This window comes from Pholis gunnellus, assembly GCF_910591455.1.
Source record: "Pholis gunnellus genome assembly, chromosome: 4".
NCBI lineage: Eukaryota > Metazoa > Chordata > Actinopteri > Perciformes > Pholidae > Pholis > Pholis gunnellus.
The window spans coordinates 15,893,419-16,095,916 of NC_136530.1; the positions used below are offsets into that span (position 1 = coordinate 15,893,419).

A 202,498-nucleotide genomic window follows, 5' to 3' on the forward strand; every position below is an offset into this window, starting at 1 on the left:
CTACCTTGGAGAAGTTATAATTGCTGACAAATACTGTATATTAATAAACACATAAAATGGCATTATAGCTGCGTAAAAATACATTATAGTGTGTTTATTAAATGTTGGTATACTGCTCATAAATGCTAAATAAGGGGAGTTAAAGTGTGTGAAAGTGTTACCCTAAACTTAGGTAACAAAATGTTGGTTTCGCTCCACATTCACAGAGCCAGTACTAATACAGTACAGTATTCCAGTACTATTTATGAAAAAAATGACAATATACACTTTGTCTCTGTTTGATCTACGTATGCGGTCGGGGGAAACTCCATTATTTGTTGACACACAGAGAGCCTGCTGACTAGTTTTAAGGAGAGAATCAGTAACGTATTTTTACACATTTCCTTGACTCATTTGTTCAAGGTTCTTAATTTCCTCTTTGTTAAGATGTCCCTTTAAAAGCAGAAACTTGTATATTACATGCGTGCAACAGAATATCATGATGCAAGACACAAAGAGTGGCATACCTTTAACACCTTTAGGATATATACACCACTGGAGTGCTCTCACACGGTTTCCAGTATAATAACCACATCCAAAAGGGCAGTTATGCAAATATGCAAGAGATGGGGACCATGCAGTGTTATTGCGAACAAAGGCTATGAGTACATGTTGTTCAAGATCGAAAACACAATCTCAAAAACACAAGAAGGACCTATACCTGCATGTTTTTCACTTACAGAATGGCAGAGATGAATGATAACCCTCCATGCTACAGGGTTCAGAAGAAGTAAGAAGAAGGAGAATTTCTCAACCCATGAAGGTCCGCTTAATCCTTCAGTATATCAGAAAAATTACATTCAACATCAGCAAATTTGATTCGTGACTTTCAGTGGACAGGACGGGTACAAAATGAGTTACTAAAGCTGCCAGACAAATGTAGTGGAGTTAAAAGTATAAGTATACAAATGGTAATACTATAAGTACAAGTACCTCAAGCTTGTACTTAAGCACCATGCTTAGGGGTGGCTGAGGCTCAGGAGAGTGGGTCGTCCATTAACGGCCAGTGGTTCGATCCCCTGCTCCTCTTGTCTGTATCTCCTTGGGGAAGATATTGATCCCAAAGACTGTCTCATCTGCGTGTGTTGTATGTGTGTCTCTCTGTGTGTGTGTGTGTGTGTGTGAATGAGCATTAGGGGACACCTTAAATGGCAGCTTCTCTGCTGTATATACCTTGTATGGCAGCCTTTCTGAGTCGTCTGAAGACCACCTGCTATTTAAATGTATGTGCATTTACCATTTACCTAACATTTAAATAAATGTACTTAGTTACATGCCACCGGGGCATATAATGTACATATAGATGTTCAAATTTAAAAGAATTTCCCTGGGTGCTTTAAAGAATTCTCAACCATGTTGGATTAAAAAGTGAGATGTAATGTTAATTCTTTACCTTGGATACAGCATTTGACAAAAAAGAAAAGAAAAAAAAAGTAGATGAAAACTATTCAAAGGTTTCTTTTTTCATGGTTAATCTTATCGGACCACCTTTTTGTCTTTTAAAGGGGAGTGAGTCACCACAACTTGAGTAAAAAGCTCACACTGTCTGGCCTGAGTCCAGCAAAGGGTTAATATCTCATATTGAGTGACGGGCTAAACAGCCAATCAGCTGCCGAACTCTACACAGGCTATTACGTCGTTTTCGGGAAGGGGGCTGTTACTTGTCAGGAAGGGTTCGCGAGAACGGAGGAGGATTGCGTCTTTGCTCAAACTACCAATCTTCAAACAAATTCCGTGGAACTAACCTAACATTTCTCTACCTTTGGATACTGGATATTCATCTCGGGAAGTTTTGGAATCAAGTAGCCGACAAAACGATAACGTAACTTCAATCCAGTCTAGAGAGGAGCTACAACTTGGTCCAGGCGTCTAATGTACTGAGCGAAACGGAAGTAACTTGCCAGCTGTCTGGCTAAGCTCGTGAGGTGAGTAAATGTCAGTTAACTGCTTATTACTGAATGTCCCCATCGAGAGAAACGTCTGTCTTCTGGTCCATTCAACACACCCGCTTGTGTGCCATCTTTCCCCGTTGTTGTCAAGTGTGGAAAAAATCCGCTGTTGTTTGCTTTGACCGTGCAAGTCAAGTACGTGAACTGGCTAACAAGCTAACGTTAATGCCCACCGATGTTCGCCCGCTGGGCTCGGATGAGACGTCATCCTATCGTCAACGCTGTACAGTTAGATGATGGACATGGTACAGTGTGATTAAAATGTAACGTTGACGTAAAATGTAAAATATTAATCTAATTAATCATGTTAACAGAGTGAGAGTTAAGTATTAGGAATGATGCAATCCAATACAACAACCCCATCTCAAACTAGGGCCTACTATTGTAAAAGAAAGTTTGACAAAAACTAAGTTAAACATTTGGCACGGGCAGTCTTACTTTCATAGCTATTTAATTATTTGATTTAAGGACATTGGATTAGGTCCACCTTAAACCAAACTGTCAACAATACTCAAAAGTGGAATCTTCTTGAAATAGCCAGCCGTCCATATTCTTTTCTTGTGAGAAATAAAAGTGAAACCTATTTTTCTCGGATCAGGGAACAATACAATGCTTAGACCTACCTTTTATTGTTAACTCATTAAGATAACAGGAAGAGGATAATCAAAGGTGTCGCCTTTGTGTCCTGTAATTTGAGTGGTTACGATTGGTGACAGAACATTTAACAAAAGGATTTTAATATGGGATTTAATTTGCCGTCTGGTTCCATCATCTCAAATGTGAATATTTCCTGGTTTTCTTTCTTCTCTTTGATATCCAATTGTACTGTTGGGATCTTGAGTGTAAGCTTGTTGGATTGTTAGACATGTTGTAGACCTTGGAGTTGTGACAGGCCTTTTTCTACAATTCCTTGACATTTTCCGAAAGGCAAAATTAATTGATTACTTTAGAGAATAGTCATAGAATGAATTCATAATGAAAACCTGTAATTGCCTCTTCCTGGGCCCAACACACACACACACACACGCACGCACGCACGCACGCACGCACACGCACACGCACACACGCGCGCGCGCGCACACACACATTCAAACATACAGTTTGTGGTCTTACCACCACTCACTAAAAAACAAAAATGTGTTTAACATTGAAAGAACATTTGAGCATTTTATTTTATTACATAGATGTAAACTGTTAATTGACTGCTTTGCGGAGGCATACAGCCATGAGGTGGTAATTGTAGTTTACTATTAACACACATTTTATTTGTTTTATAGCCAATGAAGTTTGAGTCAATGTACATGATTGTATGATTTTCTTTCCTCAAACATAAGCTGTGACTATTTTTAAATTCTTCAAAGGAAATGACCTTAAAACGATGAACTGAAATGATAATTAAATTGTGAAAAAAAGTACAATCTGAGATACTTTGATATAGGATAGTGATCAAAATTGAACTTTTGTAGTAGTTTGATCTCCGTTTTTAAGTTTATTGCAGTTGAAGAAAATAGACACGCCCACTGTTTCCTATTTCCCATGATAACATGATAATTAACAACAAAGAGCATCAGATGTATCACTTTCTTGACCTTTGTAAAGGTAAAATATGTATTAAGTATAATAATGGTAAAATATATTTTAGTATCTTGGGATGTTTTGAAAGATGTTGTTCTACTGATGGGAAAGTACAGAGATACAGGAAAAGATCACTGCAGTCCTACAGAGGTATTTAATTAGTTCATGAAACCAATGTCCTATCTTCCAAGGTTGTTCATATGCACACACGAGAAGAAGATGAAAGGAAACATTGTTTCTGACCTCTGTATGAAACTGCCTCCCTGTTGAACGCACCTGGAAGACTCAAAACAATGAGCAGAACAAATCAACCCGTGTCCAAAAACCTATACTCCCTTTTCCCTTCCTTTCATGTAACTAAAGGCGTGATTTCTAGTATGCATAACATATGATGTGCCTTGTACTTCGTTGACAGTGGTCTGCACAGTTCACTGAGATACGTGTCTGTGTCCGCTCTCCTGCTTGCAAGCATTAAATTGACTCTTACTACTTTGAGCATTCATCAGACTCTGTTTATTTAATCAACTCTTATCCCGCATCTACATAGAAATATTCCACAACACCTTTTCTTGTAATAACCAAGTGGCCTCTCTGACGTTATTGCTTTAGCAGCCCCAAAGTCTGCCCACAATCTTCCCTTCAGGCACATTGGTTTCCAGGCTTTCAAAAAGAGAGATGTGTTTTTTTTTGCACATTTTGTTGAAATGTAATGAAAACATTGTAGCAAACACACCTTTTCATGCTTTTGTTAGTTTATGTTTTTTTGCTGCAAAATAGTACAATTGAGCCAATTTGATAAACATCCTATAAAAAGAAAAATAGTCTCAGTTTTTTATTTGCTGTGTTCTCCTGACTGACTGATCGGTCAGTCAACATAATGAATCTACGCAGCTTACGTGGGTGCTGAATCACCAAAAACTCCCTGGTGGGATGGTGCACTAATTTAAAGACATTTAGGGGAGTGGCCCTGCTCAGCATGCACACGAGCAACAATGACTGCGTTTACATGCACAAAATATATATATATATATATTTGGGCCATTAATCCAATAAAGACAATACTATACTAAGCTGTTTACATGGCTAATGAAAATTAATATTCCACAAATTCCCGTTTACATGCAGCCTCGAATGCTCTGATTAACATAACCGGTGGCGGGCTGTTTGACCATGCAGACACAGTTTCTCTCTTTCATTATTTTAAACCACCTTCTTGAAAAGTTGCCATATTTGTGCATATTCAAAAACCTGTTGATATTTGATATCAGTCTTTCATAATGTTTAAAAAGTAGGTAGTAGGTGTTTCTCCTTACGACCAGAAATGTGTGCTGTAACTCAGCACATTTTTTTTTTTTAGGTAAATCAACTTCCCTGTAGGAACACTTGAATAGCCCTTATTGAAATCCTCCTAAAAGTTGTAAAATTCAGTAATGGCCGAATCCAGAGTTTTTTCCTGGCTCCTTTCATGTGAATGAGCCCGAGAACGAGGTTGGACCGAGGGCTGGGAGCCGGGGTAAAAAAACACGCTAGTGCGCATGCTCTCTGGGCTCCATAATGTGGAAAGTACGGGTATTTTCATTTATATGCTATACTCGGAAGTCTGACTTTTTTTTGCTTCAATGCGCCACTTTCATGGGAACAAACGGAGCACCGCCTCCGCCGCTGTATCCAGTTCTCTTTATATATCCATGGTACAACCGTGTGTACAACAAACCGAGCTTGCAGTAAACACGCTAGAGTACTCAATTGAGACGCATATTCCAAATGTGCTGTATAACATGGCCAAAGAATCTGCTACCACATGTATCAATCGGAAAATGCTCCATTCAGAATGAGGCCTAATTCAGAATGTTTACATGACACTAATATGATTTTTGAAGTAAGAAAGCAATCGCCATAAGTAAAACAATGTTAGGCTATAAACAAACTACACTATGGTCGCATGCGTGTTCGTATACCCATCAAGGCTGTGAGGCGGACTAGTCAGCGTGATGATTTAGCCTCATTTAGCTACTTGTTAGTAACTACATTTTTTAAGGCGCCAGAGGATTATCTACTGACGTAATTTGTATCGTAGAACAAAACATTCAAATCACATAAGCTTCTATTATACACAGACCTCATTTCATGCATCTAACCACAAACTAATAAAACACAACAACAACATTGTCTTCCTATGATAAGTTGTCAGCCAATGTTTCCGATTGACAAAGTAAAAGTCATTCACAATGGTTTTTGCTCAAGGCTTTTATTTTGAAACGTGTCTGCAGGAAGTTCTAAATCAGTAAAAGAAGGTTGTCATGTGGAAAATGAGGCTAATGTTATTTCACTTTCACTTTTTTGTTTCTCAGTAGCACTTTGTCCTCGTAATGCTTGTGGTAATTTTTTTTTTCCTCAACCTTTTAGATGGGCTAATTACCTCACACTTAAATTAGCTAAATTGATGCAGAAGAGTTTGTTTGTTGGTGTAGTTTTCACTTTTCTTTCCTTCTTTTTTTAGACCACCAAAGTGTATACATTGTACACAGTATCTATTAATGTTATATGTGTATAAAAGCAAAAATATCATCAGTTGAGTCCAGTGAACCCAAGCTACCAAAACCTTTAAATCATTCCTCGACTGAAGATTATTGTTTATTATTGACTTGTTTGATTATTGTCTGGTTTTGAAAATGAGCTGAAACGAGTAGATTATTAATCAGTTAGTTTATCAATAGAACATCAACTACCAACTACTTTAATGATTGCTTAATAAGAGTAAGACAAATTGTAATTCCAATTTCGTGAGGTATTTTTACTACTTCTTTACATATTATAGACCAAACAATTAATTGATTAATCTAGAAATAATGGTCAGATTGATCGACAATAAAAGTAATTATTGCAGCCCTAGAAAACAGTATTTTTTTAATTGAAAACACAGACACGTATCGAGGCAGTATTCAGGCCTTGTGTAGACTTAATTTCACCCACACCTGAATCATCTGCCCAGCTGTCGGGGTTGACTCTCTATAGTTGCATTATAAGCTGCTTCCAAGGTCTTCTTTTGTTTGACAGAAACAAAAGTTCCAAAATATGGTCTGGGCCGATGATTGCACGACTCTAGTGAAACTGCAGTTAGTTCACTATTGCCTGTCTTGATCATGTCATCTGTTAATGACAGCTTTTTTTTAAATATACCACACCAAATATTAAAAGATGTTTTTACATTTAAGTGTTCAGAAGTATGTATTATGAATTATTTGTCAATTAACCTCAGTCACTGTAAGAGGCACACTGATGACTCATTGAAAATCTCTTCTCAAGAAATTCAGCTGTAATAAATGAGTAAGAGAAGTGATGACTGTTAGAAGATTATGTTTGAGTACTGGCACGTACACCAGACCACACAATATTAAAATATATAAAAGCAAGTGTAGCTTGGTAGTTGATTTAAATATCATCAGTTTAAGCTTAGCGTGAAACAGGATGAGCTAAGCCGGGTGGACTGAGTCTCTGTCCAATGACAGTAATTTAATGGAATTCATTTGTCAGCTTAATATGACGCTAACAGGAGTTACAACAATCAATATATATGACGGTAATAAAGCAGATGAACAAACACTCAACTCTCTGTCTGTCTGTTACTCACTGTGTTGTCCCTCCATGTGTCTCTTTGTCCCCTGTTTTTATTTGAGTTTACACTTTTATTACGCGTGTGACCTTCTAGTTACGCTGCTGTATTTAGCTGTAACTGCTGTCAACACAGGGACTCACAGATGCTGCTTTTGCTATGCAGCCGGTGTAGAGGCTATCAGACTCGTCCTGTAGTGCAGCCCCTGCGCAGCAGCGATCTGTCCTCCATGTTGATGTCATCAGCTCAGTTTAAAAGGCTGACGTCATTTAACTGGCACTTGGGGTGAGACATCATCGCTGTGGGGCTCTGCACTGTATTGATCAGAGTCATTGAACTCTCTGCTGCCATTTCCTGAGCTCACAATCAATAAGTAATGCTGACTGTAACACGTTCACCTTTAACACACTTGATTGGTTATGTTAACGACACAGTGATCAGTCAAGTGATCAGTCATTGAATTCATTATTAATGCTACTTAGTAGCAACTACTTGTATTGAATTTAAGGCAAAGCTTACTTTGGTGTACACATTATGAAAGCCAACATGTTTACTCTAACATCCCCACTGACTCCCTGCTTTCTTTTTTTTTAACTTTACTTCCAGTGTCTGAATGCCAACTCTGTGGGTGATGGAGTTGAGCAGGCAACTCTGTGGGAAGATGAGGAGGTCCAGTAAGAGGGCCCAGCTCTCCTCTTCTCCTACGTCCACTCGGGGCCTGGAGATCCACTTTTACACACCGGAGGTGCACCAGCTGGAGTACTTCAAGGGCTGCTACACCGCGTTGGAGCTCTGCGTGGACGCTGCCAAGAAATGCTGTGAGTGACTGATCAGTTGGCTCCTTATTGTTAACCCAAGTAGTGAACCGCTGGTGGCCAGTTCAAGTAAAAATGATTTTGTAATTCCTGCGGTGATGACATAATGATAACATAATGTTCTTTACCGTTTTTACATAGATTGGTACATGTATGAATGTTTTAAAGAACACATGATAACACTGCTAATCAGCCTTCCTCCCAGTCCAATCGCTGGTCTGAATATTCGTCTTTTTTTGTTCTTTTCTTTTCCCTTTCTCAGCAATCTCTCCCTTGTGCCATAACCTATTTGCCCTGTATGATGAGACAGCTAGCATGTGGTACCCGCCCAACTATGAGTTCAAGATCACGGATGAAACCAGTGTCAAGTTGCACTATCGCATGAGGTAAGACTACATTGGAGTTGAATATTATGGGGTGAGAGCCAAGACCTCCAAGTCACTGGTCATGATAATCAGAAAACTTCCAGAGTACTCCCTTCAAAGTGGGTGCAAGTTGCCACCTTAAGTGACGGAGTACAAGTATGTCATGGTATGTGCTGTCGACAAGCAGGTACCGCTGGTAGTGATGAGGGAGCCGGGCCTGAGGGCAAAGCTTTTTATTTACCACTTGATCTACATTTCACCTCATCTTTGGTCAAGAAGATCTGGGTAATGACCACAGGATGAATTCTGGGATTCTTGTGGTTGCTTGAAGTGCTGTCCGTCCATGTTGAAAGGATCCAAGCTTCCTTCAGTCATATTAAGGGGCGTGTCCAAATTGGAGGAGACTGTCCGACTGAATGTGAATACAGTTGAAACAGATCCTATATCCAACTGAGCTGAAAGACATGGCAAGGTGGATGCCAAGACTACTTTGCGTATCCCGCTGCCATCACAATTTGTCCATTTCTGAGGATACTTAAATGTCTTACAAGCAGAATTAATTACACCGCAACACCTCCAAAATATTGTTAACAATTTAAGCTATCGTTCTATCTCTAGTTCTCCTTCAGTTGTATGCAGCTGGCTACTTTGTCAGTTTACCTTTGTATGTGCCTTTTCCATTGAAAATAATACCTATTTTGTATACTTAATGCATGCACACCTGCAGGGGTTTCTAACCTTGAAAAGGGAAAAAAAATATATATTTTCTCTATTTGTAAGATGTCAGCGACTAACTACTCCCTCAAGTACACTCCCACAACCACCACCAATCCACAGGTCCTGTGTGTTCAAGTTGTGTTCTTATAGAGCAAGAAAACATACCATCAAAAAGGATTGTCGGGATAGTTGCGGATGTGAAATGAGTGAAACAAAGTCATAACTGCACCTTGTAACCTTGTTAAGAAAAGGTGCTAGATAGATAAAGATTATTTATTCTTAACTGTCCGTTTTAAAGGTTGTATCTTACAAGATGTGACGGATGAACGCTTGCCAGTGCAGCGTTCAGAGGAATCGTGTGGGCATTTCACTTAAATATGTACAATTTCATAACCATAAAATCAGCATTATCGGATAACACTGATGAATGTTGTGGATGTTTGTTGTGTATCAGCGGTACTTAAACTCTGGGCGGATAAGATCGTTGCATGACAAATGGAACTGGGTTGCTTAGCAAGATGAGACACATCCTTCAAGTACCAACAGGTTTGTTAGATCTTGATTATCACTTTGGCTAAGAGGAAGAGAAGAGAAAAAAGCCTCAAACAATGTTTGGTTAGGTATGCAGCTCTTCAGAGTGCGCTGTTTTAACCAATTGGCCATAGACTAATGTAGTCTCAGAAAAGGCATGGGAATGCAATTAGCAAGGGAATAGAAGGCCGTGAGACTGACTTCTTACAACCTTCACAAGCCAAGGATGGAGTCAAACTCAATACTTGGACCAGTGATAGGAGACTAAACTCGCTCATTATACCCTGGTTTTGAGGGAAAGAATATTCTTATAAGTATTGTTACAAGTCAGGAGGGAAAGCTTTTATGAGCAATGTCATATTTGTTACTGACTGGATTCATTTCAAGAGGATCAAGTCCCTCTTCAGAGATTCCATTTGACAAGTTATGTAGCATTTCATGCAAGGAGGGGGGGGGGGGGGACAGGCATGACTGTGGTGTCAATGGCACTTCCTCTTCTCTGTTGACAGTAGCTTGTGGAGAGAAGAGCGAGTGTGCATATAGCCTTACTGTGGCGTGTGTGTAGATGTCTCTTGCTGCAGATTGCTTTGCGTTCTGTAGTGCAGTCTGTCAAACAACACAGGGTATGTGGTCAAGTCTGGATATACACACGCATAAACAAATGTCGCACACACACACACAGGGAAGTGCCACCAGTATGGACAGGTCTGTGAGGCTGTTCTTTGGCACAGCAATCATAAGCATGCTAATATGCTTACAATGGCACTGCAACAAGCTGATGTTTACCTTGTTGGATATCTTATTTTAGTGTGCTAGCATGCTAATATTGCGGACATTTTTACACTTTAAACACTGCATATAACACAGGAGGCAATAGACCACTTCATGTTGTATTGCTGCTCTGTGCACACAGACAAAGCCCATGTATTAAGCTCTTCTTTTTATTTTGAAATTCCACTGCTGGCAGGTATTTCTTTCCCCAAAGGCCAAAATCCCATCAATGCAAACTCAAGGTTTACTTTGTTACAGATAGAACATCCTTCTTTTCAAGGAATCATTTCAAAACCGGGTAGTACTGAGTTCCGTGTATCTTGTTCCACTGTGTACACCGAGTGCCTTTCAAAGAACACCTTCTTGCATGCACACCATGTATTCATTTGGTTAACTTGTTTTTCTCTCTCTCCCCCATCAGGTTTTATTTCAGAAACTGGCATGGTACCACTGAAGGAGAGTCTCCAGTTTGGAGACACTGCATCAGTAGACTCAGAGGAGGGGTTAGCCCACAGAGAACACCAGAAGGAACTCCCCTTCTGGATGCTGCCTCTCTTAACTACCTGTTTGCCCAGGTGAAAAAAATATGTATTTAAATTGTCATTTGAGCATTTTAGGCATTGCTTTCTATTAGTTTCCCATGTGAAATAGATATTTGGGCACTTAAAAAGATCCTTTGAAAATGCATTCTGATAAAAAGCACAAATGTCAACACAGTTCACAGTTGAGTTTCAAAACATCAACAACTAGGAGGAAATGCAACAATACCAGGAAGTGCAGCTTTAAGGTCAACAACAGACCGCACACCCTTTCAGTTTAATTCAGAGCCACCGTAAATACAATTCTCTCAATCAATTGAAATACAAAAAGAAAGGAAGAAGTTGTTACTCAGAAAGAGTTAATGTTCCCAAACTTGAAATACAACTTCATTGAATTGTCAGTTGTCCCATTAAAAAAAAACAGACATCCCTCTGAATTTCCTGTAAACTAGTCAGTCTCCCTCTTCATTTCGTCATCTTGACAGGATTTTAGTGCCACTTAAAGAGCCAAATCACACAGTCGTTTTCCAATGGAGTTCTTTTTATGTGTATATACAGGACTGTCTCAGAAAATTAGAATATTGTGATAATCCCCATACGTGTGATTTAGTTTACTGAACCAAGCTGAGTGTTTTTCAAGGCTCAGGAAACCCTTGCAGGTGTTTCGAGTTAATTAGACGATTCAAGTGATTAGTTGAATACCCTACTAGTATACTTTTTCATGATATTCTAATATTTAGAGATAGGATATTTGAGTTTTCTTAAGCTGTAAGCCATAATCAGCAATATTAAAAGAATAAAAGGCTTGCAATATTTCAGTTGATTTGTAATGAATCCAGAATGCATGACATTTTTGTTTTTTTAATTGCATTACACAAAATAAAGAACTTTATCACAATATTCTAATTTTCTGAGACAGTCCTGTACATTTGGTGTGTCTCTGTGTATGTGTGTGTTTTTGTTGTTGTTTTTTAAAATATATATATTTATATGTTTGTTGCACAGGGCCAGCATGACTTTCAGACAGGCGTGGTTCCACTGCGGGTGTCCCACTCAGAGGCAGAGCAACACGAGATAGAAAACGAGTGTTTGGGCATGGCTGTGCTTGCTATCTCTCACTATACCACAAACATAGCTATGACCCAAACCACTCCTCCCCATGAAATCAGGTAAAACATTTGATTTCCTAACAGGGTTGGGATGGTGCTACTTCAGCAGACTTTTGATTAAGATGTTAAAATAACAACCACATTTAAGAATGAGAGTGGCCGCACACTTCCAATGCCATCCTGCAAATGTATATGAAATGTACTTCCTTGTTCCAAGTGTCCCATGTCAGATAAGTGCTCAGGCCACATGCACAAGTTCTGAGAAGTCGCACATCATTTTTTTTCTTACCTTCAGAACACTTGCACAAAGCATAGGAAGTAAATATTGAGAGGAATTGTTCTAAATTTCCATCTATCTTTCTATCTTAATCCCACCAGCTACAAACGTTTCATCCCAGAGTTGCTGAACCGCAACATTAAGCAGCGCAACTTCCTGACACGCATCCGCATCAACAACGTCTTTAAGAAGTTCCTCAGTGAATTCAACTGCCGCACAATGCAGGACAGCAAAATCACGCCGTACGACCTGAAGATCAAGTACCTGGCCACTCTGGAGGGCCTGACCAGCGGCCTGGGCAGCGAGATGTTTGAGCCCATCTCGCTCAGTGTAACGCAGGACGGAGATCTCTGCAACGGAGGCTACTATGGTAAGAATTCAGGAAGATTATGAGGGGATATTTCTATGATTTAGTCCTCAGGCAATGTGCCAGATTTGTGGCGTGCAACAGTCAGTGTGTCTTTTGTTTGAGATGTGGTTTTACTGGAATTGCAGGAGATTATAGATGATGAAGAAAGATCTTTTTTGTACCAATAGAATCCTCGTGGGAGTTGATGTAATAACAGTAGAGGAAAACTGTCTTAAGAGAGAAAGATTGCTGAATTATTATTAAGCATGATGAGAAAAAATATATGTAGTTGCTGCCACAAAACTGTTTTTATAGCCCTTTTGCAATAGTTGAATCAGCTGTATTGGATTTCTAAAAAAACTTTGTTGACATCCAAATATACCTAAAACATCGTGGGTGTTTGTGCAGATGGTGAGAACCAAAAGTGAAAGGAACAAGATGTTTACATGTCACATTAACCCACTTATCACAGAGTAGGCCAGACCCTGGTTGTGTGACGGTACAGATGCAGCACTGATGGTTTGAGCAACCTGCTGAGGATCAGAGTAAACATCCAGTAGCCACTAAGACATTTCCCTGGCTTTACTTGTCTCGGCATCATTTTTCCTGAAGATTTTCCAAGAACAATATTGAGAAACCAATTAACTAACGTATAAATATTTTTCCAATGATCGATTTGTCCATAGTCCTTTTGTCCTAAAGCTGCTGCATTTCTATATTTTGCTGCTATGTTTGCCTGCTGTTTCTAGGCTACTGTAACCAGAGCCAAGAGCAGCCCCAAAGTCAGAACATGAAGACCAGTCATGACATGCATGTCCTGGTTACTGGCACCACTGGCATTTCCTGGAGGAAGAAGCCTGCTACAGTGAGTACAACTGTGTGTGTTAAAGAAATGATGACCCCTAGTTTCACTAGTTTCAGATAAACTGGCAGTTACAAACAACTGTCAAACGTCATATAAGGAAAATATCATTTTACTATTCTTCGTCTTATTTTATCTTCCACTTTTTTCTATGTGCTATTGATATGATGGCAAATTGTACAACTATTGTTTCTGTTGAAAAACAATACAATTCTGTTTAAATATAAAATATTGTGTATTAAACTATCATTAACTCCTTGTTGAGTAGCTACAAAAGAAAAGTTTCCTATACGAAAAATTATGATTAAGGTAAAAGTTTAAGAGTATTAAAATGAATTACTCACAAAATGTAAAGTATGTTAAACTCAATACAAAGTCATTAATTCAAGTCAGAAATCCCAAGTCCTTATAGTCTTATAATATTAATATTTTACAGAAAAGAAAGTGAACTAGTGCTTGCTTTTTATGGTTTAGTGCTTGTTTGCTAATTGTGTCCAATCAACAAAGGGAGCGAGTGAAGGTTTCTTATTTTTTATGCACACAGAACAGACATTAGTTCAACAAAACAACTCAAGTAATGAGACGGCGTAGTGGACACATTTCCTATTATTTTGATTATGATAAACAATAAAGAATAACTTGAGAAGAGCAGTACAATTGTCTTTATTTTGTTACAGTATTTCTTAATTAGTGGAGTATAAATGTGATAAACAACCTTGCAATGGTCATTGCAGTATTTTCAGATGACAATATTTGAAAAATACTGATGTTTTTTTTTTCTTTCATAAATTGTGTGTGTTTGTATATCTTTTAAAATAGTCAACTGGGATCAGCAAAGAAAAGGGCAAGTCAAAGAAGAACAAGTTGGATGGAAAACAGAAAAATGACAAAAACATAGAAATGAATGAAGGCTGGGTGGTGTTCTGTGACTACCATGAGATCACACACGCTGTCATCAAAGAGGCGACGGTCACCATCTATAGACAGGACAACAAGAGAATGGTGAGGCCAACACATCAACGAGTTACCCGTCAGTGTGTATAACTTCTTATTTACTCCAGAGGTTCATTTGTAAAAAAAGTACATGTGAACAGCAACCAAACCAGAACTAAATTGAAACAATGTATCATGTCTTCCCCCGGTCCTGACCAAATGAACCGAGCTACAGGTGTGAAAGCACACGTTGTGCAACATTTGTTGAAGCAGAGCCTGCCTCTCGCTACAATGCTATTAGCCTTGACTAATGGTGATATTGTGCATCATCATTAAGATAGATTTTTTTCATTGATAATACATCACCTATCTTTTACATAGCCCTCTGGAGTATCGTGGCTTTATAATAGCTCCTGTTGTGATCGTCACCTCTTCCCTCCCTCCTCTCTCTCCTCTCCTCGTCTCTTCTCTTTTCAGGAGTTGCATATGGCCTCCAGGGCTGAGGCTCTGTCCTTTGCAGCTCTCGTGGATGGCTACTTCAGGCTGACGGTGGATGCCCACCACTTCCTGTGCAAGGAGGTGGCCCCTGCTTCAGTGGTGCACAGCATAAACAACGGCTGCCATGGACCCATCTGGTTTGTACTGGCAGTTTTATTGGTGTAAATGTGTAGATACGCATGTGCCTGTTTCCTCACACACACACACAGTTGTTTATACTCATGCGAGACACCGCAGATGGCGGGAAAGCTCAGAGTAAAAAGGCATTTGTTGCAGTATTATCCGATATGCCAGCTGGCATAAAAACTAAATGTAATACTGTCAAGAAGCAAGAACACAACAAGTGTTAGCAGCAAAAACGGCATAAACCAACCTCAATGCAGAGGAGGAATTGTAATAATCTCCATATCTCATATCCATGTACATACTTTATCGCCTTTATGCAATCCCTGTAAAGAAAGAAGTCAAGCATTGAATGTATTAGAAGTTTCATTGTAATACATTCAATGCTTGAATATATCCAGTAAGCAATTTTATTTGGCTGGCAAAATATTTACTCAAATGTAGATTTTAAGACTCCTGTTTCTAAAGTATTTAAAGTACTAACTGTCCATCTTTGTAAAATCCTGAGGCATGTTAGTAGTGCTTTTATCATTAAACTATTTGTAACAGTCATGTCTGAAAAGCCCAGAGCGTGAAGTGGGCGTTTAGTTACACAAATTCAGAGGTGCACGACCAAGCCCTGTCAGAGCATGGGGAGCCCTTGCTCGGTGTGCAAGCAGTGATGAAGTGATGAAGACAGACACAGAGGTGCACACTCACTCACTGACACACGCACACAGGAAAGTGATGGCATTATTACTGCCCCCATTCATTGCGCTTTCTCCTCCCCAGCACGGAGTATGCCATCCACAAGCTGCGTCAGGAAGGCAATGAGGAGGGCACCTACATCCTGCGCTGGAGCTGCACTGAATACGAGTACATCATCATCACTGTCGTCTGCATTGAGGTAGTGTAGACTTATTCATTAGGTTTTAGGAAACTGGAAATCTGTCCATGTCTTCATAGTGTACAATAATGTCTAGCATGCCAGTGATGTACTTGAAAGGCTTGGTGTAGGTTATCCACCAATCAGAGGGCATGACACACACACACTCATAAACACCAAACCAAATAAAGTCGGCTTGTTTTGTATTGGATTACAGGATGCTTAGTTTATGACAGGTTGCTAACAGTGCACTTCACTTTTATGAGTCAGTATGGGAGGAAACATACACACAAACACACATTCAGAAAGCTGAACCACTCGGTAATCTTTGCCACTGTTCACGTTACAGTTTACATTAGGACTGAATAACATTTTTGTGGTGTTTGCATGTGTCTCCATAGCTTTAACAGAACTATAGAAACCTTTTCAGATAAAGAAATAGAAGCAAACTGTATAGATATGATTTCTAAAACCATAATATAATCTAAAATTGTCTTCTTTACTTCTCTTGCTCATTCGACCTCTCCTCCAGTACCATGTTTGTCATTCTGTTATGTTCCAGTTAAAATACTCTCTCTCTCTCTCTCTCTCTCTCTCTATCTCTGCATCCAGAGCGACCTGAGTGAGTCTCGTCCTGTGCGTCAGTATAAGAACTTCCAGATTGAGGTGGCCTCCAACGGGTTCCGCCTGTACGGCACTGAGACGTTTCGGGTCACTCTCGTTGAACTGCTGGAGCACCTGGAAGGCCAAAGCCTTCGCACCGACAACCTCCAGTTCCAGTTGATGCGCTGCTGCCCTCCACAGCCTAGAGGTAAACTTAAACCCGCTACAGTACTACAAAGTCACTTTGCAAAAAAAGGCTCAGCACAGACCTTCATTGTATAAATGTATAAATACATATAAAAGGGCTGACTGTAAAAACCAACACTATACCAACAACATAACAACAAAATTGTAAAAAAGCCGAGCTGTGTTTCAAATAAACATCTATCAAACAATTTACAATGCACATATTACAGGATACTACAGAGCAACAGCAATAATGGAGTTTATAGAAAATAAGACTAATAGAAATCAGTATGTCTGAAGTGTTGACGACTAACAGAGAGTGAAAGACCATTGTTGAATAAAAGGAGAAAACGGTTCATAGGACTTCAAGTTGTCAGTAAAAAGCTATTTTAAGTGTCTGTGGTAAATATCGATGTGATGAAGTATTGGTGAGATGTGTGCACATGAGGGAATGGAAAAGAAACCAGAATGATTGAGAACCTATGATGATAATAACAGCAAGAATTTCATATATTCCAATGTTACAACAGACACGCAGTAAAATAAAATGTAGAATTGCGAGTACGAGTGCACTTTAGAGTAATTTTACTAATTAATAGCGAGTCGCTTCAACCATGAATACTTAATATGTCCATATAAAAGCTATCAGGACAGTGTGGCAACATGTTTCCTGTCCTTCCTGCAGCACGTGCACCCTTGATTTATTATATATGAGGAATCTGTCTATTATGATGGTTGTGAGAAGAAAATATTCCTCAAATAATTTCCGCTGATCTTAGCAAAGGTTAATTGATACTTTGACTCTAAGGTCGTCATTGCAAGACGCAACAACAAATGCTTAAAAACCTGAAAATCCTGCTTGCTCTGGCAGCTAGCAATCTCGGCATCCTGAATCCAAACACTGTGCAGTATCTCTACGCACTGTTTTGTGTAACGCTACATCACAGCCGGGTGTGGTAACACGTACAACAGACCACACCTGTGAAACTTCTGACCTGGCAGGGTCAGAAGTTTGACAGACATGAACCGCTCAACCCACAGTAGTCCGTGGAGCAAAGCTTTCCCTCCATACAAGATTTAGAGTGGAGTTTCCCTTTACAGAGTGTGTGTGTGTGTGTGTGTGTGTGTGTGTGTGTGTGTGTGTGTGTGTGTGTGTGTGTGTGTGTGTGTGTGTGTGTGTGTGTGTGTGTGTGTGTGTGTGTGTGTGTGTGTGTGTGTGTGTCTCTGTAGTTGTGTTCTTCGCTAACGGAGGGTAACTGACTGAAGCTGGCATAAACAATGTGTGTGTCTGTGTGAAATGGTGTCAGGGAGGAAGAAAGTTGTAAATGTGGGTTTCCGGAGCTAAACTAGCACTCTTGTATTTACTTCACTCAGGAAAAGGTGGAGCCATGTGTGCATGGATGTGTTGAGCTGTTTATGTTCGTTGAGGCTGTGTGGTTTGTGTTATTATCATAAAGCTTGACTATGAGACTGAAGTGCTGTGTTGTTTTCACTGCTGAGATATTTCTGATGAGTTATACAATCTTCTTGTTACGATAGTAAAACACTGGTATCCCAACATACCGAGAATAGGATACTAACCATTTGTTTGTACTTCTTTCTTTTGGTCTATGCATGATTGTTAACTGTTATGAAAACAATGTAAGTATTTATTGGCAGATGGGTGAGAGACGGACCACATGGTTTGGTAAATGGTGTGCAGCTGAAGTGTTAGACTCTATGATGAGTTCAAAGGGTTAAGGAGTGGGTGCAGTGTAATACGTGGGTGCGTGTTGTATTTGGGTTTTGCATAAAAACTCAGATTGCATTTTACAGATGGTGAATGTAGGGTGATGCTGATTGAGTGAAGATTCTCTCTCTCTCTCTCTCTCTCCCCCATAAACCACAGTGTGCTGGTTTTGTCACAACATTAGACACCCACAGACGCATGCATGCAGACACGCAAGCACGTATAGTATGGTAACCAGCACAAAGAACCATTTTTGCTTTATCCTCCCACACAAAGCTCTGTATATACAAGAATAAACTGAATCAGTTTGGCAACCCGACCTGGATAGCTGTCCACCTCATTGCCACATAGACGTAGTTATTGAGAGCTTTTTTTTTTTTTATCTCTTTCTGGTTGTTGAGTGAATGCAGTGCACACGATTCAAATCAATCCAAACAGTTCGACAGTGTTGCAATAACATGGCCTTGACAGCAACAGAAGCAGACATGACATTCTTGCTGAGGGATTATCAAACACAAACAATTGTCAAGTCTCTGCAGCTTGATTTGAACAAAGAAGAATCCAAAACACTATCAGACTTTTGAAAATGTCTTTATGAAATGCATGCTTTGTAGAATGCAAAACGTCATACAAAAACCCTGGTATGGCCCTTTTTAAATGTGTGTGCGTGTGTGTTTGTGTTGCAGAGGTTTCTAACCTGCTGGTGGTCACTAAAGATAGAGCCCCGGCCCCTCAGACACCCATGCAGGAGAGTCAGCTCAGCTTCCATCGCATTCTCAAGGAAGAGATTGAACAGGTAAACCCGCTCATCTTCATGTCTGGCCCCAATGATATGATGGTAATGCACTGTCTGCCGCATGTTACATATGTAAATAAGGGTGACAAATGATTAGAAAATGCTTTTATGTGACCCTCAATAAAAAAATCCAGAAAAAGAAAAGAAACTCCTTTAATATAATACAGTAAAGTACAGCCTCAAAACATACCACAGTTTAGTCACACACACAAACAGCTGAAAGTGTGAGGCTATCGCAGGCTAGGTGTCAAGTTATTTTTGAAGATATGCTTTTTTTCACCCTTAGATTTGCATTAATGCACATGGGTGAACTTATGTCTTTAACAACTGATTTAATCTTCTCTCTTTTTTTAATATCATTTAAAAGAGAAAAGGGATTCCTCGAATATGAAGACGCTCATCAGATCCATGCAGACATTATCTTGACTCTTGAAATTGCGTAACTTATGTAATATATTTATGCATGTCGGATAACATATTTACATATCTTCCTCACAGAGCACATCGTTATTTGCATCTACCTACCTGTTAGCATTTAATGAGCGCACACATGGAATAAACAAACTTTTAAGCAAGACTCTTTCTCCGGACCTAAAATGTATTTAGCAGACGTTTTGGAAGCTCTGTTCTTGTAGTAGTTTGATATACTGTATGTAACTATTTTCCCCTGTTTCATTATCCAGGAGGAGCACCTTGGACTGGGCACAAGAACCAACATCTTCTCAGGCACACTGAGGGTGAAGAATGAGGAGGAGGAGGATGCAGGTTACTCATCCTTCCAGGAGGTCAAGGTGGTCCTGAAGGTGCTGGGCTCTGGACACAGGGACATCTCTCTGGTGAGACACAATCCCATATCATGCACATCCTGTAACATCAAACCATAATGAAACGTATTACTTATTAGCAGCAAGCTGCTTCTAAATCTTCCCAGACCGGAAACATTTCTGTAACGTGCTTTGCATTGAGTCATCGTTGTCTTCTGTTTGACAGGCCTTCTTCGAAACAGCCAGCATGATGCGACAAGTGTCTCATAAACACATAGTGCTGCTGTACGGAGTGTGTGTTCGCCACCAGGAGAGTAAGTGCATTTTAAGAACTGTGTGCATGTTCATGAGAGTGTTGGGTTGTTTCATACACCGTTTTGTCTCTTTGTGTCTGTGTGGAACAGATATCATGGTGGAAGAGTTTGTCCAGCCCGGACCACTGGACTTATTTATGAGGAGACAGCAGAGCCCACTCGGCACACCGTGGAAGTTCCAGGTGGCCAAGCAGCTGGCCTCAGCTCTCAGCTACTTGGTGAGACAGGAAAAACACATACACACAAACTGTAGGAATGTAAGCATGCGAGTGTTGTATGTGTATGCATCCTTGGGATTACCTGCACCATGTTAGATCCAATTTTTATCAACAAAATCTTTAGATTTGCCCACTTGTTTTTGGACTAATAGATTTGTTTTGCTTTGTGTGTGTGTGTATGTTTGTAGGAGGACAAAAAGCTGGTCCATGGCTTTGTGTGTGCCAAAAACATCCTGCTTGCCAGAGACGGGCTGGACACAGATAAAGGAGGGCCCTTCATCAAGCTCAGCGACCCAGGCATACCAATCACAGTACTCACCAGAGAGGGTGAGTACAAAGTAAACTCATAAACTCTCTCTCTCTCGCTCTCTCTCGCCCTCTCTCTCTCTCTCTCTCTCTCTCTCTCTTGCTCTCTCTCTCCCCTCTGGGTTACTAAAAGTGAAACCTAAATGCTTACAAAATAGCTACCATGGAAAATTTCACAATAACTTCCTCTTTGTTTCCCAGTCAGCTGTAAATGAGTGAAACCAAAATGAGAACACATAAAATGCCACAACTGCATGTAAACGTTATGCAAACAGGAACACATTGAAGCTTGTCTGATGATGATGATAATGTAGCTTCTTCTTCACACTGCTCTGTTGGATTTCAGGTTATCAGCAATAGGACTCACATTTGTCACATAATCGATACACATTCCCTCCCGGACTGTAATTTGTTTTGTAAAAGCTATATCTGGATTGAGGGGAAAATGGCACAACAATGACGCCATTTCTCAGATTGCACAGTTCCCCTCAAATGGCCGCCTCATGTTTCTGTTTGTCTATAAGAGCTGGAAGTTGTGGGATATGACACAGTGTGGCTGCACAGATGGATCTGCAAAGCACTTGACAAACTAAATATGTTTCTCTGTAAATGTTCATTGCAGCACGCCCCTGGGAATGCTCCTCCCTCCCTTTTTGTTCCCAGAAATCTTAACATTTCATCACTTTGCAGAACAACAGGTCTTCCAGTTACACATCGATGTCCTTGTATATAGATTTGATTGGACACATAGTGGGTAAAGTGCTGAGAAACCCACTGGGAGTGCTCTTCCCTTTTTCCCAGCAAGCTCTGATTGCTCGCATATCCATTCATTACTGTCTTTCTTTTTTCTCTTTTTCTTTCTCTCAATTATCCCCGTCTCTGCTGCCATTTTTTTTTCTCCATCTTCCCCCTTCACTCCATTCAGCCCCTCCACTGCTTCTTCCCTTCTTTACTCCTCCTCCTCCTCCTCCTCCTCCTCCTCCTCCTCCTCCTCCTCCTCCTCCTCCTCCTCCTCCTCCTCCTCCTCTTTCCCTCCAGTCAGTCCTGTGTTCCAGTCAGAGACGCATGCACTCACTAACATACACTCCTCAGTTGATGTTATGGATTTGTGGAGCCAAAAAGCCAGTCATGGAGGTCAGCCAATCAGTTAGCCTGTCTTCCAGTCAGACTATATTTCAGCCACCCGAAGCCAAAGCTTTTTAGATTCCGTGGACGAAGCCAGATAGCCGCCCAGTCAGCCTGTCAGAGCTGGACTGGATTTCATAGTTCCTGGTATTGTAGCATGGTGAGAGTAAGTTGGCTCAGATCCATGAGATCTGAGCCAACTTACTTCCAAATAGGGTTTGTAGTTTTAAGCATACATATTTTTGTGGATGTGGATGAATCAGAGATATGGAAAAACTACACAAAAACCCTTTGACGAAAAAGAGCAACATAGGAAGTATTCCTTTTCAAGGGTAGACAGACATTTAATTGATGCCATATATATAAAGTGAAAGAACAAAATTAGAAGGAGAAATATGATTGTTACATCGTGATGACAGGGTGAACATGGTTATAATGTACTTAGTCAGTTATTATGAGTCTGTTGAAGGCGTTTTTGTGTAAGACGGTCAATGAGTAAATGTTTTCTTCACTTGTTAAAAAGATTAAGTCAATAAATCACACATGGTTATATTGGAGGAAGCATTCTCACTCTCACATCTTAACGGGCAAATACTACGCACCTCTAACAACCATCTTCTGTTTTTTACGAAGACGCCAACAAATTTGTACCCACCGGTAATTAATCCACTGTTGCTAACGCGGACTTTGTTTGCCTCTGCAGAGTGTGTGCATCGTATCCCGTGGATCGCTCCGGAGTGTGTGAAGAGCGTGTCCTCCCTAAGCGTCGCAGCTGACAAGTGGGGCTTCGGTACCACCCTGTGGGAGATCTGCTATGATGGAGAGGTCCCCCTTAAAGACAAGAAACTCACAGAGGTAGAGGACACACACGAAAACGTAGTATGACGATGTATATGATCATACATACATCTAAAGAAATCTTTTATTTCAAATCTGATTGCAATCCAACATTTTTTTAAAATATTTATTACTTTCTTTCACCTCCTCTGTCACACATCAATCATCACATTGCGTGTTTTTTTACGCACTTCCTCATTCCTATGTCTTTGTGCTGCGCAGAGGGAGAGGTTTTATGAGACTGAGTGCCAACTGGCCACCCCAGACTGCAGAGAGCTGGCTGAACTGATGACCCACTGCATGACCTACGACCCCAAGAAGAGACCTTTCTTCAGGGCAATCGTCAGAGACATAGACATGCTAGAGGAAAAGAGTATGTATGAGGGTTTTGTGTGCACTGCACATTATACAATGTTAGGTATTTTCATAAAGAGGGATGGGTGCAAATATTATCTTTATTTTGTTTCTGCATGTAAGCGGTTTTCTTGTGTTTCCAAAACGTGTTGGACCTGAATAGAATTGGCTAAAAGCAGGTACAGGTTCAACAATTCAAAGCTGTTATCTACAGTTTGAATGTGATAGGTCTCTGAATGTTTTGCATGTTTTTTTTATCTCACCTAGCAGCAACCCAGTAAACCGTGTAAAGAGAGAGACAAAGCGAGGGAGAGAGTTGTTTACTCAACTCAGATGTTCATGAGGAAGTTCACTGGGTGCATTATCACTGATCGGCCCCTCAGCTGGGCCCCATGGCAACATAGTAGACTCTGTTCTTCCACCTGCTGCCCAGGATTGGATACTGCAGTCAGCCTTACCAACGCTTAGAGCTTATTACCTTATTGACCTTATATTAAAGTCCCAAGACAGCAACACAATCAGCCTCAACTAGGATATCAATCTACAATAAATGTCACCTAAAAAAGTTTAAAAATACATTGAAAAAAGTTATAGTTATAGTAAAGTTGTAGTTATTGTTAATGGTGATTCAGTACGAGTCTAGCTTGAGTCATTATTTTCCTACTAAGAGTAGCCGTTTCTGTTCAAACCAGGCACGCAGACGGTTACATAACCACAGACAATTCTGGTGAAAACGTTGACACTGTCAACCACAATAGACTTCCTATGACGCAAGTGTGCCTATGTTGAATAAAAGACAAGTTTTACCAGGCATGTTTGATGTAAATGTTTATTTTTCCATCTTCCAGACCCCTCTATCAAACCCCAGCCTACACCAGAGATGGACCCAACTATGTTTGAAAAAAGATTCCTGAAGAAGATCAGAGAACTGGGAGAGGTGACCTGCACCTGACTTATTTATGTTGGTCTATCTGTGTAGCTGATTTTACTATTCATAAGAATTATCAAACTGACAATTTTTTAAACTTGGCCATTTAGTTTACATGCATTGGTAAATATTTTGCATTAAATCTATAATTACTTAGTAGTAGTTTGGTATGTATGGGCTTTTTTTTACAGTTCACATCAGCTTACTACTATTAAAAACTGCCATCTGGAGTATAAACATTCTTGTGATCCTTCATAACCTAAAATGAGCTGTAGGGATGTACATTTTTTAAATACTATCTATCTATCCATGCTGTCTACAGACCAAAGATAAGCAAGAGCAGATGCAGAACCTGAGGTCTATGTGCAATGATGAGAAACAACTGGTCCCACACAGGAAGTAGACTGGTGCTTGTCTATAAACATCCGAGTAACTTCCATTTCTCCCATGTTCCTCATCGCAGGGCCACTTTGGAAAGGTGGAGCTGTGTCGCTATGATCCTCGGGGAGATAAAACAGGTGAACTGGTGGCGGTGAAATCCCTAAAGCCTGAGAACCGGGAGGAGCAGAGCAACAACCTCTCGTGTGAGATCAACATCCTGAAGGAACTCTACCATGAAAACATTGTCAAATACAAGGGCATCTGCCAAGAGGAAGGTAAGATGGAAAGCGTGCATCCACACAAAGGAACACTAACATTATTCATTTGTATATTCAGTTTCAGACCAATAGAAACCCATGTGTGTGTTGTTGGACCTGTGCTCCAGTCACTCAGCTAAACTCAACAAACATGTTGTGCCATATTGAGATGTTTTCCAATGATGTAGTTTACTGGTAGATTACATATTTTTAGGTGTATAAGACATTTAATGGTGACATGACATGATGTGCTCTTTGTGCATAAAAGGCACATGACCAACCATCTGTACTCCTCTGTTAACCCAGAAATTAAGCTTTGGTGGTTTAACTTCCAAAATAAAAGCATTATACAAGCATAATAAATGCCAGGTTAATATCAGGTTAAAAAAGCAGAGTAAGAATCTTTGGAGCCTCTAAATTCTCGTTGCAGACGCTAGTAAGCTCTCATCTCATACTGTGTACCCCCTTCACTGGTCGTCCAAACGATAATGTGCATTCTAGAGAAGCTTACGCACAGATGTGTGGCCTTTAAGGGCAGGTGTCACTTAATGTGTAGCTTAGTGTCATAAAGTTCAATGCTCAAATTCTAGGCAGGCATTTCAGTGATGGGATTGTATTTTTACTCAGGGATCCAACATGCACACATAAACCCAAATAAGCATACATGTATACTGCCCCAGATTGTGCCTCTCATGTACCGTTACATGGTAGTACGTGAGCGGCACAGACTTAAGCATCCAATTCTTTCAAAAATAATCTCAATCTCAATCTTCAACACTAACTAACTTTAAAACACAGGGTATCGTTTAAAATATTACAATACCAATACCAGTACCCTTAAAGTGATACAGATACCAATGGAGTACTTCATTTGATACATTTGTTGTCTATTCTTGTCTATTTGTATGTGCCTCTGATCGCATTTATTTCAAATACTGTTTGTAGGTGGTCAGGCCATTAAGCTGATCATGGAGTACCTTCCACTGGGCAGTTTGAAGGAGTATCTACCCAGAAACAAAGCAAAGACCAGCCTCAGCACCTTGCTCAGCTACTCTGTCCAGATATGCAAGGTACCACAGTTTCTTTCCTCGGACCAGCTGGTACCATCAGGCACCTGACCGCTATGTAGTTAAATAAGATGGTTAACCCAGCACACCAACTGTTTGACATGTTTCAACCCTTCCTGTTTAGATAATGGTTACAACGTGCCTTTCAAAACTGTGATTTGATAGTGTGAACAGATCAAATATAAAAGGAATTTTCAAATGGTTACTGTTAAATATATATTGCATATATGCCAAAAACACCTCAGAAAAGAGGTTAAATCTTTCGATTGGCAGTGCATCATGTGTTTCAATTTATTTTCTTTTTTTTTTTCAGGGAATGGACTATCTGGGATCCCAAAATTACATTCACCGAGACCTGGCTGCCCGAAATGTTCTGGTGGAAAACGAGAGGACGGTGAAGATCGGAGATTTCGGCCTCACCAAAAGCATCAAGGAAAACGAGGGATACTACACGGTCAAAGATGAAAACGACAGCCCTGTTTTCTGGTGAGTCCAGAGGAGATGAAAGTTAGAAACGCTGTTGATCGCTCAGACTTGTTAAGATAGATTCTGTAAAGCAAGGAGAGAATAAAAAGGGGCGGGGACACTAAATGAAATAAGAAGAACCAGAAAGGAGTGCAAAACAGACAGTATGTAGATTGAGGAGACAGATACTGTGTAGGTGTATAGTATAGCTAAGCCTGGTAGCACTGGCATGAAAAAGAAAAGAGCGGAGTAGTTTGAAGCAGGTGGGTTAATTACCAGGGACTGGGTCTGTATTACCTGAGCTGAAATACTCATCAAGGGTTGTATTGTAATTACAGTATACAGTAAATATTTAGATTTACTGGGTCAGTAAACCGTGGCTGGTTTGGAGCGGGTGTATGTATTTTTTACATACTATACGAGTTTTCATACATTTCTATGACAGACTTTACTATGACCTCTTCATGACATACTGTATGGTTCCCTTTGTAGAATTACATTTGTAAAGGAGCCTCTGAAATCTGTTGCAGTTGCCTTTTCTTTTTAAAAGGTGTGAAATACTTATTAATGCATTATATTTAAGTAACAATATACTGTTACTGCTGATTGTCCAACAGGGAAAGCATGTTCACAAACAAGTATTCATGCTCTTACACTCCGTTTTATTTTATTTTTTTTAAGGTATGCGCCAGAGTGTCTGACTCACTGCAAGTTCTACCTTGCCTCAGATGTTTGGTCCTTTGGGGTGACGATGTATGAGCTCATCACGTACTGCGAATCCTCCAAGAGCCCGATGCCGGTCAGTATGCAGCGCCCTCATTTTTATATTCACTGTTACACACGCTTTAAATGAATGCTTCTCATGCTTGTTGGGTACTTTTGGAAGCTTGGATGATTATTCCACATTAAACACACATATTGCACTGGTGTTGCAGAGATAAAGAAATGTATTTATCACAGCATTAGACACACACGCACACAAACAGTGATTTGTATGAAGCTGATGGTGTTGGTCTTTGGGGGAAATGGCAGATGACAGACTCCACTATGGGCTGCCTGTGGCTACGCTAAGAGCTTAGTTTATCATGAAAACCTTTTGCCACAGTTATACTGATTGACGGATTAGTAATTGAGTCAATGTTAAAAAGGATACCAGTTAAAAGGGCCTGGTATTAAAGAAGCTAAAGAGTAAAAGCTACTAGATTTGGACCACAGGGACTGAGTGACTTTGTATCCGTCTTCTTTTCTGGGTTTTATTGTCATGTTTCACACCTGAATAATAGAGCCAGTATTGAATATTATTGAATGTTGTTTATTTTTTCTTCACCCGCACAGCTCTTCATTGGTATGATTGGGCGAACTCACGGTCAGATGACTATCATCAGATTGGTGAAGGCGTTGGCAGAAGGAAGAAGGTTGCCACGTCCCGAGGGCTGTCCTGAGCCTGTAAGTCCTCTCATCAACAACACAACAACAACATGGACACTGGCTTTTATAGATGTTTTCTGAAGTAATATTAAAGTTAGTTCAAGTTTTGTCCGTCAGTTATGAGCAACAGATTGACGAAAGAGTAACGATATTTAGACATACACATAGTTTGGGTTTACCCGTGAGAAGTTTTGAGGTGTATTTTATTTAGAAAACTCAACAGGAGCATCTCTTACTAGAAACTCAGGCAGCCGCTTGAGTTTAAGTGGCAGAAGAAGTGAACTCTGCGATGGCAGTAAACCTGGTGGTAATGGCTTGGTTTACCTGACCAATCTTTTCGGTGAAGAAGGTGATGATTTGCTATAACTGACAGTTAACAAAGTTCAGAGTCAGAAAACTTTGATACGACCTCTTTATAAATATTCATCCTCCTGCACGATTGCAGGCATCAGCACCATCAGGTGTTTCAGTATGGACATCTGAAGACACTGTGTGACAAAATCATTTCTATAAGACCCTGAAGTCTGATGATCTTTGAAGTGCATATGACATATTGTTAGTAATCCTACAGTGGTTTTGCACTCTGAGTACATGAAGACTTTAAGTATACTTTATAGTATATTGACCATATTAAGTGTATAAGGTATCAGGCCAAACGTGCCACATTACAGTTGTGTCTCATAAAATCAGTGTTTCTGACATCGGTTACATACATGTGAGGCTGCTGACTACATTTTTGGCCACAATAATCTTCATATAGATCTAATAACGGGGAGCTTGACGCAGCACATTTAAATTTGGGGTCAACAGAGTACACTCCTACTTTAAATATGTTCTGGCACTAAACATGAGATGCAAAACACCTCATATATTACCTTTTGATCACGGACAAAGAAATTGAAAGCTGCTGCAGTAGTAACACTGCAGGCAATACACGTTACAAATGCAGTGTGTTTCTTTGACATACTGCCACCTATCGTCTAACACGATTCATGGTCAACAGGTGTACGAGCTGATGCGCAGGTGCTGGGAGAACACGCCCGAGCTGAGGATCACGTTCAAACGCCTGGTGGAGGAGCTGACAAAAATGCAGCAACAGTTCCAACCACAAAACAACCTTTAAACTTACTCAAACTGCTCGGCCCTCTGGGAAGGACTTTTGCTTGCAGACTGGGCACCAGATCCTGAAGGATCAGAACTTCACACAAAGCGCTGCTCCTTCATACACTCGTATATACACGCACCTTCCACAACCACGAAAAGACGTTTAATCCTGTTATTTTAGTCTGCCATCATATTTGACGTTTTTATTTTTCATGTTTACCAGACTGTTCTGTTTACTCATTTGAATTAAGTATTTCGGATGAAACAAGTAAATCCTATCAAACCTTGTGATCTTAGCCCATACTTAATGTGACCGTATGACCTACAATGGACTTCCAAGTGTATCTAAGAGATTTAACTCTCTGCATTGCCAGAAATGTCAGACTCGCGTGGACTGGCCACCATTTATAATTTGCGCCAAAGGCCTTTATGATCATGTGAGGTTGATATCGCTCTCACTGATGAACGCTTGACAGATGGAGAGCAGAGGAAGGACTGTTTAAAGCCTGCTTACAAACGCTTGTGTGCCGGACACGGAGTAGATCACTGATGAATCATGTTGATAATTTCTTGGATGGATAGATACATCTGCATTAATACAGATGCTGAAGATGTCAACCGTTCGGGTGTCTGTTTGGGAGACACTCACCTGATTTGTGTTTTCTTTTAGCCATGGAGTGGTCCGTGATAGATCTTCTGTTCATGATGTGCCGATGCTGTCACTAAGAACCAGCTTTTAATTACAAACGGCAACCAGTAGGCGATGTTCCTTTTCACTGTGTTTTTGTCATTAGGTCGAGGTGAAATGCCAAACATTCATTGGTTCTAGCCTCCCAATTATGAGAGATTTCTGCTTTTCTCAGTTTTAGACGAAACGAGCAATTTGAAGATCTCACGTTTTAGATTTTTGGAAGCTGTGACGGGCATGTTTCACCATTTTCAGACATTTTATAGACCAATTAACCGAGAAAATAACACACAGATGAATTACTTTGAGCCTCCAAAGAGACCAGACACAAATGAGAATACTTTCTCTATAAAGATGCTGTTTGAGTTGCATCTGCAAAGGAACAGAAAATCTACATTCTTAGTTAGTTTGGTGTCTCTAATCATTGATGGACATCATGTGGTTTCATCCTTTGCACTGTGTTAAGGTCGTCTGATTGTTTGAGGTTTATAATCTCTAATCAAGTTAGGTTCTTTAAATGTAACAATCTTTGATTAAGAACTATATGCATCTGATTAATCGACTAAATCAAATATACAGCACTTAGTAACTTGTTAGTAGAGGAGGGAGAAATGAAGATAAGTACCTGTGAGATGCACTTGAGGGCAGTATCCCTTCACTTTTCTTCCCTCTCCTCTCCTTAATGCTTCATGAAATGTCTATATGCTATATATACAAAAAAAGAGCCAATTGCCATTGTTGCTGATTGTGAATGGAAGGACTAAAGATGGTACACACGGTTTGAAGTAAGGAAGAAGCATCATTCACTATGCACATGGCCTTTTATCTTCATTTGTTTCAGTTGCATATGTATTAATTCTTCCAGTGACTGTTATGATTATGTATGTGCATTTTATTTGTAAAGTCTTTTTAATCCGCCAATATGCCAGAACATTCATCAAACTGTATTGTGTCTGTGCGTATGTGACGTGGTTTGAGCAGAGGGTTTTTTCTGTTTTATATCCATCAGTTGATGGCAAAAGTAGCAAAATCCTACTCGGGTCAAAGATTTTCGTGATTTCAAGAAATGGTCAGTTGTTCTTGGTGTAGCTGTAAGGCTTTTACTGTGAAGGCTGCAGTCCACATTCTAGTTAGGGGGGTGAGAGAGAATTCCTTCTGCTCAAAATAAGAGAAAATAAATATATATATTTTTCAAAAAATAAGATGAAACTATGACTTGTGGAACGTATTCATAAATACACAGTGAAAAAATAAATAAAATCAATGTATGTTGTGTTCCATCTGTGTCAGTCCAAATTCAAAATATTGACTTCCTACTTTTTTTTTGTTACTTTACTCTGCCTTTTTATGATATGCTATACAATGACTTTTTTGACTTTCTTTGATATCCTATAACTGTATATGACGTACTATACTATATTACATTTTTATGAAATGCTATACTATTACTTCTTTCTTCTCCTTTGTGACAGACTATACTATGACTATTTTCTGACTTTATTACAAAATGTAACTTTACTTTTTGGGACATTTTTATGAAATACTATGATGACTTTTTATGACAAAATGTACTAAATCATTGACATACTGTACCTCATTTCTCATACTATACTATGCCCCTTTATGACATACTATGGTATGACTTTTTGGGACGTACTATACTATGACTTTTTTAGCACACTTAGTATGACTTTTTTATGACATACTATGTCATGGCTTTTTTCCAACATATACTATGATTTTTTTAATGATGTTTTTCCATATACTATGACTTTTTTAAAAAGCTTTCTTCAAAATACTATACTACAACATTTTTCAACATACTATACCATGACTATTTTTTTCGACACAATATAAAAAGACTTTCATTTTAAACTTTTTTCGATATACTATACAATGACTTTTCAACATAATATATTGTGACTTTTCTTTGGGGTTTTTTAGACATTTGCCATAGCTTTTTTTAACATAATATACTTTGTTTTTTGACATACTGTACCACATCGTTTATCAAACTTTTTTGTACATAATATACTATGTAAAAAAAAAAAGTCCTAGTATAGTAAACGAAAAAAAGTCTCACTATACTCTGACTTCTTCGAAATACTATGGTATAACTCTTTGAACAGACTATACTATACATCGTTTGACATACTATACAGTTACTTTTTTGGCATACTATACTATGAATGTTTTTCAACATACTATACTATGACTTTTCTGGACATACTATACTGTGGCTTTTTCCAACACACTATACTACAACTTTTTTGGACATGCCATACTATGTTTTTTTTATTACTTTTTTGGACATACTATTACTTTTTTTACTATTTTCTTAGTAATCCTCCAATACCAGAACATTTATGAAAGTATGTTTTGTCTGAGAGTATGTGAAATGGTTTAAGCACAGGGATTTTTTCTGTCTTAAATCCATCAGTCGACGTGCGCCGTAAAATCTCACTCAGTCTTCGATTAATATGATTTCCAGAAATGGTCGGTTGTATTTCACATGTGAATGGACGGCTTTTACTGTGAATGTTCGCAGAAAGGCAGAAGACAAAGGGACTGTAAAGAAGACAAAGTTGTGCTGCAGTCCACATTTTATTTAGGAATGTAAAAGACAATTCCTTCTGCTCAAAAACAAGAGAAAAGAAATATTTATATATTTTTCAAAAATAAGACAAAAGTATGAATTATGGAAAGTAAAAGTATCCATAAATACACAAGGAAAAAAATAAATAAAATCAATGCTTGTTGTGTTTTGTCTCTGTCAGTTCAAAACGCATTATATTATCAACTACTGAAAACAGTTCTATATATTACAGCAGTAAGTACGCATGCTAAAATTGTTCTAGAAATACCTTATTCACAGTAAAACAATAGCAATGTCATTGTGTATAAAATTTTTGCAAAATCTACAGTATATTTCTGGTCAGAAAAAAAATCCACATACTTGAAAAGCAAAAAACAGTTTATAAAGGAAGAAGCATGGCAAATCTAGATGTATCTATAGCCATTAATATGTGTCAGAAAATCAGAGATACTTCAGTATTGCAAAGCTTTGTGATTAACACACACACACACACACACACACACACACACACACACACACACACACACACACACACACACACACACACACACACACACACACACACACACACACACACACACACACACACACACACACACACACACACACACACACACACACACACACACACACACACACACACACACACACACACACACTATTGCAAAGTCCAGCCTCACCACTGACCCTGTGTAATATGCAGAATACATACTGGTACAATGGCAACGCACTGAAGCTTATAGTCGGCTCTGTTTACACAAAAACAGAACAATTATATAGATTCAGCTATACAAAAAAAAATATCACAACTAAACGACACAAGACTAGAAAGAAGATCTTCTTGTCTGATGTTAATGAACACTCTCTAAAAATAAAAACAACTGTATTCTCATGTCAAAATATTTCTATTAACTAAAGACCAACAAAAATAAGCCAAGGCTGCGTTTACACAGAAACAGATTTATCCTGAACTGCAGCTGGCTGGTTAAGATTACCAGCGTTACAACAGATTTAAGAACATCCCCCCTCCGTGTTTGTGCTGTGTTAATATCGGGGATCCAGACGCACAGAAAAATATAGATACAACCACTTTCTCCATCAGTCCCAACACTCAACATTCCCCCAATAAAGAAAGGCTTCTACATTACATTCTACATAAGTAACAGATATAAAAACATGTTTTCTTCCCCAGTTATTTTTATACTATCACACTGAAACTGTTGGAGGCAGCTTTCAAAGATCATTTTGCAACATCAGTTAAATAAAAGATATATCTATCATTTGATATATACAAAGTAGTCCTTTGTTGAAAAACACACAATTGAGACTTAAGACTCAATCAAAGATTTGGAGACTAAACTAACTACTAAAACCACAACTAAAGACTTTAAGTTAAGTAAAGAAATGACAAAAAGCGTGATTTTTTTCTTTTCATGGCATTAGCTGTGTCCCAACTCAGGGGCTGCCTCCCTTGAGGGATACCAACATATTCAAATCATAATTTCAAATTATTTATCCCAGTGTTACACCAAGGCCTCAACTGCACTTTGATGCGATGTGCCAGATTCACAGGAAATGTATCTAGATTCGTTATCCATATGAACACCATGACATCTCTGCTGGTACATACTAAAAACAAAACCACTCCTAGAGAGAGGAATAACGCACTGGTGTACGACATCACATCGCAAACCGGTGAAACAGCGAAGACGAGGAACTGAATGAACACCAGAATGAAGACAGATTCCGCTCACAACATCGACAGTGGACGGCTGGAGGAAGACAGAGGAGGAACTCCACATCCGACACCAGAGATTTGAAATCAAACTGCTGTTTTCTCGGTCAAGTGTGAACATTGAAGCTCAACTATATCTCGCCTTTATCTACAGGTCACCCTCTGTGTACAGAACATGGCCAGGCTTCTAACAAGAAACAAACAGCCGGTATTCATTCCTGTCCTTTATTATTTGCATCCTGCACTGGCTTCTTTTATTGATCCACTCCATGTGATGCAAGCAACTGCTCACCACATCAATTTCTTGAATATTGAAGAAAAAAAGAAAAAACCTGCAGAGAAACTTGGATCACCTGTTGTGTCCTCCAAATTCAGATTAACAAAAGATACAATTTCTCTGGCCAGTGTAAAGCCCACTTGATCCATTGCTCAATGAAGTATTCCGTCTTGAAAGACAGACTGTCTGAGGCATCCTCTGAATCAGGACAAAGCTATTGTTCAATCACAGGAAGCTAAAGCTGTGTATACTCATACAGCTCTTTGGAAGATGTTATCGCAATACTGCCAGTTAACTTAAAGGATAGGTTTGTGTATATTCTATATTTTCTTACTGTCAAGAACTCCCATGAAAAGACCAAAATCAATAATGAACTGATCACACTAATAAGCACTGTCCCTGTATGAAAAGCTTGATTTATATTATTCCTCTCTGCTATAGAGCTCCATTGTTGTACAACGATATTAAGAGATGAAGACCTTCATTATGATGCTCACTGGAGCACCAAATGTGTTTTAATCCACATCTGAAAATTGTCCCATACAAGTGCACTATTAACTCCTGTTTGTGAAGCATTTGTTAAAAAATGACAAAGCCCAGCTATATATATTTGTGACAGGATTTCGAAAATAAAAGTCTTCAGTAGCAGATGGGCTTGGGGCTGAAAACAGGCGCAGACAGGTTATGAAAGTCAGAAAGAGATTTTGAGAACATATTGTTGGGTTTGGCCCTATTTTTTTTATGGGATTTGTCAACACCCACAAAAATACAAAATATCATCAGCCTTCTCCTTTAACTGTGTGCAGATTTAATGGGATTATTTTTGCACTAAACCACCGCATAATGCATAGCCTGTGATTGACAGATTTGGAAGCTTGACGCTGACTGTGACCTCATGTGAGCATCTACAATCAGATATCCGTTCACCAGGGAGAAGGGGAATGTTTGTTCTGAGGTAAAAAAACAACTAAACTATAAATGATTTCTCTGTTGATACTAAAGACACTCTACAATTTACTCCACAAGAGAGACGATAAGCACAAAAACATGAGGACAATAATGTATTCACGTATATTTGGATCCCACTAGGTTGTTTAAGAGTCCAGCTAATACAAACACCAGAGCAGAGAGGAGACGTTTCCTGTGCGTTGGAGTGTGTGTGTGTGTGTGTGTGTGTGTGTGTGTGTGTGTGTGTGTGTGTGTGTGTGTGTGTGTGTGTCAGCTCTACAGGTACTTGCAACATGCAGGAGTCTGGCAGACATAACAAACACTCTTCACTGAAAAAGTAGACTTTAAAGGGGAAAGCCCCAAAAAGAAATAACAAAAGAAGTCCTCACAGGTTGAAGGCAGCTGGAGTTGTTTTTCAGCCTGTCTCTCTCCTTACCCCCATTACCTGCCAAGAGCTGCACCCACAGAAACGCACACCTACAGTAGAGTTACTGGCTCCAGCACACACAGATCACCAGTTGAAATAAACACCAGTTCAACTCCCTTTATGTGAAAAACTATTTAGTGAATGCACGACAAATAGCCATGTAGAATTGTTTGGCAGAACAAAAAGAATATGAAAATGTGCTAACCACGATTGGCAATTAGAGGACAACAAAAGATTCTCACTGTAGTTTGAGAGCAGATGAACTTCAAACTGAAAATACTACGGAGCAGAACACCCGTTGCTGAGCACCATCTAACAATGGTGCTGCACCATCTAACAATGGTGCTGCACCATCTAACAATGGTGCTGCACCATCTAACAATGGTGCTGCACCATCTAACAATGGTGCTGCACCATCTAACAATGGTGCTGCACCATCTAACAATGGTGCTGCACCATCTAACAATGGTGCTGCACCATCTAACAATGGTGCTGCACCATCTAACAATGGTGCTGCACCATCTAACAATGGTGCTGCACTAACTCTTGTTTACTAACACAGTTTTTGGTTGTGTATGCAGTTCTGGCGGAAATTCAGTGCTGCACACCAATATTCTTTTTCTTCTTCATGTTGATGGAGGTTCTGTTGAAAATCAGCACGATTTGTTTTTTTGTAATATAACTAACTCAACTTTTACCAGACCAATGAATGACCAATTAAACTAACGAGCTGTCAATAACACATCAAAAGGTGAAATCCAGGGAGGAGCGGCGTTCGACATTTGGAAATGTTTCTGTCTGAGACAAAAAGCAAAGGAGCAGTTTATTGGTTGTTTTTCAACACAATTAACACCTGTTGAGTTACAAGGTTCGAGTTTGCGGAACCTTAAAAGGATTTTGGATAATGTAAAAGCAGAGGGAGTACACTGGAAAAGTGGAAGACAGACCAACACTTCCCTTCTTGGTCAAGACAAACGTGTTAGTTCTGCTCTCAGTCTGGTTTTGCAGGTTAACGGTCAAAACTGAGTTTATGAAACCTTGATAATGGCAAATAGGAAGTGACACGAGTCATCTTGGAGGTTCCAAAGCATCAGTTACATTCCTGAGTCTGTCCTCAAATGTTTAGGAATATGTCCCTTTGCACTCTCAGATCTAGTGTTGCCAGATTAGAGCTAAACACACACACACAAACACACACAGTATATAGTCATGGTTTTAGAGCAAGTGACACATTATGCCGAGAAAAATCAGATCTGTCCACACACTTTTTATATATTATATGTTGCCTTGATATACTAGCTGTGTATAGGTTTAATATACAATGTATTTTCTCATCATTTAATAATTTGATTGACTATTTGCAACAGGTGTGGTATGTATGCTTGTATATGCATTTTGGGTATTTAAGATGGTGACTCTCTGTGCATGTCAGAAGTCCGAGGAAGAGCCTGGTGCTTGAAACGTTACACAGCGATACAAATCCCTCTAACGGGAGCTAATTGGTGTGAAGATCTATCTGTTTAAATCATGCCAAAATTACAGAGCTACACATTGATATTTTGTCTTTTCATTGCCTGGCATGCAATATGACCGTATCAAATTACTTAAAACTACATTTTGCAGGTTATATTATGAATTCAAATAATTAATTTATTATACTAAACCTGGATAAAGCATTTTGAAGTCCATTATTAAAGGAATGAGTTGCAATAACAGATTGAGAACACGTAGTAATGTTGTGAATTATCTGATCTCACCTGCCAATTGGGTTTCACAGTGTGTGAGCCTGGTTGCCGTGGTGATGCAAGTAATATTCTGCTTTGTGATAAATAATCCGACACCGATGAGCAGAAGATAAAGACACAAACAAGCAGGAAAAAAAGGTTTCACTAAGCGTATGAGTTGTTACGCAGGAGTATATATATATATCTATATATATATATATATATATATATATATATATGTATGTATATATAAAATCCTGCGTGAATATATTACACTAGAAAATAAACATTTTACATTCAATTTTCTACAGTAGTAGGAGCCTTAGTTATTGCCGGTTTGTGCACATGAATAAATACCAATGTCCTGTTATATGAAAATACGAAGCCCACCCTCTGGAAAATAGGTGTAATTAAGTTCACAGCCTTCGCTCTAATAAAACAAACAATACATTCTAAAGAAGTCTGTTTTCACAAAGAACATAAAATCATTTGTAAAAATAGTTGGAAAGAGATCAGCTCTGCAAAGATATTAACATTCCCAGTTTGTTTTCTCTAAAAACTTAAAATCAAGGTGCAGTAATTCTACCAACGCCCCAAAAAACCCCCAAAAACCTGCACAGTGGCTTTTTATAGTAGCAAGCGAGGAGCAAAAAATGACAAAAATGCTAAAGTTTTTGATTTTGAAGATCGTACAATCCTTCAAATGATAAAGACCGTGTCACAATCTCATACTACATACCAACTGTAGACAGTATAATCTTAATACAGTAGTGTTACTTTGTTATAGTAACTGAAAATGGTGCATTATTTACGCCATGCAAATCCAATCAATTCCGCTTCACAAAGAGAATACTAAATGTTTGTCCTAAAATGTCATGTTTTTTGTATGTTTCTGATGCCAATTCACCACCATCCACCATTAATTACATTTGTTTCCAGATGTGGAAGACTCCATTTCAGGTGGTTTTTTTTGTGAGTAGTTTGAGTGCATTTTCTTTTGTCACTTTTGAAGTGCAAACGACAAACTCAAAACCTACTTTGAGCCAGTATGTGGTATGAATTTGGGACAAACTTGCAGTCTGAAATCTTTTATGTGTTGATGGTACCTGGAAATGGAAGGAAAGCTGTTACAACAGATAGAAGAGAGTAGAGACTGGACTGCGCCCTAATATTTGGCTTAAATGTCAACAACCAAACCACCTAACTACATTTAAGTCAACACAATTTGATTCAATATTAATAAATTGCCTTGGAATATTATTATATTATATTACAAATATATAACGGTATAGAATAACAGATAAAAAAATCTGACACACAATAAATGTTTTCCTGTCATTCATGTAGTACAATACACTCATATTAGAGCTGGGGAAGGTCCATTAAATGTGATATTGTCTGTTACGCATGGCTTTATATATTCTGTATTACACACTGTATTTACACCAGCCTTATACTTCCTGTCCAGTCTTTATAAAGAAGGGTCCATTCATTGAGGGAAGCTATTGTAAAGTCACCACAATTAAGGGCTTTGATTGGTTCAGGCCCTTTTTGTACCTGATGTGCTCCCAAACCTTGGGATTGAAATGGCTGACACTTCCTACAGAAACAACATATCAGCACGCATAAACACACACGCATACATACATACATACATACAAACACACACACACACACACTACTTCACTATAAAAGAAACCTGGGCGATACCAGAAAAAGAGAAAAGACACTGAAGCGGGAACAAACGGATGTCAGTTCGACTGACTAATCAAAGCGTGAGTTTAAAAGGAGACAGAGAGTAAGACACCCGACTGTAAGACCAGTCCAACGACAGCTTCAGCAGGCAGAAAGACAGGTCACCTGGCTGCAGATACAAAAGCAGCTCATACGTACAGATACAGTATTATTTAGTTTACATTATATTAGAAAAAAATGTATAAGATAATATTACTTGATTACGGTTGAAACATTGACTGAGAAACAACAGTTTAAGATAAAGAGTTAAGGCTTGAACAAAAGCAACACTGTGTTTGTGTCTATGTGTGTGTGTGTGTGTGTGTGTGTGTGTGTATGTGTGTATAAATAAGTGCCAGGATCAAAGAGCACTATGGCTTGCTTTCATCTGAGCCATATGCAACCCCAACTTCTATTAAACTCAATACCTACAGTAGGGATGCAAAATGGCAGCCATAGAAAGGCCACTAGAGGGAGCTGTGACATCCGGCGGATGCTGTGTGTGCCTCCCTCCATAAGCTTTAGGCTTTACGGTGGTTTGGTTCATACTAGAGCCTCTTTCTCTTAAAGTAGTCGGCGTACTGCCCTCCCAGGCCCTGGGAGTGCTGCCCGATGTAGGCGCCATCTGATGAGGTCACTTCCTGCACCGCCAGCTGAGGGTACTCCCTCTTATGGCCCCTCGTCTGGTTCTGAAGAGACAGAAGTGAGAAGAGAGGGATGAGTCAGAGGTGAAGAAACGGCAACGTCACAACACTTTCATGTCCGATGTCGTGTTTTTAGATTGTAATGTTGGAAACTTCAAATTTGAATTTATGATATTTATGTTTTGAACTGATTCAATATAGAGAGCAAAAAACATTTCTTTTAATTACAATGTTTTCATCACGACATTGGTTAACCTCCGAAAAACTGAAGATAAACTAAATGAAGAGATCGGGGGGAAAAATGGGAAAAATGGGACTAGTGCAAACATCCTGTTTCTAAATGAGGCTCTCTCCAGTGAGCGAGGGCCACAGAGGCTGTCTGTACAAACAGAATGTAAATCTTTCTAGAGGCGAGGCTTAGCTCAGCAGTCTGGATCCTGTCTGCTCTCGTTATTGTGCTCTCTTTCTCCCTCTGAATCTTTTCCTCTTCTTCTCATAACAGCTTTCACAGCCTTAAACTATGAGGACAAAGTTAAGGCTGTGCTGTGGCTCTATTGTCAGCCACACCTCAGAAACATGTAATAGAACATACTGATCCACTATCTCCATTGTCTTTAAGCAGCGGTTCCCAAACTTTGTGGATTGTCTAAATCAATGAGTACATGCGGGGTTATGAGCAGTTCAACCTAAGGATGTCAGTTTATTTGACCCGTAGCTAACCAGAAAAAAAAGTGACAAATGACGTCAAATTCAAAAAGGCGCTTTCCTTTTACTCCAGCACACTTTTCATTGACGCAATAAGCTTTGCCGTCGCATTTCGAAACGTTTTCAGTACTCATTTGTCTGCTTTCTCGTCTGCTCTGTAATTCGCTCTGACAGCGACACAGCTGGACAAGCACACGCTGTGTGCGAGCGTCCTGTCTGAAGTGAAAAGATCAATTGACCATGTTAAATTAACATACAAAATGAATCGACCTATAAACCGAAATATGTAACCAGTCAAATATTATCTTGGTGGTTAACCCATTATGAGTTAACTGCAGACATCCCTATAGTTCAACCAACGAGTAACTGATTCAAATTTATATTAGACACCTGAATAGGTCACATTATCCAGTAATTAACAAGAAAAACAAGCAAACATTAGTGCAGAGTCTGAAAAATAAACAGAAGTGTGTGTGTCAAAAATGTTGTTTTTGGTTTCTTATTCAGTTCATCAACTCATAACCTCTCATCCACCAGAGTGGGTAAACAGCATCAACAGCAAATGAAAATGGAGGCATATAAGAAAACAGTTACAACTTACAAAGTAAGACGTCTCATTAAAATATGATAAAATATACTAATAGAAACAGGAAACACCAGACAGTCTATAATATATACTATTTATAAATGAAGACATGGTTCTATAATAAAAAATCTCCAATAATTTATTTGTTTGTTGATTTTTTAAAATCTAAATCTCCAAAGTAGCTAGTAACTAAAGCTTTTAAATAAATGTAGTGAAGTAAAAAGCTCAATATTTGTCTTTAAATTGTATCTCAATATATACCTGAAATAAATTAACTTTCCACCGCTGCTCACAGATAAATAAATAAATAAATAATAATAAAAGTGTTACAACCTGTATTAGAGTGTGTATTTTCTCTACTTACATAGTAGTAGGTGTTCCAGTCAGTGGCGGCAGTGTGTGTGTGTGTGACAGGGCTTGGCGTGGCCGCCGCCGGGTGTGGCGCCCCGAGGAAACCGGGCATTAAAGGCAGGGTGCTGTAGGCTGGGAGCACGGCAGCAGCTGGCAGGACGGCCGGTGGAGGGGCGGTGCCGTTACCGACTGCGTGCAGAGAGACTCCTAGAGGCTTACACACATCTGCCTCCTAAAAGACACACACACACACACACACACACACACACACACATTGACAGGTGGTTGACTGTCTTAAAACTGCAGGTCAAGAACGACACATTAAGGGAAATATTCCCCAAATCCCTTACATTTTAGGGTACATGTTGTTGACAAACTAACTGACTCACGTTCTATTATTTATTCATTCATTCTCTCTGCCCCAAGTGGGTATTATGAGACATACTGTCTCATCTTCTGTCTTCTGTAGTCTACCAGCCAAAACTAAATGCTACAATGTCATGTCAACATATTTTTAGTTCAGTTTAATACCAGGAAGAAACTTTATACCAGAACCATTGTATCATTTTCTCCAAGATATCATTTTCTCCACCGACAGTGAGCTCAGTAGACCAGAATGCAACTCTGGCTGCATCTTCAAGCAGACACTTCTCTCACACACACACACACACACACACACACAGCATCGGACTCCAGCAGGTGATACGCCTGGACCTGGCTGCTCAGGGTGTGTGGAGATGTCTGGTATCAGCTGCTGGGTGCAGAGTGATGCGGTCCGTCTAACAGGGTATCAGTGTCTTCAAAGAGAGGTCACAGACAAACCGCACGGAAATAACAGCGTGCCGCTCTGACGGCTGCATCTCAGATCATTTACACTGTGTCTGCAGGACACAATGTTGTTTTAAAGAGCTTCTGGTTTGTATGGATTAGCTATCATCGATCAAATGTTCTGATTGCTCGAAATAAATAAAGCTGTAATTAATAACTTGGTTGTGATCAGGCTTTTGTGTGCGTGTGTGTGTGTGTGTGTGTGTGTACCTTGCTGGCGTAGGCCTGGTTTGCTGTTGCAGGCTGGGAGTAGTACTGAGTGACCGCCTGCATGTAGGAACTGTAATCCCCGTAGGTCGACACTGGAGGAGCCTAAAACACAGGTTAACAAAAGGTTAATTTACAAGTTCTGTTGGGCCCATTATTTAAAGTAATATTTAGTAGTATATATAAAGTATATAATGTTATTTTTTCTTTTATGTAAAGATCTAGGAATGTAGTCTATATCTATTACCCATAATTGAAGTTAAAAATAGAAACAAAAATTTGGCAAATTTCTTAAATTTCTCTTTATTTATATCTTCACTTCCTATAAGTTAGAAGATATTCTGAGCTGCCTTCACCATCAGAGGATCCTGTTTTCTGTGATCTGAAGTGAACAATAGTGTCCTAAATGCGATGTGTTGAACATTGAACTCAACAAAAAAATTCATCCAATCTGCTACTTTTTGGTGAAAAAAAATGAAATACGAAAATGGTGGCCATAATTTTGCAGTTACAATTGAGTGTGTGTGTGTGTGTGTGTGTGTGTGTGTTACCTGTGTGTGCTCCTTGCTGTAGTCTGTGGCCGTGTTGTCCTGTGGAGCAGCGGTGCCGTAGGCGTGAGCTTGTGCTTGATAGTGCTGGTACCACTGCTGCATGGCCTCCTATGATACACACAACGCAGCAAAAATCAGCTGCAGAGAAATGAATGTTTGCTCAGTAATTGTCTTCTCTTTGCTGATTTTTATTTCTGTCTTTCTTTGTCATGCGTTAACTTTTGTTCCTGGCGACGGCTCTCCTCTGTTCCTCTCGTCTTTCCAGACACATTAAACCGACCGTTTTATTGGTTGTCTAATCATGATTCATTTGTTTGGATGAGTAGATTGCAATTAACATTTAAAATTGGGTTTGCATCACACTGCAGATATCAGATGTGTCACTTGCTGCTGGAGGGAACATAACTACGACTAGAGCAGAGGAAGAAAGAAAGAGATGCAAACAAACAGCCAGTAGGGAGGCTTTGTGACTTGTTCAGAGTGGAGTGTTAAGAGCGACGAAGGGAACAGGGACAGATGGAAAGACTCAGTGCTGTGTGCCAAATTCTCTCTCATACTGTCTGTCCAAATATACATACTAATTCTCATCTCTTCCACCACCCTGCCTCCCATAGTTACAGCGCACTCTGTCACTTCTGTTCTCATCCATCTACTCATTATCTATCTATCCACCGATCATCTATGCAGCCCATCGTCCCCCTCTCTCACATTTTAGGCCAAGAAACACAATCGTGAACTTCCATCCATCTATCACCGTATTTCTTCATTTGGATCACTGTTAAGTGTGTCTGTAGGAGCTATGGTACCTGTGTGTAGGCCTGGTTGTATTGGCTGTAGTCAGTGGAGGTATCGGTGCCGTATTGGGCTGTGGTTGTAGCTGCCGCGCTGTGGGAAAAGGAGCCGGAGCCCTGGGAGACGACGGGAGCTACCGAGCTGCCGTACATCCCAGGCTGTCCTCCCTGGACTTTACTCCCCACTGACCCTGAGCAACAGTGGAGGAGGCACAGTGAGTTAGAAAGGGTCGTGGGTAATCACACTAACGTACACATTAACATTGCAAATTATCTCAAAGGACTACTCCAACAGAAATCCATCGGTTTGTGCCATTTGAAACTTGGCTCTGAGACTTTGGTAGCTTGCACCTTTATATTAACAAGAGTTAACCACTCCTGGAGCATCATCTCCCTTTTACAAAGTTGACCTGTATACAACCAAACAATCCTTGCTCTGCTTGGGGATGAGGCGTTGGTATGGCTCAGAAGCACTGCATTAGTATGTTAAATATGAGACCAGCAGCCAATAAGCTTAGCTTAGCATAAGGACTAGAAACAGGGGGAAACAGCTCGCCCGAATGTCCACAAGCTAAACAATCTGCACCTCTAAAGCTTGCATAACAGAGGAAGCTAATAAACTCTGTAGAGACATCTTTAAATCCTACAGACAGTTAGTCTTTTATATTCCTATTTTATCAATAGAGGTGAAAGAGTTTGTATATAAACCAACCAAATGTGTTTCCTGTACATAAAATGAATTAAAAAATCAACTTGAACTGAGTAAGAATCTTTATACTTATATATAATATATAATATATAATAAGCTTTTACCAGATGGGCAAAAGTACTGAAAGAGCTACCTTTTTCTTGATTTGTAATTTTTTATTTTCTAAAGGATATTCACATTACATAGACAAAAGAAATGCATACTAGAAAACACAGAGTACAAATAAATTATTGAATTACACATACAACAGAGGTGTTACAGAGGTGAACTGCAGAGCAACAAAGAGACAAGTTAAAACAAGACAAGTCAGTTGATTGGGAGTCCAATTTAGGATATAGTGGAATTTTCTTGATCAGTTCAACCACTTTTGGACCACTCGATGTTTCCAATCAGTGAACGAGCTACCTTAATGCCGCTGATTGCACATACAATAGAATAAGATTATAAAAGGAGTATGCCTTCATTTGTTGTGCGTTTGTGTGCTCACCTTGCAGAACCACCCCCGGCATCACACTGGCCAGGTTCAGATAAGGATTGGAGGGCAGTCTGACTTCTTTAGGAGGATCGCCCAACAGAGAGCCCTGACCACCGCTTACCTAACAAAAGAGAAACAGATTGAAATGGTTTTATTACAGCAGGTTTTATTACAGCAGGTCAAAGAAAACCAACTTCACTCTTTAAGTTTCACGAACAATTGAATTACTGGTCCGTCTGAACTCTCAACCTCTGATCCACAACTTTACACCCCTTTTATCTTCACTCTTAATTTGGATTTGGATTACAGCTGGGGATGCTAAAAACACAAAACCTTAGGCTATGCAACAGCAAAAGTGAATTTCATCTCAACCACAGCAACATACCGTGACGAAAGGATTTTAATGTAAAGATTCTGATGAAGTGCTGAAGAGGCAGTGGAAACCTGGGAGGATTGTACTCTGTTTAATTACACTTTCCCTCCATTAAAGACACTTTAGAGAAGACAGCGCTGGGACTGGAATCCGTTCCCCTCAGAACTTTAGCCCTTTGATTATCTTTGTACACGGACTTATTACAGATGATGATGTTAGCGTAGCAGCATTATATTTGCAACAGGCCGAGTCAAAAGACATGAAGAGGAGCAGGAAGGCATACAGTTTTTCAGTGTGTGCAGAAAGGTACATATGAGCAGGAAGGTAGACAGACAGAGACCTCATACTGTATTAGCAAACCAGGGTGAGAAAGAAGTGCATTATTGGAATTGCCCAAAGAGAGAGCACTTAAGGGACCGAGGCTGTTCTTCATACGCTCACTGAATGTATGTTTTGAAGCCCTGATGAGGCTAAATCCGGAATAAATATTCGTCTACAAGAGACAGATGGTTAAAAAAAGAGAGAAAGGACCGCAACAATCAATTCATTATGTTATTGATGGATCTGTTAATTATATTTTAAAATTGTGTTGTCTATAAAATGCCCCAAAATGTCTTGGTTTACAAGGAATTTGTTTGGTGCATACAATTAACCTATTAAGAGGAAATAGAAATACATAATATAGACTAGAAAAAATACTATTTGATATGAATATAATATGCAAAAGATAGCACAAAATATCAATATGTACATTATAACTTGCGTGTAATACTAGGACTAAAGCTCTACTCTGCAATAAGATAAATAATCATAAAACAACATAAACAAAACATAAAAAACAAATCACCAGCTGCTGAGGATGCAAACTTTTTGCATGTATCACTCTTTGAGCACAATATCATGTATTTCAGTGAGCCATCACAAGCCGATTCAAGCCTTTTACAAGACTCTCGTTTTAAAACAGCTGAAAACATTGACGTCAGCAGGAGATGGCATTTTTCAATTGTCTTATGAAACTACACACTACAGTCGTCTAAATTAGCTAGCTTGTTGACAGATCTTTTTTCAGCTGTAGCGAAACAGAAGTTTAAGGTGGATTTGCAAGATTGTTGATATTTCAACTCAACACCCAAACAACTATCCCCCTCCAGATGTATTGTCCCTCTCACTCCCACTGCCTTTTTCTGTGTACATCCATGGCCTTGCCCCTGTCCTGCAGGAGCAGAAATACCTCTTGCTGCCGATTGGCTGGAATTGTTTTGCATGGCTCGGTCCAATCACTTTGTTTGTTTCCCATTTACAGAGCCAGGGCTGTGTATAAACTCCGGATATTTTTCAGCACACATCAGACCGCTACAGCAGATAACGACTCATGGAGACATTCAGAACTGATAAAGAATAAGGTGAGATGCAGAAAAGCAGGAGCAGTAGGGCTACATTACTCAGTGGTGTGAATTTGCTGTGTATGCGTGTGTGTGAGCATGCATGTGTGTGTGTGGATTTGTGCTCACCATGCTAGCCAGGGGGCAGCCATCGAGGCTGGTGTGCTGGCCTACTGACGTATAAACTCCTCCAGGGGGTTTAGGTGGAGGCGGCCCGAGGCCTGAGTTACTTATACCCAAGGAGTAGCTCTGTCCCTGTGGATGGGAGCTCATCATGGTCCCAGGAGGAGCTGGCTGCCTGTCAAAGGAGGCGGAGGAGGAAGCAGAAGGGTTTGTGGAGAAAGAATGGGTGCTGTTTTGTTCTCCCGCTCCACCTCGACCCTGGAGGTATGGCATCACACCTGCTGCCGATACCACTACTGTGGCATTGTGGGTGGACAATGGCACAGACTCCTGTCCCAACTCTGTAAGAGGAGAGGAAAGAGAACGAAATGAGCAGACAGAGAACGAAAGGAAAGAGGAAGACATAGGACGGACATAACATACACAGAGGCATGGAAGACAAAGGAAAAGAGAAGGAAAAGATGAAAAACAATAGAAAAGAAAGGAGAAGAAAATAAATGAAGAGGAAAGCAAAAAGTGGAAGTAAACAAAGTAAAGATAAGGAAAGCAAAATATGTGAAAGACAAAAAAGCAGCACAGAGGAACAACGTAAAGTGAAGGAAATTAAATGAAGGGAAGCGAAAGCAAGGAGAGCAGTGATAACAGATAAACGTGAAATGTTTTTTTTACTGATAACTATCAACGTCTGCGTCTCGCCTGGACAGACACAAATCACTCAGACTGGCTGGAAACTGAGAGCTCAGCCCGACTGTCTCTGCAGAGCCAGTTGCAATATTTGAGAATGGGTTTCCTGCTCGTACAGCGTCACTTATCATGGTTATTTACAGCCCAGCACTTTGCTCCACACTTTCAATACTTCACTCACTCCAGGGTTTAATAAACAAACATACACACACACACAAGCACAAAATACACATACAAACATTAAAGCACATCATTTAAAGAAGCACAAAAAGTGTTCACACAATCGCACTTATTATGAATCCAATACTGCTGTGACAAATAGCCTCCACAGAACAATAAGAGAATCAACTCTAACGCGCCTGAAGCTAACAATCCCAGCAGACACATGCGCCGTTAAAAGCCTCACATTACAAACACACACACACACACACACACACACACACACACACACACACACACACACACACACACACACACACACACACACACACACACACAAAATCAAAGAGGGACACACAAATACTTCAGCACACATACACACAACTGCTCGTGTCTGTGATATATAATTTCCATTTTAAAACAACACAGCTCCTCTCAGATGGAGATTTGAATTTGAAATACACTGCAGTTTTTCTGGGGATGTGTTGTACAGTAATGTACAACTGTGAGCCATTCAGGAATCTGCAAAAGGGCAACGCCGGCACCCAACATCAACAAACTATGATTGAGGGTCATCTCCTTTTAGAAGTATATCACCCTCTTCTTCTGCGTTTCTTATGTTCCAACGTCCTTATATTGTTCAAAATACTCTCAGCTCCTTCAGTAGGAAGAATCCTTGTTACGACAGTGAGAAATACCTGAGAAAACACAAATCCTCTGTGGGATGCTGAGGCATATGTACTCTACTGACTGCTTAAAACAGGTGGCCTCAGCTCGTGTTTATGTTCCTAATTTTTTAAGCAAAATCTGGGTATGTGTTAAAATATGAAATGACACACCTGTGCAGCTTTAACAGCATTTGGGCTTTGAGTTGATGCACTTTTACAAAGAGTTTTTAGAAAGAGTAAACTCATGCAGTCATGCAGCCATGACTGGCCACCCGACATATTATGCAGTTTGCTGCACTGGGATGCGAGATTAGCCGGTGGACAAACAGAGAGGTGCACACTGAATCACACATGCACGCACACAAGCAACCAATCACATGATCCTCCTAGCTGAGATAATAAAGTAAAAGAGCATTAATGTGAAGCTGCAGAGCCAGTACCAGCCTATATTTGACATTACTGTACAGTATGTGCCACCTGTCCCTCTACAAGAGGCGGTACTGTATGTGCCGCTTTGTTTTACAGGAAAGAAAAACAAAAAAAAAGGTGCCGTTATTGCAGAACTAATTAATCTAACTAAAGAACGGGAAGTAAACGAAAATGAATGTGATAAACGCAGCATTACCAGTAACACTGGTGAGAGGTGTACTGCAGGTCTCACTATGGTCTCATTAGTTCGCATGAATGGCACCAAGTCATTTGACGATGCTCGGCCCGGCTCACCTGTAGGCGAGTCTCCCAGGAGGCCTTTCCCCAGCTGCACGAGGCCCGGATGCCGCAGAGACAAAGCTTTCTGCATCAGCAGCCTGGACGGGTCCCCGAGCAGACTGGAGACCTGTGGAGGAGAGAAGGAGGTACGTAATATTAGAGATTATGTGAAGAGAGAAGGAGAAAGAAGCATTACAGTATAAATTAGATGACAGAAGAAAATAACTGTACGATAACTCTTTACAGTATGTATCATCATTATCTTTTCTCCTTTTACTCCTCTACACTATTACAAATGCATATATTATTTAGAGAGCAACGTTAAGAAAAAGCCAGAAAATATGCTGGATAAAAAGTGAGAGGTGATGGAGGTCAAAAACAGGATTCTCATCATCTGGATTCTGAATTTTCAGACAGTTTCTAAAACAACATCAAGTGTACCAAACGTCAGTCACTGCTACTTGTAACATTCACATCACCAATTAATGAAAACAAAAGAGACATTTTAAAATATGCTAATCAAAACGTAGAGGGGAACTGCAACACCGCAAGGTCTTGCTTTTAAACTGAAAAGAAGCAATTAGTTTGCAGGATTTTCGAGGTCGTTTAGTTTCATCATGCATCAAGTGCTGAAGATGTGAATGTAAGAGCACATATGCACATACCCACAGCTATGTCTAACCCTCACCACTAACCTATGCAAATTATCAAACACTCACACACAAACACAAACAGGTGTCTTACGCTGCTGATGCGTTTGTCTTTGATGTGAAGAAGCTGTTGCTGTGCGAGCTGCATGTGCAGGAGGTTCTGGAGGACTAGTCCATTACCCAGCATAGCATTCTGCAAGGTAAAGATAAAAAGACATTATTGTAACAAACACATCAACACACACACACACACACACAAATAATACCATAAAGGCGTCAGTGTAATTGGGACCTGGTGTGCTTTTCCCAGTGTGAGCAGAGCTGTGGTGAGAGGAGGTCTGAGGAACGGCAGGCTGGCGTGACGCCCGTACTTCCCTAAAAACACAAACAACAAATAAACACATCAGTGCTTGTCTTTGTGATTTAGTTTCCACTAATGTATTAATCAATCATCTTCTCAACTAGCTGAATTACTAGTCAGACAACCAATCCATCAGTTTTTTTTTATAGCACATTTCAAACAATCATGCGTCTTTCTGTTTTATAACAAGCACAGGTAAAGCAATATCGGGGATATTATGTCAGTACAAAGCTAACTCCCTCCCTCATAACTTTTTACAAGTTTAAACCTCATTTTGAAGTTGAAGACGCAATTGAAAAGGAAGCTCAAACAAACAAAAATAATCAATACAGAGAAGAACAGCAGAACAATAAAACTTCAAACAGTCTGTCTTTATTAAGTGTACTGACAGTTTCCTCAAAAACAACAGAAACAGACTCTAGCTTCAGCATCTCAGTGGTTGTTTTTCACAATTCAAGAAGTACCTGTCTATATCTATAAAATGCTAACATTTAAGAGTGTTCTGTTGCTATAGCAACATTTAGCAATTGAACTGATATTGTTACATTCACCATTTTGTTAGATCTGTGAGAACTAATCCCCAAATGACTGATGTTGGAGGACTATTTACGGTTGTAATTTACTGTTGGATTGACTATTAGGTGTTTAGTATTGTATACTCTGTGTATGTTTACCACATTAATTACTCTGCTGCACTTCCTACTGGGATTTAATGTTGATCATTAACCGATGGTACTGTGCTTATTCAGGCATGAGAGTTAAAGTATCTAATGTTATAGTACGCCTGCACTTTCGTGAATAAAGTTTTCTTGCAACCGTTTGTGTTCAGTTGTTGGTCCTACTCTTGTTTATGGAACCTCATCATCCTCTGATTTGTAATGACCATCATTGAATTTGCTTTCTCAGTTTTACTTCTGCTTCAAGTAAAAACCTCAAAAGCCAACTGCTGCGTTAAACCTTTATTAGAAGCGTCTTTAGCTCGATGCATAGCTGTGATAAATACAACCTGGCTACTGAGGAATGTAATTAAATGGTTAAAACTGTGCATGTCTGTGCACCAATAATTGCCTTTCCTTCCAAAAAACAATCAAGTAATGAATAAACAAACGTTTCCTTCTGCTGTTAATGCGGATCAAGTCTAGAGGAAGAAGATGTACAGCCAGCTATTGGGTCGGTACAACTGTTTCAACACCTGGTGTTTTTCTTTGTAATGTGGAATCATTTGAATGTTGAAAATGAGCAGTTACACTGTATTTTCCAGTGGACACAGCTAAATCAATACTCTTGCTTACCGAATTCCCATATCAACAACAAGTAAGTTTCCATTGACTAACATTCATTTATTATAACTAGTTTGGCTTGCTGGTTTAAGCTACAGTGTAAAAAGGAAGTGTGAACAGATTTCTATAATTTAGGAGGGTTCAACATGTTTTCTCTGTTCGGGATTCATATCAGCAAGGCTTCGCTCACCTTCAGGCGAATGCCACCCTACACCATATGCACAAACAGAGTACACACACAATCCTTTGGTTTTTTTATGCGAGTGTCTGTTTCTCCTCTGAAGGCCTCCTCGTAATTAATGTAAAAGTCAATGCTAATGGTAGCTTCCTCCAGACTAGGTGGAGCAAGTTTAACATTTAATCAAGGTCCTAATTTTAGACTTTAATTGCGTGTGCTCTTTTTAAGAGAGCTTTCCCCCCACCTCCCCCATCTTCTCCCCTTCCTGTTCTCATTTGTTCAACTAATGTCACATGATTTCATTTTAATACCCGATTAGACATTCATCAAATAATGAAGCCGTCGACGAGGTGATTACAGCGTTTAGGAGTGCCTAACAGAGGGACAGGCTCTTACAGCGGTTCTCTGATGATTACCCAAGACCCCTCTGGAGCCGAAAGCCTAATCAAAGGATTGAGTTCAGGACGCTGATTTGTTTTAAAATCTCTCAAAATGTGCAGTACATGTCATTTTGATATAATATACTATTTTGAAGGTGAACGTTTTAGTTTCATGTTACTAAGGGACCTGCACCAGCTGCAAACACAATTTATGATAAAAAGAAAACACAATAGAGACATTTGACATTTAAAAAGTACAGTATAATGGTCTTCAATTTAAACATCTAAAAAGTGAATCATGTTTTGCGTTTGACAAAGAAATCTTGAATCAAGGCCCACTTACTAACCGTCTCCCAGCGCTTTCAAGCAAAATTCACAGACTTCCTCTGCAGATGTTACATCAGAGCCACTGTATGGTTTCCCACACTGCAGTTATTTTATTGTACAGGTGCTTATTTGTTTTTCAGACCAAACCTATATCTTTGAAGGTATGTGTGACACTGACTTCTGTTGTGTCAGTTGATCTCTATCAACTCTCCTCTAGTGCACTCCCATCCATTCAGCTCTAGATAAAGTATGTCAGGGCAAGCTAGCACATGGTCGCTGCACACTAATAGCCCAAGGTATTGTACAATACATGACATATGCTGATGAATTGTCACTATGCATAATTCAGCGGGCTAAAAGAAATCCTGAAGAAATGATTGGGTATATTACAAATTCAAACTGTTAAAAGTGCAATGTGTAAGATTAGGCTTGATGTTTTTTAATTTATTAGAATTCTAAGAATTAACATCATCAACAGAATGTGATACATTAAGAGTTTTGATGTTATGTCAAAGACATCTATGTATTGTATTACAGAGAAGTTTAGTTTAATGAGCATGCTAACCAGCTATCCCCGGCCCGTCGAGTCTTGTAATACCACTTATACTTCGAGAGGCGATACTGAGTCACTGTAGAGTCTAGTCTGCCCTCAGTAGAACAAGAGAGAATAACGAAGTAGAAGAAGAGCTGCCCCAAGGTTTGTCAAAAATACATCCCTGGTCCATATATACGTTTTGACTGTTTGTGTATTGGTTTGAATCGAAAGTATTAGAAATGAGAAGGGTACTTCTGGGGTATTAGTTGTAAGACTTCAAACCGAGTGAAAATCCATGATGATCCATGCGCCATGCAGCAGCTCTCACCACTGTAATTCACCGTCATACCTCCTCTTTTCCCAGTGTGGTACGGCCTCATAAGGATCTGCAGGGCAGCAGGGTTGGTCATACTGGTCAACAGCTGTGCTAAGTTGGGTTCTGGTAGCAGACCTTTCCTATTACTCAGAATCTGGAGAATAAAAAAATAGAAACACATACAGAAGTTAGAGAAGGAAAAATGAGACTGTGTGTGTGTGTGTGTGTGTGTGTGTGTGTGTGTGTGTGTGTGTGTGTGTGTGTGTGTGGGGGGGGGTGTAGAGTTTGTGTTTTGATCTTGTCATTAGGAGTCCCTGATGGCTGTACTAATCCTTACACTAGTTTACATCAGCGGGATATGTCTGCTATGTCAATAGAGGGGAATGTGGGAGACAAATCTGTGAGACAAAAGAAAAAACTAAAAAGCAGTTTGAGAAACAAAAGAAGCAGCAGGGGAAAGCGATGGGGAAAAGAGTTATGAAAAACAAGGCAGGAAAAATAATTGGGAGGAAAAAGCTTAAATACAAACTTGAAAGGAAGAAACAAAAGGCCACCTTTCAGACACCAAAAAACAACAACTTTTCTGTAAAAGTCTGCTGCAATCTGGCTGAGGTGTGAATAAAACAAGACACATTGAGGAAAGTCACAAGCAAGATAATCTTACAGTATGACATTTTAGATGGCATTGTGCAAACCAATCACAAGACAAAGATTTAAAAGCCCCTAAAAACGATAAAATGATTGTTACCAAATTCTCAATAATCAAAGCATCATTAAGATTAAAAAAAAGACATTGTTAAGTTTTGATTCTTTTTTTTGATTATAATTATTATTATTTTGAGTCGGGTAGCACTTAAAAACTCAGTACAAGTGAAAAATACTGAAATATCAAAACAGTTTGAACTTTGGCATAAAATTGTAGCAATGAAGGATGCCATTTTCACGATAAGATCATATAAGAAATTGAGTTTAAGGACCTTAAAATACTTTGCCTTGATCATGTGGCAGATATATTTAGAAAGCTACACAACAAGGATCTATGTGTGAAAACCAAATAATATGAGATGAACACAGACATTTTACAGATTCCACATTTAAAAGACGATACAGACTCTACGGGCGGGAAGAGCAGGTCTCCAATTCAGCATTGGACCAGTTTCCACACCTACACAGATAGTGTAGCTCATATAGGTTGGAATACATATATAAGTCATATATGTCATTTGAAATTGATCTCTGTGATCAAGGTGCAGCATGTTGATCTTGTGACTGACTTACAAAGTACAAATGTGTCATGTACAAGAATGGTGTAGTCTTGCATGTAGTTACAGTTTTTAATTAACTTTTCTAAACAAAGAATATTTTGGCATTTCCCCTTCATTAGACAGGTGAGAGCAAAGAGTTCAACAATGAGGAAAATGGCTGGAGAGAATGGTGTGACGGCCTACAACAGTCCCCTGATGGAATCGGAGCTGGTGGACAGTTTGCGTCTTTACTGTTCATCCATCAGGATGTTGAAATGTTTAAATAATCTAGCTACATCCTAAGGAGGAAAAAGCTGTTGGAGCTGCATGTGGTATTAAACTCTGTTCCTACTACACACATGCATCTCCCTTGCTAATAGCAAAGCTTACTTTTTATTTGACATGAGCAGAGTTTCCGTGAACTTAACAAATCTCTGCTGACTTGCATTTAATAGAAAGACATACTGTAGGGCACATCCCCAAATAATTTAATCACTCATTAACGCTGCGGAATTTAATTCAACAGACTCAAATTAAATCCTATTGAATTAGACTGCGTCAAATCGAATGGAGCGGCCCTTGTAGATCCTCCTCAGAAACTGACAGTGTGGCGGCAGTACTCGCGGTCTGGCCCAAAGACACGGCTATTTAAAACAACATTAGCAGGATGGTGATAGTTCCTCCTCGTCTGCCCCTGAGCTACAGCATGACTTCAGCTCAACTCAACCTTGTTTCCTCCCTGTCACATCCTGAAGAGAGAGTATTACTGACAAGGATGGAGAGGGTTTGACTCCAGTCTGTCAGCAAGTGAGGAAGAGAGTCTGTTGCACAAATACAGTATGTGTATTTGTGTGTTATAGCAGGGGAAATTGGTATGTGTGTGTGCGTGCATGAGTGTGTGCTGCCGTTAAGCAAGGCCAGTCGTAGCTGACAGCGTCTTTCAAGGAAAGAGAGGGGAGGAGGAGGCGGAGGAGGAGGAGGAGGAGGAGGAGGAGGAGGCGGAGGCGGAGGCGGAGGGCGATGTCATTTATTTTCTTTCTGCTGGAGAAAATGTCAGCATGCATCAGTCTGTTTGGCTACTGGCACAAAATCCAGCCACACACCCACACACGAACACACGCCAGGGAAGTAAGGGAGCCGTGAAGTAGGAAAGGCAAGAAGTGTCGCGTAAGGAGAGGGATGGAGGAAGAAGAAAGGAGGAGGGAGGAGGAGGCCATCTGGTCCTCGGCATTCACATTCATATTAACTGACTGGAGAAATGAGCGGATCGCCTCAGAGGAGAACAGTAGCCAGGAGTAGTAGGTCTTGATCTCTTTCTGAAGGTCTGATTTTTTTTCTTTTACCAGCTGCTCACATTCACTGCAATAATCTCAAAAAGAGCCTCGGGGTAGTAATGTAAATGTTTTCGGTCCCCTCTTTCCTCCTCCATCCCATTTTTGTCTCTTGCTCAACCAATCCCCACCCCGCCTTTTCTTTCACTGAGTTTATGTACTCCTTCCTCCTCACGTCTGCCTCATCTTCCTCAGCCAATTTATTCAGAGACACATTTTCTTTCAATGTCTTTTCATCCTCTTCGTTGCAATTCAGACTCCGTGGCGGTTACTGCTCTGCTTTTCAACCTGTAATTTTCAACCCATTCGTCTCAAGGCCACGACCTCTTTTACTGCACCTGATAATTCTTGTTCTGCAACAGCCGGGAATAGAATCACAGAGAATTCAGAAGTCAGAATCAACTCTAGAGTGGTAGTATAGCAGTTTGAAATTCATGAATGAGTAAATTATAGCACCCTTACTGGGCATGTGTGTCAAAATGGGCTTAACAGTGTTTCAGTTTGGGCGTTTGAAAGCTACAAACTCTGGCTTCAAGTTGTTGTCATCTCTAAGCTCAATTACAGCAATCTAAAATATGAATCATCTGATGAGAGTAAAGCAGCAGGCTGTAATGGTTTTCCGTGGCCTATGGGAAACTCATAATGAACCATAAACCTGCAGTTCATGTGAAAATATAATTGAAGCTTTCCATGTGACAGGAGCAATATAGTGTGAATTTGTGCCTATAGGCTGTTAAATGTGCAAAACAAAAACAAATTACCACTGACAATGTGAATGAGTGTCATTATTAACTTTGGGTTATTAAACGTTACTGGACTCCATGTAAAGCCATATTAAAGCAAATAAGAAAACCTATTAAATCTACCTTATAATGTACTGTATGTATTGTAATGGCTCACAGTCAACACATTGATTACAAGACCCTGTTTGAACAAGAAATACTTCTGTAAAATATTAGATACACATCATGAAATAACCACAACATTAAAAAAATTTATAAATTTTTTTTTATAGTTTATGTAAATAGCATGAAAAACTACAGTTTACTGTTTAAAAAAAAAGCATTTACCAAGAGAACTAGCATTTACCAGTGGATTGGTGTACTAACAACCATCATCAACAGTCTGATCAGCTGGTGAAAATACTGAACATTTAGTCAACTACCAGTTTCTCTCTCAATGACCACTACTCTCCTCTACAGAGACTCTGAGTCACAGAGAGGCAGAAAGAGAGAGGTGTGTGAATGAATCAAGACATTTAGTTTTGGTCGTTGAACATCAGCCAACCACACGTTTCAAATTTAATTTCGACAAAAACAAACATGTATCTAATATTTTAGGCCAGTACTTCTGTCAGTCTCACTCCTTTACTTAAACACAAACACACAAACGTGTCATTACTCATGCGATTGATTTTGATTGCAAAAGCATTGAAATTCAGCCCGGAGTTTTACTTGCCCACTTTTCCCACCTGTGAGTTCATCATTGCATATAAACAGATTGACTGTACTGTACTGTTTGTTTTCCACCACTTATCGCTTGTATTTACATATTGTGTATGTGAGGCCACTGCATCTATTTGAATATCTGTGTGAGTTTGCATAGTGTCATATACCGTGCTGTGAATTTGGCTTATTTTAGGCAGTAGGAGACAGTGGAGGAGCCCAATCAGTCTATAGAATTATAATTATCATGTCAGTGTCTCTCTGCTACCACAGCACAGTGTGGGAGGGATACCACAGCTACAGGGACTATTTCAGCCAGAGGGTATATGGATATTTGAATGCAGGATGTGCAATAACCAGGTGGCACTGGCTTCACAAATAGCATGTCTGCTTGTTTGGTTGTTTACATGTAACCCTGGGTAGTCCGATGTTTTGGTGAGACAGTTTATGGACTTTAAGAATTGAGGACATGTTTCTACAAAGAAAATCAATGTTTTCTTGAATATATGCTGCGTGCTTCATACTCACCATACCCTGGGCGGCGATGAGTGCAGCCAGGGTGCTTCTCCCTGAGGTGCCGGGGGTACAGAGAGACAGACGGACCTCCTGTCCTCCCACCAGTGTTCGGTCCATCTCTATCAGCACAGCCTCCGCCTGCTCCGCGCACTCATACTCCACCACACCGAAACCTCGGACTGGGCTGCCCTCATCCTGAGCAAGCTGGAACAAAAACATAATAGCATTAAATTAAATTAGGGCTGGGAAGCGAGTTTCCAAAGTCAGAAATCTCAGCACATAGTAATTGGTATTGACCCTCACATTACACAATGTATTGTGGTCATTTTGTGCTTCGGGGCAAGAAAAACTTGACCATTTTATCTAACCAATAAGATTATTAATACTTCTGAAGCAGCTTTGTTCCCTGAAAACTTTAATTCAACCTCCAATTTTATTGTATTTACCTCTGTGGGAACTGCGTTTTGTTAGTTTGACTAAGATGTTTCCCCTCTTCATCATTTTGTAAAACAACTACTGCTGTTACTATCACAATCTCCTCACAGCAAAAAGGTTGTGGGTTTGAATCTGTCAACCAGCTCTGTATGGAGTATTCATGTTTTCTGGCATAATCCAGGGAACATGTCGGTTAAGTGATCTGAAGACAATTGATAGTGAATGTGTGTTTGTGTGTCAGTCAAGTGATAAACTGCCCCCTGCAACCCACAACAGCATACGTAGTTACAGATAGATGGAAAATATGAACTGCCTCACTTGAGAGCAAATTAAAACCTGCAATCGCTGCGGATGGATACAGCAATGTCGATGAATCTGTTGCTGCCAGCAGTGCCAAACACAAAACACTACATGGACCACTGAAGCCACTATTCGAAGGAAATAGATACCTCCATCTCATCTAAGATTGATTTTTTTCATGTAAGATTGTTGAATCTTGACAAAAGACCTTACTTCTGAGACTAAAACCTAATATACACGGCCTATTTCACCTTTAGGACCTCACCTGTTATCTGCAGGAATAAAACACGGAGCCAAGAGCTGTTTGAATGGAGTGACTGTGTATAAGACAGGGTTTTCTCCTCAATATGCAAGAAGACACTTAGAATTCTTATCATTTAATATAAGCCGCATGCTGCTTAATATTTTCAAGAGAGTGAAATGCCTGGAAACATTACTTTAATCTATTCAATCTTTTAAAAATCATCAGAGGAAGCAAATGAGGTCCTTGCTAACAGCCTTTTCTTCCATTTCTGCATCGAGTTCATGGCCCCATAGGAATAATAATATTCCATACCATTTATCTGGAAAGTTAACTGGTACTCGGGTATTTTATATGTTTGGATTAAATGGCAAAAACACACTCTACGCCAGAGACTATTTATGAAGCCAAAGTTACCATGGTGATGTAATGTGAGACTGCCAAACCAGCTACAGGTCCAAAGTTGCTAGCTCACTGCTGCTAATTCAGCATCGTTGGGCTAACAAATGCACGCAAACACAACACCAAGAGCATACAGATCGGACTACAAATGTGCAAACTTCCACTTTTAATTGTGTGTGCGAATGAGTGTGAGATAGAGTGATGAGTGAGCGTGAGGTGTGTATGTGTGTGTCAGAAAGTAACTGCCAGATAACTGTGTCATGGTGGAGGTAAAAGAGCTCGTCTCAGCTCCTTTTGTCAAAAAGGATAGATTAAAAAAAAGGACATGATGTAAGAGATACATCATCTCCTGCTCTTTCTGCAGTGCTCCAGGGTGCAACTGTTCACACACACACACCAAAGGTTTCATATTGTGTGTAAAAGCAACCAAAATGTGGACTTTTCTAATCCAAATAAAGAAATTCTGCTCACAATTTGATGTCCATATCCAGTTAACATCATGGAAAGCTACTGGAACAATGTCATCACATTTCCTTCAAGGTAACTGGTCAATAAAACTCTCCTTGGCCAGACAGTAATGCTGACCAGTAACAATTCCGAAGATGATAAGACTTTTCTGTCAAGGAAGTTCAGTCATTTCCAGTGTGTGAGGAGCAGCTAAATAATGCAGGCAGGCTAATAGCTGAAAGCTAATGGATGATATTGGATAATGACAATGGCTAAAAGCTAATTGCTTATGGTTAAAAAATGCACCACTTGACCTACTGTTGGTAGTGGCCGACAAAAATACACGAGTGCTTGATTTAGCTTACCTTTCACAGGATATGTGCAATTTTTGGGACCGTTTAAGAATATGGTGCTCAGATCAAGGGTACCTGACATATTCAAATGTATTTATTGAAATGTCATGGTTTCAATACAATTAAAAGAAGTAAATGTATATTCTGTAAGAGATACTGAGCATTCAGAGTAGAGCTAGACGGGTCATTTTGCCAGGTGCATATCTCAGCTGATGATAGATTATTAGATACATCAGCATTTGTGATCACGGTGGTGAGAACAAGAAACGTCAACGATTTGTTTGACGTAATTTAGAAAGTGACTGTTTGTTTCCCAAGAAGCACTGACAAGTTTATTTTTCAACTGCAAAATGCCGCGCTTAGTATGATCACAAGTATAATGACTTGTATTATCATTTTTTGCAATCAAGGACCATCTTATTGTCTTTATATTATGTTACGTTTGGAAGCCCCTTTCCCCACTCCATGTAAAGAGGATGCTTCATAAGTATACCAGGAATGCAACTAATTACTATTTTCATTACAGATTAATCTAATGATTATATTGTTGATTAATTGTTTGGTCTACAAAATATTTAGAAAAAAACAACAACTTCCCAAAGGGCCAAGATAATCTGCAAACTGCATGTTATGTTCAATCAACAGCCTAAAATCCAAATATATTCTGCTTATTATCATAGAGGACCAAGTACCACTGGATTTTCTACATCTTTGCGATAATAACAATTAATCAGTCATATTTACAGCATTTACAAGACAGCACACTCAAGTACTAAGTTGCAGAGGATTTGTGATTGCAATTAAACATAATAAAACCATCACATAATCACACTTCTACGCGGTATAGTCACTGTAAAAAATTGACCGATTACGAATCAGTGGGAGACAAATGTATTTGTACTTTCTCAGCCTGAGTGCGGATGCCTGCTTCCATCAGCGCTCAATCAAGTGGCCCTCCACTCCCTCCCTTCACCCCTCCTCTCATTCGTCTGCTGTTCCCTCCGGTCTGAACAGAGGATGGATGGAGGGAGGGAACGAGGGACAAAAATGGATGTATGTGTGGAGGAGTAAGTCGATAGGCTATTATCATCAGCATACATTAAGCAAACGGTATGGAAATGACTTGAACCACTCTACCACTCGAGAGATGGATGGATGGATGGATGAATGGAAGAAGGAGAGAGAGTGGGAGTTTGGAGAAGACGTTGAGAGAACGAGAGAAGGGAAGAGGAGTGAAGGAGAAAAACATCAGTGATTGATGAAGGAACTGACAAGTGAAGAGAGTGAGAGGATATGAGCCAGAAAAGACAGGAGGGGAAACAAAGAAAAACATGCTAATCATTATTTTTCACAACAAATAAGACCGAAGTGGGAGTGAGTAACCTGCAAAACATACATTATATATCAAATTGGATTCTAATTGGATCGTGTGCGAATGGCATTCAGCACACCATCAACTATGTGTGTTGTGTGCATGCGCGAGTAATAATGTGAAGACCGAGCGAGTCTCTCTCTACTCAAATTCGCAGATTGCACTCACCCTATATAAAATATTCAATCATTATTTAGATCTGCACAAACAATTATGTAAATTTAAAGTAGGCGTGTGTGGACTGTATGTGAGCCTTGTATATGCCAGCTGTCATTTGGTTCATGTATATGTTAGAAAAACTAAAACGAATGAAGTTTTGCTGTTTCACTTATTCAGACAGAAAACAGTAGTTGCTGCACAAAGGGAACATGTTAAATGTATTGTAGCCATAAAGTAGCTTTGACATTATCCACATCAGGCAGCTGCAACGAGCAGTGGTGTTCCCGTTCTCAGTCATGACAAAAAAAACTAAAAATCAAAGATGTCTGTGATACTGAAGAGCTGAGAGATTTTCTTTTGATCACATGTTACAATGACATTTTTTTCAATTGAAACCTCTTTTGTATCGTGGACATCTCATTATAATGTCTGACAGATGCTCTGCCTTGTCCTCAAGGTATGATTTAGAAAAATTAAAGTGTAATTAACTGCATTAATTTGGTGCTTCATCCTGTAAATTATCCTCGACTATCCTGATTTGCCATCCCTGATTTTGACAATGTAATCAAACACTTCTGCCAAATGAGTCAAGTTGACGTACCTTGAATTATTGCATAATTAACAGCAGTTGACAACCTCATGTTCTGCTTGTTCATTTTTTTCAGCCTGCCATAGAACATGACTTCATAGAGATATAAAAGCCTATATGCAGAGTTTTTGGGGGGTTAAAAAACAACAACAACCTGGGGATCAAATCACAAGACATGCTGATTGTTTTTTTTCGACCAGCAACAGACCAAAACCTAAAATATGACTAAACCTCTAAAATCATGAGCTGTATTCAAATGGACAGAGATGTTACGTTGGCAGGTCTTACATTTAGATGTAGCCCAGAGTGCATCTTACCTAAGACAGTAACTTCATTTGTCTGGGTCAACTTTATGTATTTTGCATCGGAAGACACCATATTAAATAAATGGATCCTATCTGACTTTAAGAACTCCCTTAGTCTAACATCAGCAAGTATATTTGGTTTAGTAGCAGACATATAAAATAAATATAAATAAAACATTTATCCCCCCCAATGCATTTTGTACAGTAAAGTGTGTGTGTGTGTGTGTGTAAGAGTGCAGAAAAGAAACCAAAGATGCTCAGCCAGTTATCAGTGTGTGTGACAGCTCTTGACCTCAAGTCGTGGTCCACAGCTAAGAGATGCTGACTGAGGCACCGGCAGGGTTCTGTGTGTGTGTCTGAAACGTCCACATCAGCTGTCTGAACTGAGTGATGAGGTCACGACAGCCCTGTCGCAGCCTTCTGTGAAGCAAGGTACGTGACCCAACACAGTGAGTGTGTTTACGTGGACACAAATAACCCGTTTATGATCGGGGTTTTGGAGTATCCCGTTTATGTGTTTGCACATGTAAACGCCATCTCCCGTATTCAGAAAGTGGTATAAGCCCTTATTCTGTTTACGTGAAACCCGGATATGCAGCTGGAGGACTCCGATAGAAACCGGGATGCTGTTACATGTACACACCATCCTCTTAAGCGTCTCTTAGAGCTTCAGCCAAGTGACATAACAGAAATACAAAAAATGTCAGGAGCGAAAGCGTCTCACTTCTGGAGCAACAAAGAAATACAATGTTGTCTTTCGGTAATGAAAGAGGATGCGTATCCTCATCCACTGGTCCCCTGTCCTTTGTAGTGACAGTGACGGACTCACGCCGCTGTGGAGGACAGTGTTATGAGAGTAGCGGAGCTGTTCTGCTTTCAGGAATAGCTCAGTTCGTAGTGTGTGTGTGTGGTTGAGAGACAGATATGGTAAATGTGCTCAGAGCAAACAGCTGCTGGCGATCCAAAGAGGTTATGATGAAGATGAGATGTTATCGTAAGCTCTTTGGGGCGATCGGACCGCAAAAGAGATTAGTGATGAAGTTGTCAAGTGCTAGTAAATATACAGTGTAGTGTTTAATATTTCCTCTCGCTCTCATCTCTGGTTTGTTTTTGTAAATCACAGTAATCCGTAACCAGGAACCAGGTAATAGTATTTATCACGTATACTTCTCTGTGCTCATGTAATCATATGATATGATCCTACCAGGGATAATCCTCAGAAATGGGTTATTCATGTCCATGTAAACACAGTAAGAGACCAGTTTAACTGTACGGATCTTTATGAAGAGACCTGGAGAGACGTCTGTATGTGTATATGAAAGACTGAACGTGTGACTATTATTTAAAAAGATAATTTAGAAGTGGAAGTCTCCGGATAAAGAAACCATTACTCTTGAGATTGGGTGATGCCACATGAAACAATTCCACTAAATCAAAGTTGAAATTCACCAACAAATAAGTGTTTGTGGAGGGTTTTCATTATCTTTGTGTGCAGCAAAATATGTAATTAAACATGACACCTATCTTTGAGTTATTCTTTCTTTGAAGTAAACTTGGAAGAAAACACTGCAGGTTTCCCCAAAGGGGGGGGGCAATAATTGTGTCAGGCAGCTTAAGATTGTACTTGGAAAGACTTTAATTATCTGTGCGACAATGAGTGCCAATGATTGTGAGGAACAAGTTTGTTTTTATATTCATAACTAGCATTTTCTGTTGCTTCTGAATGAAAATGCAACCGCATTGTCAAAAAGTGGGGTAATTTATCCGTTTTTAAATCGATCTTTATATAAATCCAAATCTTTTTATTATCTGTTTTTTCATAATAATAATAATTTTTTCTTATACACCTCATTTTGTTTCACTATGTTTTTATTTATCCATGTAGCTCAGCTGCTGTGATGCTTTTTGACTGTGCTTGTCAGTTAAAACCTGTTGCCAGTAACTGGACATTACTGCCCTGCTGGCTGTTACTGCTACTTGTTTATTTTATTTCTTGCATCATCTTAAAAACAAAACCCTTTTTGTCTGTAATGGCTGCATCGCAATATCAAATCGAATAATTATTCATGTTTTGTGCATATGTGCAATATGTAATCTGCTGCACTAACTGTGGCAAATGGTTCCAGTTGTTGCTAAAGAACATATAGGAAAACAAGAAAACCAATACACGAGGGGTGTGGTCGACTGTGTGAGTGTCATTGTACTAACACATGACATGGACAACCTTATATAGCCGGACAAGAGTAATTGTCTCCGTTCAGTCTGTAAATAGTGGCTGGTATTGTTTCCATGAACCTGTCTCCATCCATACTCCACACCTTTAACATCCATCAAACTCTGTCAAGCCATCTGCATCCTTTTACAGATATTAGTATATTGCTGAGCAAATTTCTCGTCTCCTAGTCAGCCATCATTATTACATGTAAAAATATGCAAACAATCTTTTCACCGGTACTGACAGTCTACCTCTCTTCACCATTTCACTTCAGCTCTCCACCTCTCTCCATCCCCCCTATTAGTCCTGACACTGCCTGGCCTCTCCTCCCTCGCTCCATCTTCTCTCTAATGGGTCTGACATTCTCAGCACTGTCCTCTCTCTCCTTCCCATCCCTCCTTACTGTCTCCATCCTGTTGTCCCTCTAATATGGTTGACATTATTTCCCATTTCCTCCCTCCATCTCTCCTGGATGACTGAAACTAAAGTGCTGCTTGGAGGGTCCTTACGTGGGTAGCAGAATTATAGGGCTCAGGGCCAAGGCCACAGGTTAAATGCACTCTGCACAGAGCAAAAGTAGCAAGACGGCTGAGGTCTATGTGCACAGAGGAGGAAGAGGTTTTCTGCAAGACAAACTGCAGCTGACGTCAGTAAGATATAAAGGTAATAGAAGAAAAATGTATATGCAGCAAACACAGTAGCAAATGTCATATCATTCATAGGTTTGCATGTCATTCAACTGGGGGTGTTGCGATTATATTGTCAGCACCTTAAACACCTAGCTCTCTGGGATGCACAAATATATCAATAAAACAATCTTTATGGTGGAAAATGGGAACGCTGACAGATTGAACCAACAATAGCTGGGTATGCCCCTTAAAACAGAGCTGGTGCAATAGGAGTGATGCTTTTTAGACAATATTTGTGTTTTCCTGCATTGAAATCAAGAGTATCCTCAGTAGCATCAATCCAAACCAGCTGACAAACGTGGACCTAGAGTGCGTCAAAATGAATACAAAACAGCAGTTATGATTAAAACGGCTTTGCAGTAGTCTCCCACACAGGCGTGTTCGTAAAATAAATACTGTGGCTACTTGTTCCAAAGCTAGCTTGTATGTTTTCATATCCCTGTATATGTTGTTTTAGCATCCTGTTCATTGGAGTACAGGTTTTCAGAAGCTTTGGGCTTTAAGTATTTCTAGTGCATACACGCTGAAGTCCAGTAACACACACACACACACACACACACACACACACACACACACACACACACATTTGCAAGCGCATACTGTACATAAAGAAAACGCTGAACTATAGGTCAAAGCCTGCTGGCTCTGCAACAGTGAAGCAACATGAGCTAAACACCCACAAAGCATCATGGGACCGGGATGATGTGGGTGTATTGATTTCTATGTGGGAGTGGGGCAAAGGGGTGGAGCTAAAACTGGTAATGCAGCAGATGACAGATACCTATTGAGTGATGTCTAAATAGGAAGGTGGGAGTGCTGTGGATGTAACGGGGCCGGGTGGTATATAACTCAGCTGAACTGAAACACAGCAGAGTGGGAGGAAGGGAGGGAGTTGAAGGGTGGGGCTGGTGTCACACCTCGCCATGGAAATAGTTGCTTGGTGATACTGCGAGATTGGCCAATAGGGACCCTGAACCTGAATTTGAATACGGCACATCTCACCTGGTGGTGTTCGACTGATTAACGCGTGTGGAAGAAGGGAAGCGTTTCAAAGTGACGTAACTAAGACTTTGGTGGAGTTTGTGAGACATTATCAATGAATATCGTTTTCTTTTAGAGCTTCTGCTACACTATAAGGCACGAAGAAAATGAAAAACACAACATTTATCTTACATTTTGGGTTCACAGCACAGACATGTTCGATGAGCCGTAACCTCTTTGATACACATTTTTGTTGGGATGTTTTTATGGTAAGAAAGAACAATTGTCTATCACACCCTATCTCACAGACACACACACGCATGCTTGAATACACACCTGGCAGAAGACAGGTTTGTAGGTTTCCGAGAAGAGCTGGGTCAGTTCTTCAGAGTCACAGAGGTCCAGCGGCAGCCGGCTTATACACAGACACTTGGAGTGCAGGTTCTCCTCTTGGCTCAGCTGGTTGACGTCCATCCACTGCACCATCAATGAGCGATCGTCCTGCACAAATCAGATTTTTTAAAGACCTTGAACTCGCTTTCCACTCCTACACTGCATAAGCACCCATTACATTCTGCATTTATTGTGAGAAAATGTTAGTAAATATAACTTTACTTGCTATTATATATTCATCCTCTTGGCTCAAAAGTGTTGATTTTGAAAGCTCATCAGCCCTTAAGCTGCACACTTCCATCAGTTTTGTTTCACTGATTGAGCCAATCAGACGTGCGAGGTTTAGACGATCTCTTGTATAATTTAAAGTAAACTGCACTAGAATTCGATGAGATGTTGTTTTTTGTTCAGCGTTTCCTCCCTCTGATCAATGTTGTGTTCAAACTGCAGTTTGGTATTTTTTACTCAGGAGATAAATTGAAATCAACTCATCTGGCAGAACCCATATTTGTACTGATTGTCTGTTTTCTGTGTGGGCAGTTTCTACAAAAAACACAAATGATGTTTACAAGTTTCAGCCAAGTTTTCGGGAAGTAAACAACTCAATGTGAGGATGTGACCAATGACTAAAATGTATCACTCCTCTTTCACTCACTTTGTTTAAATCAAATACGGCCAGCTGGTTGCAGTTTAGTTGGGGGCTAAATTAAATCTGTATAAATGTGTAACCCACTTTGTGTTGGCCAGTAATCGAATTAAGTATTATCAAATCCATTGTTTCAATAAGTTACCTGAAAACAAATGTGGGGTAATAATTTGATCAAATCAAGTGAAATCACATTAATTATACTGTAGTCAAATCGAGCCAATTCAAGTAAATTAAATGAAGGTTTAGTCCTGGTTTGGCCCGGCAAACTAAAATGCATCTTTTGTACTCAGGACACAGGAGCCCTTTGACAGACCCTTTCCTCCAAACATCTTTCAGTCTCACAGATAGAAATGTAACAATGTTTTGAAATAATCAAACATGACAGGATCATTTTAACAACTGCTCCAACATACCAGGGGCCGGCCCAGTAGCTCAGAACGGGCCCGTGAAGCCGAATCCTTCTTCATGTATTCAACAAACCCATATCCTTTGGAGTGGCCCGTCAGCTCGCTGTACACCAGGAAGGAGCGCTCAATATTCCCGTAGGCGCGTACCAGCTCCTCAAGCTGCTGGGCAGTGAAGGTGTGGGGCAGGTTGGTGAGGCAGAGCAGGGAGTCGGTGGGCTGCAGCGTGACGTTGATCAAGCGTCCCCGGACAGTGCTGTGATGGAGGGAGCGGATGGCATCCTGAGCCTGGTCCCCGTTCAGCAAAGTCACAAAAGCTGGAGGAGGGGACATTATGGAGACAGCGACGAGAGGAAAAGACACGACGAAGACGAGAACAGACACAAAGAAAGAGACGCACAGACATAAGTGGACGCGTGAGAGGCGAGCGGACAGAGACAAACACAAACATACATTCAAAGCCAGACATTGAAAAACAGGCAGAAAGCAGTTTGTGGAGATGCAGGGTGGAGACACACAGTCAACAAAAAGAACATGCAAAAACCAACTCACATGAAAAAAATAAAAAAATAAATGACAGGCCGAATGTGTGTGACAAAAGAAATAGGGGATACAAGTTTGGGCACAAACAACCACATTCACAGACAGACAGTAATAAAGACAGACAGACAGATACACAGAGAGAAAGACAACACATTAGCTAGAAAGCCAATAGGGAGCCACTACGTAGGGGGAATCCACTGTGACACACACATATAAACACCTTATCCAATTTGAAAACTGATACATGTGTTAGAGAAACAATAATACTGATGAACACTACGTTTAAACACTACAGGCAAATAAACTGCAATACCTAAAGACAAATATTAGCCTCTTTTTTATGCCAGTGATAATATTTCTTATTATCACTGGCAGAGGATAGTCTCTATACTATATTCTCTCTCCCAATCACCAAGTCTCATGTTTGTTTTCTCTCTTCCTTTCCTGAAACACGTCGGCTGTGTTTGAAAGAATATTCATTTTAGTCCCGTAAATCAAAAAAAGGTCATCAACTCTCTATAGAGGTCAGTTTTTTGCCAACAACAGGAGAAAAGTCTACACTAGGACCTGTGAGAGTATTGAGAAGCCTCGGATATGTATTCATAAGTTACTATCTAGTCAGTGAAGCCTTGCTTAGAATTCCCAATAGGCTTCCTTTCCTTTGAACAACAATACCCAGCTCAATGAATAAAAAAATAAGAGTGTAAAGGCCCATTTATAAAACTACACACACACACATAAACAACTGTGTAATTAGGCTGAAAGGGAGGAGCACAGTGAATGTAAAGAACCTATGAAGCCTTAAACAGCTTTGCATGAAAAACAGCCACGGACGGATTCATGGGCTGTGAAATGAGCTGGTAATAAATTGATGTGCAGTGTGTAGCTAAAAACCTAGTGTGTGTGTGTGTGAGAGTGACTGACAGAGACAAAAGGTCTGTTAAGAGAGTTTTGTGTTGCACATCTTGCATATTGAAAATAAGAAAAACACTAAACGTGTAAATAAAAACAGGCTCAGAGGACGTAAAAAAAATACATACACACTCAAAAAGATGAGAAACTGGGATCTGTGCCCAGATGAATGACCAGATACAAAATGTGCACAATGCTGAGACTGGAAACCAACTATCAATTAAGTCAAATAACTTCTCAGCAGTAACCACTTTGCCCTGTGAAAGCAGCTGTGACTTCTGACCAAAGAATCATCGATTTGCATCACACCGAGGAAAACGGGAATACAAAAAGGCGAACGAGACTTTCCATCACTCAGCAAAGCTCAGTGTTCCTGCGGCCCCACTGGACCTGCTCAAGAGGCCGGCGGTGTAAAAGTGGAATTGCATTAAGCAGCTCTCAGACGGGACTGTTCGACTATTTACCAGAATTCATTTGAATTGTAAACATCTCACCAATGCCAAGTCAGAGAACACAGAGGGCATGAGCACGGCCAAAACAAAACACGCATATAAATAAAAATGCTTTTTGATCCCGAGAAACAAACTTCTGGGGTCCAGTGTAACCATGGTGATGAAGTTAAAATATTCATAGTACAGTAGAACAGCACAAGGCGTAACTCGTGGGGCTGTTGTGCTGGTGAAAATGCAGACAGGTGCAGTCCTTTCATTGTGAGCGTCATCACTGTCCCCAACCAAACGTCTTTTATCAAAGCTCCAAACTCACATGTGGTTATTCTGATCCTGAAGTCCTGCACATCTTACATTAGGGTTTCATCACCGTTCATACCAGCTCCCAACATGCATACATTGACTACTGTTGTGGAATTCAGACACATCTAATACAGGGATTCTTGGTGTTGTTTGAGATGTGTTTTATTGGTCAGAGTTTGGAACTGCCGTCATTACTTCCTCCCTGAATCCACTGCCTGCTCTGTTGACAGGAGGACTGGCCAAGATAAAGTACGTCTGTGTCCAATTACACCGACATTAATGTACGGCATAGTGATATAAAGTGATCTGTGTCTCAAAACATATTCACCAAAATCAGTAATGTGAAAGGCAGAGGCATTTTTGAGTACTTTTACATAAATTAGACACTACGACACTGATTAATACTTATTTGTGATGTTCCTTTCATTTCATTGCACACAAAGTCAAATGCAGACCAATGTGAGCTTCAATGCATGTCCATGAAAATTAAACATGTTGCACAACGCTTCTCCAGTACACCATGCTTTATTCAGCAAACATTTTCGGCTATCTTACCTTCATCTGGGGTAAGATTCCAGTTTCCTTATATTGAACACATTGACCGGTCATGTGATTGATACATCACTATAGATTCCATGTATGCAACATTTTGCAGTCATCTTTTTCAATTAAAAAGTGCCGTATATAAAGAAATCCCGAAATGTTTTAATTTTCATGGTTTTTGATGCCTCCCCTTTCTGTGTTCCTGTTAATGGCGCTACATGTTGAAAGTGAAAGTCTGACAACTTGTAGAGTGATTAGTTGAGAACCACTTGTAGCTCTTGTCTTCCATAACTGGTGATGAGTAATTGAATTTGAGTAACCCAAACCTAACAGGCTTCATCCTCAAATGCTACGTCTGTATTCAAATGATAGAGACTGAAGCAAATATCCAAGAGACAAAAGCTTTTATTATAAACCTGAATGATAATAATATTAATATACAGGGACATACTCTATTAAATGTGAACAAATATTGCAAAACAATGATTATTTTTGATAATTTTCTTTGATTGATTGATATCTTAATATCAATCGGGACTGAACATGTAACTGGAATGTTTTGTCTTTGGATTGACCTCTAAAGGACACTCTAGCCCAATCAAGTCTCTAGCACCATTTTAAGCGTCAAACAGTGTAAAAACTAAATCAAGGTATGCTATTCCAGACTTAGCTCCAAACAACAAGTCATTAACAGCCTACACGCTTCAATCTGCATTAATGTGTGTGTGGGCGTTCGTGCCTGCTGTGTTAAAGTGTACATGTTCTGTGGTCAAAAATGGAAAAGACCCGAAAAACGACAAGACCGAAAATATTGAGGTATGAGGTGATTATTTATACTCTTTGGCTACTGTTCCATATATATGTTTAACATCAACCCAAACAAGCACAAAAAGTTCACATTTCAATGGCATATTGAAAAAAACCACGAGACAAATATGTAAACTATTTCTATAGATTTAAAGATCTATAAAAAATGCACTTAGGGTTGCAACCGAAAATTTACATTATCACTAAATGTATGTTTTTATGTTAATCAATTCATTGTAATGTATATAAAATGTGAGCAAAAAGGGGAAATCTTCACAATTCCCCCAGATCACGTCTTTCCATTGCAAAGACATTCAGTTCATAATGGAAATAAAACACAGAAAGCAGGAAATTCTCACATTTGTGGGGCTAAAAACAGAGAATTTTTGGCATTTTCCCTTGAAAACAGACTTGAATTTCAACTAATCAAATGATAACTCAAGACTTACATGCAGGAAGCAGTTATGGAAACAATCTAGACCTAGTCTCAATATTGGCAGAATACCTACGTTCCCTCTCAACTCTGGTGCAGTCCTTCAAATCAAACAGTAACATTAACAGTAAAACATATGCGGAGCAGACAGGAGATCTGGAGGTGGCTTAAAAACATCTGTAACACGGGACAACCCCAATGACCTGCACACGAACATCGCCTCTTTTATCTTACATCAAAGCTACAGTCGGTGTCCGCGTGGTGTACAAACCAATCCCGCAACAGTGATGTTCACATTATTTGGTTAAAAAGACTACAAAGTAGTAATACATTATACATTATACAACATACGTGGGCATCTATGACTCAGTGCATGTGCACATCAGATAGGCGCAAGAGTCTTGGATGGAAAATATTAGAAATGAAATGAAAAAGATGTTGAAATGAGCAACAATTGGGACATCTGCTGCACAGGCCTCCTAGTTTTCACAGCAACATTAAACGTAGGCAAATCAAATGCAAGGTCAGGATCGGTCTAACACATCTATACAAAATCTATCCCCACCTCCCCGTATCTGCCTGTACTTGTCTTTCACCCTCTTCTGCATCAGTATCAATATCGATCTCTCCATTTTTGTCTGATTGGGCCGACTCTTCTCACCTTACTGCTCTCTGACGACCGTATTTCTTCATATCTATTGGCTTTATGTCCGTCGGTCCTTTGGTCTCTCTCACTACTGCGCTCCCAGTTTCTCCATCTCCGTTTCCATGTGCCTCTGTCCGTCTTCAGATACCGCCTCCACCCAAATCAATTACCTCAAACCCCATCTAATACTCTGACACACACACTCGGTTATGGATCTCTTACACTAAGCTGAGAGCCTAATCTGGTTTTAACCCACTAAGTACGCTACCTAACATTAGGCATTACGATGAGATGGAGAGAATATGGTTTGGGCATTATGCTAAAGCTCTCTCTCTCTCTCTCTATTGCCTCTAATGACACAGTGCTGCCTGCATGCGGGGGCTGACGTCAAATCCTGCTCAATACTTTCTCCAGCAGTGAAAGGGAGAACTCTACGATGCTTAAATATCTTACAAAATAATCAAACAATTCACAGCCTGGCCATTATTGAGTGGGTTTTCAAGTGAACTTTGTCAAAAAAAAAAAGAGAAAGAAAATACATGAAAAAAATATTCACAAAAGCGCATACGTCTTAATTATGGGTCTCCGCTTCTGAACATGTCGATTACTCTGCGTGTTCCTATGAGGAGTGGGTAGGGGCACAGGGAAAGAAAAGAAAATCTTCTGTTGAAATCACCTCGAAGGCTGCAATTCTGCTGCCACGTTCCCCGTTGAAGGAGCTAATTAAAAACAGGGGAGTTATGAACGCCAAGGCGGACACCTGAAACTCGAGGGGCTGGTCCCCGTGCTGTGTGGAAGGTTGTCCCGCTGCTTCATCTTGGCCCCAAGGCCTGGATAAGAGTCTCAGATGGAGAGAGAAGTCTCACAGAAATAAACTCAATAATATTGGTTCAATCCGTAAGGGATTGCTCTCTTGGTGACCTTAAAAAATGCTTGGTAACTACTTGCAATTGTGTACAAATACATAATTGATAAGTATAATACATTTGAGTAGCATTATTCAACCACCTACATTTAGATAATCACAACGTTGTTTTGTCATGTAAAGATGGACCCATTTTTAGACATGCTAGCGGTGTGGCTCTCAGGAGGGAGATGTAGGTCTACACCTCCACCACATTGATCCAGACTGAAATCTCTCAACAAGATGGATTCAAGGATGTCATTTTCACTGGGTATGGGTGGGACATGCCCCCCTCACTTTTCAAAACCCTATTTTTGTCCCCCTTAGTTACAATAAAACCATCTTGAGTTGCCCGTTAACAAAGGAATCTTTCCTCTCTGATTCTTTATTGATCAACCTGCCTGTAACTCTTTCATTATCCCTCCCATATGACATGAACAACATAAACATATCTTCAAGAGCTTTCCCCTTGACAATAGATGGTCTATCTTATCAGTACAATTCTAAATAAAGGGCAATATAAAAAAATAATTATTTACAGGATAAATTTCACCAACAACCAGCCTGGAAGCCATCTATTAACTCTTTTAGGATACCTTCATCCCTTAAAGGCCATCAAGTGAAAACAATATATTTTCATCCATTTCACAGACCCTTCGTCTGTGCTAAAGGGGAACAGTTGCTTGAGTAATGATGTTGAAGATTTCAATTTGCTTATTAAGAGATGAAAGGAAGATAAGAGGAAACCAAGGAGCCGAAGACGGTGTTTAGAAATTACATCATCATTGCAATTTCAACCTGAACTAAAGGTAATATTATCTGTGTGTTTGAGCCGAGGCCGACAGGCCGGGAAGGATGAGCTCTCTATGGACCTGCTGCTCTTTCGTTATCAATCACACACACACACACATTATACACACGGGCAAGAGCACCGAGTCTTCTCCGAATCATCCCAACAATGAAGGCCCCCGAGGCTGTTCTTGACTTTGAACTGTGAAGTGTATAAATCCTCAGATCACACAGCAAACATCATGTCTAAAGAGGAAAGAGCACTGCTGTAATCTGTAAGGCTACCCAAACATTTAAATTGTCTTTTAGAACAAATAAAAGATGAAAACAGGACAATAATGGAAGAATGATATCTGTCTGCTTTGCCTTTGACTATCTAAAAACACCAATAGTAAGCATGTCTACAAACAAACACGCATACTAAAAAAAAGCTATGACGCAGCCATGATTGTGCCTCTTAGTTCTGTAGCACCAATAAACTCTCATCCTCCTTTGCGTCTCTGTGGCTTTATATTCCTCCCGGCCGCTCTGCTACAGCATCTACACGAGTAAACACTTCAGAAGAGCTGCATCATCCCCTCTCATCCTCCCCTGCTCTCTCCAGCGGTCCTCTCATCCTCCCTTGCTCTCTCCAGCGGTCCTCTCATCCTCAGAGCCCTTGGATTTTTCTACACACCGGCCCTCCCTTCCTCTCCATCATCCCCACCTCCTCTCGATTCTGCTCCCGTTTTCCCGTCTATCTCACTGTTTCCATCAGTCCTCCCCACAGTCCTGCAGTCCTTCAGTTTTCTATTATCTCAACTTGTGTCCGTGTCATGGGTGTTTTGATTTGGACTGGTCTGGACCTGCCGATAACAACCACTGGTCCGGATCAAGTCCAAGTCCTCTCAAACCTAATTTTGAATTGTGAATGTAGCAACGTTTCATACGTCCCCTCTGTACTCAGGCGGCCAGAATCAGATTTTGTGCAGTGATCACTCGTCTCATTCAGTCCTGCAAAAAACTAAATCACCACTAAAAACCAGTGGGACCAAGTGCGGAGCAAGATGCAGGCACGCAGGGAGCAAGAACTGCAGAAATATGAATGAAACATGAATACAGTAGTTACCAAATGTAACAGAATGTAAAGTCAATGTAAAACAAATAACTTTAGAAAGGATGATATTAATACTAAGAAGTAGTGGCTACAAAATCAAACAATGACATGTGGACATGAGGCAAAAAGGTTTTTTGCAAGATTTGTTATTATTGTGTTTGATGTTATCATCTGTAGCAGTGGTATTTAAATGTTATAGTAACGTATAGGAGGTCGGTAAGTGTTTGATGTGGATGGACAGACGGATGAAGAAATGGAGGGATGAGATGCATAAGAGGCAGTTGCTGAGTGGATCTACCACTCGGCATCTCTTCAACCGGCCGCCCACTCACCCACCCACAGCTGCATTGTTCACTCCGCCACTCTGTCCCTCTTTGAAACATTTCACTCTAAAAATGGATGCATCGTTTTTAACATATGCACAAATTCAATGGTGTGAGCTTTTATACAGTGTAGTATACATATACATATACATATATATACATTTCTCTTGGAAACAAATGCCAAAGCAAGAACAGCTACTCAGTCTGCAGTTGGAAGACAAAGTTTGCCACCAAATACTTTCAGACAGTAAGAAAAGGGAAAAAACAGTGTTAATGCTTTTTAATTGTGCATGAGATCCCGCCCCTGCCAGCCATTGTGTCATCAATCCATCATCTATTGATCCTTCCAGTAGATCACTCCTTCAATCTCATTTTTCTCTCAGTCATGTCCTCCCTCTTTCCATCTCCCTTTCTCTGATTAGTCACACAATCTGTCATTTTAAGTCAATCCTAAACCTTCACCTTCATCATCCATCCATCAATTCAGATCTTTAACATCCTACCACCAACCAAAATGAATCATTTGCAGCCCTAATGTGATTCAATGTAATCTTTAGCTCTCACACACATTAGTGAAACCATTTGTTTGTGTGTGCGTGTTTGCTTGTGCATGTGTATCTTTCACGTGTACTGGTGTGAATTACACATAAGACACCTCTGAACACTAAGGGATTATGACCTAATGAGACATCTTTTCTACAGTAGCAGAGTATTTCTACACTGTGGTATTACTATTTTTACTTGAGTAAAATATCGGACTACATCTTCAGCCACTGTGCTCTAGTAAACAATTTAATCAAACACATTAGTTGTATAGGGGCGACTGTGGCTGAGCAGGGCCGTCTTTCAATCAGAGGGTTGGCGGTTCAAACCCCGGCTCCGTCGCCACTAGTTGCATGTCGATGTGTCCTTTAGCAAGACAATTAACCCCAAAATTGCTCCCGTAGCTGTGCCTACGGTATGATAGCATCTGAATTGTAAGTCGCCTTGGATAAAAGCGTCTGCTAAATGACTGTAATGTAATGTACTGTAATGTATAGATATGAATGGTGATGACATGGCAAAAGGTGTAAAAATATTTCCGGTTCATTATGAAACTGTGACAAAAAAATGACAGTAGTGTTGGTGGAGGGAGACAAGGTGAGAAAGGAAAGACTGAATAATACAATAGTACCATACGTGTATTATCATCATCATGATATACATTTTTTAAATGTCACGGTTGTCGTCCGGTATATTGCGAAACCCCTAACTCAATGGTGCAGTTGCAAGGCAGATCCAAAAAGAAAACTCTGCCATTTGGTGCCGTATGTATGCTAGGCTAGCCTCGTCTATTTTATTATTTTATTAATATTAGCTAGCTATTTGCAACGGTAATAAAAACACAGCACATCAAGATTGAGTAGCTAAGTGGGTGATGAACGACCTTCAGTACTGATGACCTACTTTATTTGAAAATCACCATCTTGTTGTTGCGGCCGGTTCAAGAAGTCACAAAGAAAGGTGCAGCAAAGTGCGACCAGTACAAGTAATTAGTGCAGAAATAGCCCACGTAGCCCTATATAGCTAGGCTATAGCCTGCGACATAGGGGTTGTGAACCCCTGCTCGACATTAAGGAAATATTTTCAAAGAATATCTAGACTGTTGTAGAATCAATAAATGTCATAAAAATGTCCCTTGCTTCTAATTAGACCACGGGCACTGTAGGTTCGTCGAGATTAAGTCTTCGTGCATGAGTTGTTGCTGCAACTTTTACACCAATACACCTCTATATACTCAATGATGTATGTGTACATCTCCGCTATTTATATCAGCATTTGTCAATCTATAATGACAGGACAGTCTGATAATGTCATGATAAATGAAAATATTGTTATGCTAGTTATGGACTTGTGGATGTGAAATACAGGAACAACGAGGCAGCTTCTGGAGTGGCCACAGTGCTGTTTCACATGTCCCAGAAACAAATGTGATGGCCGCCATTATTGAATATCGCCTTGTAACGAGGGAACAATAACGTCCATGAGAACCAGCTAAGGAAGAGAACCATCACAATCCTCATTATCATCTTCTTCATTGTCTTCTTTTCCTCTCTTGATGTCAAACACAAGGAGTTTTTTTTTAACTAGCTAAAGCGTGTGCGTGGGGGTACTTCTCGCTTCATTAGCTACCCACAGTGCACTTGGCCTAATAAAAAAAAAAAATTAAAATTGTGAACAGACACAAAAAGAAAGCACAGGCAAAAACGTGAAACATGATATGACACACTCACATATTCAGTCAACCTGACAGCAGGAGCTAAGAGGTAACAGAGGTGTGTGTGTCTGTGTGTGTGTGTGTGTGTGTGTGTGTGTGTGTGTGTGTGTGTGTGTGTGTGTGTGTGTGTGTGTGTGTCTGTGTGTATTGAGTGTGATCAAAGATAACAGCCATATCACATTTGCGTGGCCTGTGCTGATTTACATTTAGTGATTCACAAGGTGACAGATGGGCAGCTGATGACAGAGAGGGAGAAAAAGAGAAGAGGGGAGGATGAGAGGGAGACACAGAGAGGGAGAGGTAGTGACAAGCTGCTGTCCAAGGAAGCAATTAGATGGACTCGGCTGCTGTCAGACAGGAAAATGGAGAAGAAAAAATGAAAAACAGAAAAAGAGTTGTGTTGAGTCTCAAAATGGTTCTGTTAGTCCAGTAAGAACAACCCCCAACACTCACTCACACACACACACATACAAACACAATGTCTTACTGCACTGACTCAAGCGCTCTTATTAATGCCATAACATTATTAATTACACCTACTGCGCAGTGAGAGTACGAGTGCTCAAAGCTTTTCAGAATTTGTTCACGTACAATTTATTTTGGCTTCCTCATTACAAAGCCATTGGAAGTGGATTAAATAAAAAGGGACTACTATACGATTCCTAAACATTGCTGCAGCAGAAGCTTCATCCTGTCAAACATACTTGCAAACCGCTTTTGTGTGCGATTACATTCTGTTGTATCACCTCTTACTTTTGTGAAGCTTTCTATACGTGTGCTTTGGCACATGCTTAACCACAAAATGTAGAGGGACAGTCGGGTCGATCCAAATTTCTGCAATGAAAAGTGATTTTAAGGGCAGAACTGAGACTAATAGAAAATACTTGTCCTTGCATTTGATACCCAACCCTAGTGACGCTGCATAGAATGAGCTTAATGTTTTTTCCAAACTTTTGCAGAAACCCCAAAGCAGCAGTTTCTCAGACCGTCAACTTCCACGTAAGTGCAGCCTTCCAGACATCACAAACTACTAACAGCAAAGCTAATCAACTCTCTATTCAGCAGCGTCATTACCAGAGAACCAACAGCAACCCAAAGACATTCATCTTTGCAGGGAGGGATGAAAAAAAATGTAAGCAAGATAATAGCTTATTGATGTAAACACCAACAGGAAAAAAAAGAACAAAGAAGAGCAAAATTATTGTTTTAATGACAAAGTCACAATGGAGACAGTGCATATGATAGATGGTGCTACTTGTGTGTGACTGCAGGACAACTGAACCTGTACTCATCCCTCAGCTTGTGCGTTTCAGCCACACCGTCACACTCTCACACACACACACACATACTAACACAAAGCGACAGGCCAATGAGCTTTATGCAAGCATGTGTTGTCTTCATTACTGGACAGTGCAGCAACAAACACAAAGGCCTCCATTGAATGGCTGGGATTCCCATGATAAACCCCACCATTGTATTCCCAGATCCCTGGTTCCGCAGCACTGTCGAATTAGCACACATACCTCTGGACTTCATGTGGAAGCGGCTGGGTCACTGTGGCTGGTTGCCCGGCTAGCTGACTGGTCGGATGGTTGGATTGATTGATGCCTGCTGATTCCTAACAGACTGTGGGTACATATGTAAATGTCTGCATCTGTGCGCCTGTCAAGCTGCCCGTCTGGTTCTCTGTCTGAGGTTTCAATTCAGAGCCGAGTTAAATCTCAGCAGAAGACACCTGAAACCAAAACAAGCCTCAAACTTTTCACTATCTCACTATATTCAATATTGAAAGAGTCACGTCAACTGTCATTCTTAGCTGCATTTTTTATTATTTTATTATCTCTGACATTTGCTCTTGAGAGAAGACTTATTGTTAAGCTAAACTCATTTTCTACCAGTCTGTGATCTTAAAGAGTTGTGGCTGTAAATAGTAATAAATTGATTAAATATGAAGACACGGATCACTGTCTAAGGCTATGGAAAAGATTGGCAGTAGAAATAGATCATGTAAGATAGAATCTGATAATAAGGAATACATCATTTAATCTCTGAATTTACATATGATAGTTTTGTTTGGCCTGTTATGACAAACACTTAACATCATTTATTAAAGGCCTCAGGTGAGTTGAAACATTTAATCACACAAAATTAAAATCACACCGGAGTCTGAATGCACCAAACTACCAGCCAACACAAAATCTGGTCCGATAATGAGATTTTAAACAGCGCTGGCAATCCCACCACATAGTAATGAGAGTATGGAGACAGATAACGATGGATGCTTCACTTTTTGAATGTGGGCCAATGGCCAGCTAACAAGCTGCTGCTAAAGTGCCTCCAATTTGCTAATGGTGAAGCAAGAACTTAAGGAAGGGAAGAAGGAAGAGGGAAAAGGGATTGAGAGACGGCACACACACACACACACATGTGGGAAGGAGGAATATCGCAAAAAGGACGGTGAGAGGATTTGATACTTTTTGAGAGGATGTCTTGGCTAAAAAAAAGGGGTCGTGGTTAAAAAAACACATCAGGAGCTCAGTAAGAACTGAGGCGATGGTACTCGTATGTGTGTGGTATGTGTGTGTGTTCAGAGGGTGGGTGTTTAAGGAAAAATCATCGTTAGCCGAGGAGCTGAAGCAACAGCGTGAAGCAAAGCCGTAAATGGAGACAGTGAGATTCATACATACACACACACAAGCACGCACGCACGCACGCACGCACGTACACACACACACACACACACACACACACAGCGGGACGCGATTAAACACACCGACAGACACAGACACATAAACACTCCCATCAGTATGACCTAATAAGTCCAACGGTGGAGGCCAGCTCAGTGAGCTGATGTAGTCATGAGGTGCAGATGCATGCCAAAGCTTTTCTGAGCCGCACTTTTCAATTAGAGCAGAGGTCGGAGACGAGCCAGGACGGGTTACACTAACTAACTAACACAAACACCTGCGTACTATAAGACAGAACGAGGATGACAGTTGCTCACGGCAATCTTTTTTTGTTACACCCAGAAAATCCAATTAGAGGAAAAGCACATTAAAAACATGTGTATTATTAAATAATTACCACGGGGTCACTTACTAATGTGTCCCCAGAAAGACTCATCTTTGGTGTAATTAACACCTACAGTCTATCCCAGGAGAAGCCAATCACATACACCTCAAGGAGAAGGACTCCAAAACGGAATCATACAAACACAGACACAAAGGGTGAGTCTCATTAGGATGACGGTCATGTGTCTGAACAGAGTCCAAATGAAGTCATGCTGTTTACATGCACTAAATTGCACCCTTATAGTCCACATATTGAAACTTGGAACCGGACACAGAATTGGTTGGTGGGTCAAAAATAAAAAGACAAATTATAACGGTTGATATCTTGAAATGCTAAGAGCTATGACATATCATGACCTGAATGACTTAAAAGTTTTCATATATTTTTTAAACTCTTAAATATACATATTAGGTATTAGGTCATTGGCTTATAAATCCAGTATTGGTCAGACAAAGACAAAGGTGAAATCATTTAATATGGATAGAAGAATAGATGAAAAACCAACAATTATCCAGCCAGGATATGATACATTATATCTAAATAAACTGTACCGATAGGAGTAAAAAACTAAATTATGAAAACAAAAGCTAAAAACACTATTTTCCATTAACTAGTGTCTGTTACAGGTTTGTCGATGTGAAGTAATTCCTGTATCTTATCGGTCTTATAATCACAAACACTAAAGTGAAAATGAAACAGGTGTAAAAACAGCCGTCCAATCTTCTCCGTCTTATTACAGACTTGTCGCTAAAAGGAATCCCCAAGTACACAAACTTTACCTTTAAAAAAAAAAAAAGACAATCACACTGCCAAGTGGTGAGCTTAGCATTCAGAATATTAATGAGTCTTGTGCATGCTTGACAGTGTTTTTTGTGTCTTTCATAAGTGAGACACTCAGCTCAGGGAATATGTGTGCATTTCACACCCATTATAAAAACCTCTCTGCACACAATAAAACCAATTTCTGCTCTCAGGGGAGTTATGCCATTTTTGATCCACCTGAGAGCCTGACCCTTATGGGCTGTTTAAAAACCAGCTCCCTTATATTAGCTCATTTTTAGTTCATCATTTTTTGCACACGTGTTGTGACCAAATACTTCTGCTTCTGTTGTTGAATAACATATTGAAGATTACTGTGTAATCTAGACGATGATTGTGACCATCTATAAATTAACAAACTAATAAAAACAATACTTCCGTGTTGGGCCACATGTCTAATAAAACATTTATTACAAACTAATAATTTATCTGATGACACTAAAACTTTTGCGTGAGAAACTTCTTTCATATGATTATTTTTTCATTGTGCATTTATTACAGAACTCAAGGGCTGATAACAGCAGAAAGATTTTAAAACCAATATAAAACCAGTTTCATAATTTAAGCCAATTTGACTGATAAAAACTGTGTACTGCTGTAGTTCTGCCTCACAATGACAAAACATGGCTTCTTTTGAGTACTGCGATGTGAAATGTGCAACAAAGCTCAATATTTCTCTACTAAATAAAGAATCTGCTGAATAAATTTACTTTTAATTCTTCACGAGTACCCAGTTTGATTTTGATGAAAAATGATCAACCGTGCAGTAGGATTTGCAGGAGAATAATTCCACCCTCATAAAATATTTAACATTTTTATAATTTAACCTTGCGGGCAAATGTGACTGAACTCCTGTTGATGCCCTGCCTTGTTTAAAATCAACAAATTACATTAGCGCCAGTTACGTCCTGTAAAAGAGATGAACAGATTACCTAGACGGGCTAAAGCTAATTCCTGGCTAACTCTGCAGAATATGAGCTGAGCTTGATTGTGTTCCCTCCGTTCGTCCTCGTCTCTGAATCTCATCTCTTGCTAATACAGTGAGCCAGAGAACCGCCACATTTATAGGTTAGCTTCTGTTCTGTTCTGTGTCAAGATAGGAAAGATGCTACAATGTAATGTTGGCGTTACAAAAAGAAAATACTACAACAAAGAAGAAAGAGGATAAATAAAACAATTAATAACTTGTTAGCATTCAACAATTGTGACTCATGGGATATGTTATTGTTAAATACTAACAGAAGAATTATTTCATCCCCGTTTCTGTTGATATGAGCTATCAAGTAGTAGATTGTTTATTTGATTCCAATAATAGCTCAGTGGTCTTTCTATTCAAGACAGAAGAGTGTTTCTCTGTGTGCGAGAGCTAAAGAGGCAATAAATAACATTTCAAGTGTTGTTTAATCTTCATCAACATTTGATTCTACAAACAAGCAATTCAGTCTATATCCTGATTTCTAAGCTTCTGTAGTGTCAAGTCGTGCTTCCCGGGAGACATGTTCTGCTTCACAGACGCAGGAACAACAGCAGCCATCCCATAGCAGTCAAACAAGGAGCACCACCAAAACTCAAAGTCATGAATATGATTTTAAGTGCCACTCAGAAATACCTCTAGTGGTGAGAGGCAGAGCAGGAGAGATACAAGAAGAAGCCTCTGAGACATGAAACAATGAAGAAAAGGAACGCCCTCTTATTAACACTTTCAGAGAATAACAGAAAACGTCAAAGAACATTTTCAAAAGTATCATCTCACAATTTTCCATTTTACTTTTGCCATAATTCTATTGTTGTGTTTCACAAAATGTAAATGTACTTTCCTCACTCACGTGGCAATAGTCAAAACAATATGCCTGAGTCTGCATGAGAGCGTGGATCTCCATATGCAATGTTGGTATCTTTTCCCGAATATAATAAAGACAACTGTGTGCTCAACGGTGCTGAAGGTCGGGGCTTCAAGAGCTTCCAATTCTGAATTTGTCAGCACATTTCAGCTCATTCACGGGCTTCACTTCAAATCTTTCAACTGTTGAATGGTGGCGCAGACAGAAAAGATCTTGTTATTTTCTAAAGCTGCGAGACTTCGAGAGGCAGGAAGGGTGAAAGAGAGAAAAGAGACGAAGGGCGAGAGGAAGGAGAGGAGTGAGTCAGACTATAAACACTTGGTTGGCGTGATGTTCTCCAGCTGCCATGAAAACTGATCCAATGGCAAGCAAGTTTCAATCTGACCGCTGTGTCACACACACACACACACACACACACGACCAACACTTCTCACACAGATACAAAGCTTTACATTTGTTATGACACACATTAAACACACACACAGGCATAACCAAACACACATACATACACACCGGGGTAAATCACAGCGGTTGAGGTTAGATAGAGGTCTGTGTGTGTTTGGGGTAAGTGAAGAGGCGACAAGCCACGGGGTTACCGGATCAAGAAAATATTCAGTCCTTCAGCGCACACACACACACACACACAGACACACACACACAGTGAAAAGCTACAGAGGCTTGATATCAATCCTCCACACCGCTATCTGCGTGTGTTTGGAGATTCCCGACTGCTTCACACTTATGCCAGCTCAGGGAACAGTGTGCACCCTGCCAGCTGAAGAAGCACCGCCACCTTAAACAATCCCATTTGTACCTATTTCATTCGGGTGAAAGTGTCAATGAGCAGTGTCACTAAGTTTAACTGTTATCTGTCTACATCGACTAAGCAGAAAACATTAAGACACAGCCAACAGCTCCAGCTGATTGAAAAGTTAAAAAAAAAGTAAGTGCAAGTAAGGGCTACGTTAAAAATAAGTTCTACTGAAAATGCTCTCCAAAGTGGAGACATTGGATAAAAAGTGGCATTGGGTTGTACAGTAGGAGAACATACTTTAAAGAATGTGTCATGGAGAGTTACTATCATGCAGGTTTTCATTCCAACCGACCACCTCACCTCGACTTGAAGTCCTTGGTTGTAGTAAAACCCTGCACATAGCTGGGCCTCCTTTAGCTATGGCTCGGGAGGTAGAGCGGACCGTCTTCTAATCATGTCTGTATGTTAAATCGTCACTGACATCAAGCTCCTCCCTATGTGCAGGCCAGCACCTTGCATGACAGCTCCGCCACCATTGGTGTATGAATGTGTTTGTGAATGGGTGAAAACATTGCAAAGTGCTTTGTCTGGTAAGGTGGAAAGGCGCAATTGAAATGCAGTCCATTTGCTACCGTCGATGTACAGTAAGACGGTAAGTTTGCATACTGAGTTGGTTCCGAATGATTGAGCTGCAACAATAAAAGGAGCAGTCCAACATTTTGGAGAGAAAGATGCTCATTCGCCGAGTTAGCATTAAGCTAATGGACTATAACATGTTAATTAGTGAGCTTTAGAGGTGCAGGTTACCTTTGGACAGAGTTAAACTATCTGTTTTCCTGTGTCAGGTCATTACAATAACAGAGAGAGATAAAGAGCATTAAATGAGAGAGGAACAAGGGGAAAGGAATGTGGTGCCAACGTAATAGATTTGTCAGGAAAAATTGTACATTTCCTTCAAAAACTCCTGACGATCTTGACGCTGGATTCCCATCCTACTCCACCCACCTCAGCACATCAGAGCCCAGCGCCCAACGCCAACACAACCGGCTAATTAGTAGAGTACCGTGGCTACCGTGGTCCGATGAGGGCCTGTGTTTCATCGCGCTCTCATTTGTTCCTAAACCCCATTAACCTTTTGGACATGCTGGTGCTTTGATATCTCAGCTGTTTACAGCTCCCTCTGCTTTCTAACAGCGTCATGTTTCAGGTGCTTGGCTGACTGCATGGACTAAATATAGGCACTATGGAAGAGATTTCCCTGGATAGGGACACACTCTAGGGGCAGGGGGTCTGCTGTGTGTGTGTGTGTGTGTGTGTGTGTGGATGTCTGACTTCTTGTGTTTACGAGCTTATGAGAACCTAATGTACTCAGAATGAGAGTAGGATGTGTGAGTCTGTGCAAAAACGTACTTGTGTTACATGAGATATTACAAGTTATGCACCCGTCATTTGTACAAAGCCTGTAAAAACACATAACTTTTTGAATTTGGCAAGCTGCCAATCAAATGCTTTGAAAAACATTCGTGCTTTATTTTACAAACATTAAACTGAAACCATGTCTGACTCATCACGCTAGTCCGCTAACGCTCAAATCACCCGTCAATTTTGCAATTGCTTCTACGAACCAGCCAGCCTGTTTTTAAGTATGCATCACTGCATAACCCATCCAGCCTGGGGAAGAGACTCATCCTCCAAACTTCAACTCAAACATGTGCCTTAACTATACAATCTGTATAGCTTACAACACCCTCTGTCCTTAGACTCTCCATGCGAAGTAGAAACTCCCCCCCCAAATCCCTTAAACAGCAGATATATAAAACTAAATCAATTGTGTAAACTGCAATACTGTATCCTGCTTTTTTGTGTCAATATTATACACTCAGTTACCAGTTTATTAGGTACACCTAGCTACAACTAATACAGTCTAATACAACAGCTCTAGCAAGAAATCCTCCCATCATGAAAGTAATGATGCCAGAACTGTTTTACAGCTTTATTGACATTTTGAAGGCTGTTTTTTTAGGTGAATTGTAACAAACTTCTTCTTTCGAAATGATACTAGAATTGAATCATGCATTCATAGCAGGACAATTGTATCAGACTGCATCAGTATCTATTCAACTGGCAATGGAGTGTATTTTATCTTAAGATTTTAGCATTCAAATTAAGGTTGGATTTTATTTATTTGAGTCAATTTAGAGACAACTTGGTGATATACATTATAAAATCACCATCTCTGTGCTAAAAACAAACAACAGTGACTGCAGTATTTCAAATATATATTTAGCAGAAAATCAAAAAAAGAACTGTAGTGAATGAGTAATGAAACAGATCTTGATCACTGGAGACACAGGCTTAAGTGTGACCTCAACACTATTTCTACAGTATGCAAAACAAGTGTTTCAGTCATGCCATCACCACCGCACTACTTTCCATGCCACTATAAATACAATTTTGTGATGACTGATATGACATAGCTGTATGCTTAGGGTTTGGTTTACAGGATCATTTGAGCTGAATATCTGTGTGTTTGGGCTCTTGTATGCCTATCTTTGTGAGGACCAGTTGGATTTTAAGCCTGACAAGGTTAAACCTTTTCTATTCTTCAAATAGCAGTTTAAGACCTGGTTTAAGGTTTAGGTTCATGTTTAATTACTTAGTTTTGATGGTTATAAACGCATTGTGTTGATGAGGGTCCTCACAAATATAGGGGTACGTGTGTGTGTGTGTGTGTGTGTGTGTGTGTGTGTGTGTGTGTGTGTGTGTGTGTGTGTGTGTGTGTGTGTGTGTGTGTGTGTGTGTGTGTGTGTGTGTGTGTGTGTGGGGTACGGTGTGAGTTTTACCTGTGCCTTTGTTGCGGTCCACAAAGCAGTATTTCAGTTCATATTCTTTCAGAATCTCATGGACTTCCTGTAAAGAGACATAAAGAGAGAAACACGGGACTTGAGTGGAGAAATCACCAAGCTTCCAATAATTATAGGAATATTCAAATATTCATAATGACAATTTGAGTTTAGGTAAATCTTTTGCTCATCACAGCGACACATCCTAATTTTTCTACACTTGAGAAGATTATTTTCCTTCACGGTAAACTCTTTGATCAGAGACTTCTCCAATTGCAGTAATTTGTCTCTCACGGGTAATTATGTTTTTTAAGTGTATTTTCAATAAGATGAAAAGCTTTCTGTCTCCTGTCAGGCTCATAATCACAGCAGCCTGCCCACTGCACTTCAATCCACGCGAGGGACACACACACACACACACACACACACACACACACACACACACACACACACACACACACACACACACACACACACACACACACACACACACACACACACACACACACAGCTGTGTATCAAAGTAATACATTTAGAATTTATCTTTCAAAGTATAGAGCGTAGTCCAAGAGACCCTCACATCTTGTCTGAGTGACTCCACTGCTAACTCTGCTAGCCTTGGTTCCTTCCTGATGGGTCTCTCCTGCACACAAGTAACTGACAGCACAAACTGGTCGGAGCTTGGCAGCAAGGGTTATATTTTAGATATGCTCCTGTGGTATGCGTAACCAGTCACAGTGAAAACCGGCCCAACAGTTCCAGATCAAACAGGAGCACAGTGTAGGCGTAAGAACTGAGCGGTGAGCAACAAAACAAAACAAAAAATAAACAAGATCAACAACCACTGTGCTAAAACAACCTGCAGGCCACGGTCTAAACTCAGTGGCACTGAAAAGGCCACTTCAGCATAAAGCAATTATTGTTCGGTGCCACCAGAGACAGGATGTAATGGCCAGTCTACAGCAGTATGATGCACATCAGGGAGGACATTCAAATGGCTTTATCCACCGGTGCAGACACTCTGAATTCATCATGATCATGTCAGTATGATGTGGACACATTCTCACCCTCCTTATTATGTTACCGTCCAATTCCATCAACACTTTTCAAATACAGCAATTAAATGTGAATTGCATGCTGGAACCCAAATTAACTTTTTGGCCTAACGTATGGTAGATGACAGTTTTTTATCATCCAAAAAGAAAATTACTTTTTGCAATTTGCTATTATTACTATTTTGCATGTCATCTTGGTCCCATATGCAATTCCTGATCAATATTATAGTTATGTGCAGTAATAATACTAACACTAACGGTATTCATTCAACTATTTCAACACTAAAGTGTAACACATTTGAAATGATAAAGTCAGTGGTATTTAGATGGATAGATAGTTACTTTATTAATCCCGCGAGGGGACATTTTTTCGCTATTTGCCTCTATGTGCGAGAAGGATAATCTGAAAAAGTCTGAAAATAAAATTATAAAGGAATTAACAATAACAAATGAAAAAGTAGTAACTACTAAATTAGTGGCATGTTCAGTCTTCTTCAGACAGTTCGACACACGTTTCTTTTTCCTTCTCGTCTCCCACAATGAAGTCTGGTCTTCGGATAGTGAAACGAGTCATTCCACCGGGCTTGTGAAGCTCCAAACTCTTTATCCACCATTTTACAGTAGCGAGGTAGTCGGCTACGGTGGAGCGTGTGACGTGTGCACAAGTTTAACTAACTTGGTTGCGATTGGCCAGTGAGCCCAGCACGCTCTCATACACACCCTGAACGACACAGAGAGGGCCAGAGACGAACGGAAATTGTATTTTCTTCTACCGGCCGGAGTGGTGGGTGGTCTCCATAATTTACCCATCAAACACAACATTTATCGCATCGGGCGCCCTGATTGCATTTTCGAGAGCTGGTTCAAAGCAAATAAATAGGGTTTATAAACGGGCCTGAATGTGAACAAAAGGACGATGAAAGGGAAACCAATCTTTCAAGAAAGGATTAGTATTTCAGAGGATGTGGCTGTGCTGTATTGTCAGCTAATGTTGCCCAAACCCTGTGCTTTTATTCAATATCAGTTCATGTTGGCCATGTTTTTTGCATCTATTCAAAGAAGAAGACAAAGAAATGAACTAATAATGATACAATGATCACCTTTCACATGAGAGTGAAGGCAGGTTTGACATTTCCTAGAGGCAGAGTGGACAAAACATTTCCAATCCCATTGATCACATCATTTCTATAAAGACAACGACGAGGCTTTCTAAAATGTACATTTATTCTCCATTTCTTTCTCTCTAACATGATCCAGCCCACTCATGAACACAGTGAGCAGGAATGTGCTGTATCAGTGAAGGCCATGCAAGGCAGCCCACGCAGAGGGTCATGTCTGCAATCGCTGAGAGGGACACAATGCAGGTTTCTAGGGGGTAAAGCTGAGCTCTTGTATCAACAGGAATTCGGACACAAAAGGCATCAGGCTAAAGGAAAACCTTCATTTCCTACGTGCAAGAAATAATAGCAACAAAACAGGAACATACATTAGAAATCAAGAAAAGCGGTGTGCAAAAAATAAAAAAAACTAAGAAATTGCTTCCAGCTTCCCCCCCACCCACGAGATGGTCATTATTGCAGTACTGAAGAGAATGCCGACACTGACATTGCAGAATACTTTGTGACAGTCAGACAAGGTTGAATTATGCCACTCGGTGTTCATTCTCTCTTTGGTGGAGTTTCATCACTCGTCCCTGTGCTATTCTGTACTTAAATTGTGCTGAAAGTTTGTTTCGCACAGCACCGGCACATTACAAGACACTTAAAGGCTATTTTTAGGAGTCGAAACAGTCCTGCCTCTCTCCTCAGCCAAACAATTTGCCAGTTGAGCACACCATGCGGCACATTTTTATGATATTCCGGTTTGTTTCACCCTATTTCCCTTTTACATTCCATGTTTTAATGTTCTACTTTCATTATCCCTTCACGCTGTTCTACAATGTTCCACTTTGTTTCATTGAGATACCAACTACGCTATTTCCACAGCTTCCTAATTAACAACGGCGTAATAGCTAAGCGGCGCTCAGAAGTGTTTCAAAACAGCCACTGGGCTCAGTAAAGAGACAGTGTGACCGCTATACATATGGATACAGTTGCAACAAACCTTGAGAGACTTTGAACATCATTACATATTTAAAACGACACCTTTATGACCGACAGCGATTCGATGGAAAATCTGGAGAGTATGCGGGAAGAAGAAGTGGGACAAGATGTTTCCTGTTCAAGAATGGTCTACAGTATATTCCTCAAGCTGTTCTATGATATATAAAGCATGTCTTTCTGTTCCACGCTGGGCTATACTGGCCTCTCTGCGTGTTTTAACACTTTAAGAAGCTGACATTTCCAGCAAGTCCAGTCAGTACCCAGCACCAGCCTAAGCCCAGGGCCAATTTCTGCGCACGCACGCACGCACGCACACGCGCACACGCGCACACGCACACACGCACACACGCACACACACACACACACACACACACACACACACACACACACACACACACACACACACACACACACACACACACACACGGTGCTTTAATACTAAAGCAAACTGCCCGGAGACGATAGACTTGATAAGGAATGTGATAGCAGGCTGTCTGACACCTGGTAATACTAAGTGGAACTCATAGGCGTAGTATAGGTTCATGAAGGAACATGAAATCAGCTGATCGTCAGCTTCACAGGTGTCCACTAGAAATGCATCCATTGAAATTTTCTTGTCCGCACCCAATTTTGTCTGACCGGCCGATTTCGATATTTGACGATTAGGATTTTCTTTCTAAGAACTATAATTGGCTCCAGACTAACTTTTGTTCACACCGTCCCCAAGTCGGTGCATAGCGTTATAATTTACCTCTTGCCCAATTCACCTTTATACTGAGTAGAGCTTGAACGCACCATAATGCAAGTCAATGTAACATCGTTAACATTAGCTGTTGGCTCCGTCATAAGCCGGACTGTTCTAGGGAGAGGCCACGTGCTGGCAGCAGAAGAGCCAGTCACTGTGATTACTCTGAGCAGCCCACATGGGGATGAATTACAACAATTGTCTGATTAAGTTCCAAATGTTTTTAAGGTTGTTCCTCCACAGCTTTGTTTGGACTTGCAGTTGTGACAACAACTTTAAGACTTCTTGATTCACAGCAAGGACATGTTGTGTGTGCGACTGTCTGTGTACCGACGTAAAGCACTTCAAGTCACTAAAGCTCGTCTATAGAGTGTCCTCTAACACAGCACCCACCTACCTGGACTCCCTCATTCATTAACTAATTCTCAATCCAAACTCTTCTCCTGCGATCTCCTCTGTGGTATTGAACCCGATAGGGTCAGCTGAATCTATGTCTTAAAAACAACGCTTGAATATCAAAAGTATTTATTTACCTAATATACTCTTATCTCCATCTTTCTTTTTCTCTTTCTCGCTCTAAAGAAATAGTTTAATTTGCTACGCACTTATAATCACCTGCGGCCTTGTGGCACTTGTGTCAAGTGGAGCGTGGAACTGACTGCTGCAGCACTTATGTTCAAGGATTCTCTTTGTACCATATTTGAACTTTGCTTTGGACAAAAGCACCTGCCAAATTAATAAATGTAATTTCAGTGCAATCCAGCTTTCTGTTGGGAGAAGAATAAAAGACATAGCCACTAAAACATCACTGAGTGTGCACATGCAGCCCATTGAGACAAAAGACCTGCAGCATCACAAGGATACCGAGTTGCAGCATCAAAGATGCACCAGTTCTATTTCAAAAAGCCGCAATGTGCTTTTTGAACATTAAAGCATGTAAACATGTTCTAGTAGAAAACCCAAAATACAAATATGAACCTGAAAATTAGCATCTTTCCTCTTTAAATGTCACAGTTAAGTGTAGATTTATATAATGCACTGGCAAATCTCATCCTTGTGCTTGCAGCAACTGTCGTTCCAGTGACAGCTCTACTGTCAATTTCCTATAAATAAAGAGCAAACTGACCGCAAATAGCCTTTTGACCCTTCTGTCTGTCAGCTTGTTTGCCAGTTTAGATATTTCAAATTCCTCTGCTGCACTTTGTAAGTCACTCTAAAGCGACACACATTCTGTGCAGTGGAAAGTGTACATGGCGATGTAAATATAAAGTGAGAAAACCAACTGGTCAAGAGGAAAGAGAGGGAGAGGAACATGTGTTTACACCTGTTCATCCATTACACAAACACACACTCCTTTTGCACCATTGCGTGTGTGTGTGTGTGTGTGAGAGAGAGGGGTGGGCGATTAAGGGACACTGCATGGCCTCCTTACCGGTAGTAACTGTGTCCTTGACCTACTGATGGAGTGATGTGTGCTATAGAGAGAGAACAAGAGGACGAAGCCCAGGTCTGCCAGAGAGCAGAATGCCACACACACACACACACTACATGGTTTCCAATTATTAGCATTAAATAGTTTCATTGTTATGATTCACATTTATAGAGAATACTAGCACTGCGTTACTATTAATTGTTTTAGTAGTACTGTACTTGTATAAGCTGCTGTAGTCTGTGATGTAAACACACAGTTTAAGAATTTGATACCTATTTATTGGAATATATCTCTAATAGATCCAAAAGACACCGTCTTCCATATTTGGTCTGAGCCAAGCTTCGAGTGTGTGTGCGTGTGTGTGCGTAAGTAAGTGAGACACAGGTGGCTCAAACCATGCACAGCACAAATCACTGACCTATCAAATGCCTGCCAGGAGAGCTTCTTATAAAACGTGCACACATATTGATAGCAGATGAACATAAATACACACAAGTGGAGACATCTCTTTTTCTGTTTCTCTTTTCTCTCTCAAGCACATTCTCAGAGTCTTCACACCTAGTATGTTAGTTTAACACCCTCTATCCGCACTGGTAGAATTCCTTGTTTAAAATGTTTTCCTCTTCTGTTCTCTTTTATCTCTTCCTCTTCATCCAGGCTCTCTTCCTCTCTTCCTCAACCCCCTCCTGTCCTTGTGCCTCCCTTCAAACTCAGTTATTCTCTCCCTCCCTTGTATCCTCTCTCCTGTGTTTGCTCTTTGTCATTGCTGGACTAATCAATGGCTGTCTGGTTGCGTTTGAATACAGAATTGCTGTTACCCTCTAGGAGGTGACGGAGAATACACACTGCTCTCCCTCATTTTCTCCTGACTCAATGGTAAACAGTGATAAAAGCTTTTCTATCACTACATGTTCATTCATCTCTTAAATGTCTTCCTTTGCTTGCCTTCTCCAGTTTTGTTAATTTCTAGTAGAGTAGATATGTAGTAGAAAATGTAAAGTAGATGAGCCATTAAAGCACCGCAGCAGGAGCATTGATTCAAACCCATAATCTGTCACACGGTCCAAGAGTTACGCTATGCACCGTCAGGCAGACTTGGCAAAACACTACAAACACAGGCTCTCAGTTAAGACCTTGACATATATGGACTGTATTCATCAACCCAACGTGCATCCTTGTGTGCAAATGGTTATTACCTTGTGTAGATGGAGTATTTGTAACACCTATTAATGAATGCCAACCGACTAAAATGAACTCCCCGATTGTTCATGGATTGAATGTACATGAAGATTTTGTGCAATTATCTTAGCATGTACAGAAAATGACTACCAATATAAATCACTTCCTTCTTTGATGATGCTACGTAATGCTATCCACCCCTCAAGTGGGAAAGGATACTATGTTTTTGCCTGATTCATCTTTATCTTATAAACTATGCTATGAAATAATTGAGAAAATGGGTTTCCAGCAGAGCTTGGCCTTTAGCATCCAGGCCATTATTCACAAGTTTCTGAAGAAATATTTGAAAGCCTAGAGCTCAGTGTACCATTCCCTACCATCTTTATCAGTTACTTGAATCAGAAAACCAAAATTTGGGGAAAGAAATTGAGGGACGCGTGGGTGGAGCTGCGGTGGCACAAGCTATAATGTGTGATTGACTCAATCAAACAAAACAGTTCTCAAAACAGATTTCCCTTTATGCCTTAATAACGCCTAAATAAATATACAATGATACAATATTGTATCATTGTATCATTGAGGGGAGATACCATCTTTGTATTTCATGTGGGAAGTTTTCCATGTCACTTCTACATTCGGTTGCTTCCGTTTGTTCCTTAATAATTTTGCTTTTTTCATTGAGAAGCTGGTTAGTTTTTACATCAGAAAGGACAGAACCAGTGGGCTGAGGGAAGCAGGTGGCTTGCCCTAAGACAGGACTAATTCTGCAGTCACCATGTGTGATCCCCCCCCATCCCCCATCCCCCATCCACACCCACCCGTCTCTGCTTGACTCTGGCCCTGAAGCCACGGGCCTCACATTGGGGGTTATTTTCTCCACTGAGAAGGCAGTCACTCCTCAAGTATCAACAGAGCCCTGCAGACATCAGGTCAAAATACTAGTTAAGAATATTATTTTTTTTTATTTGCTTGACGTAAAGTGTGGGGTCACAAAATACATGTTCAAATGTATGCGAGTGTGACAGCGATATGGCTGTAGTCAACCTAAGACATTTTTATTCGACTGAAATTCAATCTACTCTTCAACAAATTGTTTCTTCAATGGGGGAGAAATCGTCATATCGACCAACCAGAAGGTGTCAACCCCAGACCAAGTGAAGTATTTAAGCTTCATTTGTCTTCAGTGTACACTTTTGTAACAGTGTTGAGATGTTTTAAATCCTATCTTCCAGATAACACAACCTAAAATGATGTGTCTAGATGTTGAACACTCCTGCAATCTTTTTTTTTTAATTATCATCTATTTCCGGCACGTTACAGCACTTTAGCTTGGCATTAATGTCAGAAAATTACACTTAACCGCAACTCTGACACCGCAGGGATGTGAGGAGACGGGCGGAGAAGCTCGGAGACATAAAAGCTAAATGGCCTCTTGTAGTCATTTGTACTCATAGGCGCCAGCAAAAGCACAATAAGTTGGATGTGGAAAGATTAATGCCTTCTTCTGCAATTAAAATTGCACTACACACTTTTTTGTTTTATTACTGACTTTAAATAGTCAAAAGAAGCTTTACATTACTGGACTTTCATTAAACAGGTAAGTGAGTATTGCTTGACAATGGTATTGCAAACAGATTTGATATATACACATACACAACATGTATCTGTCGTTTATTGATTAACGTCAATATAACGGCTAGATTAATGGAGCACTTTAATAACCGCAACCCTGCATTAAGTACGTAACGGTTCCCGTTCATTGGACACAAGATATCAAACTTTAATGTCATTTGAATTTCACAAACTGTAGAATTACATACTGTAGACCTATTAGCTTGCAAGCTAATAGAAGCATTTTGGCTTTCGACAGGTGGACTTTATTAATAAAAGGTATTATTGTGTAAAAAATATATTTGGGTTTTATATAAAGGCTTACAATAGTGACATTTGTGTCTCTTTTTTACCCTGACAGAATGACATATCCTATTGTTCCCCGTGGGTAGAATAAAACTCTGAAATTGATTTATGAAAATAAACCTTTGACACGGGGAGGATGGATGGGTTCATGCTGATAACTGCCACCGGCATCTCACAGGAGAAATTGAAATCCATCAGACTGAGCAATGAGTATTTTCTACACTCTAGTCATTACTTGCTGTATGCCTTTATGTTCATGGGTAACAGAAGTGGAACTTGGCATGGCTTGGATTCTTGTTTGACCTCTCTCATTACGGAGGTGTTTGCTCCTCAGTGATGAATCCACTGACTGGACAATAAAATACATATAAACATGACATCCAAAGTCGATTACAATATGCGTCTTCTGTTCAAATCATGAGGTTTCACTTCATCTCACTTGGTTTGTGTATCAAACTCCAGTCGTTTGTGTTGCTGCTGCTGTATGAACGTCAAGGATCCTAAACTCTATTAAACGGGAAACCGGCCGGATGCTGAACAGGGTCAAACAGCCCTCCACCTGCTCTATCTCACACTGACACACAACAATGACCTTCCTCAAATATAAGCAGTCACAATTACTCTCTTTCAGTAGCCTATATGAAAGTATATCGTCAGAGTGATCAAAATCTTGTTTCAGCGATCAGTGGAAACATATATATCTGACATATACTGTGTAAATGAATACATTAAAATGTTATTGTTTAAGTTTGTATAATGTTTCTCTGGTTTAATGATTACATCTGCCGCACCGTGATATATATGAAAACATGCCCTCATTAATATCCGGATCTTAAATTCACCTCATTTCAACAAGCTTGTCTTTGGAGGTCACAGAGTATCTCAAGTACAGCTCATCATCTCGCCTACATAAAGTCACCTACATTATGACTTATGGAAAGTAAATAAACAGGCTGCATCAACTTGTTGGTCGGTCCTGGTTGCACTTACAGTCGTCAGTCAAACAAGTGAATCTTGAACGTCTGCTGGATAATTGCGGCACAAACATTTGTACATTTTGAGGTTATGCCAGCCACAGTAAACAGCTGAATCACAACGCATGTGCATGCAGGCTCGTAAGTGATAAAGGTGATGAAGGCTGCCCACGGTCAGGAGGGGTAGATTTCATGAACATCTGCTGCTGACACACACACACACACACACACACACACATCACAGCATGTAGGGTGTGAGGAGGAAGTGGGTGGAAAGAGAACAGCTCAGACACACGCTGCTTTGTGACATTTACATGTATCTGTTTTTACCTGTACATATGCAAACACAACTGCACACAAACACACACACACTCTGCCTGGCGTTCAAAGTACATATGAACGTGCACATCTTGCAGAGCTTTTGTGTGTTTTCTGAGATACTCTGAATAATTCAGGAACTTATGAGACGTCCTTGGAAGCCAACACAACAAACACACAACCCACATTTATTTTACCCTCCAGTGCACCTGCAAATATGTTTTTACACTACGTGCTTGGATTTGATTCAACATCATTCTTATTCTTTTTTAAAATTCCACGTGGAGTCTGAGATGCACGGTTGGAGTAGCGGCAAAATTCTTGCTCAACACCTGGGTTTGTACTTCCAACGTGGAAGCTGTACCCGTCGGTACCAGGCTCAGTATGGACTAGTATTAAACTTGTATTGTATAGTATTACATTTGTAGAATTGGATTAGCTTAATTAACTCAAGGGAAAGCACGCACTGACGAGGTACATTCATGAAATAAAGTCGATTTAATAAAAATAAGACTTGACTCATTTAATCTGATGAATCACGTTATACAAATTGAAGATTGTGTTCAACTATTATTTTCTGGGTAAAAACCTTGAAAATGTTGAAACCTTAAAGTAATTATGTTCCACACGTGATTCCAAAGGATTTGGATTCAATAGTTGACTTTTATTAAGCATTTCAGCAAGCCCTATTGATTTGATCAAAAGTTAAGGATTAGAGTCATTAGTGGCTCCTATTGAAGCTTTGTTTATACTCACGCTTGGCAACGTAGTGCCAGCATGCACAGATGGCGTGTGAGCTCCAAACATGCACAAAGGCGTTTATGCTCAATGCGCTGTTCGTTGCATTGTTCTCTGAAATGCTAAGGGCATACAAACAACATGCACTGTGAAGAAGCAAGAAGATGAGTGTAACCGGCAAAACGCCATAAACCAACCTCCACAAGGCCGAGGAGGAGCTAACTGTAAAGTCACATCTTATATTCATGGACTACTTCATTTCATTTATTCAAGCCCTGTACAGACAGAAGTCGAGTATTACATTCATTATAAAGAAAGGTTGAATGGACATGAAATAGAGCTTTTATCAGTGAATATTCATGACAGTCACGTCTGAAAAGCTCAGATCTCCAAGTTACTAAAATTCCGAAGTGCACGACCAAGCGGCGCAACCACTTGCGGATGCTTCACACACATTCCTGCCATCCTTTCAACCAAATGTCTCTCCTGCTTGTCTCTTAACAACCCCTTTCTGTTCTCTTTCCTTGACATTCTCCTTTCCTCCCTCCTTCCTTTCCTCTCCTCTCACTCAACTCTTCTGTCTTCCCGTCGCTCCCTTCTCTCTGTTGTTCCCATCCCCCCACTTCTCTCTGCGATGAGGGCTGTCAGCGGGGTCATATATTTCACACAGTGCACCATCGACTCCTCAGACGCGCATATATCCAATCTACGACATAGTGTTGGCTAATGGGGCAGCGGGTATGATGGGAATGGGAGATGGTGTCGGCTGGGCGAGTCCATCAGACAAGTTATATAAGACAGTGACGAGGACTTTTCTTTGCCATAAATCTATAACCTTATGCAAGATACTGTAATGTCGACACCAGCTCTATGAACTAGATTCCTGTACAGGACCAAGCGACTTCCCAGAGCACCAGGTGAAGCTTCCAAATCGTTTTTTTTACGCCCCAACCAACTGTTGTAAGTTTAGAAACATAACATAATAACATTCATTGCAATTAACACTTGAACTCTCTGTTATGGATGGTTACAATATTTTCAAATGCTGTGATGTGGTTAAAAAGGGTTTTGTTAATCATCCATCAGCCAGATCGCTGAGATATCTCCACACATAAGATATGTAGCCTGAGCTTCAACAGTACCACTACCCGTCAACAACGCAGATCGCATAATGTCAGAGTGTGAACTACTCCTTTAAATGTATAAATTCATGTGGAAAGTTCAGCAGGGCTTCATGCGGCCTCTCCGACGGCTCTGCTCAAACTCACTAAACATATCACACTCGTTCTGACCCATGAATAATGTGGAGAAAGAGAGAGAGAGAGAGAGAGAATTTCCAGTTCTGCTGCTTCACCTAATCCAAGTGCCTTTTCCTCTCTCTCTCCCTTCTGTTTCTCATTAACACCATGCAGTTGGACTCTTTCACACTCCCTTCCTTTCTCCTTAAACACACACACATTAAAGGCCCTTTGGCCTTTAACAAAAAAAACGACACGAAAATGTAAAACACCCGCCTGCGAATATTAAGCGTCAAATCTGTTCATAACGCAGCGATGCAAATTTGCAACACTTTTTCAACAAAAGGGTTTGAATAGATTCGCGCAGGCAGAGGACCAACTACCGGGATACTACTGACCCACAGCAGCGTCTGGCAGCCTGTGAGGTTAATTGTTGTACAGCCTAAGCTACTGAAAGCTATTTTATTGAGTTTCCTTTTGACGTTGACGGGGGTAATAGAGTTTGCCGTCTTGGTTCGAACTCAGAGCCTCCCTGCTGTTGTACAGTATAGTGTTCCACACAACAGGATTGGTTGATGCCTTATTTGCGGTTGGAAAGCTAAGAGAATCAAACTTGTTCCATTCCTTACCTTTTCGCCACGGAATATGCACGTTCTTTGTCAAAGTACTCATGACAAAAAAAACAGTTCAAAAAAGTATATTGACACGCTAATTAATCCCCCCTCGCTGTGTAAAGGCCTTAAGGCTGCGTTCATACCAAATCAGGCATTGCGGCGAAAACGGCAGTTCACCCATTATTTCGAAAGTGATAGTTAATTTAAGCTGGGGACTGCAGGGGATGCCGAACAAAAATGCTGCAGCCTGCAGCGAGAAAGGTTTTAACCAATTTTTGGAGAAACACAACTCGACGTCATGCTGCAGTGGTCATTTATGTAACCCACGTTTAGACCGGAAGACGGCCACGGGAAGAAGGGCAGCATGAATGACCAAAACACAACTGAGTGTAACGTTATATCTCACGTGTAGTCACTCAATCTGAGCACCAGTTTAAAACCAACTGTTTTGATAGGCCTGATAGCACCCGGCATACGAGCAGCACGGCGTCACAGAAATGGGCCATTTAAGGGACTCTCCCACACAAACCTGCGTTAAATCGTCGCAACGCCCGATTTGGTGTAAATGCAGCCTAACACACAAACAGCAGGCAGAGTGCTGGCAGTTTGCCTCTTTCCAAGAATGTATGGTGCTACAATCCTGAAGGAACACACCATCAGCTCCTCGAGAAGGCTTGCATGCTGACACAAGTGGTGAACGACACTTTGTAGCAGATTTGAGTAGGAGACACCAAAAGGGTCTGAAAGTTATAAACAGTGAAGTCCCTCTGAGTCTTTGGCAACAAACATGCATCCAAAGTTCTTGTGTGTAAATTAAACATAAAACATGAAATGACTGGTCTGCCGTGAAGGAATCTGATTATGTAAACATGTAGAGTCAGAAATCATGTGTTCTACCCGTCATGCTTTAGAAAACATAACATTAGTTAAGTAGGTGTAACTGCAACCGTTGTTTGAAACATTTGTAAAACACAAGTGGCGAGAACGATGAGAACTTTATGAGAGAACTTTAACTGCACAATGTTTTATTGTCTGCAACATGTTCAATTCAGCAAAAGGAGCTGATTAAAATGTCAGTTTGTTATTGCACATGTTGAATATTAAAATGTATGCTTAAAGAAGGCTAAAAAGAAAGCAGAATCACAACAGAAAGCACATATGCATGTCATTGCACTGCTCGATGCAGTGAAAATATTCAATAATGTAGTGGCAGATGGAAATGGTGTTCAGTTTCTGACTTTAAAACGGGTGCATGGATAATATATTTTTATATTGATATCGAGGTAAACGTGAATGACAGAGACTAGAAACTTCATCCACAGTTTCTCCTCTTGTTGCAAGGAAAGCACCAGAACTTACGACCCCCATACAGTGTACACAGGATATTTAAAAGTCAATTCAGATCATCCCAAAACATCAGTAAAGTGATTAAAGGTTTGTTTATGTCACTATTTGTGTAGCAAAAAAATTGCAATTCAACGATACAGTTTGAGAACTGTTGTGGCCAAACAATTAAGCCTAATTAAATATGTCAGATGAGGGGATCCCTTCACTCACATTATAATGAGAGTAGGATAGTAAAGTTGTGGTGTTTAATGACACGCCGGCTCATTTTAAATCCAGTAGAGAAAACGGAAACAGCCTGTTAGTGAAATCCCATTGTCACATTGGGAACCACTCAAATAAACTTTAAAGCTCAAGCTCCTCATAAAGATGTGGCTTTTATATCGTTTATTATAAATATCAGCCCATATACTGAGTAAATTAAGATCACTAGACAGCATCAGAAACCCATTCGTGATCACTACAAAAAAAAAAAACGTAGCCAACATTTTGAAAGTGCGTCGGTCAGTGCAAACTAAACCACCGACGCACAACAAGTCTCGATGTGCGTAAAAACTAAAAAAAAGAGAGCCGCGCCACTTTGCATAATTGTTTTCCCCAAACTAACGTGTACCTGGTTCGTGGTGTCAGGCGGCAGGTTCTTAATGAGGATTTTCCTCCTGTTGCTCAGCTCCTGGCGAGTTTTGGCAAGCCTCTTCTCGATCTCCTCCGGCTCCAGGTCCGGCAGGTCACGGAGGCTAATCTCCGAGTCGGAGGGCTGCGCTGCCGCAGCCGCCGCCTCCTCATCCCCCGGCTGCTGGCCCTGGGGGCTGTCCATCTCCGGGGAAAGTGCGCTCTCCCCGGCTAGAGAAGAGTGGACGATCGGCGGCTGGATGGATGGGGCTGCCGCCATCTTGAGTGGCTGAGGGGAAAGTGTGAGGAGAGAGAGGCAGAGGGACACACCGAGAGAAAAAGAGAGAGCGAGAGCGAGAGCGAGAGAGAGAGAGAGAGAGCAGGTGGGAGGCGTGTCTGTTTGTGAAAGAGAGAAAGGTAAAACATCCCGTATAAAATAAAAAATAAATAGCTATTTTAATCAAACTCTTTTGATCCTAACTGTGTATTTTCCGTGAAATGAAATAGTCACTTATAAACATATGTGTATAATCACCTCTAAACTTGTGCAATCATCTTTGTTTTGTTTCATTTGTTTCATTGGATAATGCGCAGCTAAAATAAATTCAGGTAAATTGAGTAGAACGCAGTAACTACAGTTTGCAGCTCACGTGGTTTATAGCGTGTCAGGCTGCACCTCGCGAGAATTTTTCTGTCGAGACACAGTTATTATTTTTGTTCTGTAGCACAATTAACACATTTATTCTTTTGGTCAAAGACGGGGAGAGAGCGAGGCCTTCATTGGAGAATTATCTCCAAACCACCATGGCTTTCCTGTTACCCATGTGCATCATGTAACCATGAATGGCTGCGTGCCTCTCCTCCTTTCTACCCAAGTCATCCAGTGAATGCCAAACTAGCAGCCAGCCGAGCCTGCTTGCCTGCCCGCCGTGGGTGGAAAGCTGCTCCTGGCAAACACAAAGGGAACAGAGCTCCCTGCCGAGTCCTCACAATGCCTATGTAGCTTCCGCAGGCTGCATGAGTCGCTGACAGACACGTGCACACAAACTCACACTCATGAGATGCATTCACACTCGCGTAGGCCCACAGACATGTCAGCAATTGCACACATCAACCCACTAAAGGAAATGTTTAGAGCACAAGCATGCCGAGGCCTGTAAGAGACGGTGAAATCAACCTCCATCATCCAGCCTCCATGTTCTCTCTCTCTCTCGCCATCTGTGTGAAGGGCTTCTTGGCAGATCGTAGTCCAGACAATCACAGTTGTCAGTGGGTGCAAATGATCTCTTATTGCCAAGTGGCTGAACCAGTGGAACTGACACACACCGACTGTACATGGGCAGTTTGCATGAACGCTTCAATCAAGCTTACGCTCAGTCCACTCGAGTGGAGAGTCCAAAGAAAAGGGCATTTTATGACATTCCAAGCAGAAGGAATAGAGGATGAACTGCGTTTTTTTAATTTCCTGTGAATTCAACACGTCTTTGTGTATCAGCTTGAATCTATACTCAGTATTGTATGTGCTAAAAAAAAACAAGTCACGTGTCTTCCTGCATATCAGAAGGTGACAAATGCTCCTTCACCACGATGGATCCTATATATGAAAGACATATTTTACCTCCAGAAGGCAATGATACCGGCTTTTCTATTATTAATTCAAGAGGATTTCCAAGTGCAACGCTAATAGATGCGACTCACCCAATGACTCAATTTACTGCTCTGCACAAAATAAATCTTCAACTATTTTGATAATCAGTCCAGTCATCTAATTTTTCAAGCAAATATGCCAAACATTCTCTGTTTGCAGCTTCTCAACTGCTGCTATATCAAATAGTAAATTGAATAATCGTATATTCGGGTTTTAAAAACATGTAAAGACTTCTTTGTAGGGTCTGGGAAATTACAATGAGCCCTATTTTCTGAACATTTAAATAAAATAAAAAACTATTACTTTATTCAACTAGAAAAAATGGGCTTAATTTGGTTCCTACATCAGGCTACATCTTGTGATCACTGGCAATCTGTTTTTCTGTTAAGATTCCGTCACGTCCTTAATAATACTGATTCTGTGTACTGAAAACCAAAGAAATACTTTGGAGAAGAAAAAAAAAGTGTCATGTCCTCATATATACAGTACATATAGCATTACATGTGCTACAAATCACAAACTAATGTCCTTTTTCCAAAAGGTGTGAAATGCTCATGACCAGCATTCATCCTGTACATTGTGCAAAACACATTTTTTTTGTCCAATTGTGCAATCAGCTGGAACAAAGACATTGTTTCCTGCACTTGAAAGGCATTCAGGTGAAGTCAGTTTTTGATCTAGCTGCAGCACGTACAATAGTCGGTGCCTGCCGACAGATTGGGGGACATGAATCATTGAGCACTGGTTCTCTGAAAAGACAGCAAGGACTTGCCTGTCACTTGCACAGGCTGATTTTGGGAGACGCATGAATTACTTCACTAAGTGCTAAACAACGTTTCCATGAGAGAACAATTAATTTGTTTTCTCAGTCCCACTGGCACAAACGCGTGCCATATTACACTTACAGACACACTCTAACACACACACACACACGCACACGCATTAACTCATGTCAGCCTACAGTCGGCCCCGCACAGTTGCCCAAACTGTATCTCTCAAAGCGCTATATGTGCAAGTCAAACCCCATAATAATGGGCTATGCTTCACAAACCAAGGGAAAGAGAGATGTTACTCCCTCTCCATCTAAAAACACAAGAGCCCTGCTGGTGCTTCAGCGTGTCAGCCAGTGATTCACAGCCTTTTGGAGTGGGTGGGTGTAGAGAGGAGGAGGAGAAGAAAGCGGGAAAGCGTTCGCCGCTGCTCGCTGGGACTCAGAGTGTGAGTGCGTGGGTGGGCAGAGTGGCTGAACGGGCAAAGCAGGCACCTGGGATCAGCTCAGTAGGCGTGAGGATGGGATGGGAGGGGGAGGGAGAGGGAGAGGGGGGTTGAACCCTAAATGCAAAGGGGTTCATTGCGCGTGGGAGTTGCCGGTGCACATACACATGGGTTTGTATCCCGTATGATTGTACATTGCGATTATGGACACCTCACTCTGCATTCTTGTCTGGAGATATAAAAATGGACTGAAGCCTCTCCCCTGCATTAATGAGCCGGTGCTCTGTGCTCATAAATTACCACAGATGCTGTCAAGTGGCATAGCTTCCTTTCTCATATCATAGAGATCACGGGAGGTGTGACCTACTAAAAACAGCTGACCTGGACCTACAGGGCCAATATGCACAAGAGGTCCCTGCACAATTCATGTCCTAATTACAGTGGTCATAAGCATACATCTTCACCAGTGTGTCAGGGAAGCTTTCATGTGCCCAGCAAGTGAATCTGTCATGAGAAAGTTGCACCTAATATAATGTGAATAAACCCTGTTTTCAACCCAACTGTTTACTTTTTTTTTTTATGTCTTGGTCCATACAGAGGCTCCGATTAGATTTCTAGATTTAGTTGCCAAGGAAGTAACACTGTAGAGGTGCACCTTTGAGCAGAACGTTGTGAATTCCCTCAGATGTTGTTGTAAGATTCTAGTTGTGTTGATTTTCCACATATTTTTAGCAAAACCCACATGAAAGCACTTAGAAAGTATGTCAAAGAGACGTTAAAATCCTTTAAATGACTTGCATGCAAGACTTGAGATGATCATACTGCTGAGATGGTTTTGGGGAAACTGGGACTCTGGACTGCACGAAATATGCTGCTAGTGCATGTCTGCTGTACTATTTGGCAGAGTGAGGACTGACTGAAATGACCTGAGGGAGCTTGGACACCGAGCTCAGTGCTCTAATTCACAGCGATTCCCTGGCAGGGAGAAGCAGACAGCTCGGGAGAAAGAGGGAGAGTAGAGGAGAGCGACAATGAAAACAGAGAAACGGGGCTACGTCTGGGCGCTATGAATGAATGCTGAAACTGATGGGAAGGTTCATGGGACATGGTGACAGGAAGACTGACGAAAACATGGGGAAAAAGCTCCTTCAGCTCTCAACAGGGCTGAACTACTTCCATGTTTATGTTTAGTAAACAGAGAGCCCAGCGGGCCCCTCTCTATTTTCACTTTCCACCTCAAGGATAAACTATTTATTTAGCTGCACTCTATGACCCCCCGTCTTAAACAGGCAGTGCACCACCTATCTATAGCTCATTTAAATGAGATGTGATAAATCAAAAGATGAGATCAGATGAAAGTATCAAAGACCGACCTTGCACATTCACAGATGCTCGGTTTGAAGTCTTTCCCATATGCTACAGTCTAGGTGTCTCTTTCATTATATAATAACACTTAATAATAATGGCACGCCCCGTCTCTCACTAACAAATAAAGCAGAAATGCAAAAAGAACATTCTCCCAGTTTCAGTTCAAATTAAGATTATTAAACACAACCACCATCAAAAACGTTGTTCCATATCATTTGGGTGTGCGTTATGTTGATAAGTTAACCTTAAACCAAATGTCAGTACTCAAACCTGCAGCACAACCACTTCTGTTTCTCCATACAAAAATAGGCTTTACCATGTGGTTACTTCACGTAGACCATTTATTTATTTATTAAATTAACTAGTAGACATGCGATATTGTGATATATATCGTTATCGAGATTTGAAATGACCAATATCGTGATAAAAGATTTTGGCCACAAACCACACAGTTATATTACAGGCAGTGTGGCCCCGCGTCACATCATTGTTGGTTTTGGTCTTTTCACGATAACAAGAGAACTATGAATATAATGTAAAAGGGATGTCAAATCATTTAAAATATTTTACCGGAGTATATATAAATATATTTCACTTTTCTATTTTTCAGTTTTGTTGGGGAGGTTGTCATACTCATGTGCCATCTGGGGTGGGGGTACCAGGGTAGGGATATTTTAAATACTGTGAGGGCAAAAAGAGCTCATTGTAGGGCAGTTAATGAATATAATATACGTGGATAAACAACAATACCATGGTTGTATACTTGTCTTTAAAAATGATCCTTGATCAGTATTACAGATGTATGTAAATGCTGAATCACCTTGAGTATTGAAAATTAAAGATTTGATCCCCAAAAAAAAAGTAAAAACCCACTAAAACATAACATACTCCTCACCCCCCCCCCAAACAAACCCAAGCAGCCTCTTGTTATATTGTTGTGACAACGTTGCCTCTCTATGTGGTTGTTTCCCGGGTCCCCTGGCAGGAAACACTGTATATACAGAAAGGCATCATAAATAACTGATCGGGTCTTCCAGGCAGCATGTACCACTATTCATCCACGAATGGCATGGCCTACACAGGCAACAGACTGAAACACATTGAAAAACACACACTCCCCCCCCCCGTGAGCCTAGGAGCTGATTGTGACTGAAAGACTATTTTACTCTGAAATGCCCCATTTTCTGAAGTACGGGTCAAGAGCTAAAGCAAACTTGGGGGGACTTTCTCAAGTTCACCAAGACAGCAAAACTTTTAGATTTGTTTCCTTACTAAGCCAGAAACCTCTGGACCTTTGAACATAAGACATGATACATTTATTTTGTATTCTCACCGTGGCAGAAAAAAAAGCAAGATTGTACCCGATACTAACTACTGAGCTTTGAACCTCCAATGAGCAGCCACAGCTTGCTATACAAAAAAAAAAAAAGAGATCATTTAAGTGTAAAAATGGACTTTATCACATTCACATTGCAATAAATCTCAATTTGATAACTTTATATGATACATGAGGGGGGTTGATGTACACGTTCCTTCAGTACATTAATTAATGCGAGTGTCCTACACACACACACACACACACACACACACACACACACACACACACACACACACACACACACACGCACACACACGCACACACACACACACATTTGTTTACAACAGCTGGTAAATACGGTTCTCCAGGAAAAAAAGAGGGGTTTTAAAAACAAACTCAAATTGGTAAAAAGGAATTTGTCCCGAAATGAACACTTATCGAAATATATGCCCAGAAATGATGAAAAGAAATGCTGAACATTGTGAAGATGATTGCCAGTAAATACATGTTTATATGCTCAAACTTCTAACAGTAAATGGTCTCATGGCACAAACGTGATGTTAAACCTTTCTGTAAGTTAAGCCTTGAGTTGAATATATAACCCACTACACATCCAAGTTCAAGAACACTTTGACATGAATGTGTACTAAAATACGACCACTGTGTCTTAATCTCTGCTCTAGCAGAGGTGTCCAATTATTTAAGTTTAATGACATCACATTGGGTGTTTAAATGTTCAACTCAAGTGACAAACGCACACAAATATCTGAATGAATGTGGCTGGCAGTCTTAAGTAGCAACTGAACCATAGCGCAGCTCACAGCAGCCGACTGTAAAGAACAGTAGAGGGTTGTTATTTGGCTGTTACTCCGTGAAAAGATGTAGTACCGTTTATTTTGCAAATCTACATAAGTTCATGGGGAGATGAGCTTTCTTTAACATTTTTGAAGACACACGATGAAAACTTTAAAAAACTATAAGTATCTCAAACATAAAAAGTGTGTGTGTACAAACTTTTCCAAGAACTGACTTCCATCCAATATGGACCTAAAGAAAAATAAATCTAAAAAAACATCCAAGGCATCAAAGATATAGTGAGACACCATGAACAGACAATTCAAAATATCAAACCCCGATATCTGAGCATCATTTGAAGCATACATCATGTCTTACCAACATAAAAAAATGGAGTGTACAGGACATTAATAGCTATTTGTGATTCTGTATTTACACTTCATAATGAATCTCTGAAAAACAATAGACATTTCTTTCACATAGGAATAAATGGATGTCACACTGGTTTTGACCAGTTGAACAATCAAACCCACGAAGCACAGATCGGGTCAAGTGACTCTTCATCAGAATAAAAATAAGTGGATTTCTCAATCATAATAATTTCAACTATAATTCTCTAATGCTATTTTGAAAAAAAATACAATTATGCATTCAATGAAAATCTTCCAGGTGGATACTCATTCTCTCTTCACAATCACTCTCTCATACACACACACACACACACACACACACACACACACACACACACACACACACACACACACACACACACACACACACACACACACACACACGTGTAGAAAATACATTTTGAGTGGTTAACCACAGAGGAGCTGACAGATGGGTGTAACCTCTGAACAACAACAGCAGCAGCATTTCTCCCTCTTTCACTCTTATTGATGAGATGGAGACTCCATCTTGGGCATCACCGGAAATTCAACTTGCTTTGCACCAAATCCAGCACACAACCGTAACATACATGTAGCATCAGCTTGGCCTCAGGGGGAAAAAAAAGTTCTGTTAAAACGGGAGATTTCTAAACTGGGTTTTCTACTCAGGCAGATAGAGGGGACAGCACTCAGTCACTGAGCGTCTCTCTCAGGACCGTTGAGAGGATCCCCAATTATCCTCACACACCAAATCTCCTGCAGTGACTAAAGCCAGGAATGTTTTGCTGGTGTTAGTTTCACTCGTCCCTCGTCCATCCCCAGGAGGCTTACAAAGGCCAGTGACCACAGCGAGTTCTGCCTCCTGATACAGAGGACATGTCCAGAATGAGGATGTTCAGCACAGCAAGTCTTACTTTACAATGACCTCAGTGTTTCAGAAAACAGAAGGAAAAGTATATGTCCAATACCACTTTCTCCTAACTACTCCGATGGACAGGATGTGATTTAAGGCTTGTGTATTTGTTTGTTTTTTTAACCGATAATCACCGAAAAATACCTGGATTTTCATTTCTTTTTTTTTTTAATGAGCAAATCTGATTTTGACTTTAGGTCCCTGCACATCCAATGATGTTTCCAGCTTAAAGAAGACACTTTTAAACACACTATATGGTAAATAAGATATCCTGGTGGAGAGATAGCTCAGAATACACTTCTGGGGAGAAAGTAAAAAGATAAATGGAAATAAAATACAAATGGGCTTCTGATGATTATGCACCAGAGTCCCTCAATTAGGTGGAAACATAAAAGCTCAAAATATGTAAGATTTTTGGACTGTCTGATATACTTCAAATTCTAAATAAACTAAATCAGTTAGATATTTAGGGAAACAAAAATAATGAGCTTTAAATATGATGCATTGTTTACAGATTGGGTTGTTACGTTTCACTCGTCCCGACTACTTCCTTGTTTCGTGTTCGCTGCAGCTGCTTACTAATCTATCATTGAAAATCTACCTCTTAAATAAATAGTAGAAAAATAATCTTTTCCTCTTTTAAGTGTTTCTTCCTGTATTTATGTGAGTCATTTCAAAAATAAAAAAAAAAGTTGCACTTTGAAGTTCACAGACACTCATGAAAATGTCCAAATATCTTTCAGAGAACACAAACTGGGGAGTGTCTATCTGCAGAAGTGAGGGGAATAAAGTTGTAATAGAATCCCGCATTAGATCCTGGTCCATGTAAAAATACAGTATTTTTACTCTTCATCTGAGACGTTTTAACAAATAAAGAGGCTCTGTTCCCCTCCAGCCCCTCACCACAAGTGGGCTTGGTGGGGATGCTGGGCTGAAGGCCTGGGGCAAAAAGGGGTCCAATCAGCATCTAGATTTCTATGTTAATGTGATTATCCTCTGGTATTTTCTATCGCCTTCCACTTGGAAATGAAGACCTCTCTTCTGCCTCAAGGATTTTAGGGTCCAGTTGTGTCCTCTTCTCAATTAATGGGCTCAAGCCGCGTTTTTGTGCGCTCTCACGACAAAATCCACCAGAAAACCAACAAAATATCTCATTTGGATATTTGTACTGGCCCAGGTCTGGTCATTTTTAGTGTGTGTAAACTTGAGTACACTTGCCAGATGTTGGACTGGGTTGGTGGGGAAACAAGGGTTGAAACGGAGATGTTGGCACAATGACACCATGAGGCTAATACCCATAATAATCATCAATTGATGGCAGAGATCCCAGCGGCCCAGTGACACTGTGAGTCCAGCTGTAGCTTTCCTCTCCCTCCGTCCATCCTGACAGTACCTACTGTGTGCCGTCTAATCAAGCACAAATGTTTTTAAAAATAGTTTTTTGTTTTTTTTATAAAAACAAGTTCCGTCCCTGGCAGGAGGGCGATTGCAGCGCTGAAGATCAGCACTCTGCATCCACGCTGTGCACGGTGACCGCGGCCTGCAGGTGGTGCGTGTGCATGTGCAGCGGGTGGTGGTGTGTGTGCGTGTGCCGGTAGGGGTGAAACTTGTGGCTGAGCAGCGCCGCCGTCTGAGGAGGCGTGTCGAGGTCGAGGTCGTCATCGTGGTTACCGACGTCGACGCCGGCCGAGAGCGGGTCGTTGTTCCCTGGCGGATTCTCGCTGTCCTCCTGCGGACTCATGGTGCTGTAGCCTGGAGACAATAAAACAAAAACATGCAGAGGTTGGTATTGCTGGACTTGTCATCACTCTTACATCACTTTCCCCCCAAAAAACTAAATAAAAAAAAGAGAGTTTCTCAAACTTTGGGGTTAGCTTCTCGTGTGAGCTTACACAGATAAGGCAAAGGGAGGTTAACAGGTAAGGCTCTATATCCTGACCTCTACCCTGTCAACCGTAGTCTAAGTCCTATTTTATTGTTTCAACGTGTTGTTTTTAAAATGTGCATTGTTTGTTTGATGTTGAGCCCTGTTAGAGGACAATCTCTGTTGCTTAGTGACAGACAAGTTAATCTTATCTTAAATTACTAAAAATGATTTTATATAATTTGGAGCTCCCTGCATGCCATTAAAAACAGACTACAAAGGTTTGACACACTCTACTTAAAACTTGAAACTATGTAATTGGTGGGTCGATTGTAAAGCCTTGGTTGCCGAAAAATTAAATATTTGATTTGAAGATCAAAATCTGTCTCAAAACCAAAACCCTTACAGGTTTTTACTGGTAAAAAATGTAAACTGTAACATATTCTGCACTGTACATTGTTGATTCCTTATTCAGGCACTGGCTGGGGGGGTTAAAGCCAATATAAAGTACTTCACTGTTACTGTACATAATAGTGTAAGAATAGCTGTAGAACATCGAACAGAAATGGGAAGACCCCATAAAAGAAACTACTCAACAAATGTCGCCCTCCAGTCATAGACGTTCAACACAGAAACATTCATGCGAATACACGGAAACACACATCGTCTCTGAAAGCACTACAAGCTCTATGATGGCGCATTGACAACTAAATATCCCCACAGGGCATTTTTGCTACTTGTTTTCAGCCTTCTCGTACAATTCGGGAAAAAAAAGAAAAGATGCATACATATTTATGACACTGTCAAACACATTGCGCACATACGTTTAACCCGAGGAGATAGGAACATAAGCCAACATGGCAGCTAAGATCTATTGGTAAGTGGAGCAGTGGGAGGGCGGTACTGTTGTCGTAGAAAAAAGGGATTACTGGGTCAGAGAATGAGTAAACAGATCGAACTAAATCACCATTTTAGTCTTCACAATTCAAGTTTGTGACGACTGAGATTACTAATCATGAGCTCTTCCAGCATCGTATTTTGATGAGAACCTTGCTGGCTGTTTTATCAGTCGTCTCTTCACTTGAACTCATATGCGTCATAACAACCCTTCATCTGTTGAGTGGGTTTCATCACCTTCGGGGCCATGAAATCCATCTGAAACACATGGTCCGACTATAAAAAAAAAAAATGATTTGGGAGTTGATCTGGAAATAAACCCATTTTCCTTAATTCCTTTAGTGCCGTATTTTTCAGGTTCTGAAGCGGCACCGGCAACATGCCGCACGACATCAATCTGTTACATTTATAGAAAAACGACTGCAATTATGGATGATGAAACATTAAACCTCCAGAGATACGGAACCGAGTGATTTGTGAGCTTGTGTGCGCGTGTGAGTCAGTGGGGTCTCCAATGACTGAGGCATGAAGGGAGAAGGCGGTGGGTTGAGGTACATGCGTGCATGTTTGTGTGGCCTTGAGTCAAATTTATCTCCCAACGACCTTTTCCATCCAGTTAAACATCTAAACCATTGAGTAAACATATCGGATGAACATTCTTCTCAGGGCTTTGTGGGGGATCATCAAGCAAATGCTCAATTGGTACAGAACCAAGCCAAACTATTCATAAACAACACTCAAGAGTATACAGCCATGCTGGCAGCTGTAGTTATGCAACAGAACGCTAACGTGCTCACAATGACAACGCTTTGTTTATCATGTTCACCGACTTAGTTTGGCGTTACATGCTAACGTTTGCATATTAGCACCAAACACAGTGACACGGAGGCTGATGAGAATGTCAACCGTTTTCCAGGTTCAGTATTTGGTCGTAAAAACATACAATTTTGACCTGATGGTGGCCCCAGAGGAAAAGACGGCATCACATTTCTGTCGTAAGTGACTTACATTGCCATCTGTTTTTTTAGCCATGTTGTGTAGCATTTACTTTTCCTACACTCTTCCTGTCATTATTTGTGGTGTATGTCCTATAGTAGAGGGTAATGTATGCCCCACGATAAGGCGTCATGTGAAAGGAGTAAATGTCCTGGATGTCCCACTGAAGAGTCCTAAAAATCCTGTATTGGAGTCAGGATGAGAAGACTGCTCCGTAGTTTCCCTCCCTGATTCTCTGGAGATTAGCTGGGCTTTGATACCAAACGGCAGAAAGCTGACAAAGAAAAGGAGAGACAGACGAATGAGCAGAGGAGGTGACAAGGACAGAGAGAAGGAGAGAGGAAAGGAGGGATCAAAAGAAAAGGCAGGGATGGAGACTTCAAAGAAGTTCCAGACATGGAAGATGCAAACTTGAGCACAGTTCATCCCTCACTTCCAAAATGAAAGAGCCAGTTTCAGGAAGGCGTACCGCTGTGTGCTGTGGACACTTTCCAGCTGCATCAGGTGAGAAAAAGCAAATCCCCCTTAATATCAAAAGATGTGGGGAGACCAATGACCATGTTATTTTAGTTTCTTTTTTACTTTTAGATGAAGAGTCTCAAGTCTAAATCCTGAAAATCAATCCTGGATAGTCAAAAGGTTTTTGAGTAACAAACTGAATGACACATTGACTAGTTTGCCGGTATTTAAAGATGAAAGTTTGTGATTATCTGTATGCATGCAAGCTATTCATTATTAAATGGGTAGTTTTAGCCATCGCCTGTATGCTAATATTGCAGCTCTGCCAAACAGCACTCTGTATGTGTGCGTCACTTACTCGACAGATTTAATGCTCTGATCTTTCAGTGATCTGCATGGAGCCTGTGTGTGTGTGTGTGTGTGTGTGTGTGTGTGTGTGTTATCATACCCTTCAGCATTATGAGTGAGTGGATTGTGGTAGGAGGGCACCTTTGCCCAAGCAGAGAGGAGCAGCAACTTTGACACGTCTACTTGGTAATAATGAATTTGTTCTAATCCCTGACGGACTAACACCCCCTCTTTCCATTATTTCAAACTCTTCTTCCTCCTCCTCCTCTGTCCCTGTCCTCTTGCCCTTTCATTTCACTCTTATTTCCCCTCTTTCATCATGTTTGCATCTGTACATCTCTCCACTTGTCCACCATTTTCTTTTTTTTTTGCCATTCCCATTTTCAGTTATGCAACATGTGATGTGGTCTTCTCCGCAGAACGCTCTTTCTATTAGCACGTATGAATCACTGCGTTTGCTTCTCTTACAACGTGTGAAAGAGAATTCAGACGTCCTTCATGAATGAGCTTCCGGATTAAAAACATTGATTTATTCTGCACCTCTTCCTCAAAACAGTCCTTCAAAAGATTTAGTTATATGAAATAACCTTTTGGGATATTTAAGATTAGGTTGAATTAATCTGCATTTTAGAAAAATATCTATGTTATGCAGGAGAGGTGAAATACAGAAAACACAACTAGAGTCACTGAAGATGAACTAAAAATCTTTTTTCCCCTCACATCGCTCAATGCTCTCTGGTTGAACATCCATACTGTAACAAGCAGCTGACAAGCTCTTACTCGTCTTTGTTTCACTTTAGCCCACTCTCTTCTCTTCAGATTCCTCCTCGTCATCATCAGTTATGCAACAAGTATTGGAGGCACTCACTGCCAGGAAGTGGAGTGATGCCATATGTAGGTGGTGAGAGCCCATGTGGGAGAAAACTGTCCATCCACGCTCACAAAGTGTCAGACTTACAGCGAAACATGAGCAACTCTCCCAGAGCTGGAGACGAGAGAAAACGAGGTTCTGAGCTGTGATGTAATGAAAAGAACAAGCCAGGAGCTGAACCACCGCCAAAGAACTGAGCGCTAACTCTGGGTTGGAGACTGTGCTGTAACAATCATTTGAAAAAAAAAGATGATACCGAAGCCCCAAATTTGATTTTTGACGGTGTCGCTACATTTATGAATGAGAAAATAAACTTTATTTCACGTTCTGTCTCGTCTCTGGGCCTGAGTCACTGTGGCAGAAGGTTACGGAAGGTAACTTAAGACTTCTTCCCACATCTTCCAGCTCTTTCTTAGGGATCCTGAGGCTTTCTCACACCAGGTGGGATATGTACACTCTCTGCCCCGAGGGTCTCCTCCACAGCTAGATGCGTTCAGAAAGCTCCCTTATTAGATGGTTGAATCCGTCTCCTCTTTTTGTTGCAGAACTGGTGTCTTCGGGTGAGCCAACGTGGTTGTTTTGACATTATAGTTTTAAATTCGCAGATAATATATCTATGCTTATGCTGCCTAGGGCAACATTTCAGCCGAACTTGTGCAAGATGGGTCAGTTTTGTAACAAATGAATAATTCGTTCTCCAGAAACAGTGAATTTTCTACAAAACAATGGCCAAAGATATTGTTGGAGCTTCTTGTTTTCACCAAGTTGCCGCTTAATATAGACTTCCTCAACAACAGTGGTGACCTCAGCTTGACCAACAGGCATTTTAAAGTATATTTAGTCAGGTGAGAAAGGATTTCATAATCTCATGAGTGGCAGCAGTTCTCAACCTACAGAGAGCCACGAAATTACTAATGAGGAACACAAAGTGTATAAATAGTTTTGCTTTGACACACAATTTCTGGCATTTTTAGATTCAGCCTATTCAGTTCCTCTTTACTTTAATGCTGATGTACTGTAGGACATAATACAGCTCAAACACACAGTGGGTTTGAGTGTCATCACATTTGTGTTTTTTTTGTATCTACGCGGTGAGAGATAAATTATTTGTCTTACCGTGGTCACTCTCTGTCCCGGATCGACCCCAGTACCTCCGTCTCCGTTCAGGCGTGTGAGTGTGCCGCTCGATCACCGCAGCGATGAATCGAGTGTTACTGACTGAAAGTGAAGAGAACACACAGGTCAACACAAAGGCCCTGTTTAGTAAAACAATACCTGCACTGTCAAACAAAAAAGAATACTGTATGTATTTCATCTTATGTACTCAAACCCTATATTTAAATGTTCTGTATCATGTGTAGTTTAGATATCAATGGGGTATCAAACAATACTTACTGATTCCTCTGTCCTCATGGATGTCCTCATCCCTCTCATCTCTCTCGTTATCCAGGTTGGACATTCTCACTGACATTTCTAGAGCAACATGGAGGTAAAGGGGAAGAGAATAAGAAAAATAGAGATAAATAATACTATTCCAATGGATGTATTGGAATATTACAAGTATTACAAGTAGGAATTATATTTGAACAGGGTTTCTTCCTCCAGTTAGTTTTAGATTGAGTTGTTATCTGTACGGTGAGAATAACTTGTGTACGTGGGGATATTAGCCACAAGTGTATGTGTTCAAGGGGGCTCAGTTTGGGGGGTGTGTGCACATGCTGCACGGCAAGTTACTTTAAACCCAATCTCAGAACCCATCGGCTCTCAGTCTGAGGACGGATGAGCCTCTGGGGGCGAGGGGCTATATTCATCCAGTGAAGCCCGGGTCAAGACTTCCTTTTCTTTGTGCTGCTCGTTGTTTACACTCCGATTATTATGAGATGCGAGACAGGAGTTGGAGTTTAAAGATGACGTGTACGACCAGATTGTGTCTCAAGAAGCCAGTTTTACAAGCTAATTTGAAAGCAATGAAAAAATATAAATTATCGTCAGACAAACTGGTGGGTTCCGAGATTGCATTTCGGCCAATGTCTGCTGGAACGTGATTGGTCAATACTACTCAGCCTATGAACAGAAACCAGAACGCTTCCATGCCAAATGCGTTCCTTCAGATTCTGCATATGAAGGCAGAATCTGACCCGGCAGATGGCTTGTTAAACAGAAACGTTTGTGTGTTGTATGATCCCGCGATTGTTGCGTGATCTCGTGACATCGCGAGAATCCAGCTGCCGTGTAAGGTGTGTGTGTGTGTGTGTGTTGTTGGTACAAGCTGCGGCTGCAGAATGAGCTGAACATGCCCAGCACACACACACACACACACACACACACACACACACACACACACACACACACACACACACACACACACACACACACAAAGCTGCGACTTCAGGAGCCGATTCCTCAGCCTAAAGCCTTGTGATAATGCAGCTCCACCATCTATCCAAAGTTCTTCACCAAACTATCAGATTGAAACTGACTTGGGCTCAAGATTTTTAATGAGGTTGTAATTTTGTTTGATTCCTCATGTCAATAACACCGAGTAATTACACAAATCATGCTGCGGCATCTGCTGCTGCGTGATGCTAATGTCAGCTGTTCAGTTCCAGCAGCACTTGCCACACTGCTTGTTAATCAGGCTGCTTTAACATTTCCTTTGGTATTTAAAGAAATGCCAGTATGTGAAGAACGCAAATGTTAAGCTTAATACAAACAACTATAACGAAAATTAAGCTGCAAGTATAATTTGCCCACGGTAACGAAATGTCATATGTCTCAATTTGATTGACCGATCACTTTAACTGTATGAATGTATTTGGTATCAGTCCTACCCTGTGCTGCCAGCGGGGACATGTGCTGGTGCGAACGCCTGTGGATCTGGTGTCTGTATGCATACACAGCCAGCACCAACACCATGATGCATCCCATAATTCCCCCAGCGACTGGACCCACAGGGGCGCTCTTGATCATGTTCAGAGATGCCACCTCCTCATCTGCTGAGGAAAGGGAGAGAGAGAGGCAGAAGGTTGATTAAAGCAATTACAAAGGATTTCTGATGGCTGAAGAAGTGAAAGCACAACAAGCCAATATCAAACAGCTCTGGCTCCGACCCGAACTCATGCTGAGACATTTTCTCACTTCTCCTCGCTCATCAGTGCGAAATGCCACAGGAAAAATATTCCACTGCAGACAGACGGACAATTCTCATTTTGAAACAACTGATAACAGAACCAAAGAAAAACAACCAACAGAACATTTTCAGTCAATCTGAAATGTTGGTTACTATCCGTGATCTACAAAAGTAAAAAATGATTTTTTACTACAGCTATTCTCAACCACTGGTGGGCCTCAGAGCGCCATCTAGTGGGCTCTGAGGCCCACCGGATTAAATACAAAATATATATCTACATGGTAAATTACAAAGCTAGTTATTTTCATATATAAATGTGCTTTATACAAAATGTATTGGGTTTTAAAATGAAAAAGTGATGTGGGAGAAAACCCTGCGCCAGTAAAAGCGTGTGGTGAGTAGGTATCCCCCTGAAGACATTGAATTAGGATTCATAATGGCAGGCAGCGATGGGTGAGAGTAAGCGGAATAATTATTTCGGTCATTACAGCCAACAACGGCATAACACATATTTGCAGCCTGGTTTACCTGCAACCACTGCAGTACAGTACATTTAGGACCAATATCTTATAACTGTGGAACCAGACTCTGAATGACTCGGCCACTTTGCACCTTAACGGAAAAAATAAAGGTTCTAGTTGATCTATTTCTTTAGAGTGAGCATTCATATCCACATTTCCCTCACCTAGGAGTCCCAGGCCATCCGCATAGGGACTCTTGGCGCCGACGATGCCCCCGAAACATTCCTTCTGAAGGGCACAGTACGGCTTGTCGAGATGAGTTTTACCATCACTGTCCACCATGCACCACTCACAGTCCAGGACGCCGAAACAGTCACTGAAACAGAGATAGAAATAAGACTCTTGAGGGGCAAACACTTAAAGTAGTTTTTTTTTTAGAGAAGGGATGAAGTGGTAAATAATCTTTCCACAACAAAAGATAATTTCAGCAGTTTAATATATGAACAAAAACCTACAAGATTTGAGTCCATTAGAAAGAGATGAGTCACACTTCCCATTCTTTACCACTAGGTGGCACTGTGCTGTTGACGTGTAACGATAACATTTATTTTAAATACAGCGTGAAACTCACATAGTCTCTGTTGTATGTGTCTGTTGGTATATGGCCGTGAAAGAGTGTGTTGGTATATACTTCATACATGCATTGGTTTATTCATTATAACGGTTAATATGTTCCGCACATAAGTGTAGTATAGTGTGTACCTGCTGGTGTATCTCTGGCTACAGCGAGTGTTGATGCACTGGGGCAGCGTGTCCTGCAGACTGGGATCAATCATATTCAGACTGACTGGCTCCTGATGCACCTCACAGCTAGGGTTCCTGCACAACACACAAGCATAAGACACACGAGGTTAAAAATTTTAAAAAAAGTTGCAGGTACGCCATATATTCCTGGTCAAAATACAAACATCCAGCTGACAACATCCATCCAAATCCCAGAATGAAACATGACTACACAGGAAAGCAGATACACTACAGTAAATTTGACAAAGAAAGAAATCACAGCATGAGCCCTCCAAGTCTTCAGTGTGTCGATTTAGGCAAAGCAGCTTTTAAAAGGACAAACATCAATGCTGCTCGACACAAAGCACGGAGAAAAATCTGACAGCGAAAAAAATGATAATTGCATGTCTCCCTGAAATAAAGGAGGCATTGGCATTTGAAACATTGACGTGCTGTCAGAGGCTGCTGATGACTGATGAAAGTAGACGGGTGAAACAAGAGAGAGAGAGAGATACAGGACTGGGATGGAAAGGACAAGAGAGACAATGAGAGAGAAAGACTCGGTTGCCAGAGCCCAAACATATCCACTGTTCAAATGATGAAAACGGAAATATAAAAGAGACGCAGCCTGGCAATGTGTGCATTTGCAGACACTACTATCGTGTGCAAGGACTGAAAAATGAGTTTGGCAAATGTTACATGCGACACTGAATGATTAGTAGAAAATACTATTGACAGCAAGTTCAAAAAAAGTTATTTTATGTCGGGGAGATATCACACATTATAACACATTTACGTACTGAAGCTCAGACATGTTTTGCACGGACCTGTTTTCAGCATTGGTGAGGTTGCCGGTGCACTCATTGACCTCCAGGGGGCACTCACACGGACACTCGCATTCATTCTGCTCCATTCTGAAAAACACAACAACAGCCACATGTTCAGTGAGAAAGCTGCATTTCATTTGTTGATTTTTTTTTATCAGATCTGGATCTTCACTAAACTCAAGAGGTTTGTTTTGTGATCTTGTTGAACAGACATCAAATCTATTTCTCATTAATGTAGTACCGCTGTATGTTAGCAACACTGCGCGGTGCCTGAGAGGCAAACAGTAAGTCCCTGATGAGTGTGTGGGAGAAGGTCAGACCTGTGGCAGTTGAGACAGAGCCGGTCCACGGTGCTGCAGGCGCAGAACGCCAGAGAGTCACACGTCTCGTTGACGATGCCAGCAAAGGCGTTGGTGCCGGGGATTCGGGTCAGGCGGTACTTGGAACAATGGCTACCATGGACCAGGTTGGTTAGGTCCCCCTATGACAAAGACAGGACAAGAAAGTTTTTATTTTATCAAATTGTCCCACTGAGAAACAAGAATACAAAAGAAAATGGTCAGGCCTTCTCACAACTACCCATACAAAAAACAGAGGACATAAAAATTGACCAGACATCAGTAGATAATGCAGTCAGGGACATGAGGTAGGTTGACAAACTTATAGTTTGAATATGTGAAATTATACTCAATATGCTGCTTGATAATCTACAAGAGGGCATGAATGAAAAAGAATAATGTCTCGTAAAGGTATCTTACCTTAGTACCTTTAAAGCTGTAGAGCTTAAATTGGAATAATATACTATCAAACTACACACAAACACACTGCATTTCTAAGAGGATTATAGTATACAGGAAATTCAATCACCACAAGGTGGCAGTGTTATACTAGCACATAATCACATACTGATGTGTTTGTGTCCTGTCTGCTAGTACAGTGACTGTCTGATTCTGAGTTCTTGTGCCGCCATTCATACATCCAGTCATCTTGTGTTTTTCTGACTTACCATGATGCTGGTGTTGAACTTGTAGAAGCGCTGCACGGTGCGGTCACTGAAGCTGTTGCAAAGGTTTTTCTTGACAAAGTTGGGATGGTTCAGGATGTCGTTGGCCACCAGTGGCTCCTGCCATTAGAAAAAGACGGGAGGACACAAAGGGAAATAAAAGAAGAATAAACATGACAAGAGAAGGAGAGTAGGAAGCTCACTGCGATTATTAATTGGTATTTTTACATTTGTACAATAGTCCCTGGTCCTTCACCTTGTGTGTGATGTGCTGTTGCTCTGCAGGTGCGTGACCTTTGGGGTCAATGAGAGTGGGGTGAGCGACCAGGTACCCTCTGTCCTCCATTATGAAGCATCTACAAAGTACACACAAAAAAAAGGAGGGGATCAATTTAAAGAACATAACTTAGATTAGTAATACAAGTACTTTTTCATTGGCCACTACGTTTGAGATCCCTCTTTTTCCCCCCAATGCTTAACTGTACTTGCAGAATACTGCTCCATTCTACTTCCCTCCATTCCTTAAACATTCTGCCAAATACTGCGACTCTCCGCCCCACAATCCCTTTGAGCTAATCCTGTTTTATATGGCTCCTGAACACCAACAGAGAGAGCATGAAGTGGAGAGAGAGAGAGGGAGAGGGGGAGAGAGAGAGAGAGAGAGAGAGAGAGAGAGAGAGAGAGAGGGGGTGGAAGAAAAAGGATGAAGTGAAGAGAAAACAAAACAAAAAGGGAGACATAAAAGCTGGCGAAAGTATGTAGGACTGAGACAGCAGCAATGCCACATCTCCAGCAGGAATGCCGTGATAATCAGCTTATCTCTTCTTCCCTCCCTTTCTTCTCCTTCTCTCTGCAAGCTTAATTCCGGCTTGGTAAAACAGACGTTTAGCCACCCTCAATTCAGTGGACATGGCAAAAAGAGGAAATCGAAAAAAGAAAGAAGAACTGCAAGAAGTGAAAAGACAAGTCAGATCCAATCCATCCTCTTCCTACCTGATCTTGTTGCCCCTGTCCTGGTTGCAGATGGGCAGCAGGTCCAGTAGGACCTTATAGAAGTAGCGAAGGGTGAAGTCTATGCCCATCACTGCAAATGCATATCCAGGGGCCATCAGAGAGCTAAAGAGAGGAGGAGACAGAGGAGAAGAAGACAGAAAAGAAGCATAAAGATCAGGCTCTGTTAAATGGTTTGCTGCGATTGTGTGTGAAGCAGTATGCTGAGAGAAGTAATGGTCAGTTACTCTACAGACCATAACATTAAACACATACACAAAATACATTACACACACACACACACACACACACACACACACGCTTTAAGTCTGTGTTTACGCAGACTACAAATTGCGTATTGTTATGCTCACTGAGCCGGTCTTCAAAAAACTCATCCTGACTTATCACACAAGCTGATACTGAATGTTTATGTGTACATTTGCATGGACCATGGTAAACAGTTCCTGTTGTGCTACTGGAAGCGGTGCTGCGGTGCTAAATTGCATTTTAAGCACGCAGAACTCGAAAGATAAACACTTTAATCTCAGCCAGTTACAGGCTTCAATTCAAAGAGGATGCGTCCAAAACATTCTGCTACAACTTCTATAGAAATTGGCTGAAGCACCGGGTAATACTTTACTGCTCTGCACCAGAGCTCAAGGAGATGTCTGCAATACAGTGACTTGCTTGAGGGCACTTTAAAGAGCAGACACTTGAAGACAACGGTGACTCAACCCAGACCATTTGGTTGAGGATTACTCTGTCCCTCATTCTACAGGCCTGATGCGAACATGGTCAATGGTCTCCTTTAGTCTCTTTCAAATGATCTCCTCTCTTCAGAGACAGTGTGCTCTGCTGACAGACTCACAGACCACGATGAGATCTTGTCTCATAACAACAGTGAATCTGTTGACGAGCAATGTCTAGTGCACAGAGCTGATACACTTGAACTTGTACACATAAGTGATATTGTTGGCCAATTGGAGAATGCGGAAAAAAAGACAGATATATCATCACCTCATTGCAAATGATAGTCCAAAAGGCTGGAAGAAAGTTACACTCTTGACAGCGGTGAGAGCAATCCAAGACTGTAAAGGTTTCTGTCCAGACAGCTAAACAATGACGACCAGACATTGGCAGATAAACAGCTCCTTCATTTCCCAATATTCTCTTGTTTCCTGGTGATGTTTGTTGACTTCCTTTTTTTTAAATGAATGATTAAACCACTGAAATGTAAATATGTGACTTGCTAAACCAGTGTGGCACAAAGAGAGAAGAGTCATATAGTCAGTGACCTGACTAAGTAATGTAATGTTACAGTAATATATCTATATCTATCTTAAGCTTGCTAGCATTAGCTCACATCATCCACCTTCAGCTACTGGTCATATCGGACCAAGTAAGTCAGTAGCTAATGACTAATCTCATTATACATTTTTCCTTAAACAGATACTTGTTCTGGAAAATACTTGTGGGATGTTTTTTTGTGGGTTTACTGGGGTAAAAATACACCTTCGTCTTCTTACCTGGAGGCATGGATGGTGTGGCTGATGGTGACAACGTAGCCCGCCCCGCCCACATCCAGGTACGGTCCAGTGAAGGTGATGAGGCCAGGGTTAGCCACCGCATGCTGGTACCTACACAACACATCGCACGGGCAGAGGGTTATTTCATACTTCAGTGAAGAAGATGCCTTTACAGGTTTTTATCTTACGTCAGTACTTATTAAGGAAACTTGAAAATGTGAGCTGTACGTTTTGTGGGGAATGCAGAGAAATGCTGGTGCATTTGTTTTGGTCTTGAATGCATACAAAAGAACTGTGGGTTGTACGGTCCTAATTTGTTTATGATCATAACTTCTCTCAATTTATTTGACTTTGATAGTTTGGATTCACTGAATGACAGAACGTCTTGCTCTTTTTTGACAAAACTTAACATTCATGAATCAAAATATAAAAGCAAGAAGTTAGATGTTACTTATCTGATTATATATGTTAAAATGAGCTGAATTTACCAATAAAAAAAAACAGTTAGAACACCTGTATGCTTTAAAAAGTTTACAATTAATCATCATGATTATGTCATTTATCATTCCACTCTGCCTTGTGCGTTTGTATTTAAAACGTGTTCACATAAGCTATACGGTTGATTACTCTCTGTATACATTTGTTAATCTGCAGCTAAAGCATGGTTGTTATTTGTATCACAGAACACCTTGAACTGTGAAAGTAAGACTATGAAAAATAATCTTTTAATATTTATGGCAAAAAAAAGCCTGAAGAGTGATGCTGAGAATGCTAAAAAACATTCTAACAACATCAAACTTTCCAGAATAATATCACATGACTGAAAACCTTTAAAGCACAGAAAAACATTGTGTGTTATGTTAAAAAACGACATAAAGCTCAACTTCTGTGTAAACAGTGGGAAACAATGTTTGACTTTCAATCTATTGGATATTTGTCAACTCATTACATTTCAACAGTTTAACGAGAAAACCTTGACTTGATTCAACTCAGTAATGGCTGGTTACCAGTATAAGCACAAACATGTGCCGGCAGTTTGCACACACACTCATTCCCTTTAAGTCCTACCCACCCAACACTATCTCAAACCTCCTTTAGCTCCCCGAAAACACACACACACACACACACACACACTTCTTCACACCCTCCAAAGTAAGCCTCACCATTGTCTGCGGGTCGGGTCGAAGGCTTTGTCCATCAGTGATCCGGGGTAAATCCGGAGCACCCCACTGGGCGTTGCTATGTAACGGCGCACAATGTAGCAGTTGAGGCTACTCATTTCCATTAGTGTCATCCACTCATCCGTGACGTGACTGGTCGCCATAACCTCGTTCCTGACAGAGGACTGCAGAGGGGATGGAGGGAGACAGAAAGAGAGGAGGGAAGGTGAGGGTGAAAGGAGAGAGGGAAGGATGGAGGAGGTAAACAAGGAGAGGAGGACAAGAAAGTTGAGTAAGTAGGAGAAAAGTTAACCTGGGGTTTGCCTGACATTGAAGTTGGCTAAAACGTTTGTCAAGTTGGCCTCCAGTCTGCTCACAAACAAGATAGAAAAAAATATTCTTGCCAATTCACACCTAAACTTGAAATCATTCTACTGTATTGCAGCTCAAGATGGTGATGTATATTTACAATTTCATCAAAGTGTAATCAACAAATCACATATAGAAAGGCTCAGGACACCAGTATTTAGGAACAAGTGGGACTTGATTAGCCCCAAAGCCCTGAAAAGCACCCTGAAAAATCACATCCCAGTGCCATTTTCAGAGAGGCTTCGAAGTTTGAAAGGGGTGATGAGGTCACCAGAGGGGGCCTTTAAGACTAGCCTGGGAATCAGAGCTGGGACTGGGGCTTAGAGTTCAAACTCTAACCCCCTTCTCCCCCCAGGACAGGAATGCACCCAGGCTGCCAAAACCACGTGGGGGCTTGTCCCCCTTCTTAAAGATGCAGAGCTTCATTTAAAATGAACACATTTTAGTTAGCAGCCGTAAAAGTTGCTCGCTAGATATTGTAAGAATGATACATACTTCAAAAGCTATCTTGGGACCCCTTCATTGTGTGTTTGTACATACTTACTGAAGAATATGAATATGTGAGTACATGCCTGTAACCTGACTGCTGGCTATGTGGTTGTCAGGTAAACAACATTAACCCCGTGTGCGCCCACAGGCCAGTCTTCGCCGCGAGTCGCATCGGTGTTCCCCCTGCTTGTTTTTACCTTGAGGCCTGGGTTGGCGATGAGCCTGGTGTTATCACTCAGGTAGGCGGTGTAGTGCTCCACCATGCGCTTTGTTTCCGGCTGGCTGAGGTGCTCGTAGGGGGAGGAGAAACTACCAGCTGCCAACATCACAGTGGGGGACTCTGGGAAAGAGACAGAAAGGGGGAAATGGGGACAGTCAGACATGCTTATGAATGATTTAGAGCAGACTATGGATAAAAAAATAAAGTTGTCATCTATTACTCCAAGTTATTATATATTAGTCCAGTGCTTTTTTTTCTTCTCACCAACTGTAGCAAGCTGTTTGAAGTGCAGGCAGGAGCTAGGCTGACCCAGCAGGTCTAAACGATGGTAGAGTAGCTTCGAGCTGGGGACTGTGTTCAGGTTCTTCAGATGCTTCACTGGGATCTCCGGCTGCACGTACACGATGCACAGGATGAACGACGTGTCCTGGACCTAGAAGATAGAAAGACAGGAGTGGAGGATGAAGGCTGACTATATTCAACACATCACATGAAAAGATCAAAACAGATAATGCTGTAGAATGCAAAGATGTACAGATATACATATATGTGGATTTCAAAGTAGGAGTTAGCTATTTCACCTTTTTTAGCAGGCGATCCCTTTAAACTAATGTACAACGCATTAACCTTTAGTGACCAGTGTGAGCTTATGAATGAAATACTGGCAGTTGATGTCATTTATACGCTCTACTCCTACATACTTTGTACAAAGCCAAAGATGTTGTGACATGACACACACATTCCCCATATCAGCTCTCTTTTTCAGTGTCCAGAGTCAGCCTTCACAGCCTGTATTTTATGGGTTGCACGCGTCTTCTATAAAAAAGATAAATGTGTTTGGCTGAACATCTGCTTTCACCCCGCTGATTCTGAATACCGGGCTAGTCCGGTGCCAAATTCTGAGATTTAGTTTGACAGTTTGCATGATTCAACAACAAACAAAGCCTTTTGAGGAAGACCTAGGAACCTCTGATGACTCAAGAGGAAATAGGCCAAAATCTCCATATATGCTCTTTGAAAGAGACATTTTATTCTAAAATTCTGGTCACAAGCACAAAAACACGGTGTACTCATAATGGATTTCCATCGATATTATTTGTTCCACAAAATGACATAATTGTGTTGGAAAGAATAGAATGTCCTCCATTTTTCTTTCAGGGACAATTCACAATTTGTCTGACTCTGGAAAGCTCATTTTGAAAAAACAGAGACAGCTCCGAAACTCATGGCAAAAGGTGACGTGTTTGAACTCTAGCGGCTGTGTGAAAAAAAAAAAAATGTCAAAAGCTTTTTACAAAAAGGCTAAAAGTAAAATGCCTCAATCAAGTGTGATATTAACGCTCCTGCCAAAATTCGAAATGTCAGAGAGCAAAAAGACTCGACGTTATTGCTGTTCTGTTGCCATTTGCTTCTAAAACACAACACCTCTGGGCCGGAGAGGAAAAGCAGATTTGAAGGCGAGGCGGTTTCTGGGTGTGGGAGCGCTTGTTTTTTATTACAACGACTAATTTAAGGCGATGGAGGTTTGGTGGAGACATAAAGGCTGGGAGCATAAATCTCTATACTGCTTTAGACAGCGGTACAGTAATGATAAAGAGCTGTAGACAGAGATGGATGCCATAGAGAGAAAGTATGTGAGACAGTTATTGTCCCAACACAACAATGGTTCACTGGCCCAGAGCCAAAGATCATCATTTATCTCTGCGGAGTGCTGATTCTGCTTTAAATAAATCATTCTTTTGCTCACATTCACTTAAGATTATTGTAGACATTATTTGTTTAACGCCTCTTTGTAGCCCTATTTTTAATTGTAAAACTTCAGAACAACTATGATGCTACTTGTATTATATAAGGACTTGTATGCAAGGCTTCTTAATTTACATAACATTTTAGTGTATGCAAGTTTGCTTATTTGTGGGCGTAAAGTAGTGACCAGAAAGTTCAATGTTTATTCTAGGCCGAAGGGCAAAGCGCTGCACTGTGAAGTTTAATTTCACCAGGGAACCTGTGTCAGATATTTAGTCTCCATCTGGACTGTAGGGACACCTACCAGTTTCCAGGCATAGCTGACGTTGTACGCCTCTTTGCTGTTGTCCCGCAGTCGGTTGGTGTGCCAGGACAGAGACGAGTTGACTGGGACAGAAATGACCTGACTGCCCAGAGGGAGGCTGCAAAAATACACAGCATTACACAAAGAACACACATAACCCATGTTATGCATGCATCAATGGGTGGAGGAATTGTGGTTTCAAATGTTTTTTTTTAAGGAGAAGTGAACGGTTTTATTCACGTGTTCCTCATCCTCTCTTACCTGAGGATGTTCTGCCGAGCAACAGGGAACCCTGGGATGTTCTCATAGTGGGTAATGTCAGTGTGAAGGGGAGGCTCTGTCATCAAGTAGGGCCGTGTCAGTGATGGATGCATCAGGGTGTAACCTGGGAAATCAAACAAGTTAACATCATTAATTCATGTTTATACATACTAAAAAAACAGCAACATACACAGACCAATTCACAAAGACTGGATCGGCAAGAAACATAAAAAAAAACAACTATTATGGACCAGCAGAGAATCTGTCAAACAAGTCATATTGCCCAATTACTCATGCTATCGTTACTATTTAACATTATTCAATAAACGCCAATTTAAAAGACTTTTTATCCAACATTTTATTCAGCTCTATGTAGGGAGTCTTGTACTTGTTTTATACAGCTAAGAGACAAAGCCATGTTTTGAATTTACATTCACTAAAGACACCAAGAAATGATGTGAAAAGGGTTGATTCCAGGGGACACCATAGGAGTGCGTTGTTGTTCGTAGTACCTGCAGATACATCAAAAAAGACGCTGCACGACACATTGAAAGGTGTTTTAAGATATTGAAGATGTCTGAGGCCCCTTTCTTTAAAAATGTCAGAAAGACCATGAAAACTTTCTTCTACGTTTTTGCCACCAATAATCTAATGATACATAGCAACCAATGAGTAGAGCATTGCTGCTGAATATAGCCTCAACGCCACCTAATGTCCCATAGATCTATTCTGGCAACTTGTTTCCACAAAGTACCTGGATATATAGTTTTCCAAAAGACCATCGCCTCCTTCTTCAACTGTATTAGCAAAAGCCTGAGCAATAACCTCCTGCTGGTCTACTGTTTTAGAATTCCTCTTTTTTTGTAGTTTTTTTAGAAGAAGACAGAGTGGTGGATGGAACATACTCACAAAGAAATGTACTTTAGGCAGGATCTTGATCACTAAAATATTCAATATTTGAATCCAATCATATAAAAGCTGTTGATGCCACAAATGTCCCAACATAAACCAAAGTGAATGCTGCGAGCTAACAGTACTCTGGTGCTGCTAAGGAGTGATGCACACAGCTCTTTACAGCTGCAGTAATCATTTTAGGAGAGCCAAAAAGCCCTCGAGATGTTTTGAAAGAAAGAAACAAAATCATGTGTTTTTTTTTTTTTACACAGTTCTAATACAAAGAGTGTTTGTTATTTGTGTGATGTCTCACACACGCTATATTAGACCAGACATTGCTGTCCTCTTACAGCAAACTACAGCACAAATGGAAGAAGAAGCCAGAGCGTTGATATAAAGTTCACATGAATGTATCCACTCTCAAGTTTAGGCTTGCTTAATTCCGATCAACATTAGATACATGCCTCCCATGAAAAAAATATTTCCGATGCACTCGCCTGTTATTTTTAGTTCCAGGACGGGAAGCCTGTGTCAGCCGTTTGTTTACCTAATTGTATTTACCGACACTCTAATTACCAGCACACGCCATGTATGCCAGCTAATAACTTTAATGGGACTCATTCATCGATGTTTATAGAGTTACTGCTAATAAGCATGGTACCGTAATAAGCTATAATTTGATGGCAAATTTATTACAATAACAAACATTTTAGAGGGAAAAAAGAGACTCATTGAATGGCGCAGCAGAGGAGCGAAACTCACACAGCTGCACAAATTCACTTGCAAGGATCAGGTTTAAAAGTGAAAACACGTTCTGTTCACCACTTATCTAAACCATTCAGGTGAGTATATGTCAGTTAGTCTGCCCATTTCAGGTTCCATTTGAAATGCCTAGTTTTCATCACTATCTTATAAGCTTTGCAAGAGGACGATGTCTCCAAGAGTTGCATATTTCAGCCAATACTACTCGGTACACGTAAGGGGAACCGATTTTGGCTAAAGTGCCATCTGGCAAAACCCTGTCCATTAATGCTCCTGCTCTCTGGGCCTACAGAGCACAACTTGCCTGCTGTGCAGCACCAGTGGTTTAAGTCAAGACCCCCTCAGCTGAGGCCAAAACAAACCAAGACCGGACATGAGCACTACCGCCCTGTGCTGTGGCAACGCACTGAGGCACAGCTCAACAGAGAATTAAACGCCAAAAAAGTGCCAGTGCTACCAAGATGATGTCAATTCAGTCTAACAAGGGATAATGGCTGCGGAGGAAGTTTAAACTGACAACATAATGTGTAATTCTACTTGTATGGGAAACAAAAACACCAAAATACACTCTTCCAATCATTTGGAGTGTTTCTCTCGGGCGAATAAAGACCGATGCCTTGAATACGCAGAGAAATGTGTTGTAGTCACGAGAGTCTGTCGGACCTGGAGGGGAAACTTGTTTCTTTTGTTACAGACTTAGAAATCTAAGCAACACGCAATCTGTGAATGATCTGTTCTGCAGTGTTTGCCATAATACCCGGTAGGCCTGTTATTACGGCACATGGAGAAAACTTTATTTAGAGAACAGGCTGTTATGAGACAAAGCCGTATTTGGTAACGCTGGTAGCGCTGCCGTTCACGAGGCCGACCACAAGTTAGAAAAGGCATCATTTCTTGCACTGCGGTAAATGTATTGCCTCGCCTGTCTCTAATTGACTGACCTTTGTTGTCAATGAGGAAGGTGTATGAAGCCAGTGAGTCTTGGTAGTAGGTGACATCCTCCAAGATGTACGCCAGGTTCACATCCACCCCGACCACGCCCAGGAGAAGGTTACCGAAGTAACAGGGCCGGCTCACGGTCATAATGAACCCTGGAGAAAGAAGAAGCAGCTCAGTAAAGTTCGTGCAAACCCCTCGTGTTTTGTCTTTTTTTTTTTTAGGTCATTGTGTTTTTGCAATTTAGAGCTATTGAGCTCCTTTCAATAAATCACTGCCGAATACGAATTTCAGTTTTCCTTTAGTAAATGTGTTTATCCAAGGACTACTTTCACATTCTGGGAAATATCTTCACTTTCTTGTTGAGACTTAGATGAGAAGATCAATACCAGTCTCATATCTGCATGATAAACATGAACCAAGAGCCAGCTGGCCAATAGCGTAGCTTAGCTTAGCATAAAGACTGGAAGCAGGGGGAAACAGCTAGCCTGGCTCTGTCCAAAGGGAAAGAAATCTGCCTACCAGCACATCGAAAGCTCATTAACACATACTGTATCATGTTACATGTCTCCCCTGGTAAGCCACCGTCTCAGAGTGAACAATCTCACTAATCTTAGCATGTAAAACCATGACTTTCTGTTCTTGTATGCATTAAACAAACAAGATATCATTTTTAGAGATTAGACAAGAGAGCTTTAGGGGTGTGTGTGTGTGTGTGTGTCTGGTTCCAGTCTTTATGCTAATTGTCTGCTTGCTCGTGTTCAGCTTACAGATACGAGAGTCGTGCTAATCTTCTCATTTGACTCTCTGACTGAATTTATGTTCTTTTAGATCAATTTTATTCAACTGATCTGAACTTCCTGATGAAAGCTTTTGCCATCTGGCCCAAAATTAAAATGTCATTGAATATTGGTCGAGGCTATGCGTCCAAACCACTCACCGTCTCCCATAGGGTCAGAGTAGGGCAGGCTGAAGCGGGCCAGGTCAATCATGCGATTGGGCAGATTGATGTAGAAGCGGCCCACTGTCGTCTCCAGGTTACTCAGCTGGTTTAGCACCATCATGCTTCCCTTCACCACCGGCATCATGGAAGCTCCTGCTGATCCAGACGAGGACATCACAGAGTAGCGGTCTCGGTCAGACATTCGGTCCACACCGTACTTAACCGAATTCTGCTCTGCGAGATCCCTCAAGAAGGCCAGCTCCTTCAGGCCTGTTACTCCCTCTGGAGGAGGAGGGAATGGGATAGAGCATGGGTTTAGGATAAGGAGGGAGAGACAAATGTGTATCAAAAACAAATCCTTAACTGACAGCATGGCTGAAGGTCTATTGAACAGGTTAATTGTGCAAATGAAAAGAGGAGGGAGTGGTTGAAAGGAAGTAAAAAGAGTAAACAGCTCTTCACTAAAGAGTGTGTGACTCAAATTCCTACTATAAAAGGGCAACCCGCTGTTTTCTTTGTTCCCCTCTAGCTATAAAAAAAATAAAATAAACTTTGTTTAAGCAGCAAGACAACTTGCAAAGCACATACTATACATTGCAACATGGATTTTCCAAACGTATTTGGAATGGCAGCAGAGATATTTCATACATGCAGGCCCTGACTTGAGAACCTGCGTCATGATCTCTATAAGCTTTATTTGCTCAATCGTGTGCTCTCTCTCTGCCAAGTAACAATTGTCGCCTGTGAAGCTCAGATATCATGACATGAACAAATCCCTCATCGCTGTAAAGCAGATATGCAGCTGAGTCGTTAATGCACTCTTCAGACTCTTTCCAAGCCTCATAAGGTCATTTAGAGGATGGATAACCATGGCTGGCCCCTACAGCTGTCATTTGAGAGCACAGAATGTCTGCCAGTATCCAATCATTGACTGGATTACAGCAGAATCCCTTTTTGATGCCGAGGCTCTGCTGATCATCACGCTGGGCGACTGACGGGAGGCAATGTCGTCACGGGTGGCAATGTCAAACCAACACAAAGGAGACAGTTTGCTGACAGCACAGGTTTCTGTTCACTTTAATTTATAAAAGGGGGAGTCTCCATTTCCACTCTTCTTTCTACGATAGCTTTAATGACCAAAATCATTATTTGATATGAAAAACTACCTCTTATAAAGAGACCCTGTGAGATTTTCTTGAAGCAAACAGTTGTGATTCTCACTAAAATGCAGCAGATGTATCTAAACATATTCAAAAGGAGCATTTTTGTCAATATTTTTTAAACCTGCATTTTGTCGACCCCCCGGTTCAGTAGGTCACACGGAAATAATATAATTTGCCAGAAAAAACATAATATTTTACCTAATACAGGCTACTTCTGTTGCAATTGTGATTAACCTTGCACGGCCTGTCTGCACATCTTTACAACAGCCTGTTATCAGTGCTCGAGGTATCAGTCAGTCATCTACCACTTACTCAATTTGTGAGAAAACTCGCTCGTTAAGATGCAGGGGAGATAACAGACCTAGCGTGAGTGTAATAAAATCTAAAAGTTCTACTTGGTTATATTTCAGTCATCAGCCCACTCCCAAAATCTGCTCAACAAAAGATGAATTAATTAATTGTTTCTGTAGTAGTAAGAGGGATTTTTCTGTATTTTCTGACATTTTATAAAACACTCTATTATAAATAAAGAAAATATAGCTATATGCAAAATACGACCATAATTTGCAGGTAATGATCGACATGTAGGGTAAAAACCATATTCAAGCTAGTCATTCAGCAGGTTATTCAGGCCACCATACACGGTATTGGTGAGGGAGGTGGGCATCTCATAAACACACACACACACACACACACACACACAACTGTGGCTTATACTGCCAAGGGACCGCTGATCTCCTTGAACAATCGTCACTTCACATTTGGCAGGGGATGCAGGGAATAAGACACACACACCCACAGTGGGCCTTTCAGCTGTGTGCAACAGCGACAAAACAAATGTTTTTTTGGTTATGCATTGCTAATAAACTCAGAGGACGATAGATTTCTGCATCCTTTTCATCATGGAGCTCTTTAAACAGCCAAAGGTCCTCTGTCAGTCAAACACAGAGTGAGCAGCACGCCCTTTGAAGTCTCACTCTCTCCTCTCTTAGATGTACCTAATTATCATTCTCAGATGCAAAAATGATTTGTATTAATGGTGGACTAATGCATGCACAGCAGAGGTGTGTGTGTGTGTGTTGCAGAGGGAGGCGGGGATTAGAGGAGGCAGATGGACAGACGAGGACAATAAAAGAGGAAAAGGAAGCATACACACTAACTAACACACACAGGAAAAAAAGCCTTTGAGGTTTCTGAGCACCTCTCTAACCTTCATTCTTCTCTTGAACACATTGTATCAAGAACATAGAGGAAGGATATCTAACATACAGAAACGGCTCCCAGCTGACCAGATACATGTAAAAGCAAGAACAAATAAAATAAAATCTAAAAGAATGTGGAGAATATGTGACTAACACAGCTCCAAAATTGTGTTTAGTGACTTTATTCTTTTAAAGATATGATTTTTCAGCTGGGATGCTATTCTAAAATACCCAAGTAAGTACTTTGTTTAAGTAGAAGTAGGGCCTCTTTGGGTCTTATTTTTCAAAACAATTCTTGGAATTTATTAGATTGTTTTTTTGAGTATTAAAAAACGGGTGAAAATTTGATTAGAAAAATAAATAAATGTGAAACCTCTTGATAATGGTGTTTTAAATTCCATTTGCAGCACAATACTTGGAGTTAACCAATTATTGTTCAGGGAAATCAGCATTCTGTGATCATTTTTTACCTTTGATGAAAAGGTAAATACAAGCGACCTACCGTTCATCAGAGCGTAGGTGAGGATCATGACCGAGTTGTTGAGGTGTCGGTTCTCCTCTCTCACCACACTGAGCGTCGCTCTCTTCTCCTGCTCAGACGACTCTCGGGACGTGATGCCGGACGACAGGTAGATGATCACCATGTCTGTGGCTGATAGAACACAGAAACAAAATCAACACTCATGTCAAGTTATGTCACACGAATTGACGGGTGAGTAGAATATGTTGGAAAGTAATAGCTGGAATTGCTCTCTGAGGCAGCACACGGACACAATCTTACTATGCAGCGTCACAACAAATGTCTTACTGGCACTCTGCTTGCAGAGACTGCTGGTGTTTCGGAGCAGCTGGAAGGCCTTCTGGAAGCCCGCTGCGTGCTGTGTGGCTGCATCTGACGCCTTGATGTTGGAGATGAAGGTGCTCATCTTCCTCTTGGTCTCGCTGGTGGCCGGAGAGAGCAGACTCTTATAGCACTGGTCCAGAGAACAGGAGCGAACCGCCTCTGCCACTGACAAAATGGAGATCTGGAGAGGAGTGATAATGAGATTCATATAAACATGTTAAGTCTTAATAATTCTTTTTATTTTCAAAAATATTTTAGCATATTTGATGCTCTCTGAACTTGCGTTAAACGATGCATTCTTCATAATAAAGCCAGGTCAAAGAGATGAGGTCCAATCCCTTTCACTAACCTTGTCATGTTCATCGACGGCGTTGAGGATGACCAGCGCAGAGTCCCTGGCGATCTGAAGCTGGGTGTCAGTTACAGACGCTCCGTGGTCCACCATCACCACGATGTGTTTAGATTGGGGTCGCACTGCAGACACATACACAGGCCTGGAGGAACACACACAAATACAAATACATGTCGAGATCAGACACGTGTGCATACAACACACACCGTGCCAGCAACTGTAGCGTAATGCTAAAATAAAACAGATTTAAGTGCATTAACTACGGAAACACGTGATGTCGTTTTCTGTGAGCTGAGTAAATGTTAATCGCGTCTCACGTATCTGTTAACTAAACATTACGTCTTTCTCTTTCACCCTTTCCTCATTCGTTGTCTCTCTTGGGTGGCTTTTGACTGCGTGTCTGCACTCAACTGCAGATTTCCCAAGAGAACCTCTTCCCTTTACTGTTATTCTTATTGGAGGTTCAACACTTTCTTCATTTCCCGCTGTCAATGCCGAGGTTATTTATCGAAAACTTTATTTGTGCACAATTTCCTACAACTATATTGGAAACCTTCAAACTTCAAAAGTTATAAAAAGGAGTTTGAATTTTCAGTTAATGCTGATGGGTTTTTGGATTACAAAATACGATTTTAATTGCTTTTTAGGCCTTGCAGGACCACAGTGATATTAAAAAACTAAAGTAAAATAGGCCTGCTGTTGGTATAAAAGTAGGTCTACATCTATTATTTGAGGTATGTTTCCAATATTTGGTGCACGAGTTAATATAGGTACAGGATCAGCTTTGATGGGGTGCAGCGATTAGGGTGGTCAGCGCCTGTGTGTGTGGTCTACTGGACAAGGAGACACTAACACAGGCTGGAGAAGGGGAGTGATGTACTCACAAAGCCTCATTCACACTTGAAGCGAGCCAAGTAACGTCATTTCTCTCATGGCTGTATGCCAGCTCACTGACTTGAACAGCCAGAAGAAAAAAAAAATCCAAAAGACATGACTGAAAATAAAAAAATAAAAGAAGTGAGAGCCAATGCAAAAGAATATAGAAAGAAAAGACGAGAGAGAGAGAGCGAACAGAAACGTCTTTCAGCCGCGGCCACAAGAAAAACCACAACACTAAAGGTGTGAGATTCCAACAGGCTTTAGTGGGACAGAGTTACATTCCTGCCAAGGGCATGTGTGGTCAGGGTGTGTGAGGGCGGCATGCCATCAATATGCCCTCTGGACCACCCCACAGCAACTGACTGACTGACTGAGAAGAGGAGGAGGAAGAGGAGAGGTGGAAGAGGGCAAGAACAAGTTGATGTGGTTTTGACGTCAGCTAGCCCGTTCTGATACTTTGCCACGCGAGTGATATCTGTCAACAAGTTGTGTGTTTGGCAAGAACTTCGAGCTTGATAATTAAAAAGAAAAAGTTAAACAAAAGGAGAAGTTGGTCTTAATACCTGCTGCGGTGCTCGTAACTTCCCTTGCACTGAAACTTGTGTGCAGGGAAGACTGTGAAGATGCCCTCCTCTGAGCTGAAGTACTGCCACTTTATCCCCGGGTTGGACTTCAGGTTGTCTGCCAATACTGTAGAGGGAAGAGACAGACAGGGAACAGCAAACATGTTAAAAAAAGAGGGAAGGACAAAGGGGACAAGGGAGTGAGAAACGGGGAGGAGAGAGATCAAGGAAGGAAAACCAAAGTTGAAAAGGCAGGATGGAAGGGAAGGAAGTGAAACATGTGAGTAAGTAAGGAATTCAGTTCTTTTGAGAGTTTCTTTTTATTAAGATGTATCCTTTAATGTCACAACGTCTTTAAGGAGGGAGACCTTACAAGTTCAGGGGTTAATTAAAGGGGTTTAGGGACTGTATTTACTATGATGGTAAAGGCATGACCCGCCCTACTCTGCCTCTGATTGGCTACAGTGATATTCTTACTTAAACCCGAACTAATCTCACTCCTCATGCCTAAACCTAACAAACCCAACCAACAAAGGCAACGAGTACTAGCCAAACCAAGTCATGACTTCGCCACCCAAAGAACTAAAAGTTTGGGTACTGTACAGACATTAGTTGTAACTGACCATTACGTTGTTGATCCAAAATCTAAGCCAATCAGCTCTTAGATCAGGGGGATGCCAAGCATTTCCCATCATGCCCTGCCGTTTTGCAGTCGGTAGAGAGCAACTGCGGCTGCCTTGATCTTGGAGGTTACAGTTGCATATTAACTAACCAGCATGCATTGTGTGGCGATCGATTCTGTGCAGGCCTGGCTCTTGAACAAGCCTATTTTAAACTCATGTGCATGCTAACTTTTTCAACTTGTCTACTTTCCATCTGATAAACAGTTGTTTTCTGTTATTGGCCTCTTCCCAACTAATTCAAATCTATGCAAACCTGCCTATTCAGGCATGACGAGGAGTTGAATGCTCTGCCTTTCTAACTGGACTGAAGTATACACATGTAAAGGAATTTCCCCACCTCTCATGGAATAAATGAACTCGATGACGAACGCTTCAACTACTGCGAAGTAAATAGTACATTTCTTTAATTTACCGAAAAAATAATAATAATCTGTGTGTCATTACTGCGACTGCAGGGCGAGCTGAAATAACAGCCTTGACTGCAACCTCTGCAGAGACACTGGCAGCATATTTGCTCAAAACTAACAGACAGATTTTTTTTTACTAGGTCACAGAGTCAACAGTATCTTCACAGAGATCCCATCACAAAGCCAGCAACTTCCTTTCCGCTCACTGCAACACAAAACGGCCTTTCACAAAGAGACGGGGGGAGGAGGGAGATAGAGAGACACAAATAGAAACTTTGGGCCCTTTACAGGCAAAAACAGAGACAGAGAGGGAGGAAACAGAGCATAGCCATCAGTAGGCTTTATTAAAGTTACACAACACTATAATGCAGCCGTTAAATAAATTCATTTCTTAAAAAACACAGACAAGCAGACCAACATGGCAAATCCTCTAGCAGCATACCAAATGAACGAATACTATGAATATAGATTAACAAGCTAGCCGGATCTTTTCAGGATGCAAAGCAGATATTAGGCCGAAACAATTCAAAAACTCCAGACTAAGGGCTATGAAAGTCTTTGCTTGGATCCCACACAAGGCTACTAATCGTTTCTGGCTAGAAATTAATCAATAACATTCAGTCCAAAATAATATTTTTCTAAGACAAAGTTTGTTTGATTTAGCCAGGTATTACTGTACAACATCTAATTTCTTATGACGAATGAATATTCATTGTGGTTTCTGCAGGTCATTGGCAGCTGTGCACATTCACCAACTATTTTGCCATTTAGCTGACTATTTGTTATTACTCGGGTGGAGGTTTCCACAGAAGGGTAGAGTTTCAATACCTTGTTAATTAAGTCTATGGTCTTTGCTAGACATGCTAACCGCCATTCATGCATAACATCTGAGTCTTAATAGTCTCAAAATGTGGACTTTGGCTTGTGATCACATTGAATTAATCACCTGCTAACGAGAACCGAGTTCAAAACTTACTTACAAAACTAACGAGTTTCAAACTTTTCCAACCTCCCAGCAATACTACGAGCCAAAGGCAATTCAATTTTCTATGGTAGGGGTGGAAAATCACATGTCAAATATTCAACTAATGCTAAAACCCAAAACAAATAAAAAATATACACAAATAGATAAATTACAGAAAAGCTGAACCCGTCCTACTGTCAAACATTATAAAAGCATCAAAATGCACCTCTGACTGTACTTGGCAAAGACATTACATCTCTGAGACACTGTTGGTTCTTGCGCCCCACTGTCGCCCGTCAAACATCATCCCTGCCCAGTCACTCCATCCATCTCTGAGGCTCATATAAACAGGAAACACTCAGTTGTGTTGACAGTGGAAGAAGGACTGTGTATACATCTGACAGGCTACAGTGCTCCACTCTGCCATCAGTGTTTACATCTTCCCAGAAACAGATGGACAAGCCAAGAAATAGGACCCAAACGACGCCCATTTCCTACAACCTTAATACTACTCACAGTGCCACTTGTATCTACTAGCTCCCTCACTCCTCCATTTAAATTTAGGGAACAGACATGATGTTCTTAATAACCTATATTATTAATGAGTCAAGCCGTTTAATCAATATTTTACTGAAAGCATCATTTTGTTACATATTTCTGTTTCCTCCATGAATGACAAAAATCAAGTCTACAAACATGTTATAGCAACTCTGCGAGGTTATACTTTGGCACAGCAGCGCTTTGAGCTAAATGCTAATCATTAGCATAGCTAATGGGGATGTCAATGGTTCTGCTAATATTTGGTCAAAAAACAAAGCATTGGACAAACTCAAATTTGGACCCAACAATGGCGCTACAGCACTAGAGTTGTTATGATCTATCCTATGGGGAACATGAATGTCATGGAAATCCATCCGGTAGTTGTTCAGATATTTGACTCAATATCGGCATGAACCCCACGCTGCCACTACAAGGATTTCTCCTGCGGGGACCGCGCATTGGTGTGAACAATTTCACAGCAATCCGTAGTTAAAATATTCTAGTCTGGTCGACAGCGGTCGTCCTTGCTCTCCATGGAGACCCGGCATTAGCGTGGCTTATAGACAAACAAATTGATTATACCTACATGATTGTGAGCATTTGCATGCCTTTGTGGTGCTACATTTTCACTCTCATCACATGGGTTTTCAGAATATAAATGAGGCCCTGTACAGCTTACACAACATGAGCACGATACTTTTGCTGGTTTGAGTTCTGTCAACTTGATGCAAATGAAGGCCTTGCAGCACGACTTCAGCCAGTCTTCAGACTGGACAAAGAATTATTAGGATAAAAGGTCACACACGACAAAGAACTTGGCATTGGTGAATGCAAGTCAGTGTGTTGAGTGGTAATCCAATTTAAAGTCGACATTTTAGAAGTTAGAATGCACCGAAATGGATGAAGCAGGAGGGAAGGAAGGCTGCAAAAAGGGAAAAATGGATGAAAGGGGAAAAAAATGGAAGAAAGAAGATGCACCAAACTAGTCCTCTAATCACACAGCACTCTGCCGCCAGTCATCTCTCATCTACTTGTCTTTTCACTCCCACCTGCTGCTATCACTACTGATGTCTCCCACATCCACTACCTCTCTCCTATCTCCCCCCTTCCTCCCCTCTAGAAAAAAGTAAAATTGAAGATGAGAGGAAAGAAGATGGAAAGAATACAATGCGGTCTTGATACAATTACTCTATTTCAATCAGCGCCCAGCCCTCCTTTCTTCCCCTTCATTCATCATTCTCTCCCTCTCAATTATCCCTCCCTCTCTCTCACCCGCTTCCCCCTTCCTTCCCCTCTGTAGCCGCTTGTTTAGACTGGGCTGAGACAAATGGGAGAGAATGAATGCGCTGGGAACGTGGGGGTCAAGGAGGGCCGAGTGTGAGGGACAGGGAGAGGAGAGGGGTAACTTGAACTCGCCGTGACTGGCTCGCAAGGAAAATAACACCCAGCCGATGGTGACTCGTTATGAATGGCCGTCATTATGAATGGTTGGCAGAGAGAGGAGCAGACTCTGGAAAAAAGGGGTGGGGGCAGTAGAACAACTGAAGGACAGAAGAAGAACAAATGATGTTGGAAGCTTCCTGTAAAAAAGGGAAGGAAGAGGGGGGCTGGTGTAATACCCAGGGTGTAAAGGAGGTGAAATTATTCACATAAACTAGTTTGTATCAACTGTCCTCCAAACACATCCAGGCAAAAGTGCTGATCTGTTACCAATGGACAAACCTGAAGGCAGGACGAAAAACTTGGAATCATGGAGAGATGCAATTAACCGTAGAAATGGGGATAACGGCACACACTTTCAGATTATACAAGTATTCAGATGGAGCCACGCAGTTTCTGACGTCTGTAAAGTGTGGGGAGGGAGGAGGTTTCAGGAGCTGTTTAATGATCCGACAAGCACTTAATGTGAAGGATACTGACGTCTTTAATTAAACAGTCTCTCCAAGATGTTGCAGAGTTTATTTGGGATAATTACGCCCAAAATGATTCAATTTGCAACAATTTGATGTTATTTTACAATATACTGCAGTAAGTAAGATAGCCATGAATTCAGTCTACAAGATCATTTCAGTGCTTTCTAGAAATATTTGGGGGGTTTAGAAAACGCACACTTACTCACAAATCTTACAGAGATGGCTTTAGGTTGAATTATTACCATCATGCAATCACAAATTCCTGGGGGGGGATGTGTGCTGGACTGAAACTGGACGTTTGAGAGACACAAGGAAAGTGAGTTCAATATTCCGGGAAATGCAGCCCATAAGTGTGATGAATGCATGTGGTACAGCTGGATTTGTCTTCTGTGGAAGCAGCGGGGGGACACCGTTAACCAAGTGATGGCATCAGAACAGAAGAACGCACAGGGGAAAGTAGGCCTTTGCCTGGTTTTTAGTGAATTTGGTCCATTTCTTCCTAATCAAAACGCAGACTGACATATGTGCTGCAGACACATGTGGGTTTTACATTCGGATATTCTGCTCATGCAATCTGGAGCCTCAATAAAGGTGTAGTGGGAGCAATGAGAACACCATTAAACTGATTTGCATTGCTCTCTGTTGGATGACTTGTGAGGACGCTGTTGAGGTTACATGTAGGGACCATGATGACAGACATGAATGCGCCGCAACTGATGCCATTTCTATTTGAGGTGAAGTGAGGCCTGAAACAGGGTGGTAAAAACACACACTACCTGAAAACAGTCGCAGAGTTCAAAGTCAAACAAAGTGAATTTGATCTCCGGCTGTGAAAAACATTTTTAAATCAAACCAGATGAAAAACAGTGGAGAGACAGAAAGAGAAGAAAGCGCGAGTGAGGGAGCACAGGACGGACTGTAAAAGCTGAAGACACGCACAGCTAATTATTTCCATCTCAGATCACCGTCCTCTCCTTTTAATGTTTCAGAAGATAAGAAGAACAGAAAAGATAATACAACTTCTTAATTAAAATCTGGTTCCTATGGCAATTGCTGATCAATTATTCAACATTTTGGCGTGGAGTCCACCACGGAAACAAATTAAGTCTCAAGTTTTCATGGTTAAAGCTTTGTGTGTCCATGTTTCATTTGTTAAACCAGGTCAGTGTGTATGTTAGCAAATTGTCCTGTCATTTGGTGTGTGTGTGTGTGTGTGTGTGTGTGTGTGTGTGTGTGTGTGTGTGTGTGTGTGTGTGTGTGTGTGTGTGTGTGTGTCTAACAAACCTGAGTTGAGGTCCCGTCCAGGGTTGAACGCTCGGCTGTTGACGTTGGGGGAAAGTCTGTCACAGCAGATGGTCTTGGAGACATTGGTATTGAAGTTTCCATCAAACCTAAATACACACAAACAGGCAACATTTGAGAAATATTTAGAGCGTGTCGGACTGGGTGGAGCAGCTCTGATTTTTCTCTCCGCACTAACAGATTTACTACTCCACAGCTTAACTTCCAATAAAACCTAACTCACAGCTTTGCCAATACCTCTGACTTTATGGTAATGTTCACGTTTTATGGTAAATAAAAAGCTTTTGACTGAGATCTACATGCTTTCCACAAATAGTAAAGAAATCGATGTGAAGCCATGAAGTTAATGCAACTACATGAAACATCTGTTGAAACTAATAGCCCCTACTTGTTTCATCTGAGCTGAATTGTATTGCCGGCTTTGTCTGTTGCCCAGACCTCACATTAAATCAGGACTAATTGGCTAGTGAATAACATTTTCCACGGAAAACTACTTAAATTCTGCTTTTCTCCCAAATAAGTAAATACAGAGTTCCCTGAATACATCTGAATGTGATTGTAGGAAGGGCTGCCCGCTTAATTTGAACCTCAGAACTTGTATTATCGGTCTCTGTCGTTTCCAAATCTTTGGAAATCATTTTGGGCGTCAAGCGACAACTTCAGGTCAGCTGGATATGAGACACTTCACTCTTTTTATAAATGTGTGCATCACTGTGCCCAGCAATGGAGAAAGTCATCTTATACAAATGTCATGTCTTCTTTTGTAATATGTAGCAAATACATTCATCTAAATAAAAATCAGAAAAACTAGGTTATCGACACAAATGTATCACAAATCCTGTCGTTGAAAACTGTCCCTGCATCACATCGTATACTGCAGTTTGTTAACGGCATATTACATTTGTGCCATAGCCTATTCTTTTGGGTAGTCCCCTAAAAAAAAATACACAAAAACACAAGCACACAACTGTATCTTTGGTGTGATTGTTAATGTAATTTGGCCCCAAACCGCTACATTTTTTAAATACGCTCCTCCTCTCGTGCACTAAACAAAGTGACTGTCAGCAGCAAAAGATGTGACCCAGTAATGCAGTGTTGTCCTTGAGCATGCTCACACACCCACGTGTGTGTAAGGGATCAAAATATTTGACCGTGTTGCCATCAGTACGTCTTTAACACATTTTTTTATGAACATCTTCCATTTGTTTTGGTGATAAGCAACAGCGTAAATCTCTGAGGTATTTGTACGCGTGTGTGTTGATGGTGACGCCTTGTTTCCAGAGCTCGTATCTCGAGAGTTAAGAGCTTAGTTAAGAGTTAAAAGAGGAGGTATGCAGAGGAGCAGCCTGTTCTGCACTGCACCAAGCCTGGGTGCTTTGATCCTTCCATCCCTCCAACTACCCCCCCCCCCCCCCCCCCCCCTTTTCTGGCTCAGCAACATACAGACACACATGTGCCCACATAAACACACCACACACACACACACACACACACACACACACACACACACACACACACACACGCGCGCTACACACTCTTTGGCTCCCTGTGCTTGCAGACCTGGCCCTGGCCCGGTTTGACTGACAGGTGCTGTGATGTACAGGCTGCGTTTGAACTTCACTCATTTAGAGTCCCATAAGGCCAAAGTCATTACTATTCTGCTTCAACTCACTTTGCATAGAAACGGTGGGCAAGGCGCTCAGCATAAATGTGTGCCAGATAAAAAATACATTTGCAGCCACTTTGAATTCCACATCAAAAACACATAAGAGAACAAGCGAGAGAGAGAGAGACAGAGCGAGAGAGAGAGGAAGAGCGAGAGCGAGAGAGAAATGAGGGGAGGAGGGCTTCGACTGTGATCAAACATTTTAATGAGGGCGAAAAAAAAAATCAGTTTTGCAATCAGACACAAGCCCCAACAACAGCACAAGCTCGATTTGATTTACAGAATATAAGTCCATGTATGTTCCAAACTGAATGCATGGTGCTTTAAATAATTCCTCCATTGAATATGCATATTAATAATGTATTGTTGGAATGCTTGCTTGATTACCATACCACCCACAAGGAGTTCTTCTCTATGCAGCAATTAGAAAAAGATCCTGAGGACAATTCAACTGACAGAAAGCACCAGTATAGGGACAGTGAGCTTCCGTCAGGAAGATTCAAACTCAAATGTATTGGTGTTTCTAAATTTTGGCTGAAACTTTTCTTTGCTTTTAACACAGAATAGAACTGAAACACAATGCATCAGGGTGTTGCAAAGTCTCTGTTTTTCTTCACACCGGGGAAAAGACATGACGCCTACCGTCTTATAGCACAGAGTGAACCAGGCAGACACCTCTAAATAAGGCAGCGCCTGCCGTGTTCAGCAGTGACTCGGCATAAAACCCATTATATTAAGATGGACCCTGCTGCAAGAACCACGTATATCCACAGAGGAGGTAATCATACGGCATTCAAAAAGCCTACCGAGTACAATTACCTTGAAGAGGCTTGCCGTTGTGCGAGCTCCAACGGCAGGAGTAACGCTCTAATGTGTTTCCAATCCCTCAGTGAACAGCAGCGGTGAATCAGGCAACATGCTCGCAGGAGAATGGAGAGTGCTTTAAGAAAGCTCTATCTAAAGAGATTTCATTGTGATATCAATATGTAGAGTGCATTTTGAAAACCTGTTTGGTACCCAGCAGCTACTTTCACAAGAACGGAGGAAAACGCTGCAGTGGATTATAATCCTGTGCTCTTTTTTTGGCATTGCATTGACCGCATTACACAGAGAGAGTTGTTTTTAATATTTTAGCCTTCCTCGTGTGTGTGTAAAACTAGTGTTTTAAAGGTCTTAAATATTGTATCTAAAAGCAACTGTCCTGAATGCATTAGACTGTACAGCTGTACATAAAATCAACTAATAACTCAGTGACGAAAATGATGAACGTGGGAAAAATACTGCCTACAGAAATGCCACAATAGTGGCAAAGAGAACGTCACTGAAGGAATGCTTGTTGCTAAAAGATATCTGCCTCAAAGCATTACACAGGGATTGTATACGACGAGCTGAATCTGATTCCCTCCTTCATTTAGACCCTCACACTGCTGTGCTGTCCATTAACCTACTACTACGGAACGCAGAAGAGGGGATCAACTGGGATCGGAGTTATCACAAAAGGCGGAATGCAAACTGGGCCAACGGGACCGGAGCCCAGGGGCCTCTGACAGCGGGCCCCTCGGTGCTGGCTGTCCTGAGGGTGATCCTTGAACTCGAAGGCTTTTAGGCATCGTAAATGTACCACAATGCAGAATAAGTAAGGAATGCTATGGGGGCTTCTGGCTGCCGGATGATCTGGAGAATGAGCCCCTTTTGTTGTACAAGTGTTTCAAAAACACTCAGGTTACTAACAGTAACAATATGATGACTGCGGTCGTTTAGATACAAGTCTGCATGGGTGTGCGAGTACTGGAAACGGGCCAGATAGTGGAGACCCAAAGCCCTCCTCACTGCTTGAACTATCCTTGAATATCAGCAGAGGAGGCGAGGAAGGAAAATCAAAAGGGGCGGGAAGATGAAGAGGAAGTGAGTTTATCAAGAAAAAGAGAATGAATGAATGTAAAGTTTAAGAGTGGAACAAAGAGAAAAAAGAAAAGATTGATATTAACAGAGGACAGAGAGAAAAATGATGTACACCTGTTAAAGTCACTTAAACAAACCCCCTCCCCACCTGTCTGGGGTTTTGCCATCTCCTTCTCTAATGCGCAAACACAGGTATCATCATCGTGCTGACTGAGCAACCAGAAGATCAGATTGATCTGAAGCGCGAACTCTTGAGTAGCTGCTCACTGGTGCCATATATATATATATATATATATATATATATATATATATATATATATATAAATATATACTCTTGATCTGGACTGTAAATCTGCCAGATGGCTCAGATGGTGAGAATTCCTCTTCAGAAACATGAGCTCTGCATTAGCGCTATGTTGTCCTTACTCTTGATGTTTCATTTACGAGTGACGGTGTTGGACATTCTGCAATATCATCCCTCATATGATATTATGTTACCTGGTGTCCTGCCCAATCCCATGCAGTGTGTATACAACTTGTAGTTGAAAAAACCTGCAATTAATACATTGAATGTTAGGGATCATAGATCTGTTTTGTGATACGAATAGGAGACCTGTTTACACAACGCGTAGTTGAAAGCTTCCTGAAACTTTTTAGTGTAAAACAAAAACATTAGATATTTAAATTCTTGGGTAAAACCAAACAACTTTACATGGATTGGACAAAGATATGATTTTTTAGATCTTCCCATGAGAAGAAAACCCTTTTCAAACACAAGTATTCTCTATCTTCTGTGCCTGTGGTATTGGAAAGTCAAATCCCGATTTCATGAAGATGAATAACTATTTGTCACAGATAGAAGCAAGGCTGCAAAAAGTACTTCTTGAAATGGGTCGGGACACAGTACAGGAGATAGTGATGGACATGGACTTTACGTGAATCGGCACCATCAGGAGAACGTGGACAATAAAAGGATGGATTGCCGTGAAACCATTAACAGCATCATCACCTCATTACACGGAGTCATGTGTAAACCTTTGCCTACTTTTGGATTGAGGTTTAACAGGCTGCAGGTCAAAACACTGTGATGCAGATAGAGCAGCCCGGCCACCATGTTGCGTTTCCCTGCAACCCTTATCTTCCTCTATCGTGGTGAGACACTTTGCGTCTCTTCAGGATCATATGAATATCATTTTCCTTGCACAGTCCATTTGCAGCTTATCTCCTCCAGAACTACTGTTGGCTGAAATGAGACCATAAAATGCCATCTGGGCTGCTCCCAAGCACACTTCTCACTTTAACAACTCCATAGCAGTGGAACTGTTGAAATGAGCATCTGGAGATCGCATGTTAAAAATACAAACACACATAAACACACCGACTCTACGAGTCACATTTTCTATTTTCAGGTACAGCCTGTTGTTGAGACCGAGCAGTGATTAAAGCATACCGCCGGGCGCTAAGCACTGCCCTCGGTGGCCTCCCTGTGAAATGATAGCCTGCTAGCTTGACGGCTAAAAGACATGGACACCCTGTGAACCACCTGATCCCCCCTCTAAACTGGCTGACCTGACTGAGACCCCCAGAAGCAGCTGATGTCTGAAACTAATGAAGGACACTCTGAAGTGGAGTACTGAGCGATTCCCGATTCCGGCATTCATCCTGTTCAACCAGGAAACATGATATTAGTTTATTTTCTGTCTTCTTCAGCATTTGATGTCTGTATTAAGTAAGTTTGCCTTGTTAAGTTGCTTTGCAAACGAGATGCAACAAAGTCCCTTGAATGGATGCAAACCAGGGAAGTTGCAGCAATCTTCTGTCCATTTTTGTTTTTCAATGAAATTGTTTGAACAAAGCTGTATAGTGCTTGAACTTTAACTGTTTGCTGATGAGGTTTGAATATAAATATTTACAGCTGGATTTTTTTAGGCTAATACCAATACCTGTATTTAAGAGTTTCAAAAATCAACAGGCAACAAGCCAATATTCTTCTTTTTTCATGAAAAACACAACACACATAAACATCTCTGATGATGATATACTGATGATCAGGACATGTAAACAACAGGACATTATACAGTTGAACATAAAAGGTGAAGATAAACTTGTCAGTTCTCTCTAGTGGACAAACAAAGTACCAGTAACCCTGTTTCTGAATTATTTTAAGTACATCTTTGGCATTTCTATGGTTTCAGTTCTTCTTGCTTATCAGCAAACATATTCACAGACTCAGATTTATCCCCAATAAGCTGATATTGTCCAATACATTTGCAGCCCTAAACTTATTGGGATGGATCAACTAATTATTTTAAGAACAAAGATTTTGTTAGCATTCAAAAACTACAGTTCCCATTAGTTTGAGACATACGGTGGGAATATATCACAGCCTAATAATCTAACCTGAGAGGAGCTCGGCTCTCCAGCTGCTTCCTGATGCAGAGGGCTCAGGAAGAGAGAGCCAAAGTACTCTGCATACTGCTCCTTAAAGTCTCTCACCATCCTACATGAACCCAAAAAATAAAAAGCGAGAGAGCTTCGTGCCTTTTTCCTTCCCTGAGGAAGATCCTTTGAAGTTCAGGGTTCTGTCAGACTCAGCTTGGTATGTCCATGCCCCCCCCCCCCCCCAAACACCACCACCACCCATGTGACTCCCCCTGCATCATCTCGTCCTTCCTGCGGGGTCTTATATCATCTTTTTTTTCCATGATTCCTTGATGATTTTTAAACTGGGTTTAGAGCGCACATGTCTGGACATAAATAAAACATGTCTGCATGTGAACAACCGTTGAACGCATGTAACAGAATGTCATGTGCATGATTCGGCTACAGGTGGTGGACTGGCCCTGAGCCAGGCAGCCTCCTCTATGCACGAATGAAGAAAAGACAGGTGACCTTGCAGCCTCGCAAAAAACTTCAGAGAGAAATAACTGGTTACATCGGCTGATAAAGGGGAGGGAGATAGAGAGGGAGAGAGGGAGAGAAAGAAAGAGAGAGAGGATGATGGGTAGAGACAGCTGCTGCTCTGTAGATTAGAACTGAAAGCAGCTCTCAGCTTTGAACTTTGTTTTCGCCCGCTAGAGTTGGTGATTGGCTGAAAAGCTGGGTCTACAATGTAGGCTGGGGTCATTTTAAAATCTGAAATATTCAGCCTCACACTCAATTTCATAAAAATAGTTTGTTGGTCATGTGGGCACTCTTTTCAAAAAAGCCTTGTGGCTCATTTGTTCCCCAGACTATGTTTAAAAGGAACACGATGAAGATAATACAGAAATGTCCCTGATGCTGCGAAAACATTGCTGGGGAGAGGGACGTCTGGAATAACACTTAGCCTGCTGCCCCCGCGACCGGGCCTCGGATGAAAGCAGATGAAAATGGATAGATGGATGGTGAAATCAATAATCTACGTAATACGAGTTGATGCCAACACAGCCATCACATCACCAGGTCTCAAAAAGATACCACGTATCAGAGTGTGACAGTTGTGCTCAAGGCTGTAAATGATGGGATGCAATCCAAGATGATCATAACATGTTTAAACAAGAGAGAGATGGGGATTTGTGTGTGTGTGTGTGTGTGTGTGTGTGTGTGTGTGTGTGTGTGTGTGTGTGTGTGTGTGTGTGTGTGTGTGTGTGTGTGTGTGTGTGTGTGTGTGTGTGTGTTACTCACTCCATCATAGATGCAGGTATGGAGCAGCAGTCCTGTATCGCAGTGAGCGGAGAGGTGAGGTGAGCGGTGTACGAGGCCTCCACCACCTGCTTGTTCCGGTTCACCACGTCCAGGTAGCGGTTAAACTTTTCACGGATCTTTTTGGCCAACTGCACAGAGGAAACACAGACACATCAACAAGTCAGTGGTTAGTGGAGACACCTTTAGCTCACATTTATGTCTTGCTGGCTTCCATTCACTTTCATTCACACCGCAGAACGAGTGCCGTAAAGGCTGGAAAAGCAGCGCCGGTTAAAATAGAAAGCGCTCTGTAAAAATTTAATAATTCTCAATTATCTATCATTTAAGTTCAGGTTTCGGATACAACGGCGTCTAGGTCCGGACTCAGACCATGGTCCACCTATTAGTGACCCCTGATCTACAGGTAATACTATAATTATACACTGGTGCAGGCAAAGCACACAGTGCTGTCTTTGACTCTACAAACCTCACCACCCTAATGTTTTCCATGGATATATATAGATATACATGTTCCTCAAACACTAACTCTAGCTAGTGTGACTATAGACCTTTATATAGACTCCGTATTTTGCCTTTTTGTGAGCTGTGAGCTGCCAGAATTATGATCCAATAATTGAATGTGACACAAGAGGGAATCAACTTCTAGAGAACTCAGGGACAAAAGAAAAAGGGATGCACCTGAGCTTTGACCACATCAAAGTGACAGAATACGTCTGTGAATGAAGTTTCTTCATCAATAGTTCTGTTTAATTCCAAATATTTCTCATCAAGATATACGTGTGCATTGATGGCAACAATAAAGTCAAAAAATGGAACTAGAGATCATCTTGCGATGGGTTCACACCAGCGACGAGGGCATGAACGGGCCACTTTCCCATTAGGACACAGTCACAGACTCACAAGGTGAACCAGCACCGCTGTTGCGGCCAATAAAAATGGCAGTGGTCTGAATACTTCCCGAAGTCATTGTAAGTTACCCTCTCAGCCGTGTTGAACACAGAAAAGGGCTTATTTTCACAGTAACTGGAGCCCCTTTGTTCACATCCCATAATTACCAGTGCCTGCAAAAAGGCTGCGATTCAAGCCAGGAAACAAGGAAATGTACCGCGACCCACTGACCGCTTGTACACCTAATCAACCAGCCGCTATTCCTATTAGGGGTTTAACAGGGGCCTGAGGCACAGCCCACAATTACTCCTGCACCACCACATGGAGAACACACACACACACCAAAACACTAACATGTGCACTGCCACACACAGAAATGAATGTTAAACACACAAAACGCGGTCCTCCCCCACACACATGGCAATTAGCTGCAGTGAACTTTGTGTTAAAAAGGGGGAAAATGGGCCAGTGTTCAGCTGAGGAGTGTTTCCACAGCTGGGAGGAGAGAGCGAGAGAGACAGAGGGAGAAAGTATGACTCGACTTTTGACTTAAGAGAAACCAGAAACTTCGAGCCGTGCGAGTTAAAGCTAAAGTTACTGCCTGCCTCATTGCAGCCAAAGCAAACCTGCGCTCTGCAGATTAACCACACTCTCCAAAACACCGGGCTCCTCTCTCCGACCCGACCGAGCAGCTTTTCAGGGTTTACAGCACCCGGTGGGGTTGGTTGAGCCACAGAACTGGAGAGAGTAGAACGGGCGCACCCTGACGTCTCGGATTGGGAGTTTGGAGGTTTTGACGGCCGGCAATCAACCACAGTTACTGTCGTGGTGTTCATGGCAAGACTTTGGGGTGAGATGAATATAGGGATGAGTATAACAGGGACACCGGTCGAGTTCTGCACAACTAAGAAAGCGCACAGTAGAAACTTGACAGCACGTCTCGCTTCTCCTTCGATTAAGTGATTTTGTTATTGAATTGAGTTTATGTTAACTGTCAGAAAGGTTTGTTAAACTTCCACACTGCTGAGTTTGTTTCCTCCGCCGAATGTGATTTCTCAGCATGATTTGATAAAGTAAAGAAATGTCTTTTAAAACTAAAATGGAAAAAAAATACCATCATCAAATCTTAATGATACTAATAGGAGATGAATTGACCAGTTTTGAAAGAAAAGTTGTATTCCCACACGGTGCTATTTTGTGCAATAAACTATCAAATTAAGTATTACAGCAAAATAGCACAGACTGTTTATTGGATACCAGGCTGACGCTGTGGCTTGTTTGTTTAAATTGACCTTTAATTGGGAAAAAAGTGGCCTCACCTATAACTTCTATCCTCAAAGCAGGAATAAATTCAGTAAGCAGATAAAATGCTAAACACTACATGTCAGCAGAATGAAACATAGGTGATCTAATCAAAATCTCATTTGTCACTTGAATGGAACCATTGCTGGTTGTCCTTTTCCTACCATTTCTTAAATGTCACCTTGTGAAGGCTTCATCTACCCGAGCTGTGACAGTCGTCACTCTCCCTCAAACACAAAGATAGAGTAGTATACAGCAGTAGTAATGTGGGTACATTAATAAACTCAATAAACTTACTGGAACTGGTTGTGTTTCCAGTATTAAGTAGACCAACAACCGTTTTTTAAATATCTGTAGCTACGCTGTTAGGACTAAAAACACAGCTGGCTTCAACATTTCCTTTCCTGTGATTTGAGGAACTAAAGTATACAGCACCAGTCCTGCTGTATGTGAATATGGACAGATGGAAGTGTAGTACTTCTCAAAGAAACAAAGCATCCACTTTACAGAGCTATTGGCCCAAAAGCCTTAGTCATCTCTCTTTTAGAACTTATGTAAATATTAGATATTGTTTAAATATAATATTCATTTAACCAGTAAACGTCCTCACTAACATTAAAATGATCTTTCACAGGGTTGATCTGGTCAAGATAGCGGTTTAATTCTACATAATTAACACTTATTAGCAGGTGTATACCGTGTTGATCTGCCAGCTCAATATTTGGGTCCAACAGAGAAATATTTAAACAGATTGCATCAGCTTTACAGAGCCGGATCTTCATTACGTTTGTTGTTAAAACAACCCATTACTACGACACAGCATTGTGTGCATGAAAACATACCACAAATGTCAACTCTGACAGCAACATGTCAGTGAGTCAAACAATACACTAGACGGGAACAGACTCGAGTGAGGGAGAGGGAGGGCTTGTGTCATCAGAGGGGGGGGGGGGGGGGGATCTCTGAATAATGAATTTCCAGAAGAGAAACTCGTCTTAGAGGCCAGCGGCTCCCTCTCTGGAGCTCCTTGCCCTCCCTCCCTCTGCAGACCCACTCCTAATTGAGCCTCGCTTTTGGCCCATGGACACAACCCCCCCCCCCCCCCCCTCCTGCCCAGAGAGCAGAACTCGCAGGCCAACTATGTCAGAGCTGTCATCTGAATTAGTTGGCGTCTGCCTCAAGAGAGGTTTGCAGCTACAATGTATGGGCACTCTATAAGCTGTTGAACTATTCCAACACCGACGCAAAGTCAGTGCTGCTCAGGGGGGCCGGTGCTTATTCACACACACACACACACACACACACACACACACACACACACACACACACACACACACACACACACACACACACACACACACACACACACACACACACACACACACACACACACACGTTATGTCAATTTACAACGTGACACCCAGTAGTGTAGCTGAGGGTTTCTGTTTAGGGAAATGCTTTTAGACCTATTGTACGCACTAAGAGAGACTTGCACAACAGGTTCTGGTTATCGTGATGAGCTGTCAATAGCCCGGAAACACTACGGGGCTGTTTGAATACTAGTTTTTGTGCAGGTTGGCAAAGAAAACAGGCTACGTCTCCATTGAGAAGAAGAAGAAGACAATGCTCCAAGGCAAATTTGGAGCTGCCTCTGGAATAGTAAATAGGTGAGAGATGTTATATATTTCAAACGCATTGCATTGACACAGATGGATACCGTGATGCACACACAGAAACAAGGACACGGGGGAAATGCAAACAAACATCCACCTGTCTGTTCTTGCTGGTGGCTGTTTACCAGCCTGGTGTTGTTCACCGTCACTCTTCCAAGATCTCCGACGTACGAGTGGAAACACACACACAATAATGTTTGACTTGACGCCGGACACCAGAAATTCTGAGCAAGGTTTCTCAAATCTAGGTTCCAAAATGGCTCGCATACATTTTGACTTGTGGATTTGAGGTCATCAAAAAGATGCCCTTCTCTCTTTCAAGCCTTCATATTCTGTCTGACTGCAGCTGTGCACTCATATTGTGAGCAGAGAGAGAGAGAGAGAGAGAGAGAGAGAGAGAGAGAGAGAGACAGCTCACAGACACGTGGAGAAACAGACAGAGGACTTCAAAGCCAATGAGGCAGCAGCCGCAGAATTTTAATAAACCACCTTATTCCTCTGATGGCGAGTGTATGTGTGACTGGGAGCGTGTCTGTTTATTGCTGCTGATTTGAACGCCACACAAGACCAGAGACGGACACCATCCATGCACTATAAGGCAGGTAAACACACACACACACACATTCAGAGGAGAAGCCTTTGGTACTCACCTGCTGCACTTCTGTCTCTCCGTTTGATGTTTTCTCATTGTATGAAAACGAACTGAAAATCGTCTGTTGAGAGAAAGAAGCAGAGACGGTGATGTTAGATCAGGGGAGATGCAGAGGATTCGAATCCAGTAACTGAAAACCATCTCCTGAAGGAAGAGTATCGGCAGAGTTCCTTTATAGAAATAGATTTTTGCTGAGCAGACCCTTTTTGTTATCAACACTCTGTGATTACATCTGCAAAAAGTGTCGATGCAAAAGTTCTTTCCATGTAAAGAAAAAACCTACAAAATATTCAGGAGTATTAGGTATGTATTTCTTGCCATCTGTGTTAAGTAACCACATTACATAATACATGCATTGATGTATCTGATTAACTAAGCTTGCTTTGTTCAACAAAATAAGAGATTTTGCATTTCATCAAATAAACGTTAAGTTTAATATTCTGTCCCGTTACAAAACCATATGAACATATCTGGCACTTTCAACCTGTAATGGCATTGTCATGTAAACCAACGCTTTTGCTCATCGCACTCGTCATCACATTTCTGCCAGAATTGTGTGTTTTGGCACAGACAAAAGCTGTTTTGACAAGTTAAGGAAGCGAAGGTGTCAAGAGGTATGTGCACAAAGGTGACGCTGCAGTAAGTCGAAGGCAACTGCACTGAAGCCAACACGTTTGTCAGCACGAGGGACTAAACACCTTCAGAAATCTTCAGAAAGTCATTCAGAAAGCATTTATTATTCTAATAACATAGGGAAAATCATGTCATCTAATCATACTGCTGAATAAACTGGGTCACATGTAAATGAATGTGCAAAAACTAAGTACCAACAATCACAATATATACACATACACAACATCGTGGCATAACACGCAGGAAATAAAGTAAATGATTGCTGGCTTATGTATTTACATGTCGCCAGTATTGTGGATCGTGTAGTGTTACATTAGCACCTTAGAAAATATGATGTGATGAAGTAACTTCACAGACAGTCACCGTCTTGATTGGTAGGGAGACATTAGTACTGACGGATTTATCTGCTCACACAGGTGCATCTGGAGCCACTTTATTACTGCTCCAGAGAGATTGATGAACCTGGTTATTTGCCAAAGCAACCGACTCATAGACCCAGACAGTAATGCTCTGTCATTCACATCGGTTTCTAGGCCGGGGAGGAAAATGCGTCACCTGTCTGAAACTGGAGGTCAGCCAGAACACTCAATGAAGGTTTTCATTAGTCCCGAAACACAAGGTGAGGTTGAATTTCCCCCTCCACCTTCCAGTCTGAAACATTTTAATAGTCCCTGCTTTATATTGTTAATTGAAAAGGAAGCAGCGCGCTACATTAAGGCATGGAGAAAATGAGTCCTGGTGTGAGCCCAGACACACGCTGAGAGAGCTCCGGAGACCCATTTTAAGAGCTGCCTGAATCTCACACACACACACACACACACACACACACACACACACACACACACACACACACACACACACACACACACACACACACACACACACACACACACACACACACACACACACACACACACACACACACACACACACACACACACACACACACCTGAGTCCCAGCAGCTAAACATTTCCTCCTTTTCCTTCTTCCTCACACACTTCCCAAACACAGGCAGCAGTGCTATGAAGCAGCTACAAACAGAGTAAAACTAATGTTTGTGCTGAGGCGACAGGTTGGCAGGTGTTTCACCGTAAGCCGCCCCACAGCACACAAAGCCTTAAATCACATGGTTCCACACTGCAGCGATTTCCTGCTGCCTGTCTACACCTTTTGTTAGACACATTCCAGAGGACACCGATTACCCAGAATGCACCACATCCAACTAACCTGGAGCGGATTGACTATAGACTGTTATTGCCTAGCCATGGCTACCCTACAAACACTTCACTACAAAGCATGACAAAACATACCTACTGTTAAAGGGAATTGTGAGAAGTTCCTGTATGTCAGCCTTCAAAACATCAGAGGACTTACACCAGGATGCCTTAAAAATATTTTTAAAAGTGTCCACCTTTCAAAGAAATGTGACTTAATAGCACCATACTGAAAATAGTCCCGTAACTATGGATTATTGGTCTACAAAACATCAGAAAACTGTGGAAAATGTACATCATAATGTCATGGTCTTTTGTCTGAAGAGCAGGTTACTATAATGTAAGATGAGGAAAGGCAGCAACCAGAAAAAATGCTCTTAAATGAATAATCGTGTATCAAACAAGTTGCAGATCAAACAAGCACACCGAGATACAAAGATGCAGCAAAACAAATGCCTCTATACTGCAAAATCTCCTTACAATGCGCTCTTCATGGGCCATAATTCGGCCATCCAGTTAATGTATGTTCTGAAAATCCAATTATGTGGCATAGAAACAAGCTCAGTGTTAATTATCAATCCAAACTTTAACAAAGTGTTCACTTTTAATCCTGAATGTCCAAATGGTGTCAGCAGTCGTTTTCACTGTTTTTGGGCATATTGCTTTCAATCTATTGAGGTATCAGACTAACAGAGACGTGCTATACAAACAAGTTTCATTATGTTATCATTACACACACACACACACACACACACACACACACACACTACGCTTCACTACTGATGTATCTACAACGTTTAACACCAAGCCCAGACAGTCTACTGTCCCACACCCTTCTCAGTAGGAAAAAAAGAGAAAGTCCAAAGATGTGGAACTGTCAAATAAACACGAACAAGCTCACACAAACAGAGCTGCCACTACTTAGCAGGAGTCATGTGCCCTCAGAGCACTACCCTAACTAAAGAGAAGCTAAATTGACGGCTTCTTGTTTCCATAAAGCCAGCAACTCTGACAAAATTGAGAACAAATCCTGAAAAAAAGAAGAGAAAACTCCTGTTGTTGATTAGCCACAGGTTAGCTGTCTTTCCCCCAGTGCCTCGAGTGTTTGTTGTTGGAGCTGCTTTGCGGTTTTCACAGCTATGGAGCAGCCGGGGAGGAATGCTCAGCTCTGAAACCTGAGAGGCCTGAGGCTGCCTGGGCCACCGTGAGCCTGTGGCCTCCCCTGACCCACAATCAAACAGGGAAACGTACACAGACACATTCACACCAGCAGAAAGGCGCACACAGACAACTGCACGGCGTCTGGGGTGCACCCTGGCTTCCCTCCTCCGGGTACAGGGCTGGGCAGTATGGAACTAAATACATGATGAAGATGAGGAAGACCAACAACTATCCAAGGGATGTCCAGCACACAGGTAAATGTGGTACTGTCACTGTGTTTTAGTGTTCATTTCTTCAAAAACTTAACAAGAAAATAAATTCCAAACTAGCATTAGAATGATAGACGATAAACAAAATATATCACACGTTCATACATATATGTTCTCCATCTGTTTAACCATTTAGACAGATGGGAACAACCATATTTTCCTGAAGACGCTCCATCTTAAACAAACATCATTCTGAACCCTTTGCCTCATTAATCAAGCTGTGGAATAAAACCATTTTGTAGCCACAGCGTGTCGAGTGCACAGTCAGCAATCCGTTTGGATGACTAATGAATCAAAGTGACACACGAGTCGGCGTCGCTCTTCACAGCGTTCTGTCCAATGCCAAGTCCAAGGGAAGCGATGCGCGGCCCCACCGGTGGTGGGTTTGTTGGCGCTGCAATGCGCCAACAAACTCAAAGAGAGGCGAAGGCGAGCTTGGAAGCGTGGATGTGAACAGTCGTAGAGTTCAAATAAATAAAATCAGCTCTGCAAATGTGTTATGAGGAAGGAAACGCAGTCAACATGTTTGTCAGACCTCAAGGATACACACGATGCGTTTTGGGGAGTAACACCGAATGTAAACCGAACTTTTGTTTGTTTACAAGGAAACTCTGCAGGGCCCCCATTAAAATAAAACATTTAACTGGATCCAAAAACAGGCAGGTTTTTTTTCCAACACTAAGCTCACAAGAAATGCACTAAAACTCCTCGAAGTCCATTCATCACGGAGCCTTAAGGGCAGTTCTTAAATCCATCCCCCTTTGAGGTTAATCCTGACCACAGTCGAGTGGTTCACATGAATGACCAAACCTCAGTGGAAGCTCAAACTGCGGCTCACTGAGATAAACACTGAGTTGTACTACATTTGATATATGATGCCGGGTTATTGGTTGTTGCGTCTAATTCTGTTGCTCATATTTTAGAAGAACCCAGCTTTATCCAGACGTATAAACCGAACCTGCTCCTCTCTAGATTGCAACGTTGATTTGTTGCGTGCCACACAACAAACAAACTCTCCCCTTTATCATTTAGTTTCTCTTTCTTGGCTCCTCGTTGCACCCTGTTACAGCAGCTCAGCCATGGGAACCCTCCATGTATATGGCATCCATTTAATTGGCCCTGCCTATTCAGCTCCTCTGTCAGGCTCTCTTGGGGATGCTATAAACTACCCCAAGAGGGCTCTTCGCATTTAAAGAGACTCTTCTGTTCTTAGTGGGGCAGAGATTAAAATCCAGACAGATGACCGACGACACCAGCCCGAAGACTTTGAGTCGTTTGTGTTTGTTTTTAGAGGAAACACGTGGAGGAACAGGCACAGAGATGCAGGGCAAAAGAGAAGAACTGAAGGGGAATATGGAGCAGCCTGTGGGGAGGGGAAGGCAAGAGTGGGAAAGGAAAGGAAAAAGGAAGGCAGGGAAGAGGAAGTGGGAGCCGACAGCACTGGAAACACACCTTCAAAAGGTTAGAGTGGAGCCGCAAGCTACGCTAATTTAGAATGGGACTGGAGAGCGTGCACAAAAGAGAAAAAAAACCTTACCCACACACACACACACACACACGCACACACACATTGACTATCTTCAGGACTTGTTGATCAGTGGGCTACGGCGTATTTGTGAATACACTAGAGGGCAAAATGGGAACATGGGCATGCGTGTGAGGAAAGTCTAAGGTTGAGCTGTATGCTCTTTAATGGTTCCTTCTTTCTTTTTGGCTGGCTCGTAGTGGGCGGGACTTACCAATTAACCCAGTGGCTCAGGTGTGATAAGGCTTCTGGGTAGCAGCGTCCGTGGGGGACAGACCCAGACACCGGAGCCACTGTTAGCTTTCGCCCTGAGAACTTAAAGCCGATTACCTCCAGCTCAGTTTTTCGTTCAACAGCAAAAACTGACACAAGAACTCGTCTACTGGTTGCTGCCAGCCGGCCTTCTCTTTCGATGAAACACCACATTGTTTTAGGGAATGAACTTGCCCTGGTCATGTAAGAAACCAAACTAACAGTCAAGTCCAAGTGACTATGAGCCAATGTGCGGACTGTGAATGCGGGCTACGCACAGGCCTGGTGTACGCATGTGGAGCTCCTCGACTGCTTATCTGTCACTACAGGCTGCTTGTTGTAGGAAATGTCTTGAGCGTCTCGCACACATTTCACATGCACACACTAGGCTGCCGTATAGATGTTTTGGAGCCGGAGAGCCGGAGAGATTGGTTTCCATACAACTGACAGATAAAAGCCTAAAGCCCAAGGGAGAGTAACTGCTGCTTCCTCCATGCTGCTGGCATACAGCTCAGCCTCCCTCCTTCATTCGATGCTTTATCCCCCCCCTTGGCTTTTCCTCTCACCCTCCACCCCCCTCCCCCCCCCTGCCCCCAGCCAACTCTCCGCTCATTGCACTACAAAGAGCTGGAGCCGGGGATGCGGCATCAGAGCTTCGCCTCTGATGTGCATGTGTGCAATGTTTTTTTTTTCAACTAGACCCTTTGCCATGTCTCCATCCCATCTCGATTTTTTTTTTTTTGAACACTACAAAGCAGAGTCAGGAAACAGGCACCTGGGAGTGTTAAAACGAGGTGGAGGGAGAGAGAGAGAGAACACAGTTTCTGCATTTTCACAATACAACAATAAAAGTCGGAAATAATTGCACCTGCAATTTACAGCTCCATAACACAGAGCAGAACAACAGGAGAAAAGAGCATTTGTACTCATTCTTTGTTTTTAATATATCAGGATGAACCTAGTAAAATCAACTAGAAATGCTTTTTTTTTTTTTAAAGAATTCATTGTGTTTTCTATCAATTATAACTATGCCCAACACAACCTCAGCTCCGTTATAAACCAGATCACATATGCAACGTTCTGGTGAATCTTTGCACAAGCCTAAACATCGTTTCTCTTGGGTACGGTCACATCAGAAGGAAGCTAAGTTGATAAAACCTGGTGCCAAGAGATGAGAGCCAATCCAGCACCAGTAGGTAAGGCCTCACAGAGAACATACATGTGTTGTTCCTCTCTGTTGCTCACATGTATCAGTCATTGGACATAAAGCAGGTTTGTTGGCTTGGGTAGGTTGATTGGCATGTCTCTTCTTTAGAAAAAGTATTTTGACACACCTTCATATTTAACTATGAAGATAAGATTCTATGGAAAATAAACAGGTAATCAATTAGTTCTCATTAATTCAACAAATCTCACCAAATGCTTAAAGCACAACATATGGCCGGCAAATCCTGCTTTAGTGAGTATGGAATGAATGTGAATTCATCAATGCTGTGACTATGGCACCATAATAAAAGGAGGGGTTAAACCGGAGCAGACATGTGGCTCACTATAGTGACCATAGAGAACCCAAACCCTCGTTAATTAAGTGCGTCTCCATTACAACCCAGAGGAGCCGGTTCGCTAATTAAATGAGCGGCCGTCGGTGTCTGCCAACTGCTGCATTTAGAAGGTGCTGCGGGTCAATTTAATTTGCTTGAATCTAACTAACGGCGAACCTGAGGCAACGGCTCCAAAGCCCCGGCCCACACACTGCGTTAAGAGAGGGGAGTGCATGTTTGTGTGCAGCCTGCTTGTCAAAGGCTTGGAGCGCCACGGTTAGCTTTACTGCGCTCCATTTTCAATCATCTATACGTGTATTTGAGCGCTTGTGGATGTTCGTGTGCACGTGTGCAGCCACATGCGAAAATTATTCCTAGCTTTTATATCTTCATAAAAAAAACGTGATTGTCATAGCAATGTCACATAAAGCTGTAATGGATAAAACAGTTCTTTTTTAAAGGCTAAATCCCAGGCTGCACTGCTTCACAGAAGCACTGAATGATCGCACTCTGAGGCCTGACGTCTATTGGGAATCCCCCCACTTTCATACTTTTACTGCTCAACAGCTATTATTCTAATTCCAGTCACAGTACCACAGAGAAAGAAATTATGATTGGATCTTCTGTAAGATATCAGATAATGTGCTGCGATAATTTGAAATTCTTATGTAACCACATTTATTTGGTTTTCAATGTGCTCAATGGGCACTTTGGTGGAAAGTACTGCCAGATCTGTGAATTGCCTGGAAATCCTGAAAAAACAATTACAAATTGCCCTTAGTGCAAAAGCACTGGGAACCTTTTCAACATCCAAGTCCAGCACCGTGGACAAATATCACATTGACCACATATGATGACTTTTCAATGTGGACAGCTTATATAAAAAATACGTTTTCTAACTTTTTCCGCCAGAGTCGCTCATTCTATTTCTCGGTCATCCGCCCTCTTGAAGAGGCACGCAATTTTAAAGAAGAGCAGTAACTTGTACATTTAACAGCATTTACTTAACTTAGAACAACAATGTATCGATTATTATCTTCAGTACGTGCATAGAGCTGTCAGAAAAGGCATAAATGTTTGGAGAAATATTCCTTTATGGTGTAAACCATAGTTTAAGTTTGATACATATTTAACAGATGAGCACAAACACACACGTTCAATTAAATTACTGGATAATGGAAGTAAGATTTTTGGTATGAAATTCCAGTTGGCTTGTTGTGTATTAGGGTTTTAAATATTACTTTCATAATGGAGTACTCCAACGATACATTTATTTGATTATTATTTGGTCGATAAACCAAGGAAAATGTCCACCCCGACATCCTAAGAGTCATCAATTGTCTCTTTTTGTGTTCAAAAATAATAATTTCAAAACCCCAAAAATATACGGTGAACTATAATGTAAGACGAAGAAAAGCAGCAAATTCTCACATTCAAGAATGTGGAACTTTCTAATGTTTGGCATTTCTCTTGGCAGCTCTATTAAGTGTAGTTGGGTGTTGCATTTTTCGGGCCCTTGGTTCCACATACGTTTCTAAAATCAACTACTTTTAATATTTTTGTAAGTCATACTTATTGAGCTGACAAGCTTGAAAACCCCCAAAGTGACTGTGCTCTCAAATAAATGGTTCATCAAGCCACCTGTCTAAAAACACATCGGAACACCAATACGTTATTAAACGACAGCCAGGAAACATCTCATAGTACTACCACGCGTTACCAACTCCTAAAAGAGAGAAACCGAGACTTACACAAGTGTTTCAAACTCACATTCACAGATGCCATAGATATTATTCATGGAGTACAAAGACCTTTAACTGGACTTTATCTCACTCTGCCTGATTCAACCAGGGTCTCGTCCAGTCCAATGCAGTGGGAGGGTGAAGCCTGTCAGCTATCGGGGGCTGAGGTTCTGAAATAACAAGACCCCCTTTTGTCCAAACAGCATCGGGGCCAAGCGAGAGGGAGAGAGAGCGAGAGACACCACCATGCAGATCCTAACAACCTCCCCCCTACACCTACCCGAGAGGCTCTCGGTCTCAGCCTGGGATGTTTGCTCTCCCTCTCCACCAGACAGGATATAATGCTTTCCACATGTGAGAGAAAAATGGGAGGGAGGAGGGTGGAGGAGAGGGGAGAAGGGAGGAGAGGGGAGAACTGTGGAGAAGTGGGGCGGAAAAGAGAGAGGAGAGATAGCAGAGCCGTGGTAACAACCAAAGCCTCTTATTTGTATGCTATATCTGAACAACGATCACCACGATTCAGCCTTTATCTGGCAGTTAGTAATAAAGAGGCCGTGAAATCTGAGAGAAGTAGATATGATCTATCATGACTACTGGCATAGATCTAACACACACTTCAATTCATTTTGTTGATGCAACCAAACAACTTTTTGCAGCAAACTCTAAAAACATGTTGAAATAAGTAAGTAAATCCAGACTAAACATGATTAAAGAGGACCCACGCTGCAGACACTTTACCTTTTTGTGACATCAAACATACTTTGAGTATGTCTAGTGTCGCTCCATTTAGCCCTCACGCAGGACAAAGGACCGTAATGAACTATCTGAATTGAGGCCTGGCTGCAGTCCGAAAATAAGGCATTGAGAGAGATAATCTAGCAGCTTAGTGAGGGTAAATTAGGTTTCTTCCTTCTTTCTCTCTCACTCACCATCACACTGTGTACATTGAGAGAAGTAAGGGGAGTAAATGACAGGAGGCATACAGAGAGATATTAGCCGCTTTTCAATTGTCAAGCGAATTTGAAGCAAACTTTTTAAACGTCACAAAAAAAGAAGAAATGCAAATTAGCATTTCCACTAACTGGTTTGGAGCGAGTTAACTCGGCTACAGTGTAGTTTGGTCTGAAGTTGGCGCTATAGGCTACGCTTTACATAATCCGCCAGTAAACAGAGTAGAAGAAGTAGAGGTTGGGATCCAGAAACAAAAACGAGTCAGCATGGCCATCTAACCATCTACGAGAGATAAATGGAGTTGAAGTTTTAATCTAGTCAGCTGCTAATGTTCCATGTTGTCCAGAGATGGAGGTTAAGTGTTGGCATCCTTATGAGAATATCCAGGAAGACACAGACAGCAGAAACCGCTCATGCGAGTTAAATGCCAGCTAAGTCAGAATGTATTTGGCAAAAACAACTTTAGGGGATTGAATTCGAATGTTGACGTTTCCATGCAGCTTTTCTAATGCAATACTTCAAAATGCCAATAAAAGTACGTGAATGGAACCAAAATTGTGACAAAAACGCAAGGCTCGGAAAAAAAGTAGTGGTAGTGACAGATCCGGCTTTCTCCTCTTAGCCACAAACTAGACTCTGAGTGAATATATAAAGTGCATGTGGTAAGAGACTTTGTGTGCGGGTCATTACCTTAAAGTTTCCCCTACACAAGGCCCTTTGACGTTAAAGCAGTTGAGTCATTAAAACACGTCTGCAGGCCACAGCAACCATGAACTAATCAGGCTTTACTAATTAGAATAGTAAAACTCTATAAAACACACTTGATGCAAATCTCTCTCTCTATATCTCTATCTATCTATCTATCTATCTATCTATCTATAGTCTGAAAGCAGCAACACAAAGTGTGTAGATCAGTAGCTCCAGGCCAGCAGTGCATTATGGGAATAGCAACTTGCTGTTAAAGTGGAGCCAATGTGAAAACTTTCCAAAGACAGATCAAAGCTGCATACCTGAGCGCCTCCATTTAGCGGATAAAATCTAGTGAAAGAGGACGAAAGCAAAACCTCACACACTGCGGTCAAAGAAGGCAGACGCAGGAATGCAAGATAACGAGAAAACGCTGCGTCTTTATGGGGGCTTTTAAAAAGTTCCTCCCCATTAAAAAAAGGGACCATACGTGATGGTGTTCGTGTTCTCACAACATGGCAGGGACTGAAGGATGATGGTAGTTAAACCATGAACCAATCGATGCCGACTGAGTCCTGTGAATAGCTGGGGACTACGGTAATTTAGTCGAGTTCCAAGTACCGTGCTCATTTCATGGCCGACTTCATGAGTAGAATGCTAGTAAATGACTGTGTGGACCGGGGTTAAGGAGTTTATGAACTATAAAAAGAGTACTATACATTCCTTTAATTATCACTTGAGACCTATAGTGGGGTCACGTGCACGTTTACAGGGGATAGCCTTTGGTTAGGAATAGATAGTGACATGTTGCTTCGTATTTCTTGTATGCTGCTTCTAATTCAAAGAAAGCACGGACTGTCTGACACTTGAAAATCTCAATGACTCAAAATAAAATCTTTTCAGAATCGACAGATTCAACTGAGACATGACTGAAGCAAACAGGCGGCGCAGCAGTGGAAACGCTTAACCTCTGGGCCGGGCTTCAGCCACCTCAGGGGCCCCAACGCCAGCCTGCCGGCGGCCTCTGGCACCGCGAGTCCCAGTCACACCCTCATGATACACCCTGCCGGGGCCAAAACTTCATACCGGCTCCTCAGAGATGTCAAAGGGATCAGAAAAGGTGTGTGTGAAAGAACTGAGACTGATAAACTGTAAGCCAAGGGTCAAAGAAAACTCAGAAAGAGAAACAGAGACACACAGTTAAAAAAAAAAAAGGGGGGGGGGGGGGGCTCATCACACAGCGCCAATAAATTCAGAACTTTGATATATAGGCTTCCTGCCAAAAGAGCCCCGCTCTCAGCCAAGTGAGAGGATGTTCAGAGGGGGCGCCTGCACTGTCTGCACAAACTATCCTGGATTATCTTCACATTCCTGTGCTGTGGACTCATCCGTTAGGCTTTTACTTGCAGTTGACAAGCATCCCTATATGAACACAAGAGACACTAAAATCGCTAAAATGTTGTCATCTAATAATGAGAAAATAAGACAGTGTTCTTGAATATGTGCCATAAAAAAAAGGTGCTTTACGAGCCTTAAAATGAGAGGCAAGGAAAGTTACTGAGGAACTAAAGAGAAGAATAAGGACAGCAGAAATTGCCTAAACTGCTATAATGTGTGTGTATGTCTCAAGCAGGTGAATGTGAAGGAGCAGAAGAAAGAAAAAAAACAGACTAACAGAGGAACAGATCGGAGAGATGGGTCGAAGAGATAAAGACGGTAAAGGGCATAGGACAGAGAGAGGGGGGGGGGGGGGGGAATGTTCCCGGGGTGGTCCCCTTCTCAGGTTTCTGAGCACCATGTGAGATCATGTCTGGCCACTGTTATAAGGTCTCTCTACAGACGGGGCGCTTTGTTCTACTCCATGTATCCTTTGGGCAGTTACACGCACTGATTAATAGAGGCATGTGTCGCTCCGCAGAGAGGCTTACGCTATACGTACGACACCAGTTCTGCCTTTGCCAAGACAAACCAGTACAGCCTGGTCATGCTGAAACATGTGTTCACACCAGTAAACCGGAAACTAACCTTGTAGAGCCGTCTGGAAGAAAACGGGTCAAGCGTGGGTTGGCGCATGTTCGCCGTCATGGTTTGTGGGGTGAAAGCGGTGTTAGTTAGTCATACTCATATCTACAATGAATGCAGTCTAACACAGCACAGCGGTGCTCCAATACAGCCTCCTTTCATGAAGGTTATCATGTTCAGCGGCTGTTGAAACTGTTTTAGAGGTGTTGTTTCAACTGTGTGGACATTTTGGAGGCTGCAGCTTGTGGTGCTGTTGAACAGTGTTGCATTACACACTGTGGCGTTTCTAATATTTAGTCTACCCTTGTTGATATGAATGGGTTTAAATAGATAAAAGAAACACTTTTCAGAGCAATTCAACCACACTATAACTGTAGCTGCCTACAAACCCATAACATTGAATCGACAAGACAGATCAAACACTGAACATTAAGACCTTCGTGAAGGTTGAAATGATCGCATGAATGTTGTAGTGGAGTGCAGTAGTTTTAGATATGTGTACCTAACACACTGGAACGGGCTGATGTAGCATCCTGAGCATAACCATTTTAGTATGACGGCTTCCAGCTACCGAACCGATGCTTCATTATTTCAAATGATTCATCGCATAATTTCTTTAAAAGGGGATTTCGGGAAGAGACTCTCTTTGCACCTCAGTTTATCACGCTTTTCTATTTTTTTTTTTTACTCGATTTACCAAAATGTTAAAAATAGTCTGAGCAGAAAAATGCACTTCATCCCCGTGGCTCTGCTTTTGCTGTCTCAAAACATGAGCAGACGTTTCTTCAGATAGATCTAGCAGAAGTGAATTGTTTAAAAAAAAATGTCAACTGTCCCTACCTGTTAACCACCAGACAATATTATTAAACAATATCAGGCAATAGTCACATCTGATATTTCAGAGATTTCCGTTTGGCTAGTTTACAGGATAGTAAGTGATCTTACTGGCGACTAGTTTCGTCTGAAAATGCTGATTTTGCAGTTGCTATGTGACCGCAAGAAGTGCATCCTGCATGGTATGGCCCTTTGGTCAGTTCTGGTCCATTCACCATGTCACAAATCATGTTTACTAGTAGTAGTAGTAGCAGCAGCAGTAGTGGTATCCAGCCATGCAGATAGTTTAGAAGAACTGTAAGACAAAAAACTAAGTAGTAGTTCATCAGGGTAATCCAGAGACCTTGACATGTAAAGTGTTCATTTGTTCGTTTCTTCAACAGAAAACAGTACACATTGAGGTCTACTTAAGACTCCTTTGAGAGAAATGTTCATTACCCAGACATGTGATCAGTGCAACAGGTGCCAAAAACACATTCATTAAAGAATCACTTGAGGCGATTATTAATATAAAAATGTCATTACCGAGTAGAGCAATGCGCGCCAAAGCGTAACACGGTACAGCATAGCATTAATCTTCACGACATGAGATGATTAACTGGATGCAGGATTTGTGTTGGCTACTCAGTGTGCCAAAGGAGGCGACCTGGGAGCTGTCGTGAGGAAGGGAAACATCAGCCCATGCCTGGCTTCATAACAGAAATACATATACAAGCACATTAATGTCATATAGACACCGGTAAACGTGACACATTTACACAGATGCACCATGCACACAATGGCAAAGAACACCTCATATAACGTGACACGCTAAAATAATGTTTCATGTCTAACCTGTCTACATAGCCAATGCTCTGCACACACACACACACACACACACACACACACACACACACACACACACACACAAAAGGAGGACATGTTACAAGTTGTGACCCTGACTAGCAGCAGGAAACCACACACATAAAATAAACACATTAATACACAAACCTCCTTTTTTTCCCCTGTACTATCGTGCCGACGCAGTTGAGAAACTTACTAACACAATTTGGATCAGAAGCTATCTAAGAAGTCAGCAGAGAGTAGCGGAAGCAGCACTCCGATCTTTTACTTGAATAAAAAGTAGCAGCACCACACTGTAGAAAGAAATACTCTGTTACAAGTTCCGAGAGTCCTGCCTTCAAAATGTTACTTCTGTAGTTAAGTATTGGTATCCAAATATACTTGAGCTACTGAAAGTAAAAGTACTCATGCAAACAAAGAAACGATCACAAATGTGCGCCTGTTGGTTTTGGTTGAGGTGATGTTAGTATTCCCTCCTTAAATCTAGCATCGGTAGCTAGCAGCTAACGAGTTAGCTCACATCTGTGTTAACTTTAAGGAGCCGTTGTTTGTGCTTTTCTTAGAATTGCTGGCTGACGTTACAACAGTTAGCTCTACCCGAAGTCCATACAAGACGTTATTTTTTTTCATGTATCCGCCTTTATTACAGTTACATCACTTTTACTTCTGCTATGCACAAGCTGAGAAATGTTTATCGGCATATAGGCACATTTCAGCTTCTCTTTAGGTTGTTGCACTAGGAAATGACCTGTGGTAAAATACATCCCCAGAGGGCGGGTGGAGCCATGTGAGTGAATACAACCGGCAGCAACAGCAACCAGAAACAAGCGCTCCTCCCCTACTATCCTAGGGGAAAAAATGTCAGTTTGTACCAAGTGTCATTCTCCCTCCATCTCTAAGTGAAGAGTCTTCCACATTCTAACCATACGAGATCCCTCAGCTCTGGAACAGCTTTTCATTGAAAACATTTAATTAAAAAAAAAAAAAGGGCCTGAATGTATTAGAAATTACAATGAATTTAAAGTGTTTGTACTAGAACTCACATCTCAGGGCATTACAATAATAATCACAAATGTAATTATATGCAAAAACATATAGAATAAATATCTAATTTACATTCGTTCACACTCAAGCAAACCACACACACAGCGTCTGTGTTTCACAAACATGTCAAACGCAGCTAATGTCAGCTGAATATGCATCAGGTTTCCTCCCTGTGCTGTCTAAACATCGGAAACCTCTCCTATTCAGATTCATGAGTCGATCATTGCTGTGTGCAGAAGCTCAAGTGCTTTCAAGAAAAAGAGAGAGAGAGAGAGAGAGCGAGAGTTCCCCAAGGACACTCACAAGTTTCTGGTATGTAAATGATGAGGCTTTGCTGCTGTGACTATGAGGTAAGGGAGAGCAGTGTTTCTGTTTTTGAGTATGCAGGAGACATGCGACAGCTCCTCTCAAAGAAGACTCTTCCGTTTGGCATCCCTGCTATAATGGTCAATCAAACCCCTGGTTTGGGACCTCATTAAAACACTAACAATATTCATGCTCACATTCCTAGGGTGAGTGAAATGATAGCACTTCTATTTATGTAGAAAATATTTATAGTTTTGTTGAGTCCTATTTTCATTTGTAGTGTACAAACCATGTTGATTTTTGATGTGTTTAAGTCGACTCTTTAGCCCTTTTTACACAGAGACTTCACAATACTGCCATGAAGAAGAGCCCCATTTATAAGACTTTGCTTTTTTACAATGCGGGCAAAGGAGCGTGAACCAACTCACCGCTACCTGTTCACACATATGCACAAACACACACACACACACACACAGGTTCCTGTTCCCACAGAGCTCAGTATCAGTCTTAGAGCTCTTTCACACATAGACCAAATAACACTGTCGGATTAATGTTTGTAGAAAAGGTAAGGGAGCCGGCTTATTCACACGATCGTCACCTTCACCAAACAGAGCAGGTTTTACGGCGGCTGATTTAGTTCTGAATCCGAATACAGTCGTACCTTTACGCTGAAATGTTCTAAACCTGGATGCTGTCAAAGTCCTATTTTGCCATTGTTTCAGTTTAAGTATTCACCAAGTGGTTAATGTTTCACATCAGCTTCACACAGAAGATTGAATTAGTACTTTATAATGTAAAAAGGGGACACCGCATCGGCATTGACACTAAACACAGACATCTTAAGAAGATTTCACGTGTCTATATGTAAATGCGTAACTTCACTTGAAAAAAAATGTAAACGCAAGATCACATTTTCCGGGAATTCTGCACCGCAACATTTATTCACACGGGAATAAGCAAGTTCCGGAAAATGTAGAGAAAGAGTGAATGTGTAGACGGGGTTTGCCTCCTGTTCAGCTGCCAAGAGATGCCAGCAGAAACCCCAGCTGGCTGTCGGGTGCCAACACCGGGGCTAGACAGACTGAGAAAAGCTGGCATGGCACCAGGCAGCCGAACCCTGGCAGTGAGCAACTTTCTTGCAGAAAGAGTTTCTGCTGGAGAAAGACACACACGAATGTCTAAATAGTCAGAGAGACCTGCTTGCTACACCACTGGCTGAACATTGCACCTCTCCGCTGGACCACCAGCGCTGATTTCAGTGGGGCAATGGGTACACAAACACATACACAGTGGAGCGTCTTTTGGACAGGGAGGGTGAAACTGATGCTGCTGCCAGAAACATAAAAACACATTTCCTTGGTGGTGGAGACTTTCCACTGAAAATCTGACATTAAATGGATGTGGGATGCAAGCAGCACCACCTTCACAGACAGCACCGATAATAGTGTGAACCAACAATGTCATAAACACAGACACCATACGGTCCCATCTGCCTATTGAACTAACCAATGGTTTTCTGTAACAGACGACAAAGAGAACCCGCACACAAAGATCGAGACAGCCAGAGACAAAAACAATAGGAAAACTGAGGACAACATGTAAAACACGCTGCATGATTATTTCAAGACTGGTCCCTGTGCAACAAGAGCAATATGTTTTTATGAGACTGGGACCCGTCGTGAGGCATTATGGTTATCATTTGGGCACTGAGCTGAATATATTTAAAAACCTAAGGACTCTGTTATGTTTCAACGAAATGAGCTCAACTAATCTGCTGGGCTGAAATGTGTCCAGAGCCGAGTTGCTGCAGTCTTCGAGTGAAGAGCCACCATGCTTACACACATGAAGTTGGGGCAGCGTTAATAGTTTTTGACTGGGTGGCCATAGTTGTTTGCGGCTATATGAATGCTCTGAATCCTGTAAAATCCACAAAATAAACAACACAATCCAAACTAAGGTCCTGGGCAGGTAGCCTATTATAGTTCAAGACAATGGGCAAGGCCACTCCCTGAACTCTGCGTTGCAATAATTGTCAAAATCAGATTGAACGCAGACACTTCCTTCAACATTGACCTGTGGTCTTTAGGTGACCCGGAGCGATATTGACATGCCAGCAGGAGAACATGTGTGAAACACCGAAGCCTCTCCTAATGCTCGTCTTGCATTACTTGCGAGTCAGTCCAGATCAAATAAGCAACTCGTACGGCAGAAGCGTTACTGGGCTCAGAGACACTGATAGCTAAACACAGCTGCAGCCGCTCCATACATGCTGTGAGAAATGTGAGAAATGTGTGTGTATCGTTAGAGATAGAGACGGTGTAAGAGTGTGACTTAAGGTGTTTACATGTGTTTGGAACACTAAAAGTGTCTGAAGCGATCTACCCATTTCTCCTCTCACACCCAACACCACCGACACTCCTGTCTGCCTCCCAATTAGCGAGCTGTATCATATTTTCCCTCTTGCCATTTTATCTGCGAGAATGAAAAAAAAAAGAAAAGAAAGCACTGCATCTCTTTTCATCTTCCGAACCAGCCTCGTCTCACAGAGAGACGGAGGCAGAATGTCCAAAAATCCAACTCATTAGCCCAGGTCACTTCCTGACGTAATCCTCAAAGGCTGCGAACCAGCAGAAGACAAAAGGCACAGGACAGTCTCACATACCACCACCGGCACACAATTACACCGAGACACTGAGACACCGAGACAGCGAGACACCGGGATGTGGGAGCAGAGAAGATGGAGATTGATAAAATGCAGTCTGCACTACAGTTCCTCGTTTCTCTTTTTTTCTGACTGCTGAGACCTCAAGGCACAACGGAAATCCAAAAGAAAAGGATGATGATGGTTCATTAATCTACCTTCCTATAAGATTATATCATAAGGTTATTTCAGTGTGATGGGATGTGACCCACAGAACTTGCACCGGCATGTGCATGCCCAGTGTACGTGCGTGGTCATGTGATATGCGTTTTCAGTCGCGTTAGTACTGATGATTATCTCTAAAATGGTGCTAGAAAGCTCAAATGCACAGCGATTGTTCGTGTTGATGTGGCGTAATGTACATATGTTCTCATAGCAGATATATCTAACAAATGCACCAACTCTACATCTGTGTTCAAGCTTCCGAAGTCTAAAGCTCCCTCTGCCTTTAATTTGAAGCACCAAACTTCAGAAAACTGGAAACCTCTGTATCCATTGACCGGACATAAACAGTGGCTAGATATGTTGTGTTAATCATTACCGTCTGCACCTTTAACCGGCTGTCGTCATTATGTTAATGAAAGGCCGTGAGGAGAGAAGTCACACTAACTGAGCTGACCTCCGCAACCTTGTGACCCCCCAGAGTCCGAGAGGCGGCATGTAATTCCTCACAAATCGGAGACAAAGACGCAAACTGCTGTAACAGTGTGTGTTTTGTGTGTCTATATAGAACATTACAATATGAGAGACCTGCTAGTTCTTCCCGTACCACCCTTAACAGCCTTCTGCCTCAAGAAGAAGAACCCCAAAGCATACTAATACATATTCACAGTCAGATCTTCACCCCTGAAAACGCACCTATCCAAATACAAAAACACTGCAAGTAGGCATAGAATTTTTTTTGGGAGCAGCGCTTCTCAACAACTGTGAAGTTTGGGTTTACCGCCAGTTTATGTATGCAACACAGGGCCCTGAGAGAGGAGCATACACACAGAGAGAAAAAGGAAAAAAAAGAGGCATGAAAAGCAGTCTGATCTGCTTCTCCACAGCAGGAGCTCCAACTTTCTCCTCATTGAGAATGCAAAGCCTCTTCTGCAGGAGTGTGTGTGTACTGTGAGGGGGGGGGGGGGCTTTAGAAATGCATGTTGTCTGGGGGGGGGGGGGGGGGGCTGGTCTCTGTACTATGCTTGCCCTTCCAGTCTGGTATTTTGCGCACTGCCCCCTCGGCCTTCACCACAAGCCGCCGCCCCTTTCCTTTTCCCTTCTTTCAGGGAGAGTTCATTTTGAGTGTTGCCCATTGTGGCGGGTGAAGGGACTGACTTGCTAAGGGGTGGCCTTGGGTCCCTTGGCTCACACTGCCAGGTCAGCCCTGTTGGAGCTAACTAAGTAACACTGGCAGGGATCTGGAAAAAATACACACAAAGCCTGGATCACCAATAAAGATCTTTTTCACTCTCTCTTTGAGTGCATTTGTTATCAGTGTGTGTGTGTGTGTGTGTGTGTGTGTGTGTGTGTGTGTGTGTGTGTGTGTGTGTGTGTGTGTGTCTAAAGACAACGCTGAAGGGGTGATGGTGAATGGGAGATTAACAGCGAGAGAGGCAATAGAGAGAGGGGGGGATCATTAAAAATGTGAGAATGAGCTGATTAGACAGCCAGTTAATTAGTTCTCCTCTTTAACAAGCAAAGGACAGCATTAGCTACTTTCACTGAAAACCCGGGTTGGTGCACAGGGCTCATTTCAGTACAGAGAAAATTAGAGCTGAAAGGTTCGGTTGATTAATCGACGGACAGAAAATGTATTTATAACTGTTTTGATAAACGACTAATCATTTGAACTTATTCATGACACTGAAATGCCAAATAGTGGCGGTGAGGATTTGATCCTTTGGGTTTTATTGCAATATGCGAGAGCATGTTTTAATATTTTTTGGAACGTAAACAGACAACTGTGACCTCGGATTAATCAATAACAATCATTAGTTGCACGTCGACAGAAGAAAATGGAGAGGGAGCAAGCAGACAAGACTTATCGAAAAATGTAATTGTGGGAATCAAAAACTTGCCTTTGTGGCCTCAGAGTAAACTGGTCAGGATTTACATTCAAGGACCATTTATGATACATTTCTTTATCTATTTTATTAAGAAGATTCAGTTTTGTTTTACTTGAAATATAGGCCTTAAGTTGCTTGTGCTACGACTAGATTTATTTATGGTAAAGACAGCTATTTACTTATTTTCATTTAACTTATATTTAACAAGGAGAGTCCCATTGAGATTTAAAAGCTGTTTTCAGAGGGAGTCCTGGCCAAAAAAAGCATAAACCATCAGCATAAAAGCACTATAATAATATACTTACAACAAAATGATGCAAATTGCCTCAACCAATGAAGTAGCAGAGTGCACTGGCCCAAATTAAATGTTAATGATATACCTCTGCTTTGATTTATAAAATGTTTAAAGAATTAAGAAAATATGCCCATCAAAATTCCTCAGAGCCTAAGATGACATAAAAAAAATGTATTTTGTCTCGCCAACTTTACAAAGCCCAAAGACATTTGTTTTATTTAACACACAGACATACCTGCAATTGACATTCTGACGTTTATCTCAGGCAAAGCTGATAACGACAGGATGTTTGCAGCTGGAAAAAAATGTTTAAGTACATTGCACTTAAATAGCAACCAAGGAAACGTTCAGTCTAGATTCTTAACAGGAGCTCAGCACTGTAGAGCACGTCAAAACAAGATGCAAGTCAGGTAAGGTTTTTTAAAATCACTGCAAAACCAATTTCAGTCAAGGCCAGAGAGAGACAGAGAGAGAGAGCCAGAGAGAGAGAGAGAGAGAGCCAGAGAGAGAGAGAGAGATCAAAAAGCGGTCAGTTGAATGATCTGGCCTCGACAGTACAGACAGATTTAAACCACAACAGCTGGTGCAGAAGGGGAAGAACATCAGTTTTATGCTCCGTCCCGACCGCAGTCCAGCGGGAGCCAAGAGACGGTGCACTAGGTTGTACTTACACAGGCAAAAACAATGTGATTGAAATGAATGGGAGCCATGTTTTTAAAAGCTCTGAAGGGGGAAAAAAACAACACATGAAGATGTTTTTCTCCTCATATCTTCCAGCAGCCTTCTAGCACAGTCACGTTAGATATGGAAGTGGGCTGCAGGTAGATTTAAATAAAGACGCCGCCAAACGATACATGGTACCTGTTCAGGTCTCTACGGAGGTCATTGGGCAACTGTTAAAAGTGGACATCTTAAAATGTAATGTAACAATCTTATCTGTGACTTGGCTCACATTTCTCTGAATGCCCCTAGAGCAAATGTTTGGTTGTTGTTTCGCTCAGAATTAAATCTTAACAAATAAGATAAGTAGTGCTGGGCTAAAAGACAAAGAACAAAATGAAGAATTCACCTTTCACTAAGCCCCTCCCCCCTTGATTAGGCACGTCATACAGCTTTTTTAACGATATCAGTGTGAGAAATCCCAACGGAAATAATAGTAGATTTCTGGAACAACAATTCTGAAATTGAGATTGCCTTCAGAAATATGAAAAATACGACTTTGAGGATATCTGCTGTGGGACTTGCAGGTTCCATACACGCCGCTGAAAGGCCTCCTGCATTCGATTACTGTTGCTTACATGGGATTGGGCAGTGGCCATCTTAGGGAGGGGCTTAGCAAAGGGTCAACTGAAACATCAGATTTTTTAGGACTTAATTTGCAAGATAGGAGAGCATGAATAATAAAATATCTTCACCACATACAAGACTGTCATCGTTATGCAAATTGAAAAAATACAGGTTATCCCATAGAGCTATGGACTTCCAGTACCTAGATTTTAACATTTTATTCTATGATATAAAATACGCCAGTAGATACGCCTCTTTTTACATCTTAAAAAAGGCAGTTGCTTACAGGTGGCTAAATGAGCCTACAAAACGCCTTCACGACAACTAGAGCCTTGTTGTGTGTACTGGCGCTCATGTGACCGAGGTGTAGTTGGTTAATAGCCTAACGTTGGCATTTTATTTCTGCTGATTGCATTCATGCTTAAAGAGTCATTGAAGTGGTTTTCATTTGTGAAAATGATCTTGCGGAACAAAACATGTTCGTATCATAAAGAGCTTTTTTTTTCATTTTACAAAAACATCCCATCGGCTTTATGTCAAGGGAACCAGTGCGATGCTTACTTCAGCTGGGTTGGCCTACAACACTATGTCATCCTTGCAGAACAATATAGAATATATGGTTGCTTTTCTAAAAATTCAGATGTGACAAGGTTCCCATGTGAGAGCAGCATTTAATTCCCAGCTTTGTCAAACAAGTCTGGGGACTTCACCGTGTCTGATGCGTGTCCAGTTGGAGGTTAGAGACAGTTGGATACGAGGGGCGCCTGAGACTTTCAGTGCCTGGACTCAGGCCAAAACATACAACAGCTCCACATTTAATGAAAACGTGGCCCTTTGCTGCGTTCTCCCCTGCATTGTGACGGGATGATAAAAGGTAACAGTCGACAGAACTGGGATGTTTCCCCGGTTTCGGACAGGCCAAGAATTTTGAAGACCGATATCAAAAGTCATTCCAAGTTTTAAAACATTGCAGATGTCGCCACGGGACTTTGCAGCTGTTGGCAGAGAGCGCCGTTTCTCCACGAAAAACGGACTCAAGAAACACAATTCTTAATTTCAACTGAACGATTTAACTTTTGAATTATAGAAAAGTTTTGCTTGGAAATGAGATTGTGTGTACCCTGCAGGTTATCACAACAGGCACCATGTTCCTTTTCAATTCAGCTTGGATAAAAATAAAAACTTTGAAGTATTCATGTATCAGCAGCGACCAAGAATCCAATAAAAAAAAAAAAAAAAAATGCTCCCTGCAATAATAGTTTGGAAAAAGCACCAGTTAAAATGGAAAAAGACAAGAGGTGCAGATAGTTCAGCACAGCCCCGAATGGCTCATAAACCGCTGAGGCACTTCATGATTTATGGTTGGACTAAAAAGGAGGAGTTGTGCCGTCGCAATGCAACGCAAGGCTGACTAATGCAAAGCTCCTGGAGCTCAGATGACCTGCACATTTCACACAAGAGCAAGGAGGTGGGAGAAACAGAAGCAGCAACATATCCCTACAACTTTGAAAAGCTGACAGATATTTAATGTGGTGAGACAACATGAGACGTGGAGGTTAAAGAAGAAACCACCAGCCTCACCACGCTCGTCTTTGATGTGAAAATATGAACAGAAGGTTATTAGAAACCCTCCAGTACGTGCTTAAGGAGACTTTTAGGCTTTCCACCCTTAAATTCCACTGTTCTTCAATGCACCTGAACACTGCAGCATCATTGTTTTTAGCCATTTTTCAGCAAAGGGGCTCTAAAAACAAACTGTACGCTAGCAGCAAACAATAAAGAGACAACGTAATCAAAATCTTAGATGACGGCCATCACTATCTTGGCTTTTTCCAACCAATGAACGGAAGTGACCATTTTGGAATGCGAGGATTGACGTAGTCACGCCGTATACGTCTCTGCTAGCGGCTCGCCCAAATGCATACTCTGCTTTATGGTCAATTTTATTCTAAAAAGGGATCATAATTGACTAAATGAACATCATGCTGTGTTGAAGAAGAAATTAAACTAGTGATTGAGACCATAAACTCGTGTTTACAATATTTACTGAGGGAATAAATCAAGTGAGAAGTAGGTTATTTTCTCATAGACTTCCATACAATCCGACTTCTTTTTGCAAACAGTTGCAAACAGAGTCGCCCCCTGCTGGCCAGTAGAGAGAAAGCAGGTTGAAGAAACTTCCGCATTGGCTTCACTTGTCAGAACAGGAAGTTGCCGCCTGTTTGCAACATTGGACTAACGGACAGGGAGTAGTTGGTTATGTTATGTAACCCCTGTGGCTTGAGGTGTGGGCAACAAAATGAGCCCCATTATATCCTCAACAAGACAAGTGCAGGAATGTGCTTAGAGATTTATCTGAAACCAAAGTGTTCAATTGAGTGTTAAGTGAAAGGAAATGTTATACATGTGCTCTCCTTTCATATAATAATATATAGTATAACTTTCTATTGAAACGTACGTACATGAGGTCAACATCTACACACCGTGCAGGGCGTGCTATAGCATGTCAGACTGAAAGTAGAGCACTTCACACAAACTTAAAGAGAAAAGAGAGAATGAATGAGAGATAAGTAATATTCCACCATGTAGCAGAGGGCCTGTGAGGCTCGTGGTAACCTTGACTTTTTGAGGATACAGCCATGCAGGCAATGCAGTAAGAAGCGAGAAGGCTTTGAAGCTGTACGGCAGAGAACCTTGCAGGAATTCTGATGTCCTGCTGTATATCTTCTAACCGTCCTCCTCCCCGTCTGCCTCCCTGTCTCTGCAAGTGATTCATTATGAAGTGAGCCAAAGGGAACATAACACAGTCTAGCGGCAGACAAGTAGAGAAATAGGATTAAAATAAAAAGGCAGGTGGGAGACATTTAGATATGGTAAAATAGGCCCAATCAAAAATCTAGTCTAGCCAAAAATCCAACACTGGTGTTGCCTCTGGACCAAACCCAACCCAGAAAAATCGCAGCTTAATGACAGGGCCAGAACTGCCCCAATTTTCTCTTTTCCTGCACAAACCCCCCATTCCCCTTAAATTACTATCAATATTCAATTAGGGGGCCGGGGATGCTGGACGAGCCAGCCTCAATAACAAACCACACTTCTCTGAGGATTAAGGCCCTTAAAACTAACACAGTGAAATTTCCTTTGTAAATAATCAGCCGACAGGGCGTAAATACCCTCTCAGTAAAAGCAAGGGAGCTGCACTTTTCACACAGCGATGAGTGATCTCTTTTTGGCTTCAGCATGAGCAACAATCTATGAATGGCACGTCGGTGCGTTTTTCAACAGTGATCAAGCGTGTGTTGCTGTAGCTGGAAACATGTACTGTGGTCCTGGCTCTAGCAGGCGAGCAGCATCGGGCATTGAATGTATGTCAGTCAACATACATTTTGTCCGCATTTTAATAATATGGAAAAGGAAATTAAATGGAATATTTACATACAAGTCCAAATTGCTGTGTAAAACCCTCCAGCTTTAAGGCTAGAGCCCCCCAAAAAAAACCTTAAAATGCTCAGCATATATCAGAGAAGATGATCTATTCTCACAATGAACAAGTTGCGTGGCAGAAATCATTCAGATATATGAAATCAATTGCTAATGTGGAAGAATATTCTCAACCATCTGATCTACACAATAAAAGACAAAGCCAGGCTGCAACAAATCAAAGATAGAAAAAGAAATTGTGTACAAGCCGTACAACGTGTGTTTTAAAGAAATAATAGGACATGGTACCGTTCCGATACCAGGGTTAAATTAATAAGCCGTATGCCTCCCTGTGTGGAAGAGACTGGGATCATTCTTCTATGACAACAATGGTATCCAATAGCAGATCGGCTTATTGACCCCGACACCCAATCCACCTAATTGAGTCAGTGACGGGTCAATACCCGATGTCAGTATCGGTGCATCTCTGATAAATAGCACATGAAGTACAATGACAAAGAATTATGGAAATGATGGGGAAATTATGGAAATGTAATGCAAAACACTAAAACTGTACTAGAGGCCACACTAATCAAGACGGCTCATGAACAAATGTCTGGGGAAAAGGAAATATATCTCAAAACTAATAACATAATAACATAATCAATAATATTACAGATAGATTAATCATTGACAAGAATAGCAGTAAGTTGCAGCCCTGCAGCATACTTTACACTTTGTAGTTGCAATAATCAGATAGAAATCAACTGAATTCATAAAAATAAATAACTAGATTGTAGCAGAATGCCATAAAAAGAAACTTAAATAAAACATCCGCTGAAATGTTGACCTATCACCTGAAAAAAGAGCATCAACACCCCTGTGTCCCGTGATAATTGCAGAACTCAATGACAGATTGAACAAGGTTGACCCAGTGACTCAGACGCACCGACATGGAATGCCTCAAATTACACATCTGCCAGAAAATGAGGGGTGGAGCGGAGAGAGGTAGAATTACGCTTTAAGTGGAGATGCCGGCACGCTCGCTTAATAACAAAAACCTTCAGATCTTCTCCGAAATAGTGAACTTTGGCGTCTTTGTGCCAAGAAAGGAAACACACACACACACACAACAAATGCTTTGAAGAGATAATGATTTACAGCTGGTGACTCCAGAATTCAGAATTTGCATTCAAAAGTCAATGGTGCTGAATCACTGCACCAGGGGGGGAAAAAAGGCAAAAATGCCAAAGAGACAGAAAGATGAATTGGAATCCAGTTCAATGGGCACACCTGCAGGCAGCCAGTAAGGCCACATCTGAGCATCAGAGCAGGTGTCTCCACACACACACACACACACACACACACACACACACACACACACACACACACACACACACACACACACACACACACACACACACACACCTGTTTTCACGGGCAGATGTGGACTGTTGTTACTGGACGCACATCTCTTACATTTGAGGAAAGCTGCCCCGACCATTCCATGAAAGGCACCGCTTCGATCAAACTCGCACTAGCTTCATGCCAAGTCGGATTTTTACAGCTTGTACAACAACATGGCTGTCTCTCACGATACAGGAGGTGATGCAGAAATGCATGTTTTCCTAAATAACCGGGAAGGGCTACATGAAATCTGAATGAATCTTTAAAAAAAAAAAAAAAATAGAGAGAGAAAACTATTTTTGCATGAATTACATATTTGCAGCTGATAGAACCATTGTACTGTGGACATGAGAAATAAAGACTACGGGCTGATTCATTTGACTGTGAGCACCAGCAAGAGCAGGAAACGAGAAGAATACAGAGCAGAAGGGACAGACAGCAGAGAAAATGACGGAAAGAACAGGAGCGAGAAAGCGAACTGGAGCTTGGAGAAGGATGAGCGGCGACAGAGGCGGATCAGAAGAAGCCCTCAAAGCAGACTCCCAGAGCCGGGATGAAGGAAGCTCAGTGTGGAAGCAGAGGAGATGAAACACCATTTGGGGGCAGGCCCCCCCCGCCCCCGCCTCTGTGTTCAGGGCCTGTGAGCTCCTCCGCCTCTGAAGTGCTAAACAACCCCCCCCCCCCTCCCCCTCCCTCACACCCTGCAGCAACGGGCACTGCACCCTACACCTCCTGCCATTTGGTGACTCAACGCAGGTCTGCACGCACGGACATGGTGAACTAGTGTTTTGGTTGTGATCACATGGTAACGTCTAAAAATAAAATCATGGCTGCAGCAGACAATTGTTTTCATTAGCGATTAATCTGCTGAGAGATTTCTTGGTGGATCGGTTGGTCTGTGACAAGCCAGAAAATAGTGGAACATGTCTATTGTTAGCCCAAAACCCAAAGTGTGCATTTATCATCACGTATGACAAAACATAAACAGCAAACTCCTCAACATTGAGACGGTGGAGCAGAGGAAGGTTTTGCTTTAAAATGATTTAATTTGAAGAACTTTTCCAAACAGTTATTCAATTTACTATCATTGAATAATACCAGGAAACATTCACACTCATAAGCTAAAAACTATTTTGGCATATTTGCAAAAATTGCTGAATCACCTGACTATTTCAGTTCTGACCAATCAAGGCGTATAAATCCAACATGAGGAAGCACTAACATTATGGGGTTACCAATAGCTAGACAAATGAGTGCGATATCTCCGAAATAATACAAAAATAAGTTAAAGGCATGAACCACCTCACTTCTAATAAAACACTAAAATACTGTCAGCTGCACAACTGCAACAATTAATCAATTAGTCGATGACTAAATGAATCTACAAACATGTTGATAATTGCCGTAGTTTATTTGCTCTTTAATCTCAGCAAACAAAGTCTGATTTATAGTTTAATCATTATTAAATCATGAACTAAAAAGCTGATTGTCTGACTGGGTCTGTGGGCTGCAGCCAGTTTATATCAAACAGATGTATTCTTGTTATTTGATGTTCAGGATACCTGCATAGCAAAGATTCCCACACACACTTGAAGGCGTGTTGAATAATAACCAGCTTATTTATCTGCACATTGGCTTGTGTGAGTCTTTATAGGGACGAGGTTGTTGGATGAGGGCCAATCCACAATAAAAATGTTGCTTTATAGCAGTGTCTGCACCTTTTCAGCAGACAAGTACGAACACACACACAGCAAATGTGATCTATGTAAAAAAAAAAATATATATATATATCGTGTTTTTAAGCAAGTTGTGGAATGATAAAAGTGAAGCACAGTCACCAAGAAAGCATCAAACCTCCAGCGTGTTCGTGTCCCAGATAAATGCGTCCCATCTTCAAAGCGCATGTTGTTGCGCTGCGATTAAAGAGCGTATTGTTTCGTAACACCGCAACATTTCAGTCAACAAAGTTTCCCCCTCTGCAATTATGTGATTTTTTTTTTGCGTGTTTGGTTTGGCTCCAACACGAAGTGGCACAGAAATACATCATCGTTGTAGCGTTACACAGACACGAGCGCGATTAAAAACGCACATTTGTCCTCCACGTTTACCTGCATAGTTAAGACTCCCAGCTCCTGGGAGGACAGCTTCTTCATCTGATCGGCCAAAACTTGCGCTTCCTCCAGGATGGAAAACTCCGTCTCGGCTCCGCAATATCCACAAGAAAGAGCCGAGCAGATTAAAGCGAAGCTCCAAGAAAAAGCCAACATTCCCCCGTGAAACCGAAGGTGTTTATCCCAGAGAGCAGCGCGCGTATTCGGCGACAAACCCAGAGGTTTCTCCCCCGTCCGCCTCGCCATGATGGCTGTGAGTCTACAGACTGGAGAAACGCGGAGTCTGAACCTGGTGGCGGAAGAAAAACTTCAAGGGAAACTACTTTCACAACTTTGCAGCGTAGAGGACGTGTGCCCTTTCTCTCCGGTGCGAGTCTCCGAAAGCCCCAGCAACGGGAACCATTGCAGCTCCTCGAAATCCCTCAAGAGAAGAAAGTAGATCCATGCGTGAAAGAAGAAACGGGTTTCCTTTTTTTTGTTTTGTTTATCGTCGTCCTGTGTTCCGTCTCCGGTCAGTCGCTCCAACTCCTGGAAGTCTGGCAAAGTGTGTGTGTGTGTGTGTGAGCCGGAGATTCACCACAATGGGGGTGAAAGTGGGAGGCGTGGAAACACAAGAGCCCTAGCGGCGCCTGGATCTGCGGATCAATGGATCAGGGCTTCGTGGTGCCTTCAGCTGCAGCTGAAAAAAAAAAAGAGCCACCGGTAGAAACGCCCGGCGTCGAATGATCCTCCAAATACGTAAAACTTCAAAAAATAAATTTTGACCAGAAAACAACAAAGCCTTTCCACTGCCAGCAATACAATGCAGGAGACACATTCTTGATTATTTACCAACTATTTAATTCCTGGCTTAAAAGTCAAGTACATTTTACTATCCTGAGGTAAGATGGTGTCTAGTAAGGAACTTCTTCTACAAAAAAGGGTCAAACCTCAGCAGAGGTGGGTCAAAACTGCTGCAACTGGCCAATAAAAAGCCTTCCCAGTGTAAGTTTCTTCCTGCATGTTGCTTAAAAAAAACAACATTAATTCTAGTAACTTTTATAAGGTTTCTTTCCTTTCTTTCTTATTTATCTTGAAGTGGGGTTACTATATATATATATATATATATATATCCTACAGAGTCTGTAGTTGTGATGAGGCTACAGGATCTTTTTAGATCTTTTCTGCATGAAACACTGTCAGTATGTGGGATCATGTCTTTAAACACAGTTGCCGATAACAACACAGACCGTGAAAAGACACAATAGTGCACTTGAGCTAAAACTCCAAACAGGCACAAAGAGAGATCCTCTGCTTTTAGGCATGAAACAAATTAGCGTGTGATAGCCTATCGCATCTCATGCAGATTGTGGATTGTGGGGAAATTAACTACAGCATTTGAACATGAGTGAAAGAAAGCAACACTGAAGCAACCGGCAAACAGCAGAGACTCCACTCCCGTAAGATTCCAGTTCTTGCTTTTGTTGCAGCTTCAATTTCTCTTTGTCTGGGCCGCTTTGAGGAAGACCAGAGGCTCGTGTATTTGGGCAATTCCCATTTTGATATCAGACTGCAAAATACATTTTTTATTTGCTCAAGAATTTTGTAGTCAAGGCAGATGATGTGAGGCAATGAAGTTGAACTGCACTCCGACCCATCCCACAGCTGACCTCTTTTGGGAGATTGTCTTGTTAACCAATGTTGCATCCAGGCACAAAATATCAATTTCATGGTTATTTGTTTACCAAAAAATACAAGTTGTTCTTTACCATCTCTAGCTTTTAGAGACAGCCTGTTTAGACGGACGGATGAAATGGGATGAAAACATACCTTCTGTGTAATGAAGCCTCTGGTGGCGTTGCATTGGTTGCTTTATCTCATTTAATTGACAGTTGAGTCTTTCCATTTTCTAACCCATAAACTCATATAAAATCCACATGGAAGGCTTTTAAAGAAATCTTACAAATGATTACCACTGATGCAGCTGTGAAGCGCTATAAATACTCACCTGTGTTACACAAAGGTTTACAGAGTAAGGTTTGGCTTGAGGCCTGACAAGAAGCTGTAACACCAGTAAAGCCGCAAGTCCTTTTTGCATCAACTGTGTGTTGTCATGTCTTCATGAAGCGTCACTTGCTGGTGAGTCGACACGTTATAAATATGTCATTTCTTTGTTTTAGTCAGTCAGTCAAACATGTTTAGTCACGGTCTTGATCATAGTGAGGATAGCTGTCTGCCCACTGTGATCGTTCCCCTGAAATATCGTCAGTCAAATGCAGACATATTTTTAACAACATCCCTTTGTGACAGACATACAGCAGTGGAGTGAGTCATTTTACTGAATATACCAACCAAAAAGTGTAGATGATGTGGACAATTTTGATGTTAATTTCATGGCCAACAGTGGTCCTTCTTCAGGATGAACTAATCACTACTTTTTTTTACTGACATTTTTATTCATGTTCATTTTTTATTACAATTGTCACCTCAACATTCAATCCATATGGATGGCTCTGCCAGTAAAATACAAGTGTGGTTGATGCAGTGGACTAACGATTTGCAAACCAGAGATCTGCAGCAGAAAAGAGTTCCTGCCGCCAGTCTTTGCTGGGCTCCTGAATGGGTCGTCTGTCTGCGTCCTTGGCTGCAGCCGCCATCAGATGTTTGCATGGCCGTCTTTTAGACACTTACAAACACAAGGGTATTATTGGTTAGACGTAGTGCGTGCACCACATACATGATCAGTTCCCAAGAAAATCCCTGTTTTTATTGTGTTGTTTCACCTTGAACTCCAAGTTCAACAGGCAACACTGTAGTTTATTAGCAAGCCATTCTCTATTTTGAAGTACACAAATGGTGACTGTTTTTGACAGGAATTCATTTCCTGAATCGGTTGCAATATTTGCACAGGAGAAAATGTATAAAGATCCTAGTGCAAACAGAAATACTGTATGAATTAACATAATGTGAAGCAGACTAAAATAAATCAAAGTGAAATCTAGATGCCACAACTTTTTTAAATGATATGGTCAATGTCTCCTCTCAGCCACAGAGGCAGAGCTGACCTCATCAAAGCTCTGGTGTCGAGTTTGGAGGATTTTAAAAACCTGCTGAACTCTCTCTGCTCCACACCTGTTATGTGTGCATGCATCTCTATCATAGACTAGGTAAGAAGGGTCTCTATGCTTGTGCATGTGTGCATGTGTGTGTGTGTGTGTGTGTGTGTGTGTGTGTGTGTGTGTGTGTAGTGCTACCACAGGCGTTTAGAGAAAGGGGTCAGAAAAAGACTCAACATGTGTCAACAAGGGACTGTCTGTTAAAGACTTGGTCAGTTAAGCAGATCTTTAATTTTCCACATAATAACAACAACTTCTAAAGATAGTCATATTAGCAATATTATATCTGCACCTCACCAATATCACTTAAAAGCTTATGTTTGATTTCTAAAAGAACTGGTAACAACGGGTATGATGAATACAACATGTCCAAATCAATTCTTCACTACAGAGATTGTTGGCTTGTAAAGCGGTAAAATGTATGGCACCAGTTTGACTTGCTCTCATTTTATTGTCACTTGGATCATATTCAGTCTGCAGCTCAGCCAAAGCAACACGTCTGTCTGTAAAATTACCAATCCTGACTGGCTGTCTGACTGGCATGTCTCTGTGGAGAGAGAGCTGCTGGTTTATTCAGAGCTAAACATTTCTTAACACAAGAAAGCAGCTATAGGGGTCTTCATTAACAGAGACAGAAGGATTTGTTTTGCAGGACTACCCCATTTGCATTATTTTAATTACAGCACAGATCCACAAAGCCACCTGGTTTGGGAAGATAAAGGGGAGAAAGTGAAGCTGATTACTCCAGGATTCACGATTTGTGAATATATTTAATGAGATTTTGGGGGGAGATGCAGGGAGGTCCTGTTCAAAGCAAGACAGGAAGACTCTGGGGTTTCACATCTGACTTCAAAAAGGCAGCTCTGACCAAGAGAGACATTTTTAATACACAGGAACAGGACATTTTTGGCTCAGGATCTAATATCACTTGTTACCTGTGGAAGTCGAGATACAATTTGAAGCCATATTCAGTCTGGTTAAACAGCTTCTACTATGAGAGTACTGTTCTGTTAGGGGAGGCGTCGCTGTGTGTGAGAAGTAGGCAATGCTACAACCGGAGTTTCTCATGCTGTGTAAATAAAGCCAAAGCCAAATGCAACTAAGTGAGCACGACAATTTCCCCACTGCAGTAATCAGTAAACACAGGGGTTGACAGTGACACATAGAGGCTTGTTAGGCTTTAACAGCAACACTCCTTCGGGGAAAACAAGGCCTTTAAGTAACAAAGTAGGTATGCTAGACAGGTAGAAATGAACACTGATACACAAGCACTCAGAATATCCACTGGAGAAGTCACTCTCAAGAATATATGCAGAGAGAGACAAAGAACACAAAATCTAATCTCTTTATGGCTGCATTATTTAGCTTGTGTGCTCTGTTCCATGATGCTCTAATGTTGCATTTTTAGTCTCATTTATATTGTAATTATATTGTATATAGACGTCCCTAATATTGAAGGAGGAAGAAGATGTTCACATAGAAAGCAGTATAATTTAAATCAGTCCCTACTTTACACTTAGGACAGGCAAACAAGTCGAATTGTCTTGACCCATGCCCGTATTTATGCGCACAGGCACTGAAAAGGGTGATGACATTTTTTGGAATACTTTAACATCTGGGCTGGGTTACAGTCTTGGGAAATATGCTTATTTGATGATTGATACGCAGCTCTTGTGTCAGACTGTTAAATAAAAAGCTAGCGCCAACAGTCAAGTAGTTTAGCAAAAATACTGCATGATGTGTTGATGTGTTAGTAAGCAAGCATTGTCCCTTTAAAGTAACCAACTGAAAATGATCATCTTTCAGTAATAACTAAGGTAATACCGTGAAAAACATTCATTCAACCCAACATTTTAGTTTCACGCTGATTTGACTTTTGTATTTTTACTCTTTAGATCTTGATGCTGTGGTCATTTCTTACTGCATGTGGACTACAGGCGGGTTACTTTTCATGTTAAAGCACAGTAATGATACAAGTCACACCTCGTGGCAATAAAAACATAACATTAAAGCGCAGTCTGTTTAAAGCATAAAAGATGTTCGGTAACATTGAAAGCAACCTGCTTTGATCAATTATTGTAAAGTTGACTAACATGATTTAATGACTTTGGTTTTGATTCATTGCCATGCCATCTCTCTCTGTCCAGCTGGTCCTGGGTCAGCATCAAACCACGTGGAGGAAACGTTCTGGGTACAGCTGCTTTGAACACTCCTCTTTGGTTTAGACAACATCATCATGTTGAGGATAATAATCATTGATCCTCTCTTCATGTCTCACCAGAGTGGAAGAAAGGAGAATAAAAAGTAATTAGTGGACTGCTATTAATACGCCTCACCCTTTCAAGGGCTCCAAACACCAATTACGTCCGAGAGCCCAACAGTGTAGAGGAGAGATCCTGACTGACAAACTGGATTTTTCTCTCTTGACGACCATGGGGCCTCAGTTATGACCCTGTGGTAAAAGCTGAAATAATTTTAGACGTAAACAACCTCCCTGTTCCCAGCAGACTTAAAGTCACTGGCAGCATCAGAGCTTCAGCTTTAGTCTTTGGGCATCCATCCATCTGCAGACAGGAAACGCTCCAGGGACAAACTAGCTAGCCAGAACTACCGAGTTCTTCTTAATGGATGACAGAACCCTGTGATCACATGGCCATGAAACGAGGACAGAGGCTGAGGAAGGCGAACAAAATGGACAGAAATGGATTCAAAAGGCAAAGGGGTCACAGCTGTACATAGTCTGTGGCCGTTACAGCATTATAACCATTGGCCTTTATAATAACAAAGTAATATAAACAACAACAACAATTGTTTTTTACGATATATGAACAGGGATGTGGCATGAGCATTTAGGCCCTTTTACCTACTTAACATGTTTATTCTCAGGGTTATTAACATCAGAATTAGCATTATTGACACATACAAGGGATTCGACACCGGCCTGAATGTCTCAATTTACTTTCACATAGTTTCAAGAACAAGATAGAAATAGACACACAGCTGAAAACAAGGACAAAAAAGCTGAACAAAGAAACATGGAACTGTTATGAACAGACAAGAAAAAATATGATTGTAGGCTATTTATAACTATCTATAAAATAGTACCAAATAATAATAAAATACCAAATATCACTGGCAATTCATCCAATACTTGCTAAGATATATTTTAGTGTGGACTAAAGTGGTGGGCCGCCAAATTCACAAACAGACATTGCCATCCACAACGCTGTTTGCTAAAAATGTGAGAACGATTGAATCAAAGCAGATCAAGTAAATTAAAATGATATGTAACTCGTCTGTATAACTTCTGACTCTTGTGCTTTATCTCTGAAAAGGTGAACATGTTTAGCTTGTGCTTAAAAACTCCATTTAACAAAAGAGTACGAACACTGGCAAAACACAGTCTGCACAAACACTGAAACGGAAAAGACAGACGTGGAGAAGGATCTGATTACAACCGGTATTTAGATCCACTACAGCTATGAAGTGATAATGAGAGGGAACAAACTTCAAAACATCAATACAGAAAAACATGAAGAAGCTGCCAGATAAAACTAAACCAATCATTTCACACAGGGAATGTGAGGCATTAGCTGCTAACCCTATTGGGTTTTAATTAGCTGCAGTAGTACCCGTCAGCACAGACATCAATATGATCTCTACTGGATACGGAGAGCAGCAGAAGGCAGGGAGACGGACAAATATAAAAGTACTAGTAAGTCGGCACCCAGTACACACACTGCTATGCTGCCACCAATTTATTTGCTACATGTATAGTGTGTTGGAGCAGCGAGGGGTGGGTCTTTAAAAGCAAGCACCAGTTACCATGGCAACATGATTCTTTGAAGTTTTTTACCACCCCCCCCCCCCCCCCCCTTTTTCTACAGCTGGATATAAGAACCAGATCTGCTCTGCTCTCTCCTCAGTTTTCATTCTACCCCCCCCCCCCCCCCCCCCCCCCCCCCCACACACACACACACACACACACACACACACACACACACACACACACACCACCCTCCTCTCACTCTTTCATTCCCTTTGCTACATCAAACATTTCTCTTTGAAGACTTAAGCCGATTCCAAGTCAAACCCAGAGCTATTTCTGGCTCTATTCAATGCTGGGGCTGTGGCTTTGTGCAGTACTGTGTTTGACATCTGTGTGTGTGAGTGAGACCGAAAAAAAAAATACGAATCACTGTGTGTATGAAAGATGTGTGTTGAAAACCAGAGGAGGTAGGTAGGTAGGGGTGTGTGTGTGTGTGTGTGTGTGTGTGTGTGTGTGTGTGTGTGTGTTTGTGTGTGTGTGATTACAAAGCTGCTTGCTGGTCTGGACCAATAATGAGAAATGTTGTTTCATGTGTTTCAATATGTGTGCGTGTGTGTGTAGGTGTGTAGGTGTGTGTGTGTGTGTGTGTGTGTGTGTGTGTGTGTGTGTGTTGCAAGCATGTACAGACACAGACCTTTTAAAAAGAGATATCAAAAGAGAAGGAGGGGAGCGAGGAGATTAAAGGAGCAGAGAGGGGAGGACAGGAAGAGGGAGTTGGGGGAGGAGGTGAAGAAAAGAAGTGAGGAGCACTAAACGTGCCATGTTGTGTCATCATGGTTTCACACCGGTAAAGATAAAATATTAATCAGAATCTGCTCCTGCTTGTTATGTGGCTGTGCACTCTTTTGTGGATATATATATATATATATATATAAAAAGAAATGACTTACTCACAGAATATCCACACACAGCTATACCTAACTCTACACCCACAGATCTGTGATTTACACATTCTGGTGTCAATCCTAGACATTTAAACAAGGCCCTGTACACAGCTAAAATAGTATTAATATGCACATTTGAAACTTGCAGTAATAAAGGTTGGATTTGATAGAATAGCTTACAAAAAAAGCACATATAATGAATTTAGTGGTTTAAAGGAATCGTTACAATCCTTACAATTTTGCTGATGGACGATCCCCCACCAAAAGCGTTTTTGACATCTGTCTCATAGAACAGAAACGCTTCCATTTTGTTAAATGCATTAATCCACGCTGGCCCGGCAAAACGCGCCTCTGACAGAGACCCTCCACGTTTTTTTATGCTTCTAGTCCATTTTTGACGCGTTGAGTGAAGCATAATCTGTAAAGAAAACTGTTTAAATTACTCGCCGTTTTGCTGACAGACGGACAGGCAGAGACGTTTACCAAAGTGTGGATCAAATGACAGAACACTCACGCCTCGCTAGTTGGGATCCCCAGTGAGAGTTAGATGAGAAGATCAATACCATTGTTATGTCTGTGGGCTAAAAATGAAGCCACAGACAGCAGAAATAACATGTTATATCCTGTTTGTCTAATTTCTCTACCAACTGCAAAAACTGTACACTATGACACCACGCCGCACTGCATAATACATCACATATGACAATTACACTATATTCACATAATGGATATGTTGCAGAAGAAAGTCCTTCTTAAGTATTAGCAATAACTCATTATCGTGGATACAGTTGTTCTTTAAGTCATTTAAAAGTTAGTGGCGAGTCCTTTTTGGTCTTTGCTAACCCCTTGGTAAAGTTGTGTTGTGGTCTTTATTCTTAACGTAACAACCTATCAGGAGGCAGGCAGTAAAAATGTAACTCCTTGTATTTGACATTAATTCATTCATTCTGTGATATAGTTGGAGCTGTTGGAAACATTGCTTTTTGTAGTAGACAAATAAAGGTACTTTGTGTCAAAATTTGAGAGCTTCATCCTTGAGGAGTCCATTGTGCAGTCATAGGTGCTGAGCCGGCGTCATATCTTACTCAGCAAAACAGCCGACTTTGAGTGCTCTCTATTGTAAGCATGATGTGCAAAGAGAACTAATGAATTCCAATGAAAGCTACTCAGTGGTGCATTGTATTGTCAGGCTAAAACCCAATTCACTCATAATTATGTCATACCGTCTTATATTAGGCATATCTGCCCAAGAGCTTGTCTGTCTCTGCCTCGCGTGGAATCCAGCCTTCAGCTTCCCAGCCAACGTTGACAGAGGCAACGTCATAAAGTAAGTCCTGCAACTATTCATTTCCAACAGACGGAGGCAGAAAGACACTCACACTAGGTTGTGAATCTACAGATGAAACTTGTGTACCTTAATCTGAACTTCATTTAGCATCTCTCTCTTTTTGCCTCTCGAGACTGGTTGAAATACAATCACTTGGAGGGGGGGGGGGGGGGGGGCATTGGGGTCTTACAGGGCCTCAAATCACTGCATTGCACGGTATAGTCCTCGGCGGTGAGTCGTTACCAGTTCACCTGTTGACACCTGTTGATTTCTAAGATCTCCTTCTTTCAAAGCATTTACAAACAAATTGGCCTTCTTTGATACTGGCTGTAGCTTCATATTTAACGGACAGACTTAAGTTGTATACATCTTCTCATCTAACCCTCCGCAAGAAACTGAAGAGGTGTAGGCATATTTCCAGAAACTATTCCTTTAAACCATCAAATTCATTATTTGGGCTTTGATTAAGGCTTGATAAAGTGCATGCTTCACATACTTATTAGCCTGTTATCTGTCCAGTAAATATGCAGTTGCCAGCAGTCGATTAGCTTAGTTTAGCAAAAAGACTGGAAGCATGGGGAACCAGCTAGCCTGGCTCTCTCGAAATGCAAAAGAAAGTCGGCCAACGCACACAAACAGGCAAGCAATTTCTCCGGGTTTCCAGTCTTTGTGCAAAGCTGCGCTAACTATCGGCTGACTGCAGCTTCTCATATTTACTGGACAGACACGTGACTTGTCGTGATCTTCTCATCTGACTCTTGGCAAGAAACCGAATAAGCATTCCCCAAAATGTCAAACTAACAGGACAGTACAGCTGCAGTCTCTTTGAATACGGCAAAGAAATCCATTCACACCTTTATCACCAGGAAACGGGAGAGCGATCATAATCACACATCTGATCTCAACAGTGATTCTGCACAGAGGAGTTGAAAGAGACCTTGAGCCTAATGTTCACAACACACTCGCCGCCTTTAATCCAAATCAGGACTTTTCCACAAAGGCAGTTTTGTTGAGACTGCAGTATTGCATCGGTCGCAGTGTAAGAAGGACGATAAAAGAGAGAGCATTTCTCAGAGCACAGCACTGTACGGATGCCTCCCTGCCAGCTACACAAAGCAAAACCTCCCTCAAAGCATTCTTCAATTAATTTGCTAAAATGGATGACTTCTGTTGCCACAGAATTACTGCAGAATTCCACCCTAAACAAGAATTGCCATGCAATGTTCCTTATTTGGTAATCAAAACAAAGGCTGTTGTTGGAGTCCAGCTATGATATTTCTCATTTCACTCATCTCAGATAACTTTGCTTCATGTTGACAAACTCTGATTAAAGACTCCCAAGAGGATCATGAGGCAGCATTCAGTTTTCAGGTGGATATTCCCTTTGATGGCCCTGGTGGATTCTTCCACCATGACAAGCGGTATTATACTGTAAAATGTCCTGCTGAGTTTAGGCTGTCCACTATACAATTAAGTCGTTCTTTCATCTCTGTCATAGTCCATATGCCACGCGTAGTCTCACTGGGTGGTCTCATCCCACTTGCATCATTTATTGTACAAGACAAGCAGATTTACAAAGTCTTAATTTATTAAACAAAAAAAAAGCTGAAAATGAAAAGTAATTTGGTTTTCTGCCGCAACAAAAAAACATTATGCAGATCAGGGCAGCAAACAATGTTTTGTTTTTCTTTTAACAAATTGCTTGATTGTTTAGTCTATAACATAGTGAAAAATACCCATTGAAATTTTAAAGTTGCCCAAAACCAGGAGAGCTTTAATTTAGAGTAAGAGAGTAGAAAGTATTGCGTCTTTTATATCTAATCTGCAGATCATTAAATTTCATTTTGTTTTGTCTCTATGTAGAAAACATGCTTCGTTTTGTAAGCAAAGTGGTGAACGAAACTTTATGTATGTGATTAATTGACATTTCAAAGTGACCCAGAAACTCCAGGATCCAGGGGCCTGACCGACCTCCCCCTGCTGCCTCAGGCCAGGAGGGGCCCCAGCGAGGAGAGAGATCTTAGACTTTAAGGCTGAGTGGAACCAGACTCGGGGGTTTTGTTGGAAAGGAGTTGAAGTGGAGAGGGGGAAGTGAATAAAGAGCGGCAGGCCTTGCCCTTGGAGCCCCACCACCGACACACACAGATGGAAAGCATTAGACGTCCATTCCAGCACAAAGATGGATGGATTATCAGATAGAGAGTCTGTGTGGAGTGGCAAGAGAGGGGAGGAGAAAAGAGGAGAAAAGAGGAAGGAGCGTAGGGTAAGAGATTGAGTGGAGAGGAGAGGGAGGGGGAGGGGAGAGTGAACAGGGGGAGGAAGAAAAGGAGAAGGGCAAAGGAGCGGATTCACTTCAAACAACTAAAAACATTTTGCATATACACAAGGATAATTTAGAGCTAATTGAATTAAGTTTAGGTGGATGCAAGGACATTAAAGACAGTACACACAGGGAACTGACATTGCCTCGTGTTTCTGAATTGTCAGTGAAGGAGGCAAAATCATTGCATGATTTAGTGGACACAAGTTCAGCAAAGAGCAATATTCTTGGACCCGTTTCTTATTTTGATTTGTTTTTCACCGCCTGCGTTCAGCTTGTTCGACACTATCAACTGAAGCACAACATTTTCATAAGGAGCTCATTTTCCATAACACATCTGCTTCCATTGGAAGGAGTTATTGAACAAAATGGCAACTCAACCTTCTAATGCACTCAGGGCCCATTCATGAAACTGAACTCGGGAGGTTTTGACTCAATAAAAACGGCTGCACTGTCGCAGTTAAAAACATAAAATCAATATTGTGCTTGATAATTACATTACCAATTAAAAATAACTTGCCTGCCAAAGACCTGACGTTTAATACAGCTGCATTTAGTGTGTTAAAAGCATTCGTGTGAGGACAGACTGTGGCTGACTGGTAATTGATGTTTTGTTGTCAATTTTGTTGATTTTGTTCTCGTATTTCTCAAAACAGGAATAGAAAAATGTAGTCCAGGGAAGAGCCTGCTTCTAGGCGTTGATGGGAAGAAAGGTCCATGCTCAACAGGGGAAAGTATAGGCATGTTAGGAGTAGTAGAAATAGGGCAAGGACCCTCTCTGTTCGAGGTACCTGCTCTCCAGGACAAATTAATTAAAGCTTCCATTTCATCAGTAAATCATAAAAGGGGTGAGGCAGGGGGAGAGTAAAGGAAGGTGAAACATGGAGGCTGATCCATGAGCTGGTTGTCGACACGCTGACATTGACGATGTGATGTTTTGTCTTTGTGGTGCTGAAGCTGCGGTGTATCAGATCAGTATCATCTTAGGCCTGGACGATGAGTGTCCCATCAGTACTTTAACTCCAAGTCTGCTTGGGTGGAGGCCATCTGCCCTGAAAAACGGACCATAGCATCTAGAATGCAGTGCCGATAATGTCTCTGATGATGGTGTCTCCCACAACTTGGGTGAGTTTTTTCCTCTTTGCTCTACTTTTTTGTTGCCTTTTTCTGTCGGCCCACAACGTTACTGTTTTAGTTCACTCTCAGAGCTGTTTTGGGTGGCAGCAGGCAGCTGTTTTCAACGAAAAGCTCCAAAAACCATGTGTACACTACATGCTCAGCGCCTAACAGGAAACAGACCATAGTGGAGCATTTAAGTCATATATTTCACTCAGGAGTTGAAACCAAAACAGAGCTAAAAGTGAGTGAATAGTGGACTCATAGCCAGAAGCCAAATGAGTGATAATGTTGCTTCATAACTGCTTATTATATTGTAGGTTTAATCAAAACATATCTTGGCTATAACTGCATCTGTGTTTTTAGGAGATGATTTCCCCTCATCACTCTACATGTATCATTCAGGGCTGAACTGCACAGCAATATCTTCTCAATTGAAGGGGCAGTATATAAATATATTTACTTAAAATAACAATATGCACATTATTGAGAACATGCTGTTCCTTTTTTTTTAAATCTTGTGGAGAAATATACTTACACATCCTTCTTTGTGCACATGCGCCATTTATAGGTATGGTACTTGCTGCAGGCTATTTATGTCATAAATACCAGAACTATTTATACATTACCTCTCTGTGCATAATACATACACACACACACACACACTACTACCAAATGCACCATGTCTCAAGATATCTATCTCTTAACTACTAACAGTAGTTTGTGTGTTCCCTGAATCTGGAGTGTAGCATTTAACACACCCAATTTAATAATCCACGTGGCCTCTAAAGTCATTTAAATCTCAGTAAGTTCCACTACAGTTTTTAAGTTGTCGTAAACAGATCTATGTTAAGACTAAAACAACCATATTTTACTCAAAACATTAAGCTCAAGTTCGCACCATGAGAGGCAAAGTGTGGTGAAATTGTTGCCATTTGAAAATACAAACTCCATCCTTACTGTACATGTTGACCAATTCATTACATAGTTTCATAACGAACAGAACATATTTTTACACTTCTCAACAGGTGGGCTGTTTGGCTCTTTCGTGGCAGTGCGCAGCGACGGCACCAGTTAAGCTCATTAAGTGAAAATGGCTTTGCGGCTCCAGCTGTGTCAGCTTTACAGCGTCCCTCGTCTGGACTTTGCCGTTTGCCGCGTTGTCACATGGTAGGACTTGCTATGGCAAAGGCGGAGCATGTACATGCTGCTGCCAGTAGTTTCCATGAAATCTTTTGTTTTTTCATGTTCATTACTGGAGCACTAATGGCATATGACAGAATAAATTCATCAACATCTGAAAAAGAAGTGTGATTAAGTGCAGCAGACTTTGAGATGATCACCGCCCACCGCCGAACCAACCACCCGGACCTGCTGCTAACCCAGCTAGGACCTAAGGCTACTTCACTACCCAGCCTACTCCTGGCTGTCTCATGTCCGGTCGCAGAAATATAAGATGGGACGAAATCAGACTACAGGCAAACCAAGCAAGAAGAGGTCGGTGACTGTTGTGTCCAAATCTTCACAGAGACCTGGCTCCATCGATGCATCCCAGATGAAGCTGCCCTTGACGGGCAGACCGTAGGACAGAGCGCAGGACTCCGGTGGGACAAGAGGAGGTGGACTCTGTGCTTTATATCATGATGCTTGGTGCTCAAACATAGTCAAAGTTGATGGACAATGTTTCCCTGATGTTGAATTATTAATGTTTTTCTTGCTGCTGTTTACATTCCTTATGATGCAAACTATAAAAATGCACTACAGGAATGCACTACTGTTTTGTTTGTTTGTCAACATTCATATTTACAAGTAAAAAGTCCTTTATTCACAATGTTACTTAAGTAAAAATACCAAAAATATAGGAAGTGAAGTTAAAAGTATATTTCCCCCTGATATATAGTGGACTTGATGTATACAGATACATAAAATGGAAATAGTAGAAGTACCTCACAATTGTACTTCAGTACAGTATTTGAGTAAATACAGTTAATTGCATTCTACCACTGCCAAAACAAGAGCAACTGTTTACAAGAGGACAAGGCTGGAACAAGGGGCAGGGAGGTGGGGTGGAAGGAATTGCTAGTGCGCATGGGCCCCATCTGAATTATATAATCTGAAGTCAAACTTTGTTTTGCTTCATGCGGCACTAAGCAACTTTCATAGGAATGAACGGGGGTTCGCCTCTGATGCAGTTTCCAGTTTTCTTTATACATCCATGATTGAGAGTACAAATATGATGCGTCAAGTTTAAAGTCTAAGAAATCTAGAATGTGCGAATGTTGAGTAAGAAGTAAACAGTAGGCATTGAGTGATAAAATAAATTCATAAATGTAGGCAATTACTTTCCACTACTGCCCATATTCGTATGCAGTTAGCATAGCTTTGAAGAGGCAGGGGAAACAGCCTGGTTCCAGCACCTCTAAAGCGTTACATCTTGTTTGTATAATGTACAAAAAATGAAATTAACTTTGGTATCAACCAGACTAGCAATTTCCCCCAGTTTCCAGTCTTTATGCTCGGCTAAGATAACCTGCTGGCTCTACCTTTAGACTTTACAGACATGGCAGTGATGGTAACGATCCTCTTACACAACCCCAAAATGTTGAACTACTCCTTTAAATTCCGTCAGTGACAGAACAATGCACACATTAAGAGAACCAATCATGTGTGTTCAATAGTCTTCAGGTGGCCAATGTCCCTCTAAACCTTCATTTGATTCCTGAGTTTTTTCAACTGAACGGAAACGGTTTCTATTTACCAACATTTTGTTGAAATAAGATTACAAGATTTTCATGTTAAGCTAAAGTGACACATTTTGTCACAGTACACTGGACATTTCTTGGGAGCGGTCATGTGATCTGAAGTCCTGTGAGGCATGAATAGAGAGAAGGAATGTGGATACATCGTTCACTCTGTTGTTTTCTTCCCGTCTTTCCAACTCTGCGGCATTCAAGTATCAGACCGACAATGAAAAGGACTGTTCATGTTTAAAACAGCTGCAGTTTTTCAACCTGAACAGTGAGTTTCAGCTGTAAGTACCACCACTTTGGTCAAGACTGAAATATCTCAACTGTTTGGTGGATTGCCATGACATGTTGTACAGACATTCACAGTCCTCAGAGGATGAATCCTACTGACTTTGGTGATCCTCTGACTTTTCCTCTAGAGACATCAGGTCAAAATTTTTATTTTTAAGTACTTTGGTTTATAACCAAATACCTCCAAAACTAATGACATTCCCATCAATCTCAGCTGTACAGTATTCTGTGTTTAGTGCAAATGTAGCATCTAAAATAGAAAGGTAAAAGCTGCTAAACATCAGCATGTCATTGTAAGCATTTTAACCACACAGGGATGCTAGAGACTGTAGACCATTAGTTAAAATAAAACCGTCATGAAAATAAATGAGCCAAACATAAAAAAACAATCCACATTTTTGATCCGTTTCTGTGCGACAGCCTTTGAGACTTGAACATGTCGGTGATAACTATGTCATAGTTTCTATTCTTTAAAGCATGGGCTGAGAGCACAAACGTGTGTGTGTGTGTCAAAGTGAGTTTAACAAGCTTCTCAAAGCATCCTGGGTGTCAAAAGTCACTATTTCTCGGTTTCATTTTTACAAAATATTTTAAAATCGTATCAATCAAAAATATCTAAATATGTCTCTCTGGAGAAAACAATTTGCATGAACCAGGATGATGACTTTATAGCCCAAATGACCTAACCCAGCTGTGTCAAGCCCCCCCGGGGGAACTTAAACAAGGCAGTGATAGTTCACTTGACAGCGTTCAAAGGCTTCACTTCACTTCCTCCCTTCAAGGTCAGTATGTGGCAGCACGGACAGCCGAGGTCAAGCGCCTGTCAGCCCCTCAACAAAAACAGCTCATGTTCCTCAACAATCAGGGGCTTGTTGGAGGTTTCCAGTGCCGCCATGACGGAGCGAGAGGACAGTGAAACTGTATCCTGCTCGCTGCCTCTCCCTCCCTCAACATGCATCTGTATCCCTTCCTCTCAGTCATCATATCGTCATAGTGGAAGCCTTCAGTTATCACAAGCAGGAGTGCTCCATCATCCACTTTTCTGCATGAGTACTGTCCTAGTAGTACTAGTAGTTAAAATAGCTCCACTACAAAAGGAAACACATAAAGTAACAGTATCTATTAATGTCATATATATTATATTGCTCACAGGGGCCATTATTCTGCAGAAAAAGTACTTTAACTTTGATTCTTTAAAGCTACTACAAGGAACTTTCAATTTGTGTTGATTTTGGTGGTCCATGTGGACAAAAGCTTTCGTGTTTCCAAGCACCAGAATCCCTTTAGAAAACCTCTTATTTACATTTTCCTGGCCTAAGGAGGAAATCCAGATCTGGGTCTGTCCGTGGCGAGTCGCTCCCAGAGTCCTTGCTGGAGTCCTCGCTGAAGAGTTTCTGGTGAGCCTGCATCATTTTGTCTGATTATGCGCGCACGAGTGGTCTCGTCCACTTTTGTAGGTCATATAGAGGCATCAGTATTAAATTGAGATTGTTTCATAACCAGTCAAATGTTCCTCACAGTGACTTTAAGTATTTTTTGATCACCATATTGACTTTGATTGCACCTCAAGCCTGCGAACATTTCACTTCCTTCAACTCTGCTCCAGATCCTCCCAGTGAGCCCAGATCCCACTCTCCTAACTCACGGTTTACAGCTTGTGTCCAGACAGACCTCACAGTAAAGCCCTAATGATCCCTCTGCTTTATGCTGTACTTTTAAACCACGCCCAATCCCCGTCAGCCATTCAACGCACTTTACCTGCTGCCATCTCCTTCCACCCTGTATTCGTCCATCACCCTCTCTTAAAGTCGAAATGCACACTTGTTCTCTTCTTCGGCCTCTCCTTTACTTTCAAAGCCAATTACAGCCCATTACTCCCTGAACTCAAGAGGCTTAATGAGGCTCCTTTAAAAAGAGCGCCCTCAGGGATCTACTGACATGGGAGTGGTCGTCCTCAGTTACACGGTCTGGTCGCAGGATATTACCCCCTATTTTAGCATCGGGACAGAACACACCCATCCCCACTACACCTATCATTCAGAGTGGGAGGCTAGTCTGTTTGTGTCCATTTAGTAGTGAAATATAACTAAGTATATTTAATCCACTTGTAACAATTTTGAGGTACTTGAGTTGAGTATTTTGCTACTGTATACTTGTACATTTCAGAGGGAAATATTGTTACTTTTTACTTAACCTTTTTCTGATCTAGGCCTACAACTATGAATTACACTGCAGATAAGGATTTAACATATAAATATGATTTTATGAAATAAAATGCATTACTAAAGAATTAACCAGTGGTACCCTATCATTTAAGCTGTTATGAGGCTCAAACCCACACTAATCAAACAGCTAAATGGTACCATCACCTGGTCAACAATGGTTACTGCAGTTATAAGGCACACAATTAAAAGAAAATCCACAGAAATTGTGATTTAGTGCCACCTGGTGGATTCATACCGCCATTACTGTTCTGTTTACGCTCATTTCAAAACACAAAAAAAACAACCCCCACACATTAGTGACAAATGCCGACAAATTAACGATCTCATTGACTCCAAGGTAAACCAAACAACGTCATTTAATAAATGAGTTTGCAATACAAAACATCTGTGCAAAAATGTTTAGACAAAATACAAAGACAAGGCCTCTCTTGGTCAAAGGGACAAGCATGTAAACCTTCTCTAATAGGTACACTGATATTGAAATATACATTTACTTGTATTTTGTTTTCTTTTTGTTTATTGGACTTAAAATAAAAAAGGCACAACAATGTTTTATTTTTGTTTGGTTTTGCCAAATACAAAAATACCTAGACTTGATTAAGATTCACAGTCTTGCGTACAAGTGGTTTTGCACTGCTCTATTAGTACACATAAATCCTTACATGCTGGGTGGAGCTCAAGTGTACAAACTCAGATGTCAAGGGAGCTCGATTTGCTTCAGAGGAACAAAAAAGATAAAGAGACAAAAGAGAGCAATAAAATATAAAGTCAATGGGATAATTAACTTAAAATGAGTCAAATAATCTTGGACTAGATTTGACAGGTGGATCAAAACATGCTTCTGTTGATCATAGTTGGTTTGAATAAATTATCTCGGGGTAAACTGAAGCTCAGTCTTGTATTATTATGGTTTATTTTCATTTTATTCTGCAGTGAATTGGAGCAGCTGCTTTTGTTGTAGTGAAATCAGGTAGTCAGTGTTTAAGGGGACACGAACTAAACAATGAAAAGTCTCGTCTATTTACATTCCACAAATGTCAACTCAAATACTTTACCATTAAAAAATTCTCTACAGGCAACAAGCCATCTTAACTCCGCTTCATGCTCTGCACATCAGCGGTGAGATGCCATCAGCGCACCATACTTGTGCCGTACTAGATAAGTGTTTGGTTAGTTAATACAGCTGATTGATAGAGTGATTAAAAAAGTGCAACACGTACAGTCTGGGACGCTTTTTACAACCATTCAAAACCAATGATTGTCTACAACACAGAAGGTAACTAAGATCACACACTGATGTGTTACTACTGCAGCTGGTTCTGTGACTTTTATTTTCTGATAAGAAAAGCGTCATATTTACTTTACTTTGCTTCTAATAAACCACCATCAAATACTAAACAGCTGAGGCATCGTTTGTGTGATTACAGGACTGGGAATTATTAATCATTTTCCAAAAATATTGTCGTATCACGAAAGGTTATTCAGTTAAATGCCTCCAAAAATGTAAATGATTACATGCTACTGGAAATGTGAAACATATAGATACAGCTGTACCTTCTGAGACATATGGGCATATTCATTTAGCTCTTTTCCTTTTAAAAGTTGCATTCTCCCTTGTTGGGATCAAGTGCAGTTGGAGCCAGGTGTTTACGGATCATTTACTGATATAGAACCAAATGAAAGCATGAATCTCTCTGCACACGGTGATACAGTCTGAAGCCAGCTCATGAAAATAATACTCATTAAGGTCAGACATTCTTCTGTTCAGGCACAAAGAGGGCATGAATGTAAGCAAATCAAATATACTAATCATAGGTGTTTTTGTTCGTGTGCATGAGGCTGATTTTTGTAACGGCAACATTATCTACAATGAGCCTCATGTGCTTCGAGTCCTTCACTCCTCCATGTCTCGAAAGGTGATTTTTGAACACAGATGCTGAAAAACAGGAAAGGAAAGGACAAAGACATAAAGACAAGCCATGTGAATACAACTCCTTCAAAATTCAAATACTGGAAACATTTTTTTTTTTTAAATCCAAACCAAATTTACAATTAAAATGTTCTTTTGTGAGGGTGAAATTTTAGCTTTACATCACTGACAGTACATTTACCCCTCAGCCCTCGCGTGGTGAGTGAAGCGTTTGTGCCCTGAGACGGGTCCAGTTTAGCTGTGAAGGATGTTTCCTGAAGTTAGATGCCATGTCCTGGTTTCTCAGCCTTGGAAGCTGTATACTGAGATTTGAAAAAGGCAAAGAGGCCTGTGTCCATGTCGCAATAGTGTCAGATAGTCTCATTGAGGTTGCACAAAAAACATTCAGGTGTCACTTCCAAAAGGATTTTGTGTGAAAATGCCTGTGCCAGGACGAATACTCTGGCCAACTTATCACCTGTATCTGTTTTAGTTGCAAGTCCAGCTGATTCGATGGGGAGCCGTCACATAGTCGTTACCGGTCTGCAATACGTGGAACCCAAAAGGCCGTTGGTACGCCTTGTATACTGGTGTATTGGAGCAGTTCGATGTTGGCCTTCTCAGTAAAAAGCTGCTGAACTTGTTCTCATTGCTGTTCCCATTTTTTTTTGCTCGGCTATCACTTGCTAAAAGCAGTTTCTTTGCTGTACAAGCTAATGCACAGCACACATTTCTGTTCTCATACGTCAAGAAACAAGCAAGTCGCGCCACTGCTGAAAGGCGCCTAAAGGTCCCGGTGTGAGTGTCAGTGTTTCCTTCACATCCTGAACGAAACAGTCCGTTAACTCAGTTGTTGACACGGGAACTTTTTGTCCGACTGTGATACAAACCATTTTCTTAGGAAGTAGGATGGACTTGCTACTTTTAAAATCTATTCAATAAAAAGTTCTTGCTCTTGAATATATATCTTTGTATTTCACTCATTCTTTCAGGACGTATGTACCGTATTTACACAAAGGTTAAAATA

At 41.1% G+C, this 202,498-nt stretch overlaps 3 protein-coding genes across 4 annotated transcripts; 1 reads left to right on the forward strand and 2 right to left on the reverse strand.

The window, feature by feature from the left end:
* The first annotated feature begins 1,716 nt into the window (after nt 1–1,716).
* On the forward strand, nt 1,717–30,758 carry jak1 (Janus kinase 1). The gene is made up of 25 exons (XM_079157582.1): nt 1,717–1,964; nt 7,783–7,994; nt 8,254–8,377; nt 10,797–10,950; nt 11,920–12,083; nt 12,402–12,670; nt 13,399–13,514; nt 14,331–14,513; nt 14,922–15,079; nt 15,837–15,951; nt 16,543–16,741; nt 19,135–19,244; nt 19,928–20,080; nt 20,235–20,322; nt 20,413–20,540; nt 20,729–20,867; nt 22,675–22,826; nt 23,031–23,181; nt 24,011–24,099; nt 24,554–24,746; nt 25,674–25,798; nt 26,109–26,281; nt 26,942–27,059; nt 27,596–27,706; nt 28,692–30,758. Exons 2-25 carry the CDS (start codon nt 7,790–7,792, stop codon nt 28,809–28,811), a joined length of 3,537 nt encoding a protein of 1,178 aa, XP_079013708.1. The 5' UTR covers nt 1,717–1,964; nt 7,783–7,789; the 3' UTR covers nt 28,812–30,758.
* Nucleotides 30,759–39,469: 8,711 nt separating this feature from the next.
* On the reverse strand, nt 39,470–101,244 carry raver2 (ribonucleoprotein, PTB-binding 2; the record flags this gene model as incomplete). The annotated part of the gene is made up of 17 exons (XM_079158071.1): nt 39,470–39,610; nt 41,221–41,439; nt 42,246–42,347; nt 42,794–42,901; nt 43,600–43,775; nt 44,781–44,889; nt 46,653–46,987; nt 48,881–48,992; nt 49,610–49,708; nt 49,808–49,890; nt 52,926–53,046; nt 55,806–55,820; nt 57,441–57,632; nt 66,253–66,417; nt 67,372–67,679; nt 86,697–86,763; nt 100,966–101,244. The coding sequence occupies 17 exons, from the start codon at nt 101,242–101,244 to the stop codon at nt 39,470–39,472; spliced, it is 2,631 nt and encodes an 876-aa protein (XP_079014197.1).
* A 5,400-nt stretch (nt 101,245–106,644) lies between these two features.
* On the reverse strand, nt 106,645–181,974 carry cachd1 (cache domain containing 1; the record flags this gene model as incomplete). 2 transcript variants are annotated; one of them, XM_079157253.1, is made up of 27 exons in its annotated part: nt 106,645–110,362; nt 115,162–115,263; nt 115,441–115,518; nt 116,877–117,038; nt 117,861–118,012; nt 118,399–118,515; nt 119,247–119,333; nt 119,567–119,727; nt 120,253–120,369; nt 120,506–120,605; nt 121,243–121,365; nt 122,766–122,876; nt 123,929–124,110; nt 124,981–125,123; nt 125,268–125,436; nt 127,054–127,171; nt 127,315–127,438; nt 129,912–130,061; nt 130,847–131,131; nt 133,717–133,866; nt 134,023–134,239; nt 134,408–134,552; nt 135,853–135,979; nt 141,644–141,750; nt 148,896–149,044; nt 153,430–153,492; nt 181,726–181,974. In XM_079157253.1, 27 exons carry the CDS (start codon nt 181,972–181,974, stop codon nt 110,112–110,114), a joined length of 3,939 nt encoding a protein of 1,312 aa, XP_079013379.1. In that variant the 3' UTR covers nt 106,645–110,111. The 2 variants fall into 2 exon arrangements, with proteins under 2 accessions (XP_079013379.1, XP_079013380.1); XM_079157254.1 differs by having other exon boundaries at nt 116,877–117,041; nt 181,726–181,825.
* Between the last annotated feature and the right edge of the window lie 20,524 nt (nt 181,975–202,498).

Coding starts and splice junctions, on each gene's coding strand:
- jak1 (XM_079157582.1), top strand. CDS start 7,790: ATGCCAACTCTGTGGGTGATGGAGTTGAGCAGGCAACTCTGTGGGAAG. Junction 16,742..19,134: donor CTGCCCTCCACAGCCTAGAG/GTAAACTTAAAC, acceptor TTTGTGTTGCAG/AGGTTTCTAACCTGCTGGTG. Junction 25,799..26,108: donor ACTCTGTCCAGATATGCAAG/GTACCACAGTTT, acceptor TTTTTTTTTCAG/GGAATGGACTATCTGGGATC.